The following is a 284,759-nucleotide window of genomic DNA, read 5'->3' as shown; positions in this document are numbered from 1 at the left end:
TTCAAGAGGCAACTGGACTTTCTTGTTCTTCTTTGAAGACTTTTCTCTCCTCATCCAAGAAGCTTCTTCAGCTCTGACTAGAAGGAGGAGAAAGTCAGAGCAGAAGAAGAGTCTTGGAGGAGAAGCAAAATGTCTTCAAAGGAAAACAAGGACGACAGTTGCATCTTGAAAAAGCACCTTTGGGGCAACCCTGACCGGACTGAGACTCTCCATAGACATTTATATCGATCAATAGCTGAGATAGTGACAAGAGTAAAAGCTTTAGAAAATAAAATCTCTGGATACAAAGCTGACGTTTTATATACTTTATTTATTCAAAATTACAAAATCATCCATTTGTAGCAAAGAGGAAAATAGTTTACATTCACTGAGCAGAATTAAAAAAATTAAAGTGCAGGAACAATATTCCAAATACATTTGGGTTCAATACATTGTATAAAATACAGCAGCCAAAGCCCCTTTCCTTTCTCAAGGAACCAAAGGCTTTAAAAATTTCCCCTTCTGCCGAGAGGAATACAGTAGCTTTTGCTTGTGCAATGTTAAGAGCATTAAAACTTTCCCTGCTAGCTAAGCTCACTAAAACCACACACTTAAAACTAGTGTGCACAGTAGCGACATGGCTATTTCCCTAGGAATTTTTTTTAAAAAAAGTTATATACTATCAAGAGAGTCCCTGAAGCAGTAGGCGTGAGCTTAAATGGACTCCAGAAGATGGTAGAGGACAGGAAGGCCTGGAGGAACATTGTCCATAGGGTCGCGATGGGTCGGACACGACTTCGCAGCTAACAACAACAACAACCCTCAAAGGAGCGAATTTCAGCCCAGCGTCCAAAATTCCAGATTCAAAGTTGAGACACTCTATTGTTTCAATATGAAAAAGACAAAAGTTATGACTGTTGTGTAAAACAGTCCAGGTAGAAAAACACAGTCCTCTTGTGAAACGGATGATTCCGGGATACCATTCCTTGGGAAATGTTGCGATCATCGAGAATAAAGGAATTAAGCACAGTCCATAGTAAGACTTGACCTGTAGGACAAGCCAAAGCATCAATATAATTTGGACTCCAGGCTTTTTTTTTAAATAAAAATAAAAATGTGGCCATTAAACTCCTGGTTGTGGTCTGCAAGGCCACCTGGCCAAATACAGAACTTCACTCTCTGGCAAGCTGCAACGCACCGCATTGGTCAGAGAACCCAGCCAGAAAGATTTGAGGCGGAATCGTCGCGAGGGGAGATCAAGTCTTCTCAGAGCTTTGTGAAAAACTTCCAAGAATCGCTGTTTGCACAGCAGATGCGAGCTGCTATACAAGAATAGGGGCCCTTCGCCTGGAGGTCTGACCGCCAAATAATTCTGGAGGGCCAGAACAGGACAAAGCAGTGGGTTCTCTGACCGTTCCAACCAGCGCGTGATCCACCCGGCCTCCATCTCTGGGGCCAGCAGCAGCAGGCCAACGCAGTCTTCCTGCAGGTCAATGTCCTCCAGGCAGAGGAGTTGTGGGTGGAAGGTCATAAAGGTCTCAGCCACTATCTCTTTAGGGAGAAGCGCTCCGTGGAAAGACAACAAAAACGCCGCCCGGAACATGAGGCATTCGTAGAAAGAGTTGCAGACGCTTTCGAGGACGTCCACCAACGCTTCCAGGATCTCCACGTTCAGTGGGATCGGAAGTTCCCGCTGCCACCGCATCCCTACAATCATGTGGAAAGTGCACAAGTCCGAAAGCGGATCCTGGCCATGGAAAGTCCTGGATAGGTAGGAGAGGGCAGACAGGTAGGTAAATATTTTGGGTGCCGACACCCGGTTCCAATCCAGAGACACCAAAAAGCCTCTGAACTGTTCTCCTGGGATGGGCCAAACGGAGGGGAAGCTGACAGATCCTCGAAAGGCGATGAAGATCAACAAGCCCTCGTGATACGCTTTCCAAATCTTGGGGTGCCCTAAACGCTCGAGCTGGCGCAGGGCTTGTATAGACCACCTGTGTCCAGGATGGGGTGCAAAGCCACCAGTGGCTTGGTCTCCAGCCGTGGATTCCTCCTCCTCCTCCTCCCCTGGAAAGAAGCAGAGGAAAAAAAAAAAGAAACCATCAGCAACTATTCCCAGCTAGCAATATTTATTTTTATTTTAGAGGTAGAGAAACGGGGCTGCAGCGCTGGTTGTAACAATCTTAGTCCACACACTTAAAAACACTTTATATCAAGCTTAAGTGGGAGCAAGGGGCAACCCCGTTTATTGTCAGGAAGCTTGGCAGCCATTTCCTGGACCTCCCCAGGCCCATTGCTAACCTAGGAAGAAATTTGTGGGGTGGGGGGGAAAGAACCCATCAGCAACTATTCCTAGGTAGCATTATTATTGATTTTAAAAGTCTAGAAACAGGGTTGCAGCGTGGGTTGTAACGATCTTAGTCCACGCACTTAAAACATTTCACAGAAAGTGGGAGCAATCCCCCCCACCCATTTCCTCGACCTCCCCAGACCCACTGCTAACCTAGGAAGAAATTTGTGGGGTGGGGGATGAGGGGAAAAAACCCATGAGCAACTTATTCCTAGGTAGCATTACTGATTTTCAAAGTCTAGAAACAGGGTTGCAGCGTGGGTTGTAACGATCTTAGTCCACGCACTTAAAACATTTCATAAAAAGTGGGAGCAAGGGACTGCCCTCCTTAAATAGATACAACCCCCCCACACACACACCCATTTATTGTCAGGAAGCTTGGCAACCATTTCCTCGACCTCCCCAGACCCACTGCTAACCTAGGAAGAAATTTGTGGGGTGGGGGGAAAGAACCCATCAGCAACTATTCCTAGGTAGCATTATTATTGATTTTAAAAGTCTAGAAACCAGGTTGCAGCGTGGGTTGTAACGATCTTGGTCCACACACTTAAAACATTTCATAAAAAGTGGGAGCAAGGGACTGCCCTCCTTAAATATATACAACCCCCCCCCACACACACACACCCATTTATTGTCAGGAAGCTTGGCAACCATTTCCTCGACCTCCCCAGACCCATTGCTAACCTAGGAAGAAATTTGTGGGGTGGGGGGAAAGAACCCATCAGCAACTATTCCTAGCTAGCATTATTGATTTTAAAAATTTAGAAACAGGGTTGCAGCGTGGGTTGTAACAATCTTAGTCCATGCACTTAAAACATTTCACAGAAAGTGGGAGCAACCCCCCCACCCATTTCCTCGACCTCCCCAGACCCACTGCTAACCTAGGAGGAAATTTGTGGGGGGGGGGGTGGTGGTGAGGGGAAAGATCCCATGAGCAACTTATTCCTAGGTAGCATTATTATTGATTTTAAAAGTCTAGAAACCAGGTTGCAGCGTGGGTTGTAACGATCTTAGTCCACGCACTTAAAGCATTTCACAGAAAGTGGGAGCAAGGGACTGCCCTCCTTAGATAGATACAACCCCCCCACACACACACACCCATTTATTGTCAGGAAGCTTGGCAACCATTTCCTCGACCTCCCCAGACCCATTGCTAACCTAGGAAGAAATTTGTGGGGTGGGGGGAAAGAACCCATCAGCAACTATTCCTAGCTAGCATTATTGATTTTAAAAATTTAGAAACAGGGTTGCAGCGTGGGTTGTAACAATCTTAGTCCATGCACTTAAAACATTTCACAGAAAGTGGGAGCAACCCCCCCACCCATTTCCTCGACCTCCCCAGACCCACTGCTAACCTAGGAGGAAATTTGTGGGTGGTGGTGGTGAGGGGAAAGATCCCATGAGCAACTTATTCCTAGGTAGCATTATTATTGATTTTAAAAGTCTAGAAACCGGGGTTGCAGCCTGGGTTGTAACGATCTTAGTCCACGCACTTAAAACATTTCACAGAAAGTGGGAGCAAGGGACTGCCCTCCTTAGATAGATACAACCCCCCCCCACACACACACCCATTTATTGTCAGGAAGCTTGGCAACCATTTCCTCGACCTCCCCAGACCCACTGCTAACCTAGGAAGAAATTTGTGGGGTGGGGGGAAAGAACCCATGAGCAACTTATTCCTAGGTAGCATTACTGATTTTAAAAGTCTAGAAACAGGGTTGCAGCGTGGGTTGTAACAATCTTAGTCCATGCACTTAAAACATTTCACAGAAAGTGGGAGCAACCCCCCCACCCATTTCCTCGACCTCCCCAGACCCACTGCTAACCTAGGAGGAAATTTGTGGGTGGTGGTGGTGAGGGGAAAGATCCCATGAGCAACTTATTCCTAGGTAGCATTATTATTGATTTTAAAAGTCTAGAAACCGGGGTTGCAGCCTGGGTTGTAACGATCTTAGTCCACGCACTTAAAACATTTCACAGAAAGTGGGAGCAAGGGACTGCCCTCCTTAGATAGATACAACCCCCCCCCACACACACACCCATTTATTGTCAGGAAGCTTGGCAACCATTTCCTCGACCTCCCCAGACCCACTGCTAACCTAGGAAGAAATTTGTGGGGTGGGGGGAAAGAACCCATGAGCAACTTATTCCTAGGTAGCATTACTGATTTTAAAAGTCTAGAAACAGGGTTGCAGCGTGGGTTGTAACGATCTTAGTCCACGCACTTAAAACATTTCATAAAAAGTGGGAGCAAGGGACTGCCCTCCTTAAATAGATACAACCCCCCCACACACACACCCATTTATTGTCAGGAAGCTTGGCAACCATTTCCTCGACCTCCCCAGACCCACTGCTAACCTAGGAAGAAATTTGTGGGGTGGGGGGAAAGAACCCATCAGCAACTTATTCCTAGGTAGCATTATTATTGATTTTAAAAATTTAGAAACAGGGTTGCAGCCTGGGTTGTAACGATCTTAGTCCACGCACTTAAAACATTTCACAAAAAGTGGGAGCAAGGGACTGTCCTCCTTAAATAGATACAACCCCCCCACCCAACACGTTTATTGTCAGGAAGCTTGGCAACCATTTCCTCGACCTCCCCAAGCCAGATCCATTACTAACCTAGGAAGGAATTTGGGTCTAAAAGCAAGGCAAGCTGCAGAAAGAAATGCCTTTTGTGCATCTCGGGAAATTAGAACCCAAGTCTTTCCCCACCCCACCCCCCTCCACAAAGGGCCATTTGCAACAACATTCCCGGGCCATTCAAGGCCAGCCAAGGCAGGGCGGGTGTTGCAACTTTAAAACCACCAGAAAAGGGGAAGCTGCAGCTAGCTCGGGCAGTCCTTTGTCCACAGCAGGCAAAAGAGCAGCCAGCGGGTTTTTTTCAATTGCTTTTATTCGATTTATATGCCCCACCCCTCCCAGAGCCGCCTCCTTAGGTCGCCAAGAGCACATTCAGACAACCAAAGAGATCCGCCGCGAACTCCGAGCTTAAAAAAAAAACAAAACAAAACACGCGGGCAGACGAAAAGCGCCCGGCGCGCAAGCGCAGAACAAACAAGTCGTGCCCGCTGCTTGGCGCATGCGCCCGGGGAAAACTTCGGAAACAAAAAAAAGTTTTTCCCCCTCAGCACGCATGCTCCGAACTTGGGAGGGGGAGAGAGAAAAAAAAAACCGAGAGAGAGAGAGAGGGAAAACGGCGCCTTCCGCTCAGCACGCGCCGCTTTCTGCGCATGCCCGAAGCGAAGCGGGCGCCATTCGGCGGCTTACTCTCGGGATTTGCCGCCGCCGCTTCGTCCGCCTGAGGTAAATCCTCGTCCGTTCGGGCTCCTCCCGGCGGAGCAGCCGCTCCCGGGCCTCCTTCCGAAGTCTCCACGACGGAGGCAGCGGCTCCGAGAGGCGAGTCGACGGAGGCAGCCTCGTCCGGCTGAAGGGACAGCGCTTCCCAGAGGAATTCGAAGTCCGGCTCCCAAGCGAGGAGAAGCAGCATGTCCCAGAAGCTGGAGTTGAGGTCTTCGGGCCTGGAGACGAAGAGGCTCATTTTTTTTTCGGGATTGGGCGAAGGGTTCCGCCTGAGGTGAGTCGGTGGGCCCGAGAGCGGCCTTTTTATAGAGGCAGGGGAGAGCGGGCTTTCCCGGGAGCCAATCAGCGAGCGGCGGACCCCCCTCTTGCGTGTTCTGATTGGCTCCTGGTTGAGAGGCAAATGCCACGGGAGAGGTGCGAAGTTCACCTGAGGTCAAGGCTTCCTTTGGGTGCTAATGGGGCCATTTAGATAAGAGGCTGAAAAGATTAGGAATGTGTTACACAAAACGGGAACACACAACGGGTGAAAGGAAGCGGAGCTTGGCGGGGGGGGGGCATTGTGATGTTGTTTTAATTGCCTTGTGAACCGCCCTGGGTCCTACGGGAGAAGGGCGGTATATAAGTTCAATAAATAATAATAATAATAAATAATAATAATAATAAATAATAAATAATAATAATAATAATAATAATAATAAGAAGAAGAAGAAGAAGAAGAAGAAGAAGAAGTAGAAGTAGTAGTTGGAAGGGTCCTTGGAGGTCATCTAGTCCAACCCTCTGCCCAGGCAGGAAACCCTATACCATTTCAGACAAATGGCTGTCCAGTCTCTTCTTAAAAACTTCCAGCGTTGGAGCATTCACCACTTCTGGAGGCAGGTTGTTCCACTGGTTAATTGTTCTAACTGTCAGGAAGTTTCTCCTTAGTTCTAGGCTGCTTCTCTCCTTGACTAGTTTCCATCCGTTGCTTCTTGTCCTGCTTTCAGGTGCTTTGGAGAATAGCTTGACTCCCTCTTCTTTCTGGCAGCCCCTGAGATATTGCAACACTGCTATCATGTCACCCCTCACCCTTCTCTTCATTAAACTACACATACCCAATTCCAGCAACCGTTCCCTATATGTTTTAGCCTTCTTCCTCGTCTCCAGAGTGCGAATGAACCGAACAGGCCCATGCAACTGCAAATGTTTATTCTAGAATGTGGTAAAATAATAATAATAATAATAATAATAATAATAATAATAATAATAATAATAATAATAATAATAATAATATCAAGTCTCCCAGAGTCCCACAGGACTAAATGGTTTTAAAAAAAAACAACAACACCAGCCAACAAATGTTATTTAAAATGCTTTTAATGGTTGTTTTTTTTTAAAAAAAGCCCTTGTTAAAAAAAAAGAGAGAGAGAGAGCCCAAGTTAATTTGGTTGTTCCTCTAAAATTATTTCCTCCTCCAAGTTTTGCTTCAGGTAGAAATTGGGAGAGGTTTTCATGGTTTTGTGGAACGGATTGGGGAGTGATGTTCAACGACCTTATCTGGAATTTTTGGCTTCTGTTTTCCGGGGAGATTCTCAATCATCCAGGTGACCGTTGTTCCTTTTTCCAAAAGGCAACTGGATTTTATTGCCTTTGGGAAAAAGCACCTTTGGATTTAGGTTTTAATATTGTTAGCCTTTTTTTTAGTAAAGGTGATATTAGCATTTCAGCCTGGCAGTCTAGGCCTCTTTTATCACTTCAAGAAAATGTTTATTGTTCTGAGCTCAAGCTACTTGTTTTTAATATATGAGAACGAATCTTCACAGCCAGGCATGCTGGCTGAGGAATTCTGGGAGTTGAAGTCCACAAGTCATAAAAGGGCCAAGTTTGAAGACCCCTGGCTTAACATCTTAGCCCAAAGCAGGAGATGCATATTCCAATCTGGAAAGCTTTATGAAAGGTCAACCTGGCTCCAAAAAGGTGACTTTGAGAGGGATTTTAGAGTCCTGGCAGCCAAGGCAACCCAAAAAGCTAATGCAATCCATGGTTGTATAACCAGAAGGATAGTCAAGATCATGAAAAGTATTAGTATCGCTTTATAAAAGTAATACACACCTGGAATACAGCAACCAATTTTGGTCACCACAGTATAAAAAAAGATGTTGAGACTTTGGAAAGAATGCAGAAAAAGGCAGCAAAGATGGGTTAGGAGTCTGAAGATTAAAATGAATTACATTGCATTGCCTTTAAAAAAAAGATGATCTGGATGCAATTCCCCTCTTTATCAAAGCTGTGAATAAGCCCTTGAATGAGATGAGATGTACTAGTAGCTGCCAAACTGATTGTATGTGTATTAATGTATACTGCTCAAAAAAATAAAGGGAACACTTAAACAACACAATGTACTGTATTTAATAGTAGGATGTCTTATTTTCTGTGCCCTTTATTTTTTTTTTGAGCAGTATAGTTTTCCTGTGCCTTCCATTTCAGTTTCAAGGCATGGAGAAAATAAAATTACATTACAAAATCATGAGTGAAGCGATGCAAATAATCCTCACTGCAGAGAATGGGCTATTGTGCGTGGGGATGCCTGTTGTGTGAGGCTTTCTAAATAGGTTGATTAGGATGGCTGGCTGGCTATTAAGTCATTGGCTTTTGTTCCCTTGTATTGCCAAACCTTCTGGCTCCTTGCAAAGAGGAACGCAGTGTTGCAGGATCCAATCTGTGTGGGTCCCTGGGAACAAAGGTTTAGTCTTCAGGGAACTCCAGCAGAGTGTGTGGTTTGGGCTATTCAGTGTTGTGCTTGTGGCGTGTGACTTTTTAAATATGTTGATTAGGAGGGCTATTAAGTCGTTGGCTATTGTTCCCTTGTACTGTACTGCGAAACCTTCTGGTTAATTTGGTTGGGCTTCTAAAGGTCTTTCCTCCTTCACATTTTGCTTTTCTAAGAAATTGGAGAGGTTTTATATTTTGTGGAATGAACTGGACTGATTTTCAATTATATTACCTGGAATTTTCCGGCTTCTGTTTTATATGGAGATTCTCAATCATCTAGGTCACGGTTGTCCTCAAGTTCATTTTTTCCAGAAGGCAACTGGACTTTATTGCCTTTTGGGGGAAAAAAAATCACCTTTGGATTTAGGCTTTTTAGTAAAGGTGATATTAGCATTTTAGCCTGGCAATCTAGGCCTCTTTTGTAACTTCAAGAAAACATTTATTGTTTTGAGATACAAAAGGGGAAAAAAAAATACACTTGCAACTTTTAAGAAAGATGCAAAGTGCAACGCCAGCTGGAAAAGAGTAATGTAACCTATAAATCTTCCACTTGTGGTAGTTAACTAATTCTATGTGTAATCAATGATTTCTATTATTTGATTATTGCTTTCTGATGTATTTACCTATACTGAATGTATCATTGGTTTCTGTACCCCATAAAAAGACTTGACACCCTCTCCTCCTTTAATAAATACTGTTTGCTCTGGCTGAAATATTTGTGATTCATATTGTTGGATAAGAATAAAAAAAAAACACCACTTTTGCCAAAGGTAGAAAGCGTTGTTTTTCTCCCGAATTCAGGGAAATGGGTTCCTTCAGTTTCATGCAACTTGGGGTGCCTGGGTTTCTAGGGAATAATGGCACTGGGTGTCATTTGAAGTTAGCCAATGCAATTGGTTAAGGCTTAGTTTATGATTTCTTTCAGTTAAGGCTCAAGGCTAAGCATGGACAAATCTTAGTTCTAGTGTTCTTAGATCTGGTTTCTTGGCACAGAAACCAGTTGGGTGATTGGATCATTTGCTCTCTTTTAGATCTGGAAAGAAGGCATTAGCAAACCCCTTCTGCCAAAAATAACTGCATGGATTTGTTGTTATAATTGTCATGTCAGAATTCAGAGACACCAAAAAGGAAAATAGATCAAGCTTATTGTTACCTGTTTGAAAAACTATTGCTTGCAAGACCTATTGTATTTTGTGACACATATACACATGCCCTTATTTGCTTGTAACAGCTGTGTCTGATACAGCATGCTCATGTCATTTAGTGGGCTATCTGAAATTTATATATTCAGAAAAGATTTTATAACTTTATGGATGAAAGGCCAGAAGTGTTTAGCAGGATGCTGTGTATTATCTGCCCCTTTGGTTGTGTTTCTAAATGGAAAATAAGAAACAGTTATGCAGCTTAATCTTATCCAAGTATATTTGAAAATAATCAATCACGCATTTAGTGGAAGTTATTCCTACCTAAAAATCTTTGGGACAATAATTTTACAGCCAGGTGATAAATCTGACCCAAGGGGGATATTTACTTATAACCACATTTCCACAATAGGCTTGGGCGCTAGCCTAAGTGTATTTGCACAAAATTTCTCTTTAAATAAACTACGGTAAATAAATAAAGAGCTACGCACTTTTCCAGATTCAGTGACAGAGTAACCTCGTGAGTATACGTGAGTAACAATCAGCTTCATAAGAAAATATGAAACTGCCTGTTTTCCTCTAGAAAACGCTATCCTGCTACTGCTTTTCCCGACCAAGCATTGTTTCAATTGGATAGAATTGCTTGATATAAATTGCCTGCTTCGATGGAATTTAAAATATATCGACAGAAAGAAAATGGTTTGGTTTCTCTTCCAACACAGTGTGAGTGAACTACTTTTTATTTTCTTTGGAGGGGCAGGTGTTTCCGGTATAAAAAGAAAAACATCTTTGTGGTTACCCAGTTTCCTTCAGTGTATGTGCCATCACGTTCACCAACCAACTTCTTTTGCACTAGATTGCAGCACGATGTTTCATTAAGTGTTCACCTTTTTTTTAAAAAAAAATCCCACTTCTATTTTTTAAAAAATACAGTACTTATAGTTTTTAATTTGATGGGGGTGGTGGTGGTATTTTAAGTGTTTCTGAAAAATGATGGCAACGTTCTGTTGGACTTCATCAAGTTCAAATCCAAATACTTCCAGAATGTGTCCACTTTATTTCTCCATGCTGGACTTTTAAATTATTTGTCTTTTAGCATCTTTATTGTAAAGTAAAACCACTCAGGTTTTATTTACAAAAAACACAACAACAACAACCAGTATAATGGCAAATGGGCATATTTTACATCCATAGTTAAACACTAGCAGCTGGGCTATTATTAAGGATGGGGCTGCTTATTTGCCATTTGACTAAGCTGTACAGGTAGTCCTCAACTTACAACAGTCCATTTAGTGACCAAAGTTACAATGCCATTGAAAAAAGTGACTAATGACTGTTTTCACATTTAGGATCAGCATCTCCATGATCATGTGATCAAAATTCAGACACTTAGCAACTGACTCATATTTATGATGGCTGCTGTGTCCTGGGGTTATGTGATCCTCTTTTGTGGCCTTCTGACAAGCCAGGTCACAAATTTTGGGCTCCATAGTGGCCATAAGTTGAGGACTACCTGTATAAGGACTACTTACCTATGATGTCTGAAAGTGCAAATGTTTGTGTCCAACACAGGCAAGAGACCTTTTTTTATATTGAGTAGATTCAAAAAATAATAATGTTCTTAATTTGTGAAAAGAAAGATCAGTCAAATGTCAAACTTCATGTATTTAATAATGTTAATGATAAAATCCATCCTGGTTATAGGAAAAGATAGCTAATTCTCATAAAGTGAATACTTCTTAGCCTACCCCGGGAGAAAATGTTTTGGATTCTAAAATAATAAAATAGGAAAACGATAACCAGAACTATAGAAATATCACAGGATCAAGATCGAGTTTCCATATTCTCTGGAACTCTTCAGTCTAATTATTAAATGAAAGGAGAACATAGATCTAATATTAAAGCCTAAAGTTTTAAGATAATTAGAAATAAATAATTTTAACATAAATCTTTAGGAGCACGAGATGAAGTTGGGTACGAACCTTTTGACCAGGCCTGTGATAGCCTCTAATTAGTAAGAGAAATAAGAAGAATGTTTGGGCAAAATAGACTTATTAACTTCTGCTAATTACTAAACTGTTAAAATCGCCAGTAAGAGCTCACCCCTGTTAATTTCTGCTTATTATACAATAGAAAAAACTTCAGTGTTGCATAAATGATGGAAATTCCATTTACTGGAAATTCTGTATTAATACATTAACAAGTCAACTATTTTCAACTATTTTCTCAGCATAACGTAGCTACATCTCCTTCATTTTTGTGGTGCATTTTAGAAGAACAATGTGAATTTGCTTAGGGAAAGATTGAGGTCCGCAGGGCACAGGCAGAAGAGAAGAATTACCCTCTGTTTGCAGTTTAAAAAAAAGGGTCACTTGGCTAACTCCATTGATAAGATTAGACTGATTTCTGTTGATAAGACTGCCTTTAAGAGTGTAATTAACTAGGTGTAAAGATGTGTGGTTGCAACATCAATCACCATTGTAAGTAACACCAGTTACACCTTTTTCTTCATATAATGTCAGTGAGTAAACTTTGGCTTTAAAAAAACCATAGTTAACAGAAACAAAACAAAACAACAAAAAGATTAATATAGCTTCCTCTTGCGTTTGCCCTTTCTAGAATAGAAAATCTACCAGCTGTCCTAACAACTGGATTTTTTGTATTTTGCGTTTTTAAAATAAGTGATTATTTTCAAGCGATAAATCATTTAAATTCCTTGAAGTAAGATGCAGTTTAGAATTACTTTGTGGTATTCCTGCAGAAGCCTTCAAGTTGGATTACAATAAACATAAAATCTACCCTGAACAGAATATTTATGCTTGTTGTTGCTAACTGAGGCTCAAAAGAGATTCATTTTTACAAAAATAAAGATTAATTCCATCACATTCCTGAGTAGAAATGTGTAAAACCAAACCTTTTGAAACCTTGAAATGGTATAGGGTTTCCTGCCTGAGCAGGGGGTTGGACTAGATGACCTCCAAGGTCCCTTCCAACTTATTGTTGTTGTTGTTGTTTTAGGAACCAAGCAAATGCTTACTAATTGTGGAATGAAGTGATTATATTCAGAACTTAATAAAACAAATCAATCTTAAGCCTTTTAACCTTTTTTTTGTTGTTCAAAGCATTCATTATTTGAAATGGGTTGGAAAATGAATAGAAGATCATTTCTGATACTTTTAAAGTAGCAATATGAAAAGAGGCTTATTGTTTAACATCAGACCTGCTTGCTTTGGTGCCTACTGTCTTAGTAGGAGAAAAATCTTCCTGAAGCTTCTTGCTGCCGCTGCTGGATTTTTAATTCTTATTTATTTTTATTTTGTCCCTTTGAATCAGCGTTGGCTCCTGGGAAAGGCACGGACAAGTCCCAGTAGGGTTTTTTTTTATTTGCAAGGTTTCAGAAAGAGGTTTGCCATTGCCTGTTCCCCAGGGCTGAGAGAGAATGACTGGCCCAGCTAGTTTTGAACCTAAGACAACTAGAACATGCAGTCTCCCAGTTGCCTTAACCCAGGGGTAGGCAACCTTGGCTCTTTTATGACTGGTGGACTTCAACTCCCTGGCTCAGGAATTCTGGGAGTTGAAGTCCACCAGTCATAAAAGAGCCAAGGTTGCCTTGTTGTTGTTGTTAGTTGCGAAGTCGTGTCCGACCCATCGCGACCCCATGGACAACGTTCCTTCAGGCCTTCCTGTCCTCTACCATCTTCTGGAGTCCATTTAAGCTCACGCCTACTGCTTCAGTGACTCCGTCCAGCCACCTCCTTCTCTGTCGTCCCCTTCTTCTCTTGCCCTCCACCTTTCCCAGCATGAGGCTCTTCTCCAGCGAGTCCTTCCTTCTCATTAGGTGGCCAAAGTATCTGAGTTTCAACTTCATGATCTGGCCTTCTAAAGAGCAGTCAGGGTTGATCTCCTCTAGGACTGACCGGTTTGATCGCCTTGCAGTCCAAGGGACTCGCAGGAGTCTTCTCCATCACCAGAGTTCAAAGGCCTCGATTCTTTGGCGCTCGGCCTTTCTTACGGTCCAACTTTCACTGCCATGCATTGCAACTGGGAAGACCACAGCCTTGACTATTGCCTACCCCTGCCTTAACCACTGCAACAAGCCCACCACTGTTTACCAGTGTGAGAGGTCCACCGCTGTTGCTGCAAGCTATCTTGTTCTTTTTACAGCATTATTGGAAGAACGTCTTTTGAACGTTCAGGCCGCGTCTCCTTTCTTTTAACCATCTCAACAGAAAACGGCTCTGCTTGCTTTTGCACAGGGTGGGCTCTCTTAGTTTTGTCTTTGCAAGGTCAACATTCCCGGCTCTCAACTGTCACCCAGAGGGCTTGCTTCATCAATCCCTTATCATCCTGGCTTCTCCCTGTTTTTCTGAGAAAAGGTTGGCCAGGACTGTTTCCCTCCGTAGCTTAACCCGTCCAGAGTATAAGGCAACTGGACATTGTATTGTTTGTTCTTGTTTGGGTGGTGATCTACTCGTTCTTCTCTGGATGTTCCTCAGGTGCCCTGGAACTACTGTTTTGAACGGCTTTCGACAGCTACCTTGATTTTCAATGTAACTGTGGCGAGGAAGAGGATTGACTCAGCATGCAAATCTAACCTTGTTTTAACTGTGTTCTGCTACGGTACTGCGATTTTGTTTTTTTGTTTTTTCCTACGCATTTCTTAAAATTTCCTCTCCTACAAAAAGGTGAAGTTCTGTTTGGATCAAATTAAATTCCTAGGGCACATCTATGAAACCGCACTGGACTACCACACTTTTCCTTTAATTTCTATACCTTGGGTAGCACTGAGAGGCTCTTGTTGAGGTTTCATTGCGCAAACTAGGTAACATCAGTGCTAGAAGGGAGAAGGGTTTGCAGAGATGATGATGATGATGATGAGGAGGAGGAGGAGGAGGAGGAGGAGGAGGAGAACTGTGGTGTCCTTGGTGCTGTCTGAGCTTGGTTGGTTTCTTGTTGAGGTTTCATTACCCCAACTAGGTAACATCATCAGTGCTAGAAGGGAGAGGGGTTTGCAGAGATGATGATGATGATGATGAGGAGGAGGAGGAGGAGGAGGAGGAGGAGGAGAACTGTGGTGTCCTTGGTGCTGTCTGAGCTTGGTTGGTTTCTTGTTGAGGTTTCATTACCCCAACTAGGTAACATCATCAGTGCTAGAAGGGAGAGGGGTTTGCAGAGATGATGATGATGATGATGAGGAGGAGGAGGAGGAGGAGGAGAACTGTGGTGTCCTTGGTGCTGTCTGAGCTTGGTTGGTTTCTTGTTGAGGTTTCATTACCCAAACTAGGTAACATCATCAGTGCTAGAAGGGAGAGGGGTTTGCAGAGATGATGATGATGAGGAGGAGGAGGAGGAGGAGGAGGAGGAGGAGGAGAACTGTGGTGTCCTTGGTGCTGTCTGAGCTTGGTTGGTTTCTTGTTGAGGTTTCATTACCCAAACTAGGTAACATCATCAGTGCTAGAAGGGAGAGGGGTGTTTGCTCTCCATTTTTTTCCCTAGAGGCCTGCCCTGTCAGTGTGGATGGGAGCGGTCTTGGAAATTCTTTGGTTGGACTGTTTACTGTGAGTTGGTTTGCCAGTTCCTTGATGTTCCCGGTATTAATCTTGGAGTTAATCTATGCTCAGCTGGGTCTTGGGTGCTGATGGAGAGGTCTTTTTATTCCCTTTTTGGCTTACCAGCACTGAGGATCTCGTCCAGAAGGTGCTTTACCGAATGGCAACTGGGCTTTCTCGTTTTTTTTCCTTTGGAAAGGTTTTGCTTCTCGCCCAAGGAGCTTCTTCACAGCTCACTGGATGGTGGGGAGTGTGATAATGTTACCTAGTTCGTGTGATGAAATGTCTGCAAGAAAACAACCCCTTATTTCAACCTTGAGCTACAAGCATTCCCCTTTATTGTACGGCGTTGTTTGATTATTATTTTTTTAGAAACACAGTAAATGGTTGCCAGCGCATGAGATCTCTTCCCATTTTCAAATCTGATTAAGAGTGGGCAATATTGCAACTCCAGACCAAAAAAAGTCTGACTTTTCTACCATCTTTACTGCTAGTTGTGAATGCTAAGAGCAGAGCATCTGTACAATAGGCAGCTGGGTTCACTTTTATTGATATTAAATCGTGTTTATTTCACCTTACTGTAGGAAAGAAACAGTGGTTGTCTACATGCACCCTATACATCAGGGCTACGCTTCGGATTCAAACGGGAAAATTTCCTCTGAATGCGCTGAGAGCAGTCACTCCTTATAGTAGTTGTATTTTCTTGGGATGACATAACTAGCGTGCCCTCTGATGCGCCTCTTCTCCTTTCACATCCCCAGCGCTGCACAGCCTTAACATTCATGCCACCAAAACCAAAGAAATTATATTTTAACTTTGAGTACCATTCTAGGTATATTCCAGTAAAGACGTGAAGATTGGAATAATGTGGAGAGCTAGAGTAGCCCATTTGCCTCCTTAAAGACGGGCCTGGTGCTTTTGATACTTGCTGTTCAGTGAGTCAAGACAAGCCTTCCTAGCTCATTCTCTTTGTGTTTTAATTTTTTTTTTATTTCCTTGCATACGTTGCAAGAAATTGGCTCTGGAAATGCATCCCAACTGACAGTCAAACCTGCCCAATAAGTAAATGACGGCCGTCAGGTTTTTCAAACGTAAAAACACAGTGCATGGTTAATTGCTTCATGGACTCCTTATTTTTATTTTTTTTTAAAAAAAGAATTGCATCCCAGCCGCATTCCTCCCCCCTTCGTTATAACTTTGATTGCAGTCATGAGCAAGTAAGGAGATCCCCTTTCTACGTCCCAAATAAATTGTACAGATTTCTGCAGATAAGTGGCTCTTTTCCCTATATTTGGTTACAATCCTCAAAGAACCCTTTCTTAACCAATGAAAAATGGATGTTGCACATACCATTTTATTACAAGAAGTTAACTAGTTTTCAGCAAAACTATAGTTTAGGAACATACGCGCGTTTAAACAGAGAATACACCATTTTAGTGTTTATTTAGAAATAATCAGTAGTTCGGGGGGGGGGGAAAGGACCAACGTCCAACCTGTGTACTCCTTGACCAATTAAAATGCACGTGCTATTTTAGACAGCTTAAACTTTTACTTTGCTTATAGGAAATGAGATAGGGTTGGGGTTTTTTTGCGAGCATCTACATCAAGGGCTCCTAATTTAAGCACAGACTTGACGGAACTTTTAAAAGTGGGAAGTAGTTTCCACTCAGCCTACCCAACCCCTGTCCCTTGAGAAAAGCCAGTTAACGAGCTCTTTAAAATTAAAAGCAAGTCAGCTTGTCAAGATAATTGCCAGTAGTTGAACTGAAACCACAAAAACGTAGTTCAAAATAATTTTTTTTTTTTTAAATTGTTCTCAGGGACTTAACAATTCAAATAGTTTCCTGCTTTCTACCTTTGTCGGGCACGATGCTAATTCAGAGAGGTTAAAAAAAAAAACCTGTATCAAAGATAAGAGAGCCCGCATGATCACAGAACAGCTCCAACCATGCAGAGAGGCTTAGTAGGGCTTCAGAGACGCCTTGACGAATAGCTTGGACCTGCAAACGTTTCCTTTCGCGATAAGAAAATAGCTCCTGTTCATTAAGGTCCTCGTGCCAAATTATCAAAGGCCCACAAGTACGGGTAGTCCTCTGGGCCTGAAGGAAGAAATCCACAAGACTACCACCCTACTTGGTGCTCTCTGAGCTTGGTTGTTTTCTTGCGGAGGTTTCGTGGTCAAATAGAAGAGAACATTTGTAGCTCAGAGCCGAACTTAGCTGGGACGTGACACGTCTGCAGGAACCCCCTTGCCTCCAGAAGCGGTGAATGCTCCAAGACTGGAAGTTTCTAAGAAGAGACTGGACAGCCACTTGTCCGAAATGGGATAGGAGCAGCGATGGCGAACCTTTTAGAGTCCGAGTGCCCAAACTGCAACCCAAAAACCCACTTGTGTATCGTAGTAGGGTGCCAGGTGGGCGTGGCCCATGGGGTGGGCGTGGCTGCGGTGGTAACGGCAGACTGGGTGGGACTCAAGAGTTCAATCAATCAATCCCAACTTTGCGAGATCTTTTTTTTTTCCCCGCGAGAAGTTGAAATTGATTGAACCTTTTTTTTTTTTGCACACGGCAGCGGAGACCTAAAGCGAAAAGGTTTTATAAAACCCAGCTGAAGGCCTAGGACTGGGGCGACGGCGCGCGCGCCCACAGAGAGGGCTCTACGTGCCACCTGTGGCACGCGTGCCATAGGTTCACCACCAAGGGTATAGGGTTTCCTGCCTAGCAGGGGGTCGGACTAGATGACCTCCAAGGTCCCTTCCAACTTTATGATGATGATGAAAACCACCAAGCTCAGAGACCCCCAGGGTCCCTTTCAGTTTTAATGGTGAAATGGTAAAGTATGCTTAGCTTCCATCATTGCCTACCATCTTTCACCAAGAAGCAGAGCGTTGCATGCAGTTCAAATAATTATCAGTAATTATTAATTCTGACAGAAGACAATATTTCACGGATGTCTGCGGAGCTTCTCCCCAAGGTGCTTTTTCAAGAGGCAACTGGACTTTCTTGTTTTTGTTTTTGTGTTTGTTTTTTTTCAAAGAAAAGAAAAGCACGCAAGAAGCTTCAGAAGCTTCAGCTCTGTCTGGATTGTGGGGAATGGAAGGATTTATACTCCTTGGAAGGAATATAGGAGAACAAACCCACCAGGACAAGATTCAGCAGTCCATCTGCATTTAAAAGGCAAAGGCCACGTGTTGGACAGAGAGGACCGCTGGTTTGAAAGAGGAGTCCAGTCGGAGCTGGAGAAGCTTCTTGGATGAGAAGCGAAATGTCTTCAAAAAAAAAAAAAAAAAAAGAACAAGAAAATCCAGTTGCATCTTGAAAAAAAAGCAACTTTGGGACAATGATGTTACCTTAGTTTGATAAAGAAACCTCTGTAAGAAAACGCCCAAGCTCAGAGATCATCAAGCATCATTATTAATTCTGTTGATCTGTGATTAAAAAACGGGAGTAACAGTCTGTGGATCTCCCTCCACATCCTACTAGGACGGGGGTAGGCAACCGTGGCTCTTTTATGACTCGTGGACTTCAACTTCCAGAATTCTTGAGCCAGCCGGCTCAGGAATTCTGGGAGTTGAAGTCCACGAGTCACAAAAGAGGCACGGTTGCCTACCCCTGTACTAGGAGCACCAGAGCTATTCAGAAGGAATCTCTTGTCTTAACCCAGAGGATAGAATATATACCTTATTTTCACACTCTGGCAGCTTGGAAGTAGTACTATGAGGGCAACATAGCATTCTTCCAGAATGAGAGAAAGTATAAATTAAACCCAAGTTAAAATGAGCTGGTAGGGTCTGTTGTTTTCCCCACCAGGAAATCTGATCTCTCGACACGTCAACGGTCGAAAAGGTTGATCTCAGTAACAGAGTGTTCAAAATTGTTAGCAGGCACCAAATCTCTACAATACACTAGAGGAAAAAGACATTTAATTGGCTTGGTTTGTTTTCACATATTCCTGACCTCTTCAGTTCCCAAGCTTCTCTTAAGCCGGCCATGTAAATTATCCATTCATTATCTCGGGCCTAGAAAGCAAACCCCTTTTTACGAATCCAACAGAACTCGTAGTAGCCAAGAAACTCTTTTAACATTCCCATCACGAGAAATGATAAGTAAACGAGGCTCCGGCTCGCTACTCATCCTCTCTGCTGTTTGCCGCTAGAAATCAGACCGCGGCCTTGCGGCCTTTTGTGAGTTGCAAAGGCCAAGGTTGAACGGCCCATCCGAACGCCCAACGGAAGGCTTTGCATTTACTCCGCTACGAAACCATTTGGTGAGGCGTAAAGGCAGAAAAAAAAAACCGATGCCGAGGCCAGTCCGGCTTCAGAAAACTTTGCATTCATTGACCGAGAAGATGTTCCTTCTCGACCTTTTTTTGGCTTGGTTCACGGCCGTCCGCACGGCGCACTCGAACACCTTTTGAACTCCCCGATTGGCCAGGGAGGAGCATTCCACGTAACCTTTCGCCCGGATGTCCTTAGCCAGTTGCTTGCCGTGCGCCGAGCTGATGCAGCTGGCGCTGTGAGGGCCGGCGTCCCTCTGGTCGGTCTGGGTGGCCACCACCAAAATCGGGATGCGGGGCAAGTGGGTCCTGACCTCTGTCACCCACTTGTTCCTCAAGCTGTGGAAGGAGCCGTGATTAGTCACCGAATAGCACATCAAGACCACGTCGGCCTGTTGATAGGAAAGAGGGCGGATGCTCTTGAAGGCGTCGCTGCCGGCCGTATCCCACAGGCCTAAGCTGATCTGGTTGCCATCCAGGAAGACATCCACGCCGGTGTTTTCGTAAACGGTAGGCCGGTAAGCGTCCGGGAAGGTCTCCGAAATGAAGCGTAGCAGCAGGGCCGTCTTCCCCACGGCAGCATCGCCGACCAGAACACATTTGACCGAGTCCACCATGTCCCTTGTCTCAAGTGGAGTTTGCTAAGATGCCTACTCCTAGGAATGCTTTTTGGGAAACCGAAAAGAACATCGGAAAAAAAAATCAATCACCTTGCGGAGGTGACCCGTGGCATTTCTCTTCCCCCCAAAAGTCAAAACCTCCTGCTGTCTTTGGCCCGCAGCTCCACAATTCACCGAGTCAAAAGGAGTTTCCTACAACGTAAAAGAGAATAAGGTTGGCCTTTTTGTCGCAAATCCTCCTTTTCCCCATGCCATCCCGTTTAATTTTTTGCACAAGCCCAATTGCACCCATGTGTACAAATTAGAACAGTGCTGTTGCTTGATTGATATGTAACCTTCCTCCTTGAAGGAGCCCCCAATGGTATACATTATATTTAAGTAGATCAGGGGTAGGCAACTTTGGCTCTTTTATGACTCGTGGACTTCAACTCCCAGAATTCCTGAGCCAGCATAGCTCAGCTTGGAAACCTCTCCCTTCCCCCCCCCCACCCCCCGCAGCATGGCTGGCTCAGGAATTCTGGGAGTTGAAGTCCACCAGTCATAAAAGAGCCAAGGTTGCCTACCCCTGAACTAGATAATAGGTGAAAAGATCTGATTTCCTTGATTTAACACAAATGCTAAATACTTAAAATGGAAACACACCAATCCAAACCAATTGACAACTGACAATCTGACACCTAGAGAGTGTCAGATCTAGGAATGAAGGCTCAGGGTTGGGAAGGTTTGACTCAAAACACAATCGGCAATGGAAGCAGTCTAGGTGCTTTCACAATTTCAACCCGCCTTGCAGCGTTGTTGTTGTTGTTTTTTTTCCTGAAGATCTACAAGTTACCTGCTCTTTGGAGTTCCTCTGAGAAAAAGCAGAGTATAAATCTGACAAATTAGGATCCAATTACCAACCGGAATGATATTAATCTCTCTTAAAAAAAACAACAAAAAACCTGAACGGCAGGCTCTGGTGATTGACAACAGGACCGTGGAGATACTTCTCGGTCAGCCTTTTGATAATGAAATAGCGACCAGGTCACTATCACCAAATAAATTTGCGAGTGAGATCTGAAGATGACCTGTTTCCAACATTATCGCCTGTGTCACCTTATTTTCTCACGTACTTGCAGAGAAAAAGCCAGATCTTCTTTCATCTCGATAGCTCAGTCATGCTTCTAATGAGGAAGTAATGACACCTCTGCTACGGATCAGGTCTAGCTGAGATCCAACTTTCATTGCAACTGCAGTGGAAGCAGTTGACAATAAAAAGAGCAAAAAACCCACCCATTTTATTTTATTTTATTTATTTTCCATTAGTTCCCCACTGTCTGTTCCTTGCAGCTAAGAATGGGGCCTCTAAGCAAGCTGCTTCCCATCTCTTGCTTAAGGGGGCCTTAAAATTCAGATTAAAATCAAACACACAAACCAAACCACGGATCAGATCAACTGTCAACTGCAGCAGAAACCCGGCTTGTTACCAGCACAATTGTACTGCTCCGTAACTGGAGCTAGTTGTCTCCATTTTGTGCCTTTTAGTAAATTCTCTCTCCCCCTTGGTTCCTGAACCGAACCCCGCCATATTCTACAGTCCTTTTCATACAGTCGAGAATCCTTAAACCCAGTTTATGTCTTTCTCGGTCAGCTTGTAAACCCTGTTTGCAACTTTCCAATCTCTCAGGATTTTAACCGGCGCACGTACATATTTGCAACGCGAGTGTCACGCAGCATCGGTTGGATTTTAATATTCCGCTATTCTGTTCCCTTCAGCGGGAGGAAGTTGCCTCTTAACTACAGTACAATTTGCCTTATTTTGTGGGTTTTTTTTTTTAGATAATAAGGCCAAGCTGAGAAAGAAAGAAAAAAAAAGCAAAAGTTTAAATTCGTTAACGTTTTCTTCATTCAGCTAATCGATTAAGTGAGCTTCTTACCCGGGGGATCTTTCAGTGCCAATACGAGGCCGCTGACAGTTTTTTTTCCCTTCCGTTGCTGCTTTTTCTTTTGAGGACAGATTTTCCGACCTCTCCTAGACAGCTGTCAATCTGGGGCTTTTCTCCTGACTTCTGCTTGATGATATTTATGAGGTCATCTTTGCAGCAGTAGACATTTCCTGGTTTGTGAGAAATGCAAGAACAAGGCAAAGTGGTTCAGAATACTTAGAAAAAGTCTGAGCGGTCCAGAGATGGAGACACACGTTAAAACTCAATTTTGTGCAATAGTTGTGTCTTTCGCCAGAGCTGAATCATCACCGCAATCGGTGGTGACTGTTTTCGATCTCAGGTATTAAAAAAAACCAACACGAACAGCCTTGGAAGCAAAGTGACTCGCGGGGTGGGGGGGCACTTCCCCATTTGCGACCGATGTGTAGTTTTTAAAGTAACAGAAAGAGAAAAATGTTCTTTAAAACTAAATAATCTTCGTGTATACTTCATTAATCCCTGAATTCAAAATAAGGTGACCGGATGTTTGTCCTGATCGCTTCTTCCCCCCCACCCCAACCCCTAATCTGACCTGAAACAGTTAGAATGGGTGCCCTTTTTAAAAAAGATTCTTAGTTGTTTTTAAAATACGCAGAAATTAGGCAGAAATAATGGCAAATGCAAATAAAGAGAAAAACGGGAAAAAGGGGAAAAAAGGCGAAAGCTATTTATATTATATACAAATACAAATAATATAAATATATATAATTCAACCTCATGATATTCCTCTCATTTCCAAAGCCAAATGAATAAATATATGTATATTCAACCAAATGAGGACTGCATTAAGCTAGCCCAGATCCCAGGGATAAATGTCCCTTTCATTGTTTTATGTTTGTGTCATTCCATCATTCTCCAATATTTCCATTATTTGTTTATTAATTTGTACGCCACCCATCTCGCAGTTTGAGGCAATTCTCAGTGGGTTTTTAATTATTTACTTATTAAGTTTATATGCTTGCCATCTCACATTTCAAGGCAAACAAGTATGCTTATGTGGAATTAATCTCATCTTAAATTCATAAAAGATATATTTAATGCTCCTTAAGACTTGTTCTGAAGGGACGTTTAATGCAAAAATGGGCATGATAAAGGACCAAAATGGCAGGGACCTAACCGAGGCAGAAGAGATTAAGAAGAGGTGGCAAAATTACACAGAAGAACTATACAAGAATGAGCTTAACGTCCCTGATAATCACAATGAGGTGGTCACTGACCTCGAGCCAGACATCCTAGAATGTGAAGTGAAGTGGGCCTTAGAAAAGCTGAGCAACAACAAAGCTAGTGGAAGTGACAGTATTCCAGCTGAGCTATTCAAAATCTTAAAAGACAATGCAGTAAAAGTGCTACACTCAATTTGCCAGCAAATTTGGAAAACTCAACAATGGCCACAGGATTGGAAAAGATCAGTTTACATTCCAATTCCAAAGAAAGGCAGTGCCAAAGAATGTTCAAACTATCGCACCATTGCACTCATTTCTCATGCTAGTAAAGTCATGCTTAAAATCCTACAAGCTAGACTTCAGCAGTATGTGGATCGAGAACTACCAGAAGTGCAGGCAGGATTTCGAAGAGGCAGAGGAACTAGAGATCAAATTGCCAACATACGCTGGATCATGGAGAAAGCTAGGGAGTTCCAGAAAAACATCTACTTCTGCTTCATTGACTATGCTAAAGCATTTGACTGTGTGGATCATAACAAACTGTGGCAAGTTCTTAAAGAGATGGGAGTACCAGACCATCTTATTTGTCTCTTGAGAAACCTATATGCGGGTCAAGAAGCAACAGTGAGAACTGGACACGGAACCACTGATTGGTTCAAAATTGGGAAAGGAGTCCGGCAAGGCTGTATACTGTCGCCCTGCCTATTTAACTTATATGCAGAGCACATCATGAGAAAGGCAGGGCTAGATGAATCAAAAGTTGGAATTAAGATTGCCGGAAGAAATATCAACAACCTAAGATACGCAGATGATACCACTCTAATGGCAGAAAGTGAAGAAGAACTAAAGAGCCTCTTGTTGCAGGTGAAGAAGGAGAGTGCAAAACTTGGGTTGAAACTTAACATTAAGAAAACCAAGATCATGGCATCTGGCCCTCTCAATTCCTGGCAAATAGATGGGGAAGAAATGGAGGTAGTGACAGATTTTATTTTCCTGGGCTCCAAGATCACTGCAGATGGGGACTGTAGCCAAGAAATTAAAAGACGCTTGCTCCTGGGGAGGAAAGCCATGGCAAATCTAGACAGCACACTAAAAAGCAGAGACATCACCCTGTCAACAAAAGTGCGTATAGTCAAGGCTATGGTCTTCCCAGTTGCAATGTATGGCAGTGAAAGTTGGACCATAAGAAAGGCTGAGCGCCAAAGAATTGAAGCCTTTGAACTATGGTGCTGGAGAAGACTCCTGCGAGTCCCTCGGACCGCAAGGCGATCAAACCGGTCAGTCCTAGAGGAGATCAATCCTGACTGCTCTTTAGAAGGCCAGATCCTGAAGCTAAAACTCAAGTACTTTGGCCACCTAATGAGAAGGAAGGACTCGCTGGAGAAGAGCCTAATGCTGGGAAAGATCGATGGCAATAGAAGAAGGGGACGACAGAGAATGAGGTGGCTGGATGGAGTTACTGAAGCAGTAGGCGTGAGCTTAAATGGACTCCAGAAGATGGTAGAGGACAGGAAGGCCTGGAGGAATGTTGTCCATAGGGTCGCGATGGGTCGGACACGACTTCGCAGCTAACAACAACAACAAGACTTGTTCGTTATAGGGCTTTCTAACTCTTATTCAAAAGTTCATGGAAATGACCAATATTCGCCTTAGCAATAATCTGAAAGTATCTGTAAAGAGTACTGTAGATTTGGAATAATCCCAGATACTTTTCAGTGCTAATACAGGAGTTATTATCTTGCAGAGCTAATTTGGAAGTTGCCTTGTGCTCAGAAGGTTTGACTAAATTATTGCCATTTCCAAGTTTTAGACAAGCCAAATTCCTCAGAAAAATGAAAACTTGACATTCAGTCAGGTGATGCGAAGTATCAAGGCCCTTAATTAGCTTATGAAGGGATTTAATTGCAATTTTTGAATTGGAATTATTCTACAGGGAACAATACAACATAGCTTAATATAAAACAATAAAGGTCCACATTTAAGAGTGATTTACATCCAGTAATGCTGGAACAACAAATAGATTTGGATTGAAAAAGAAACCTGCCGAAATTGCAAAGGCTCATATTACAGATTTCCAAGTGTACCCATCACAGTTCTTGAATTCCATAAATAAACATAAATCAACACACAGTACGTGCCCCCTGATAAAGCTCAACACCCGGAACATTAAAACTGCGACTACAAAAGCCCTAGTAAAAATATAATAAATTGGTCCTGTCGCCAAAAGTGGTTCCTTGCTCCCACCAGAGCTGATTGAAGATTGAGAAAGTGAAAGTAATCATGGTGAAATTAGGTTATCCAAGACAGGCTTTCAGTCCTCAAGTTCTCCTTGTCTCAACTTCCTGGGGAGAAGACACACCGTACTGAATGAGCGTAGGCAAAAAAAGGAACATTTGGGAGGAGAAACCCAGAGTCTCTGCGTTTGGCTTCTTACGCAAGGGGGAAGAAAAGAGAAATGGGTGAATCAAGCAAGAAAAAGAGGCTAGTCATCAAGAAACTCATCCAGAAACAGCTCTGGCCAATGCAACTCTCATAGCCATCACCTGTTGCCGTCGTCCATTAGCGGCTGCTGACGTCGTTAACTAGTTAACTATGGATCGTGTCGTACTCTACACGAGCTTTGGTGTGACCAGCTTATTAATATCTCTCTTTTATCTTCCTCGTCCGCAGCCGCCTCTCCAAAGTGCTGAGACCCCCCCGCCCCACACACAGTATCCCATCCATTTTTGCCAGTTTTAATATTTTTAAGACAGCAGCCGGACTCTAGGACACGTGAAGACAACATTCAGCGTTGCCGTTAGTTTAGAACAGGGGTAGGCAACCTTGGCTCTTTTATGACTCGTGGACTTCAACTCCCAGAATTCCTGAGTCAGCTACCCCTGTTTTAGAAGAAGAAAAAATGCCTTTATATTGTCTTTCAGGTGTTCCTACTAAAATCTTTCAGGTGTTCCTAAGTAAAATCTTTCAGAGGCTTGCTTTTTCTATCGCGTAAGTCTCTGCAGTGATTGAAATGTCAGTTTTTGCTTGCCTCTTGAAGTGACATTTCACCTAAGCAAACAGAGGCAACATGTTAGGCCCGGCCTTTCTATAAGAAAGTTGAGTTAAAGTGCCACTCCTTCGGCAGAGCTGCGTGCATTGTGTTGGAAAGGACCCACCCACCATCGTCCCCTTTTTTTTTTTCCAACACCAGCACCATAGTGTTGGAAGAAGGGATAACACAGCTGTTGAATTTTAAGGCTGCCTCACCTCTGGGCGGTGGAGGAAAAGAAGGCACAAGGCAAGGGAGAAATCTTTTTCCCAGGGTGCAATGGTGTGCGAGTAGGCGAAAGACGTAATTTTGGACTGGTTGAATTTTACTGCCACCCCTACAATGCCTTGATTCTGTTCCACTCAGACTAATTTTAACTCGGCTACTTTTTTTCCCCCCAACGCACAAAACCACCTTTCTCGTTCTCTCTCCGACAAACTAACCACTTTTCTGAGATTCCCAGTGCAGTTTCCCTACTGCTGTTCCAATGAGAACAGTTGCGTCATACTTTCTGCCGAGTGGTCGCACAGCGGAGGCTATCCAATCTAGTCATAAATCTTAATATGTCTCAATATTGTAGACCCTCGGTTTCATAATAAACCGTCATTACTGCAGGAGCCCGAGGCATTGTGGCTTGCAACAAGGGTGCGCACACTGACAAGCTTTGAGTCTTGCTGCCTGTGGGGGCTAGTGAGCGCAGAGCACAAATGTAAGTCGGTGTACAAGCTAGCAGCCCGATGGGTTTCCAGGATGATTATAGAAGTCATTTTATTTACGTATTTGGGATTGTTTGCATGCCAGTTCTTCTAATCTGGGCATAACAAATGCAGGTACCTCTGGCTATGGGGGGTGAACTATTACCCCCCGTAGATAGGGCTCGCAACTTGGGAGTCCTCCTAGATTCACGGCTCACCTTGGAAGACCATATAGGAGCTGTGACTAGGGGGGCCTTCGCCCAGGTTCGCCTGGTGCGCCAGTTGCGGCCCTATCTTAGCCGGGATGATTTGTGCACGGTCACTCATGCGCTCGTGTCCTCTCGTCTGGACTACTGCAATGCTCTCTACATGGGGCTGCCCTTGAAGACCACCCGGAAGCTCCAACTGGTACAGAATGCAGCCGCGAGAGTTGTGTTGGGAGTCTCCCGATACTCCCACGTTACACCGCTGCTCCGTGAGCTGCATTGGTTGCCAGTTGTCTTCCGGGTGAGATTCAAGGTACTGGTAACAGTGTTTAAAGCCCTTCATGGCATGGGGCCGGAGTACCTTAGGGAACATCTGCTGCCGGCATCAAGCTCCCTGCGCCCTGTGCGTTCCCACAGAGAGGGCCTCCTCAGGGTGCCACCGATCAGAGAATGTCGATTGGTGGCCCCCAGGGGGAGATCCTTCTCTGTGGGCGCTCCGGAGCTGTGGAACCAGCTACCGGTAGAGCTCCGGATGGCGCCTGATCTTCGCTCCTTTCGTCGCGATCTCAAGACGTTTCTGTTTGTTCAAGCCGGCCTAGCCTGATGGGGATTGGTGGGGTTTTTTTTTTAAATTTTGTGCTTTAATTTTAACTTGGTGTTTTAGAATTTTATTCCAACTGTTTTAATATGGGCAATTATTTAATCTTGTTTTAACGTTTGTATTTAGTATTTTATTCTGCCCTGTGAACCGCCCTGAGTCCTCAGGGAGAAGGGCGGTATATAAATATTATTAAATTAAATTAAATTAAATTAAATTAACAGTTCATTCAGTGACCATTCAAAGTTACGACGGTGCTAAAAAAAAGTGACATAGAATCACTTTTCACACTTACAACCTTTGCAGCATTTCCCCGATCATGTGATCAAAATTCAGAGGCTTGGCAACTGGCTCACACTTAATGACGGTTGCCGTGTCCCGAGGTCACGGGACCCCCTTTTGCGACCTTCTCACAAGCCGAGTCAATGGGGGAAGCCAGATTCGCTTACTAACCGGGTTGCTAACTTATTGGCTGTGGTGATACACTTAAGAGCTGTGGCAAGAAATGGGGAAAAACTCGCTTAACAAAATGTCTCACTTAACAACAGAAATTTGGGGCTCAATTGTGGTCGTAAAGTCGGGGACTTTCCTGTGTTCTCTCCTATTTAAAACAAGGCAACTGCTTTTTTACGCTTCTGAAGGGAATAGGATCCAGCATTATCCTTCGGCATTTGGCAGAAAAATATCCTGGCTGTTCCCATGAGAATGCGTTCTTTCCCTCTGCCGACTACCTTTGACTGTGCTTATCTTTTATAATGCTTCATAAGTCAACTGTGCCCTCATGTCTCAAATTCCCATGCCAGAAAGAGTTAATTAAGACAGTATCCTTCCTTTCCTCCTATTTAACTTTTAACTTCCACCCTTCTCTGAGCACACTTTTCATCCTCCCCGGCTAATCCTCAGATTCGTGTCTGCCCTTCTTTATGCTGAGAGCCAGCTATTATTTCTTTGACCCAAGTCAGCCTCCTCCTGCCCCCTCCCAAATATCGAGCATTTGGAGAGAAATGACTTTAGATCCTCCTCTTTCCTAAGAGATTCCAACATAAGTGGGTTTCAAATGAACGCTATTCAAGCTGAACAGGTAAAGCTATCCACGTATTTTAAGTTTTCTTCCCCGTCCTCTACTTCCAAACTTCAGGGAAATTCACCAACGAAAGGGCCTTTTCTGCAGTGGCCCCTCCACTGTGCAATATCCGCCTCTTAAATGGTCCCAATCCTGTTGGCCCTTCACAAGGCTTTAAAAAAGTCGACTGTCTGCCCAGGCCTCGGGCTTCGGAGTGTGTTCAAAGGGCCCCGTGTCTTGGCTTTTCTTGAGGGTTGGTTTAACTATCTTGGCTGCTGTATTGGTTTATATTTGGGGTGCTTTTAACGGTTTTTAACTGTTGTAGAGTTTTGGAATCGTAAGAGAGAGGGCAGCTGTAGAAACTGAATGGACGAATGAACGAATGAATTAAATGAACAAATCCAGTGTTTAGAAAAACAGGCCAACCTTATTTTACTTTGGAATCGAAGTCTCACCCTGAAGAGCGAGGCCTAGTCCTAAGGAGCACGCAGTGGAATGCCGTCTTAACCACAATACTTCCCAATTCAATTAATACACGAAATCCCTCTTTGATAGGGAGATAGATATACTGTATATACTGCTCAAAAAAACAAAGGGAACAGAAAATAAGACGTTCTACTATTAAACATTGTGTTGTTTAAGTGTTCCCTTTATTTTTTTGAGCAACATATATATTTGTTAGCAATCTAAAATTTACACAAATATGAGCTGTCACTGTTGTGACTACTGCCTGTGGATGGCCTTTGGTTAGGCCGAAACAGGAAATAAAGATTTGTCCCATGTTTGGGGCCTAGCAAGGTAATCTAAATAGTTAACAAGCATTTAACACATATCTCCCTTGCTTCTCAGCTAACAAAGTGAGATAGAGCTTGTGGCCTAGAGGTTAAAACAACTGCCTAATGTGCAATCAGCCCAGGTTCGAATCTCAGAAGGGTATGGCTGACTGATGAAAACAAATAAGTTTGAAATGCATATCAGTCTCCCTTTAATTCTTTGTTAGCAATCTAAAATTTACACAAATATGAGCTGTCACTGTTGTGACTACTGCCTGTGGATGGCCTTCAGTTAGGCTGAAACAGGAAATAAAGATTTGTCCCATGTTTGGGGCCTAGCAAGGTAATCTAAATAGTTAACAAGCATTTAACATACACACACACACACACACACACACACACACACACACACACACACACACATCTGGTGTCCATAGGAATACAGTTATTGGGATGGCGATTGGAGGTTGAAACTCTGGCACTAACATTTCTGGGGATGCACAATTAATCCGACGATTAGTCAGACTTGTTTGGGCTCCACAGCTGAGTAGGCTCAACTCGCATCTTACGAGAAAAAAGACTAACTGGAAATTCTAAGCTGCAAAGCTAAATCGGTAAATTGGAAAAAGGAGAAGGAAGAAGACAGCCACAATCTATTTTTTAATAACACTGCCAAGAAACAGTACAGGTAATCCTCAACTTACGACAGTTCACATAACGTGTCCGAAGTTACAACAACGCTGGAAAAAGTTGAACTTACGACCGTTTTTCACACTTAACGACCGTTGCAGCATCCCCAGGGTCACGTGATCAAAATTCAGGCGCTTGATGACAACTGACTCATATTTATGACGGTTGCAGCGTCCCGGGGTCACGTGATCCCTTTTTTTACGACCTTCTGACAAGCCAAGTCAATGGGGCAAACAGATTCCCTTAACAACCGTGTTACTAATTGAAGAACTTCAGTGATTCCCTTAAACAAACGTGGCAAGGAAAATTGTAAAACGGGGCAAAACTCTCTGAACAACTGTCTCACTTAGCGACCTAAATTTTGGGCTCAGTTGTGGTCGTAAGTTGAGGATTACCGGTATGGTTGTGTTACCCTTGAGGGTATCTTGACCTTAAATTGATAGCAGATTTTGGTTGAGGAACGCCTACATTACAACGACCGAGGGCTGCCAGAATTTGGCTGCAAAAAATAACAACAACAACAACAATAAATCCAGTTGATGGGTGGCAACTGAGGTATACAGAACACGCTTTGCTGCCCTCTAGCGACTGTCTGGATTTTTGTCCTCGCTCAGATCTGGAACACCTGCGAGGTCAGCAACGTAGAAAGGTAATTTAGATTTCCCCGTCCTCCAGGTTATAGCCAAAATTCACAAAGGACGCTTGTAGTCACAGAGATCCCTTGATAAAGACACTTCAGGGCCTTGGGGAAACTCCTTCATCTGATCCTGAGCAGCATTAAATAACGTTAAACCAGTGACCGACGCTTCAATGGTGCCTAGGCCTTTTCTGAATTTGGTTTCAGAGCGTGGTTTCACATTCAGCCTGAATCTGATGCTAATTTGGTTAGGGTTTTCCGCTACGTTCCACCACGATGTGTCAAAAAGAATTTGAATACTGCCCAAACAGCAGTCGAGAGCTCTTCCTAGGGCTGCTTGCAAAGAACCTGAATAATCTAAGCCGACAGTAACCTGCTAGATACGAGTGGCAGCAACGGATGGAAACTCGTCAAGGAGAGAAGCAAGCTAGAACTAAGGAGAAACTTCCTGACAGTGAGAACAATTAACCAGTGGAACCACCTGCCTCCAGAAGTGGTGAATGCTCCAACACTGGAAGTTTTTAAGAAGAGGCTGGACAGCCATTTGCCTGAAATGGTCTAGGGTTTCCTGCCTGAGCAGGGGGTTGGACTAGATGACCTCCAAGGTCCCTTCCAACTACTACTACTACTACTACTACTACTACTACTTCTTCTTCTTCTTCTTCTTCTTCTTCTTCTTCTTCTTCTTCTTCTTCTTCTTCTTCTTCTTCTTCTTCTTCTTCTTCTTCTTCTTCTTCTTCTTCTTCTTCTTATTATTATTATTATTATTATTATTATTATTATTATTATTATTATTATTATTATTATTATTATTTCTCTTTTGAAGCAGAAATCCATAAAAATAACATTTCTGAATATTGCTTCTGTTCTGATGAACGAGGCTACCCATTTTCTGACTTTGTTCTCGTGCCCGTCTACCACCAGCGACTCCAAAACCACATTTTGGTCTCACAATTGGGGCATCTACCTGGATAGAAATCCTGGCAATCCCATTTTCATCTGGAAATACTCGGGGGGGAAAAAGACTTGAAGCCAGTGTAAATTACACAAGGTGTTCTTTTCCACCAGTCCTGGTTCACAACCTGTTAGCAAGTTATCAAAGTTTATGGATCATTTTCACCAGCAGCCTTACTCCTGTAACTCAGCAGTAATTCAGACTAAAACCTATTATTTGCTTTGACTTCCTTTGGCGGAAACTAGGCTTAATCCTAGCTAGAATTCAACCCCTGGTCTGGGTCTGATTAACTTGAATTCTGCGTCCCTGGTTCAATGGACAACATGAGTACGTTTGGATCCATTAACTCTAATCAGTTTCACTGAATTTGCTGCAACGCTAGGTGCAAAACCTGGCCTAGGACTGCATTTCCCATTTGCAGTAAGGCCACCATTTCAAATGGAAAGCTAAAACGATAATAGACACAGTAACATTTTGGCAGAATATCATACACGGTGCTGTGTGCCGCTTCATAAAATGGGTTCAAATAATTGTTGGCTAACGTTTGCTTAAGAACTTGCGCTTCTCAGCTTTTTAAACTTGTTCACAAAACTGTAATAAAACACATGCACTTTACACTTAAAAATACAAGTACAAGATTTGTTACGTCACGTGCCGTTCCTGTCTGTGGCTTTTCCCCTTCAACTCTAGCTTTTATAAGGCTTTGAAGGCCCGTTCCTTTAAAGGATTGCATTCTTTCCCTTCTCTGGTTAGAGCTGTCAGATCTGGTCTGCAACTCTGAATGATAGCAAAGACCTCTACAAGAGAGTATTTGTAACTCGGGGTTGAACTGTGGGGTCCTTGGTGCTCTCTGAGCTGGGTGGTTTTCTTGCAGGCGTTTCATGACCCAACTAGGGAACATCTTCAGGGCTAGAAGGGAGGAGGAGGAGGAGGAGGAGAAGAGGAGGAGGAGGAGGAGGAGGAGGAGGAGGAGGAGGAGGAGGAGGAGGAGGACGACTGTGGGGTCCTTGGTGCAGGCGTTTCATGACCCAACTAGGGAACATCTTCAGGGCTAGAAGGGAGGAGGAGGAGGAGGAGGAGAAGAAGAAGAAGAAGAGGGAGGAGGAGGAGGACTGTGGGGTCCTTGGTGCTCTCTGAGCTGGGTGGTTTTCTTGCAGGCGTTTCATGACCCAACTAGGGAACATCTTCAGGGCTAGAAGGGAGGAGGAGGAGGAGGAGGAGGAGGAGGAGGAGGAGAAGAAGAGGAGGAGGAGGAGGAGGAGGAGGAGGAGGAGGAGGAGGAGGAGGACTGTGGGGTCCTTGGTGCAGGCGTTTCATGACCCAACTAGGGAACATCTTCAGGGCTAGAAGGGAGGAGGAGGAGGAGGTGGAGGAGGCGGAGAAGAAGAAGAAGAAGAAGAAGGAGGAGGAGGAGGAGGAGGAGGAGGAAGAGGAGGAGGAGGACTGTGGGGTCCTTGGTGCTCTCTGAGCTGGGTGGTTTTCTTGCAGATGTTTCATGACCCAACTAGAGAACATCTTCAGGGCTAGAAGGGAGAGGGGTTTGCAGGGAGGAGGAGGAGGACTGCAGGGTCCTTGGTGCTCTCTGAGCTTGTGCTTTTCTTGCAGATGTTTCATTCACTAGAATTTTCCATTTCTCTTAACTGTCATGTAGTGTTAGTAGCTGCTACTGGCAGTCTGTATGATTTCACCTCTCTTCCCGCCTTTCATAATTTTTTTTCTCAACATCTTCTATGAGTAAAGCAGTCTACTGATTGTGTAGAGATATGTACACAAACTAATGTGATTTTCCTTTGGATAAGGGGAACAAATGTCCTGTGTCAAGCCAAAGAATTGGGCTACCTAACCCAATCTTGGGGTTAAGATTGGGTTACGCTGGAACTTCCCCTGCCCCACACATTAGGTGATTCTGTGATTTTCGTCCTCAAGGTCTTCCCCTCATGGACATAATGGTCTACTGAATTAATAAGAACATCCCTTGCCATACTATATTTCTCTCTTATGAGCTTCGGGACCCCGAACATACCAGTTGGGCGGCTTCTCCGCTCAGAAATAATTACAATGAATTGTAAGAAAAACAACAACAACAACTCTGGAACACACCTCGTCTCTTTCATATGCCCCATGGATTTCAACAGGAGCATTGAAGCCCGTGGTGGGATTCAGCCAGCTTGCACCACTTCGCTAATTTTTTGTTGCCCAGGCCCAGAATGGACTTCCGGAAGTGGCATTCACACCAGAGAACCGGTTGTCCACCTACTTGAATCCCACCACTGATTGAAGCTTATCATTAATTAACTCAATAGTGAAAGAAAGAAAAGAAAGGAAAGAAAGAAAGAAAGAAAGAAAGAAAGAAAGAAAGAAAGAAAGAAAGAAAGAAAGAAGAAAGAGAGAAAGAAAGAAAGGGAAAGAAAGGAAAGAAAGAAAGAGGAAGAAAGGAAAGAAAAAAGGAAAGAAAGAGAAAGGAAAGAGAAAAAGAAAGAAGGAAAGAAAGAAAGAAAAGAAAGAAAGAAAGAAAGAAAGAAAGAAAGAAAGAAAGAAAGAAAGAAAGAAAGAAAGAAACTTACCAGATCGAGGCTGCTGAGCAAAGTCCCTTGCAAATGTCGGTTGCAGTCTATTTCCGTGAGAAGGCAATCAAGGAAAAACACACACACATATATATATATATATATATATATATTCCTTCCTAAATCTAGCGGACGGCAATCTTTAACTTCCAAGATCGAAGAAACTCCAAGCAAGCAAGCTAGTTTTCCAAAAGCACCCCTGGAGTTCAGGAGCTTCATATAAAGCGTCCCTGGTCAAAGCAGTAGCGGTGGCCACCACCGCCACGGTAGCAGTAGCTGATGCAAAAAGAGAGAGAGAGAGAAAAAAAGGCGTCAGATTGAGTCAGTTTCCTGGAGCGTTCCAGCTCTGCTCGTGTGGGTTTCCCTGTGGTGAGTTATGCACAGCTCAGGAGGATGAAGAAAACAAGGGCACCGCTGCCCACACTCTGCCCACACTCGATGGGGGGCTGAGCCTGTCGCTCAGGTAGAAGGAAAGAGCCGGATTTCCAGGGCGTTGAGGAAGAACCACCAACCGCCCCTTTGCTTTTATTCGTTTTGGTTCCAACTGCCACTCTGTTGATGAAAAGAGAATTCTTTATTGGCCAAAAAAGCCAACACAGCGCTAGGCTCCATTAACAGAGGGACAGAATCAAGATCACGTGAAGAGTTAATACCACTTTACAAGGCCTTGGTAAGGCCACCCTTGGAATCCTGCATCCAGTTTTGGTCACCACGATGTAAAAAAAGATGTTGAGACTCTGGAAAGAGTGCAGAGAAGAGCAACAAAGATGATCAGGCTAAAACATAAGGAACAGCTGCTGGAAATGAATATGTCTAGTTTAATGAAGAGAAGGACGAGGGGGGACATGATAGCAGTCTTCCAATACTTGAGGGGCTGCCCCAAAGAAGAGGGAGTCAAGCTATTCTCCAAAGCACCAGAAGGCAGGAAAAGAAGCAACGGATGGAAACTAACCAAAGAGCAGAGATTTTAATATATTTCAGCTTACAAGAAGAATATATATAAAGACTGAAGATCAAGGAAGAAAAAGTTGAGGGACTTTTGGGCCATCCCTCTGTTTATTAATTTATTAATTTATCAAATTTATTGGCTGCCCATCTCGGGGTTCAGACGACTTAACCATTTTTAAAAAAAGGCTCCTGAGATTCACAGAAGGCTGTGAGAAGCCTCTGGAACAAGTGCAACATCATGCACGCTGAGTAACACAACAGTTCCTGGAATTGTATTCAATTAATTTTGCATTACAGGCAGCAGAAGAAAATGTCTGGTTTAAATGAGCATATTTAACACCAACAGTTAAAATAAAAATATTTATATTTATATTATATTTATATTTATTTTATTTATATACTGCCCTTCTCCCGAAGGACTCAGGGCGGTGTACAGGGCAATAAATACCAAAAATACAGGATACAAAAATTAAAAACAAATTAAACAATTGTGCCCGATACAATAAATTAGTTAAAATCTATAATTAAAACCCCAAACCCATCAGACCAGGCTGGCTTGTTCGAATAAATACGTTTTTAGATCACGTCGGAAGGAGTGGAGGTCGGGAGCCATCCGGAGCTCAACCGGTAAACGGTTCCACAGGTCTGGCGCGCCCACAGAGAACGCCCTCCCCCTTGGGGTCACCAGTTGACATTCTCTGACCGGTTTTTTGTTTTTTTTTAACGTCAAAACCTGAAACATAACGATGGTTAAATGGACTCCAAAAGATGGTAGAGGATAGGAAGGCCTGGAGGAACGTTGTCCATGGGGTTGCAATGGGTTGGACACGATAACAATGGTTATCAAAACTTGCCAACTATGAAGCATCTGGAACGGCAAGACAGCTGTCAATCTTCCATTGAACATCAACTTGCCATCACTGAAGGAAAACAAAGTGTGGGGTCCTTGGTGCCCTTTGAACTTGGTTGTTTATTTACAGACATTTCATGATCCAACTAGGCAATATTATCACTGCTAACTAGTTCATACCTACCTATGTCTACCATTGACGACGTTCCCTAGCTGGGTCATGAAACATCTGCAAGAAAACAGCCAAGCTCAGAGGGCACCAAAACGTTTTCTTCTGTCTTCTATAAACTGCAGGACCCAGGTAGAAGCCTGTAGCTCCTGATCTTATTGCTACACAAAGCAGAATGTTAAGATACCGACATAGCTCTCATCAGTTATATGGGTGAAACACAGCTGTGTACACATGAGTAACAAACGGTAAGTGATATACAACATTCTGTGCTTAGTGAAAAGTTACAGACTTCTCTGTAGGCAGCACATAAGATGTGACAAAGATCCTCCCCAAAGCTCGGTGAATGTCAAACTTCTTTTTACTGACTGCTACATGGACAAGAACCGTAAAAATTATAGATAAAATAACTAAGCGCAAACATAATAAAATACAGCGCTGGCGAAGCGAATGAGCATGATCAAAAAATATGAACGGACTTCTAAGTCCACAGTGCTGTATCTATCTAAAGCAGCTGTAAGACTTTCCATGTGGAAAGTGGAGATGAGTTTTCCATAACTGGTTTATTTTTTCTTTGTTGAGTGAGTCTAAAAGTAGTACCAGCAATAAATTAGGCAGGCTATGTATGTGCTTGAACTGAATTTGTCAGTGTATTTGAAAGACGATACAGTACAACATCACAGTATATTTTCTTGCAGTTTGGGGTTGCAGTCAAGAAGAAACAAATGTCTTGTCATTTTAGGTTTCTAGTGCAAACAATCAAAAATATACTGTAACTATCTCCAGATTGTAAGCATTTAAAGGAAAAATACAATAAAATAAAATACTTCACACAATAGCTTAGCAATAGGATACTGTATAAAATTTGTACAGACACACACAAACACAGTTCCTACATTCTTCAGGCATTCAACACTTTTCAAATCTAAAACGCCCCGGGTGGAAAAAAAAAAGATGGGCAGCAAATTGTCTCTTGTAGGTGGCATTATCTCGACAAGTTGAACAGAACTAAGAAAGCATTCTCTTTTGCGGCCACCTTTTTAACTTTGCTTAGTGAGGACATGCAAAGAAAGACCTCTAAAGATGATTCAAGGGTCCAGACAAATATATTATGGGAGGGGGGATCATTTTAAACAGGGGTGTCCAAATTTGACAACGTTATGACTAGTGGACACGTTGGCTGAGGAATTCTAGGAGTTGAAGTCCACCACAGGCCTTTCACTCGCCAAGGTCGGACACCCCTGTTCTAAACTACTGTATTCTGAACTTTGCCCCAAGTTCATTTAATGCTTGGAAGTTTATTGGAAGTGAAATCGAAAGGGATGGGAAGACACATCGCAAGGAAGCAGGGGCATTCTTAATCAATCTTAAGCAATCAGCAATCGCTTCAGTTCTTTGGCTTGGCTGGAGTTCCCGAAACGTTTTCAAGACCAGCTTACCAAGAAATCGAAAGACAGCGATGAATGAAACATCACTGGACTTGAGTGCTCATCGGAATAGACGGTGTGGGAGCATGAATCACAAAGCTGACGCAATCTCTACTCTGCCCCGCTAAGCTATTGAGAGGATACTCGGAAACACTCAAGCTGTTGATGTCTCTTAATGACAAAAGTCTCCCTATGGCGCAATTGAAGTTTCAAAGAAAGCAGAAGGCGTAGAGCAGAGGTCCCCCCCCCCCCGATCTTTTGGGCACCAGGGACCGCTTCCGTGGAGAGAGGTTTTTCCGCAGACCGGGGAGCGCAGGGTTTTGTTGTGCTGCCTGCATCTTACAAATGGGGGCTTCGTTTGTTTGTGCGGACCGGTTGCTGGCAGGCCATGGCCCGGTCCCGGTCCACGGACCAGGGTTTGGGGACCCTTGGTGTAGCGTGCTCTTCTTCTGGAAAGAACAACTGTGAAGTATTTATGGTGCCAATCCGCAAACTCAGCTAATCCTGCCCAGCATTTTTTGTATAGATATTGAAATAAAATGAGGGATGTATTTTAAACCCTGAGACACAACGTCATACAATTATCGCAGAACAAAGCAATAATCCCCTAGCACCACCTTCTGGTAACGGCTGCCCAAACATGTACCGAGTCAGACACAGCTGTGCGTAAATGTCATTGGAAATATTTGGTGGGTTTTATCTGCCGGGACAACAACACGGACCCGGACACCAGCCTCCCTGCGTGACCGGAAGAAGCTCTGAGGATACTTCTTAAATTGTCACAAGAGCACGCTCACCTGCACACACGCACACCCCATTCCGGCGAGCCTATGATTTGGAGGGCGCCGTTTTCTGAATCCGGAACTGTTTATTTTGGTGTAAAAGCGTATGAAATTCACAGCCCCCCGGACGTCGGTGAGCCTAGAGGCAGCCTGTCTGCCAGAAAGAGACGCCTATTTTTCACACATCCTTCTGAGTTTTTTTGGGTCACGGACGGCCGTTTTCAGATAGGGGTGAATCCATGTTGCTTTCCAGCCCGATTTTGGAACAGACTCAGAGGCTGCAATTTCTGCCGCTTGTCTTGTCTGCCTAGCTCATCTTGGAGGGGGTGGGTGGGTTCCCCCCCCCCGTTACCTTTGTCATTTTGTGGAAGTGAAATTCTGGAAGTTGCTTGGGAAATCCTGCAAATATGTAGCTCAGCCCACTTTGTCGGTACTGTACCGTATTGTACTTTTTTTCTTCCTTCTTTTTTTAATAATTTCCCACCGGCTCGTGACGCGATGAAGGGAGAGGGCAGCAAAGATGGAGGACTCGACCAGCTGCTTTGCCCGTCAGGCGCTGTTGCTAAGCGAGACGGTTGGCGAGTTTTGCCCTATGTTACGACCTTCCTTGCCGCCGTTGTTAAGGGAATCGCTGCAGTTGTGAAGTTAGTAACGTAATTGTCAAGTGGCTTCTCCCATCGACCTTGATCGTCAGGAGGTCGCCAAAGGGGATCACGTGAGTCCCCGGGACACCACGACCGTCGTAAGTCAGTGGCCAAGCATCTGAATTTTGATCACATGACCGGGGGGGGGAAAAATACCACGACGCTCGTGTGAAAAACGATCGTAAGTCAATGCCATTAACTTCAGATGGTCACTCAATGAACTGTCACAAATTGAGGATTACTTGGAATCCCATTCTGGCAGTGATTTACTAGGCATTGGATTCTGTGTGGGTCAAAAAATTTGGAAAATGCTTAACTTGACTCGGCTGTTGTCTCTCTTTCACACACACATATACAGTTGCACCCAAATATGTCCCCCCCCAAAAAAAAACATGTAGGCCACCCTGATCATTGGCACTGGGGGGGGGCTTCTGCAAGCTAAGCCTGGCCTGAACTTCAGACCTAATGCCACTCCTGCCCCTCAAACTCGGCGCCGTGCCCTGTTTTTCAAGGCGTGCAAGAATTCCCTAAGGCGCAACCCCCCCCCCCCAAAAAAACCAAAACCTATTCAAAGGTCTATTATATAGGTAGCCCTTGACTTACAAGCTTCAGTTGAGAGACCATTCAGAGTTACAACTGCATTGAGAAAACCGACTGACAGGCAGTCCTCACACTTGTGACCACTGCCACATCCCCATGTTGAAATAAAGGCGATGTAATTTCTTGATTAAGGTATTTTATTTGAAATTCTTTATTAAAAAAATACATGTGCTAACAACCAAGCAATATATATATATATATCAAAAAGGAATTAGATAAGATCGTACTGCAATACTGGATGTTTCATCAATGCACCTTTTTTGCACCATTAATGCAAAATTATTTTCTCTCCAGTACTTCTTCTCTCAAGAGGATTACTAATTATTTTGAACACTCACTTGCAATCTAGGTCCACATGAATAAATATTAGTATGTGATATAAATAAGCACATACATTTGTTTCCAAAACTGGCAATCATATCAAAGGTTGCTGAGATTGCAAGTGTTATAGAAGCTATGTATGTGGTCACTTATTCATACCAATCCACGGGAAAAGAGGATGTAAATTAGCATATGTATTTCGCTTCAGATTGTAGCTTTTATTCAGCATTATAATGCAAATTCTTCTCCATAAAGGCAATAAACATCTGTGAAATTTAACAGCACACATTTCACGCTAATAATATTTATTCACAATTATATCTGTTGGGAAAAAAAGGGCCGGGGAGGCTTTATTTTCCATAGGCACTTCTAAATAGAAACAACTATATCCTGAGAAATATTTTCCCCCAATAAGAGAGCCGGTATTGCAAATCTTGCGTCGTAACTAAAATCCCTACCTCATTAGAAGTTTTTGCAGGTTAATCTAAAATAAGTTTGTTAATAAAAACGGGTATAGAAAAAGTTATTTTTCTCCTCAACTGAAGACTGAGGAAAAATCTTCAGGTATTACAATTTTAATGCTGCTTTTACTGCAGCCCAGTGAAGTATTAATATAATTATGGGAATGTTGGGAACCTCTTTTTTAAGAGTAGACTTCCCTTAATATCTTTGCAGATTTCAATGACTAACTATAGCGTACATTTTTTTCTTCAGTTTTTAAATCCCAGTTTTATTTGTGTAATTGTCTTCTAAACTTTTTGCAGACTATTTGAACAATACAAAACAAACATGGCTAGCCCCTCTTGAAGGATTTGCACAACAGGACATTCTAAATATCAATCATTATAAATGATTTAATTTCCTCGATATCCAGAAAAAAATTTCTGCCATACATTTTGGCATATTAAAAATAATTCACATAGATTCCCCCCACCCCATATTTAGTTTTCCATTACAAAAGTTACTTCTGGGCCTATGTGATGTGTGCAATCAATGTTATTCAGACTACAAGATGTAGTATTTCGTTAGAAACATGTAAGTCCAGATTGTAGAGGCGTTGTTTCATCAATTACATTAATGAAGCAAGCAGATATCTAAATATCTTTTTTGTTGAACACACACGCATAACCGAGATTTACAAACTGTCACATCGTTTCTCAATGAAGGAGGGCCAACGGAGGCAACAAATTATCTTAATCAGACATTTTCCACCATATGCTCTAACTACAGCCAACTATCCTGGTTTTCAAACCTAGAAAATAGTTGATCTGTAAAATTATTTGTCTCTCCCCCGGTAACTCCCTACATTTCTCAGACAAAAGGCAATGGGGAGTTGTCTTCTGATTGATAGTGGGTGGGAGAATGTTCTGTCGTAGTCTGTGACAAGAAAAGTTACAATTTTTTTTTAAAAAAAGATTTAGCCCTGGGAGGACAGACCCCTGTCCCCAAGCTTACAGTAATAAAAAGCAAGCAAACTCCAACTAAGGTGGGGGGGGGAAATGTACAATAAAAACATAACACACTCTGGCAGGCTGAATTTTTGAAGCTGTCAATATGCCCCTGGCGTTGTGGGGGAAAACGGGAATCGGCTCCCGATTCCTGTGGAATGAGAGATTCATCGTGGGCAGAAACGTAGAGCCACGTCGACGACCGTTGAATCTGGTGGAAAAACGTCTCATTCCTCCCGACGGAAACACGGTTCTTAATCCGATCCGGGTGATGAGGTGGTCCTAAAGTGTCCACCTTCCCTCAAAGCATCTCGAGTGAAACAATTTGAAGTTGTTCCAAAAGAGGACCTACATGGGCCTTCAAGGTGAACAACAAGGACTCTAGTCCAGGGGTAGGCAACCTCGGCTCTTTTATGACTCGTGGACTTCAACTCCCAGAATTCCTGAGTCAGCTATGCTGACTCAGGAATTCTGGGAGTTGAAGTCCACGAGTCATAAAAGAGCCGAGGTTGCCTACCCCTGCCCTAGTCCCTTTGGAGGAACATCTGGGATCATGCTCAGAATACATCCACCAGGAAAAAATAAGTCCCAGGAGGAACGGTTACTCACACGCTTCCTTCCCTTTTTTTTTTCTTCCTGGGGGAGCCATCCTTGAAGTGCACGCAGGAGCCCTGCCCTCCATTATCTACTTGTGAAGCCTCCGTTAAATAGCAGAAGGACTTTCTAGCTTCTCCCGCTGTGGATTAAGGCAAGGCCAGATGGGAATGGGGAGCAATAATTACCTCTATCTGCCTTGCAACTCTTTATCAGAGCAAGTGGGGGGAAAAAGCAAAATTGAGTGACAGGATGCCCTTAACCATATTATATTCAAGTTAATTTGTCCTATAACCCTTGCCCAAACGAGGGTAAGACAGTCCCAGATTCTAGGACACGTTTTAAAATAATCTATTTCAAATCTGGAATTTGATGAGATAATACTGCTTGCCTTTTATTCCCTTCCTGTTCTTCGTTCCGTATTTTACTGAAATGCCCTTTTAAAAGATCTGAAAAATATCTGAAATTCATAATACGGGCTTGCGTTAAAATCTGCACACACACATATATATAGGTTTTTTTTTAAAAAAGGAAAAAGCTTAGTGAAAAGAGAGAAGTGTTTGAAAGAAAATTGCCGCTCAAAGAGAAACATAAAATTGCACGTTCGGTTTTCCTCAAGGAAGTAATAAATGATCTTAATTTCTTCCCGCATTTTTCTTAATTGTCTCAGTAGAGAAGAACTGAATATCGTGGCAGAAATTCAGCTTTGGTATCACATTCCCATTCAGAAACGTGTTTTTAAAAATACCATTAACAGTCACATATTCCCTTCAGCAATCTCATGTTTTTTTTTAACCCATATCAAATGTACAATTACATTACTTCTTAAGATTATTATTTTTTTTAAAAAAAACAGGTCACAAAGATTCCACCAAGACCTGCACAGATGCACCGTAATGCTTTGGCTTCCCAGATGCTAGTTCGATAAGACCAGTGTAAATTCATAGCAAAATGACCAAGAAAAAAAAAATCAGCCGATGCAGAATAATCGGAATAGCTGCCATAGGAGTCTTTCACTTGTGTTCCACTTAATGACATGAGTTATGTGCTCAGAGCTGGTCGTCTTCTCTATGCTGTCATACAAGAGATGCTGGTGAAAGGGTCGTTTTTATGGGGTTAGGACAAGAGAATGTGGGGTTTCCTTATAAACTCCATTCCAGAAAGTATTGGCAATAACCATTCCAGGCTGGAGTTTTGCTGGCATCTCTAGAAGCTCAAATGCAGAGATAATACCTGAATAAAACACTTACCTATTCTTTGTTCAAATGCTTATTGCACTTACGGCGGATCTTAATATTTATAATCAGCTCGGCCTGCTCATGTTGAGTTCTGTGGGAATATCAAAAGGCTCCCCAGCAGTGAATTATCTTTGCAATAACAGGGCTTCCTGATCCTAGCAAATGATGCTTATCAAAATAAGCAGTCAAGACCAAACCTCTAAATGAATAGGGCCTTGCCTGTTCTTTCTCATCACATTTTTACTGTCCCATCAGTCAGCATGTCGATGCATTAGGGAGATGAGGAGAAAAGATCTGAAAAGCTGAGACGCAAGCTACGACCTTTTTTTTCCTGCCCTGAAAAATAAATGCAACCCCCCCCTTTTTTTCCCTCCCTCTTTCGGAAGTGAGCCAAGGATTCTTGGGAAAAACACACAGGAGGCCAAACCATCGTTGGCTAGTTATAAGCCAAAACCTCGTAAGAGTCCTAAAAGCATCCGATGTAAGCTCAGTCAGAATTTCAAGAATTGTTTTAAAATGGAATAGAGACCTTTAAAAAAAAAGCACTATATTCCAGATGTTTAGGGATATTTGTTAAATGAAAAAGGCAGAGTTTTTTTCCGATTGGAACCTTTTGCTTCCCTTTGGAAAAACTGGGGAACTTCTCGATAAGCAGAAGGCTTATAAAAGTACTTCTCATTGAAACGCAGACGGAAGGATTTGGTAAGGGGAAAAAAAAACACACCGACACAAACCCCTGTTGACGGTTAAGCCCTTTCCACTGAAACATTGCCTTTGACAGGAGCACACTTAATCCCGTTAAAAAACGTGAAGTTGTTTCTGCTTCGGCAAGATCAGCTTTTCCAATCCTCTCGGGGACTTCCTTTTTATTCCAGCAAGATTTTAAAACAGCCCGACTTTATTTCTGTGAACCTGGAGAACAGGAAGAGATTGAGCTGAAATCCGTTCTGAATAAATGTTAGGCATATGGAGATAGCCTACAACGTTGGGTTGAAAATATATTAACCATGATGTTGTGACTTTTAAGATGTTAATTGGCCAATGGGTGTGTAAGTGTTTGCATGACCATAAGAGGGAGCTAGGAACGTAGCTTCTTTCTCTCTGAATTCACTGCTCTCTACTATTACTGTTTTTGCTCTGTTTTGCTGTACTATTGGTTTACTACTGTGATAAACCTGAACTGTGTATGGGCCTCTGGACCGGTAAGAAGACTTTGCATTTTGGATTACTCCTTGGACTGTTGCTATTGTGTATGACCTGGCCTGTTTATTTTTAACCGTGCATTTTTGTTCTTACACCACCTCAAAGTAAAATACTTTTTGCTTTCACAACTCAGTGTACTCTTGTGGTTACTGTGTGACTCTTACTACACTTGATCTTAGCCAAAAGGCCAAGAAGCGATTTGTGGTTACTGTGTGACTCTTATTTTTATTTTTTATTTTAATTCCATTTATATCCCGCCCTTCTCCGAAGACTCAGGGCGGCTTACAAGCTTAGCAGTAGCCTTCATTCTATGTATATGCCTGCTTACTGCTCTCAGTACCCTTCCTTGTCTGTGCAACTCCTTGATAGCACAAGGAGCCCTCTGCACAACAATTCCTTAACAATAATTACCTTAGGTTGAATTCAAACAACTGAACAGAAGGAACAAAGCTATCGTCCCCTCTTGTTCCGATTATAATGTTATAACGAAACGTCTCTGGCTTCCATGAAGGAGAAGCTGTTGAGGGCAGGACCTAATTTTTAGATTAAGTTTCATTATCTGGATTGGGGTGTTGTTGGGTGTGGGGGTTGTTTTTTTTTGGTGACCATGGATACCGTTGGCATTTTTCAAAACGTGTCATAGGCGCAGTGGCTCTCGTGCAGAGAAAGACCAGATGGTGAAAAAGGCTGCCAGGAACACTTCACATCCCAATATCGATACAGGTAGAGTCACAACGAAGCCCGGCATTTCTGTGGCTAAGTGAGGCATTTCTTAAGTGAGTTTTGCCCCATTTTTACGACTTTTCTTGCCACAGCTGTTAAGTGAATCACTGGCAGTTGCTACGTTAGCTTACAGAGATGTTAAGTGAATCTGGCTTCCCCGTTGAGGCGGCTTTGCAACAGGGGATCATGTGACCCCGGGGTGTGTGTGTTAGGCATATGGTGATAGGCTACAATGTTGGGTTGAAAATATATTAACCATGATGTTGTGACTTTAAGATGTTAATTGGCCAATGGGTGTGTAAGTGCTCTCATGGCCATAAGAGGGAGCTAGGAACGTAGCTTCTTTCTCTCTCTGAATTCACTGCTCTCTCTACTATTACTGTTTTGCTGTACTATTGGTTTACTACTGTGATAAACCTGAACTGTGTATTGACCTCTGGACCGGTAAGAAGACTTTGTATTTTGGATTACTCCTTGGACTGTTGCTATTGTGTATGACCTGGACTGTTTATTTTTGACCGTGCATTTTTGTTTTTACACACCACCTCAAAAGTTAAATACTTTTTGCTTTCACAACTCAGTGTACTCTTGTGGTTACTGTGTGACTCTTACTGCTCTCAGTACCCTTCCTTGTCTGTGCAACTCTTTGGTAGCACAAGGACACCTCTGCACAACAATTCCTTAACAGTGTGTGTCATAAATACGAATCAGTTGCCAAGCGTCTGAATTTCGATCACATGACCATGGGGATGCTGCAATGGTTGTAAGTGTGGAAAACGGTATGAGTCCCTTTTTCGAATGGTCACTAAACGAACTGTTGTAAGCTGTTTGTAGTATTACCCTCCTCTATATGTTTTCTGGCAAAGAAGGAAGGAGAAAAGCAAGATAAAAATATTGGCAGGCGTCTTCTTTTGGAGATAAAACACGTGGCTTTCTGCTTTGTTGGGGCCAAGGACTGCTTTTCTGAAATGAAGGGAAGAAGGCCATTCTCCATTGAAATTCTGTCGCTTCCAGCTCAAATGCTTGGAAAACTCTCTCTCCCTCTGCCGTTTTTTAAAATTATTTGGGGACAAGGGTTCAAGCTAGCCTCCCGCATCCAATTTGAATGGAGACCTCCTTTCAGTTCGATATGCCTGGCTGAATGGGCAAAGTGTCCTCAACCATCAACCGATCTATTAAAATACCCAGCATCCAAGGTTCACCATCTCCGCCATCCCTGCCTCTTTAGCAAGTTTTAAATCACCAAAAAACATTTATTCCGTATATTGGAGCTGCTTGGAATAACCACACGCAATTATAAAAAGCTAGGTTTCATTTAAAAAAAAAAAAAAGGTTGGGACGACACGAATCGTTCCGGCGCTTTTATGGATGCTCTTGAGGCGGGTGTGCTTTCTGAATGCTCACTGCCTCCCTTTGAAAAACAGGAATAACCTTCAAAAGTTAGTCAAGATACGGTATGATGGAGATCTCTTACACACGAAGGAATAAAAACAACAACCTCCCCTTGGTTTTGCCCAAGCTCTTTGCACTGCTCAAATATTTCAATTACTATAAAATTAAAAAAACAAAACTCTTCCTTCAGATGTAACAGAGAATTTCAACATGAAAACAGAAACAACCAGAGACAGTAAATACTAGGGGGAAAAGAGAGGAAACATTTAATGCAATTGTTTGAGATCTGCACTAAAGATATTTGTACGTTACTGAATTATTGACCAACTCAGTCGCCACGTTGCCTTTCAAAATACTTAAATGTAAAACTAGAAAACCAAGAACATTTTCTTTTAAAAAAAAAGGTCGTAAAATGGGGCAAAACCCATTCAACAACTGTCTCACTTAGTGACCGAAGTTTTGGGCTCAACCGTGGTCGAGAACCACCTGTACAGACTCACCCAGACTATCCATTTAGTCTTTCTAGAGAACAATGCACCAGTCCTGAAGCGGTTCAACGTCGACTGCCGATTTTCAGCGACGAGACGCTGAGGACTCACCTGAACTTGTGGCTGGTGAGGTATTTCATAACTGCTGGCTTGATCCGGGCAACGCCTCCTTGGCTATGGTTTCCCCTTCCGGTGATCACGTAGAGATACGGTATGCCACCTGCTAGGCTGTACTCTGTTTCACAAGAAGGATAAATGTTCTCTCTCCAGAGATTCGGCATTTAAAAAAAAACAAGAAGTTCAGAGACTCGAACATGGCAATTTTGAAGATTCCCCACCAATTCGTGAAATGCAAATGCCTGTTTGCGATAAACCAGCTTTTTCAACCCAGTTCAACCTATTCTGATCGGGATCTGCTTCCGTTTGGCTACCGAATAACCTCTGAACAAAAGGGCGAGAATGAAAAGCCAGATGTTTGAGAGGCAAAGCAAGTATCTGCTTTTAACTGCCTCCAGACCACAGCTCTGCCATGGCAGTGAATTTCAACCGTATTTCATCGTCTTTGATTCCCATGTTTGTTCTGCGGAAGGATTGATCTGTTTTACATAGAAAAGAGGACTCTTACCTGTGGTTTTCTCCTGAAGCACTCTGGAGAGATGACCCAAAGCTTCGTCCACGTGTAGACCGTGAAGGTCCAAAAGGTTTATAGGCAGCTTTGAAGCGTTGACTTTCTCGAAGATTTGCTGAGCCGCGTCTTGATTCGCTTCTTTCATCTTCTGCTCGTGAAGCTGGCCCTTCGGCCAAACACACAATTGAGAAACCTCAGCACAACGCTGGCTACGGGGAGCACAAGCAAAGAGCGGAGCCCTCACAGCAGCGGGAGGCCACCTTGGCTCTTTGATGACTCGTGGACTTCAACTCCCAGAATTCCTCAGCCAGCCACGCTGCGGGGGAAAGGGAGAGGTTTCCAAGCCGTGCCATGCTGGCTCAGGAATTCTGGGAGTTGGAAGTGGGCTATATTTGGCAATGTTGTTTCATAAGGAATCCAGAATTTTGTTCAAATGACGAAACGAGGCATCGTTCTGTCGGGATGCAAGTTCACCCTACCCCCCTACCCCCAACATGCGTGCATCCGATTTTGTACTACACATCCAGAAAGGGTAGATTTATTTACACGTTCGATATATACCGGTTCTGCCGAAGTGGTGCAAACCGGCTGAATCCCACCACTGTCTGGACCGAGGGGTAGGCAACCTTGGCTCTTTTATGACTCGTGGACTTCAACTCCCAGAATTTGTGAGCCAGCGTTGGGGAACTACGGCTCCTTTATGACTCGTGGACTTCAACTCCCAGAGTCCCTGAGCCAGCCATGCTGCTGGGAAAGGGAGAGGTTTCCAAGCCGAGCCATGCTGGCTGAGGAATTCTGGGAGTTGAAGTCCACGAGTCATGAAGGGGCCAAGGTCGCCTACCCCTGTCTCACAGTGTCTCAGAACTGTGAGGTGAGTCTTTGGACCACCCAGCAAAGAGGATCCTGATCTGTTTCAGGAAGCTGCCGATCCACCTAACTGTATGAAGCAGGAATAGGAAGAAGGGAGGGAGGAAGGGAGGAATGAAAAAGAGAGGAAATGATACATCACACGGTATTCTCTGTGACTGAATACAAAGAGCAACTGACAATGGATACAGGTAGTCCTTAACTTACGATCACAATTGAGCCCAACATTTCTGTTGCTAAGTGAGAAATTTGTGGAGTGAATTTCACCCCATTTGATGACTTTTCACTCAACAGCGGGGGCGAGAAAGGTCGTAAAATGGAGCAAAACACATTTAACAACTGTCTCACTTGGCAACAGAAATTTTGGGCTCAGCTGCGGTCGTAAGTAGAGCACGACCTGTATTTTATCGGATCTTCGATGCTAGCCGCCGCGAAACCACGGCAGGGAAGGGAGGAGGACAGTATCCATTTTTAAAATAATTTTTGGAGAGACACCGAATTGCAACGCTTGAAAAACCACGTCCTGTTTCCTCAGCGTTCACCGTGCAATCGGTGACTTTCCGGAATGGGTGTCTCTGTGCTGAAATGCTGCTTCATCCTTGGTTAAAATAAGTTTTACCTGTTGCACGTAAAACGCTGCTACGGGCTTCATCCCCATGCGATAGGCTTCTCCGGCTTTCCGCAGACATTCCTGTCTTTGCTGCTGGTGAAGAAACGCCTCAGCCCTGAAGTCCTCGTAGCCTGGATACTGAGTGTCTTGGAATGCCTTCTCGCTCAGGATGTCTTCCAGTTCTTTAGTCTTCATAGCCTGGGATTGAAAAGTGAGGGGCTTGGACACAACTCAAGGCAAAGCTTATGGGCCTAGCTGAAGGGCAACCGAGAAGAAGCTCCTCCTCCATCATCCCGTGGAAAGTGAGCTTCGCTTAGTACTGACAGAAGAATGTATTTGAAGAAATAAGGTAAAGGTAAAGGTTCCCCCACACATGCATGCTAGTCGTTTCCAAATCTAGGGACCAGTGCTCATCTCCGTTTCAAAGCCGAAGAGCCAGCGCTTGTCCGAGGACGTCTCCGCCATGACTAGACGCCAAAGGTGCACAGAACACTGTTACCTTCCCACCGTAGTGGTCCCTATTTTTCTACTTGCATTTTTTTCGTGCTTTCGAACTGCTAGGTTGACAGAAGCTGGGACGAGTAACAGGCGCTCACTCTGCTACGCGGCACTCGGGATTTGACCCGCCAAACTGCCGACCATCTGATCGACAAGCTCAGCATCCTAACCCACTGAGCCACCGCGTCCCTTATATTTGAAGAGATATATTTGTACAAATGAAGGCAAATATGTGTGTCCCGGGATAACATTGCAGGATTCTATCTATTTGTAGCTCAGGGTTGAACTGCGGGGTCCTCGGTGCTCTCTGAGCTTGATGGTTTTCTTGCAGACGTTTCATGACCCAACCAGGCAACAGCATCAATGCTGAAGGGGTATTGCGGAGGGGAGGAAGAGGAAGGAGGGACTGTGGGTCCTTCATGCTCTTTGAGCTTGGTGGAGGAGGATGACTATGGGGTCCTTGGTGCTCTCTGAACTTGGTGGTTTTCTCGCAGACGTTTCATGACCCAAATAAGTAACACCATCAGTGCTAGAAGGGAGTGGGTTTTGCTCTCTGTTTCTATACAGGTGGCTTGCCCTGTCAATGTTGTGGGAGTGTTCTTGGTGGTGTCTTGATTAGGGTATTGTTTATTGAGTTTGTAGTCCCTTGACTGGGGTACTGTTTACCCCTTGATCTTAATTCTCTGCTTCTCTGGGTGCCGATTGCCGGTCGGGAGGACTTGTGATCTTTGGGGAGTTTCGATCGTGTCATTTGGCACGTAGATATCGTTACCCTGTTTGCGCAATGAAACCTCGGCGAGAAAACAGCCAAGCTCGGGCGAGCATTGAGACACACACACACACACACACACCCCGCTTCGCTTAAGTCTTTGCAAAGCCACTTTCAGAAAACAGACTTGCAACGGTTCTGCCAAACGGCTTTTACCTTTTTCTCTCGGGTCTTGGCGGCGTTGCCAGGAGACCGCGTGGCGTTCTGTGCAGGTTCTTTCGCTATCACCGTTTTTATGGGATCGGCCTCGAGAACGCTATTGAGAAACTGGACAGTTTGTTCCAGGGAATAACTGACAAATTGGAAAGCAACAACAACAACACAAGGAATCATTTCAGGCAGGGATAGCTTTCACGTAGCCGACGCCCATCCATATTACGAAAGGGAAACTCACTTGCAATCCTTGAAGATGTCCGTCAAAAAGTTTGCGCTAATGGTCGGGAATAACTCCAAAAGTTGTTTTTCCTTCAGCTTAGCGGCGCAGTCTTTTTTAGCAATGCAGGGGAAAGGTTTCTACCCCGTGAAAAGAAAAAGAGAGGAAAAAAATTTCTATCTAGGAAAGTGTTTCCTCTAAAAATACAGCGCAAAAAAATAAACCACATATTATTGTATTTTTGCAGTACCTGTTACCATATCTGCTTGCATATAAGCCTGGCTGCGTGTGAGCCAAACCTCGAGTTTTTAAACAAAAGCATCACTCATGGGGTAAGCTGCCATGAATTTTTCATGGAATTTTGTGTTAAAAATTTGACTTATCCACAGATCCACAGGGGAAATATGGGCACTGAACTTTTAAAAAGTACCATCATATATACTGGGGCACAGATGAGAGGAACCTGATCTTTGGATTGCATTATTGACACCCCAAATTCTTGCCTTGCCCTTAAGTATACAAGCAGATCTCAGCTGAGCCCCAAATTTCCACTGCTAAGTGAATTTTACGACCTCCCGTGCCACCGTTGCTAAGTAAATCAGTGCAGTTGTGAAGACAGTAACCCAGTTGTTAAGTGAATCTGGCTTCCACCTTGACTTTGCTCATCAGAAGGTCGCAAAAGGGGATGACAAGAATCCGGGACACTGCGACGGTCATAAATATGAGTTTGTTTATTTATTTATTTATGGGATTTATATCCCGCCCTATCTCCCGAAGGACTCAGGGCGGCTAACAACAAAACATATAATAAGTACAGAAATCAAGATAAAAATAAAATTAAAATCATCTGTGCAATAAATTAAAATTAAAAATTAAAAAATAAGTTAAAAATTCTAAATATAATTAATTAAAATGCCTGTCAGTCTAGGTCAGCCTGGTGGAAAAGGAGTGTTTTGAGGCCGCGGCGAAAGTTGCCCAATGTCTGAATTTGGATCCTCGGACCGTGGGGGTGCTACAATGGTCGTGTGAAAAACAGTCATTTTTTTTCCAGTGACGTCGTAACTTTGAACGGTCACTAAACAAACCGTTGCAAATTAAGGACTACCTATAAGGTAAAAGGTAAAGGTTCCCCCGCACATGCGTGCTAGTCGTTTCCGACTCTAGGGGCCGGTGCTCATCTCCGTTTCAAAGCCGAAGAGCCAGCGCTTGTCCAAGGACGTCTCTGTGGTCATGTGGCCGGCATGACTAGATGCCAAAGGCGCACGGAACGCTGTTACCTTCCCACCGTAGTGGTCCCTATTTTTCTACTTGCATTTTTACGTGCTTTCGAACTGCTAGGTTGGCAGAAGCTGGGACGAGTAACAGGCGCTTGCTCTGCTAGGCGGCACTCGGGATTCGACCTGTCAAACTGCCGACCTTCTGATCGACAAACTCAGCGTCCTAACCCATTGAGCCACCGCATCCCTTATAGGACTACCTATACTGTCCTTTTAAAAAATATTCCCATATATGCTGCCCAGCCAGAGATAGATGAACCTGATCTTTTGAGTGTTTTTCGGCAAAATGTTTAGCTTGTCCAGGAGTAGATAACAGTAGTTCTAACACTCGATACAGTGATACAATATTTAAGGCGCTGCCCTAGCGCCTTAGGGATCTGGGTTCAAAACACTCTGAGCCACATGGACTCCTCAGGGTGCTTTAAGCCACGTAGTTCTTGGGTCAACCATCCCGCCCCGCAGGGTCGTTTTGAGAAAAAACAAGAGGGGAAGCATTACGACTTTGCCTGTGAATTCTTGGGGGAGAAGTGGGATATATTTGGCAATGTTGTTTCATAAGGAAACCATACTTTTGTTCAAATGACGAAACAATGCATCGTTCTGTTTGGATGCAAGTTCGCCCCACCCCCCTACCCCCCAACATGTGTGCATCCGATTTCGTGCTACACATCCCGAAAGGGTAGATTTATATTACGATCCACGTTCTATATATACCGGTTCTGCCGAAGTGGTGCAAACCGGCTGAATCCCACCACTGTCTGGACCGAGGGGTAGGCAAGCTTGGCTCTTTTTTATGACTCATGGACTTCAACTCCCAGAATTCCTGAGCCAACATGGCTCAGCTTGGAAACCTCTCCCTTTCCCCTCAACATGACTGGTTCAGGAATTCTGGGAGTTGAAGTCAACGAGTCATGAAAGAGCCAAAGTTGCCTACCCCTGGCCTATACACTAAACCAGGGGTCTTCAAACGTGGGCCTTTTATGACTTGTGGACTTCAACTCCCAGAATTCCTGAGCCAGCATGGGGGGAACTATAGCTCTTTTATGACTTGTGGACTTCAACTCCCAGAATTCCTGAGCCAGCATGGGGGGAACTATGGCTCTTTTATGACTCGTGGACTTCAACTCCCAGAATTCCTGAGCCAGCCATGCTGAGGGAAAAGGGAGAGGTTTCCAAGCTGAGCCATGCTGGCTCAAGAATTCTGGGAGTTGAAGTCCACAAGCCATAAAAGAGCCAAGGTTGCCTACCCCTGGTCTGGACCCTACTGGGAACCAGAACAGGGAACACAACACTCCAAAACACTGGGAGACCGGCAGCCGGGTTATTGGGACAACTATCGCAACAGAGCTTAGGGTGAGACATACGGGAAATACATGGAGCAGAAGCAGCAAGCGGTACTGTACCAGAGTTAGTTTTTCCTGCAGAGCTATTTCTTCAGACATGATCTCCCGAAGCGAAACTTTCGGAGTGGGGACGTTCCAATGGTCCATGTAAGGGAAAACCTCGGAAGCCGCCGAGCTTTCAGTCGACGCCGCTGCAGGTGAACTTTCCTGCTCCCGCCCTTGAAAGTCAGGAGCGTACCGGGAAAGTGCGCCATCCACTTGGCCCTGGCACAGTTGCTCAAACAGCCTGGGATCTTTGGAACAAAGAACAACCGAAAGTGAAATGACATTTTACTTACTTACTTACTTATTTTATTTATTTAAAAAAAGAGGTTCTTCAAAAAATGGTATAGGGTTTCCTGCCTGAGCAGGCGGTTGGACTAGATCAGAGGTTCCTGACCTTTTGGGCACCAGGGACCGCTTCCGTGGAGAGAGGTTTTTTCCACGGACCGGAGAGTGCGTGGTTTTGTGTGCTGCCTGCATCCCGTGGATGGGGCTTTGCTTGTTTTGTGTGGACCGGTTGGATAAGCTAAATATTTTGGATGCCGAAAAGCGCTGAAAAGATCAGGCTCACCTATCTGTGACAGGGCAGCATATATGGAAATATTTTTTAAAAGGACAGTATAGGTAGTCCTTAATTTACAACAGCTTCTTTAGTGACCGTTCAAGGTTACAACGGCACTGAAAAAAAAAGACTGTTTTTCACACGACCGTTGCAGAAATCCCCACAGTCAGAGGATCAAAATTCAGACCCTGGGCAACTGACTCATATTTATGACCGTTGTAGTGTCCCGGGTTCACGTCATCCCCTTTTGCGACCTTCTGACAAGCGAAGTCAAGGTGGAAGCCAGATTCGCTTAACAGCCGGGTTACAATCTTCACAACTGCACTGATTTACTTAACAACGGTGGCACGGAAAGTGGTAAAATGGGGCAAAACTCAATAACTTTCACTTAGCAGTGGACATTTGGGGCTGCGCTGTGGTCGTAAGCCGAGGGCTACTTGTAGGCTTATGGGTAAGGCAAGAATTTTCGGGGTCAAAATGCAATCAAAAGCCCGCGCTTCAAGCTAATTGGGGAATGTGATTTATGACTGTTAATTGAAGGAGGGAAATTATACTTTGTTACTTTGTATCCAAGGGAGGGAAATGTACTTTTTGGGTACAACTATGTAGTGCCGATACTTTGTTTCTCGAATAAAAGATTCTTTAAGGTAAACGATGCCTCAAAGTTCCTTTGAAGGGTTTCATCCACCATGACAGTGTGGACTTCAACTCCCAGAATTCCCCAGCCAGCCATGCTGGCTGGGGAATTCTGGGAGTTGAAGTCCACACCTCTTAAAGTTGCTGACACTGAGAAACACTGGTAACAGGAGCAAGCACAGAAGGAAGCAAGATCTTTGCAATGGTAGATGTTAAGAACAGAAGAACCGTGATTCATTGAAGACAATACTTACTCTCTTCAAAAAGTTTGCACAATTCTTCTTCTCTCCTCTGACGCTTCTAAATCAAAACATTGATAATACATCGTGAGTACCAATAGTACACTTAGGACTGCCATTATTTTGCCAGCGCCACTAAAATCTTCAGTCAAGAGTCTTAATGATTATCCTCCGTTTGCACTTACATCCCAGAGGGAAGGACGAGAAACAACGGTTGGAAACTGATCAAAGAGAGAAGCAACCTGCAACTAAGGAGAAACTTCCTGACAGTGAGGACAATCAACCGGTGGAACAGCTTTGCCTCTAGAAATCGTGGGCGCTCCATCCCTGGAGGTTTTTAAAAAGAGACTGGACATTCACCTGTCTGAGACATTATAGGTTCTCCTGCTTGAGCAGGGGGCTGGACTAGAAGACCTCCAAGGTCCCTTCTAGCTCTATTCTATTCTATTCTAATTTTGTATTCCTATTCTATTTTGTATTTCTATTCTATTCTATTCTATTCTATTCTATTCTATTCTATTCTATTCTATTCTATTCTAATTTTGTATTCCTATTCTATTTTGTATTTATTTTTTTTCTATTCTATTATTCTATTCTATTCTATTCTAATTTTGTATTCCTATTCTATTTTGTATTTATTTTTATTGTATTCTATTCTATTATTCTATTCTATTCTATTCTATTCTTAATTTCATTATTCTATTCTATTCTATTCTTAATTTCACTATTCTATTCTATTCTATTCTATTCTATTCTATTCTATTCTATTCTATTCTATTCTATTCTATTCTATTCTATTCTATTCGGAACCTTGGAGGTCTTCTAGTCCAGCCCATAGATAGATATATATTCTTTCAATCAGAATTTCATTTTTAATGTGCGTCAACGTGTACACAGAAGAAAGTGACAATAAAGATGATCTTATCTCATCTTATCTTAGATTTAAACATGCCCCTCTGGGTTTCTTCCTCAACCAGACTGTTGGCATCCTCAATTGGGGCAGTAATCCTATGACCAACAAATTGAAGCTGAGCCATCTATTGCTCTCCTTGTATGCTTCTTACCTATAGTTGTTGTCTAGAAAAACAACTTACGATGGAAATTCCAAGCTCCATTATGATTGTAAGGCAAGAACTATCTGTACCTATTTTTTAAAGAAATGTGTTTGGACCAAGTGCAATGTAATTGTTCTATAAATTATTGAAATGCTAATAATTTATAGAGCAAGTAAAAAAAAACCATATTCTGTAATATAACACATGCCATTGTAAAAAGTCATGAGCAACAATAAACCTATCGTTTGCATGAAGCTGACTAACCATAATAGATGCTTTCCATTTGTCATGAATTTCTCTGGCCAAATTCAGATCAATATGAACCACATAGTCATCAGGAGTTAGTGATCCTTATGGAAGGAGGGGAAAAAAACGAGATAAAAGTCACATACAAATTTAAAGAGAGTCCCATGGTGTTTAGTTGCATGCTTTTTTTAAATAAGACATATTTTTGTTTTTAAATGTGCCATCTAAATAAAGTGCAAGCATAGAAATGCTATAAACTGAGGGTGTCCAATCTTGGCAACTTTTAAGATCTGCAGACTTCAACTCCCCAGAATTCCCCAACAGTCAGCCAAGACCAAAATCATATTTATTTGTTTTTTCAAATTTCTCTCTGCTGCAATCTCTTGGCAGCTTAGGGTGATAAAAGATGAAATCCAAAATATTTGGATAGCGTTAGATTAGCTACACACTCTAGATTCTGGGCTCTTACATCAGAACAGAGTTGGCTGCTGTAAGGTAAAATAACACTGAAGCTTTTACTACAACCGATTAATCAGTTGCAGTAAACTGATTTACTACAACCTCTTTATAAATTAGCAGCTAGCTAGCCACAGAACAATAAATGTCAGACCCAGGTTAGCAGGCCAAAAATAAACCATGAATTATGAAGAATGACCTACAGTGGCTTAACTCAAAATAAAGGCTTGGAATACTTACATATCATTGCCTAATCTGTACCAACTTCTATTCTTAACCCAGGGGTCCTCAACCTTGGCAACTTTAAGACTTGTGCAAAGCTGGCTGAGGAATTCTGGGAGTTGAAGTCCACAAGTCTTACAAGTTGCCAAGGTTGAGGACCCCTGACTTAAGCTCTTCAGTTTTTTTAAAGGTTAAGATCTGTTAGGTATGTACAATCATGAGTTCCCAGTTCCTAAGGAATTTACTGTTTTATTTCAGTAAATTATTACCTGTATCAACTCCAACAGGTCCAAATATTTCACTTAACTGCATGGCTAATTCTGGAGCTAAGACTAGCTCGAGGCAATCGATGGTCACAGACTTCGAGTGGGACACGGAGTTCTGCAGCTTGACGGTCCCAGGATCTCGTCCGGAGTCGTTCTTTTCTCTTTGCGTCAGAACCGCAACGCTGGGCTGACCCTCCATTTTTCTGCCCTGCTCAAATCGGTCGTTCGCTGCGCTGCTGGAATTGGCTGCTTCCGTTCTTTCCAAATCAGAGATGTCTTCTGGAAATGGGCCCTCCTGAAGGTCTGCGGGAGGCTGGACGTTTCCCACATCACGGGTGGCTTTAGAAGGGCCACCAACTTGGTCACGCGCAGCGACCTCCGTTTCACGAGCCGAAGAGCTACTCTGCGGCTCGTTCTCCGATCGCGTCCTGGAAATTCTCTGCTTTGTTTGCCCATTCAGAGGATCTCCTTCCGGGTCGGAGGAGTCTGTGTGTTCTCCTGTAGCAGGTAACGGATGGATTTTCCCTTCTCCTGAAGAAGAATTTACACCTCTGCCCGCAGGAGGGTCAGAAATGTTTTCACCATTATCACCGAGGGGGACTTTGGCTATTTCGGATGGGTGAGCAATCTGAGAGATCGCAGCCGCTTGAGTAACGGTCACGGAGTCCGCCAGTCTGTCTTCACGTGTCGCATGTCTCTTCAAAGGAAGAGACACGTCAGGAAGCGGAACCTCTGCTTTCTGCAGGCCTTCGACATCGTCTTCTTTGCACAGTTTTTCGGCAGAGTCTAACAGCAGCCCCGTAGCCCAGTCCATATCTCCGTTACACCGTTCGTACAAATCTTTGATGGCGTCAAAGGAAAGAGACCCAAAGAGTTTGCACAAAATGTTGAGGTTCTCCGATTCGTCCACACTCACAAGCTCACTTTCTTCTACATAGGTGCTTCTCTCGTAGGTTGCTTTATAGGGTATCTTTTCTGGACAATCTGGAATGGCTTCAACCCTTTTGGGTACGAATCCGTCGAGTCTGCCATGTAATACTTTTGTATCTTCTGAAAACACAATCTCTCTCTCCAGCCTCCACAGAAGGGCGAAATCCCGTGGTTCTGTCTGTGAATATTTAGTAGCCTCGGACACCACGCATTCCTTGGGTTTTTCTTCGGCCCAGTTGCAGAGAGACAGCACTTCTTCTCCTGGTTTGTTGAGGGCTGAATTGTTGGTAAATGTTAAAGCTAACTTATGATGCTTACGCACTCTTTTATTCAGCACCGGCTTTCTCTCACTAAGAGGTTCCGAAGCTGCGATTTCAGATCCTTCAACATCTGCAGATGTTTCATTTGGCAAAGAGGCTGCGTTCCCATCGTCAATGTCGACCTCGTGTTGACTGTTTCCTAATCCGTCCGACTCGCTCACGTCTGGCTTGGTTATTCTTTTCATTCTGTGTTGTCTTTGCTGCAAAGTTTGGACTGGCCAGTCTCCCACCATCAGCAGTTCTGTTGTATGGACTTCTGTATTAAACTCAGGCATCGACGTGGAAGGAAAGTTACAGTCGTTTTCTTCACATTTATCTTTACGCCTTTCTTCAGAAAGCGGCAGCTCCTGATGACCGTCTGTTAAATCTGATTTTTTATCTTCCCTTGTATTTTTTAATGAATCAAGGGTAGGTGTTGGCATGCTTAAATCTCCTTTGTCCCTTCTGGCCTGTTTGTCTAATCTTTTATTTCTTTTTACCCTTTGCCTCAACGTTTGTTCTACTGGCCAGTCTCCCACAAAGTTCAACGTTTCAGGTTTTGCCGAGTTGCCAGAATTTAGATCTCCAACTTTATTTTGCGTTTCGGGGAATTCTGCCTCTGTTATTTCATGACATGCAGTCGCTTCCATCTGAAGCTTCAACTCACTCTTATTGCCCAAGAGAGTATCATCACGGGAATCCAAGTCTGGTCTTAACCCGGTTTCGAGAATGGATTCCATTTCGATCTCTGCTGGTAAAGCATCGGTGTCCAAGCAGTCTACACTACATTCAGAACTGGATTCTTGCGAATCAGGTCCAGCTCTTCTCTTTTCGTTCTGAAGATTCGGATCTTCTGCCATAACTTCTTCTAAAGCAGCTTTTTCACCTGGATTTAATTCTACACCTTGCAAAGAGGAAGCAAAAGTTTCTTTCTGTTCTTCTTTCCTACAAGACAAATATCTACGTTTTAATGCACACATCGCCGAAGTTTGCTTCTGCTAAAACCTTTTGGGACACAACCTGAAATGGCGTAGGTTAGACCAGAAGGAAGAAGATAAAGCATGTTAAAGGACCGATTAAAAGTCAAAACTATTTCCCTTGGACAATGGGGGATTTTTTGTTGAGATGAAGACTGAACGCTGAAGGAATCGCATACTAAATAACACGGAGATAGCTGGTTTTCCCTTTACGTTTCCTTAAGACTCTAAGCTAAAACCAAGTGGGAGAGACTGCATTGGTTTTGAGCTGGTGGACAGAAAAAAGCCAAGGTATCAATATAAAGATGAGACCATTTTAGCAGAAATAGCCATATCTTTATATTATCTACTGAAATAAATAGGGAGGTCTACAAAGATAAAAGAAATCGACATGAGCGTTGTGCACATTGTTCTATTTTTTTTTCCCTTATTAAAATCTGTCCATCAGATACGGAGATGGTCTACAGCTTTTACAATCATTTCCACAGAATGCTATATACTGCTAAGCTTGTAAGCCGCCCTGAGTCTTCGGAGAAGGGCGGGATATAAATGGAATTAAAATAAATAAATAAAATAAAAAAATACATTTCTTGCTCTGCTAGTGTAGCAAACCAGTCTCAGCTTAGTTTTTTGCTGCTGGAAAAGCGGCAACAGCAAATATCCAGGAAACACAAAATATCAAAGCAAAACGCTATCGTTTCTGCTTCAGGGATTTTATTGAAAACGTTCAGTGAATTGTTCTGAGACTGCCCTGAGTAGGGAACTCCAGCAGGAGCCCTGGATGTGGAATTAAGATAATTGTACTAAACCCCATTCTCTTCTAGCAACGGTTGGCTCACGAAACGTCTTCAGGAAAACTAACAAGGTCAGAGAGCAGTAAGGACCCCAACAATCAGCTTCATATTTTAAGCCAGCTTAAAAACATGGTAGGCACGTTCAAGTTTACCCCTGTCTTTTCTCGCGAGGAAGACCTTCAGCACAGGTTGCAATCGTCTTCGTGTCATCTGAGATTGAAGAATTCAAAATTGAATTAGCAGTCAGGCAGTGTTCATATCGTTCCAACATTCTTTTGATCTTTTCTTTAGATACACCGTGAACATTTCGCCTAAATATCGAAAAGAACAAAATACTTGAGATGCTGCCACCGCAATCAATACAGGCACGTACCGCATGCAATTTTAACACATTTTGAGATTTTTTAAAAAAATTTGTACTACATTTGTTTCACACCGACCTGCAGCATTATCTAATTATCTAATTATCTAATTCTTCTCATGCTCTGGTCTAAGCAAGGGACTTTTCCTTAAAAGTCTTAGGTAGATGACTTCTAAAGCTCTTCCCAAACTGCAAGGAATTGTATTTTTTTTTTACATGATACATAAATAGCCTATTTACTGACTTATTTTAAAGGTAAAAAAAAGGACTGAGCTCTAAATCATCCCCTTTTATATCAGTGAGGAAATAATTAGCCCACAGGAAGATTGGTTGTTCTCACATTTTGTTAATGTCAATGTAAAAAAAATAATACATACTCTTGATGCTGTTAAATAAAAGCCTACTCTCAAAGGTAGCATTTCTCAGCTTAAAAACAAGTACGGTAGTATTGAGAAAATAAAGCTGCCGTTCCTAATGATGCCATGAAATCTTACAATTATCAATTAAAAACTAAGCAAAAAAAATTGAATAGTATTGCAGAAATATAGATAATTTGAATTCAGGCTGAGTAGAAGCTTCCTGCATGCAACTAAGCTGATTCCTAGCTGAGATATGTTTTATTAGTTATTTCTCATTGATGTTACACAGTAATGTTGTTACAGAATTACTACTGTTGCTTATTATTACCTTTCCAATTCTTTGGGTTTAAATTTCCACCATGTATCCGGTTCACGAAATATAACTTTGTATTTGTGTTGCTGAGACTGAAGAAAAAATGTTAAAAAAAAAGACATCGTCACCATCCTACTAGATTCTGTAATAGTTTTGTACTATACAGTATCAACTCGTTGACTCTCAAGGCTCTTTTTTCTATGCATTCAATATGGACTGCGATTGTGTGTGTGTGTGTGTGTGTGTGTGTGTGTGTATGTATAGATAGATAGAAAGATAGATAGATAGATAGATAGATAGATAGATAGATAGATAGATAGATAGATAGATATAGAAGGGATTTTATTATGCTTAAGGTTGATGTTAGTAATATTGATATTAGTAGTGATACTTTGTAAGCCACCCTGAGTCTTCGGAGAAGGGTGGGATATAAATGGGATTAAAAATAAAAAAAAATAAAAAATCTTTGTTTATGTGCAAGCAGCTTTCTAGGTGCTTTATATTGGGAAATTAGTGACATAAAAGCAAATGTTTCATGCTTTAGGTACAGGGGATTGCTTACATGAAAAGAGCATGGTGAGGGGAGGGGGGGGAGAAAGGCGCCGTGGTGGAGCCTGGGTTGTTGTGTACGAGTCATCATTCTAGGAATTATTTTTCCTGTACCTTTTGGTTCCTACTACCAAGACCAGATCTCTTTGTTCTGGAAAGGTATAAAAGGTGGAAGACATCTTTCCCCGGTTGTTGCCTTCATCTCTCTACCAGCCACGAAGAGAGATGTGGCCAGCCAACTCTTATTTTGATCAAAATAAAAGTGGTTTGCTTGCTGAAACCTCGGCGCAGGAGTTTCTTTGGGCTCTTTAAAATTCTTGAGTCATGCTGGGGCAATGGTGAGGCTAAATGTAAAACCTCTATCTATCTATCTATCTATCTATCTATCTATCTATCTATCTATCTATCATCTATCTATCTATCTATCTATCTATCTATCTATCATCTATCTATCTATCTTATCTTTTGAAAGCGGGCATCACAATTCCATTTTTTAATGTGCGCCTGTGTGCTCACAGAAAAAAGTGACAAGAAAGCTTATCTCATGGCTGGCTGGGGAATTCTGGCAGTTGAAGGCCACAGGTCTTAAACGTTGCTAAGGTTGGACACCCTTGAAGCAGCCTCAAGAAATCCCACGAGCGTAGGCTAGACTAGGACATTGAAAATCATCCTTGAAGAAGAAAAGGGCAAATTCTGCGGATACGCTTACCCAGAAAACAATATTCAACATAATACTAAAAAAATTGTGGAATACTAACCAAAGCAACATAAGGCTTCATTTCCCAAGCCTGTGTGTTTGTATTGTCTATGATTATAGGAGTGATCCTTTTCTCAAAGGCTTCTTTGGCTGACAAAACAAATTGAGAAGAAAAAAAAACAACAATCGTAAACTAACCAACAATTTCTGTTACGTATTGCATGATGTTCCTTTTCCGATAATCTGTTTCGTGCTCTCCAGCTTCTGTTTTTGAAGTAATTGCAGTAATTTTTTTTTTAAAAAAAGGCAAAAGGAATAAAAAGAACTCAAATATGTAACATAATTCGTAATTCTCTCGCAGGCAGGACCCTCCTGCCGGATCTGACAGGGTGGGTGGACGCCACTGGGGAGAGATGATCCCCATAAGTAAACATCCCCACCCTATTCCCCTGGGCCGTGATACAGTAGCTTGAATTCCACCCAGAAACATCGTGGTATAACCTATGGAACTCCTGTGTCATATGTGCTGAATGACTGGCACCCGTAATAGCCTGTACCTTCACATTGTGAAGGGACGCGGTGGCTCAGTGGGTTGGGACGCTGAGCTTGTCGATCAGAAGGTCAGCAGTTTGGCGGGTCGAATCCCGAGTGCCGCGTAACAGAGTGAGCGCCTGTTACTCGTCCCAGCTTCTGCCAACCTAGCAGTTCGAAAGCAGGTAAAAATGCAAGTAGAAAAACAGGGACCACTACGGTGGGAAGGTAAGAGCGTTCCGTGCGCCTTTAGCGTCTAGTCATGTCAGCCACATGACCACGGAGACGTCCTCGGACAAGCGCTGGCTCTTCGGCTTTGAAACGGAGATGAGCACCGGCCCCTAGAGTTGGAAACGACTAGCACGCATGTGCGGGGGAACCTTTACCTTTACCTCACATTGTGTGCCAGCTGAAACTCCCAAATGCTCCTCAGGGGTAGCCCTTGAAGGGGCAAATGACCGTGAACAGTTTTTCCCTTACTTTAATATATTTGGTATTGTGTTTCCCTGAAAATAAGACCCCGTCTTTTTTTTTTGCCTTCAAAAACGGTCTTTATTTTGGGGGTGTCTTTTCCACTCACCTCCGGCACCGACAGGCCTGCCCAGCTGACCCACCTCCTTCCGCGGTGTCTCCCGGCCTGCATTTTGCGGTCCGAGGCCTTTCCGGAAGGCCTCTGCAGCCGATAACTGAGCTAATCCATAGCTTGGCTATCGGCTGCTTCCCGGAAAGGCCTCGAACCGCAAAATGCAGGACGGGAGACGCCGCAGAAGTCGGCCGGCAAGGAGAGGCAGGCTGCAACGGTAAGTGGGTGCGGGGACGTGGCTTGATATTTAGGCATGCGCCTCGCCCCAAAACTAGGGCTTATTTTGGGGGTTAGGGCTTATATTAGGCCCACCCCCCAAAATCAAGCTAGGGCTTACTTTTGGGGGAACAGAGTAGTCCAGTTCCATATATGATTCATCAGGGATGGTTTTTTCAATTGACGAGGGGTCTGAGGACACAAAATGTAGGCGTATTTGATGTAATACGGTCTAATTTTGCAGATCTTTAATATGTGCCTTACTGCAAATACAATCGGCATCAATCCTGACACAGATATTCCTTTAGGACTAGCAGAATGATTTATTGATCAAATTTCATATCTGTTCTTCTAAAAAAAAAAAAGAAGGCGTTTTTCTGCTGCCACTAAATTCTTACCACGTTTCCAATTCCACTCATGTGCGTCTGCTAAACAATCAGCATCAAACTGGTACTGCCCGTTCTTTTGATAAAAATAGTCATCTGTGCTAAGAATGATCCCACAAGGGTTATCCTCAAGCAAAACCCTGCGAAAAATGATAAACAGAGCTCTAATCTTTTTTTTTCCCCAACACATTCTTCTGATCGTCTGACAAATCACTGTGAAAAATAAACCTGCGCATCGTTCGTCCTTGCGACTCTTTCTATCGAGGATCTTTCAGAAAATAACTACAGTAATCCGTGAGAGGGGTTTTTTTGAGAGTCCCATAGTAAGAGAAGCCATTCATTCATAGGCTTACCATATCCCGAAACCACATTGGCTGTCAATTGTAATTTATTTTATTTATTACATTTCTACCCCGCCCATCTCACCTAAGGGACCCTGACCGGTCCTACAATAACAACACAGAAAATAATATCGAAGCATAAATTAGAGTTCAGAGTTAAGGACCAAAGTTAAAGATTAAGGCGTTGCAGGTTAAAAAGCAGAGGGACACCCCTTCATTCTCCCATCAAGGTCCTATAGCACTCTTTTGTCCTCTATGCCAGGGCTTTTCAACCAGTGGTACGGGTACCACCTGTGGTACATTGGCACCTGGCAGGTGGTACGCGGCCATCCTAGAAAAGTGGTAGCCGGGGAGGGGAATGAGCTGAACCGGTGGCAGCACCGCACATGCCTGAGGGACACCCCTTCATTCTCCCATCAAGGTCCTATAGCACTCTTTTGTCCTCTATGCCAGGGCTTTTCAACCAGTGGTACGGGTAGCACCTGTGGTACATTGGCACCTGGCAGGTGGTACGCGGCCATCCTAGAAAAGTGGTAGCCGGGGAGGGGAATGAGCTGAACCGGTGGCAGCACCGCACAAGCCTGAGCGAGAGACGGCTGGAGCTGCAGGGCTGTCAGGGCTTAGCAAAAGCGCCAGGATCAGCGCCAGGCTCCAGCTGGAGCTCGGCGCTGATCCCAGCATGTCTGCTGAGCCCAGAAGAAGCGCCGATCAGCTGGAATGTTGCAGCATCTCCAGGCTCTTGTGATTTGCATTCAGATCCTTGGCAACTGATTCATATTTATGACGGTCACAGTGTCCCAGGGTCATGTGAAGTGATCAAAACCTGCTGCAACCACCCAGCGGATGGAGGGGGGGGAATAAAAACCAAACATCCCCCCACCCCACCCCTGCTGCCAATCCTCAACAGAAATGCTCACAACAATGAAAACCTCGGACAGGAGGAAGAGCGTGGCCGGGCAGGCAGGCGTCTTGCTCGGCTGTGGCTTGGGGGGCACTTTTTTCAGTGCCATTGTAACTTCGAACAGTCACTAAGCGAACTGTTGTAAGTCGAGGACTACCTGTACTTCATCACTGGCTTGTCAGAAGGTCCCAAAAGGGGATCACGTGACCCCGGGGCACTATGACCGTTATAAATACGTGTCATTTGCCAAATGTCCAGATTTTGATAGCAATAGCACTTAAGATTTATAGACTGCTTTACAGTGCTTTGCAGCCCTCTCTAAGCGGGTTACAGTGTCAGCCTGTTGCCCCCAACAATCCGGGTCCTCGTTTTACTGACCTCAGAAGGACGGAAAGCTGAGTCAACCCTGAGCCAGTCTGGATTGAACTGCTGGCTGTGGGCAGAGTCAGCCTGCAATGCTGCTTTCTAACCACTGCACCATCCCGGCTCGCTCATCTGGCCATGGAGAGGTGGCAACCGTCGTGCGAAAGACGGTCACGAGTCGCTTTATATATAGTGCCCTTGTAATTGTGAGTGGTCACTAAATGAGCTGTTGCTAAGCCGAGGACTACCCGCAAACGGTCAGAAGAGAATCTGGCTTGCAGACAGAATTTACACGACGCGTCTGCAAGTAAGAAAAAGAGAGCAACGTCGTATTTCTGAATCTTTTCTATGCGGTACCTACCTTGCCAAATACGATTTGCCCGATCCCGGAAGCCCTCGGAGGAGAACCACTACATGACCGGGGAAGGTTTTCATGTTTGTTATGTGACCACCGGGCAGCTGGTGGACTTGAGAAAAATGGTGTCTTTGTCGCCCGTTTTTATTGCCACCTCTCTTTGGCGGAGAAGAGAGGCCCTCCCAGGATTTTGAAATTCCTGGAGAGCAAAAGGTCCTTACTTGACTCTTACAATCTGTAGCCGGTCTCCACTTCCCGGGACTGATGGCAATAGGAGTCACAAAGCTATGGTTTCCACCTTGCAAATCGAAAGCGGGATAAAAATTAAGCTGCTGAGGATACGTCGGAAACAGAGAAAACGGTGAACGCCACGTTTGCTGAGAAGGATCCGTCCCCTTCATAAAAGGTGCCGATTTCAAACCAGGTCCTGCGCACAAGTCAGGAATGGGACTTTGATTATCACAGAGAGCCACTCCATTTTCGTGCTTTTCTTTGGCGTCCCGTGAAGAAGAAGAATTAGGGAAGGCGTTTGTCTCTATTTTTGCAAAACCTCGACACCGTTGAACAGTCGGGGTGCTTACTGCTGCAAAGTCAAATAAAAGCTTTTGCACTTGATTCGGATCAGTGCAAGACTCTGCCTCGTCGGCTAATGTCACAATTTCTGAAACGGCACCACTCTCGAGGACAACTTCTGGCAAACCGCAGTTCTCTGGGTTTGGGGTCAAAATATCCTTTGTCTCAACCTCTGCTACGGACGTTGACTCCGATGCTTCACCGTGACTTGGTTTTGATGCAGTGAACCAGTTTTCTATTGCTGCTTCGCTGGATTTTATACATAGCTGAGCGCAATTGGAATTACTGTGGTCCTGTTCCAGAGTTGGAATACCTAAGAGATTATCATTTCCTGATTCTTTTGCCTCACTCGTTGGACCGCATTTTTCAAGAGAATTATCTATCAGGAGGGCCAGTTCTTCAGATAACCAGGGCTGCTGTGATTTTTCACCACCCGTCGCAACTGCAGTAGTATTGTTGCCCTCGAGTTCATGAATACTACAGCTGGAGTTATTTTCACCAACCAGCAAGGCAGACAGGGAATCAAAACCTGAGACTTTTGATGAACATATTGTATCCTTAGCCGCTGTGGACAGTTCTAGCAGATAATCCATCGTGTCTTCCACTAGTAAAAACAAAGAAAGGACACGATTACTTTACTAAACTTATTCCTTGTTCGACACACCAACTTCAGCAGCATTGCAGAAATAAACAAGGCAGTTAATTTTCATTTAAGGATTACCTGAGTCTCCATCTGTCTTGCAGCGACCTTTGCCCTATCTTCAAAAAAAGACTGATTTAAAGGATGCTGTCCACAGTTTCAGCTACCTAGGGGCCAAAGATCAGTGCCTTGAACTAATAGGGATAACTACAAGGAAGCAGTTTTAAATAAAATAAAATAAAATAAAATAAAATAAAATAATAAAATAAAATAAAATAAAATAAAATAAAATAAAATAATAAAATAAATAAAATAAAATAAAATAAAATAAAATAAAATAAAATAAAATAATAAAATAAAATAAAATAATGCTTGATCTAAATATTGCGTCTACATTTTAAACAGGAATTTTGGAGTCAGGTGTTATTGGCACAAAACCATTTGTTAGGTGCCACTGGAAAATTGCAACTATTATGTCAGAGTGTGCACAGTCTTATTGCGCTGAGATAACCCGGGAGTAAACACAGTAAACAGTGTTCCATATTAAATGGTGGTTTATCTTACACTATCTACAATATCATACACCAGGAACAATATACCTACACGTGCTAATACAGCAGTCTCCAACACACCACAGTTATAGCAGGAAAACAGAAGAGAGAGAACACAGCAGCAGAGCCTTCCCTTTTATACAAAGGCTCTTAAAGGGACATAGACCCTGCTGAGTCATTCCCAACATTACATCCTGCGTCTTACATCAACTGGCTAGCTTCTAAATCATTATCCTGACATATTATATGGTTAAAGACTTGTCAATTATTCACCCATCTTTAATGATGAAAGAAAAATTGAAACAGCTAAAATGTCTTTTTAACAAAAAAAAGGTAAATCTAGTAACTGCAATACTTTTGCATGGCACTGTAAACCTTGTTTTATTGTAAACTGCTCAGACTCATTCAGGTGAGGAGAGCGATATAGAAATTTGATAGATTTATTAAAAATGTGGATTCTAATATGTCACTGAGGAAGAGTTCTTAGTATGTTTTTTTAAAAGGACATCTGGTTCATTTAATCATCACTGAGATTGGTAAAAGTGAGATCAGAGGAAATCACGAAACCCTCAGAACTTGTATCTGTCCCAACTGGGCCTTCAAAAAAATATATCTAAAAACAGACCCAGCAGGAGCTCGTTCACAACAGATAAAGAAGAGAAGAAACAAACGAAGGCACGTAGTCATTCCATACGTTGCAGGAATATCTAAAAAGCTCAGGAGGATTTTCAACCAACACAACATACGTAAGACACTTTAAACCCAAGAATACACGTAAGACAGGGGTAAGCAACCTTGGCTCTTTTATGACTCGTGGACTTCAACTCCCAGAATTCCTGAGTCAGCTATGCTCACGAATTTCTGACTCAGGAATTCTGGGAGTTGAAGTCCACGAGTCATAAAAGAGCCAAGGTTGCCTATCCCTGCACTAAGACATGAGCAAGTTCCCCAGGCATCCTTGGACAATGCCTTGGCTCTGCTGAAAGTTCAAAAGCAGAAGGCAAAAGGCAAATCAACAGAAAAATGCAGGGGGGGGGGGAACCAAAGAGATCTGTGGCTCAAAGAATTCTCAGTCACTTGATGGAATTTACCACCCCCACCCCCACCCTCCCGGGGCTGGAATTGATCCCTAGCATCGGCATCCTTTTTTTAGCCACTTTTAGCATCCTTTTGACCACTTTAAACTGGTATTTGCTGTAGGAAAAAAAGGAGCAAATTGGACCACAGACGTTGCTTTGGCTTACCTCTGAAATCACACTCAGACAGCACCATGTAGATGACCGTGGGATCCAGGTCCGAGAACATTTCGGAAAGTCCACTGACGAGTTCTTCCTTATTGATCCCATGTGATGAAGCTGGCGAGGACGCGTCAGGAGCGGAAACCGTCTCCGAGTTTGTATTCTTCCTCGACGGGCTCACGCCAAGGTTTTTCTTTTTCTTTGGCATTTTCTGTCTCGAAATGGAATCGCCGCCGAGTTATTCTACCCGCATGACAACGCTGACGCCAAGGACCGAGGCAAATTAGTCTCGCGGGCCACGTCTTTGGGCCGAGAGCAGCAACCTAGAATGGAGAGGTGGAGCAAGTATTTTAGAAGCTGCAGCTGAATCCCGAAGTTGCATTGCACGTTTTCCCCACCACCCACCCCCAATGCTTTCTAGCAGGCTCAGAAAAGTGGAGCTGTTTACGCCTTAAACTAAAAAAGTTTAATTACAAATCTAAAGGAAATATAAACACAGTATTAAAGCAAAAAAAAAAAAGAGAGAGAGAGAGATAATGGTTGAATGTTCAAGCAGCAACATTATTTGAACATAAAGAACCTCTTTTTTAAAAAAAAAATCATATAATACGTAATGTATTTATATACAAAATAGCCCAGTCGCTAAACAAATGGTTTTAAGTCAAGGGCTGCACCTGTCGACTTATTCCACAGGTTCTTTTATATTATAATTGGGGGGGGGAGGGAGAAAGACTGCAGCATCAGCCTAATTAAAATATGGCGAGAGATCAAGCGACCCTTAGAGAATGGTGTAAGACGAGTTTAGTTCATGGCAAAGACGCATCTCCTGTCGCTTAATGATTTCACAAGAGGCAAATCTGCAGAAGGTTTTGAGTTAAGAATTAAGAAGGTTTTGAGTTAAGAGCCCTCGGTGAAATGTCACAGGGGTGGGATGGGAAAAACGTGACTTTTAAAATCCTCATCGGGTCCAGAACCAGATCTGGGAAATGATGCTATGGGCTTTTATTTCAGGCTTTCTGGCGATGCGCATTCAAAAATATCAAAAACGCAGGCAAGCCCTCACAAAATAACTTCTTGCGCATTTCTTTCCCTCCCTGTTTTTATTGAAATCCCCGCAGCATTTGTTCACGAGCAAATCCGCCTCGTGAATTTCCTTCCTCAACCACCGCCACGACAAAGGTATATTCACACCTGCAGTGTTGTGTTTTGCTCGTTTCGCACTCCATGTTCACTAGCTTTGGTTCCACGTGTTTCTATTCACTCTGCGCGCTTCAGTGGTTGCCTCATGCATTCAGAGCTGAAATGCAGAGATCAGAATGGCTTCTCCGCAGCAAACCATTTCCTTTATCTTTGTTTTCATCTCCATGTCTTCATTTTTTTTTTATGATGGATTGGTGTAAAAAACAATGCAGTTAAAAAGTCCGAGGGTTCCTGGAATTATAAAAATAACAATAAATCCATTACGGTTTGATGGGAGCCCCGTGCCAATTTTTGATAACATTTAAAAATAATACAGGCTGTCCTCGACTTACAACAATTCATTTAGTGACCGTTCAAAGTTACACGGCACTGGAAAAAAGGGACTTATGACCATTTCCCCCCCCCCACACACTTATGACTGTTGCAGCATCCCCAGGGTCACGTGATTTTACATTCGAACGCTTAGCAACTGACTCATGTTTATGACGGTTGCAGTGTCCCGGGGTCACGCGTTCACCTTTTGTGACTTTCTGAGAAGCCAAATCTACGGGGAAACCAGCTTTCACTTAACAGCCGCGTTATTAATTTAACAACTGCAGTGATTCACTTCACAATTGTGGCAAGAAAGGTTGTAAAATGGGGCAAAACTCAACAAATTTCTCAACAACATAAAATTCTGGGCACAATTGTAAGCTCTACCTGTAAAGAGCTTTCAAGAGCTATTGCAAAGCTATTTTTTTTTTTAAAAAAAAATAATGTTCAATATTTTCTAGAAAAAAAATAGCTCTATTTTCTTTTCTTCTTCAAGTATAGATCAAAAAGGACTGTCTTTCTCCAGAAGGGCAACAAGGTACAATCCCTTGAATCTGCTGATCGTTTAAAGGATTTCAAGTGGAGTTGGTACTATCGCTCCAAAATATATGCTGTTTCTCTGATTGGAAGGCAAACTTTGGAATTGGAAGGCAATCTGACCTGGTCTGATGGGTTAGGGTTGGGGTTTTAATACGTCTTAATTATTGTTTTAACCTTGGGCATTTATTTAATCGCTTTTAACTTTTGTATCCTGTTTTTTGTATTTATTGCCCTGTACACCACCCTGAGTCCTTCGGGAGAAGGGCGGTATAAAAATATAATAAATAAATAAATAAACTTTTGCTTCGAATCATGTTAACTCTAGAAGCATCTACCTACCATTCCCAGATAAACAATAATGGATAATTAAAGATTTGTATATTATTTTCATTTGGGGCATTTGCTAAAGAACCCTCTGGTGTATCTTCAGGAAAATTTGCTGGGTGTAAAAAAAAATGTTCTTTTTTTTTAAAAAAAAAAAAGTAAAATATTTTATTAACTCACGGTGTGAATTAAATGAGAAACGCCCACACTGCTTGTTACATCAGCCTAACCTTTAATTAACTCCTATACAGTGTTAATTTGCTCAATAGCCTTTGAGACATTTGTGGACCAGGAAGAACAGAATTACCAAGAAGAAATTAGTCATAGTCTAATTTTAAAAACAGTGAGAGAGGCTCTTGTATTTTTTACCCAACGTTCAGTTCTTTCTTGTCATTTTCTAGGTTGACAATAAGAAACAAGACAAAGTTTCTGATATTGAAAGTTGAAGCATGCAGCGTACATTGTGACAATTTTGGACCCCATCCCCTTGAAGCTGTTTTATTTGGTATTAACTTAAAACACCTTTTTTTGAGTTGTTTCTCTCTCTCTCTCTCTCTTGGATGACAGAAAAGTACTAAACATATTCAGAACATTCCATCTCTTTCTATAGGGGGTGAGTTATTACCCCCCACAGATAGGGCTCGCAACTTGGGAGTCCTCCTAGATTCACAGCTTTCCTTGGAAGACCACATAATAGCTGTGACTAGGGGAGCCTTTGCCCAGGTTCGCCTGGTGCGCCAATTACGGCCCTATCTAGACCGGGATGCCCTACGTACGGTCACTCATGCACTCGTGACCTCTCGTTTAGACTACTGCAATGCTCTTTACATGGGGCTGCCCTTTGAGGACCACTCGGAGGCTCCAACTGGTACAGAATGCAGCCGCGAGAGTTGTGTTGGGAGTCTCCCGATACTCCCATGTTACACCTCTACTCTGTGAGCTGCATTGGCTCCCAGTTGTCCTCCGGATAAGATTCAAGGTGCTGGTAATGGTTTTCAAAGCCCTACATGGCATGGGTCCGGAGTACCTTAGGAATCACCTGCTGCCAGCGTCAACGTCCCTCCGTCCAGTGCGCTCCCACAGAGAGGGCCTCCTCAGGGTTCCGCCGTTCGGAGAATGCCATCTGGTGGCTCCCAGAGGGAGGGCATTCTCTGTGGGCGCGCCTGACCTATGGAACCGTTTACCGGTTGAGCTCCGGATGGCTCCCGACCTTCGCTCCTTCCGACGCGACCTAAAAACATATCTGTTTGAGCAATCCGGTCTGGTCTGACGGGTTCTGTTGTAATTATTGTTTGAAGGTAACTTATCTTCTGCATTTGGGCAAAAATTAGGGTTTAATTTGTTTTCAATATCTGTATTTGTGCATTCTGATATTTATGTCACTGTTCACCGCCCTGAGTCCTTAGAGAGAAGGGCGGTATACAAATCAAATAAATAAATAAATAAATAAATAAACAGTAGGGACCAAACACAGACAATTAGGTCTTTTTAACAGGGTTAAAGATCCACACCACCATCTCACATCACAAAAGTGTTAATTGCATACGCTTTTTAAAAAGAACAGGGCTAACAAGAACACACTGTTAATCCTTCATTTGTTTAATAAGTTTTTAACATACTTGCTTTAGTCTCCACAGCTCCTAACCTGGTGTACACCATAGCAGCGGCACCCATTTGTAAAATAAATATAAAAAATAATCAAGCACATTGATTAGCAAAAGTCAGCTTAAGAATGACGCATTTTAATAAATGCAATATAAATAAATGGCCCCTAAATTATGCCAAGCTCCTTGCCATGGTTGTTAAGGGAATCACTGCAGTTGTTAAATTAATGCTACGGTTGTTTAAAGTGAATCTGGTCTCCCCATTGACTTTTGTCCGTCCGACGGTCGGACAAAAGACCATCCTATGACTCCGGGACACTGCGACCGTCGTAAATACGAGTCAGAGGCCAAGCCTGTGCATTTTGATCCCACGCACCGCAAAGGGTCGTTAAGTATAGGGGGGAAAAAAACCCGGTCCTAAGTCACTTTTTTCCCCCCAGCGCCGCTGTAACTTTGAACGGTCACTAAGCAAACTGCTGTTTTAAGTCGAGGACCACGTGTAATCCGACAGTCTTTTCTCTCAAAATGGGGTGTGTGTGTGTGGAGGGGAGGGGAGAAAGAGGGGCGATCCACACGGCAGGACCCACTTCGGGCATCAACCAATAAGAAAGAAAGGAATGTGGATAAAAATAAAGAGAGTAAAAATAATAATACAAAACAAGAGAAACAAGAAACAAGAAAAAAATAAAATAAAAAGGGCGGGCTTGTGGGGAGTGGGGGGGAAGAAAAGAGTCCTGAGGCCAGACAAGCCCTTCCTGAGGGGGTTTCAGAGGGTCTCGGCCAGGGGTAGGCAACCTTGGCCCCTTCATGACTGGTGGACTTCAACTCCCAGAATTCCTGAGCCAGCATGGGGGAAACTTTGGCCCCTTCATGACTGGTGGACTTCAACTCCCAGAACTCCTGAGCCAGCATGGGGGAAACTATGGCCCCTTCATGACTGGTGGACTTCAACTCCCAGAACTCCTGAGCCAGCATGGGGGAAACTTTGGCCCCTTCATGACTCGTGGACTTCAACTCCCAGAACTCCTGAGCCAGCATGGGGGAAACTTTGGCCCCTTCATGACTCGTGGACTTCAACTCCCAGAATTTCTGAGCCATCATGGGGGAAACTTTGGCCCCTTCATGACTGGTGGACTTCAACTCCCAGAATTCCTGAGCCATCATGGGGGAAACTATGGCCCCTTCATGACTGGTGGACTTCAACTCCCAGAATTCCTGAGCCAGCATGGCTCAGCTTGGAAACCTCTCCCTTTCCCCTCAGCCTGGCTGGCTCAGGGATTCTGGGAGTTGAAGTCCCCGAGTCATCAAAGAGCCAAGGTGGCCTACTCCTGGTCTCGGCCTTTCCCCTGAGGAGAAGGAGGAGGAGGGTCGCCACGGGGATGGGGAGCCCGGCCGGGCTAGAAGCCAGGCGAGGCGGCGGCGGCGGCGGCGGCGGAGCTCTCCTCGGCCGCCATGGAGGGCTCCTTCCTTCCTTCCCTCCCTCCCGCCCTCAGCCGCTCCGACCGTTTCTGCGGGCCGCGGCCTCCCCTTACCTCGCCGGCGGGTCCGCCTCCTTCCGCAGGGCGGGCCTGGCCTCGGCGGCGGCGGCGACGGCCTGCTTTGGCGGCGCTTCCCGGGCGAGTGGCGATAGGAGGAGCAGGAGGCGGAGGAGGAGGCCCGAGCGCCGCCTCCTCTCCCTCCCCGACGGCCCGGCCCTCCTCGCTGGCTGGCTGGCTGGCTGGCTGGCGTCCCTGCGAGGGTGGGAGCCCTTCTCCGCTTGGGAGGGCGGCCTCTCCGTCCGCCAACGGGGCTCTTGCCGTCGGCAGCCCCTAAGGGGGAGGGCGGGAAGGAGAGAGGGGCGCCCGGTTGCTCTGCTGCAGGGGTCTTCAAACTTGGCCCTTTGATGACTTGTGGACTTCAACTCCCAGAATTCCTCAGCCAGGCACATTGGCAGAGGAATTCTGGGAGTTGAAGTCCACAAGTCATCAAAGGGTTAAGTTTGAAGAGCCTTGCTCTGCTGGCTTCCTTGCGGAGGTCTCGTGACCCCACGAGGGGACACCATCGGGCCTCGGAGGAGTGGGGAGCTGGAGAAGTTTGAGCAGGAGGAGTTGGGGGGAGGAAGAGGACGTCGATGACTGGGGGGGGTCCTTGATGGTCTCTGAGCTTGGCCATTTCCTGATAGACGTCTCATGGCCCAACTAGGGAACTTCATCAGTGCTAGCAGGGGGTGGAAGTTTGCAGGGAGGAGGAGGAGGAGAACGATGACTGTGGGGTCCTTTGATGGTCTGAGTTGTTCCCTTGCGGACATCTCATTACCCAACTAGGAAACATCATCAGTGCTAGAAGGGAGAAAGACTGTGGGGTCCTTGAAGGTCTCTGAGTTTGGTTGTTCCCTTGCGGACGTCTCATTACCCAACTAGAGAACTTCATCAGTGCTAGAAGGGAGAAAGACTGTGGGGTCCTTGAAGGACTCTGAGTTTGGTTGTTCCCTTGCGGACGTCTCATTACCCAACTAGGGAACTTCATCAGTGCTAGAAGGGAGTGGAAGTTTGCAGGGAGGAGGAGGGGAACGATGACTGTGGGCTCCTTTGATGGTCTCTGAGTTTGGTTGTTCCCTTGCAGACGTCTCATTACCCAACTGGGAAACATCATCAGTGCTAGAAGGAAGAAAGACTGTGGGGTCCTTGATGGTCTCTGAGCTTGGCCGTTTCCTGATAGACGTCTCATGGCCCAACTAGGGAACTTCATCAGTGCTAGCAGGGGGTGGAAGTTTGCAGGGAGGAGGAGGAAAATGACTGTGGGGTCCTTTGATGGTCTCTGAGTTTGGTTGTTCCCTTGCAGACGTCTCATTACCCAACTGGGAAACATCATCAGTGCTAGAAGGAAGAAAGACTGTGGGGTCCTTGATGGTCTCTGAGCTTGGCCGTTTCCTGATAGACGTCTCATGGCCCAACTAGGGAACTTCATCAGTCAGTGCTAGAAGGGAGTGGAAGTTTGCAGGGAGGAGGAGGAGGAGGAGAACGATGGCTGTGGGGTCCTTTGATGGTCTCTAAGTTTGGTTGTTCCCTTGCAGACGTCTCATTACCCAACTGGGAAACATCATCAGTGCTAGAAGGGAGTGGAAGTTTGCAGAGAGGAGGAGGAAAATGACTGTGGGGTCCTTGATAGTCTCTGAGTTTGGTTGTTCCCTTGTGGACGTGTCATTACCCAACTAGGGAACTTCATCAGTGCTAGAAGGGAGTGGAAGTTTGCAGGGAGGAGGAGGAGGAGAACGATGACTGTGGGGTCCTTTGATGGTCTCTAAGCTTGGTTGTTCCCTTGCAGACGTCTCATTACCCAACTGGGAAACATCATCAGTGCTAGAAGGGAGAAAGACTGTGGGGGATCCTTGATGGTCTCTGAGCTTGGTGGTTTTGCTGCAGACATTACCTAGGCAACAGCATCAGTGTTTGAAGGGAATGGGGGTTTGGGGCGAGGAGGAGGAGGAGGAGAAGTGTGGGGTCTTTTCATGGTCTCTGAGCTTGGTTGCTTTCTTGCAGACGTTTCATTACCAAGTAGGTAACGTCATCGGTTGTAGTAAGGAGTGGGGTTTGCCCTCAATTTACATTGTACTAGTAAGGAGTGGAGTTTGCTCTCAGTTTATGTTATAACATATAGTTTATAACATAAACCAAGAGCAAACCCCAATGCTTACTAGCGCTGATGATGTTACCTAGTTTGGGTTATGAAACGTCTGCAAGAAAGCAACCAAGCTCAGAGAGCACCGAGGACCCAAATCAGGGAGCTCTGGATTTGTAATAGTCCTCAGTTGCACGTCCAAAAAGATTTGGTTAGATCGATGCCCCACTTTGGCTTCCAAGTTTGGAGAAGGTGGATAGGACCTTCCTCTCTGTTTTTTTTTTTTGCAAAACAGCAATTATGTGGGGAGCTTGGGGGTGAGAGAGAGAGGACTATCCCAAAGTCAAAGTCCCCCAATGAATTTGCAGGACCGTGGTGCCAGTGCAAACGCCACAGTCACTGCACCATTCCCATAAGTTGCCTGCATTTTTCAGCTCCTTTTCTGCAGCAAAGGGATGATTCGGATTGTGCCGCCAAAGTTTGATCGCAAAGTGAAGGAATTAAAAGCCGGATATTTTCAGACTTGCTTCTGGGTGATGATTCAAGGATGCCCCGGGCTGCCACCAGAGGTGTAAAAAAATAATAATTAAAATATTCCCTTGGGGTCAAGAAAAGGTTTACCTGTCCAGTTCTAGACTGTTAAAAGAACCCAGAATGTTTTTTAAAGAAATGCACTAATTGGTTATAGATATAATGGTCCTGATACTGAGGGAATAAATCAGGAGTGCATATATAATGTACCAGATTTCTAGTGTATCTGTTCATCACATTTATTTCATTTTGGGAAGAGCAACCTTACACAGAGTTAGTGAAGGCAAGCAAAGACATTAAACATAAGGGGCAAAAGAAAGATGGCTTAATCTATTGCCAATCCGTATTATTGTTTTAATAGCTTAATGTTACTTCTAGTTTTTCTATTGTACAGATGGTCCTCAACTTACAAGCACGAATGAGCCCAACATTTCTGTTGCTAAGTGAAACATGTTAAGTGAATTCTGCCCCATTTTACCACCTTTCTTGCCACAGTTGTTAAGCAAATCACTGCAGTTGTTTAGTAACACGGTTGTTAAGTGAACCTGGTTTCCCATTGACTTTGCTTGTCTGAAGGTCGCAAAAGAGGATCATGTGACACCCCCCCCAGGGACACTGCAACCGTCATAAATATGAGTCAGTTGCCAAGTGTGCAAATGTTTTTCTTCAAATTTTATTATTTAAAACTTTGGACAAAGTGTTAACGGTCTGACATGCCTTCTTGTCTACATCATTTTTGTATTTTATACACATATATACATTTTATGTACATATCATTTATATACAATTATACAATATTCGATCTTATCAACCATCTTATTCTAATGTGTGAAATCAGCGTGCAAATTTTGATCACATGACCATGCAACAGATGTAAGTGTGAAAAAAGATCATAAGTCAGTTTCTTCAGTGGCATTGTAACTATGATCAACACTAAAATAATAAATAATAAATAAATAAATGAACTGTTGTAAGTCGAGGTCCACTTGTAAACCACCCAGAGTGGCTGTATCCGTGAAATGCCAGACATTTAATAAACATTTAATAAATAAATTATTCCTCTCGCTTTTCTTTCCTTCCAAACGATCCCTTCTTCTATCACTAATTCATACAATGTTTTATTTTTTAAACTTCTCCATGTTCTTATGTCTAATAAAGGTTATCCCAGCATGACTTCCTTCCACTTTTTCTTCCTTTTGAATTTATTCATTGAGTTGACTCCAAGGCAGCCGGGCTTCTGAAGCAGATTGCAGAACCTGGACAGATTAATAGTAGTGTGGACCGCAGTTCAAATTTAGCCCCATTTTTTTTGTGACCTGCAGTTTAAACTAAGGCAGAAAATGGAAACAGTGAAGAATTGATATGACTCTGCTGCAAAACTGGTGTAAAATGACTCTTCAGGTTAAATTTTAGGGAGTCAACGTCTATGCTAAACCTCAAATTGTACCAATCACTTGACACAGGCATGTCAAGCTCGCGTATGGGGACTTTTCCCCCATTGCCGGCAATGGGGTGGGCACGGTTTTGGCCTGACGCATCCGGCCCATGGACCGGCAGTTTGACATGCCTGATTTAACAGGAAATCCTTTTAAATTAAGCACCGTTACCGTTAAAGGACAATTCCAGCTTTGTAATCATAAGGCAGGACTGCACTAAACAAATATACATACGTTAGATTCCCTTGAGATTATTTTGAAATTAGTAAAATATCTGCAATTCTGTTGTTAATAAAAACACGGGTGTAACTGCAATACCTGTTTGCAACTCATGATAGCAACTGTATCGGTTGCTTTCTGATCCTGGAAAAAAAGCACAGTTGCTTTCATAAGTTGTACATAGGTATGCATTTGCATTTCTATTGCTTTTCACTAAAATGAAATCCAAAGCACTTAGGAATTGGAAAGGATTGGTATGAGAAGAAGGGCTTGCTGATAACTCCGGCTAAACCTGTTTTTCAGATCCCAAATGCCAAACCAGCTTTCCTTCCTTGAAGTACGTTCAAAGCTACATTTATTTGTATCCCAGACAATTCAAACTGAAGCCACTGAAATCTAAATCAGTCTTTCCTACTTATCCTTTCTGGGATCTGTTTTTAAGATTTCATACACCTCAGATACTCTTTGAGAATTGTAAAACTCTCAGCCACTTCCAAGCTACCAATAATAATACAGCTAGCAGTGGACATTAATATTAGACACATTAAGTGAAATATATTAATATGAAATGGCTAGATGTCATCTGGATCTCAAAGCCCCAGGCAGTGACTACAGTTTTGCTTACCCATACAACATGGAATAATAATAATAATAAAATAATAATAATAATAATAATAATAATAATAATAATAATAATAATAATAATAATAATAATAAATAATAGGATGCTGGCAGCAACCCGTGTCAACCATTAGTGCCAGTCAATTTGAATGTTCAGTGGACTGAGGTTCATGTTTAATGAATACGTTTTATAAATAATAATAATAATAATAATATGCTGATGCTGATGATGCTGGCAGCAACCCGTGTCAACCATTAGTGCCAGTCAATTTGAATGTTCAGTGGACTGAGGTTCATGTTTAATGAATACGTTTTATAAATAAATAAATAAATAAATAATAATAATAATAATAATAAGATGATGATGATGATGATGGCAGCAACCCGTGTCAACCATTAGTGCCAGTTAATTTGAATGTTCAGTGGACTGAGGTTCATGTTTAATGAATACGTTTTATAAATAATAATAATAATAATAATAATAATATGATGATGATGATGATGATGATGATGCTGGCAGCAACCCGTGTCAACCATTAGTGCCAGTCAATTTGAATGTTCAGTGGACTGAGGTTCATGTTTAATGAATACGTTTTATAAATAAATAAATAATAATAATAATAATAATAATAATAATAATAATAATAATATGATGATGATGATGATGATGATGATGGCAACCCGTGTTAACCATTAGTGCCAGTTAATTTGAATGTTCAGTGGACTGAGGTTCATGTTTAACGAATAAGTTTTATAATAATAATAACAACACTGCAGCCATAATACATGGGTAAATATACATAATAAGACTGCAGCCATACTACATACATGACATTAGACAGCACTGTGAGAATTAGATGAATTAAGACGAATCGTGAATTAAGATGGATGACGTATAAATTTAATAAAACATCTGAAATATTGGAAAGACCTCATCATAAGTCCCAAGACAACATTTCCCCCACCCCCCTATCCCAGCTTTGTGTGGTGTGTGGGGTTTTTTTTTTCTCCTTCAAAAGCCACCCCCTCCTCTTTCGAGGCCCTTACTCCTGAGTAAACCTCTTTTAAGGTGTCCCCAAGGTAATGGCGGCTGAAGCAGGAAGAAAAAAAGACTAAAAAGAGTGGTTCCTGCAAAGTGTCTTTTTTTTAATTGCAAGAACCACTCTTTTTAGTCTTTTTTTCTTCCTGCTTCAGCCGCCATTACCTTGGGGACACCTTAAAAGAGGTTTACTCAGGAGTAAGGGCCTCGAAAGAGGAGGGGGTGGCTTTTGAAGGAGAAAAAAAAAAACCCCACACACCACACAAACACACCCGACAAAATCCCGGAGTCTCCCTTCGGCAGGTCCCACGGCCGGCCAACCTCTCCGTCCTTCGGGGGAAGCAAGCGAAGCAGGCCTGGGCCTCAGACATTCCCCCCTCAGAAGATGCGGCCTACTCCAGCCGCCGACGCCTCCCGGCCTCCCCGCGGGCCCGAGCGAGGGAAGGCCCCATCCGGCTGGGCCGGCCGCCAGGAGGGCGGGCCTGCTCGCTCCCCGCCTGCGTGGAAGAAGAAGAAGGCAGGGCGGCCGCGGGAGAGAGGAGCGCCGAGCGGCGGCGGCGGCCTCTCCTCTCTTCTCCTCCTGGGCTGTTCTTCCCCGGCCGGCCGAGGAGCGGCACTGTCTCCCCGCGGCCAGGCCCAGCGCCAGGCGCACACTCGGCCCAGCCGTCCCCGACAGCCGCCGGGCCTGACTGAGGCGGCAAGAGCGCGGTGGGGGGAAAGCAGGCCGGGCATCGTGGCAGCCCCAGAAGCGCCGCAGATTCCCCCCGACCATCGCCGCTTTCCGCCACCGCCTGCTCGATGCTGCACCTCCCGGAGCTGCATGAGGTAAAAAGGCGGGCCGGGCCGGGCCGGGCGCGGGGGGTTTTCTTGTTTGGCGGCGGCGGCGGCGGAGGCTTCTGGCGCTGGCCGGTGCGGGCAGGGGCGACCGACAACTTGGCCGCAGCCGGGCGTCGCCTGAGGGGAAGTCCTGAGGTAAAAGTTGCCGGGGGAGCGGGCCGGGGGGCCGCCGAGCGGCCTGTGAGGGGAGCCTCCCCCACCCTGACTCCGGGCTTGGGGCTCGTTTTGCGGCCTAACCTCTAGGCCTCGCCTGGCCGCTCGCTGGCGGCGGGAGGCGCCTCCCGGCGGCGGGACTCTTCCCTCGGACCCCGCGGCGGGCCGGAGGGCTCCTCCTTCCCCTCCGCTCCGCCCGAGGCAGGCCCTGCTGGTGGAAGCGACGCCCGGAGGGGCTCGGGTCGGGGGGAAGGAAGGCGCTGCCCGGCGGGCCGCGGGGCTCGGCCCGGCCGCGGGGAGGGTGAAGGCGGACGGCGGGCCCGGGCCAAGGTCGCCGTCGGGGACCGGGGTGGGCCTTGTTTCCACTCGAGGCTTCGAAATGGGGGAAGGAAGGGGGAAAAAAAAAACGGCCGGGGAAAGTCTGAACTTTTGTTTTGCCGCCGGCAGAGGCCGGTAGACGCCTGCGGAGAAGGAAACTTTCTCGGCGGCAGCGCCAGGATGGACTTCCCGTCCGCCCAAGCCAAGCCTCCCCCCGACGGCAAGATCATCTTCTACCCGCCTGGAGTGAAGGAGATCACGGATAAGATCACCAACGACGAAGTGGTCAAACGCTTGAAGGTAGGCAGGGCCTCGGCCTTAGGGTTTGTTTTTTTTCCTCCCCTCTTGGGTTGGCCCGGCTTCCCATAGAGTTGCACCGGGTGGCTGGGAGTTATAGTTCGGCTTAGGAGGGGTGGGGTGACTTTGGGCCTGTCGCCGGGAGACAGTGAGTTGTAGTGCCGCCTTAGGCATGAAAGCCGGCTGGGGGATTTGGAGACAATCCCCAGGCGACTGAGTTCTAGTGGCGCCTTAGGCATAAAAACTGGCTGGGTGATTTGGGGCCAATCGCCAGGCGACTGAATTCTAGTGCCGCCTTAGGCACGAAAGCCAGCTGGGGGATTTGGGGACAATCCCCAGGCGACTGAGTTCTAGTGGCGCCTTAGGCATAAAAACTGGCTGGGTGATTTGGGGCCAATCGCCAGGCGACTGAATTCTAGTGCCGCCTTAGGCGTGAAAGCCGGCTGGGGGATTTGGGGAGAATCCCCAGGCGACTGAGTTCTAGTGGTGCCTTAGGCATAGAAACTGGCTGGGTGATTTGGGGCCAATCGCCAGGCGACTGAATTCTAGTGCCGCCTTAGGCACGGAAGCCAGCTGGGGGATTTGGGGACAATCCCCAGGCGACTGAGTTCTAGTGGCGCCTTAGGCATAAAAACTGGCTGGGTGATTTTGGGCCAATCACCAGGCGACTGAGTTCTAGTGCTGCTTTAGGCATGAAAACCGGCAGACTGATTTTGGCCCAATCACCAGGTGACTGAATTCTAGTGCCACCTTAGGCATGGAAACCGGCAGGCTGATTTTGGGCCAATCACCAGGTGACTGAGTTCTGGTGCCGCCTTAGGCATGAAAGATGGGTGGGTGACTTTGGCCCAATCACCAGGTGACTGAATTCTAGTGCCGCCTTAGGTATGAAAGCCAGCTGGATGACCTTGAGGGCCAATCATACACTCTGTCTGAATTTGCCTTAGGGTGATTGCAACCACTGTTTGTAAGCCATTTCTTAATATGTAGACTATTTATTTAGCTCAGTGTGGCAGTTAAGGTGCTATGCTAGAAACCAGGCGACTGTGAGTTTTAGTCCCACCCTAGGCATGAAATTCAGCAAGATGACTGGTCCAACCACCAGGAGACTGAAAGTTCTAGTTCCGCCTTAGGCAAGAAATCTGGCTGAGTGACTTTGAGCCACTTACTAGGAGATGGTGAGTTCTAGTCTTGCCTTAGGCATGAAAGTCAGCCGGGTGACTGGGCTAATCACTAGGTGACTGTGCGTTCTAGTCCCACCTTAGCCATGAAAGCCATCTGGGTCTGTTCAGACCAGTCACTTTCTCTCAACCCAACTCATCTCATGGAGTGGTTGTGGGGAAAATAGTAGTAGTAGGAAAGTGTGTCGAATATGTTTGCCGCCTTGAGTCATTTATAAAAGTAATAAATGTAGGAAAGAAATAAATATTCCAATGTATTGCAGGGACTGGTCGTTGTGTTTGACCCCAGAGTCGTTCTCTTAAATTTGTACAAGCCAGTTCATTCTCTAGTATCATTTTGATTCTCAAAACCATTTTTCTGTACATTTTATTCTGGCTCCTTAGCAGTCTGGATTTCAATCGCAAAATGTTTCCAACAGGCACTGTGTCTGCTCTGCGCACCTTAAACCTGCCTTTTTATGAAATTGCACAACTGTGCAACACTAAATACAAATACAATGCTTAGGTCTAATAGTGCTTATTAGAAAGTAATAAGTGATGATATACCTGTCCTCAACTATTCATGAATTTCCAGTATATGCTTATTGTTCCTTGTTTGTTTTGTTGCTGTTGTTGTTTTGCCAAAAGGAGAAACGTGTTTTTCCTCTTCTGTAGGAATTAGGTTAATCTGAGCACAGGGGGGGGGATAGGAAGTGAACGTGAGAGACAGAGATAGAAGAGCCGAAGTGGAGATGAAGCCATTTACTCCAAAGTGGCAGGGAAGAACTTGGATAATTTACCCAGAGTAGTATGTAACACAGCAGCCTCTTGGAATGTACTTTGAGACGCAAAGTGCTCTGCAAGCAGTGAGTGGTTGGATTCGCACTGCATACTGGAACCACAGATTAGACTTTTAGCCTAGCCTGTAGTGCAAAAGGTGATTCGTTTTGGGTTCAGCGTGACATGCCATCAAAGGAGCTTCCTCATTTGAGCCTTTTTTTTTACGGACAGGTTGGGGAAAAAAAAGTAGGTTAGGGCAGAGATGAAATGGCTATCCCATCTGCTCTGCCCAAATGGAGGTGACGATTTTAGTTAGAAACCGCTGGGGTGGGGGGAAAAATTGTGTTTTGTTTTCAGAAAAGAAGCTGTTGCCATATAGGGCATCTTTCCTTAAAATGCTCAAGAAAAAAAAAATTGGGACAGTGGGATTGGAAGCTTGCATTCTCATTTCTTTTTTTCTTTTTTTCAAATCACGCCCTCTTATTTCAGAAGGAACAGTTGGAAGAATCAGCACTTTTGTGGACATATTATTACTTAACCAGAACAAACGTTTCACAGACTTCGTGGTGCAATGTGCATTTATTGGAATAATGTTGCTGGATTATTCGGCTTTACGCAGTCGGTGTACGGGATGCCAAAATATACTATTTCAAGATCTTTGGCTGTCAGCTGCATAGATCTTGTTGGAATTCAGCAGGGATTATTTGGTTTTGGATTAGTAAACGGGGTAAAACCAGTCATACCCTAAAATGCATTGTATTGATTGTTAAATGATAACCATTTGTAACTTGTCTGAGCACATTCGATTAGTCCAATGTGCAAAAACCTTGTTTTCATTAGCAGAATGTAATTTGTTTGGGAAATTAGTGGAACCCTTAGATCAGGGGTAGGCAACCTCGCCTCTTATGACTGGTGGACTTCAACTCCCAGAATTCCTGAGCCAGCCATGCTGCGGGGGGGGGGAAGGGAGAGGTTTCCAAGCTGAGCCATGCTGACTCAGGAATTCTGGGAGTTGAAGTCCACGAGTCATAAAAGAGCCGAGGTTGCCTACCCCTGCCTTAGATATTAGAGTAGCAGTGCTTTATAGGCCCTCAGGATGGTTTGTAGCTAAATAGACATTTTTATTGTGATAAAGTGAGCATAGTGTGCTACATCGTAACGTAGTTCCTTTGGGTTCTGCTTAGCATATTGTTCGAATGCAGGTATCTCTGTTTTGAACGACGGCCAAGCGGGCTACGATTGAACCCAGCCAACTCACTGTTACAGAAGGTCGAAATTTTTCCTGAAGCTTTGAGCGGTGTCCACAAGCCAACACGTTAGCTGGAAAAACTCTTTTATCGCTTTCTGAAACGTGTGTGGCGTGGCGATCCCGGCTTTCGTTTGGGGGAAATTACCGCTTTCCAGTTGAATTAGGAACGATGTCCTTGGGCGTCTTGCTTTAGTGAAAGAGGGCAGATCATTTGTTGAGCCAGGAGTGTGTAGCTGCCTCTGGTTTTGCACACAACCTGTTCCGTATAATGTGATCTCTTGCTTCTTCTCCAGCCCTCTTATTCTGGGCTGCTTGATGCTCTTGCCTCCCGCTGTTGAAAAAGTGACGGGCTTTCATTTTTTTCTGCTAAGCCATTATGCGGCTTGTTTGATTTTGCCTACTGTTTTGGGGTTTTTTTTTTACATAGCTTGTGCCATAGTTTAGCGTGGTGTCGGAACCCGATCGCTACGACAGGGGTCTTCAAACTTGGCCCCTTTTGATGACGGGTGGACTTCAGCTCCCAGAATTCCTCAGCCAGGCACACGTGCCTGGCTGAGGAATTCTGGGAGCTGAAGTCCACCCGTCATCAAAAGGGGCCAAGTTTGAAGACAACCCCCCCCCTGCGCTATGATCACGAACAGCAATAGCCTTAGAATTATTTCAGCAGACATTTGAGGTTGACTGGTGCTTTGCAGAAGGCAGGGAATAAGTGGAAACGTGTTCCTTATCTCCCCCTGCGGCTTCCTCCAATCCTGAGGGGTCGTGTCGAGTGCATGCGGAAAAGCAGAGGGGGGGGATTCTTTTGGCTTTCCCAAGGGAAAAACTCAAGATGAAGAGGCTGTGCAGTCCCTGGCTGGATGGGGGAAGAAGGTTTAGGATAGCCATGCCCCGGAATCTCTTAGGATGCCTCTTAATACAGGCGTAGGTCACCTTGGCCCCTTCATGACTCGCGGACTTCAACTCCCAGAATCCCTGAGCCGGCCTGGCTCAGCTTGGAAACCTCTCCCTTTCCCCTCAGCGTGGCTGGCTGAGGAATTCTGGGAGTCGAAGTCCGCGAGTCATCAAAGAGCCCAGGTTGCCTACCCACCCCCCCACCCCGGTCTAATAGGTTGAGTTTGGCAAGAATCTGCGCATCGGCGTAAACCAACGAAAGGATGGAACACGCAGTTGGACTTTGCTGTGTCGTCTCCGGGGTGGGGTGGGCTGACCTCAAGAACACCTGTGAAGTCATAAATCCTTCCTGTCTTTTCTTTACAAGTCAGTCCTCAGTTTACAACCATTCATTTAGCAACCCGTTCCAAGTTAATGACGTTGCTGGAAAAGTCCAGCCTTGGCCCTTCTGACTGTTGCACCCTCCCCTACGGTCACCTGGTTGCAATTTGGGTGCTGGGCCATGTAGCGCTTGCTTTTACGACCAGTTGCGGCAGCCGGCGGTTACACGATGGTGACTTGCCAGCTTTTTTGTGGGTCACACACCGGTAGAACCCTAATTTAAGTGGCGTGTCTGGAACTCAGATATAGAGGTGGATAGGGGCTGAGGAAAATAATGCCTATTCGGGAGAGTTAAGTTTGCGGCATTTGCTTAAACGGCTGCCGGTTTGCTTCCAATCATCCTGGCGATTTACCTGACCATGGTAAAAAATGGTGGTAAAATCAGTTCTGGCTTGGCTTCAGGACAGCAAAGACTTAGAACAGACATAATTGAGGTTGTACATCAAGGAGTACTTGTACTTTTTTATTACAAAATTGTTCCGCCACTTTTGTCTTAAGATTGACTTTTTGAGAAAGGCTTCACCGAAGATGTGCTAAGCGAACGAGGAAGATTGCATCTGTTTTGCTGGCACTATATGTCCTAGTTCAGGGGTCTTCAAACTTAGCCTTTTTATGACTTGTGGACTTCAACTCCCAGAATTCCTCAGCCAGCATGGCTGGCTGAGGAATTCTGGGAGTTGAAGTCCACAAGTCATAAAAGGGCCAAGTTTGAAGACCCCTGTCCTAGTTAGTAGGCCAGGGCTTGGCTAGAAACTCAGGACATTGAACCAAACGGTTTGCAACTGAAGCCATTTCCTACATTTTCCTCTCTCTGGCAACTTCAATGTTTCTTTTTAATTTCATGTATTATTTTAAATTTGTAAGCCACCCCCCCCACCCCACCCCCCAATCGTCTTCTGGAGTCCAGCAGCGTTGAAATCTGAGAAGTAGAATAAACTAAATTAAGGAGATTAATTCTGTTTGTAGAATTAAGAGAAACCGCTTTGTGTGAATGCGTTCGTTTATTACAATTGTATTGCACGTTTTTCTTCCTTTTTTGTTGTTGCTTCTGCCTTTTCCTCCTTCATCAAACCCTCCTGTCATCTCCCGTGTTTGAAAGAGCACAGCAATTTAATTTTATCTTAATTTCTGTTATATGTTATTGTTGTTAGCCGCCCTGAGTCCTTCGGGAGATAGGGCGGGATAGAAGTCCCATTAATAAATAAATAAATAAATAAATAAATTTCTGGCACATGAAAACAAATGTTCAGAAGAACTGGTGCTTTAATGCACTGGAATTAACACCTGTTGTGTGTAGAGGACTCAAGGGCAAATCTTATATAAGCAATCACATCTTCCTCCTTGGCCCCCTATAAAGTATGTTGAACCTTTTCAGCATTAGAATAGGATTATGATTATTTAGCTGTTAGAAGCATACTTTCTCTGTGTGTCGTAAATTTAAAAGAAATGCCATTCCCCCCCCCCGAATGATAAAACTAGTGATGTTATTGGACGTAAGTTTGAAGTATACATCAGATGTCAAATTAATGAAAAATCTTACCAGCCTGGAATACAGGTAGTCCTCATTGCGATTTCACAATGTCTACTCTAGCCTTCAAACCCTTCAGAATACTAAATAATAATAATAATAATAATAATAATAATAATAATAATAATAATAATAATAATAATAATAAATAATAATAATAATAATAATAATAATAATAATAATAATAATAATTATTATTATTATTATTATTATTATTATTATTTTATTTATATACCGCCCTTCTCCCGAGGGACTCAGGGCGGTGAACAGGGCAAATATATAAAAAATACAAAAATACAAAAGTTAAAAAGAAATTAAACATATGCCCGACTAAAAACAAATATTAAAAATGACCATAAAACTCAACCCATCCCCCATCACGCCAGGCCGGCTTGTTCAAATAAGAGTGTCTTCAGATCGCGACGGAAAAGAAATGATAAATATTTCTGAGGGCCTAAGGATATTTGGCCCAAGGTCTGAAGGTTTTAAAAAGGCCAGGGGCAATAAACAGGAGTTGAGCTTAAATTTAGCATAATGCAAGCTATTGCCTTTGTTGATGAGAAACAGTTGCAGCAAGGGAAATAAACTGAAGAATTAAATGAATGGCAAATTTAAAAATACAATAAAGGGGAGCTAAGCTAAGCTCAACAAATGAGAAATACAGCTAGCCCGTGACTTAATGACCAAAAGCGAGCCTAAAATTTCTGTCGTTAAGTGAGACATTTGTTAAGTGAATTTTGCCCCATCCTTCGTACGAGCTTTCTTGCCTCGGGGTTGTTAAGTGGACCCCTGCAGTTGATAAATCGGCAACCCGGTCATTAAGCGAACCCGGCTTCCCCCATTGACTTTGCTTGTCAGAAGGCCGCAAAAAAGCGCATCGCGTCACCCCGGGACGCAGCGACGGTCACAAATACGAATCCGATGCCAAGCATCTGAACTTTGATCACCACGATCGTAGGGATGCTGAAAAGGTCATACGGGTGGAAAATGGTCAAAAGTCACTTTTTTCAGCGCCATTGTAATTTTGCACGGTCACTAAGCGAACTGCGCTAAGTCGAGGACTATCTGTACACGCCCGAGGTAATATGACAAAAGAATGGAACCGAAGAAAGAAAGAAAAATTACTTCTAAACAAATGGTGTTGATGAAGGAGGAGAAAGCGTTGTGAAAGATAAAAATGTCCAGAACCCAGAGGTCACAGATCCAGAACCTTCTGTGGGCAATTTTGAAAATACTACACTTAACATAGGTACAAGTTGGTAGCATAGCATGTTCCTATCTATATCTATCTATATATCTCTATATATCTGTATCTATCTATCTATCTATCTATCTATCTATATCTACCGTATTTTCCGGCGTATAAGACGACTGGGCGTATAAGACGACCCCCCCAACTTTTGAGATGATTTTCAAGATTTTTCGTCTTATACGCCGGAAAATCAGCGAGCCCGGGAAGGCACGCCCTCCCCTTTCACTGTGGAGGAAGCAGGGCAGGCTGGCGTCTGGCGGGAGCCGGCAGGGCAGTCCTGCGCACGCGCGCGCTCCCCGGCTGTTAAGGAGCACTCCTTAGCAGCCGGGGAGTGCGCGCGTGTGCAGGACTGCCCTGCTGGCTCCCGCCCGACGCTCTTCCCTCTTGAGGCAGCATTGCTCCCCGGCTCCTAAGGAGTCCTTGTAAACTCCCGCCAGACGCCAGCCTGCCCTGCTTCCTCCACAGTGAGAGGGGAGGGCGTGCCTTCCCGGGCTTGCTGATTTTCCGCCGTATAAGACAACTGGGCGTATAAGACGACCCCCCAACTTTTGAGATGATTTTCATGGGTTAAAAAGTCGTCTTATACGCCGGAAAATACGGTATAGATAGATAGATGATAGATAGATAGATATAGTTTTAAAGGATTTAACAAGTTATTCTAGTAGCTCCTGTGTCTCGGAAGCTCAAAATGCTAATGGTTCTTACAATGTTATTAACAAGTGTTATAGATGTAAATATTGCAAATGGGTGACATCCGATAAATGATATTTATCTCTCAACCCAGCCTATGTTAAAAATTCATCTTTACCAGCAATCGGTTGGTCCAAACTCAGTATCCGCGCTTCCATTCTAGTTTTTTTCACGTTGCTCTCTTTTTTCCAATTTCTAAAGTTCAGTTTCCCCCATAAAGTCAACTTGGCACGAGAAAAGGGACCACTTTTTTATTATTTAGATGTTATATTTCATAGCTTTCTAACTGGTGCAATTGTTTCCAGAGATACTAAGAGTTGTATTGTATTTACAACCTAATGCTGCCCGTCCAACTGACTCTTCAGAGTGTAAAAATCTCATATTGTACATTAATTACTGTTTATGAACCACGTTTTACTTCAAGCCTGTGGTTCTCAATCTTTTCTTCACCCTGGACCCCCTTTAAATACTTTTTGTAGCCACGGGCCACCAGGACTTAACTCAGGATTTAAATCATCACATTTCTTCAAGCCTTCGTGGACCCCCTGTGTGACATCACACCCACACCCCCACCCGCCACGGTCCTCAGACCACAGGTTGAGAACCACTGCTTTAAACCACATTTTACAGGCTATTGCATATGGGCTGCATTTTGACGATTGCCGATAACTATTCCAATTTTTGGTTTGGAGCAGTCTCACTTAGAAGCATTGGGTGTGTTGTGTTGGTAATCTTTTGATACTGATTGTAGGTAGATCACTAGCCTTAATCGTATCTAGCTGCCCTGGACCTCAGTGGATTTTGTAAATCAATACCATGACCTCCTGTGGACTAATTGGTTAAGAGTTGTTGAGGTGGATTGGAAACGCAAGTATTTCATCAGCACTTTTCTTGTCGTAAGCATCGCACTAATTAATAGCAACGCCATTATCATCGTGAAGGTCTCCTGGCAATCAGGGAAAGTGTCAGGAGGGGTGTGTGTGTGTGTGCGCGCACACACACACATATTTCTGGTTTGGTCAGAAGCTGTCTTGACTCTTTTCCTTTTTGAGAATATATTACATTGAATAGATCACGTTTAAATTTATTTTATTTTTTAATTCCATTTATATCCCGCCCTTCTCCGAAGACTCAGGGCGGCTTACAAGCTTAGCAGTAGCCTTCATTCTATGTATATGCCTGCTTATTAGGGCTTTCATACACTCCCCAAGCGGCATTATTACAAAGTCAGCTTATTGCCCCCAACAATCTGGGTCCTCATTTTACCTACCTCGGAAGGATGGAAGGCTGAGTCAACCTTGAGCCTGGTGGGACTCGAACCTGCACTAATGGCAGGCAGCTGGTGTTACTTAAGGAGGCATTAGCCCACTGCTATAACAGTGGGATAATAAGATGATCTATTGCATCCATCTGCTGTTCTTCTATGCCTCTGATTAATCCACTCTATGTGGTCCAAGGATTGAGGCTGAATTAGTGACTAATTCCTGTAGCAAGCCTGTTTTTCACTTCATGGCTTCATCTTTGTTTCTGCATCAGGATGACTGTTAAAGCAGCCGATCAGCAGAAATTAATTGAGCCCTTTTTTATCACTGACTTCGTTGCAATCTTCAGATACCAAGGTGGCACTGTTAAATATGGCATGCAAAGTTAGCTGCGGAGTAAGACACACTGAAATAAAGTTGAATTAGACCTACAGTAGCTAAATAATCTATTGGTTTCAGTTGCCTGTGGGGAGTCTCCGTCACCCAGGTCATAGCTATCCCAAAGGTGCTTTTTTCAGGAGGCAATTGGACATTTTTTGTTTTTTTGTTTGAAGACATTTATTTTTTTTATTTTTAATTCCATTTATATCCCGCCCTTCTCCGAAGACTCAGGGCGGCTTACAAGCTTAGCATTTCGCTTCTCATCCCAGAAGCTTCTTCGGTTCTCGTGAAAAAGCATTTTGGGGATGATTTCAGTTGCACTACATAGGATAGCGAATTTGCGGCTTTCCAGATGTTGAGCCGTGGTCCACACAAGGTCCACAATGGCCGATAATTTGGGATACTGGATGTTGCAGTTCTGAAATGGGAAGAAATATAGTCCCAGGGCTTTGATGCTCTTCTGATAATGTTAATGTGCCTTAAAAGTTTAAACGTGTGGTAAAATTAGCAGGCAAAACAATCTACACATTTTGACCAGAGATAGAACTCAAAAATAAAATAAAATAGCCGTATAGCTGTGGTACTCTTAGTTCCTACCAAGTTCCCTAACCTTACCTCTTAAATTTGCTTTTGGAATCATTTTAATACATTTAATAAGAGTGAATTTAAGTCAGTTGCAAAGCAGCGCACTCAACCAGCTAAATGTTTCCATGGCATTTCTTTATCATTAAGTATTTAATTGCTTACGATCTCCATTCATTGAGGTGACAACGGTCTGCAAAAGAAAAAAAGGAATAGCTATTTTAAGAAGAGAGTGTGAAGCTGCATTAATGTCTGTCCTGCCGGATAAATTTTCTAGATCGTGAGGGCATCCAGTTTTGTAATATAATTGCTTTGTCCTGACAAGTTTTCATAAAGATTTATTTCTTGTCTGCAAAGTTTGTATTGCCTGACAACAACACCTGAAAGTACATTGGGTTTTCTTATTTTCTATAGGTTTAGAAGGAACAAACGAGTTTCTTTATCTTTCTTATTAACAATAATTGTGTATGCTGACAAATCTAATCATAAATGTGGTTCCTGGCATGTTTGCTGATGTTTTGGTGGTAGATTATTTTGAACTGCCTTACTGAAACAGTAGCTGAATTATTATTCAGTTCGTTCACTTCATAAATACAAACAATGTTTTATTTTTTAAAAAAAAACAAAAACAAAACCCCAGCAAGATTACTTCAACAATAATGGATCACATAGGAAAATCCATGGGTATATCTCATATATTGTAGTTGAAAAACCAATATTCCATTTTTTTTAAAAAAAAAAAAAAGCTTAATAGATTCAGCTCGTGATCTTAACTCTAGAAAACAAAAGCAAAATAGATTTTTCTTCGTTCCTTGCCCAGCTTTTTTAGCTTTGTTCTGAGACCAAAATGGATCAGTGAAGGAACTCTCTCTCTCCCCCCCCCCCAAAAAAAAGCACAACCTGTCCAGGGCAGAGTTTTTTGTTTCACAGCATCCTTGCTAGCCAGGTATGAAAGAGATGGAGCGCAGCTGATTCTTGAAATCCCATCCTCATTCCCTAAATAAACCACCGGTGCATTTGAAAAGTTTGCCCAAGTTCGGCATTCGTGTTTTAGCGATTCAGGCTGACGTTATCTTCTTTCCCTAAATAATTCATTCATGCCTGCCAGGAAGAGGAGGCTCCGTGGCATCCGAAGCAGAGCATCCAGGTTCAGCCACAGTCTTGTGCCATACAGTATTAACCTTGTGCCCTTGAGGACCACCCGGAGGCTTCAGCTGGTGCAGAACGCAGCCGCGCGAGTTGTGATGGGAGCCTCCCGATACTCCAGTGTAACGCCTCTTCTCCGCGAGCTGCATTGGCTTCCAGTTGCCCTCCGGGTGAGATTCAAGGTGCTGGTGATGACCTATAAAGCCCTAAATGGCTTGGGTCCGGATTACCTTAGGGAGGACCTGCTGCCAGCATCAACTTCCCATCGTCCTGTGCGCTCCCACAGAGAGGGTCTCCTCAGGGTCCCGCTGGTCAGGGAGTGCCGGCGGGCGATCCCCAGGGGGAAGAGCGTTCTCGGTGGGCGCGCCTGCCCTAAGGAATCAACTGCCTGTGGAACTCCGGATCGCCCCCGACCTTCATTCGTTTCACGAGGACCTAAAAACCTGGCTATTTGAGTTAGCTGGCCTGGACTGAGGGGTTTTAAGGTTTTAAATTTTAAATTTAAGTCTTTTGGGGCTATTAATTTAATTTTATTTTAACTTTTATATTGTACTGTTTTAATTTTGCCCTGTAAACCGCCCTGAGTCCTTAGGAAAAAGGGCGGTATATAAATTGAATAAAATAAAATAAATAAATAAATAAATAAATAAATGAAATAAATAAATTCCCAAGCTTCCTCCTTCCGTTATGTATTCAAGATGGACAGTGAATAATATGTTACTTATATGTAAGGGTGTAGGTCTATACCAGGGGTAGGCAACCTTGGCTCTTTTATGACTGGTGGACTTCACCTCCCAGAATTCCTGAGCCAGCATGGGGGAACTATGGCCCCTTCATGACTGGTGGACTTCAACTCCCAGAATTCCTGAGCCAGCATGCCCCAGCTTGGAAACCTCTCCCTTTCCCCTCAGCATGGCTGGCTCAGGAATTCTGGGAGTTGAAGTCCACATTCCCCCATGCTGCCTCAGGAATTCTGGGAGTTGGAAGTCCACCAGTCATAAAAGGGCCAGGTTTGAAGACCCCTGGTTTAGTGTATAGGCCAGAGGTAGGCATCCTCGGCTCTTTTATGACTGGTGGACCTCAACTCCCAGAATTCCTGAGCCAGCATGGGGGAAAACTATGGCCCCTTCATGATTGGTGGACTTCAACTCCCAGAATTCCTGGGCCAGCATGGGGAAAACTTTGGCCCCTTCATGACTCGTGGACTTCAACTCCCAGAATTCCTGAGCCGGCATGGCTCAGCTTGGAAACCTCTCCCCCTTTCCCCTCAGCGTGGCTGGCTCAGGGTTTCTGGGAGTTGAAGTCCACGAGTCATCAAAAAGCCAAGGTTGCCTACCCGTGCTCTGTACATATGTTGTATATCAGGGATCTTCGAATTTGGCAGCTTTAAGACTTGTGGACTTCAACTCCCAGAATTCCTCAGCCAGCATGGCTGGGAGTTGAAGTCCACAAGCCTTAAAGCTGTCCAGTTTGGAGACCCCTGTTGTATATAGCATGTTTAAATGTGCGTTATGTCTGGGTACACTTTGACAGCACGCAACTAAATTTCATTTTTAACGTGTGCCATTGTGCCCACGGTAAAAAAAAAATGAGAGTAAAGGTTATCTAATCTAATACAAATATATTCCTCGACTTAGAAGTGTTACTTTAGCGTCTATTCGGAGTTATGACAATGGTGAAAAAAGTGACTTCCACCCACTTGTGCTTACGACCGTTGCAGTGTCCCAGGGTCACGTGATCATCATTTGCAACCTTCCCAGCCAACTTTCGACAAACATGGTTAATGGGAAATCCAGTAGGGAAGGTTGCAAATTGTCATCGTATGATGTCTTGCATAACAACCACACCGCTTGACAATGAATTTTCCAGTCCCAATTGCAGCTGTAAGTTGAGAATCTCTCTCTCTCTCTCTCTCTCTCTCTCTCTCTCTCTCTCTCTCTCTCTCTCTCTCACACACACACACACACACACACACACACACACACACCAGAAATTTTCCAGCTTTCTTGCAAGCTCTTTTAAAGGATTTCTCATTTTTTCAAGATCTGCTGTGCCCCCACATCCTTGGGGTGTGTGTGTGGGGGGAAGAAAAGGTATTATCATTTAATGGATAAGTCTTCTGCCTTTCCTGGCCTTTTAAGCAGCCTCCATTGTTTTTAGCAAGGTTATTTTAAAGCTCTTAAGATTAACTGGGTAGCATTTACGAGATCACTGGTTTGAAAGGGCAGCAGTCAGGTGTTAAAATAACCTCCCTTGTTGTCAGCAGAAGTTATTTTAAAGCCTAATTAAAACGAATAAGCTTGGGGAGTATATTTTTGTGTGGTGAATTGAGCTTTCCAGAACAATGCCACGTGACCACCAGTATTATTTGATGGTGGTTTGTTCAGTCCCGGTAGGAAAGAGCGTTTTTTGTTTTTTTTTACCGAGAAGTGTTTGATAAGAACACACTTACTTCCTGAGCTGTAAATTGAGAAACAGCTGAGCAGTATGCTAATAACACAGTTTCCACATGCACCCATTTAATCAGTTATGAAAGAATATTTGGTTGCTTCCTGCGGCTCGATTTTAGCACAGTAACCTTTCACTAGCGTAAGCGTTAAAGCTGCGCCAAAAGGCGGGGGGGGGAGAATACCTTCAGATAAGCAACGTGGATCGGCAAATAATATTTCCAGTTGGCGAAAGGTCTTTCCATTTTTGCGTGAACTAGGAAGGGGAAGGCAGATGTGCACGGTATCTGTATCCTTTAAATTTAATTATTTACTTATTTACTTACCTGCCTACCTACTTACCTGCCAGCCCTAAGCATTATCCTTCAACTGGATCATCCAAGTACTTCCATCAGGTTTTGAGATCAGGCATTGTCCGTTGAAACTAACATTCAAATCTTGTTTGCGCATAATTGCCTTACCTGTCCCGTGCCTGACTTCTGTATAGTCTTCGTCCCCCATTTATTAATGTACTAGGACTCCATTTATTAATGTACTAGGACCGTGCTGGCGAACCAATGGCACGTGTGCCAGAGGTGGCACGCAGAGTGCTCTCTGCGGGCACGCGCGCCGTCGTCCCAGTCCTAGGCCTTCAGCTGGGTTTTATAAAACCTTTTTGCTTTAGATCTCCATTGCCATGTGCAAAAAAAAAAGATTCAATCAATCAATCAATTTTAACTTCTCACGGGGGAAAAAAAAAGGTCTCGCCAAGTTGGAATCAATGGATTGAACTTTTTAGTCCCACCCAGTCTGCCTTTACCACCACACCCACACCCACCCAATGGGCCACACCCACCCAATGGGCCAAGCCCACCCGGCACCCGACGATACATAAGTGGGTTTTTGGTTGCAGTTTGGGCACTCGGTCTCTAAAAGGTTCGCCCTCACTGTACTAGGCAAAGGATAATCGCGCCGCTTAAAAACGGAGCTGTGATCGAAAAGAGGGCAGGCAGCAGAATCCGTAGCTTTGACTTGCTAGCCTGCTCCCATTATGTGTATTTAAGACGCACTACGGAGATAATCCTCGACTCCACAGCCATTTTATTTTTGGTTCAGCAGCCTTTCAAAACGACAACTGGGCCGACTGAAGGGACTTGAGACTATTCCCAGAGTTAGGCCTTTGGTGGTGCCCCGGCGAGCACGTGGTGGCGATGGCGGGCAATCCTAGCCGGAGAGATGTATCGGTCGCGCTTCCGATCAGTTTTATTTGGGAAAGACCCAGGGGAGAAGGACAATTTCTAGAAAGTTATTGCATGGGGTTAAAATTGGGGAGATTCCCATGCACAGCATTGTAAGCTTCTTGAGAAGCTGAGGCTAGACGTCAAGGTGGTGCAGAGGCCTGTAAGAGTAACCTCCGTTAGAGAAAGATTGCCCGCTCGATGGTGAGAAAATCCTATGATGGCTACTGGTGAACCGGGTGGATAACAACCAGTGCCTTTTTTGTAAAAGAAAAAGGTGCCGGAACTCACACACGTCATACAACCCACCTTGCCTACCCTACAAGGTTCCATCCAAAAAAGGTGCCGGAACTCCGTTCTGAGCATTCTATGAGAAAAAAAAAGCCCTGATAATAACCAATGATTTTTATTATTATTATTATTATTATTATTATTATTATTATTATTATTATTATTATTATTATTATTATTATTATTATTATTATTATTATTATTAATTATTATTAATTATTATTATTATTATTATTATTATTATTATTATTATTATTATTATTATTATTATTATTATTTAAATCAAACGTATTTTAATAAAATGCTTTTGGAGTAAAAAAAAAATCTGTCGAAATATAGTTTTCTATTTAAGATACTATTAATAATTTAGTTTATTCAGCCTGAAATGGAGCTTAGCTATGTAGCAGGAGGCTGTACATTCCGCAATATTTACGAGATAACACGCTCTGCATTGAGGCGTTCTCGCCCAATTTCACGGTAACCGGCGAGATAAATCGCGAAACGAAAGTTCAGGAATGTTCGTTCCTTTCCCCCATTGTTCTGCAAATCTATGCACACTGCAGACTCTGTGATTGTTTGAAGACAAAATGCATCTGCGCCAGGCTCTACGTGTTTTAGTAAAAGAAAAGAATTTGAGCAGTTCTCCGACTATGCGTGATTAACCGATTAACCTAAAATCGGTTCTGATGTCGCTGTTCCACTAACCTGACAGCTTACTGTTTGGTTTGCAAACAATAATATGAAAGATTCTAGCTACCAGCGAGAATGAGTCCGTACATTTAAAGAGCAGCTGTTGTTTCAGATCCATCCTGGCAGCACCTGTTAGCGGGCGTCCACTCACTTGCTACCCTCACCTTGTTGTGTCACTGCCGCATCACCAGCCGTCCCATTAAAGTGTGCGGGACTGTCGGTGAGTCAACAGCGGATCAGAAGAGGAGACGCTGCGGGACGGAGACGACAGTTGCTGTTTAAAAATTATGATTTAAATCGAGCTGATTGATATCGATCCTTTTTTTACTAGTGATTTAAATCGCGATTTAAATTGACATGATTTAAAAGATGATTGGGGGACTGGAGGCTAAAACATATAGGGAACGGTTGCTAGAATTGGGTATGTCTAGTTTAATGAAGAGAAGGACCAGGGTGGACAGGATAGCAGTCTTCCAGTATCTCAGGGGCTGCCCCAAAGAAGAGGGAGTCAAGCTCTTCTCCAAAGCATCAGAAGGAAGGACAAGAAGCAACGGATGGAAACTCACCAAGGAGAGAAACAACCTGGAACTAAGGAGGAATTTTCTGACAGTGAGAACAATTAACCAGTGGAACAACCTGCCTCCAGAAGCGGTGGATGCTCCAACACTGGAAGTTTTTAAGACGAGACTGGACATCCATTTGTCTGAAATGGTATAGGGTTTCCTGCCTGAGCAGGGGGTTGGACTAGATGAGCTCCAAGGTCCCTTCCAACTACTTCTCCTCCTCCTCCTCCTTATTATTATTATTATTATTATGTTTATGTTTGTTTTATTTGATTTCTATACCGCCCTTCTCCCGAGGGACTCAGGGCGGTTGTTGTTGTTGTTGTTGTTGTTGTTGTTGTTGTTATTATTATTATTATTATTATTATTATTATTATTATTATTATTATTATTATTATTATTATTATTATTATAGAAGCAACCTAGAACTAAGGAGAATTAACAATTAACCAGTGGAACCACCTGCCTCCAGAAGCGGTGGATGCTCCAACACTGGAAGTTTTTAAAAAGAGACTGGACAGCCATTTGTCTGAAGTGGCATAGGGTTTCCTGCCTGAGCTGCGGGCTGGACTAGATGACCTCCCAAGGTCCCTTCCAACTATTATTATTATTATTATTATTATTATTATTATTATTATTATTATTATTATTATTATTATTATTATTATTATTATTATTATTATTATTATTATTATGAAATCAAATCCACCCTGCTGCTGAAGCTGAGAGAGAGGTGAGGCCAGAATAGATGACTTGCTGCCGTGGCCCCAGAAACCAGCATGAGGCGAAACCAGAAAAACTAGTAAACTGGAAGGTAGATTTTTATCAAAGTGATTTAGACCATAACTCTTGCACTCCCCTGGGTGACAGCCAATTGGGCAAGAGGTGGTTTCCTCAGCGCAGGGCGAGAAGGGAGGGAAGAGGCAGGTAGGAGGGTAAGGGAAAAAGAGCGTGTGTAGACGGTTGCGGGAACCACAAACGGTCAGCCTTCGTTTGGGGAAGAGATGGGGAAGAAATGGAGGTAGAGACAGATTTTATTTTCCTCGGCTCCAAGATCACCGCAGATGGAGACTATAGTCAAGAAATTAAAAGACGCTTGCTCCTCGGGAGGAAAGCAATGCCAAATCTAGACAGCACACTAAAAAGCAGAGACATCAGCCTGCCAACAAAAGTGCGTATAGTCAAGGCTATGGTCTTCCCAGTTGCAATGTATGGCAGTGAAAGCTGGACCATAAGAAAGGCTGAGCGCCAAAGAATTGAGGCCTTTGAACTCTGGTGCTGGAGAAGACTCCTGCGAGTCCCTTGGACTGCCAGGCGATCAAACCGGTCGGTCCTAGAGGAGATCAACCCTGGCTGCTCTTTAGAAGGCCAGATCCTGAAGCGGAAACTCAAATACTTTGGCCACCTAATGAGGAGGAAGGACTCACTGGAGAAGAGCCTCATGTTGGGAAAGATTGAGGGCAAGAGAAGAAGGGGACGACAGAGAATGAGGTGGCTGGATGGAGTCCCTGAAGCAGGAGGCGTGAGCTTAAATGGACTCCAGAAGATGGTAGAGGACAGGAAGGCCTGGAGGAACATTGTCCATGGGGTCGCGATGGGTCGGACACGACTTCGCAACTAACAACAACAAGAAGAAGTTGGGCAATAGGAATGGAGTCATTAGGATCAGTTGACAGGTTAGTTAACACGTGTTGCGTAGAGGGAGCGATGACCAAATCCGACTTGCAGAAAGACCCTGGCAACAAAGGCAAAGTCTTGAGAAATAATGCGTCGGGGCGTGTGAGAAACGGAGACGGGAGCAAGGCTGTTGGCTTTTTGGAGAGAAAAGGCGGATGGTTCATGGGCCAGGGCAGGTGTGGTGGTGGAGCACTATTTAAACCAGACGTGTCAAACCCGTGACGTCACGTGACTCTTTTGGGTAGGCGCGTCTTCCGCGCGATGCGTCCGGCCCACGGGCCGGCAGTTTGACACCCCTGGCGCAAACCCAAGAAAGGAGAAATGACACCTGGACAGTTGTGAAATGCAGCGGTGTCTCAGGCTTTATGTCTGAGATTGAATGAACCAATAGTTAGTGACAAAGTAAAAAAAAAAGCATCAAGTTTTCCTATGATGTTCTTGAAGAACCTGTTTGGGACCCAGCACGTTTAACGGTAAGAAACAGGATTTAGTGGGTTTGAATGGAGTTACAGGGTAAGGAAGTGCTTTGTTCCTGTAACATCCAAGCCTCTAGCTGTATAATCAGGAGATCGGTTTAATCATTCTGCCCAGTGACTAAGAATATATTAAAGGAGAAGAAAAACATCTTTTAGTCTGCCCAGATGATATGGTGAAGACCCTGAAATCTCTTCTTTAGAAGTAATTTCAGAAAATACAATAAAAGTCTTTATCGCTGCCTTCTCTGTGGGGACTGCAGTTACATAGGTAGGCTTTACTTTTGCCGCAACTTACACGGGGCTGCCGGATTTTTCTGTGTACTTCTAGTCTAAATATGTTCTTGGGAACTAGTCTTTTCAACCCTGTGCCCAGATGGCTGAATTGTTCTTGCTTTTTAGCTCCTGATGTTGAATGGTAAAAAGACACATGTCCCTGATCAATGGACATTACAATGGTGGTGGTGGTAATAATAATAATAATAATAATAATAATAATAATAATAATAATAATAATAATAATAATAATAATAATAATAATAATAAATAATAAATAATAGGAGGAGGAGGAGGAGGAGGAGGAGGAGGAGGAGGAGAAATAATTGGAAGGGACCTTGGAGGTCATCTAGCCCAACCCCCTGCTCAGGCAGGAAACCCTATACCATTTCAGACAAATGGCTGTCCAGGCTCTTCTTCAAAACTTCCAGTGTTGGGAGCATCCACAGCTTCTGGAGGCAGGTGGTTCCACTGGTTAATTGTTTTCACCGTCAGGAAATTTCTCCTTAGTTCCAGGTTGCTTCTCTCCTTGATTAGTTTCCATCTGTTGCTTCTTGTCCTGCCTTCAGGGGCTTTGGATGATAGCTTGACTCCCTCTTCTTTGGGGCAGCCCCTGAGATACTGGAAGGCTGCTATCATGTTCCCCTTTCGTCCTTCTCTTCATTAAACTAGACATCCCCAATTCCAGCAACCGTTCCTTACATGTTTTAGCCTCCAGTCCCCCGATCATCTTGGTTGCTCTTCTCTGCACTCTTTCTAGAGTCTCAACCTCTTTTTTTTACATCGCGGGGACCAAAACTGGATGCCGTATTCCAAGTGCGGCCACATCAAGGCAATATAAAGCGGTATTAACTCTTCACGTGATTTTGATTTCGTTAATGGAGCCTAGCGCTGTGTTGGCTTTTTTTGGCCGATAAAGAATTCTATTTTCATCAACGGAGTGGCAGTTGGAACCAAAACGAATGAAAGGAAAGGGGTGGTTGGTGGTTCTTCCTCAGGAGCTTTGGAGAATGGCTTGACTCCCTCTTCTTTGGGGCAGCCCCTGAGATCCCGGAAGAGACTGCTATCATGTCATAGTAACCATTCAAAGTTGCAACGGCCACCGGCAAAAAGCAACTCAGGACCATTTTTCACCCTTACGTCTCTTGCTGCGTCCCCACGGTCAGCTGATGAATATTCAGCCGCTTGGCAACTGCTTCATATTTATGACGGTCACGGTGTCCTAGGGTCACGCAATCCCCTTTTGCGACCTTCTGGCGAGCAAAGTCAATGGAGGAAGCCAGATTCACTTACTAACTGAACACGTGCAGCGATTTCCTGAACACCCGTGGGAGGAAACGTGGTAAAATGGGGCAAAATGCACTTAACAAATCTTTCACTTAGCGGTAGAAATATTGGGCTCAATGGTAGCTGTAAATTGAGGAGTACCTGTATTAAAATCTGGCTGGGCAACGTGAGAACGTTGCTGGGTCAAAAAAAATATATAACCACCCAGGATTCGCATCTTTCTTTTTTGGGGCCTTTGTTTTCCACAGCAGCTTTTTAGGGACAGTCTTATTCTGTTAAAGAGTATTTTCCCCATCTTATATACATTTCCATTTTCATATTGGTTGCCGCGTCTGGAAAACGTATTGAAGATGCAACACCCATGTTAGACGTTGAGTCAAATAATTATGTAGCCATTAAAAAAAAAAATCTTGAAAGACATTGTCTTTGCCGAATCGTTGTTTTCAACTCATTATATATATATATTGCCATATATATGTGACAATTTGAATGAAAATATGAAATGTTTCTGTTGTTTGGTTGATTCCTAGATGGTAGTGAAAACGTTTATGGATATGGACCAGGATTCAGAAGATGAAAAACAACAATATCTCCCTTTAGCTTTGCACCTTGCGTCCGAATTCTTCCTCAGGAACCCCAATAAAGATGTCCGTCTCCTTGTAGCTTGTTGTTTGGCTGACATATTTCGAATTTATGCCCCTGAAGCACCATATACTTCACACGACAAACTCAAGGTAAATGAACAAATTGTTTCCACTTTCTTTTTGGCTCTGGGGATTTTCAGAGAAACGATTCTTGTCTCACTAAGTGAGAAACAAATACGCAGTAACGTAACGTGCCGGTGATAATAAACCAGGATTCATAGTTATCTGAACAAACGGAGGCAACGCTTAATCTTGCAGCTTCCTCTTCCAAAGAGAGAAGAAATAGAAACATTTACATTGTTTTGTCATTTTGTTGGGGGAAAAAAAATTAAGCTTGTATGTCTGACCCGGGGAGTGGGGGGGGGGGGAATTCTGTAGCTTAATTTTAGCCTCAGTTTGATGGCTACTCATGCAAACCAAATGAGTCAGAAATGCAGAATTTTAAGACAGTGCCAACTAAGGGGGAAGAGTGTATGACTTCAAAACATGCGTCCCTTTGATCGCGTACGCTTGAGCCACATAGCGGTGCTTAAACACCCTTCCCTAAAAGATATTTCAATATACGGAGGAGCTAGCATTTAAGAGATCTTGGTAGATTACAACCTCATTGGCTTCATTGGCTTCCCTTGATCTAGCTCAGGGGTGTCAAACTCAATTTCATTGAGGGCCGCATCAGCATTGCGGTTGCCCTCAGGGGGCCGGGTGGGTGTGGCCAGGGTGGGTGTGGCCTACTGGGTGGGCGTGGCTAGAGTGCATATGGCCTACTGGGTGGGCGTGGCCAGCTCTACATCGTTGGCATCAAGGGTGCCTATGGGGGCCTGGGCAGGAGTGGGACAGATCTGAGGGTCTCTGGTGGAAGGAGGGTCTCTGGGCCAGGGCCAAGGCAGTGGGGGCCGTTCCCTCACTGTTTCCAGGATGGCTTCGCGGGCCGCATGAAACCACTTCGTGGGCCGGATCCGGCCCCCGGGCCTTGTGTTTGACATGTCTGATCTAGCTTTAGGACTTGTGTAGAGAACAGGTCATATCTGAAGTCAAGATTGATCACGCCTGAGCCATATTTACGCAAAAATAATTCCAACACTTTTCCAGTAGTGGTGTTTTTTTTTTTTATTAAGCATCACGAGTAAAAAAGATGAAAACTAATACGACGCCCCCCCCCCCCAAAAAAAAAAAAGAACTGGCAAAAAAAAATAGAAGAAAATGTGGGACAAAGATAATAAGAAAGAAGAAAAGAAAAATACGTAAAGAAATGACTTTCCCCTCCGTAACAACTATAAAGGATCCTAGCAACGTATCGCCTTCTCTTGAAATGAGGGATGATTGATTAGAAAGGGAAACGTGGAGACATAGGTGGCTAGAAAGGCACCAGCTACGTTGAGCGAAGACCGTTTTCCCTCAGCGCTCTACCCAGTGCTTTTTTTGTAAAAGAAAAAGGTGCCGGAACTCACACATGTCATACAACCCGCCTTGCCTACCCTACAAGGTTCCATCCAAAAAAGGTGCTGGAACGCCGTTCTGAGCGTTCTATGAGGAAAAAAAGCCCTGGCTCTACCAGAGGCTCCTGTCCCTATGGCCTCCTCGTGAGGAGCACTTGCGTGGAGCACTTGTGGGTGATCTGAAGTCCTCTCCTTTCCCCAGAGAGGAATTTCAAACAGCCAGTCTAAGTCGCTACCTCTTCATTCCGCCACGGTCCCCGGCTCCAGGGGAAAAAATGGCGACTCAAAGCCTTCACAAACTTTTAAGCGCCGCTGTGGTTAATCATTACACCTGAGCAAAAGCTCTTGTGAATTTTATTTATTTAATTTATTTATTTATTAATTTAATTTATATACCGCCCTTCTCTCAAGAGACTCAGGGCGGTGAACAGGGCAATACATAAAAATTAGATACAAAAGTTAAAATTAGATTATTAAAACATAATTAAACAATGCCCAGAAATAATACAAATTTAAAATTGAAGTCGTTAATAAAAATCCCACCCCGTCCCATCAGGCCAGGCCAGCTTGTTTAAAGAGATAGGTTTTAAGGTCGCGCCGGAAGGAGCGGAGATCGGGCGCCATCCGGAGCTCAACCGGAAGATGGTTCCATAAATCCGGTGCACCCACAGAGAACGCTCTCCCCCTGGGGGCCACCAGTCGGCATTCTTTGACCGGAGGCACCCTGAGGAGGCCCTCTCTGTGGGAGCGTACTGGGCGGAATCGCTTAGTTGCTGGGGGGGGGGGGGCGGAATCGCTTAAATTGTAAACGAAAAAAACACAACGATAGAACTCTACAGATAGCGTAATTCACTAAAAAATAAAAAAAACAAGATAGAACTCTATAGATAGCGTAATTCACTAAAAAAAACCAATAACAACCGTCTCTTCTTGTTTTGCAGGATATATTTTTGTTTATTACGAGACAGTTAAAAGGATTAGAGGACACTAAAAGCCCTCAGTTTAATAGATACTTTTACTTATTAGAGGTAAGCATTTATTTATTTATTTATTTATTTTATTTTATTTTATTTATTTTAATTCCATTTATATCCCGCCCTTCTCCGAAGACTCAGGGCGGCTTACAAGCTTAGCAGTAGCCTTCATTCTATGTATATGACTGCTTATTAGGGCTTTCACACACACCCCAAGCGGCATTATTACAAAGTCAGCTTAATTGCCCCCAACAATCTGGGTCCTCATTTTACCTACCTCGGAAGGATGGAAGGCTGAGTCAACCTTGAGCCTGGTGGGACTCGAACCTGCACTAATTGCAGGCAGCTGGGGTTACATTAAGGAGGCATTAGCCCACTGCTCCACCAAATATATATATATATATTTGTTTATTACGAGACATTTAAAAGGATTAGAGGACACTAAAATCCCTCAGTTTAATAGATACTTTTACGTATTAGAGGTAAGCATTTACATCAAATTACGTATCGGTGCTCGAGAAAACTTCAGTTGTGCTAAGGAACGTCGTAGCTTAAATAAATGCTTGTTCGGTTCCGGTTGAAAACGATCAAGGCAAAATACTTTTTTCCCCCTTTGCTCTTTTTCATTTTTAATATATCAAAGCATACAAAAATGTTATGATGCTTTTTTTCCCCAACAAACCAGTGTTTTCACCATTGGCAAGTTATTTTATTTATTTATTTATTTGATTTGTATACCGCCCTTCTCCCTAAGGACTCAGGGCGGTGAACAGTGACATAAATATCAAATGCACAAATACAGATATTGAAAATAAATTAAACCCTAATGCCCAAATGCAGAAGATAAGTTACCTTAAAATAATAATTACAACAGAACCTGTCAGACCAGACCGGATTGCTCAAACAGAGCAAACCTCAGGTTTTGAGGTTATGCTGACCTTTTGGCATATACGTGTAGCTGAATTGAAATGATAATATTAATGCTTTGTTGTTCTTTTTTTTTTTTTGTAGAACTTAGCGTGGGTTAAATCTTACAACATCTGCTTTGAGTTGGAAGATTGCAATGAAATTTTTATTCAGCTTTTTAGGACCCTCTTTTCAGTTATCAAGTAAGTTGGAGTACTCACGCCTGTTGTGCAGTTTCAGAAAGGTGCGCATGCAAATACGTTAATTCTTTTACGTTAATAAAGATGCACTGTACTTCCTCAACGTAATTATGTTTTACTACAACTTTACAAAACCCTATTAGCAACGTTGCACGTCAGCCTTTAGAGTAGCTGGTCATTTAAAAAAAAAAAGTGGAAAAGATGATTGACTAAAATTCAGTAACAAGTTGTTTTAACTGAGTGCTAATAATCTAATTTTAATATTGTATTTAGCAATAGCCACAACCAGAAGGTCCAAATGCATATGCTAGATTTGATGAGTTCTATCATCATGGAAGGCGACGGGGTGACTCAAGAGCTGTTGGACTCCATTCTTATCAACCTCATTCCTGCACACAAGGTTTGCAAAGACAAAAATCCTCTTGGCGCTCTTGGGATAGAAATCTTAAGTCTCCTCTTACAGCAGAGGTGGGGAACGATGGCCCTTTTATGACCTGTGGACTTCAACTCCCAGAATTCTCGAGCCAGCATGGCTGGCTCAGGAATTCTGGAAGTTGAAGTCCACAAGTTCCCCACCTGGGTTTTCCAAGATGTGTTGCCAAAATAATAAAAAACTTGCTGGCCTTCTGCCGATCTTTCCTTTCTCTTACTTCTATCACAACATGTCACGGGTGCGATATTATTTTGAAATGCAAAGATGTTCAGAAAAATTACAAGGGACGTGTTGACAAAGGTAGCAAGGAGGCCGCCAGCGTGTATTTTACTTACATTTTGCTATCAGTATATGATTAGGGACGTTAATTGCGATCCTGCTATGGTGGTTGTTTTTTTTAAAAAAATATATTTTAAAACAGAGGTTAGCAATTTGTGAAGTCACTGGGTGCATCGTGCAGTGATGCAAAAAATCTTGGAAGATTACGGAGCTTGATAGACTCGCGAGATTTAGGCCATTGTTTAAAGTTTGTTAAGCTTTGGAGAACTCTTGGTATTATATTGCCAACTTAGAATTGTTCCTGTCCCCCCCCCCAAAAAAAGAAGGTTATATAATGGATTTAGAAAGATTTTACACCCACACCAACACAAACATTCTCCCCCCACACACACACACAGTGCCAGAATGTTGCTGAATCATATTCTGCTATGTGTAAAAGGGCAGATTTATACTAACATTCATGAATGTAAAGTTCGTTCACATCTTTCCTGACCTGGGTGGGGTGGGGGAGACATTTGTATTTTTTCCTTCTTCACTTTTTCTACCTGTTTTTTTCCACTGGTAAAAAAAGGCAAGATTAAAAATGTCCGTCTGTCGCATTCATGCATAGATAGCGTACTTTAGAGTTTGCTTCGTGCCTTGCGTTCAGAAATGACTAGCATAAATTGGTTGATAACAGCCGTAGTTTTCTTAAAAACGTGTTTTTCCCCCCTTTTCTTCCAGAACCTTAATAAACAGGCCTTTGACCTTGCAAAAGTCCTGCTGAAAAGAACAGTTCAAACCATTGAGCCATGCATTGCCAATGTATGTATGACATGTTTTGACCTATGTAGCGATTGCTGCATTTTAAAATCTTGACTTCTTTCTGAATACATCCTTGGGATTCGTTGTAGCAGATTCATACAATTCGAAAATGAATATGGATCCTGTACATGCACCCTGAGGCCAGTTACTCAGCCATCACAATCCCACATCCCATCGCACAGCTCTATTCCTCCCCACTATTTCAGTCAGAGGTCAGCTAAACTCATGACAAGGCAGTTGTGCTGTGTTAGCCAAGAAATTAGTGGCTGCAGCACATTGATTTTTTTTTAGACTTTCCTACGTCTGGAAGTAGAAATAATTAACAGCGATGTGAGTTATTGTCTTGAGAGTATTACTTGCTGCAAATGCTTACCAAGTGCCTAACTTGGAGAAAAAAAATACGAGTTTCCAAATAAAAGCTAGCTGTTAAGGCTTAGTACCTACGTAGGGATAATTCATTTGAATAGGATTATCCGTGAACTTGTTAATGTGCTTGTGATGCAGAGATGGAAGTGAATGGGTTTGTGTGTGTAAAATACAGTTAGGTAAAATTACTAATGATGTTGTATCATCATACAAGCCATCAATATCAGGGGGTCTTCAAACCTGGCCCTTTTATGACTTGTGGACTTCACCTCCCAGAATTCCTCAGCCGTGCACATTCTGGGCGTTGAAGTCCACAAGTCATAAAAAGGGCCACGTTTGAAGACCCCTGATCAATAAGATCATAGTTGCAGCTGCTTTTCACATCTGGGTAGTATCGTGGCTCTTCCTTTCTCAAAGTTGCTTGCTGAAGCCTCATTTCCATGCTATCAGGTCCTAATTGACTTGACAACCAGAGTGTTAACCCACAATTTGCACTGAAGTGGAATGTGAACCTTTTAATTTATAGTGTCCTTGCGAAATGCACTCGTTGCACAAAATGTGTGCCGTGCGATAACCTCGCTTTACGATTTCAAAGATTAGCATTCCATTTTTCAATGACTTAGTGTCTCTGTTTTTTTAATTGGCTTTACCGCTAGAGACGGGAATTCTGAATGGCTTTTGCTCTCTTGAGAATATCGGCATCCAGTAATCCGCCCCAACCGTACCTGCGTGAGAATGGTGGTATTTCATCTTGGATGCTGTGTGTTGAAGAGAAATTGACACCGCAATTCTATTTACTTCCCAATCAAATTGGTACACTGCCCCATCTCACTATCAAAGTGACTCTGGTTGGTTTACAAGTCAGGAAGCAATAAAATGCAGCTAAAAATCCCTTCAAAAATAAAAGTTAAAAAAAGATACAAGGAGTGCTTTCGAGCCACCAGCCCCCCCTCAAGAGTTGTGTCCCATCCTTGGATCGCCATACTGGCTGACAGAGCTAGGTCTTAACCAGAGAACCAGCAGAGGGGAGAGGCAACATCAGGTTAGGGGCCAAGATGTATCATAGGCTGGAGAATTGCCTTAATACGGAACCTAGTTTTCCAAAAATGTGATAGAGTCATGGCAGCAATCAGTTAAAATGTGTAGGTGCTTTGAAAATACGTACTTATTAAAGCAAGCGTTTTCTCTCTCATTAGTTTTTTAATCAGGTTTTGGTACTAGGAAAGTCTTCTGTGAGTGACTTGTCTGAGCATATATTTGATCTAATACAAGAACTTTTCGCCGTCGATCCTAATCTACTGTTGTCTGTCATGCCACAGCTGGAGTTCAAGCTGAAGGTAAGAAGAGCTAATCTTCCATCAAATTCTGTTACCTTTGCATGAAAGCCTGTGGCGTTTGCATAAGGAAAAAAAACGAGTCTGTTTCCCGAATGCGCCTTTGCACGTCGCTGAGACGGCAGTACCAAAGGGCAGAGGTGCCGAGGTTGCATCGCAGTGCGCGTCTGCAGTTTAGACCTCGTGATTATGGATAAGTCGTGCACGAATCTGTGATGCTTTCAGGACAAATCTGTTTCTCTACTTTGCTAGTGGAAGTCACTAGAGCTTGGACAACTTCCTAAAAATCCCGGAACAGAATAAGTAAAACCATCCTAGGCTGTATCACAAGAAGGATGGCATCAGGTGTAGCGGTGGCGCAGTAGTTAGAATGCGGTATTGCGGGCTAACTCTGCCCACTGCCAAGAGTTCGATCCTGACCTGCTCAAGGTGGACTCAGCCTTCCCTCTTTCCGAGGTCGGCAAAATGAGGACCCAGATTGTTGTTGGGGGAAGATGCTGACTCTGTCAAACCACTTAGAGAGGGTTGTAAAGCACCGTGAAGCGGTATATAAGTCTTAAGAGCTATTGCTGTGGAGATCACGGGAAGTGGCAGTAACCCATCTATACTGCACACGTTATAGCCGTACTTTTCGGTCTAGAGCTAATAAGTTGTTAACCTGTGGAGTGAGGGGGAAAAAAAAACGCTTTTTCTTTTATAACCAACAGAGCAATGACGGAGAAGAACGCTTAGCTGTTGTAAGGCTTTTAGCAAAGTTATTTGGTTCCAAAGATTCGGACCTTGCAACACAAAATCGTCCACTTTGGCAGTGTTTTCTTGGCCGGTGAGAAATGTACATATATTTGGTTGGGTTGATTTTAGCCATTCTTTTTCTGTAATACTTTTTTTTAAAAAAAAAGAAAACTTGTTGTTAAAAGCCCTGTATAAAATTTGTAATAAAAGTAAATACTGTGTGTATTTACTGTATTACAGTAAATGACATTCATGTAGTGTACTTTGAAATTGAAATGCCGTCTGTAATTTCCCTGGTTTAGCCAAATAGATATTTTTTTTCTTGGATATTCAATACATTGGATTATATCAGGGGTCTTCAAACGTGGCGCTTTTATGACTTGCGGACTTCAACTCCCAGAATTCCTCAGCCAGGCACGCTGGCCAAGGAATTCTAGGAGCTGAAGTCCGCAAGTCATAAAAGGGCCAAGTTTGAAGACCCCTGCTATACGTAGACTTTAAGAGGAGTGGACTTCAACTCCCAGAATTCCTCAGCCAGGCATGCTGGCCAAGGAATTCTAGGAGCTGAAGTCCGCAAGTCATAAAAGGGCCATGTTTGAAGACCCCCGGATTATAATATTTGCAGTATGTTGTTGCTTTCTGAAAGTATACTTTCATAAAAGCACATTTGCTTTATTGCATTCATCGCTGGAGCTGAATATAATTTCAGATTCATATATTCCTGTCTTCTAGATTCAATGATATTCATGTCCCTGTGAGATTGGAAAGTGTCAAATTTGCAAGTCATTGTTTAATGAACCATCCAGATTTAGCGAAGGATCTGACTGGTAAGATATTTTAATTCAGAAGAACTGGAGGGAAAAAAAAGCAGGAGGATAATAGATTTAAATCACTAACGGGGAGATGCAGCAGTGGTTTGATAATAATCAAAATATTGTTGATTATGAAGCTTAAAAGGCATGCTGGAGGTATATTTCTTCATAGAAAGAATAGGAAATGTTATGCTGTTGAAATCTTGCATCGCCCAGTGTTTTATCAATCCATTTGTGAAATACAAACAAATTATGAGCTCGGTGTGACAGACTTTCTACAAACCTGACCTCCCCTTGTCATTCTTAGTTAGTTGCTTGCCTACTTAACTTTATATGATAATAATAGTAATAGTAATAGTAATAGTAATAGTAATAGTAATAGTAATAATAATAATAATAATAATAATAATAATAATAATAATAATAATAATAATAATAATGTACACCTAGGATGATACCTAGGATTGTTACCTAGGATGCTGGCAGCAACCCGTGTCAACCATTAGTGCCTGTCAATTTGAGTGTTCAGACGACTGAGTTTCATGTTTTATGAATAAAAGTTTTATATAATAATAATAACGTTGGAAGGGACTTTCAAAATCTTAAGGGACTGGTTTGAACAAAACTCAGCAGCACTTTTCCGCGCGGCTGCTGATTAAAAACAGGATCGCCAACATGATCGCCAACGTCCTATAACGGATATGGCATAAGAAGAAGAGACCTCGGAGGTCATCTAGTCCAACCCCCTGCCCAGGCAGGAAACCCTAGACCGTTTCAGACAAATGGCTGTCCATTTCTTGAACCGATACTTAGAAACGGGTCTTGTCGACGATGTGTTCTGCATCGTACCTCATAATTTTAATGTTCCTAAAGGCGTTGCTCTTTAGTTGCAGGTGCCTGAACACGCTAGTATTTATTTATTTTTGTAGAAGTTAACATCCTTTTCTTTTTTCTTTTCTTTTTTTGAAACAGAGTACTTAAAAGTGAGATCCCATGATCCAGAAGAAGCCATTCGCCACGATGTCATTGTCACAATCATAACTGCGGGCAGACGAGATCTTTCTTTAGTCAATGACCAGCTCCTTGGTTTTGTCAGAGAGAGGACACTCGACAAGCGGGTAAAGTGACTTGCATCTTATCATTTCAGGGGCTCCCCCAGATGTTCTGAGGGGGCGGATGGGGAAAAAAAATGGCATGCTTTTGTGTTATAAACGAAAGGCAGATTGAAATGAGAGTTCAATTGCCAGCATCCCCTTTTACCCGAGTGTGAAAATTGACGAGATGTTTTACATTGACAAGGACAAAACCAACATTTCTCTGTTCTGTTGTACGTGCGATCCTTTCCCTACCGTCGCTGCGGTGCCTTTTTCAAAAGAAAAGTGGTTTCCCCCAAATTTTGGGCAGCTACAAGCTGCTCGGCGTCGCATCGATGTCATCCTGTAAAAATTGCAATCTCAACGGTCCACGGAGGTTCTCAGCCATCCAAGTGATGGATGTCCCAAAGTTTTATAGAATAATAATAACAACGTTGGAAGGGACTTTCAAAATCTAAGGGACTGGTTTGAACAAAACTCAGCAGCACTTGTTCGCGCGGCTGCTGATTAAAAACATGATCGCCAACGTCCAATAACGGATATGGCATAAGAAGAAGGGACCTCGGAGGTCATCTAGTCCAACCCCCTGCCCAGGCAGGAAACCCTAGACCGTTTCAGACAAATGGCTGTCCATTTCTTGAACCGATACTTAGAAATGGGTCTTGTCGACGGTGCTTTTTCAAAAGGGGCAAATGGACTTCCTTGCTTTTTTTTTTGTATTTTTCCTTGAAGACCTTTCGCTTCTCATCTAAGAAGCTTGTTCAGTTCTGGAAGAAGCTTCTTGGATGAGAAGCGAAAGGTCTTCAAGGAAAAACCAAGCCAAAGTCCAGTTGCCTTTTGAGAAAAAGCACCTTTGGGACAACCTGAACTGCCAGTGTAGTTTTTAATAATGCCTTTTAACAGAAATGGTGTTGACTTCTCCGCGGTAACCCAAGCCACAACTTTTCTAACATGTTCTGCTCATTAGTTTTTAAATTAAATCACCCACCTGGGCGTGTGTTTCTTTTTTTTCTTTCTTTTTTCTTTTTTCTTTTAAGTGGCGGGTAAGAAAAGAAGCAATGATGGGACTTGCGCAGCTATACAAGAAATACTGCCTTCACGCTGAAGCTGGAAAAGATGCAGCAGAGAAAGTCAGCTGGATAAAAGACAAACTTTTGCACATATATTATCAGAATAGCATCGACGATAAGTAAGTCGGCGGATCTGCTCTTTCCCCAGAATAAAATCACCCCCCCCCCCCCCGAAAAAAAAGCGATCTGGCCCTTCCACCCATCCTTTTAGTAGTGACCAGCTACCTGGCTGGCCGCTTACGTCTGGCAAATGCATGTTCAAATATCTATGGGAATTCTCAGTCATCCAGTCACGGTGGTCCCAAAAAGTGCTTTTTTTCAACAGGTCTTTCTTGATTTTTCCTTTGAAGACGTTTCGCTTCCCATCCCAGAAGATTCTTCAGCTTTGAACTGGATGGTGGGGTATGGGAGGATTTATACTCCTTGCAGAGAGCTGGTCCTTTGCCTTTTTTTAGAGTGTCGTTGAGGCCCCTTGGAGGTTTGTCTGTGTCCTCAGGGTCACCTGAGTGGTGCAAAAGAGCCTTGGTGGAGCAGTGGGCTAATGCCTCCTTAAGTAACACCAGCTGCCTGCAATTAGTGCAGGTTCGAGTCCCACCAGGCTCAAGGTTGACTCAGCCTTCCATCCTTCCGAGGTAGGTAAAATGAGGACCCAGATTGTTGGGGGCAATTAAGCTGACTTTGTAATAATGCCGCTTGGGGTGTGTGTGTGAAAGCCCTAATAAGCAGGCATATACATAGAATGAAGGCTACTGCTAAGCTTGTAAGCCGCCCTGAGTCTTCGGAGAAGGGCGGGATATAAATGGGATTAAAATAAAAAAAATAAATAATAAAAGGGTGTGGAGCCTTCTTGGAACTGCTGAAAGGGCGATGTTGTCAGCAATGGTTCAGCAGTCCTACAACACCGTCCTTTCAGTAGTTCCAAGAAGGCTCCACACCCATTTGGACTGCTTGGTAAACTTCCAAGTGGCCTCAACGACTCTCTAAAAGGAGGCAAACGACCAGCGGTCTGCAAGGAGTATAAATCCTTCCATTCCCCACCATCCAGTCAGAGCTGAAGAAGCTTCTTGGGTGAGAAGCGAAATGTCTTCAAAAAAAAACAACCAAGAAAATCCAGTTGCCTCTTGTAAAAAAACACCTTTGGGACATATTCAAATATTCTGCCTTCTCATATGTATTACGGGCATGGATTGCCTCCTCTTGGCCTTGCAGACCTTGCACTGCCGTATGCCCATGTTTAGGACAGTTTCCCTTTTTAAAAAAGTTAACATATTAAACTCAAAGCAATTTCAACAACGCCTGAATTTCTTTCCCTTGGCAGATTGCTGGTGGAGAAAATCTTCGCTCAGTATCTCGTTCCTCATAATTTGGAAACAGAAGAGAGGATGAAGTGCTTGTATTATTTATATGCTAGCTTAGACCCAAATGCTGTTAAGTGAGTATGACTTTTGACTGGAACGACGGCTCCATTTTAAAATCGGGTCTCACCAGCGATGTGAAATATTCCGTGCCCAGACATTTGAAATGAAAGGTCTTGTAGCTCAAGAGATGGTGTGATGGCCAGATTGTTGAAGCCACTAGCTAAATTGGATAGTCAATAGAATTCAGATCAAGGCTGTGCTTCAGAACTAAAGGAAATGTATTTGGCAATAGGAATACTGAGATATTTTTGGTGTTCGTGCACCTTGGGAGTGCCCTGAATGAAAATGAAGTAAGAAATGGTACGAATCTGGGACTTAAATATGTGCATCAACTTTGGGGGAAAAAACATGATATTGCTGAGGATAGAAGAGCTGTCTCATCAAAAGAAGCTGCGGGGTAGAGAATGACACAGAGCTCCATATGTTATGTATACAGTCACCTTTTTTTTTCTTTCATGTTTTAACATATTTTTTTATGTCTTTACGCCCAGGGCACTGAATGAAATGTGGAAGTGCCAGAACATGCTTAGGAGCCATGTGCGGGAATTGCTAGATTTGCATAAAACACCCACCGTAGGTTTCAAAATAACATCCTTGTTCTGCTTGGCATGTTTTGCTTTTTAACATTGCTGTCTCTTAGAATAGTAATATTCCCTGTCTCTTAGAATTGCCCTGTTAAATCACTCTGGATTTGTTCTTTAAACTCTACCATTTCTCAAAATAATTGGCTGTTAAGAGCTTAATAATGAGACAGAAATATGGTAAAATCTACCGCACAAAGAACGACACGGTGTCATCTTGATGACGCCCTTTGTCACAAGGGCAAACTTCTACCAACATTACATAACACAGGTAGTCCTTAACTTAGGACCACTCTTGAGCCCAAAGTTTTTGTGGCTAAGTGACAAATTTGTGAAGTGAATTTTGCCCCATTTCTTGCCACAGTCGTTAAGGGAATCACTGCAGTTGTTCGGTTAGTAATGTGGCTGTTAAGTGAATCTGGCATTGCTTGTCAGAAGGTGGCAAAAGGGGATCGCCTGACCCCGGGGACACTGCAACCGTCATAAATACGAGTCAGTTTCCAGGCGTCTGAATTTTGATCAGGTGTCCGTGGTGGGTGGGTGGGTCGTAAGTGTGAAAAATGGTCATAAACCAATTTTTCCCCAGTGCCGTTGTAACTTCGAACAGTCACTAAATGAACTGTTGTAAGTAGGGGACTACCTGTATATATACCAAATTTGGATGGGGTACGGGAAGAAAGAGTAATCTTTTAAAACGTGGCAATCCGGCTTTTATAAGCTACTCCGATAACAGTGTTAGTTACTTCCTGCCAAATCTTCAAAGCCGGTTGGGCTGAAAATACAGCGAAGGGTGAATGTGTGAATAAAGTCAAAAGGGTTATTATTAACAAATGACAAACCTTCTGTGTGAATTCTCCTCTCAACCTCTCCTTTCAGTCAGAAGCAAACAGCGCTGCAATGTTTGGAAAGCTGATGACCATAGCAAGTAAGATCCTGTCGATTTATCAGAGCTTTAATTTTTAAGCGTAGCTTTGAAGTCGCAAACTTGAATTGACACCTTTCTGTCGTAATTCTGCAGAAAATCTCCCGGATCCTGGGAAAGCCCAGGATTTTGTGAAAAAGTTCAATCAGGTCCTGGGGGACGACGAGAAACTGCGTTCTCAATTGGAGGTGCTGATCAGCCCTACGTGTTCCTGTAAACAGGCAGACATCTGTGTGGTAAGGCTTTTTTTTTCTTTCTCGGAGACGCCGATGCCGTCTTCCAGTTTAGAAGACTCCTGAAAAATTTGGTGGACGTGCCCCAAAGCAAAAAGAGTTTGGGTTAAAATACATTTGTGGTTGGAGAAAATGACTAAAAAAACAAATAGACTTTAAACCAGAATTATGAAACCAAATAAACTTTAAACCAGTGGCTCAGTGGGTTAGGACGCTGAGCTTGTCGATCAGAAGGTCGGCAGTTTGGCGGGTCGAATCCTGAGTGCCGCGTAACAGAGCGAGCGCCTGTTACTCGTTCCAGCTTCTGCCAACCTAGCAGTTCGAAATCATGTAAAAATGCAAGTAGAAAAACAGGGACCACTACGGTGGGAAGGTAACAGCGCTCCGTGCCCCTTTGGCGTCTAGTCATGCCGGCCACATGACCACGGAGATGTCCTCGGACAAGTGCTGGCTCTTCGGCTTTGAAACAGAGTTGGAAACGACTAGTACGCATGTGCGGGGGAACCTTTACCTTTTACCTTTATGAGAAAGATTGTAGATAACCTAATGCTGCATATATTAACAGCAGCAGGAATTGTCTTTGCCCAACATTGGAAAAATGAAACCAACCGAAGAAGTGTTAATTGAGAAATTTTTAGAGTGTGCAGAAATGGACAGATTGACTTTAAAGATTAAAGAGAAAGAAGACTCAGTGTACTATAGAACATGGGATAATTTCTATCAGTGGCTAGAAAAGCGAGTCGGAGAGAAAGGAACGTGATATGTAATTTTGAATATATGCTAGCATTAATTAACATATTGTTTGTGATAATTAACTATATCTATTATTGCTAGGTAAATATATGTACCCAGGCATGCTGTTTGCTAAATATTGAAAATGTTAAACCCCACCCCAACCCTAACGCAAATCCCAACCCCACCTTATTCCCAACCCTATAAAAACTAATAAAATCTTTACAGAAAAAGGAAAAGAAAAAAAAGGTTTGTAACAACTTAGGTTTCTGCCGTGGGAATAAGTCACGGTTGATGAAGCACCTTGTTGATCCTTGCCAAACTCAAAAAAAATAATATCTAAGTTGGGAATATCAACAAAGTCCTCAAGGAAGCCACTTTGAATCAAGAGAGACTATAGATAGTCTCTTAGGGCCCCAGTTGAGCCCAAAATCTGTGTCGCTAAGTGAGAAATTTGCTCAAGGGAGCTTTGCCTCATTTCACGACTTTCCCGATCACATTTGTGAAGCGAATCACTGCGGTTGTTCAAGTTTCTGTGACGTGGCTGTTAAGTGAATCTGGGTTACCCACTGACACTCTCAGAGGGTCACAAGAGGCGACCCCACTGCAAACATCCTAAGTGTGAGTCAAGTGCCAAGCATCTGAATTTTGGATCACGTGACCACGGGAATGCTGCAAGTTTCGTACCTGTGAAAAAACAGCATTAGGTCCCGTTGTGTCCGTGCCGTTGTAACTTTGAACGGTCGCTAAACAAACCCTGGAGAGGTGAAGACTGCCTGGGCTTTATTTGTTACCTTATATTCCATTTGGCTTCAAGCAGCCGGTGGCTTAAATCGGAATCTCCTTTCACTCTCCTGTTATTAATATTTAATTATTTATTTATTTTATTTTTATTACATTTATATCCCGCCCTTCTCCGAAGACTCAGGGCGGCTTACAAACTTAGCAGTAGCCTTCATTCTATGTATATGCCTGCTTGTTAGGGCTTTCACACACACACCCCAAGCGGCATTATTACAAAGTCAGCTTAATTGCCCCCAACAATCTGGGTCCTCTACGTGCAGCTACGAGAGTAGTAGGATTTTTTTTAAATTTAAAAAAAAAAAACTGTTTCAGTTCAGCATATTGTGTGAGCACCTTCGTTTTAATTATCGAACGACTTAAAAACTTACTTACTGTTTGCAGAGGGAAATAGCCCGGAAGCTTGCAAATCCTAAGCAACCGACCAATCCTTTCTTAGAGATGGTGAAATTTCTTTTAGAAAGAATTGCTCCTGTGCACATTGACTCAGAAGCTATCAGGTAAGTACAATATATGTGGCAATTTTCACAACACGGCATTTTTTTAAAACAACAACAACAACAAGCCTTAGGCTGCGTTGAATACAGGTAGCTCTCTCAAGTTACGAATGGACATTTAGCGACTGCTCGAACTTACGACCATCTCCCTTGGGGGTGGGGGCGGGTGGGTCACGTGACTGTACTTCCGGCGCTTGGCTCAGCTGTTTTCAGTGTCGTGCGGGTACCCCTACTTACGGCCATCACGACTTGCAGCCATAAGGGTCAGACTCCATCACGGTCCTGAAGAGTACTGTCCCTGATCTAGAGAATTGAGAAAAGTAACCCCGTTGGACAAGAATGAGGATGTTGGGAGTTTGCTAAATAAATGGAGTAGTTGTTTAAAAAAAAAAAAAGGAATAGATTGACTGTATGAAACCTAGCAGCAGCGTTTCTTCATGCGACTGAGCACCTACGTGTTTTGAAATGTCTTTGTTTTAGTGCATTAGTAAAGCTGATGAATAAATCAATAGAAGGGACAGCCGACGATGAGGAGGAAGGTGTAAGTCCTGACACCGCGATTCGTTCGGGGCTTGAACTTCTCAAGGTACTCCACATTCCATCTCTCAGCTAGTTATCACATATTTTTATTTTTATTTATTTTTATTACATTTATATCCCGCCCTTCTCCGAAGACTCAGGGCGGCTTACAAGCTTAGCAGTTAAGGACATATGTTAAGGACCAGAGCAGAAACCATTCCAGAATGTTTTCGGCCAAAAATCAGTGTGTTCCCCCCCACCCACCCCAGTATTTTAAAACTCTTTTACCAGAAAGACTTGGTTTGCACTAGAAATCAAAAGCATTTCAGCAAATGACGCAAGTGTTCAGACCCGTGGTGGCGAGCCTATGGCAGGCGTGCCACAGGTGGCACGCAAAGCCCTCTTTGTGGGCACGCATGCCGTCGCCCCAGTCCTAGCCCTGCAGCTGGGTTTTATAAAACCTTTTCGCTTTAGGCCGCCGCGTGCAAAAAAAAAAAAAAGGGTTCAATCAATCAATTTCAAGTCCTCGCGGGACAAAAAAAAAGATCTCACAAAGTTGGAATTGATTGATTGAACTTTTTAGTCCCACCCAGTCTGTCATTACCACCGCAGCCATGCCCACCCAATGGGCCACACCCACCCGGCACTCGACGATACATAAGTGGGTTTTGGGTTGCAGTTTGGGCACTCGGTCTCTAAAAGGTTCGCCATCACTGCCCTAAGTGAGATATCCCTCCAATGGGACTCTCCCATGTATTTTACCAGGAAAAATAGGGTAGCCTAGAAAAGTCAGTGCCCTCCTAACCATACCCAAGCACTCCCAGGTTTGTTGGCCATGTCCATTTTGCTCTATAAGATCATGGTGACCTAACGCTAAGTGGAATTTTCCTCCAATGGGATTTTCCCATGTATTTTACCAGGAAACATAGGGCAGCCTAGAAAAGTCAGTGGCCTCCTAACCATACCCAAGCACTCCGGGTTTGTTGGCAATGTCCATTTTTCTGTATGAGTTCATGATGACCTAACCCTAAGTGGAATTTTCCTCCAATGGGATTTTCCCATGTATTTTACCAGGAAATGTAGATAGGGCAGCCTAGAAAAGTCAGTGTCCTCCTAACCATACCCAAACACTCTGAATTTGTTGGTGATGTCCATTTTGCTCTCCGAGTTCACGGTGATGTAACCCTAATCCTAAATTCGTGGTGGCGAATCTATTATAGCTTGTCTAGATCAGACCTGGGCATCTTATAGCCTCTGGGCCACCTCCGAAGCTTTGTGGATTGCTTTTATTTGTGGGGGTGTATGCTTACACACATTCCCGGCTCTGTTGGTTTGGCCTTCCACTATAGTCTCATTTTCTCAAAATGACCCCCACGGGGAAAACTAATTGCCCACCCCTGATCTAGATGTATATATCTTGCCACTCTTTCCGATAACCTGGTTTGCCTTTATTAAAATGTTTTTTGGTTTGATATGTATCCATAGGTTTTGTCTTTCACACATCCTACCTCGTTCCACTCCGCAGAGACATACGAATCTCTCCTGCAGTGCCTCAGAATGGAAGACGACAAGGTGGCAGAGGCAGCCATTCAAATATTCAGGAACACTGGCCACAAAATAGAGACCGATCTGCCTCAAATAAGATCGTGAGTGCATTTGGACATACACAAAGTGTGTGTGACTGGCTTTCCCTTAGCATGTTCATAATGAAACATTCCCATTTCTTCTTAGAGTGCCATATATGTGGAATGGAATGGAATGGAATAGAATAGAATAGAATAGAATAGAATAGAATAGAATAGAATAGAATAGAATAGAATAGAATAGAATAGAATAGAATAGAATAGAATAGAATAGAATAGAATAATGAAATGAAGAATGGAATGGAATGGAATAATGGAATGAGGAATGGAATGGAATACAATAGAATAGAATATATGGGATAGAATAGAATAGAATAATTTTTATTTATTTATTTTTAATTTTTATTACATTTATATCCCGCCCTTCTCCGAAGACTCAGGGCGGCTTACAAGCTTAGCAGTAGCCTTCATTCTATGTATATGCCTGCTTATTAGGGCTTTCACACACACACCCCAAGCGGCATTATTACAAAGTCAGCTTATTGCCCCCAACAATCTGGGTCCTCATTTTACCTACCTCGGAAGGATGGAAGGCTGAGTCAACTTTAATAATAATGAAATGAATGGAATGGAATGGAATAATGGAATGAAGAATGGAATGGAATAGAGTAGAGTAGAGTAGAGTAGAGTAGAATAGAATAGAATATATGGGATAGAATTAGAATAGAATAGAAAATAACTATTGTCACTTTGAATGTACACTAATCGGCATACATTAAAAAGAAATTTTGTTGCTCACCTCCAATAGAATAGAATAGAGTCGGAAGGGACCTTGGAGGTCTTCTAGTCCAGCCCCCTGCTCAAGCAGGAGAACCTATACCATTTCAGACAAGTGATTAGCTTCTTCTTAAAAATCTCCAGTGATGAAGCGCCCACGATTTCTGGAGGCAAGCAGTTCCACTGGTTAATTGTCCTCACTTTCAGGAAGTTTCTCCTTAATTCCAGGTTGCTCTTCTTGATTGGTTTCCATCCGTTGCTTCTTGTCCTGCCTTCGGGCGCTTTGGAGAATAGCTTGACTCCCTCCTCTTTGGGGCAGCCCCTGAGATACTGGAACACTGCTATCATGTCTCCCCCGTTTCTTCTTTTCTTTAGATTAGCCAAACCTAAGTACAATCTCTTAGTGATGCAAATGATTACAGGTGGTCCTCGACTTGTTCGTTTAGTAACCGTTCAGAGTTAAAACGGCACTGAGAAAGTGGCTTATGATAGTTTTTCACACTGGTGACTGTTTGCAGCATCCCCATGGTGACGAGATCAAAATTCGGATGCTTGGCAACTGACTCGTATTTATGACAGTTGCAGCGTGTCCGGGGTGGGGTGGGGTGTCACGTGATCCCCTTTTGCAACCTTCTGACAAGCTACGTTACTTAACACCCGGGTTCTTAACTTAACAACTGCAATGGTTCACTTCAGAACTGGGGCAAGGAAAGTCGTGAAATGGGGAAAGCTCAATTAACAAATGTTTCACTTAGCAGCGGAAAATTTGGGCTCAGTTTTCATAACTCGAGGACTACCTGTATTTTTGATGTGAAATGTAACCGTGTTTATTATTTCTAATGCCCATTTGTTAGGGATTGTAGTGCAGAGGTCTCCTTGCGCTACCAAGGAGTTGCACAGACAAGGAAGAGTACTAAGAGCAGTAAGAGTCACACAGTAACCACAAGAGTACACTGAGTTGTGAAGACAAAAAGTATTTTACTTTTGAGGTGGTGTAAAAACAAAAATGCACGGTCAAAAATAAACATTGTAGGCTATCACCATATGCCTAACACCATTTCAACCGCAAACAGGTTTGAATTATCAATTTTTTGCACACACACCACACGGGATGAAATGATTTGAAGGAATTTAGGCTCTAGCACGTTTTGCCTTGGAAATATATGACGTGTCAACCTCCGGCTCAAATTTCCTCATAAAGTTTCAGGATCGCTTTTAATAAAGAAGCTGAGGAAATATCAGTGCATTGGGAACAGATGAAAGAATTGGAATAGTTTTCATTAATTAAAACTTGAGACCTATTGCATATTTTGTAGAAAAGGTATATATTCCTCCCCTTCCAAAAAAGATTCCTGAATAATACCCACAAATTTATCAAGGGAAGTCATAAAGTTCCAGCACTTTTATTTTAGTTTGTCATTGACATTTTTGTCACCTGTATGAGAGAGCAATTGAAAAAATATGCTAAAAAGAAGAATGTCCCATTTTTGTTTTGTATTAACTTTGCCGTTTACAGAAAGTTAATAAATTCCCAAAAGTATTTATTTTATTTCATGTAAATATGAGTATAACTGCTTTCCATTGTTTTAAAATACGTTTAGGTTTTTTTTTAACTAGTATTTTTTTTCCAGAATTGTGAGCCACTCAAGAGTCATTGACTGAAACGGACAGTTATAGAAATTCGGCGAACGAATGAATGAAACTTTTATGTGTCTTTATACAGAACCCTCATTCCGATCTTGCACCAGAAAGCAAAGAGAGGGACACCCCACCAGGCCAAGCAAGCGGTCCATTGCATACACGCCATATTTTCAAACAAAGAAGTTCAGCTTGCGCAAATCTTTGAGGTAAACTTGCCGCGACTGCTTTTGAAAATGCTGCCACCAATTGTAGCAGCCTAGAATTTCCTAAGAAAATCATCAAGTTGGCTTGATTTCATTTGGGGGGGAGAGGGGGGGAAATGAGTAACCTGATGAACATTTTACTCCCATAAAAATAGCACTCGGCACTTAAGACTTTTATGCCGCTTCGCAGTGCTTGATAGCCCTGTCTCTCTCTCTTAGCGGTTCACAGAGTCAGCCTGTCGCCCACCAACAATTTGGGTCCTCATTTTACCGACCTTGGAAGGATGGAAGGCTGAGTCAACCTTGAGCCGGTCAGGATCGAACTCCTGGCAGTGGGCAGAGTTAGTCTGCAATACTGCCTTCTAACCACTGCACCACCAAGGCTTCCTTCCTTCCTTCCTTCCTTCCTTCCTTCCTTCCTTCCTTCCTTCCTTCCTTCCTTCCTTCCTTCCTTCCTTCCTTCCTTCCTTCCTTCCTTCCTTCCTTCCTTCCTTCCTTCCTTCCTTCCTTCCTTCGCAATAGCACATAGACTTATATGCCGCTTCACAGCCCTCTCTCAGCGGTTCACAGAGTCAGCCTCATGCCCACCAACATTTGGGTCCTCATTTTACCGACCTCGGAAGGACGGAAGGCTGAGTCAACCTTGAGCCGGTCAGGATCGAACTTCCTGGCAGTGGGCAGAGTCAGCCTGCAGTGCTGCCTTCTAACCACTGCGCCACCCGGGCTCTCCAAGCAGCAAGATAAATAAAACTATATTCGACTTTTTCTGGTAGCTGGACAATTAACAGGCAAAAATGTTTGGGTTTTGGAAGCCATTCTAACCTATTCTTAGAATAATATATTACGAAACCCAGCCTGCGTTGCATTGCATTTCTCGAGGTTTATGTATTTAAATAAACTTAAATCAGGACAGTACAATCATTTATTTCTTAAAAGACCGTCTGAGCATGCAGTCGTTAACCCTTTGCTTTTCCCTCCCTTCAGCCTCTGAGTCGGAGTTTGAATGCCGACGTTCCGGAGCAGCTCATAACGCCTCTAGTTTCCTTGGGTCACATTTCCATGCTGGCCCCCGACCAATTTGCATCCCCAATGAAATCCGTGGTTGCAAATTTTATCGTGAAAGACCTCCTTATGAACGATAGGGTACGTTGAGCGTAATTTTGCGACAGGTGAATCCACAGGGTGTGGGGAAGGGGGGGAAAAAAGAATAGAGGGTGAACGCCGACACTGAAATTACTCGCTTTGGTAGATGGTTAATTCTTTAAAATCTTGCAGTCTACAGGTGAAAAAAATGGGAAATTGTGGTCTCCGGATGAAGAGGTGTCCCCAGAGGTCCTAGCAAAGGTATGTAGCGATAGCAAGAGCACTTAGACTTATATGCCGCCTCGCAGTGCTTGACAGCCCTCTCTCAGCGGTTTACAAAGTCAGCTTCTTGCCCCCCGCAACAGTCGGGGTCCTCAATTGACCGACCTCGGAAGGATGGAAGAAATAGCCATAGCCATAGCAATAGCACTTAGACTTATATACCGCTTCACAGTGATTGACAGCCCTCTCTAAGCGGTTTACAGAGTCAGCCTGTTGCCCCCACCCAACAATCTGGGTCCTCGTTTTACCGACCTCGGGAGGATGGAAGGCTGAGCGAGCCGGTCAGGATCAAATTGCTGGCAGTGGGCAGAGTTTGCCTGCAGTACTGCATTCTGATAGGTAGGTAGGTGGATGGATGGATGGATGGATGGATGGATGGATGGATGGATGGATGGATGATAAAGAGATGGATGAAGATAGATAGACATAGAAATAGAAGAGATAAAGATAGAGATGATAAAGACAGATAAAGATAGATGGATGTAGATAGACAGAAAGAGAAAGAAAGAAGAGATAAAGATAGAAATGGTGGATAGATAGATGGATGAAGATGGATGATAGAAATAGAAGAAAAGATAGAGATGATAGATAAAGACATGGATGAAGATAGATGATAGGAAATGAAGATGGGCGGATGGAGAGAGAGAAACAGCGAGAGACAGAATGACATAGAGAGATGAGACATAGATAGTTAGCAATAACACTTAGCCTTATATACCGCTTCACAGTGATTGACAGCCCTCTCTGAGCAGTTTATAGCGTCAGCCTCTTTACCCCCCCCCCATCAAACTGGGTTCTCGTTTTACCAACTTGGCGAGAACTTTTTTCCCCCCCGTGAGAAGTTGAAATTGATTGATTGAAACTTTTTTTTTTTTGCACATGGCGGTGGAGGCCTAAAGCGAAAAGGTTTTATAAGAGCCAGCTGAAGGCCTAGGACTGGGGCGACGGTGCGCGTGCCCACAGAGAGGGCTCTGCGTGCCAGCTGTGGCACCCGTGCCATAGGTTCACCACCACAGGTCTAAGCTGCTTTGCACAGCCTCCCCGTAGAGAACAGAGGGGTGTCTCTTTGTTTGGAAAGATGCCAAGGGGGCTTTGAAAGCACCTTGGGCCATCTCTGCTTCGATGTTGTTTTATTTTAGTTTTCTGGCAACGGCGCCCGTCGGACCAGTTATTTCATTTAGAACCGATTCTCAAGGAATCGAAGTGAGAGAGACCTCCTTCACAGCAATCTCCCTTTTTTTAAAAAAAAAATATGTATATATATCCAGGGCTTTTTTTCTCATAGAACGCTCGGAACAGAGTTCCGGCACCTTTTCTGGATGGAACCTTGTAGGGTAGGCAAGGCGGGTTGTATGACATGTGTGAGTTCTGGCACCTTTTTCTTTTACAAAAAAAGCAATGTATATATCTATATATTTATACAGGTTCAAGCCATTAAACTCCTCGTGCGTTGGCTCTTGGGCATGAAGAACAATCAGTCCAAATCTGCAAATTCAACCCTCCGGTTGTTGTCAGCCATGCTGGTCAGCGAAGGCGACCTGACAGAACAGAGGAGAATTAGGCAAGGCTTTGTGACCTGCGTTTCGCCGCTTTGATCTCTTCACGCGTTACCAGTATGCCTGAGTGGAGCAAGGGAGAGCCGTTCAGCCAAGGGAACATGGGCTCTCTGCTTTGCCTCCCCTCGCTGAATTTGGCACACGCTGAACGCACAGGCGTTCAGCGTGGGTTGAGCGTTTCAAATTTCTCTTGGGTATGAATAAGAAATGCATTGGTTTTGAATATTCTATGCTACATAGCAGGGACGCGGTGGCTCAGTGGGTTAGGACGCTGAGCTTGTCGATCAGAAGGTCGGCGGTTTGGCGGGTCGAATCCCGAGTGCCGCGTAGCAGAGTGAGCGCCTGTTACTCGTCCCAGCTTCTGCCAACCTAGCAGTTCGAAAGCACGTAAAAAATGCAAGTAGAAAAATAGGGACCACGACGGTGGGAAGGTAACAGCGTTCCGTGCGCCTTTGGCATCCAGTCATGCAAGCCACATGACCACGGAGACGTCCTCGGACAAGCGCTGGCTCTTTGGCATTGAAACGGAGATGAGCACCGGCCCCTAGACTTGGAAATGACTAGCACGCATGTGCTGGGGAACCTTTACCTTTATGCTACATAGCAGGGGTCCTCAGTCAACCTTGGCAACCTTTAAGACTTGTGGACTTCGACTCAGCTGGCTGAGGAATTCTGGGAGTCGAAGTCCACAAGTCATAAAAGTTGCCAAGGTTGACTGAGGACCACTGCTATTTACCTTTTAGTCTCTGCAGAATATCGACCAAGCAGACTTTATGGCTTCTTTAAAGGGAAAAATTCGATACTGGGTAGAGTCCACGTTGAATTAAAAAAAAATGGAAGGCTATACTGAAATATTCCTGTCTTGCTTGTATGCAACTTGGTTTGGAAGTATCCATCCATTTGCAGCTGAGTTGTACCCTAAGGGTGCCGATTCCGATCTAGCAGGAAGATAAGAGCTGCACAGATGTTCAGTGTGGGTTGAGCGTTTCAAATTTCTCTGGGGTATGAATAAGAAGTGCAGTGGTTTTTTTGAATATTCTATGCTATATACCTTTTAGTCTCTGCAGAATACCGACTAAGCAGACTTTATGGCTTCTTTTAAAGGGAAAAATACAATACTGGGTAGAGTCCAGATTGGAAAAAAAATAGAAGGCTTATACTAAAGTATTGACTTTCTTGCTTGGGTGCATCTTGATTTGGAAGTATCAATCCATCTGCAGCTGAGTTGTACCCTTAGAGCGGGGGACCCCAACCTTGGCAACTTTTAAGACCTGTGGACTTCGACTCCCAGAATTCTCCAGCCAGCCATGCTGGCTGGGGAATTCTGGGAGTCGAAGTCCACAGGTCTCAAAGTTGCCAAGGTTGGGGTCCCCCACCCTGAGGGTGCCGATTCAGATCTCGCAGGTGTATAAATTGTCACTTGTGGCCTGTAAGTCAATACAGAATCTTAGCACAAACATGCAGTCTATAAAAGATGGAATAGATAATAATAATAATAATAATAATAATAATAATAATAATAATAATAATAATAATAATAATAATAATAATAATAATAATAATAATAATAATAATAATAATAGCCAAAGTCGGTTGTGGAAATCCGCCTTTGTTAATTAATGTGAGACTTTTCAGGGAGGGCGATACAGGAATCTGAACCGGAACTCATTGTATCAGTGTGATACGTTTTTGTTAGAGCTGTCGAGCAAATTGTGTGTCTTCAGATCTAAACGTATTTGTCTTAGAAATTTTACTTTTCTTCTTCTTTTTTTCTTATTCACAGCAAATCAGACATGTCGCGGCTACGGTTGGCTGCTGGCAGCGCCATAATGAAGCTTGCGCAGGAGCCCTGTTACCATGAAATCATAACGCCAGAACAATTCCAGCTCTGCGCACTGGTCATTAATGTAAGGAGCTCCCATTTCAAGTAGGGGGTAGCAATTTGAGTTAAAAGAGGATAAAACTTGCCTTTGGGCTGACCGGCCTTTCTCTTTTTCCGCGCAGCGCTTTTGCGAGGAAGCACGAAAGGGACACCAAAAATAAATAAATAAAATAAATAAAATTGTGTCAATGATTGATCTACAAGGGGGTCTTCAAACTCGGCCCTTTTATGACTCGTGGACTTCGACTCCCAGAATTCCTCAGCCAGGCACGCTGGCAGAGGAATTCTGGGAGTTGAAGTCCATGAGTCACAAAAAGGCCAAGTTTGAAGACTCCTGCTCTACTCGTTCTAGAATTCTCCTAGATCAAGGGTCTTCAAAGTTGGCCCGTTTTATGATTTGTGGACTTCAACTCCCAGAATTCCTTAGCCAGGCACGCTGGCTGAGGAATTCTGGGAGCTGACGTCCACACGTCTTAACGTGGTCAAGCTTGCAGACCCCTGTCCACAGATCCAACAGGTTTTTAACTGGTATAACTGTTCTGGAAGTTTGTTTGCCCTCTTTCTCCTAATTGTTCCCTTGTCCTTGCCTTCTCCTCATGTAGGATGAGTGTTACCAGGTGAGGCAGATATTTGCTCAGAAGCTGCATAAGGCACTAGTAAAATTACTGCTCCCATTGGAGTACATGGCAATATTTGCACTGTGTGCCAAAGATCCTGTGAAGGAACGGAGAGCCCACGCTCGGCAATGTTTGCTTAAAAATATAAGCATACGGCGAGAGTACATCAAGCAGAACCCTATGGCAAATGGTGAGTCCCCGTTGCTTGAAAGATTATTTTTCTCTCATAATATTTCCGTTTCCGGCTTTGTAAAAATCTTATCACATGCATGTTTCCCTGTTTGCTTAAGAGACCGGAGGCTAAAACATACAAGGATCGGTTGCTGGAATTGGGTAGGTCTAGTTTAATGAAGAGAAGGATGAGGGGCGGTTTGGGGGGGGGGTGGACAGGATAGCAGTTTTCCAATATCTCAGGGGCGGCCCCAAAGAAGAGGGAGTCAAGCTATTCTCCAAAGCGCCCGAAGGCAGGACAAGAAGCAACGGATGGAAACTGATCAAGGAGAGAAGCAACCTGGAACTAAGGAGAAACTTCCTGATAGGTAGAACAATTAACCAACTTGCCTCCAGAAGCGGCGAACGCTCCAGCACTGGAAGTTTTTAAGACGAGACTGGACAGCCATTTGTCTGAAATGGGTTAGGGTTTCCTGCCTGAGCAGGGGGTTAGATGACCTCCAGGGACCCTTCCAACAACAACAACAGAAACATCAACATCATCATCATCATTAAAAAGAAAAATCTCTGATACTTAGTAAATGACAGTCTGCATGCCAGTTACTCATGTATAACCTTTAGATTATGTTTGTTTTTTGTTTTTTTCCCCCCCAGAAAAACTCGTATCTCTACTGCCCGAGTATGTGGTGCCATATATGATTCATCTGCTGGCTCACGATCCAGATTTTACAAAACAACAAGATATTGATCAGCTTCGTGATGTCAAAGAGTACGTGTCGCCTTCTTTGTGTGTCAACATCTTAAATGTTGGGTTTAAATTGCTACATTTCTGGACTTTTTTTTAAATACAGATTTTTACCTCTTGATTCGTTAAGAGAAGAGAAGAATATTTGTCACCTCCGGCTCACTTGCAATTCTCCAAAGTATTCGGCTTCTTTTGCTGTTTGCCATCTGAATATCTGTCATTTGAATTTCACGCGGGAACTAGTGATGCCTAGAGGGAATGAGTCTGAGATAACAAATAGTATCATAGTTCTTGCATTGATTGATTTTCATAAGCGTGGCAATTTAAAGATTCAGTGTGCCAATGTGAAAAAGTAGGAAGGAATTAGGACAGGTCAATTCATGTGATAGGAGCGAATAAATTAATTAACTCAAACAAGATTTGGAAATAAAATTGGATTCCTTTCAAGCAGCGGTTCCCAATCTTTTCTATAACCCTAACCCCTGGAACGCTTCTGATATATTCTCACACTCCTTACAAAAGTAATTCCTGATTATGCATATACAGTATAATTTTGAAAGTTCTTAACCCAAGATTTCGCACCCCCTGGAATATCGTCTCGCACCCCTGGTTGGGATCCCCTGCTTTAAAAAGCTTTTACAATAAAATGTCAAAATAGGACGAATCAACAGCCACACACTTAACTCGTACTGATAATGTTCATTACCTGGTTGGTAATGAAACGTCTTCAAGAATACCAAGCTCAGAATTCCTTCTGTAGAATAAGCCAAAGGAATTTTCATCTCTTGATTTATTTACCAGTTGTTTAGGCAGCAGAATTCACTCAGTGAATTCTGGAGGCCAGTCTCTCTTAAGTTTCTTGTTTTTTCTTCAAAAAATTATACACCGGTGAATTTATTAATGCTGCGTTGCGGTATCGTCTCTGGGTTTTTGTTAGACTGGAAGGCTATTTCCCAAATCTCAAATCTTCCAAATTTCAAAATCTTCTGGTTCTATGTTACTGGTCCCTATCGATTTGAAAAGGTTCCACTCGGCATTACAGGTCGTCCTCGACTTATATAACAGCTCATTTAGTGACCGTTCAAGGTTGACCACGGCACTGAAAAAAGTGGCTTACGACTGCTTTTCGCACATAACAACCGTTGCAGCATTCCCCCGTGGCCACGTGATCCAAATTCAGAAGCTTGGCAACTGACTCGTATTTATGACAGTTGCAGTGTCCCGGCCTGTGTGCGTGTGTGACGTGATCCCCTTTTACGACCTTCTGACAGAAAGTCAATGGGGAAGCCAGATCCACTGAACAACCACAATACTAACTTGACAACCGCAGCGATTCACTGAAGAACTGCGCCAGGAAAAGCTTATAAAAAGGGGCAGGACTCCCCGTAACAAATGTCTCATTTAGCGACAGAATTTTTGTGTCTCGATTGCGGTCATAAGTGGAGGACTCCCCGCACTAACTTACCTTTACAGATTATATCTTTCCCGACATTAGCACTCCTCCTAACTTCATTAATTTGGCTTCGTAGCTCTTGCCTCAAATTGTTTCTTGCCTGCCTTTTGCACGGGGGGAGGGCAACGCAGAATTCTAACTTTTATCGGGGGTCCCGGGCCAGTTCCGCTGCTGGCGTTTTTCTATCAGGTTTAAAATGTGCCTTTTTATCTAGAGAAAAAGCGGGTTTTTTATAACACTTCGTGGCATTTGGCTGTTTAGGTGCCTGTGGTTCATGTTGGAAGTTTTGATGACCAAAAATGAAAACAACAGTCACGCCTTCATGAAAAAGATGACCGAAAGCATCAAACTTACCCAGGATGCCCAATCTCCAGACGAGCCCAAGGCCAACGAAGTAAGAAATGTGGAGACAGAGAAAGAGGGTTTGAAGTCAAGTCTATTGAACGAGGGGAGAGAATGCTTCACGGCAAGCACTCGAGACAGTCTCTCTCAATTTAGTTGTAAGCATTTTGGGTTGGCAGTCCCGATTTTAGAGGGGAAAAGAAAGGCTAATAATAATAATAAGAAGTTGGGAGGTACCTTGGAGGTCATCTAGTCCAACCCCCTGCTCAGGCAGGAAACCCTATACCATTTCAGGCAAATGGCTGCCCAGTCTCTTCTTAAAAACTTCCAGTGTTGGAGCATTCACCGCTTCTGGAGGCAGCTGGTTCCACTGGTTAATTGTTCTCACCGTCAGGAAATTTCTCCTTAGTTCCAGGTTGCTTCTCTCCTTGACTAGTTTCCATCCGTTGCTTCTTGTCCTGCCTTCAGGCGCTTTGGAGAATAGCTCGACTCCCTCTTCTTTGGGGTTTAACTATTCACCAAGAGCCTTGGTGGAGCAGTGGGCTAATGCCTCCTTAAGTAACACCAGCTGCCTGCAATTAGTGCAGGTTCGAGTCCCACCAGGCTCAAGGTTGACTCAGCCTTCCATCCTTCCGAGGTAGGTAAAATGAGGACCCAGATTGTTGGGGGCAATTAAGCTGACTTTGTAATAATGCCGCTTGGGGTGTGTGTGTGTGAAAGCCCTAATAAGCAGGCATATACATAGAATGAAGGCTACTGCTAAGCTTGTAAGCCGCCCTGAGTCTTCGGAGAAGGGCGGGATATAAATGGGATTAAAATAAAAAAATAAAAATAAATGAAAACCGCTTTCTCTCAGGGGGAAAATTGCAGCTGAGATTGACGAGCGTCCCTGCCAGACGTACAGAGAGTGGAGATGAACAGAATAGCAAATTACGTTAGCCAAAAGAGCGCCTAATTTGGTGGGGAAGTTACATCACCCGTACTGTGAATTGTGGCTTTGTGAGCCAGGCTCCTCTTTGATCAGCCGTTTAAAATACGTTTTGCTATTTTGGAAGAAAAAGAGGCCTTAACGTTGGTTCCCAAGTACGATCCAAGTCTAAAGCAAAAAGCGCAGCGTTCTTAGCATTATAGGGGGACTTACTGATGGGGAGTAGACTGTTGTTATTTTTTTCAGTTAAAAATTGCAAAATAATGCCCAAATTTCCCTTGTGTTGGTTTTCTGTTTTTTTGCTTCAGAAACTCTACACCGTATGCGACGTGGCTCTCTGCGTAATCAACAGCAAAAGTGCTTTATGCAACGCCGAATGCCCAAAGGATCCTGTATTGCCAACTAAATTTTTTACGCAACCTGAAAAGGTGAGTTGGGAAAGCAATCGGGTCAAATATTTTGAGTTTCTTCTTTCATTTAAAGTGTTTCTTCCGATATGCCAACAAAATACGGTGTGGGTTTTATGCCATGTTTCTGAATCATCTTTTTTTTTTAAGACGATTACCTGAATAAAAAAAAACTCTGTTCCAGAATTGCTTCCTCTCCAGTGGAAACGTAATGCTGAAAATTCTTTACATTTAATGTTTGTTCAGACATGCTTAGGTTTCAAAGGCTAAGCAGGAAATAAAAATCCTGCCTGTATAATATGTGGATGTGGAGCCGTCTCTATATCCAACGTATTATATAAGCCAATTATATACAGGCCCCAAATCATAAGAGGAAAAAGGTGGGCAATGAGATTCATTTTAGCTGAAGCACACACAAAACGTCCATGGTTCTTGGTATCTTTATAAAAACTGTTCTGAACTGCTGGATCCAGTTTTTAATTTATCCTGCGGGGATTTGAAATATTCTAAAGCAAATGGTTCCTGAATTGTTCCCTTTTTTAAAAAAGTCATTTGTAACGCAGAATCATAAACAGCTTGCAGATATGCCACAGACAGACACAGTAAGTCCCATCATCGGATTCATGGCACTTATTTTGCCATTGTGGGATTGTGATTTCCCCATGCTGGCTCGGGAATTCTGGGAGTGGAAGTCCACAAGTCTTAAAATTTGCCAAGGTTGGTCACCCCTGCCTTACATGAACCTTGATTTACTTTGGGATACTATCTAGAACAGGCATGTCGAACTGCCGGCCCACGGGCCGGATGCATCCCGACAAAAATGCGCCCTCCCCATTGCCGGCAACGGGGGAGAAAGAGTCGCGATACGTCGCGCGAAGTCACGTACCGTCGCGAGTTTGACATGCCTGATCTAGAAGCCTAAGGGTGCAATTACTGTCAAAGTGAATATAACCAGAATCTAAAAATACTAAAGACTTGATTTTTTTTTCAACTTGCAATGAAATGCTTTTCCTCCCTCCCCTCCTTTTCTTTGAAGGATTTTTGTAACGATAGGAATTATATCTCCGAAGAGTTGAGAGTTCTTCTTTTAACAGGAAAGGTATGGTTTTTATGGATCTAATTCTTGATTTATAACAACATAACACATTATTATATTGCCTGTCTTTTCAGTGTTGGGGGGGTAATCTGGATCGTTGGCTGAGAGGAGATCACAATTTCAGGATTGTACTCTTCAAAGCACTTAGAATTCCACATAAATGGGATGGGGTTGGGTTTTATAAATTAACTTAACTTTTAATCTGTACTAATTTATTACGGGCATTGTTGTTTAATTACTTTTAATAATTTTTAATTTTTGTATCTTGTTTTTATTATGTATTGCCCTGTTCACCACCCTGAGTCCTTCGGGAGAAGGGCGGTATACAAATTAAATAAATAAATAAATAAATAAATAAATAAATAAATAAATAAATAAATAAATAAATAAATAAATAAATAAATAAATAAACTGAGCTCTTGATTTGGAAGGACTCAAGTCAACAGAGCTGCAAATTGCATCATCTCTCTCTCTCTCTCTCTCTCTCTCTCTCTCACACACACACACACACACACACACACACACACACACTCCTGTCTTCCTTTCCTTGTAGTGTCTTTTGTATCCGCGGTACGGTAGCTTCCAGCACACGAGCAATCCTGAATTTTGCTCACAGCCTTGCTCAGCAAAACAATTACGTTTACATAGAAAGCGCAAAAGAGGCTGAAGAACTGCACCAAATAGGATAAACGAATAAGTTCAAATGTGTCCTTGCAGCAGAATAATTACTTTTCTCTCCTTTTTTTTTTTTAAATCTACTTTCTATTTTACAGCCCAAACCAACTGGCGTATTAGGGGCAGTAAATAAACCTCTATCTGCGACTGGAAGAAGACCGTATATTCGAAACACAGGATCAGAAACTGGAAACAACAATAGTGTAAATTCAGAGTTGAATTCTCCAACAGAAAACAGAACAAGGTATGTGGGATTTTCAGTAATAAGGCTGAGGTATTAAAACACAAGCTCTTGGGTTAAAATAATTTTTCTTCTCGGCGTAAAACTGCAAAGAGGGATGCTTTTTTTCTGTGGATGCCCTTTTTCAATCTGATTGCAGAAATGGAGTTAATAATTGAACTTTCTTATTATTATTTTTTTAATCCCATTTATATCCCGCCCTTCTCCGAAGACTCAGGGCGGCTTACAATCTAAGAAGCACAAATCAATGTGCTTAGCAATAGCCTTCATTCTATGTATATGCCTGCTTATTAGGGCTTTCGGGGGGGCCCAAGCGGCATTTTTAGAAAGTCAGCTTATTGCCCCCCAACAATCTGGGTCCTCATTTTACCTACCTGGGAAGGATGGAAGGCTGAGTCAACCTTGAGCCTGGTGGGACTCGAACCTGCACTAATGGCAGGCAGCTGGTGTTACTTAAGGAGGCATTAGCCCACTTGCTCCACCAAGGCTCTCCTCTAAGCATTGCACTTTGGGGTGGAACTTTCTATACAACTGAGCATGTAAATACCGATACTTATGTATCTCCTGAATAAATAATTTTTTTTTAATTAATAAATCTTTCATCTTCATTCTCCATAATCTCCATTCTCCGAACTCAGCTTGGGAAAACTCCCTTTAAATTGGAGTTCTCCAAACGCGGCAACGTTGAAGACTTCAACTCCCAGAATTATTCAGCCGGCCAGGAATTCTGAGAGTTGGAAGTCCACAAGTTTGAAAATTGCCGAGTTTGGAGACCCCTTCTTTTAAATCATGTTTCATACAGTAGCACGGAGGTTCCCCAACCTTTTGGGCACCAGGGACCGGTTCCACGGAGAGAGGTTTTTCCACGGACCGCAGAGTGCGTGGCTTTGTGTGCTGCCCGCATCCCGCAGATGGGGCTTTGCTTGTTTGTGCAGACCAGTTGCTGGCATGCCGTGGCCCGTTACCGGTCTGCGGCCCGGTGTTTGGGGACCCCTGCAGTAGCAGTATTTTATAGGGCTGTTAAATGAAAATGTCCACTTTTCGTTTGTTAAAAAAAAAAAGATGGATAGGACTAAAAAGCACAAAGTTTGTGAGTATTTTTTTTAAACTGAGTATTTCTTTCTGAATTTTGACAATTAACGCCCAATGCAGCTAGCCGACTGTTTCCTTGTTGATCCTTTGGTTTCGTAGCTACAAAGGGAAAACAACAACAACAGCCACCGAATTTATATTAATCTTTTTTTAAAGTTTGTCCATCAGAGAGCCGAGCTCAGACCTATCAGAGACAGGTGTCAGCGAAAACGACGAAAATCCAGTGAGAATAATTTCGGTCACCCCAACAAAAATGGAACCTGTGAAAAACAAGGTAGGGTCAAGCTGCTTAAAAATTTTATTATTTAGGAAAACTTAATAAAGAAGTTGTTAGAATTAACTGTTGTACTAATTAAGCAGTATATGTTGCGTGACCGTGATGTTTCCAGCTGGGTGAATTACCTGTAGTCCCGACAGTTGAAGGCCCAAATTTTCTGTTGTCAAGTGAGACATTTGTTAAGTGAGTTTGGGCCCATTTTACGGCCTTTCTTGTCACCGTTGCTAAGGGAATCGCTGCAGTTGATAAGTTGGTAACCCGGTTGTTAAGTGAATCCGGCTTACCCATTGACTTTGCTTGTCAGAAGGTCAGCAAAGGGGATCACGTGACCTCGGGACACGGCAACGGTCATAAGTATGAACCAGTTGCCAAAAATCTGAATTCTGACCACATGATCGTGGGCAGGGGTCTTCAACCTTGGCCCTTTTATGACTTGTGGACTTCAACTCCCAGCATTCCTCAGACAGCGTGCCTGGCTGAGGAATTCTGGGAGTTGAAGTCCACAAGTCATAAAAGGGCCAAGTTTGCCAAGACCCCTGATCATGGGGAATGCTGCAAAGGTCGTAAACGTGAAAAGCTTGCCGTAAGTCACATTTTGGTGTAACTTTGAACAGTCACTAAATGAACTTTTGTAAGTTGGGGACCGCTGGTAATTTCTGCTAAGCGTCAAATGCGAACCTGCCAATCACAGGAGACAGATTAGAAAGTTCCTGATCATTTCCTTGGCCAGCCATAGGACTCACTGCGAGCCTCTCTTTTTTTCTGTCCTTCTTGGCCTATCTTCCCGTTTCTTGTGATGACAACAATAAAGGCGACACCCCACCTTGTCCCCCTTGCAGTGACAAATTTAATAAATAATAATAATATAATGATAATTATAATTCAAGCTGCCTGCTTGAACACCAGGCAGGAAAGATAAGCTAAAAATAGGGGTTTGAAATGGAATATACCTGAGTTAGAACTCTTTAAACCGGATTCAGTATAAATCTTGACATCAAAGAGACGAATTGAAAATAACGTGGGCTTTCATTTACATATCCTGCATTTATTATTTTTATAAAGAACTCAAGGTTGGCAAACATCTCTAATATTCCTTCCTTCCTCCCGTTTTCCCTACAAAGACAATCCTGTGAGGTGGACTGGGCTGAGTGATAGTGACGCAGCCTAAATCCCCCAGCTAGTTTTCATGCCTAAAGTAGACTAGAACTCACCGTCTCCAGGTGATAGATCCAATGACAGCTTTTTTATCCCAGCTGCCTTAATCCAGCTGCCTTTCATGCATAAAGTGGGATTAGAACTCATAGTCTCTTGGCGATTGGCTCAAAGTCACCCGGCTGGTTTCCATGCCTAAGGCGGGATTAGAACTCATAGTCTCTTGGCGATTGGCCCAAAGTCACCCGGCTGGTTTCCATGCCTAAGGCGGGATTAGAACACATAGTCTCTTGGCGATTGGCCCAAAGTCAACCGGCTGGTTTCCATGCCTAAGGCACGATTAGAACTCATAGTCTCTTGGCGATTGGCCCAAAATCACCCGGCTGGTTTCCATGCCTAAGGCAGGACTAGAACTCACAGTCTCTGGGTGATTGGCCCAAAGTCATCCTGCCGATTTTCTTGCCTAAAGTGAGACTAGAACTCACTGTCTCCCAGTTTTCAGCCTGGTGCCTCAACCACTAAACCAAATTGGGTTCTGATTTGACGTTCCCACAGTGATGTTAAATCTGCTGCCTTTTCGCTGTGATGTGGCCAAAGAACGACTTACGTATTCTGTGAACAGACTGTTAGAAAGGGCCGGATGTAGAGACGGGGAATCCCCTCGGCAGCAGTAATTAATCCCCTTGGATTAATTACACGGCGATGCTTTCAAGGCGGCGGTTGCCGCTGCTGTTGTTGTCAACAGTCTTGGAAATGTATTTCAGCCACGAGCCAATTGAAACGGATACAGTTTCCACCTGACACTGGGTTGACCAAAAAACTATTTTTTCTTTTCTTTTCCAGGAGATTAATTCTGACCAGGCACCCCAAGAAAATGTCAGTGCCGATCGGGGCAAAAAAAGAATCGCGACCGCAGCCGGAACGGAGAATTTCCATCAAAAAGCTGAAGAGAAGAAAACAGATGAAACGGGTCAGCCTGCTCCCCCCAAACCCCGGCGAGGACGTCCCCCCAAGTCTGAATCTCAGGGCGCCACCACGAAAAGTGCCGAAATGGGTAAATCCTCCGGACGAGGACGGAAAAGGGCGGCCCCGGCTCCAGAAGCTCCGGGCGCACTGGAGGCCAGCAATGCAAAGGCACCAAAGCAGCAAGAGGCCACAAAGAAAACGGCACCAGCACAGAGGCAGATTGACCTGCAGAGGTAAAGGCTGGCTGGTTTGGCCTCCTTGGGGAAGAGGGGTGGGGGAGTTCACCAATCACGTTCGAAGGCCCTTTCTGGCTTTATTAGATGGTCGGCAGTTTGGCGGGTCGAATCCCGAGTGCCGCGTAGCAGAGTGAGCGCCTGTTACTCGTCCCAGCTCCTGCCAACCTAGCAGTTCGAAAGCATGTAAAAATGCAAGTAGAAAAATAGGGACCACTCCGGTGGGAAGGTAACAGCGTTCCGTGCGCCTTTGGCGTCTAGTCATGCCGGCCACATGACCACGGAGACGTCCTCGGACAAGCGCTGGCTCTTCGGCTTTGAAACGGAGATGAGCACCGGCCCCTAGATTCGGAAACGACTAGCACGCATGTGCGGGGGAACCTTTACCTTTACCTTTAATCTTATCCTTCAGAGAATAACAAAATTGGAAGGGACTTTAGAGGTGTTCCAGTCCAACCCCTTGCTCCTTTAAAAGCTCCGGTGTCGGAGCAGGCACAACTTCTGGAGGCAAATTAACTGTTTTCCCCTGTTGGGAAATTTGCAATAATTGGGGACGAAGCTGTGATTTTTTTTTACCCCCTCTGGGACAAATCTTACCTGTGGTACTATGTGCTGTTTGCCTCCCTACCCTTCTCTCTCTGCTGAATTTCCCCCAGATGCAATTCTGCAATTTGTTCCTTGAATATAAATCCTCCCTTGTTGAGCCACTCCAAGGTCCCAAGATTTTGGGACGATGCAATCTTCCAAGGTTTTGTGCCGATGCAAAAATAAAAGGAATCACCTGCTTAAACCCTTTGGATACCAGCAACCTTCACGTTGACCACCAGAGTCAGGGCTGTATCTGATTTAACATCAGCAGAAGAAACAGGTGGATTGGTAACATTCCTGTAGTAGACCCAGTTGTGTTGATCGCCTGTATTGTACCTCTGAAACCGCAACTCTCGCGTTGCACAACCCATCCACAAATCCAAAGTGTACCTCTGCTTAATTGCTTTTTCCAGCTGGGGGAGCAGGATTCACACCAGGGCCATGATCTTATGACCTCCAGGGCATGAAGGTCTCTTTAAAAATGTCTTCTGAGCAGCAGCGGCGGCAACGGTTGTGAAATCCTGTCCATCGCAAAACGATAAGGAGTTTTGAGAATTGAAAGTATCAGGCGCAAGAGAGACTATCCTAAAAGTTTGTCCTTGTGTTTCCCATCAGCGCTGCCATTCCAAATAGTACTGCTTTGGTAATCTTTTGTGTTGTTTTCTATGCATAAAAGAGAGTAGCCAGAAATTGCCCAAAGCAAGAGAAATATCACAAATCTCTCTCGCCATTAGCAGGCCATCTCCTAACTCCTTGGCGAATTAAATGCACAAAGTCGGTGTTTGTCGTTTCGCTTATATCCTCCCTAACCTCCACATTCAGATTCAACCTGTGGTTCTCCTCCCATCTTTTCCCCACAGCTCTTCTCTTTGCACACTTGAATGTGTTACGCACATAGAAGGGATAACTGAGGGCAGTTGACTTGCAAAGTCCAACCTAAATTATTCCAGAAATCACTACAGCGGGGGTGACTTCTTGTATCTGAAGTCAGAATGTGACGAAAACTAGATATCTCCCTATTCTACCATGATGGTTAAGTCTCTTGCATTTTTAAGATTTCTGTACTCACAAAGGACTTGAGTCTTAGGATATGACAGAAGGTTTAAATAAGAGCTGCTGCCTGTTATTTACGCACTGCATAAGAGGAAGGAGAAACACGTTGCTTTGTTCTGGTTTTAAAGAAAAATCCGTTCTTTTAATCTATTTGCCAGGACGTCCAGAGAGCTCAAGCGAGTGGGATTAATCTGATTTCGCCCCCGTGCATCAAAGCAAAATGACTACATGTATTTGCTTTGATGGCATTCAAAGAATGTTGGGGTCGTGGAAGGCTATAAGAGGCGGATAAAATTTGTGGAGCCTTAGTTCACTCTTTATAGCAAGCTAGCTTTGAAAAGCACTTAAAAGCAGGTTACGTTGCGATCCTATTTCAAAATGAAAAGTGTAAAAGTTATTAAGACACGAGCACATTTTTGGATGGCCTACACCAGGGCTCCTCAAACCTGGGCCTTGGATGACTTGTGGACTTCAACTCCCAGAATTCCTCAGCCAGGCACGTGTGCCTGGCTGAGGAATGCTGGGAGTTGAAGGCCACAAGTCATCCAAGGGCCATGTTTGAAGAGCCCTGGCCTACACAATTGGGAGTCTAGTTGATAAAGAGTTTACCAGCCTCTCTTTGGTTGCAATATCTCAACACAAATCGTACCCTGGCATTCCCCCCCAAAGCAATTTAAATATATATATATACACACATACCACCAAGCGCATTTATATTTATCTGTAAAACACACCTCTGGTTTTTAAAATCACGGAAATGTCTCATGTCAGCCTATTCCAGTTTTGGGATGGTGGTGGTGGAAAAAAACACCCCAAACCAGAAATTAACCGAGCTCCACCGGGAAAGGCCAGACATAGTCTATATGATTTCAGTCCGAACTTTGTTCCCTGTGTGATATTGCCATTCTGACCTTTTTTCAGAAGCCAGGTGCTGGGCAGTGATGGAGATTCAGTGTTGGAGATAGAGTCCAGTCCAGGATATTCTGCGAGTGAAACGGATCTTTTTAAACTTTGTGAGAGCAGCCAGGATGACCTTGAGGAGACAGATCTAACGCAGGCAGGCTGGCTGAAGGTGCATCAGGCAGAAAATTGAGGGCTTTTGTCGGTGGTTCATTACATTCTCAATCCTGGAGGGAGATGGTGAAAACCGTGAGGAAGGATTATAAATTCAGTTTAACTCAGATCAGAGGTCGCCCAACCTGTTGGGCACCAGGGACCGGTTCCCACGGTTTTCCCACGGACCGGAGCGGATGCGCTTGCATCCCGCGGATGGGGCTTCCCTGGTTGGCGTGGACCGGTTTTTGTGGCATGCCACGGACCGGGAGTCGGGGACCCCTGTTTCAGATCATGAAAGTTTACTTACTTATTTATCGCTTTAACGATAGGAGAAAAGCAAAGATAATTGCGGCAAAAAATACCTAGCAAGCATGTTTTTTAAAAAAAGTGGGGAAAAATACAACAGAAGGAAAAAAGAAAAAAAACCACGCTATCTTTTTAACAGTAAATAGTTACAATTCTACATACAGGGAGTCCTTGACTTGCAGCCACTCGTTTAGTGACGGTTCGAAGTTACAATGGCATTGGGGGAAAAAGAGTGACTTCCAGCCCATCCTCGCACTCACCACCGTTGTAGTATCCCTGTTGTAGGTCATGTGGTCAGAATTTTAAGCGCCTGGCAACCTCCGCGCATTTATGACGGTTGCTGTGTCCCAGGGTCACGTGGTCTTTGTGATATTCCCGACCTGGCTTCTGACAAGCAGAGATAATAATCTGGCGTAAGCCAGATTCACTTAACCACCATTTGATTCACTTAACCAGCCTGGCATAAACGTTTGGCACCAAAAAGAGGTCTGTACATGTTTTATAGTGCTCAAATAGGCAATGCCTCCAATCCTGGCGTTTTTAACACTTGCCACTTTTAAACGTATTTGTTTAATCTCTGCCTCAGACAGAGGAGTAAATAAAAATGGGGTTTTTTGTATGTCGTCTAAACGTGGTAGGTTAACTTTATTTAGAAAGGCCTTCATGTTCACGTTCAGTACATTCTCTAGTTTGCTGCACAACTTGAATAGAGTTTTAGAAATTGACCATTTGTATCCACTGGATTTGAAAACTTTTCATCCCCTTGTAATAGTTGGAATCCTTGCCTTCATTTTTGTTGGATTGAAACTTATCATCCAAGATTTTCCCCGGACTTTCCTCTTGTTTTCTCCCAAGTATCCCTGTTGTTAATTAGGTTAGCGCAAATTTTGTCTGCTTAATATTGCCATTAATTCATCTCTCTTTCTCCATCATAGAAGGGCATTTAACCATCTGGGCCGACAAATGTTTCCCTTCATCTTACCAATTATTTTTTTCCGTTAAGTTTTAAACTTATTCTGTACGATGCGTAGGAAAACAATTCAACCTTGGATGCATATGTTTTACATCCTTCCCATTCCTAGCAGTCCAGCACTTGGATATTTTTGAATTCAAATCTAAAGTATTGCAAGGTCTAACGCTAATAACCCTTACATAGATTGTGAAAATTGGCAAGAAAGCAGACATACTGTATGTGATAAGTTATCTTCCCCTTTGCTTTACAACCTGGCTTCAGAATTATTCTAGGTTCATGGTGGTTAGCCTTTATTTTATTTTTATTTTTATTTTTAGAAAATTTATACTGCGGCCTACTCGCGCATAAAATATTGGAGAACGAACTTCTTGTCAGAGATTCTAAGATCCTTTTTATTTATTTTTTGGTCTTCCATAAGAAAGTCCTGATATGAAAAACTGAGCTAGCAATTACAAACTTATGCAGGGATATTTCGACGCCCCATTGTGTTAAATAGGATTTAACAATCAGATTATTGTCCCTGATTATTGACCACAATCGAGCCCCAAAGTTCTGTTGTTAAATGAGACATTGGTTAAGTGAGTTTTGCCCCGTTTTACGACCTTCCTTATCACCTTTGCTAAGCGAATCATAGCAGTTGTTAAGTTAGCAGCATGGCTGTTAAGGGAATCTGGCTTCCCCCTTTGCTTGTCAGAAGGTCGCAAAAGAGGAACACGTGAACCCCCCTCCCTCCGGGATGCTGCAACCGTCGTAAGTACATGCCAGTTGCCAAGCCTCTGAATTTTGATCATGTGACCATGAGGATACCGCAACAGTGGTAACGGCTGACAAACAGTCCTGTCCCTTTTTTTTTTCAGCAGCGTTGCAACTTCAATCACTAAACTGAACTGTTGCAAGTCGAGGACTTCCTGTACTTACCCCCGTTTCCCAAAACATCTGAAATAGTTGAGGCGTGCTGAGGTAAAACTACAGCCCTCACCAGTCAAACACGGTAGCACTTGACTTTCACGGTCTCCAGTGGATTTTTTAACGCAACAAACAAGATGTTTTAAGTTAGACTCGCCCCGTGGAAAGGAATATGGTTGTTTTCTGAAGCTGTCAAAAGACTGACAGCGATTTGTCATCCATCCAGTGCAAGTTATGTAAGTAACATCATCCCTCACACCTATTTAAAATCAATATCTCCACTCCGCCCAGGTGATCCAGAGAGTTGATGATTTACCGTAGCAGGTCTTCTATTGATAAAGCTAATATTTGAACTGAATGTTCTTCTGGAGCTCAACCTCTCTTTTCCCTCCTCCCCAAGGTAAAAAGAAAAGCTTCTCGCAAAAGGAAGAAAGGGGGGCCGAAGGAAGGCACGGTCCCAGCTTCTGCAAAACCCAAGAAATGTCTCACGTAGGACCTGGAAATACTTCAGATCACCCAGCTTTCCGCTCTGAACACCGAAGGAAAAACTCTGCTTCCCTTTCAGAGAAAACGAATCTGCAGGAACTCTTTGAGAGAGGCTAAAAGCATCTGTCCCTATTTTCCCCCAGAGACTTTTTTTATGAAAAGTCAATAATTAAGCAAATTGCTTAACACTTAATTCCAGTTTCCGCACATCTGGAGTTTAAAAGTGTTTTACTCCATTAATTTTCATGCTGCATTTTTTTTTTAAAAAAAAGAAAGTCAGAGAGAGGTCCTTATAGCATTGTTTAAAAAAAAATATTCACATACCTTAATTGGGTATCACCCATCATCTTTCTTTCTTTTTTTTTTCTCAAGAAGAAGTAGGCTACCGAACGATTTTTAATCCGAGACATAACTACACAACCGAATTCTCATCTGCTTTCATTTTAAAGACTTATGTATAATTTTTTTTTCCTTTTCTTTTCCAGCAAAATAAGATGTACAGATTTTGGTTCCTGCTTTAAGAAGTCACCTAGTGGCAATTTTTATACATGTTGCTTTCTGACTTTTATCAAGAGTAGGAGACTAATCATTTGATGATTGATTTTTTTCAAGTAGACATTTCATCTTTTTTTTTAATTTCCTCCTCCATTTTAGTTTAATATAAGTTGCAATAAATGTACATATTGTTCGTTTTATAAAAAAAAACATATTATCACTTCTGAGTGGGTTTACTCCTGTGGTTTTGTTGAAATATTCTAAATCTAAATGGAGTAAAGTCATTCCAGGATTTGATTTTATAATGTTTGTCACCAGATTTTTATTATTGATGTAAAAAATCAATTTTTTAAAATAGTTGGATTTTTGGCAGCTTTGTAAGGAACATTGAAAATGTTTAGGATTTCAAGCGTTGCCTTGATTGAAACTAAGTCTGTTTTACATTTTTCCTTCCCGATTCTTCTCATTTTTTAACATTTAATTTAGAGAACTTGCATCAATGTTGTTTCCCCCCCCCTCCCCCCAGGCATTGTTCAGCATATAGTGTACACTTTTAAGTACACGCCATCATATTTAAGTTGGTTGCATAAAATAAATGCTTCTAGGTGTCATTTGGTATCTTTCTGCTTTCCCCCAAGTGCACACAACCATCTAGAGCGGGGTTGTCCAACCGTAGCAACTTTTAAGACTCGTGGACTTCCAACTCCCAGACTTCCGCAGCCACAATGGAGCAATAAGGGATTCCTTAGCTTGTTACAGATATTTCTTGCCCTGAAATACTAATAACAGTTCAAAGCAGCGCCCCCCCCCCCCTTCCAAGATTTCAGGCCAGATCGGCGTAAAGCAATTAAAACAGAAGGCAGAATGAAAATGGTGATAAATACAGATAATTATTTTTTTTTCCTTTTTACTAGAAAAGCCTCCAAAGTTGAATTGATCCAAAAAGCAGCTACCTGTAGCTCAGGACGAAAGGTCTGTTCGAAAAAGTACGTTTCAAGACTAGACAGCGATGCCCTCAAAAAAAAACACCGTTTCGGGTTTTTTTTGTCCCAGTGGAACAGAACCAGCTGAGAATATTCCTGTGGGATTTTTTTTTATTTTATTTTTTTGAAACGAGGCGGTTTTTGTTCCAAGCTTGAGAGCAGAAGCGTCCAACCTTTAGCCTCTTTTTTTTTAAGAGGCTGCGGACTTCAATTCCCAGAATTCCCCACCCGAGTTCTTCTTTGCATTGGGGTCTCTTCACGCAATCGAAAAGACTCCTTACAAGGTAGAGGTGTGTGTGTTTCCCCCACCTCTAAACGTGACCACGGAGGTGGGTTTCCATTTTTTGAGAGGGGCTCAAGGACCCGACTTGCCAGTCTCCTGGCCGTCTCCATCGTCCCCAAGCACTGTGGGCACTACTCGCTAGTCTTCGCTACTCGTGACAAGCATCCGCTGTGCTGGATCTGGAGCGCACGGTGACATGTGCCAGCCCCCTCCACCGACACGGCAAGTTTGAAAAGGGAGGAGCAATTTGCAAAAGGGTGGCCTTTGCGGGTACGGAAACATCGTCCGTTTTCCATACGTCTGCAAATACGGCAAGTTGGCAGCCTAATTCCTCCTATCAAAGCCACCATCGTTGCGATGCAAAGTGACGTCCAAGTGCCGAGAGAACTGGTGATGCAGGTTCAGTTGTCTGACAGGGTTCCAGGCGCACGGAAGCAAACTCTGCCTCTGCTTAAGCTACATCTGCAGAACGAACCGGGGCATGCAAATGGCCTTTGGGTCAGCAACGATGCCCAAATGAGGATGCCCGGAGCAACTTAGAACAGCAGATGGTGGCGAAGAGATGCTGAGTTCCCATGTCAGATCTGGGTTTTACTTTCTCATTACACCTGGCAGCACTTTGTGTTCCCAAATAGAAATAGGAATGGAATGGAAAATAGAATAGAATAATAGAATAGAATAGAATAGAATAGAATAGAATAGAATAGAATAGAATAGAATAGAATAGAATAGAATAGAATAGAATAGAATAGAAAATAGGGAATAGGGAATAGGGAATAGGGAATAGGGAATGGAATAAACAATAGAATGGAATAGAATAGAACCCAACATGGAATAGAATAGAATAATGAATGGAATAGAATAGAATAATGAAATGAACGGATTGAAGAATGGAATGGAATAGAATAGAATAATGAAATGAATGGAATAGAATAATGGAATGAATACGCTAATTGGCATACGTTAAAGTGAAATTTCATTGCATACACCTCAAAAAGGGTCACCCCTTCCAATTTCCACTACACAAATATGACAAAAATAGATAAAATAACTACAAAATTACGCATATACCCAGATATATTATACGACATAGAGAAACAACACTCTAGTTCGGGTTATGCCTACGTGTGCATGGTGAGAAAAACGAATCTCACGAGTTTTATCAGACGGCGGTTAAAATGAGCGGGAAACCGAGAAGCATGGCACGGTTAACCGTGTTGGCGTCACTCGCTATGGCGGCCGCTAGAGATAGAAAGAGGACGTAAATGGAAGAGGCAGCCGTCTTTGGAGTGGTTATTTTATTAGCCTATGACAATCGGTTCTCATCTTGAAATATAAATAAAAAGAGCTCGACTTTCTTGAGAAATCTACCCTGCTAGGCAGGGTGGAAAGGAAAAAAACAAAACGCAGCAAGAGGAATGCGCTCAAGTAACTCCAGCCATGGGTCACCGTTGGGAGACTTAAGCCATGGAAAGATGGTCTTGGAGAAAACCTTACGCCTCGAGTCGTTTGTTTAAAAATAATAAAAGTGGGGTGTGAAGTAAATAAATAAATGTGGAGAAAAATCCAAGAGTCAGCATTGACTTGATGGCCTACAATCATTTTTTAAATAATAATAATAATAATAATAATAATAATAATAATAATAATAATAATAATAATTAATAATTAATAATAATAATAATAAACTGCCAACGGAACTCCGGACTGCCCCCGACCTTCGTTCATTTCGCCGGGACCTAAAAACCTGGCTCTTTGAGCTATCTGGTCTGGACTGAGGGGTTTAATGTTTTTAAATTGTGATTTAATTTTTGCGGCTAGACTTAATTTAATTTTATTTTTATTTTATATTGGATTGTTTTTAAATTTTGCCTTGTAAACCGCCCTGAGTCCTCCAGGAGAAGGGCGGTATATAAATCAAATAAATAATAATAATAATAATTAATAATAATAATAATTGACAGCCTACATAAAAATATTGTCAGGGATGAAAGGGATTCCTAGAAACCAGAGAAATCTTTTTTTGAAAAAATAAAAATAAAACTGCAATGGGTCTCACAATTGTTTCCAACCCCAGCCGTCAAAACGGGAAGAAACCTCTCCCAGCCTAAATCATATTCTAGAGAAAAATCGGAGCTATGGGATTGAATAGGGTTGATCGATAAAAAACTTTGAAATCGCTCCCCGGATGAACCAACCCTGGAATTAAAAAAAATAATCTAAAATGATCCCTATTAGGGATTCATCGCCATCAGCCCCGCCCAGCCCCTTCACCACGCCCACGCCCCGCCTCTTCACCACGCCCTCGATTCCCCGGGCTCCGATTGGGGCGAGGACAGCAAGCCCCGCCCTGCCATTGCTAAGGCTCCCACCGAGTCCCTAGAGCCAAGAAAATGGAGAGGTGCCTTCCTTTAATAAGGCAATCCCTTGAGATTTTCTTATCATCATCATTATTATTAACGACGATTCATTAGCTGAAGTCACCATTCTAGACGTGCCCCTTAGTTCACAAGCCGTAATAGTTAATACGATAGCCATCTTGCGGCCAAAGATAAAGATTAAAAAAAACAAAAAGTCTTGAGTCGTTTCGCGTGATAAATAAATCGAGTTTTTGTCCGAAGCGGCCGAGGCGCCTGCCTCCGCCAGGCTGCGCTGCATTTCCACCGGTCATTCTTCCCCTATGAGTAGTTACGCTAAGAAATAACCCCTCCGAAGGATGGTCGCCTCTTCCACTTAAGCCCTCTTCCTATCTCTAGGGGCCGCCATCTCACGCGTGACGCCGAGGCGCTTCACGGCCAGGCGGTTGACTGCGCATGCGCCTCTCGTTTTCCCGCTCATTTTAACCGCCGCTCTGGCGCTGAGGCGAAAAGATGGAGGTGGCGGGCGAGGGTGGTGACGACGACGACGACGATGGGGAGCAGCGGGGCCGAGCGAGCGGCTTCTCCCGGCCTCGAGAGCCCGTGGCGGGGGCGAAAGAAGCCCCTTCGGTTGCTAAGGACGGGCTCGGGGCCTTCTCTCCCCTCTCAGGCGCCCGTCGCTTTCCCGGTTGGGTAGGACAGGCGGCTGTTCAACGGGTGCGGTTTCCTTTCCCTCCCTGGAGGAACGTGCGGGGAGAAAGCCGTGAGAGGGGAGAAGGGCCCTCCGTCGCCGAAGAGCCCGGACGGCCCTTGGTCTGGAAGGGTGTCGGGGTGGGGGGCGTGTCTTCTTGCCCGGGCCAACGGGCTGGACTAGATGACCTCCCAGGGTCCCCTTCCGACTCTGAATTGTTCTCCCGAAATGGGGGAGGCGAGGCTTCCCTGGGGTGGCTTCGGGCGAAACCACGGCCTTCACACGACAAAGGAAAAGAAGTTTTTTTGGGGGGGGGGGTTGGCGACACGAGGGATTGTGTGAACCCGGGTTGATTCCCGGGCAAAGACGAAGCCGGCCGGCCGGCCAATTACCTGAAACGGGATTTTTTGTTGGGGTGGGGTGGGTTTTCTCCCGCCTGGGCAGCGGGTTGGACTAGATGAGCTCTGAGGTGATAAGAAGACAGATAGGATAGATAACCTTAATTGTCATTTTTTTTTGTACTGTGGGCACACAGGCACGCATTAAAAATGAAATTTAGTTGCTTGCCCTCAAAGTGTACACAACACACATTTAAACGTACTATATACAACATATGTCTACTCCAGGGGTAGGCCACCTTGGCTCTTTGATGACTCGTGGACTTCAACTCCCAGAATTCCTGAGCCAGCCACGCTGAGGGGAAAGGGAGAGGTTTCTAAGCTGAGCCATGCTGGCTCAGGAATTCTGGGAGTTGAAGTCCACCAGTCATAAAAGAGCCAAGACGGCCTACCCCTGGACTATATACGGTACTAAACCAGGGGTCTTCAAACTTGGCCCTTTTATGACTCGTGGACTTCAACTCCCAAAATTCCTGAGCCAGCCATGCTGAGGGGAAAGGGAGAGGTTTCTAAGCTGAGCCATGCTGGCTCAGGAATTCTGGGAGTTGAAGTCCACCAGTCATAAAAGAGCCAAGATGGCCTACCCCTGGACTATATACTAAACCAGGGGTCTTCAAACTTGGCCCTTTTATGACTCGTGGACTTCAACTCCCAGAATTCCTGAGCCAGCCATGCTGAGGGGAAAGGGAGAGGTTTCTAAGCTGAGCCATGCTGGCTCAGGAATTCTGGGAGTTGAAGTCCATGAGTCATAAAAGAGCCGAGGTTGCCTACCCCTGGTCTAGACCTACACCCTTACATATAAGTATTAACTTAATATTTGCCTTCCAACTCCGTTCCTCTGAAACGTAAAAGAGTAAAATAAGGTTAAGCGTATCCGTAGAGGAGAATATTTGTCCTTCAGGGTTGAAATTGAAGGTACAGTTAGTCCTCATCTTGCAGCCATACATTTGGCGACCAACGGCACCGAAAAGAGACTTATGACTGTTTCTCACGCTTACGACTGTTGCGGCATCCCTATGGTCACGAGATGAAAATTCAGACCCTTGGCAGCCGGTTCACACTTAACGACGGTTGCGCTGTCCCAGAGTGATGCGATCATATTTTGCAAGCAATGGGGAAGCCAGATTCACTTAATAGCTTTACAACTGCAGTGATTCACTCAACAACTGTGGCCAGAAAGGTTGCAAAATGGGGCAAAGCACACTGCAATTCTCTTGTTTAGCCATGGAAATTTTGGGCTCCACTGCAGTCATAAGTTGAGGACTGGTAATGCTTGTTTAAATTCTTGTTGCATAGAACATCATGTTGCAGCTCTCTTCTCCCTTTTTTCCTTCCGGGCTGGCGCTCCAAATTGCTGCCTCCTTTTGTCGCTTCTCCAAAGACGATTCCCCTCTAGCCCAATTAACTGGATGGCCGCCTCACCTAATCCTAATTTTGTTCAAACTGGACGGTGTAGTTAGGATGAATTACAGATAATCCTCAAGTTATGATCACAATTGAGTCCAAAATTTCTGTTCCTAAGTGAGACAGTTAAGTGAATTTTGACCCCTTTTATTACTTTTTTTGCCACATTTGTTAAGTGAATCACTGCAGTTGTTAAGTTAGTTACATGGTTGTTAAGTGAATCTGATTTCCCCATTGGCTTTCCTTGTCAGAAGGTCATAAAAGATGATTGCATGAACCTGGGACACTGAGGCAAAGCAGAGAAAAAACAGTATAATTGCCATCATGCAAGTACAAGGGACGCGGTGGCTCAGTGGGTTAGGACGCTGAGCTTGTCAATCAGAAGGTCAGCAGTTTGGCGGGTCGAATCCTGAGTGCCACGTAACAGAGTGAGCGTCTGTTACTCGTCCCAGCTTCTGCCAACCTAGCAGTTCGAAAGCATGTAAAAATACAAGTAGAAAAACAGGGACCACTACGGTGGGAAGGTAACAGCGTTCCGTGCGCCTTTGGCGTCTAGTCATGCCGCCCACATGACCACGAGACGTCCTCGGACAAGCGCTGGCTCTTCGGCTTTGAAACGGAGATGAGCACCAGCCCCTAGAGTTGGAAACGACTAGCACGCATGTGCGGGGGAACCTTTACCTAAGTACAATAAACGAGACTTCTTCCTACTTAAATTTATGCCATGTTAAACAAATTAATCTGTTTGATGCCATACAGTGCTCCATAGATAATAAACATGATAAATAACAGAATAACACAGTTGGAAGGGACCTTGGCGGTCTTCTACTCCAAACAGAGAGAGAGGTATCTTTCTACATACGTTACCTTCACCATTCATGCTTCATTTTCCCCAAATGCACAAGTATCTAGATAGGGTCTCTTGCAGATGTAATGGCATCTTAGTTGTGATACCACAGGAGGTATTACTAAGGACCGTCATCTTAACAAAACTATGGTAATTTCTAATTAGTTGGACATGAGATAGGTGGCAAATAAATTTCATAAACTTGTTCTTATGTTCGTTCTCCCTCCATGACTGAACTACATTTTCCTCTGCATTTGTACTGAAAACTGCAGTTTATTTAATCACACCATTTCAAAGAATTTCTTCTTAGCTGAAGCTATTTAAATACAGATGGGCTTATATCTGCCAGTAAATATTATTTGCTATGTTTCTTTATCCTGCCAACAAGAGAGACTGCTGTGAACTGGCTTTCATATAAATGAACTATGTTCTGTACTTTGAAATAAGGCATTCTTACAAATCTACAATTGTTACTCTCCTTCCACAGCGAATGTTTATCCTTTCAGAGAAGGCTGTACCAAATGCACGTGTGCAATTTGTCAAAAAACATTAGGAAACTACATTGCTGTTACAGGGTAAGATAAAAAGAAAAATTAAAGATCCTAGATGTCTTGATTTTACATTGCAGAAATGCAGTGTGTGGAATGAAAATTGTTTGTATCTCCTTGTTTATCTCCTTCCAAAGATATGCGTGTGAAAAATGTTATTATAATTCTTACAAACTTTACTTGCTTAAAGGCACAGTCTTAAATGTAATACTTGAGTTAGAACTCTTTAAACTGGATTCAGTATAAATCTGACATCAGAGAGACTAAACAGAAATAACGGGCTTTTATTTATATCCTGCTTTTATTATTTTTATAAATAACTCAAGGTTGACAAACATACCTAATATTCCTTCCTCCTGTTTTCCCTATGATGACAACCCTGTGAGGTGAATTTTTTTTTAATCCCATTTATATCCTGCCCTTCTCCGAAGACTCAGGGCGGCTTACAATCTAAGCACAAATCAATGTGCTTAGCAATTGGGCTGCAAGATAGTGATGCAGCCTAAATCCCCCAGCTAGCTTTCATGCCTAAAGTAGACTAGAATTCACTGTCTCCAGGTGATAGATCCAAAGACACCCAACTGCCTTTCATGCCTAAGGCAGGACTAGAACTCACAGTCTCCGGGTGATTGGCCCAAAGTCATCCTGCCGATTTTCTTGCCTAAAGTGAGACTAGAACTCACTGTCTCCCAGTTTTCAGCCTGGTGCCTCAACCACTAAACCAAATTGCGTTCTGATTTGACGTTCCCACAGTGATGTTAAATCTGCTGCCTTTTCGCTGTGATGTGGCCAAAGAACGACTTACGTATTCTGTGAACAGACTGTTAGAAAGGGCCTGATGTAGAGACGGGGAATCCCTTCGGCAGCAGTAATTAATCCCCTTCGATTAATTACACGGCGATGCTTTCAAGGCGGCGGTTGCCGCTGCTGTTGTTGTCAACAGTCTTGGAAATGTATTTCAGCCACGAGCCAATTGAAACGGATACAGTTTTCACCTGACACTCGGTTGACCAAAAAGCTATTTTTTCTTTTCTTTTCCAGGAGATTAATTCTGACCAGGCACCCCAAGAAAATGTCAGTGCCGATCGGGGCAAAAAAAAGAATCGCGACCGCAGCCGGAACGGAGAATTTCCATCAAAAAGCTGAAGAGAAGAAAACAGATGGAACGGGTCAGCCTGCTCCCCCCAAACCCCGGCGAGGACGTCCCCCCAAGTCTGAATCTCAGGGCGCCACCACGAAAAGTGCCGAAATGGGTAACTCCTCCGGATGAGGACGGAAAAGGGCGGCCCCGGCTCCAGAAGCTCCGGGCGCACTGGAGGCTAGCAATGCCAAGGCACCAAAGCAGCAAGAGGCCACAAAGAAAACGGCACCAGCACAGAGGCAGATTGACCTGCAGAGGTAAAGGCTGGCTGGTTTGGCCTCCTTGGGGAAGAGGGGTGGGGGCGTTAAGCAATCACGTTCGAAGACCACTAGCCCCCACCCCTTTAAGAGCCACTCTGGCCCATTCTGATATCAGATGGCTGAAGTTACCCAAGCCTGATCTGTTTTTTGCCTCCATTCTTGAACAAAAAATACTGAATTTTTGCTTTTGGGTTTGGACTATGTTAAATGAACTAAAAAAAAACTAGGCCTTTTTTTCTATTTTTGTCTCCTCTTATGGCTGCAAAAGTGAGACGTGAGATAGAAAATGAAACGTGTAAGAAATGCTTTTGGTAGGCAACAGCGCACTCCATTCGATGTGCCAAGAAATGGAGCCTTGCTGTACATTCAGGGTTTCTGGAGGAGGTGCTGCTTCTGTTACCTTTATTTATTTATTTATTTATTTATTTATTTATTTATTTATTTATTTATTTATTTATTTATTATTTATTTATTTTTGGGTCTCTCACCTTTATTTATTATTTATTTATTTATTTATTTATTTATTTTTGGGACTCACCTTTATTTATTTATTTATTTATTTATTTATTTATTTATTTATTTATTTATTTATTTATTTTTGGGACTTATATGCCGCCCTATCTCCCGAAGGACTCAGGGCGGCTAACAACAGTAAAAACAACAATACAAAAATTAAAAAAGAATTAAATAGCCCCAAAATAAATTAACTACACAGTTAAAAATTAAAACATTTTAAAAACCCATCGTCAATCCAGGTCAGCCTGATGGAAAAGGAAAGTTTTGAGGTCGCGGCGAAAGGACCGGAGGTCCGGGGCCATCCGAAGCTCAAGGGGGAGTTGGTTCCAAAGGGCTGGTGCTCCCACAGAGAATGCCCTCCCCCTGGGCGTCACCAGCCGACATTGTCTCGCCGACGGCACCCTGAGGAGGCCCTCTCTGTGTGAGCGCACTGGGCGATGGGAAGTTGTCCCCGGCAGCAGACCGTCCTGCAAATATCCTGGGCCTAAGCCACGTAGGGCTTTAAAGGTTGCTTCTGCATTTGCACACCTGTTTTTCAAGTCTACCTGTCTCCATTAACTCCCAACCTCTTCTCGGCTGTGGAGGTTGAGGGCCTACTTGGGATACGATGGGGCAGCCTCTTCCCGGCTGTGGAGGTGGATCTCTTGGGACTGTGCTTGGGAGCTGCTCTTTGGGCGAGCTGCCAAGATAATGTTCGAAATAGGAATGAAGCAGAAAAGCAAAGAAGGCAGTCTGGTAGCAAAAAGTAGCAAAGGTTTATTGACGCATTTGCAAATACTGGTGCGCACGAGGTGGACCCAGATCAAAGCATGCAACAGGTTTTTTATACCCTTCTCCCCCCCCCCCCCCCGACGCTCATCACTGTCCTGGTTTCTCCTATTCCAAAGCTGGGAAATACAGCCTGGTTATATTCAGGATTTCCAGAGAAGATGCTGCTTCTGTTCCCTTTTTCTCGCTGTTGTGTCTGGACATCCATAGGACAGAGACTCAGAGGCGGTAGTAGGTTAATCCTTCTTTATTGAATAAAACATGGTAGGACTGCTTTCCTCCCAGGTACCCTCTATATATGACGTCTCCCATCCCCTGGAGTCAGCCAACCCGATCTACTAATTCTCCCGCCAACCCAGTGTCTTCAAGTTCCCGCCGGACAGGTTGACCAATCAGGTCCCCTGGCTGCTGCCCCCAGGTGGACAGGTGACCTACATAACACCCGCCATGGCAGTTTTTGGAGATTCAGAACGGGAGCTTCAAAACGGGAGGAGGGAACCTATTCCTGGGCTCGCTAGCTCCTCTCTTGAGTTTGATGTATGTGAGCTGCCAAAAGAAGGAAGGGGGGAAAAAATAGAGGGGAAAGCACATGCCAAGAAGCCCCTTGCCCTCCTTAGGAAGTAAAGAAATTCTAAAGAGTAGGACTGCACCTGAAATTATATTCCCAACATTAGTATGTCCGTGCAGGTACAGATCTTGTTATTGACTGAAAGTCTTAAGGTTTTTAACAAACAGGCTTGTTTGGACGGGAAGATTCAGCTTCCTTATTTACGCTTGGCTAAGCTTTGCCATTCCTCCTCTTCTCCGGCCTCCAAGGTGACCGTGGAGGTGGATTTCCATTTACCGGCTCAAGGACCCGGCTGACAGTCTCCTGACGGTCTCCGTCATCCCGAGAACTGTGGTCAGTACTCAACTCATCATCCCTGAAGCCCAGGTCTTCGTTTGAGGGCAGAGCGATAGTTATTTTTTCGGTATCTTATTTTTTTTTTCTTTCTCGAAACGGACCACGCAAGGGAGGGAGAAATATGTACGTACATACATAATTATCCTAAAAATTTGAGTCCCAGGTATATTCATATTATTAAGCTGCTAAAACCACTGGTTTCCGGGACGAGAAAATTTTTATTAAATACTAAGCTTTCGTCAAACCACTCTTGACGTCCTCAGAGCGTGAGCTAGTGTCTCGAAGTGCTTCTTAGAGCTCTTTGGATGTTAACGATCTAGTCATAGGTCTACTCCCCCCCCCCCCCCGCTCTCCCATAATTAATTGTATTTATCCCTGTTTGGCTGCGCTGGCTGGCATCCGCTTCCATTTTGCCGTTCTTCATACATGTCTAAAGCAAAGCGAATGAAAGAGGGAAAGGTGGGATTCCTGTGGGGTGCCAACTAATAATACGGGCATCCAACTGAAGCACGGGCCCCATTGCTCTGAGGCGGTAGGACCAGCCCCTTCTGCCCCACTGCCTGCCAGAAGTCGGAGGAGCTGGCAGTACAAGCTTCTGTCTACATATTTGCAAACCCCAGGAAGCCACAATGCCTCCCACCCCAGCGGTGCCAGTTGCCTCAAGGTGTCAGCATTGGGACACAGCCCTCAGCTCATGAGTTTTATCCCATTTAAAAAGTGTTATTTAAGTGATTACTGTGCATTGAGGTGTGTCGTTTATTTTGCATGAACAAACCAGGCCTTTTTTTTCTACCTTTGTCTCCTCTTACTGCCGTAAATGTAAGAGGATGAATGTAGTGTCTGGACATCCATAGGACAAAGACTCAGAGGCGGTAGTAGGTTATTCCTTCTTTATTGAATACAACATGGCAGGACTGCCGCCTTCCTCCCAGGTACCCTCTTATAGCCGGTTCCCATCCCCTGGAGCCAGCCAACCCGATCTCCTAATTCTCCCGCCAGACAGGTATCACCCAACCCAGTGTCTTCCAGTTCCCGCCGGACAGGTTGACCAATCAGGTCCCCTGGCTGCTGCCCCCGGGTGGACAGGTGACCTACATAACAATGAAGATAGAAATTGAAATAAATACAAATGTTTTTGGTAGGCAACGGCCCCTCCCATTCGCTGCCCTGAGAAAGAGAGCCTTGGTTTTCTGGGGGAGATGCTGCTTCTCTTACTTTTTCCTCCCAACGTCTTCCTGGAATATAATGTACCTTCTGGTTCGCCTTCCTTACTTTTACAACAACCTTCTTTAGTCTTACAACAACCCATCTTCTTCGTGGTTAAGAAGAAGTGTAATGGCTGGAGCCGTGAAGGGCTGGTGGACAGCGAGTGACAGCAAAGCTTCCAATAGGCTGAAGGGAGCTGCCCACCGCAGGAGGGAATCTGAGCTGTGATGGGTCGCTAGGAGAGGGAAGGGGGAGGTTCCTTGTTTCCTGCCTTTTTTTCCCCTCTGTGGGCCCTGTAGGCTGGGAGACAAGGCCAATAGTTTGATCTGGATTTTATGGGTCCCCTTCTGCTGCTGGCCGGGCACCCCAATTTTTGAGACAGGTTTCAGCTTCAAAACAGGAGGAGGGAACCTCTTCCTTGGCTTGCTAGCTCCTCTCTTGAGTTTGATGTGTGTGAGCTGCGAAAAGAAGAAAAGAAAAAATAATAGAACGGTTGGGAAGGAAGCTGGGTATCTTGCATAGGGGGTCTCCTCGGGTTTACACATAACCTCCCTAAATAAATTTGTTGGGTAGGGACAAGGAAAAGGGAACTTCAGCTTCGCATGTTTCTCCAGCCTCTCCATTAGGAAGGGGGCTGGATTTCAGCAGGGGAATGCCTGCTTTAGGCGGGAATGAAAAAGCAAAACACACAGGATTTATTTTTTTAAAAAAATGGACTAAGATAGGGGATGATAGTAGTAATTTAATTTAATTTGGGAAAACCAAGGTACTTTCAATTGCTATATTCAGGGTTTCTGGGGGAGATGCTGCTTTTCTTACTTTTTCCTTCCAACGTCTTCCCGGCGGCTTTGAAGGTTGCGGGCCTCTTCTCATCAGAGGTCGAGGGGATCCCTTCTTGGGGTTGGTAGTTCTTCTCTTCATGTGTGAGAACCATTTCCGTGAAAGGGCCCATCCTAGATTCGGCTTTATCTGGATTTTATGGGTCCCCTTCTGCGGCTGCTGGCCGGGCAGAGACCAGGCTGTTGCCCTGGCTCTCTAACCTGCAGCCTTCCCGGGCGCCATTCTTGAAATAGGAACAGGAATATAATATACCTTCTGGTTCTCTTTCTTTGCTTTTAAAGCGGCCCATCCTTTTTCGTGATTAAGATATTTAAAATTATGTAGCGGCTGGAACAGTGAAGGGTTGGACAATGAGTAACAGCACACACTTCCCTTTTCCTCGCAACCTCTTCCCGATGCTTTTTGAGACTGAGGTTCCAGCTTCAAAACAGGCGGAAGGAACCTCTTCCTCGGCTTGCTAGCTCCTCTCTTGAGTTTGATGTGTGTGAGCTGCGAAAAGGAAGAAGAGAAAAAATAATAGAACGGCTGGGAAGGAAGCTGGGTATCTTGCATAGGGGGTCCCCTTCATTGGCTGCTGGCCGGGACAGAGACCAGGCTGCTGCCCTGGCACTCTAACCCACGGCCTTCCCAGGCGCCATTCTTGAAATAGGAACAGGAATATAATGTACCTTCTGGTTCGCCTTCCTTACTTTTACAACAAACTTCTTTAGTCTTACAACAACCCATCTTCTTCGTGGTTAAGAAGAAGTGTAATGGCTGGAGCCGTGAAGGGCTGGTGGACAGCGAGTGACAGCAAAGCTTCCAATAGGCTGAAGGGAGCTGCCCACCGCAGGAGGGAATCTGAGCTGTGATGGGTCGCTAGGAGAGGGAAGGGGGAGGTTCCTTGTTTCCTGCCTTTTTTTCCCCTCTGTGGGCCCTGTAGGCTGGGAGACAAGGCCAATAGTTTGATCTGGATTTTATGGGTCCCCTTCTGCTGCTGGCCGGGCACCCCAATTTTTGAGACAGGTTTCAGCTTCAAAACAGGAGGAGGGAACCTCTTCCTTGGCTTGCTAGCTCCTCTCTTGAGTTTGATGTGTGTGAGCTGCGAAAAGAAGAAAAGAAAAAATAATAGAACGGTTGGGAAGGAAGCTGGGTATCTTGCATAGGGGGTCTCCTCGGGTTTACACATAACCCCCCTAAATAAATTTGTTGGGTAGGGACAAGGAAAAGGGAACTTCAGCTTCGCATGTTTCTCCAGCCTCTCCATTAGGAAGGGGGCTGGATTTCAGCAGGGGAATGCCTGCTTTAGGCGGGAATGAAAAAGCAAAACACACAGGATTTATTTTTTTAAAAAAATGGACTAAGATAGGGGATGATAGTAGTAATTTAATTTAATTTGGGAAAACCAAGGTACTTTCAATTGCTATATTCAGGGTTTCTGGGGGAGATGCTGCTTTTCTTACTTTTTCCTTCCAACGTCTTCCCGGCGGCTTTGAAGGTTGCGGGCCTCTTCTCATCAGAGGTCGAGGGGATCCCTTCTTGGGGTTGGTAGTTCTTCTCTTCATGTGTGAGAACCATTTCCGTGAAAGGGCCCATCCTAGATTCGGCTTTATCTGGATTTTATGGGTCCCCTTCTGCGGCTGCTGGCCGGGCAGAGACCAGGCTGCTGCCCTGGCTCTCTTAACCCGCAGCCTTCGCGGGCGCCATTCTTGAAATAGGAACAGGAATATAATATACCTTCTGTCAAGCCCCGCCGGCTTCCCATCTGACCGGGCCACGCCGTCCTCACCTGCTACGCCGCCGTCCTCGCCGACTCTGCCCCCTTCTGCCTCAACCGGGTCCAGCCGGTCTTCTGGGGCCGCTGCAGCCCGCCGCCGAACTCTGCTCCCTTCTGCCATCAACGGGGGCCGCTGGTTGTCCGGGCCCGCGGCAGCGCACCGCCGAACGGCTGACGGGCGCACCCGCGGCTCACCGACAGGGGCGGCATCAGGCGCCCTCCAGCCTGCTACCGGGTGCGCTTCCGCAGGAGGAACCCGCCGCCAAACAGCTGATGGGCGCGCTCACCGGCAAGGGTGGGGCCAGGCACCCACCAGTCTGCTACCGGGTGCGCCTGCGCAGGAGGAGCCTGCCGTCGAACAGCTGATGGGCGCGCCCGCGGCTCACCGACGAGTGCAGGGCCAGGCGCTCCCCAGCCAGCTACCGGGCGCGCCTGCGCAGTCCGGACCCCCGGAACCCGCAAGTGCTCCTAGGCAGCCGGAGCTGAAACACACACCAAAGCTGGAGCCAGACCAAGTGGAGGGCGGGGGAGAAGCAGCCAGAGGGACTAGCACAGACTGGATGTTGGCCATGCCTGCGGTGCCTCCCTCTCTTGTCAGCCGGGCGTTCGGCCGGACCAAGGGGGGAACGCACGGCCGAGGGAACGGGGGCCAGGGGGACATGGAGAAGGGGAGGAATGGGACTTACCTGGCGGATGGCCTGACAGGACGTGGCAATACACGCGATGGGAGGTGGGTGTGCACGGTGGTGGGTTGGGTCTTTATGGGGGAGTGTGCGGATGCCGGTTTGTTCTGACGGGGTGGGGTTAGGGTGGTGCTGCACAATAAAGTAAGCGTTGGGGCAGGACGCCATCACTGCTGACTTTTTCCACGGTTTTGTGCTAGTTGAATAAACCTTGTCACCCGTACCTTCGGTGTGTTCGTGATTCGTGGCTAAGGACGTCGTGACAGTAAGTCAGCGTTTAACTGGGATTCCTTCTGTCGTTACCTACGCTCTGGGCATGGCAGAGGATCCACAGGGGCTTGCTCTGGCAGCCGATGGGGAAGGGGCCGTGGGGGCTACAGCTGCAGCACCGCCTGACCCGGTTGTGGCGGAGGGGCCTCAACCAGTGGTACGGCCAAAGACCAATGGAGTTGTGTCCACGGCTGTTAGCAGCGAAGGCAGGGAGGAAGGGCCTCGGACTCGCAACGGGGAGTGGTGGTACAGTCCTGCGCTGTAGCACCTGGACTTGGCCCGTGGGGAGTCCCGCTCACGGGTCTCGGCGGCAGCCTGGAGAGAGCGGCGGCTGACGGAGGAAGAAGGCGAGGAGTGGAGTTACTCCACGGCTCCAGGAGCCTATACGTTGGACGTGTTGCGGGACCATTTTGGGGAGTTTGGGTATCAAGAACCCGCACCTTGGTCGCTTTTGGGTCCGAGTCAGGGAATGCGACAGTGGTCACTGCAGGGGCCGACGCCGGGCCAGCCCGGTTTCCGTCTGGCGAGCCTGAGGTTCCGCGGCCCGCCATCACAGCCGGTGGCTTCAGGGACTGTTCGAGCCGAACGACCAACCCCCGAGGCATCGGACCAGGCAGAGCCCGCCGGGTGCACAACGACAGCCGGGGCTCCCACCAGGCCATGGAGCGTCCAGTACTAGGCACCAGGTGCGAGGGGCCGCAGGGCCCAGGGCGGGTCCTGGGGCCCGGGGTTGTTCTGGGGCCCTCTGCCGGTAACGTACGATGGTCACCCTGACCGACTTGCCATGTTCCTAAGCCACACCATCCATCATTTAGACCAGTACGGTGCGGCCTACGCCTCCCAATGGGCCATGGTGGTGGCCATCACTGCGAGCCTGCAGGGAGAGGCCGCGGCGTGGGCGGCTGACCTGTACGGGGAGCACGCCCGTGAGCTAGCCCATGTTGGACTGTTCCTGGAAGCACTGCGAACGCAGTTCAAGGATGTGGCCCGTACCAATAGGGCTGAGGCGGAGGTGGTGGGGCTACGGCAACAAGGCAGGCCCGCGGTGGAGTATGTCGGCGAGTTTCGGCGTGTGGCTCGCAAGTTACGTTCCTAGCCGGAACGCCTGCTGGTGCACCACTTCCAGGCAGGGTTGGACGGCGCGCTACGTAGGGCGTGCGTGGTGTGCCCGAGTGACTGCTGGAGTGGTATCGTGTCGCTGTCGAACTCGACATTCGGCTGCGTGAGTGCAGGGAGAAGCCAGAGGGGGCGGTTGGGCCCCGCAGGGTCCCCGAGAAGTCGAAGGAGGACGACCAGAAGACCGTGACACCAACGGCAAAACCACCTGTGCCGCCCACAAGGCCAACCATCAGATGCTTCCGGTGTGATCAGCCGGGGCACCGTGTGGCCGAGTGCCCTTTGCCGGCGCCCTGTGTGGCCGCAGCCACCCCCCCTGGCAAGGGAGCTACGTCGCGGAAGTCGGTGGAACGCTCGAGAGCCGCTCACCAGATGGCAACCCTCATGGTGACACCAGCAACGGGGAAGGAGACACCCGGGGCCACCGACCCAAAACCCTACGAGAGCCAAGAGGAGGAGGAGGACCCCATGGTGAGTGACCCGGTGGTACCCTTCACGGTTCCGGTTGTGCTTGTCAACCCACGGACGGGTCGGAGGGAGGCCTACCCGGCCCTGATAGACTCAGGTAGTACCCAGTGCCTGCTCAGCCGGACGGTGGTTACCCGGTTGGGACTGGATGTGCGGCGACTACCGACCCCTCCGTTTTCAGCAGGTGGATGGGTCCATTCTGGGGGGGGCGGTAACCCATGTGACGAGCCCTATCCATCTGGAGATGGGGACCCATTAGGAGACGATGCGGTTTCTTGTTGTTCCGTCCATGACAGAAGCAGTGATCCCGGGGCTGACGTGGCTCGACAAGTGGTTTCCCACGATATGGTGGGAAGGGGGATGTCGACATCTGCGGTTGGGGACGGCCACAACCGCCACCGCACGCATATGTGGGTCCCGCTGGTCAGCCGGGGAGCGAGCAAGTCCAAGGGGCAGAAGGGGTGGTGGGAGCCCGCTTTCCACAGGTGTCCGCCGATCTGGCTGAGGTGTTTGACGAGAGGGAGTGTGACGCCTTGCCTCCCCACCGAGCAACGGACTGCGCCATCGAGCTTGAGCCGGGTGTCAAGCTGCCAAAGCCGCGCATGTATGCCCTGACACCCCGCAAGATGCAGGGATTGCGGCGTTATATCGATAAAAACCTCCCAAGGGGGTTCATCCATCCCGACCGGTCCAGGATAGCGGCGCCGATACTGTTTCAAGAAAAGAAGGATGGCACGCTTCGCCTGTGTGTCGACTTCCGTGGAGTCAACGCGGTCTGCGTGGAACATCTGTACGTATCCGCTCGCTGCCCCTCATGAAGGACCTCCTGGCACACCTATCGACAGGTCGCATCTTCACGAGATTGGATCTACGGGAGGCGTATTACCAGGTGAGAATCAGAGCCGGGGATGAATGGAAGACGGCGTTCAACTGTCCGTTGGGCAGCTTCCAGTTCCAGGTTATGCCGTTCGGGCTCCCGGGAGCCCCAGCTGTCTTTATGCAATTAATCAACCAGGTGCTTCAAAAGCACCTGTACCATGGGGTGCTGGTTTACCTGGACGACATCCTGATCTATTCTAAGACCATGGAGGAGCATGTTATCCTTGTGCGCCAGGTGCTACGGAAGCTGCTGGCCACCCGTCTCTACGTGAAACAAAGTGTAAGTTTCACAAGACAAGGTTGGATTACTTGGGGTACCGAGTGTCAGCAAGTGGCATAGAGATGGACCCTCAGAAAGTGGAAGCCGTGCAGCAGTGGCAAGCGCCACGGACACGACAGCTTCAAAGTTTCCTGGGGTTTGCGAACTTCTATCGTCAATTCATCCCGGGCTTTGCGGCAATAGCCCTGCCATTGACGGACCTGTTGCGTACACGGCAGACTGGGGAGAAGCCACGTCCAGGGCTGAAGTTGGCGTGGACCACCACGTGTCAACAGGCGTTCGAGTCCCTGAAGGCCTTGTTTGCTAAGGAACCGGTGTTGGCGCACCCCAATCCGGACCTACCGTACGTGGTCCAGGTCGACGCCAGCGACGTCGCGGTAGGGGCTGTATTATTGCAACGGAATGCAGAGGGCATACTCCAACCGTGTGCCTACTCGTCCAAGAAGCTGTCATCCGCAGAGCGTGCATGGGCGATTTGGGAAAAGGAGGCGTTCGCCATGCGCACGGCTCTAGAGACGTGGCGTCATCTGTTGGAGGGGGCCGCCCACCCCTTCGAGGTCTGGACGGACCATAAGAACCTAGAGGTCCTACAGTTGCCCAGAAAGCTGGCGCCTAAACACGTCAGATGGGCTCTCTTTTTCCGGCGGTTTAACTTCGCTCTGAAATACGTGCCGGGGGGACGGAACTTTCTTGCCCACGCGCTCTCGCGGCTCCCGCAGTACGACACCAAACGGGAGGCAGTGGTGCAAGAGCTCATCCCGCCAGGAGGTCCTACGGCCGCGAACCAGGTGGTCTGCCAGGTGGGGGACGATCTGTCCCGTGCCATGGGTGAAGCTCTGGCTACGGACGCCTGGCTGAAGGAGCACCCTGGCCTTCTCACTATGCGCAATGGCTTGGCCTGGCACGGGGATAAGCTATATGTGCCCCATGCTCTTCGCTCCACTATTCTGCACCGGTGTCACGACGCCAAACAGGCCGGCCACTTCGGCTTCCTCAAGACCCTGCACTTGGCACGGCGCCAATTCTGGTGGCCGTGCATAAAGACAGACGTGGAACAACACGTCCGGAGCTGTCACTTGTGTGCCACAGCAAAACCCCGTGTTGGGAAGCCGTTGGGACTATTACAGACAGTTTCGGACCCCGAACGACCATGGCAAGACATTGCCATGGACTTTATCGTCGGGTTGCCGGAAAGCAGGGGCCACACAGTGATCTGGACGGTCGTCAACCTCTTTTCCAGACAGGCACACTTCATCCCCTGTAAGGGCCTTCTGTCTGCCAAACGCTTGGCGTGGATGTTTTTGACACATGTCTATTGGCTACACGGAGTTCCCCGACGGATAATTTCAGATCGTGGGGTCCAGTTTACGGCACGGTTCTGGCGGGAGTTCCTGCAACACATCAGGTCTACCCAAGGCCTGAGATCTGGATACCACCCGAGCACCAATGGAGCCGCTGAGAGGGCGAACGCCACAGTGGAACGGCTCCTCAGGAGTTATGTGTCATACCAACAAACAGACTGGGTAGACTTCCTTGTGTTTGCTGAGGTCGCCCACAACAATGCCGTGCACAGCAGCACGGGCCTGACACCGTATCGGGTGGTGACGGGGTATGACTTGGTCCCTGTCCCTGAGTGCGGTCAAGGACTGGTAGCACCCACCGGGCCCTGGGAGTGGATGCGCCAACTAGAGGGTGTTTGGAAGATCGCCAAGGAGGCGATGGCAAAGGCCCAAGCAAGGGCAAAGGAGCAGGCGGACAGGAAGCGGAAACCTTATGAGACCCCCAGGGCCAGGGAGTGGGTATACCTGTCGACCAAGTACCTACAATTGCGGGTAGCGAGCAAGAAGTTGGCTCCCAAGTTCCTTGGCCCTTTCCAAGTTGTCCGGGTGATCAACCCCGTGACAGTGCAACTGCGATTGCCAAAGTTCTTAGGGAAGGTCCACCCAGTCTCCCACAGCAGCCTGCTGAGACCCGCCAGGGGGTTGACAGGAAAGGCGGGTGGAAATGCGCCGGGGCCTGTCCACGGGGACCAGTACGAAGTACAGGGAGTCCTCGATTCACGGGTACGGAGGGGACGACTACAGTACCTCGTGTTGTGGAAGGGGTACCCACTGTCGGACGCTTCCTGGGTGGATAGAGGGGATGTCCGGGCAGCTCGTCTGGTTGCGGCCTTCCACCATGCACATCCAAACAAGCCGGGGGGTGGGGGTGGGGACTCCGTGGCCGGAGCCCATGGACGTCCATCCTGTTGTCCTTCCTTTTAAGGTGGGCCTATGGTAGAGGAAACCGACTGTCAAGCCCCGCCAGCTTGCCATCCGACCGGGCCACGCCGTCCTCAACCGCTACGCCGCCGTCCTCGCCAACTCTGCTCCCCTCTGCCTCAACCGGGTCCCGCCGGTCTTCCGGGGCCGTGGCAGCCCGCCGCCGAACGGCTGATGGGCGCACCCGCGGCTCACCGACGGGTGGGGTCAGGCGCCCTCCAGCCTGCTACCGGGTGCGCCTGCGCAGGAGGAGCCTGCTGCCGAACAGCTGACGGGTACGCCTGCGGCTCACCGACGAGGGCGGGGCCAGGCGCTCCCCAGCCAGCTACCAGGCACGCCTGCGCAGTCCGGACCCCCGGCACCTGCAAGTGCTCCTAGGCAGCCGGAGCCGAAACACACACCAAAGCCGGACCAAGACCAAGCGGAGGGCGGGGGAGAAGCAGCCGGAGGGACTAGAACAGACTGGATGTTGGCCGTGCCTGCGGTGCCTCTCTCGTCAGCCGGGTGTTCGGCTGGACCAAGGGGGGAACGCACGGCCGAGGGAACGGGGGCCAGGGGGACATGGAGAAGGGGAGGAACGGGACTTACCTGGCGGATGGCCCGACAGGACGTGGCAACGCACGCGATGGGTGGTGGGTGTGCACGGTGGTGGGTGGGGTCTTTATGGGGGAGTGGGCGGATGCTGGTTTGTTCTTACGGGGTGGGGTTAGGGTGGTGCTGCACAATAAAGGAAGCGTTGGGGCAGGACGCCATCAACGCTGACTTTTTCCACGGTTTGTTTTGTGCGAGTTGAATAAACCTTGTCACCCGTACCTTCGGTGTGTTCGTGATTCGTGGCTAAGGACGTTGTGACACCTTCTAGTTCCTCTTCTTTACTTTGACAGCAATCCGTCTTTCTTTGTTGTTAAGATATTTAAAATGTAGCGGCTGGAGCAGTGCAGGGTTGGACAATGAGTAACAGCACACACTTCCCTTTTCCTTGCAACCTTTTCCCAATGGTTTTTGAGACTGAGGTTCCAGCTTCAAAACAGGAGGAGGGAACCTCTTCCTCGGCTTGCTAGCTCCTCTCTCGAGTTTGATGTGTGTGAGCTGCAAAAAGAAGAAGAGAAAAAATAATAGAACGGCTGGGAAGGAAGCTGGGTATCTTGCATAGGAGGTCTCCTCGGGTTTACATATAACCCCCCCCCCAAATAAATTTGTTGGGTCGGGACAAGGAAAAGGGAACTTCAGCTTCGCATGTTTCTCCAGCCTCTCCAGTAGGAAGGGGGCTGGATTTGGGCAGGGGAATGCCTGCTTTAGGCGGAAATGAAAAAGCAAAATATACAGGATTTTTTAAAAAATGGACTAAGATAGGGGACGATAGTAATTTAATTTAATTTGGGAAAACCAAGGTACTTTCAATTGTAAAAAAAGAAAAAAAAATCCTTAAAACAGGGGTCTTCAAACGCCCTTTGATGACTTGTGGACTTCAGCTCCCAGAATTCCTCAGCCAGGCACGCAATTCTGGGAGCTAAAGTCCACAAGTCATAAAAGGGCCACGTTTGAAGACCCCTGCCTTAAAAGAACTATTTTCTTGAGAACTTAAGTTGCTACTGAGTATATGAGTGTTTCTAGCTTTAAATTGAAAGAGTATTTTACTATCATTGTGGATGTGTGCTATTGTGTAGTGGTTTCTGGAACGCATGAAGGACGCCAGGCACAGGAGTACAGCATAACCGTCTTTATTAGGTGGTAGCTTGAGTGAGCAAAAGGTGTTACCTGAGCCCTACTTATACCTGGCCAGGTGTGCTCCCAGCCAATCAATTTAAACCTGGATTTCCCGCCGAAACGCTGCCCCTGGTCACGGCAGTTTCGGTGCAGCGCCACCTGGTGGTATCGGTTGAGCTGTTGTTAAATAGTGTTATCAACCCCATACATAACATGTGCATATTGTAATTTTATGTTTAAAGTAACAAAAATAAGCTGACTTAATTATGCTGTTTTGACGCTCTAGAAGAATAACCCGTAGAAAGCAATGTTCCTTTCTGTTTCTTCACTTTGCCTGTGTTTACTAGCCTCCAATTAAAAGCTGGAGGCCGAGAGGAAAACAAAGGGGGGGGAAGAGACTCTTGAATCCCTCTGCACTCTGTAGCCTATTCTGAGCTTTTTGCAACTGCTAAATATTTCTTCCCTCTAAATCTCTTTAATGAAAACTTAAGCTATGAGGAATAATCTTCCCACCTTGGCTTGCCTGGCCAGCAAGACCAGTGTGGAGAGATTTTTCCCCCCCTTTTTCTTTCTATAGGAAGTCAGCAACACACACCACCCCCCAAGAGAATGAAATACTTTGGGGAATATTAAAAAGAGGCAGGATAGCATATTTCCCCTAAAGGAGAAATGGAGAAAAAAAAATAACCTTAACAAAGAAAGCTGCCCCAGTCTTCCTGCTAGAGCACAGGTCGGCAACCCGCGGCTCCAGAGCCGCATGCGGCTCTTTGAGCCGTCCCATGCGACTCCCAGGCCTCCTCCCTCTGCCATGTTTTCTTTTGGGGGAAAAAAGTGGCACTAAAAAAACAATCAATTTAAACTTCTCACAAAAAAACTTGAAAAGTTTAAATTGATTGGTTGGTTTGTGGGACCGCCCACAAACCGTTTGTGGGCTATCCACAAACCTCTTTGTTTTTTTAACTGCACTTGGCAGAGTGGAGGAAGAGACGGGAGAACTAAAAGGTGAGTAGATCTGCTTCCTTCCCCCCCTTCCTTCTCGTCGCCGGGGCTAGCAGCCCTGGCGAGCAAGAAGGCGCGCTTTCCCCCCTTCCTTCTCCTTTAGGTCAGTCCTAAATTTCGACAGCTGATTTTCCTGCATTAAGTCCTGGTTAACTTACTGTTTTTCTTATTGCTTAATGCTAATTAAGAGGAAGAAACTGCAAACCCACAACCCAGGCAAAGCCTGTTTCCCAACTCGATTGCAAAGTGTATTTAAAAGTAACACGAGCCCCATTCTCTCTTCGTGTTTGTAAACTGCGTTATAAGAGATGAGCGAAATGTATGGATAAGCATAGCTGCCACCTTTACAGCCTTGATTTTCATAAGCGTATATGCTTGTAAGAAAGTTAATGATTTAAAAGGGGAGTTTGAGAAAGGAATGGTCAAGATGAAGGAAGGAAAAGCTTATAAGTAGTAAGCTTAAGAAATGTGATTCAGAATATCTGAAGCTAGCATATGTCGTTGTAGCGAAATGTAAGTGATTTTTGCATTTTAACTTGGATATATCCTTAATAATGCTTTTGGAACTACAAAATGAAAAGTAGGTGTTGCTAAATGTGTGCTAAGCTTGTTTTCTTTTTTCTCAAACCCAAGGGAAAAAAAGGGTAAACAAATTTGTGATGGGAGCCAGTTTGGTTTAAGCCACCAACCTAGAAAGTAAAAGAACGTGAGTTCAAGTCCTACCTTAGCCATGAAAGCGGGCTGGCTGACTTTGAGCAAGTTATTTTCTCTTAATCATAGGGAAAAGGCACATATTTGCTTTCCTGGCTGTTACTGCTTAATCTCTGTACTGTTCCCTAATCTGCTGTGCTGCCTTCTCAACAATCCCATCACAGGAATATTTCAGCATCGTTGACTCCATGTGGGCCAGTAAGAAAAAATAAAATGTAAAGGTGTGTGACCCGTATTTTAACTTGAAAAGAATCCTAAAATAGGTCACGTGGGCAGGTTTACTGGGTTTCATTTTTGTCCCTTCTGGAAAGGGTAAAAATGTACCCGCCCAACTTTGCAAGACCTTATTTTGAGTAATTATTAAGAATTGGGGAAATATTACAGACACCGTACACTTCAAGTAAAGGAACAGTTCAGCTCTTGCCTTGGAATACAGGTGAATGCAAATAGTCCTGCCTTATTATGGGGTGGCCCAAATTAGTTACAGCACTGATCTTTTTTTTTTTAAGTATTCTTTCTAACAGCTCATGGGTGGCCTGCTCACCACGGGAGTGGAAGCCACTTTGAAATTAAGCCGTCTTGAGCCTCAGTCAGTGGTTTGTTGATCCTCACCCAGTCTATGCCTAGCAAGAAAACCTTTCCGCAGGAGAGAAGGTTTGCACACCCGTGTGGAAAGTTAAGAACTTGCTTTCCGGCTGGTGGATATAATTGCAACCTACCGAAATAGATCTGGGGGGAAAAAGTGCCCAACAATGTCAGTACGGAGCCCGAATGGGCAACCAGGAACAGACTCGGCACTTACTAGCTGTAGATATTGATAAAAGGACACCCTCTCCTCACCCCCAAGAAAAGATATCCTGGCAAATACAGGAAGATCCTAATACAAACTAATCTGAATCAGTGATAACCTGAGCCTAAGTGAACAAACACTTCACAAACACTGGCCACAGGGAATGCAGAATGGGCTAACAGCAATTAAAATTGATAAGAATTAGAACAGAAGCACCAGGAGGTACACAACAATAGAGTCATTAACACTAGGTCCTCCCCCTGGAGCAGGTATTATTAACACCTTTTTGAGAAAGAAATTAACCGAACAATAGACCCTGACCAACAAATCAGAAAAGACCAATTCAAACTGACAAATTAGAAATGACAATTTTGGAAACCATAAGAACTCACACTTGGGGATCATTCTGCCTAGCTAGCTGGGGATTTACGCTAAATTGTCACTCAACCTTAAATCTCCTTGATTAAAACCTATCTTTCCGGTAGCTGGCTTCAGGTCCTATCTGTTCTCTCCTGCACTGCTTGTGAGACTCCTGTCCGGAAGAGCCCGGACGGGGGGGGGGGGGGGAATTCCTCCCAACAATATAAAGCAAGCGTTACAAGGAACCCCGGCTCCCCCACGGTAACGCTAACAATTGTCTTTTGACTCCATTGACTTCAGTAGGAGAAACCAGAGTCACTTCAGGAAGAGTTTTCCAAGCTACTGAAAATTTAAAATAGCGCTGGACTTGGGCTAGGCTTCACCAATCAAACGGACTGCACCTCTTCCTGCCGATTCCCCACAGATGCCAAGACCAGCTTCACCAGCAATAGAATCGATTGGATTTATACTGGGACTAATGGGGGGGGGGAAATATTCATCTGTATACTTGTAATTTTTTGACATGTTCTAATAGAAGCCGTTGTTATTAACGTGCCGTGTACCCGCAATGCATCTGGGCAAGACAAGGCCTTAAACTGACCCGCCCCCCTTCAAGTGAAACTCCAGGAAAACTCGCGGAAGACTGGGCGTGTCAGATTGTGAGGGTTGTCACTTGTTGGGAGAATCGGCCTTGTATTGACCCTTTCAAACTCTTTTCTTTCCTCCCGGAATAATTTCTCAATTCCATAGAAATTAGGATTGCACAGTTTAAAGCGCTCCATCGTTATTTCCCCTTTTGTATCCAGATATATTGTATTCTCTACGCTGTCTCCCTCCATCCCTTAAATTTTTAACAGAATTCACAAACGGTCTGAGAATCGGTGTCTCCAAGTTAATCAAATGAGCGGCTAACCCTAGAGAAATCGGCTGCCGTACCCCGTTTCTCTGCAGCCTGCCCCTACATGCAAACCGTTTTCCTTTTAAGGAATAAATATTTATTTCCTCACAGCTGTCTGGATCTCATTTTTATTTCTTCTTGGGCAACCCAGGCTGGAGTTGGAACCCCAGATCTAGGTAAATCATGGCAGATGTTAGTTTAGTCACACGGTTGTTAAGTGAAACTGGCTTCTCCATTGACTGCTTGCCAGAAGGTCACAAAAAGCGGTGATCTGGCCCCCGGGGCACCGCAACCGTCATAAATAGGAGTCAGTCGCCAAGCGTCTGAGTTTTGATTGTGTGACCACGGGGATGCTACAAAGGTGGCAAGTGTGAACCATGTTTCTAAGATGTTTCCGTTCCATTGTAACTGAACGGTCACTAAACCGTTGTTAGTTTAAGGGCAGGGGTCTTCAAACTTGGCCCTTTTGTGACTTGTGGACTTCAAGGAATTCTGGGAGTTCAAGTCCACAAGTCACAAAAGGGCCAAGTTTGAAGGGCTACTGGTCCTGTTTGGAAGGCAAGGGCGCCCCACATTTGAACGCAGGAGAAGCAACTGCAGCAGAAAGACTATTTATTTATTTATTTTAATTCCATTTATATCCCGCCCTTCTCCGAAGACTCAGGGCGGCTTACAAGCTTAGCAGTAGCCTTCATTCTATGTATATGCCTGCTTATTAGGGCTTTCACACACACCCCAAGCGGCATTATTACAAAGTCAGCTTAATTGCCCCCAACAATCTGGGTCCTCATTTTACCTACCTCGGAAGGATGGAAGGCTGAGTCAACCTTGAGCCTGGTGGGACTCGAACCTGCACTAATTGCAGGCAGCTGGTGTTACTTAAGGAGGCATTAGCCCACTGCTCCACCAAGACCTTCTCCTGCCAGAGCAGCCCAATGCTCTGGGCAGAACAGCCAGAATAAGTGAATCTATTTGTGCATTTTATTTATTTACTACATCTCACTCCTGCATCTCTGGCCGGATACCTTCAGGTTCCAGAAACTAACCACAAAGACGTCCACCCCAATTGTCATTACTGCCAGGGTTACCTGAGCACAATTAAGCCCAAAATTGCTGCTGCTAAGGCAGACGAGTGAGTTTTGCCCCGTTTTGCGACCTTCCTTGCCACGGTTGTTAAGCGAATCACCGCAGTTAAGTTGGTCACACAGTTACGTGAATCCGGCCGACTGTAAGGAGGTAAGGGGATCTCGTGCCCCGGGGACACTGCAGCCATCGTAAATGCGAGCCGGTTGCGAAGGATCTGAATTTTGGTCACCTAACCTCAAATGTTGTATCGAGTTCCTTGTTTCAGCGCCATTGTAACGTTGAACGGTCACCAAAGGAACCGTCGTAAGTCGAGGACCACCTATATCTACAGCGATGCTCTACAGACACGCATTTGGGGTTTCATCTGGACGAATGTCCAACCGGTGTCGGTTTACGGCAGGGGTCTTCAAACTTGGTCCTTTTATGACCTGTGGACTTCAACTCCCAGAATTCCTCAGGCAGAGTGCCTGGCTGAGGAATTCTGGGAGTTGAAGTCCACAGGTCATAAAAGGGCCAAGTTTGAAGACCTGGTTTAGGGTCAAGGCACTGTTTTCCACCCCCACAAACACACACACACCCAAAGTAGCGCCGCATCGGGGGTGCGGAAAGTGTGGTGGCCCACCTGACATTGGGCCGGGGTCTTCAGGGGCTTGGACTTCAAAACCCATCAGCCCACAGTGCTGGCTGGGCCTGCCTGGCCAAAGAGGCTTCGCACGGCGCTACCCGGAAGCGGAAGAGCCGGCCGAGAACGTCGAGAAGAAAATCAAGTCGCCTGGGAGGCGGGCTCCTTGTCGCCGTGGCAACCGCGACCGCCTTCCGAAAAGGGCACGTGCTCGCCAGCACCGCCCCCTCTGCTTGCCCTCGGCAGGACGGCGCATGCGCCGACCCGGGTTCCCGTCTGGGCCGAGGGACGGGCAACTCGTTAGGAAACCGGAAGCGAACGTTTCCCGAACCCGGAAGTCCTCGTGAGGCAAGGCGGCCGGCGGCTTCAGCCGGGAGGGACGGTGAGGAGATAATAATAATAATAATTTTATTTATATGGGGTGAGGCGTAGGAAAGGGCTCGGGGCCCCGCCCGCAAGGAGGGGGAGGCCCCACCATCTCGCCTCCTAGCAGCTGGCGGGCGTTGTAATCCGGCCCGGTCTCGGGTTTCCTGGTCAGACTAGAAGACCTCTTCAGGTCCCTTGCAACTCTGCCATTCCGCTCAGCAATTCCGGCCGCCTCGGCCTGGGAAGCTTGCGAGCGGTGGGATGTGCAGGTGAGCAGAGGAGCTTCCTCGGGCCGCCCCGAGGCTGTCTTCCCCTCCCTGTCCCCCATTAGAAGGAAGGAAGGAAAGACGTCGAGGGTGGCAGAGAGGGCGGCGGGGGGGGGGTCGGCGGAGGGGATTTGCCCCTTTTCTCCCTCCGTCACGACGCCAAGGAGAAACGGGCAAGGGGCCCAGGGAGGCTGGTGGGCTGGCTGCTGTTGCGCTTGAGGAGGAATCCATCCACCAATCAATCAGGAAAAAACTGGAAGGGACCTTGGAGGTCTTCTAGTCCAACCCCCTGCTCAAGGAGGAGACCCTATAACTAGGGGTAGGCAACCTTGGCTCTTTTAGGACTCGTGGACTTCAACTCCCAGAATTCCTCAGATAGCATGGGGGAACTGTGGCCCCTTCATGATTTGTGGACTTCAACTCCCAGAATTCCTCAGCCAGCATGGGGGAACTGTGGCCCCGTAAGGATTTGCGGACTTCAACTCCCAGAATTCCTCAGCCAGCATGGGGGAACTGTGGCCCCGTAAGGATTTGCGGACTTCAACTCCCAGAATTCCTCAGATAGCATGGGGGAACTGTGGCCCCTTCATGATTTGTGGACTTCAACTCCCAGAATTCCTCAGCCAGCATGGGGGAACTGTGGCCCCGTAAGGATTTGCGGACTTCAACTCCCAGAATTCCTCAGCCAGCATGGGGGAACTGTGGCCCCGTAAGGATTTGCGGACTTCAACTCCCAGAATTCCTCAGCCAGCATGGGGGAACTGTGGCCCCGTAAGGATTTGCGGACTTCAACTCCCAGAATTCCTCAGCCAGCATGAGGGAAACTTTGGCCCCTTCATGATTGGGAACTATGGCCCCTTCATGACTGGTGGACTTCAATTCCCAGAATTCCTCAGCCAGCATGGGGGAAACTTTGGCCCCTTCATGACTGGTGGACTTCAACTCCCAGAATTCCTGCACCAGCATGGCTCAGCTTGGAAACAGCGTGGCTGGCTCAGGAATTCTGGGAGTTGAAGTCCACGAGTCATAAGAGAGCCAAGGTTGCCTGTCCCTGCCTAGACCATTTCAGGAAGATGGCAGGCAGTGTGGTCTAGTAGTCAGGGCGATTAGTGGCACCCCAGAGAGGCAAGTCTCGCCCAGCCCCAGCTCTGGAAACTCCTGGGATGACCCTCGCACAGGGAGGAGAGACTGCTGGGCGGCCCTTCTTGAACCCCAGTAGTAAAGGTAACATAAGCTGACAGATAAAGACACCCCCCCAACCCGCCCGCCCCTGAGAAAGGAACATATGGTTTGAGTTAGATAGTATAAGCTACTCGGCCACCATCTTTGCTGCAGCTGCTGAGGGCGTGGGTCCTTTGCAGGGGATTGAACTCCCTGGATTTACTTTTGTCGTTTTGTAAGTGGAAAAGGGGAGCACAGGTAATTCTTGACTTAAGGACAATCCAAAGTTACAACAGCATCGGAAAAAGTAAAAAAAAAAGGACCGTTTTTCACACTTAACGACCACTGCAGCACACACACACACACACACACACACACACACCTCCCCATGGTCCCGTGATCCAAAATTGGACCTCTTTCCACACTTGATTTTGTCTGGAGAAACTGCTGAAGGACGCTCCTTTTGTCTTGAATTGCAGGCCCTTCAAGAGAAGAACGTGGAATGTTCTCGGGTCTACGCAGAGAAGGCCGTCCGCCGTGCGTGGCTTCCGTCTACGTGCCGGGGCCTCCCGAGTTCCAGACGGCTGTGACCGTAAACGGAGTAAGAAGGTTTCTTTTAATGTCCTCTAGGTGTGGACCGCTTCCATCATCCCCAACCAACCGAACTTGTGGTGGTGGGGGATGTGATACTACAGGTAGTCCTCGACTTACAACGGTTCATTTAGGGAACCATTCCAAATGACAACGGCGCTGAAAAAAGGGACTTAACGGCCGTTTTTCACCCTTAACCTTGCAGCATCCCCATGGTCACGCGATTGAAATTCGGGCCACTTGGCAACTGGCTCATGTTTGACGGTCGCAGCGTCCCCAGGGGTCGCGTGATTCCCTTTCGGGACCTCCTGACCAGCAAAGTCAGTGGGGGAAACCAGATTCTCTTAACGACCGGGTTACTAACTTAACGGCTGCAGTGATTCCCTTAACAAATGTGGCAAGAAAAAAGTCGTAAAATGGAGCAAGAGTCCCTTAATGAATTTCTCGCTTAGCCGCATACATTTTGGACTCTATTGTGGTCGTAAGTTCAGAACTACCTGTACACTGATATGAAACACACACACACACACAAAAGATTTCCTATTAGGCCACCAGCTTCCACTTGTCCCAATTCTTCTCCCCACCTGAGTCTTTATCAATCAGCAGACCAGGAGATTCCAGCTTCCCAAATTCAGCCTCAGTTTGACGGTGGCCACGCATCTCTCCCTGCCTCAGGGCTTCCCAAACCCAAAGAGGATGAATCCATGCGGCTGGGGGCTCTTTGGGAAATTCCTATGGACTGCACCCGCTGGGTCTCAATTCTTTCCGCCCCGGCCTTCAAAACCGAAGAAGCCTCTCCCAGCGTAAATCATATTCCGTCACTCCAGACAAAAATCGGAGCTAAGGGACTGAGCCTGCTCGATCGATAGAAAACTTTGAAATTACTCCTCTGATGAACCATCGCTGGAATAAGAAATATATCTCAATGAGGAATCGTCACCATCAGCCCCGCCTCCAGACCCGGCCCATTCAGGCTCCAGTGGGAACGTGGACAGCAACTTGGGGGCTGCCCCAAAGAAGAGGCAGTCAAGCTATTCTCCAAAGCGCCTGAAGGCAGGACAAGAAGCAACGGATGGAAATTAACCAAGGAGAGAAGCAACCTAGAACTAAGGAGAAACTTCCCGACAGAACAATTAACCAGTGGAACCACCTGCCTCCAGAAGCTGTGGATGCTCCAACACTGGAAGTTTTTAAGAAGAGACTGGACAGCCATTTGTCTGAAATGGTATAGGGTTTCCTGCCTGAGCAAGGGGTTGGACTACATGACCTCCGAGGCCCCTTCCAACTTCAACTACTACTACTACTCCTTCTACTTATTCTTATTATTCTTATTCTTATTACTATTATTATTATAGAAGCAACCTAGAACTAAGGAGAATTAACAATTAACCAGTGGAACCACCTGCCTCCAGAAGTTGTGAATGCTCCAACACTGGAAGTTTTTAAGAAGAGACTGGACAGCCATTTGTCTGAAATGGTATAGGGTTTCCTGCCTGAGCAGGGGGATGGACTAGATGACCTCCAAGGCCCCTTCCAACTTTATTATTATTTTTATTGTTAACTCCCTTCCTCCCAAATGCTTTGGCTCACCTTGAATACCTAAAGCCAAGAAAGTAGAGAGGCGTCTTGAGATTCCCGCAGGACACATGTTTTTCTGCTAGTCTTGATCTGGACTGCTGTTTCCAGGATCACGTGAGGCAGCTGCTCTTCCCGGAATGGGACGTTTAGGGGCCAACCCTTGGCCGCGCCCACTTCACTCCCAGCCAACCACCTCCGCCTCTTCAGGCTTGGCCCTACCTTGCTGTGGACCCTCGTCTTCAAGCAAAAATGGTCGCTCCAGTTGTTGTGCTTTTGTTTGTCCGCCTGCAAGCTGGCCATCTTTCAAGTCTTACCTTTGTTGCTGTCTCCCCCTCCTCCCCTGGGGTGCATCTCCGGCTGGTCACCCCATGGTCGTCTCCTCCGATGCCATCAGCCTTTGCTTCCGGCAATGCGCTTTCTATGTAGCCCACCTGGTCTGCAGGTGGAGGAGACGGATGAAAGGCTGTTGACCGCTTTTTGTGCGCCTCGGTCCCCACCTCCTCTGCCGTCCCTGCTCGGCTGGGTTTCCCCGCTATCTGGGCCAGAGCGGCACGGCTGCCGCCAAGAGATGGAAGCCATTGTAGAAGTTGACCGACACAAGGCCGTTGAACCCCTTCTCAAAGAAGATCCCCGTGGCTGGTAAGTCAGGTGGGCCGTACGAATTGTCCCTGGCCGAAGCAGCGTATTTATCTGCAATTAAATGGTCAAATAGGAGCCAAAAGACTCCCGTTGCCTTTCCCAAAACAGGATGCTGACTCTGTGCCTTTGTTTGCGTAGTTTACTCGCGCTGCAGCCTAGACCTTTTCATCTACTCTGGCTTGCATCTTCGTAGCTCCGTTAATTCCCAAATGAAGCCCAAGGGAAACAACCAGTAGTGGGATTCGGCCGGTTCTCACCACTTCGGCAGCTAATTTTTTTGTTGCCCGGGCCCAGAACGGACTTCCGGAAACGGTATCCGCGCAGAGAACCGGTTGTTGGCCTATTTGAATCCCATCACTGAAAACTTAACGCATTGTAGAAATCCGATAGCTTTCAATAAAATGACTACTAAACACTGCTGAAAAAAAACATGGGTCTCCGATTACAGATCAGCTGGAATGGGGAAACTTTTTATTTGTGGTAGTCGGTAGTAGTACAGTACTCCACACCTTGAACAGGATCTTGTAATAGGGAAAGAAGAGCGGGCATCCAGTAGGAACTTTGGAAACGGCCTCCGGGATGCGTTTTCGCACTTGTTAAGATTTGCCGAGGGTCTCTGGGAAAAACATCTTTTCTGAATTACTAATCGATCCCGACTCTCTTTTGGGAAACATTCCTGCATCCTCGTAGAACCAAAGCTGGACGGGACCGTCTAGCCTAGGGTTGCGTTCTGTGCAGGAGAAATTACGGCAACCTTGTACGGAGCGAGCGTATTACGCAGCAGCACCTGTACATCCCAGGTCCAAAAGGTCGCTCGGTTTATACTTCATAATATATATATATTTTAAAAAGCTGGAAATTTAGCCACTGTTCATCGTTTCCAAGTCATTGCTATCCTGACAGCGTTTAACCTGTTCTCAGTTGCTTTCCAAGCCCGACACAAGTGTCTAGTCCCTCACATTGCCAGGTGTTATCAGCCCTGGTTAAACCAGTGTAGGCCAAATGTATTTTTTTTCCTTTCTCCATGAACCTTTATTCATTCGATTGTGGTTGAAGCGCTAAGAAAACTTGGTGCTTCTACAGTTCCCATCTTCCAATGTTCCACTCTCTTATGTATAAGTTAAAGGTAGGCCGAAATTATCACAGCCGAACAGGTAGTCCCCGACTTACGACCACAGTGAAGCCCAAAATTTGTTGTTAAGTGAGACATTTGTTAAAAGTGAGTTTTACCCCATTTTAACCACCCTTCTTGCCACAGCTGTTGAGTGAATCACCGCAGCTATGAAGTTAAACCACATGGTTGTTAAATGACTCCAGCTTCCCCCCCCCCCCGACTTTGCCGGTCAAAAGGTCGCAAAGGGGGATCATGTGACCTCCGGACACCGCAACAGATGTAAGTACATGCCAGTTGTCAAGCGTCTGAATTTTGATCACATGATCTGCTACAAAGGTCGTGTGAAAAAATGGCCATAAGTCTCTTTCTTCCAGTGCCGTTGTTAACTTTGAATGGTCACTAAATGAATTGTTTGTAAGTCCAGGACTACCTGTATGTATGCCACAAGCACCTTCCTGCGTTCAAGGCCTTTCTAATTTCATTTGACATAATCACAGAATTTTCCTTAGAAAGATTTATCGAAGTATAAAAGCAGGAGACATTTTATCCCAACTAGCTACTTTCCAAGTTCTTTCTTTTAATGATGCGTAAAGAACAAGGAAATATGAAATCTGTGTTTACACAATTACCACCAGGGTAAATAATATTGCGATGACCTCATCAAAACATAGACCGTTAAAAAAAAATACTACAAACACAAAAGGCAAATTGTCAGGGCTGTATTTGCCCCAGCTAGGATTTTAACAAAAATGTTGAGCAGCAACAATTTTTTAAAAAAAAAAAAAATAAATATCAAAGAAATACCAACAAAAAAAAAGGTCACATTTCCTTTGGCTTTTGCCAGTGATTTACATGACTGTAAGATAAATCACACAATCGACTGGATGCAGAAATGGGATGTGAGAAAGCAGTGCTTCCTATTGCACAAATAATTATTATTTTCTGCGTCACAATATCTGAGAGAAGAGACAATGGGAATATCTTGCAGAAGAGAATCCTGCACGCCCACCTTGACTTCTCATTATTATTATTATTATTATTAAACAGTATGACAGATTAGCAAAAACTTATCAGTAGCCCAATTGCCTGTTCTTCAATTAAAAACAAGATTATTAATGTAAACACTTCTATCTACAGTACATAAGGAATTGGACTGAGGAAAATAACTCGATATGCTCCGTGCGCGCCGTCGCATTTCGCTTAGAAGAATTTGCAGGGCAGTGCCGAAATCACACACACACACACACCCGTTTTCAACGAAACGTCGGTGTTTTGGTCTTATAGAAAACTAACAACCTGGAGTGTCTAGAGCAGGGGTAGGCAACCTCGGCTCTTTTATGACTCATGGACTTCAACTCCCAGAATTCCTGAGCCAGCTTGGCTGGCTCAGGAATTCTGGGAGTTGAAGTCCATGAGTCATAAAAGAGCCGAGGTTGCCTACCCTTGGTCTAGAGAGATCTCAGTGAATATAAAGATACACTGTACATACAGTTCTTTTAGCGGGAGCATTCATCCTGGAGAAATTTAACATACGTGTACAGCAAAAAAACAAAAAAAGAAAAACCCCAAGATCGCCAAATGTCAGCTAGGGAAAAATGCACACGCGGTGGGGGGTGTCTTGCATAACCCTTTATAAGCAACTGCCAATTATGTCCCCAAAGCCGACATTAAAAAAAAAAAGGGGGTGGGTGGGGGGTTTGGCATTCTCAACCTTAACCAAGAGACCCAGTTCTTTTTCAATCAACTCATTCTAGCCAGAATTTATTGAAAGAGGTTCCGATTCCTTGCAGAAGAAATAAAAACAGCAGCTCCACGGGGGTTTGTGCTATGTCCAAAGTTAAACCAAACCTTTATACAATTGTGTAGAAATTACATTGGTGGAAACACTCGCACGGGTGAATTCGAGAGGAGACGGCTAGGCTAGACGGCACCGATTACCCCACAAATTCCGAAGAGGTCCTAGCGTGATTATTGCCACTGTGCGTGCAGCTGAAGGAGGGGGGGGGGAGGCTGGGAAGGAGGAGGGTGTACAGGGGGGTCGACCCCAAAGGTGGGGGAAAATATCAAGAGTCAGCACATTTTGACTTTCCGAGACCACCTGGAAAATCGTTTAGGCAAAAAAAAAAAAAAGGTACAAGGATGAAATACTCCCCCAGTACTTCGGTGTTTTGTTCAGCTCAGCCCGATTGCTTAAAAGTGTCTACGTAAAGTACAAGCATGCAAATATAAGGTCAGTCCACAGGCATGTAAGGATCCATTTTAAAAAAAAAAAACCAAAACAGAACAAAAAAAAAAACCCGGGATGGGGTGACATCAACGATTGATGAATTACAGACACAAGCTGATGTGTTCTGAATAAAAAGTCAAAAATCCTGATGCAAATTCCTGCTCGGTCTTGGGTCGCGCCGCTAACGCTTAAGGGCAGACAAGCTTCCTCCCACCAGTTGTGGTTTGTTTTTTTTTTTTTTTGATTTTTGATTTTAGCCAAGCTGGAGGAATTTACAATATTTAGCAAGGAAAACAAAAACAAAAAAATTTAAAGTATTTCCCCCCTTGGTTGTTTTTTTTCCGTTTCTTTTAAAATTTACACAGATGTTTAATTAGCTTTATTTACAGAGCAGTTTTGTCTTTTTTTTTTTCCCTTTCAGTCTCCAATAGGGCCTAGATAGCATCAGGCAAGAATGCCAGTTTTTGTTTTTTTTAAAAGAGAATCTATATTGAAACCTAAAAAGAAGAGAGATGGTGACGGTCCTCAAGAAGAGGCAGGTTGGGCTACGCTGAAGCAGCTTCTGCACAGGGCTCAGTTACTCAGAAGTAATTCTGTCGCTCTCTCTACGTCCCATGATTTTGATGACAAGGCCACTATTACCGCATTCTGCAAGAAAGACAAAAAAAGCCACTGAGGTCAAAAGGGGCCCCTGTACTAAAAAGAAGAAACCCCCCCACCACAATTTTCACCCCGGCCTTAAACTTGGCCCTTTTATGACTGGTGGACTTCCAACTCCCAGAATTCCTCAATCGGCCATTTTGATGAAACTGCGGGCTTGGATCCAGACCGGGGGGTCTTCCAACTTGGCCCTTTTATGACTGGTGGACTTCAACTCCCTCAGTCGGCCATTTTGATGAAACTACGGGCTTGGATCCAGACCAGGGGGTCTTCCAACTTGGCCCTTTTATGACTGGTGGACTTCAACTCCCAGAATTCCTCAATCGGCCATTTTGATGAAACTGCGGGCTTGGATCCAGACCGGGGGGTCTTCCAACTTGGCCCTTTTATGACTGGTGGACTTCAACTCCCTCAGTCGGCCATTTTGATGAAACTACGGGCTTGGATCCAGACCATGGGGTCTTCCAACTTGGCCCTTTTATGACTGGTGGACTTCAACTCCCAGAATTCCTCAGTCGGCCATTTTGATGAAACTGCGGGCTCAGATCCAGACCATGGGGTCTTCCAACTTGGCCCTTTTATGACTGGTGGACTTCAACTCCCTCAGTCGGCCATTTTGATGAAACTGCGGGCTTGGATCCAGACCAGGGGGTCTTCCAACTTGGCCCTTTTATGACTGGTGGACTTCAACTCCCAGAATTCCTCAGTCGGCCATTTTGATGAAAGTGCGGGCTTGGATCCAGACCAGGGGGTTGTCTTCCAACTTGGCCCTTTTATGACTGGTGGACTTCAACTCCCAGAATTCAATGCTGGGAGTTGAAGTCCACCAGTCATAAAAGGGCCATGTTGGAAGACCCCCCTGGTACAGACAAGTGCTGGACTTAAAATTGGTTTTTGTCGCTGTTCGAAGTTAGAACGGCACTGGGGGAAAAAAGTTGACTTAGGACCCTTTTTCGCACCTACAACCTGTTGCAGCCATCCCCAGGGTCACGTGATCAAAATTCAGAGGCTTGGCAACTGGCGTGTACTCGTGACGGTTGCAGTGCACTTGTGACAACTGGCAGCCGAGCCAATCAGAAACACTGAACAAGCGTGTTAAGAGCTGCCGTGATTTGCTTCAGAACGGTGGGAAGAAAGGGGCCAAGAACGTGGGGCAAACCCCACTTAAACGACTGCCTTAGTTAGCGGTGGAAACGTTGGGCTCGGTTGCGGCCATAAGTCAAGGACCACCTGTGATTCTGGATCTCAGGAAAACAGATTGGGTTAATAAAAAAAATAAATTAATAAAAGTTTTAGCGCACTTGGGAAGAAGGGGAGATACGAGAAGCGAGGCTTACCCTATCAAATCCCATAGCACAAAGATTTTCTATCTTCTTGGTATATTCCGGACTAGAAACTGGTGCTCCAGCGTAAACGTGCGCCCAAAGCCGAGCTGTCTGTTTAAACATTTCTGAATTTTGTTTGTACTGTGTCCAAGGGAGGGAAAAAAAACAGAGAGAGAGAGAGAGAGAGAGAGACCACATGAAATCTTGCAGAAAGGACAAAATCTGTATCTAGTGTGGAGAAATGTGTAAATGTGTAATACTCTTGACTCTTTCCTCGGGAAGAGGATGGAAGCCAGCAAAAGGGGTGGGGGGAAGCATCTTTTTCACTAGCTTGTTTCCGGACTTTTAAAGTTCCTCTTCCTGGGAGAAGAAAGAGGGGGGGGGGGGGGAAAGGACCCTTGAAAATCTCTAAAGTGGATTTTCTAAAAGGACAAGGAATCGGAGTTGTACCTGGTTTGCCACAACTGCATCTTGAGGGTCGTCGGGTTCCGCAGCCGCCAAGAGGGCTTGCAAGGATAACAACACTGTTCTTAAAGTCATCGCTGCAGCCCTGAAAAAAAAACACAAAAAAACCAGGCTTCACACATACACCCAACGTGAACGCCCATCGGATGCGACTGACCGAGGTCAGGGGTAGGGAAACCTTAACTCTTGTGGACTTCAACTCCCAGAATTCCTGAGTCGGCATGGACAGGGGTCTTTTGTGACTTGTGCCTGGCTGAGGAATTCTGGGAGTTGAATTCAATAAACTTAAACTTAAGTCACAAAAGGGCCAAGTCTGAAGACCCCTGGGCTTAGTAGAAGTCAAGATCGCTGTAATATCCCTTTGGCAGAAAACCGCCACCTATATCTTTGTTTTAAGTCAAAAATCACCAATAGGGCATTCTGCTTGATATTCATTTGGCGAAACTCTTTCTATGCCTCAATGATTTCCTTGATAACAGTAGGAAGAGATCCTGGATGTTTCCTGGATATTAACACTGTTTACTTCTACGTTTTTCTTTTCTGTTCAAAATGAGGCTACAATTATAGTCTACATTCCAGTAAGTGGCTTGTTAGAGGTTACTCTAGGAGGGCAATATTAATGGTAAAATGATAGGGTCAATATTAGGCCACCCAGGGCAGCTCTACAGATAAAATCAAAATGATTATAGCATGAAATCCGGAGCCGTTATATCTTTACGTTCATTTTCTATAGTTCTGAAATGAAAACACTACGAAATTTCTCTACGTCGAAGTAGTTCAAACATGCGGCCAAATTAAGTTACACGAATGAAAATACTCCCTTTTTTTAAAAAAATGCCCCCCCCCCAATGCTTCATTTCTCTGCTTCCTCTCTTTTGCTTTGTTTGCAATCAGACTCCGGAAACTACGATCAAAGCTATTTAAAATTCACAGTTTAAGCACTTGGGTAAATCGTTTGGAGACAAGCAATCGCCAGTTGTGTGTCTTCAGACGTCACCGTAAACGATGGCTAACAGTCTCTCCTTGTCTCTGAGAAAGAATTGCTATTCCCCATAATCTCCAATTATTTTTCAGGATTTTCCCGAACTTTGCACGGAACCTTACCACTGATCTTTTAGGATATCCAAACAGATAGCTCCGGTGACTGAGCTAATATTAGGATGCCAGATTTTGGTAATAAACCGCACCTAAAACAGAAGAGAAGCTGCGATGAAAATAGGTCTTACACAATGGATAAGCACCGTGCCGCAGGGGTCCCCAACTCTGTGGACTGGTGGGTGGTTGTAGAAGGGATGGTTTCGTGCGTGTGCACGTCCCTTTACACAAACGCGGCTTTGTGTGCTTGCCCGCCATTTGTGCGGTCTGGCTCCCAATGGGCCACCTGGGTTGGGGATCCTTGCCGTGCAGGACAATTTTACAGGGTTTTAATGGACAATGTTGGTTGGTCCCCAAAGCAGTGATAATCTAACATCTGGGTTCTTCAAATTCAGATTTGAAATTTTTTTTTGAATACATGTTTGTGTTCTGTGCTCCTACGTACCCAAAACCCTTCATTTTTTGAGATTTTTTGAGAATAACTGTCCCCGGATATTGGTTGTGCGGCTCAATACTGCCAAGAGTTGTATTTTGTCCCTGTGACAAAAGAGAGCCCGCTGCTACAGCCCACAATCGCAGTCCTCTCACACAGACCTTCTCACAAGTACACAAAAACAGACTTAATCTCACCTCCCAACAGCTTGGGGAAGAGAGGAACATTAAACCTAGATTTTGGTGAGGAGATGACACGCCAACTCATGACAATCGGCATCAGAAACACTTCCTTCTCCAAGTTCTAAACCAAGGGTCTTCAAACTTGGCCCGTTTTATGACTTGTGGACTTCAACTCCCAGAATTCCTCAGCCAGGCACGCTGGCAGAGGAATTCTGGGAGTTGAAGTCCACAAGTCACAAAAAGGCCTGCTCTACTCGTTCTAGAATTCCCCTAGATCAAAGGTCTTCAAAGATGGCCCGTTTTACGACTTGTGGACTTCAACTCCCAGAGTTTTTGGGAGTTGGAAGTCCACAAGTCACAAAAGGGCCAGGTTGGAAGACCCCTGTTCTATACCCACCTCAAATCTGTTTCTCGCTTTTAATCAATCAATTAATTAAATTAAATTCTTTCAAACTAAAGATTCCTGGGACACACTGAGAACTAAGTCACCGTCTTTCTGCCCCTCTAACTTACTGCATTCCACTGTCCTTTTGAGAGAGGATGGGGTGTCTCAAGCTCCAGAATACACGTTCTTGGGGCATAACTTTTCATTTGCACGGCAGCTTTTGTGAATGGAGGCCTCTAGATCGGACACGGACGGAAGCGCGGTAGCAGTGTTGGGACTTTGGACAGCTAGGAAGCGTATGGGACAAACTTTCCAAGTCAAGGGGGGGGCAGGGCAGGTGTGTCCTGTTCACTAAGTGGCCTTCCTGAGTTTAAGTTTATCTGTATTTGGACTGTCAAGGACCGGATTTTGGTGGGCGATGCATGAAATTGTGTGCTGAACCACTATCAAAGGGCGCTCGTCCTCCTATTTGTGTCGCTATTTGTAAGAACTGAGGGAAAGTAGTACAGGTTCACTGGATCATTTAAATTAAAGCTCTCGCGTTGTATTAGTTGTCGCCAATTCTCATACTGCCCACTGATGAGAATATGGAAATTCTGTACAATGGTGCTTATCATCATCATTACCATCATTATTTTCTTTATTATTATTGTTACCTTACTTCGACAATTTGCTACAGTTTTATCACTGATCTATTGGGCTTTTAAAAAAAAAGTATCCAAGAAAAATAAACGTTTTCACCTATCCAGTTCCACTGAAAACATAAATAAGCACACATACAATTTACTGCTATTATATGTGACCATTACAAGAAGCAATCTCACTAAAAAAATTCTTCTTTAATTGAAATGACATTAGTACAGGTTGTCACACTTAACGCAGAGACAACGAATTATTTTTTACACAAGTGGAAGTTTTGTCGTACAGTAAAGCATTTCATAAGCAGGGATTTTTGACAAAGCCTGTATTTAATTAGAAAGATCTTGGAGGGGCAGCCAGGACAAATAAACAAAAAAAACCCCAAAAAAAACACTGCCTCAAAAAGGTTTCAACTCTAAAGAAAGAATCCAAAGAATTATTCACAATAATTATGTTCACCATACCTTAGGGGGATTAAAAGGATACGTTTCTGGAATTTTTATTTCTAATTGATATCTTCCTCCTATAAAAACCAGAACATATAACCACACTAAATACTTATCAGACATTAATTTTTCACAGCATTGAACTTTCTTTCATGTTAAAAAAACAACAATAGGATTTTAAAAGTTTGCTTTGGTTCTAAGGCAGGATGGACTCACTTTTTACAATGTAGCTGGAAATTGTACTGGTTGCCTTCCAGCCTATTCACCCCTGCCATTATAACTATGAGTTTACTCAGTTTGCAAGGCCCCTTGAGGTGAAAACCCTTTGGAGCATCGTCTGTAATACCACAGTAATTGCTTTTATTTCTTCCTGTTGTCTTTTACACCCCACCCTGAGAAAAGCTCTTGGCACGTGGCACAATTTACGGAAAAGCTGTACCCTCCGTTTGATTAAATGAAGGTAAGACTATCCCAAACGTTCCAGTGACAACAAGAAGCAAACACAAATTTAGAAGAAAACTGATGCCATAAAATTAATCTCCCCCCCCCCCCAAAAAAAAAACAAGTGACAAGAACAATGATTAGGAGTAGCAAGTCTCCCATGATCCCTCCGTACAGCACGGACGCAAGGATTATCAGAATGTCTCTGCAAAAGATGGAAGGCAGTTTGGGAGAGGATCTGGAGAACAGGGTCCAACCTTGGCAACTTTGAAGACCTGTGGACTTCATCTCCCAGAATTCTCCAACCAGCCCTGCTGCTTGGGGAATTCTGGGAGCTGAAGTCCACAGGTCTTCAAATTTTGGTCATCTCTCGTCTTAAAAAAGGCGGAGAAAGAAAGGCAGGTGATCGGAGTGAAAAGGGATGAAATTTTCCGGATGAAAGTCCAGAGATCTTGCTCGCTTACGCACACAGGTCGGTGAAGCAGAAGACCTAAAGCAGGAGTAGGCAACCTCGGCTCTTTTACGATTCGTGGACTTCAACTCCCAGAAGGATTCCTGAGTCAGCTTAGCATAGGCGACTCAGGAATTCTGGGAGTTGAAGTCCATGAGTCATAAAAGAGCCGAGGTTGCCTACCCCTGACCTAAAGGATCTCTCCTTAAGAACTTTTTTTTTCTTCCCCTGACCAAACAAAGGGTTTAATTGGATGTGTCTCACTGACACAAAGCCACACTGAGGCCGTTTTATTAGGCAACTGCCTCCTGAAAAACGAGAAAAAGACGACGGCCATGGTGGCCATCCAAACATGACTGAGTCACCGTTCCTTAGGCTATATCCATAAAATAAAACCCAAAGCCATGCAGGCTGACAACCTGACGAAGGCCAAGAGGGAAAGAACACGGAAGAAAGAAAAAAAAATGGATCCCGAATGAACTTTCTCTGAAAGCAAAGCTCTGCCAGCGAGAGGAACATCCAACGGGAACATTATAGCCGTATGTCTTGAGTAGGCATTCAAAGTTGGCACGCTCTCGCCTAAGTACAGATGTTTTCTACCTGGAGCCAGGACCGAGCCCGTCGCCTATATGAGGGGCCTCCACAGAAACCACAAAAAGAATGGGGGGAAAAAATCTGAATGGGGATGTCATTATTTTTAAGGAAGAAAAAAAAATAACTTAAGGGTCCTCCCGGAAAACCCTCCACTGTATTAAAATGAAAAAAAAAAGGTCTCCACAGCTATTCGCTAACTGTTTTAAATGAACATCCAAATCTTTTAAATCAGGGGTGGGGAACAATGACCCCTTTATGACTTGTGGACTTCAGCTCCCAGAATTCCTCAGCCAGCCATGCTGAAGTCCACAAGTCATAAAGGGGTCATCGTTTCCCCCCACCTTTGCCTTAAAATCAGGGGTCTTCAAACTCGGCCCTTGGATGACTTGTGGACTTCAACTCCCAGAATTCCTCAGCCAGGCACACGTTGTGCCTGCCTGAGGAATTCTGGGAGTTGAAGTCCACAAGTCACAAAAGGGCCGGGTTAGAAGACCCCTGCCTTAAATGAAGGAAGACGCATTGTACTTTAAAAAAAAGGTGTTTCCCCCTATGGTACATTCCGCACTGTTTCAAGCATTTTGTCTTTCATATATATATATATATATATTTAAGGACAGCTTTTCACTAAGCAAACTACTTATTTTATATGAGCGGAAAGACGCAGGTCTCAATGTATTTAAACTCTCTACGTATTTGCCTTATCAACAGGTACCCACCAGCTGCCTCGGATTTTGTTGCTAGGCTGAGTCAAGGAAGGGAAGGTGGGGAAAACAAATCAACCTATAAACAGTGGGTCTCCCCCCCCCCCAAGTGCAGCACCCAACCATTTTGGTTGCTATCTGGCCTGGAAATTTGGGGTAGCTTTTATAATTTGGGACTTCTAATTCTTAGACTTCTATCCGTATTCTGAGAATTCTCAATTCTCAGAATTGAAATACGCATACCTGGTTTGGGGAAACAGAATGCCATATATTTTTTGCTTGGCTGTAGCTGTCTTATTAATGTAAAACTGAATCCTTGTGCAATTGTTTCCATTGTGCAAAAACTGGCAAGGAATATCGACTGCCGTTTTAAATATTTAAGATATTTTGACTGGTAAATTAAGCCACGCTTCCACACACACACACACACAAAAACCAGACCATAAGAACGGCAAGAGTTACACACCAGCTTGAGTACTATAAACCCGACAGCAACTTGGTTATCCTGCATTAGTGATTATTTCCAAGGTTAAATTACAATATTTGTATTTGCAAAACATTTATGGTGTTTGGCAAAGAGCTTTCAAAACGAGACACATTGCACTCACAAGCTAAGATTAGAAGGATCTTAGATTGGTGGGGAAAAAATTACTTGCCTTCATACGGTGTGTCCGGAGGTCCAGCTATTTCTCCTCTTAATTCTGTAAAATTTTCATCTACGAGATCTACTTTAATTTGATTTTTGTTCGTCTTAAAAACAAAACAGAAAAATAAAAACAGTTAGAGGTTTACTATTAATTGGATTCTCTTTTTTTTAACTTAAATTTAGACAGATGAATTAGCCATATACGTTTGTCTTGATAAATTTTCTTTTAATTTCAAATATGAGCCCAAACCTTTCATTTCTCTTTACATTGATCAAATACTCAATTCTAGTTGGCACACTATAGCAGGGGTCCCCAACCCCTGGTTCGTGGACCGGTACCGGGCCGCGGCATGCCAGCAACCGGTCCACACAAACAAGCAAAGTCCCATCTGTGGGATGTTGGCAGCACACAAAACCACACACCCTCCAGTGCGTGGAAAAACCTCTCTCCACAGAACCGGTCCCTGGTGCGCCAAAAGTTGGGGACCTCTCCACTATAAAACATGTTCCATAGGGATCCTTCCAGAAACTGCTAGAAAACAGCCGAGACCCAAAACTATATAAATCACATTCCTTTCTCTCTAACTCGTTTTTCTAGCCGATAAAAAATTGTCCCTTGTCCTAAAGTATACTGAATCTTCTTTCTTTTTTATCTCCAATGTCAATCTGTCCATTTCTGCACAATCTTAAGATTTTCTTAATTAATTCTTCCTCCATTGGTGGGTCTTCATTTTTTCCAATATTGAGCAAATACTATTCTTGCTGCCCTGAGTCCTTCGGGAGATAGGGCGGCATATAAGTCCCAATATAAATAAATAAATAAAATAAAATAAATAATGCATGCAAAATTAAGTATGTACACACTATCTTTCTCACAGTTTCCCACTATTACGCCTAACAAAAACAATTCTGGATTAAAGTCTATATGTTTTTTTAATCATTTTCTTTAACCATATGCGTATTTTTGACCAAAATCTTTTAGCTTTAGGGCATGTCCACCAGATAGGATAGTAAGTACCTGGTTTTTGTTTGCATTTCCAACACTTATTAGACATATTTTTAAACATTTTTTTTGCTAATCTCACCAGGATTAAATGCCACCTATACAACGTTTTGTATAAATTTTCTTTATAGGTTGTGGTGGCCATTAAACGAACTACCATTGTTACTAAGTGAACACTGCAGTGTTTAAGTGAACCCATTGTCTCCAATGGGCATTTTTGGATGGGTACCGGATGTAAATCCCAATTTCTGGCAACAACAATAATAATAATAATAATAATAATAATAATAATAATAATAATAATAATAATAATAATAATAATAATAATAAAAAATAATAAAAATAATAAAAAATAATAATAATAGTAATAAAAATAATAATAATAATATTGTGATTCTGTGATCCCAAATTATAATCACATGCCTAGGGAAAAGTGTGGCTGTTGAAACTTCGAATCTGGGTGTAATTGGCTTTTACTGGGTCTCTCATATCTTCAAATAGTCACTATGCATCCAGTCACAAGTGGATTACCTGTATGTTATATCTATACATAACGGAATTTTTTTCCCCTCATACCCGGGCATTCTTAAAAACCTCGTTCTACTCTAATATAATAAACTGATATTTTTAGAGATGCATATTAGTTGGCATGTCTCAACAGGCAGAAGAAGTATCTGATCAACATGATCTTGGCTTGGAAGCTCAACAGGTTTAGGATTTGTCAGTATGTTGATAAATCAACAGGAAATGTCAAAGGGGTAAGTTATACTGGTAAATTGAGCAATTTACTGGAAAACATCCCTGGAGGAAAGAATGACAAACGAACTCTATGGGTATATATATCCATATAATCCCCAAGACTCAAGCTTTAACTTGAGAATAAAGGTAAAGGTTCCCCCGCACATGCGTGCTAGTCGTTTCCGACTCTAGGGGCCGGTGCTCATCTCCGTTTCAAAGCCGAAGAGCCAGCGCTTGTCCGAGGACGTCTCCGTGGTCATGTGGCCGGCATGACTAGACGCCAAAGGCGCACGGAACGCTGTTACCTTCCCACCGGAGTGGTCCCTATTTTTCTACTTGCATTTTTACGTGCTTTCAAACTGCTAGGTTGGCAGAAGCTGGGACGAGTAACAGGCGCTCACTCTGTTACGCGGCACTCGGGATTCGACCCGCCAAACTGCCGACCTTCTGATCGACAAGCTCAGCATCCTAACCCACTGAGCCACCGCATCCCTCAACTTGAGAATATCTTCACATTTATCTTTTTTAAAAATAGTAACATCTTCTAATTATAAGTATTATCAAACTTTTCCCAAATAGTGGTAGCAGGCAACAGCGTTTATATCTTCCACTCTTCTCTGCTTTTCAATCACTGGGGCTGCTTTGTTGTAAAGGCAAACCAAAAGCAACCAAATAAAATAATTAGAAAAACTGCTTGAAGGGGGGGGGGAAAGCATGCAAGGGGAAAGGAGTCAATCATTTATCTCGAAATTTTTAACTGTTTTTATAGAGATGCTTTTTCAAGAGGCCACTTGTCTTTCTTTTCTTTGAAGACGTTTCCCTTCTCGTCCCAGAAGCTTCTTCAGCTCTGACTGGAGGGTGAGGAATGGAAGGATTTATACTCCTTGCAGACAGCTGGTCGTTTGCATCCTTTTAAGAGAGTCGTCGAGGCCCCTTGGAGGTTTACCTGCATCCTCAGGGTCACCTGAGTGGTGCAAATGGGTGTGGATAAGCCTCCAAGTGGCCTCCACGACCCTCTAAAACACAGGTCTTCAAACTTGGCCCTTTTACGACTTGTGGACTTCAACTCCCAGAATTCCTCAGCCAGCGTGCCTGGCCGAGGAATTCTGGGAGTTGAAGTCCACAAGTCATCAAAGGAAGGGCCAAGTTTGAAAGAGCCCTGCTCTAAAAGAAGGCCAAGGACCAGCTGTCTGCAAGGAGTATAAATCCTCCGCTTCCCCACCATCCAGTCAGAGCTGAAGAAGCTTCTGGGGTGAGAGGCGAAACGTCTTCAAAGAAAAACAAAGAAAGTCCAGTTGCCTCCTGAAAAAAAAGGCACCTTTGGGACAAACCAGGAACCTGGGTGGCTGGGAATCTCCATTAACTGTGTTTATAGTGGAGCTTTATTTGCTTATCAAAGGTGTAAGCTGAGGCGTGCTTTGCTCTCATCTCGTATATCCTATGCCGGAAAAGGAATTCTACGTATGGTTGAAGGAATCCAGATTAGTTCAGAGGGGAAAAACTGCAAATTCTCTCCTGAAATCCTTTTGCAGATTAAAATCAAATGTCAACCTAAGTCTAATCAGTCACTTCGCTGAAACTGGAAATCCTTCTGATTATCTCATCTTCCTTTGGAAGGCATTTATACCTCCATATTGTTTTTAAGTCATGTAATACTCGCCACGGGCTTTCTGCTTACATCACACCCAACTTGGTGACTATCCCTAATTATATCTGACATGTTTACAGGTATGATTAAGAAACTAATGACACGTTTATGTCTAAATAATGCATTTTATTTTTATTTTTTTAGATTCTACGACTTTTCCTAAGAAGCATAAACACATTTGTTTTGGGAATTAAGTTTCTCACAGTCCAATTGCACGTTTGTGATAAATCAACTACCGCTGCATCTCATAGTAAGTCACTCTAGGTGGTCCTTAAGTTTTTCTGCGTGTGTTGGAAATGAAGGGCACAACAGTACTCGGGACGTGGTATAAATCCTTACACTGTTGTTGTTTTTACTGGAATTGTCGAGAAAGATTCCCATTATCCTTCGGTGCTCGGCAAAGTGGCCTTCAGTTTATATCAATTTTCTTTGGTCCTACTGGTTAACACCATTTAAAAGAGGCTTCAACAACGTTACAATTATTTAACATGCGTTTATAAATAAAACCCTGCTCATTCCAAATATTCCCAGCAAGTTTTGATCTAGCCAGCCTATACTCTCCACCATTTTTTCCGCTTGAGCACAAAGCCTGCATTACTGCAAATGCTATTGTGTAAAATAATGTTGTTAAACAAGTTGCTCTAGTTCACTACAACTAATTTGATGCTCAGTAGTCTTAATGGCCTTTAACAGACTTAGCTGTCTAACCTTTACAAATACTTATTTGGGAGTGTGTATCTGCAAATGCTAGGTTCTTCCCCCCCCCACTCAGGAAGAAAGAACTACAGTGGAATGAATGCTTAAAGCCTCTAGAACAGGGGTCTTCAAACTTGGCCCTTTTATGACTTGTGGACTTCAACTCCCAGAATTCCTCAGCCAGCGTATGCTGGCTGAGGAATTCTGGGAGTTGAAGTCCACAAGTCATAAAAGGGCCAAGTTTGAAGACCCCTGCTAGAAGCAATATAATGTACTCATTTTTCATTTTTTAAATGGCGATTCCTCCCTCTCCCAAAATCAACTAACATACAACAGTATCCCACATTATAGCTGCAAAGGAGGTAAATATCTCCTTTCAAAATTACAGATTGTGAAAAATTAAAATGAAACATTCCCCTTGGCAGCTGTTATTTATAGCCTCCATTAAACTACACCCCAGAAGTCCACATTCAATAAATTTTTCTTCTTCCACAGCTCAAAGTCAGCTTGTCTTCTCTTAGAAACTCTTCCATCTATTGTTGTGCCTTTGGCGGAGATGGGCAGCTAAATAAACTTGATTAATAACCGAAATGCATTTCCTTGAACAGCTACAACAGCGTGAATATTAATTTAGTGTTTTATCTTGTTATCCCAGGGCAAAGCCTTCAGCTCCTGTTGCAGGCTTTCTGCTTTCAATTGTCAAACGACCTCCATGAATTTATTTGAACATTTCTTGGGTGAAAACTTCCAACTCTTGGCCGTGCAGAAAAAAAATTCCATTGCAATTGGTATCATTTGTACACTAAATGATATAGTGTATAACTAAGCAAAGTTTGCCGTTTGCACCCATTTACATCCTTTAAAAAAGGTAAAGGTTCCCCCGCACATGCGTGTTAGTCGTTTGCAACTCTAGGGGCCTGTGCTCATCTCTGTTTCAAAGCCGAAGAGCCAGCGCTTGTCCGAGGACGTCTCCGTGGTCATGTGGCCGGCATGACTAGACGCCAAAGGCGCACGGAACGCTGTTACCTTCCCACCGGAGTGGTCCCTATTTTTCTACTTGTATTTTTACGTGCTTTCAAACTGCTAGGTTGGCAGAAGCTGGGACGAGTAACAGGCGCTCACTCTGTTACGCGGCACTCGGGATTCGACCCGCCAAACTGCCGACCTTCTGATCGACAAGCTCCGCGTCCTAACCCACTGAGCCACCACGATGATGCACTTACGTAATTTGCACCATCACCATCACCTACAGACTGGACAAAATCAGTCTTATACGCAAGACCGCAGTCGCCAAAAGGAACGACACAACTCCATCAAACCGGCTGCATTCTCTGTTCCTTGAGACCTTCCTTCTAACTCCGTGGACACGGTTTGTTTTCACATCTATTTTAATTCACAATTTATTGGACGTTTTAACTCTGGGGTTGTGGAGTTATTGTCTGCTCCTTTAAACAGAAAATCAATAAAATGGTTATGGCTCACTTACAAACCCCATCCACCCTTCCTAACAAACACACGGCCAAAAAGGCTTATGGAGGATCCAGTGTGTTACAATCTGGAGGCCAGAAGAAAAAAAAAATTTGCCCAGCACATAGTCAAAAGTTTCTAGCTGTTAATTTAATTATGTTGATATTGCTGCAAGCTGCCTCAAGAACGCAGGCTTTTCAAGTAAACAGGGGTGCACAATGGCAACAACAAAACCAGCTGGAGAAATGTTGGCGAAACGGATATAGTTCTGTACAAGAGAATGTGAAAATACATTGAGAGCCTACGGATGTGCCAGTCAGCGTTTCATGCTAACAGGGGGAAATAAGCTGCACTGGCTTTTCTACGATAAATTCAAAAGAAAAAGAACAGATTTCACTGCCTTTCTCAGAGAACGTACAACTAAATTTAGGGACATTGGTGCATAGGTAGTCTTACAGCCGAAGGGACGTGGTGGCTCAATGGGTTGGGACACTGAGCTTGTCGATCAGAAGAGCGGCAGTTTGGCGGGTCGAATCCCGAGTGCCGTGTAGCAGAGTGAGCGCCTGTTACTCGTCCCAGCTTCTGCCAACCTAGCAGTTCGAAAGCACATAAAAATGCAAGTAGAAAAATAGGGACCACTACGCTGGGAAGGTAACAGCGTTCCGTGCGCCTTTGGCGTCTAGTCATGCCGGCCACATGACCACGGAGACGTCCTCGGACAAGCGCTGGCTCTTCGGCTTTGAAACGGAGATGAGCACCGGCCCCTAGAGTCGGAAACGGCTAGCACGCATGTGCGGGGGAACCTTTACCTTTAGTCTTACAGCCATTCATTTAAGGAGAAGGTTCCTGACAGCAAGGACAATTAACCAGTGGAACAGCTTGCCACCAGAAATCGTGGGCGCTCCATCACTGGAGGTTTTTAAGAAGAGACTAGACCAGGGGTAGGCAACCTTGGCTCTTTTATGACTCGTGGGTCACGTGATCCACTTTTGCGACCTTCTGACAAACAAATTCAATGGGGGAAGCCGGATTCTTAACAACTGTGTTAATGCCAGTGACTCATTGTGGCAAGCAAGGGCACAAGATGGCGCAAAATTCACTTAACTGTCTTGATTAGCGACGGACATTTGGGAGTCAATTGTGATCGTTGAGGACTACCTGTATGATCCTTTTTTTTTTGGCAAACCTATCTACCTTATTACCTGAACTGCTTTTCCAGCTGTCTTCCCATCGCATTTATGATCCAAGGGCCTGACGGTCCCAAATATTTACGGTCCCAAATACCTTATTAAACACGCGCAAATGTTGCCACCTGGTTCTAATTTCTAGTATGTCGGATGGAAAACCTATCCCAATACATGGAAAGGAATTAATTTTATTGTATTGAATAAAAATATAATACGAAAGAAAGGAAATCTATCCTGGTTATATTTGGAAAACGTCCTGTAGACTGTGCATTCCTCCTCTGTTCTGTTTTGATGTTCATTTGGAAAGTGCTTCATAAAAATAATCTGCCTCTCGTGGACCGGCCTCCTTTGGTGGTGCACAACAAAAACACGATCGTATTTGCATTGAGTTGACAAAATGCAGCCTTCCCAATCACTCCCGGGATACTGTTTCTTTGTGCACACTGAAGCACACAGCCGAGGAAGACTCTGAAACATGTTTTGAACATGGCAAGGTAACGGCGCGTCATTTTGCAGTAGACGGACGAGCTCTGAGAAATGCATACAGGTCAACTCCAAAATAAGCACCTGGGAATACGGGGGACGCTTGTTCTTAGGACAAGCGACATGGGACAGCAGCCAAAAATATAACACAAAGAAAGGCGAAAGGTCTCACTTCTACTGATTTTTCATGCTAACAGTCATAAACTTTAAACCAGCTTCTGTATTGCACGGACAACTTTTGTCGTTTTCTTCTTCCAAAGTAGGAAACCTGCTTTTTCCAAAATTTTGCATCCGACACCAGCGGGATTGAAAAATGCAACTTTACATTAGGCATTCTGCTAGCGAAGAAAACGCGGACAGCATTTGAAGAGCAAAGCTCACTTTCTCAAACATAATCAACGTGTCCCTAATTATTTTCACCGTCAATATAATTGCCTCCGGGAAGTGGCCTTCCAACGACTGGATATTTTGCAAAGGCAAGATTTGGCTAAGTTTAATCCATTCTAGTTGGGTACATTTCATCTCCACAGCATAAATTCTGCATAAATTATAGAATTCACTGGTTTCAACTCGAATCTTTTAGCGTTCCTTAAAGGTTGTATGTTATATAGCCGTCCACGTAGGCTGCAGATTTCTATCGCGTCAGGATGATTCCGCTGTCCTCAGGTTTTTTGCAACAGAAGGTGGTCTCTGAAGAAGTTTGACAGAACATACTTTTGCCTCTTTTAATCTAGTACTGGGTTTCCCTGAAAATAAGACCCGGTCTTATTATTATTATTATTATATTTTTGCCTCCAAAAGAGGCACCAGGTCTTATTTTCGAGAGGGGGCGGGTATCTTTTCCACGGTCTCACCTCGTGATGGCGGCACCGACAGCCCTGCTCAGCTGACCCACTTCTTCTGCGGCCGAAGGAAGTGCCTCTGCAGGTGAGAATGGAGCTCCGGATTGACGCCCGCGGCAGGTGCACACAGACACCTGGCCTGCATTTCGCCATCAGGGACCTTCTGGAAAGGCCGGTGCAGCCGAGAACCTAGCTAGGGATTGAATCTGGAGCTCCGTTCTCAGCTGCAGAGGCCTTTCCTGAAGGTCCCTGATGGCGAAATGCAGGCCAGGGGGGCACCGCAGAAGAAGTGGGCCGGTGAAGTGAGGCAGGCCTAGTTGCAATGGTAACTGGGTGCGGGGCGTGTGGGGCAGCTCCCCCCAACCTTGGGCTTGATTTTTAGGCTCACCCCAAAACCAGAGCATATTTTTGCGGTAGGGCTTATATTAGGCCCATCCCCCCCCCAAAAAATCAAGCTACGGCTGATTTTAAGGCTAGGTCTTACTTTCGGAGAAACGCGGTCTGCGTTTTTTATTATTATTCTACGGTTTGTGATGCTCTACGGTGCTACTTTTAATGACTTGTTTTAGCTCGCCTTCAGCTTTTTTTCATTGAAAGGCAGGTCACCATTAAAATACATAAATGATACATTGTAATGTCAATCATGTAATCCTCTGAACATGTCACCCTATTCCCAAAAATGTTAACAGCCACCTGCAATTATTCATTAATTGTTATACTTCTAAATTACACAGGAAGCTTCCGTGTAGTTACTGTATTTAGTAAATACAGAAGGAGGGCAGTAATGGTATATTCTCCTTGTGCACAGATGTTACAAATTATAGTTTGTTAACGTCTAACCCAGCTTTGAAAAGCCCTACCGTATGGAATGGATTAAAAAAGATGGAAATTCCTTGCAGAAAAATTCTCCTGTCGTATTTTTTCACTGAAACCTTAACTTTTTTTAAAAAAATGGATACAATCAAATTTAAAGCTGTAAATATCCTGTTTTAGGTAACGCTCTTAGGGAGTGTATCTGTAAATCAGGTTGGATGTGCTGAACTCAATATATTAATCATGCCCAGCGTCTTCTATTTACTTCTAAAACACTTTATGAGGCCTCAATGATTGAAAATGGCAATTTTTTCCAATTCGATTTTTTGGGGGGAAAGCCACATTGCAGAATTTTTTTAAAAATGGATTAAAAATTAATCCAGTTTTAGGACACTGTATTTTTCTAAGAAATCTTCATTTACATGGTGTGTTTAAAAGACGTCATGAAATGGGTTTTTTTTTAGTGAAACCTATTCCAGATAAATGGAAACGAAGATTGTAGCTATATACTTTTTAAAAAACTGAATCAATCTATAAAGAGTTATTGCTATGTTCAAGTAAAATTTATAGGTATGTCAAAAAGCACATCCCATTGATTTAACTTTTTCATTGTATTTCAAAAAAGAAGAAACAGGGGTGACATGACAGCAGTATTCCAGTATCTGAGGGGCTGCCACAAAGAAGGGGGGGTCACGTTATTCTCCAAAGCACCAGAGGGAAGGATGAGAAACAATGGTTGCAAACAGGTCAAGGAGAGAAGCAACCTGGAATTAAGGGGGAAACCTCCTGACAGTGAGGACAATTAACCAGTGTAACAGCCTGCCACCAGAAGCTCTGAATGCTCCAACACTGGAAGTTTTTAAGAAGAGACTGGACATTCACCTGTCTGAGATGGTATAGGTTCTCCTGCTTGAGCAGGGGGCTGGACTAGAGGACCTCCAAGGTCCCTTTCAGCTCCTTCCTTCCTTCCACAGCCTGCCTCCAGAAATCGTGGGCACTCCATCACTGGAGGTTCTTAAGAAGAGACTGGACATTCACCTGTCTGTGACGGTATAGGTTCTCCTGCTTGAGCAGGGGGCTGGACTAGAAGACCTCCAGGGTCCCTTCCAGCTCTATTCTATTCTATTTCATCACGTGACCTACAGAGCTTTCTTGCCATTACTGATAGCAAAGCGCGTAAGTCTTCCACTAGAAAGAGCTGCCCAAATTCTACCTGCAGAGGAGAGGAGACTTTTGCTGTCCAGAAAGCACATCAAGACTAACGTTTGCTTCTGAGCATCTCTAGATAAAGACCGGGACCTCTGGAACAATTTGGTCTGGAGACTCAACAATGATTTGGCCCTTTGGACCTCTTGGTGAGATCCAAAAGCAGCATTTTATCAGAAGAACCCAATTACCAACAATAAAGGACGGCGATGGTGGAAATGATATGGTTTGTGGCTGCTTTGGTGCATCGTGGACCAGGAGACGCACATCCCAAAAGATTTTAGATATCTTTTTTTAGCACAGTTGGGTAAGAGACAGTAAGTCTGCTGTTCACCAATACGAATCCAGCTTTTATTTTTCCAAATTATCAGCAGCTTACTCTAGTTTTTAGAGATAAGATGCTCAACTGGGTGATGGATAACCAACTCCATCCATTGCCAGATAGCACGGAGCATGTACTATGCATCTTGGTCCCGATTTTCAAACTTAAAACTGCTTTACAGTTGGTAATGCAGAAACAGCAGCAGCGCTGATGATGTTACCTAGTTTGGGTAATGAAAACCTGCAAGAAACCAAACCAGGTTCAGACAGCACAAAGGACCTCTTAGAAAGAGCTACATATCAGCTCCTTTATTTTAGTTTGTTCAGCTGACATTAGGAAGGCAATATTGAGGGGAAAAGCAGCACTACTTCAATCAAATGAATACTATCTCAAGAATTTAAAACCACTGTAAAAACAAGACAATTCCAGCCCATTATTACTGATAAAGTTTCTATTAAAACGAGGACAGATACAGACATCACATTGTCACGTAACATTATGAATTCAAATGTCCTAATTTTCTAGAACTGTGATTCTCCATCAAGCTATATCAAACAGGTTTTGTAAGCGAACGTATAAGGGTTGTCCTCGACGTGAAACCACAACGGAGCCCCAAATTGCTAAGTGAGACATTTGTTAAATGAATTTTGCCCAATTTTGCGACCTTTCTCGTCACAGTTGGATGGAATGGATTTAAATTTCAGGGCTTACCCCAAAGAAGAGGGAGTCAAGCTATTCTCCAAAGCGCCTGAGGGCAGGACAAGAAGCAATGGATGGAAACTAGTCAAGGAGAGAAGCAACCTAGAACTAAGGAGAAACTTCCTGACAGTCAGAACAATTAATCATTGGAACAACCTGCCCCCAGAACTTGTGGGTGCTCCATCACTGGAAGTTTTTTTTTAAGAGGAGACTGGACAGCCATTTGTCTGAAATGATATAGGGTTTCCTGCCTGAGCAGGGGGTTGGACTAGATGACCTCCAAGGTCCCTTCCAACTCTATTATAATAATATATAATATAATAATATATTGTTAAGTGAATCAGTGGAGTTAAATTAGTAGCCTGGTTAAGTGAATCTGGCTTCCCCATTGACTCTGCTTGTCAGGTCGCAAAAGGTGAACGTATGACCATGGGACATAGGAAAGGTCATCAGTATGAACCAGTTGCCAAGCATCTGGATTTTAGTCACATGACCACGGGGGTGCTGCAATGGTTGTAAGTGTGAACAACGTTCATAAGTCAGATTTTTCAATGCCGTTGCAACTTTGAATAGCCACTAAGTGAACTGTTGTAAGTCAAGGACCACCTGTATGCCCCATGCTTGGAAAGTTAACGTAGAAGGAAGCTAAAGATCCTTAAACCATGATGTGATACATCTCTGTTGGAATTTATTTTATAGCTGTTACATAAATAAATTTAGAATTGGGTTGACTGGATCTTTTTATACAATACAGTTGAAAAACAGCACTTTCAAGATCTTCAATGCTAGTTCCTGAACTTATTTTACTTTCTTTCAATTATCTTTGTTTTAACCTACAACATTAAACATAATTTCAGAGCTCAGTGCTTATATTTCAGGAAAATATATTCCATCAGAAGGAAAAATCTATTTCTATCTGGCTGACATTTTACTAAAGTTGAGGAAAAGCAGAATTATTACCGCCCTAAGTCTATGACACGGATGGAATAAAAATTTCTTAGTTGTAAAATAAACTAATATTGAATACTGAGTAGTATCTTGTTCAAAATACTTCACATTTTGTGAAAATAAGTGAAAAATAGCAGACTAAGACCATACATAGCACTCTGAATAAATTGGAGTAAGACCAGGATACAAATCTAACGCATTATAATGCTCGCTTTTTTACTATTATCAGTTGTGCCAATATTATATTAGATATGTATATATCAGTGGACTAAGAATATATGAATGAAGAGATAAAGGGCCTTTGGAAAGAATATCACACTAATTGATAATACACAGCACAAACAGAATATATTTTGAAATGAAAGAACTGCTTTTTAATGTGTGCTTCCATCAATTTTTACAATCCATTATGTAAGTATTGAGAAGAACCCTTTTTTAAAAAATAAAAGAAATCCTCTCAATGAATGCTTATCCAAATAGCAATTTTACTCATGAACATTTAAAATATGAAATAAGAGTTCTTTTAATCCATCAATGGTTATGTAGGTTATAATTACATGATTCTTTCCCTACCTGTGCAAGAGGGAAATATATGTGCTCCATCTTAAATACATTTGGTTTCAATAATTTTCCCAGTGGTTTGTGCATTATAGCAACAGCTTCCCACAGTCCATGCATTTTAACACACCATCCCATGCCCTGCACTAAGCTATGTTGTTGACTTGTTTTTTGGCTTAAGCTATTTATTTTGTACACAGAAGGCCAGCAAACAGACCATAGTTTAAGGCTTACTCACTGCAATTAAATAAGACTACACCAACACACAGGTCTTTGTAATTTCCTTCCTTCCTCCCTCCCTTAGTGCTGATTTATATTTCTGGCTTGCTCAAGCTCTTAACCAATCTGTAAAGGTCCAAGGCAAGTTTCCCCCAAGACCCCAGATTATGCTGCCAGGTTAAACCCTCAGCAACAAGGGCACATGACGCTACTTTTAGCTTAAATCCCAGTGGAAAAACTTTCCTCTGACCTGGTCAACTGGACGGAAGAGCAGACCTGTAAGGACACATACCAACCTAGATGAAAGACCTATAAAGGGCCTATAAATGGAAAGAGAAAGGCTTCTTTCTTTCGTTTAGATTTGTATCCTGCCTTTCTTACTGCATAAGTAACTCAAGGTGGTTAAACACACCTAAACGTGGCTTCCTCCCTCCTATTCTCCCTGCAACAACCACCCTGTCAGGTGGGCCAGGCTGAGAAAGAGGGAGCGGCCTAACCAAAGTCACCCAGCTGCCTTTCTCGGCCAAGACAGAAGTCAAACTCATCGTCTCCTGGTGACTGACCCAAAGACACCCCAGCCAGCTTCTACGCCATATACGGGACTAGAACTCCCAGTCTCCTGCTGACTGGCCCAAAGGCCCCCAGCTAGTTTCTACGCCACATACAGGACTAGAACTCCCAGTCTCCTGCTGACTGGCCCAAAGGCCCCCAGCCAGTTTCTACACCATATAAAGGACTAGAACTCCCAGTCTCCTGCTGACTGGCCCAAAGGCCCCCAGCTAGTTTCTACGCCATATAAAGGACTAGAACTCCCAGTCTCCTGCTGACTGGCCCAAAGGCCCCCAGCTAGTTTCTACGCCATATAAAGGACTAGAACTCCCAGTCTTCTGCTGACTGGCCCAAAGGTCCCCAGCTAGTTTCTACACCATATAAAGGACTAGAACTCCATCTCCTGCTGGCTGGCTTAAAGGCCCCCAGCTACTTTCTACGCCATATAAAGGACTAGAACTCCCAGTCTTCTGCTGACTGGCCCAAAGGTCCCCAGCTAGTTTCTACACCATATAAAGGACTAGAACTCCCAGTCCCCTGCTGACTGGCCCAAAGGCCCCCAGCTAGTTTCTACGCCACATACAGGACTAGAACTCCCAGTCTCCTGCTGACTGGCCCAAAGGCCCCCAGCTAGTTTCTATGCCACATACAGGACTAGAACTCCCAGTCTCCTGCTGACCGGCCCAAAGGCCCCCAGCTAGTTTCTACGCCACATACAGGACTAGAACTCCCAGTCTCCTGCTGACTGGCCCAAAGGCCCCCAGCTAGTTTCTATGCCATATACAGGACTAGAACTTCCAGTCTCCTGCTGACCGGCCCAAAGGCCCCCAGCTAGTTTCTACGCCACATACAGGACTAGAACTCCGTCTCCTGCTGACCGGCCCAAAGGCCCCCAGCCAGCTTCTACGCCACATACAGGACTAGAACTCCCAGTCTCCTGCTGACTGGCCCAAAGGCCCCCAGCTAGTTTCTACGCCACATACAGGACTAGAACTCCCCGTCTCCTGCTGACTGGCCCAAAGGCCCCCAGCCAGCTTCTAGGGGGCCACATACAGGACTAGAACTCCCAGTCTCCTGCTGACTGGCCCAAAGGCCCCCAGCTAGTTTCTACGCCACATACAGGACTAGAACTCCCCGTCTCCTGCTGACTGGCCCAAAGGCCCCCAGCCAGCTTCTAGGGGGCCACATACAGGACTAGAACTCCCAGTCTCCTGCTGACCGGCCCAAAGGCCCCCAGCTAGTTTCTACGCCACATACAGGACTAGAACTCCCAGTCTCCTGCTGACTGGCCCAAAGGCCCCCAGCTAGTTTCTATGCCATATACAGGACTAGAACTTCCAGTCTCCTGCTGACCGGCCCAAAGGCCCCCAGCTAGTTTCTACGCCACATACAGGACTAGAACTCCGTCTCCTGCTGACCGGCCCAAAGGCCCCCAGCCAGCTTCTACGCCACATACAGGACTAGAACTCCCAGTCTCCTGCTGACTGGCCCAAAGGCCCCCAGCTAGTTTCTACGCCACATACAGGACTAGAACTCCCAGTCTCCTGCTGACAGGCCCAAAGGCCCCCAGCTAGTTTCTACGCCACATACAGGACTAGAACTCCCAGTCTCCTGCTGACTGGCCCAAAGGCCCCCAGCTAGTTTCTATGCCATATACAGGACTAGAACTTCCAGTCTCCTGCTGACCGGCCCAAAGGCCCCCAGCTAGTTTCTACGCCACATACAGGACTAGAACTCCGTCTCCTGCTGACCGGCCCAAAGGCCCCCAGCCAGCTTCTACGCCACATACAGGACTAGAACTCCCAGTCTCCTGCTGACTGGCCCAAAGGCCCCCAGCTAGTTTCTACGCCACATACAGGACTAGAACTCCCCGTCTCCTGCTGACTGGCCCAAAGGCCCCCAGCCAGCTTCTAGGGGGCCACATACAGGACTAGAACTCCCAGCCTCCCGGCGACCGGCCCAAAGGCCCCCCAGCTCCCTTTCTCACCTTAGGGCACGGCCTCCAAAACTCCCAACCTCCAGAGCATTGGCCCCAAAGGCCCCCAAGCCGGCTTTCTCCCCCACCCCCACCCCCACCCCGAGGAGGAGCCAGAACTCCCACCACCTGGTCCCTAGCTGCTGAGGCCGCCGGATGCTTCAAACAATGCAGACAATTACACGTATTCTTTCCACACACACACACACCCGCCCCGACCTCTAAAACGAGGCCTGACACTTCCAAGGCCTCAGCAGCCCTCGAAGCGGGATGGGGGGGGTAGAAATCAGCCCCTCGAAAGGGGAAAAAAAAGGATTGAAACCGCCCCTCCCTCCCAGGGTTGGGGGCCGTTTTCTCCCTCCTGCCCATGGGAGGGGGGGGAAGCAGACCTGCCCCCCCACTCCCCTCAGCCTGCCTGCTTCCCCCTTTCCCCCCCCCACAGGTCTCCCCTCACGGCAGACCCCCCCCAAAAGACCTCGCCCCGTCCCTTGCAGGAGGAGAAAGCCCCAGCAGGCCCCCTCAGGCCCCGGGCAGCCCCCAGGCGGGATGCGGAGCCCCCCCCTCACCGGCGACCGCGGGGGTGGGGGGAGGGGCAGAACCGTGAGGGGGGGAAGCTGGACGGGGGGGGGTTGGAAGCCTGACCTCCTCGCTCTTCAGCACTTCTTTGAACTCCCGCTTGATCCGCTGCACCGCGATGTTGGCCATCTCGGCAGCGGGACCCGCCGAAACCCAGGTCGCTCCCGCTCCCGCTCCCGCTCCCGCCGCCGCCGCCGAGCCGGGCCGAGCTCCGCCGCCAACCGTCACCGCCACCGCGGGAGAAGCTCCGGCGGCCCGTCCAAAATGGCGACCGCGCCGAGCATGCGCGTTGCGCCTCCCGGAGCCGGCCTCTTCCTCTCCGTCATAGTGGGAACGCTGGCCGGGCGAGCGGGGGAGGGGGGGGGGTGGGTGGGAGAGGCGGGGGAGGTGTGGCGCGCGCGCGGGCTGTGGGCGGGGCCCCAGAAAGGGCTAAGTGAGTGAGTGAGTGAGTGAGTGATTGGGTGGGTGGGAGGGACCTCGCCGTGTCGTCACTCGCCGGCGACGGCGTCGCTTTGGAACGTTAGCGCGAGGCGGGCGCCGGCCGTTGAGGAGGACGCGCCTCTTTTTTTTTTTTCTCCCTGAGGAGACCGAGCAGGGTCGCGGTTTTTTTTTGTTTTTCCTTTTTTTTTCCCCCCTGCCACGACGAATCGCCGAGCTGAAGCGGCGGAGGCTTTTCTCTCATGGCGGGCGAGAAGGCTCTGGTGAGGAAATCTGCCGGCGCCGGCGCATTCGTCTGCCTTTCGGACCCCGGCGCGGGATCGGCGCGGGTCTCGCGAGACCGATGAACGCCGGGGAAGGCTTGAGGCCTAGTGAGGTGGGTGTTAACTGCCCTCTGAAGGGTGGGGAGGGGGTTGGCAGGCCGACGGGCCCATGCGTGGTGTTTGTGTGCGTGTGTGTGTGTTGGAGAAGCAGTAATAAAACCTAAGAGGAAAGCAGAAATAACCTTTCAGAGTTTAATGTCGAGTTTGGAGAGCCAGTCAGTAGCTGCCGTTGTTACGCAGAGGAAGTCCTTGAAATCTCCTGGGTATCTTCTATTAGTCCAGGGGTAGGCAACCTCGGCTCTTTTATGACTCGTGGACTTCAACTCCCAGAATTCCTGAGGGGAAAGGGAGAGGTTTCCAAGCTGAGCCATGCTGACTCAGGAATTCTGGGAGTTGAAGTCCACGAGTCATAAAAGAGCCAAGGTTGCCTACTCCTGGCCTAGGCCTAGGCCGCTTTATGACTTGTGGACTTCAACTCCCAGAATTCCTGAGCCAGCCATGCTGAGGTGAAAGGGAGAGGTTTCCAAGCTGAGCCATGGTGGCTCAGGAATTCTGGGAGTTGAAGTCCACAAGTCATGAAGGGGCCATAGTTTCCCCATGCTGGCTCAGGAATTCTGGGAGTTGAAGTCCACAAGTCATGAAGGGGCCATAGTTCCCCCATGCTGGCTCAGGAATTCTGGGAGTTGAAGTCCATGAATCATGAAGGGGCCATAGTTTCCCCATGCTAGCTCAGGAATTCTGGGAGTTGAAGTCCATGAGTCATGAAGGGGCCATAGTTTCCCCATGCTGGCTCAGGAATTCTGGGAGTTGAAGTCCATGAGTCATGAAAGGGCCATAGTTCCCCCATGCTGACTCAGGAACTCTGGGAGTTGAAGTCCACGAGTCATAAAAGAGCCGAGGTTGCCTACCCCTGTATTAGTGCATTCCCTCACTATATGTTGGATAGTCTGTCGGGGAGCCCCGCAATCACATTGCGCTGAAGGTGTCTTCCACCATTTATACAGAGAGTCGGCACACCCCCCATGAGTCGTTTTAATTCTATTGTACCTCACCCATATGTGTCGGGGTAGATTAAATCCTGGAGGATTTGTGAAGTGCTTTTAATTCTGTGTGTGACCAGCCATACGCTAAATAAATAAGCGTGTTGGAGAAAAGGGATGAGTCCCTTCGGCATGATGCTCTGCTGCACAAATATCAAAAGTAGGTGTTGTTGCACTGCACTCCTGTCTTGTTGCTAAGGCCTGCAGAAAGGGGGGGGCTGCCCTCGTTTTTATTTAATTCATTACGTTGATAACGCTGCTCACCTGTGCCGTGCGCCTCAGGGCGACTTACGATACCGTCAGTAAGAGAATTAAAGCAGTTATAAGATTAAAACATTCAGACGTGGAGTAGAATAGAATATAGAATGGAATTCAATAGAATAGAATATAGAATGAAATTCAGTAGAATAGAATATAGAATGGAATTCAATAGCAAAAAGCTAAAACGTTAGAATCGTTACAAAAGGGATTGAAAAGGCAGTGTATAGAATATAGAATAGAATTCAATAGAATAGAATATAGAATGGAATTCAGTAGCAAAAAGCTAAAACATTAGAATCGTTACAAAAAGGGGATTAAAAAGGCAGTGTGTATAGAATATAGAATAGAATATAGAATGGAATTCAGTAGCAAAAAGCTAAAACGTTAGAATCGTTACAAAAAGGGGATTAAAAAGGCAGTGTGTATAGAATATAGAATAGAATATAGAATGGAATTCAGTAGCAAAAAGCTAAAACGTTAGAATCGTTACAAAAAGGGGATTAGAAAGGCAGCGTGTGTACGTAGATGGGCTGGAGGTGAGATCTTATACAGGTGGAAACGGTTCATTTAGTGACCGTTCAAAGTTACAACAGCACTGAAAAAGTGACTCGTGACTCATTTCCCACACAACCATTGCAGGATCCCTAAAGTTACCCGGTCAAAATTCAGACGCGTGGCAACTTGGCTCGTATTTATGACGGTTGCAGTGTCCCGGGGTCAGGTGATCCCTTTTTGCGACCTCCTGACAAGCAAAGAGAATTGGGGGAGCCAGATTCCCTTAACGGCCAGGTTACTGACCAACTGCGGGGGTTCACTTAACAACTGTGGCAGGAGAGGTCGTAAAATGGGGCCAAGTTCACTTAACATCTGTCTTGTTTAGCAGCAAAAATTTTGAGCTTAATTGTCGTAAGTTGAGGTCCACCTGTACTAGTCAACTAGCCACTACCAAAGTTGGATCCCCTCATCGGGACACCAGGCCAGTTGGCAAAGCCAGGTTCTCAGGCTCTTCAGAAGGCAAAGTTTTTCCCCCAAGTTTGTGGTTGTTCAAGAGCATGCCTTTGAAAGAGGCTTATGGCACCTCTGCAGGATGTTCTCTGCCAGCCAAAATAGATTTCTGTCTTGCCCCATTTTTAAAAAAAGGATCGTTTTTTTTTCTTTCAAATGATGACATTTGAGTTTCCCAAGACCACCTTGATTATTTATTGGGGATGGTTGATCCTAAAATGTATACTGCTTTGACATCTTCGTTGTCTGTTTTAAGATAGTTGTTGTACCTGTTTCGTTAGTTGATGTTCTTTCTATTTAATTTTAGTCCCATTTTTTTCACTGTGCTCCTTGACCTTTATTGCTAGAGCTTACAGATCCTGCATTTTTGGCCATCACGTTAGTACCTTCAGCAAAGTGTGGGGTCATTGATGTTTCTTCTCCCAATTGGAAAACCATGCTCTTTTTCCCAATCAGGTTCCCCTTAATATATATTCATATAAATCAGGCCGGGAAAAAATAAGGGGACAGCATACAGTTCGTCTCTTATGCCAACATGGAGCCTGTCTGTTTCTCCATGTTCGACCCATACTTCCTGGATATTTATAGGTTTCACGTGAAGGTAATGAGTTATTTTGGGTTTCTCATTTTTCTAAATGCATATCACAACTTGATGTGATTGACACAATTTAAGGCCTTTCTATAATCCGTGAAGCACACACCTTTTTTTTTTGTATTCTTCAGCTTTCTCAATTATCCAGTGTGCATCAGCTTACAGCAGGCATGTCAAACTGCTAGCCCATGGGCCGGATGCGTCATGCCAGAGCCGTGCCCACCACACTGCTGGCAATGGGGGGAAAGTCCCGATACGTCGCGTGATGTCACAAGTTTGACATGTCTGGCTTCGAGCCACACTTTAAAACGTAGATGGAACCCCAGGACCTACAGTATCATTGAAAATTCATCTATTATTTGTTCATATTTCTGGGCCATCTAACTCAACTCTGTAAAATGACCTTGTCAGGTTCACAAAATTAAAAAGAAAATATTGCATATGAAAAGAACAATACTGTCCCAAGAGAACAGATTAGAAATCCATTCTTCCACATCATCTACAACCTTAAAAGAGGAACATCAAGAAGCATCCTAACCCAAAGACTTGGGAAAGGGCTGAGTTTTATTTATGCTTCTGATTAAATAAGCATAGTGTAGTGCAGGGGTGTCAAACTGCCGGCCCGCGGGCCGGACGTCTCACGAAGAAACCGTGCCCACCCCATTGCCGGCAATGGGAAAAAAGTCCCGATACGTCGCGCGACGTCGCGAGTTTGACATGTCTGGTGTAGTGTGTCATATCTGCAGGAATAGTGAACGCTCTTAGGTAATTTGAGTCAGAGGTTTCATTCAATTAACTGAGAATATGATGCTAATTTCAGGGGCCTCCAAGGTAAAAGAACGACATACTTACAGATTGCCACAGTGATTGGCTGCTCTTTGTCCCATGGGTTTTTGGAAGTGTACCGTGCTTGGATCAAAACAGACTTTTGCAAATCTCAGAAATAATGGTGAGACTGGGAAAGTCTATAAAAGCATTTCTAAAGGCTTCGCCCTCTGTTATTCTGCAATTAGACAAAAGGAGTATAAACAGAAGAAATGAGAATTGTTACCCATTTTAGGAGTAGTCATCCAGTAAAAATTACCTCCCAAAATAAGGCATAATGGTAAAGAGTCTGCAGACTGTTCTTGTTTTGCCTGATATATCATTGTTTCTTGGGCTCACCACAAGGGAAATATGGGAGAAACTGCTTCCCAAAAGTATATATGGCCACTTATGTCAAGTTACATCGGGGTCTTCAAACTTGGCCCTTTTATATGACTTGTGAACTTCAACTCCCAGAATTCCTCAGCCAGCGTGTCTGGCTGAGGCATTCTGGGAGTTGAAGTCCACAAGTCATAAAAGGGCCAGGTTTTGAAGAGCCCTGATCTAAATGATCCAGCAGAGTATTAAATCAGGTGATAGAAAAGTGGAACTTTCGGGCACTAGTGAGAGAAGTACTTAAACGAACAAAATGGTAAAATTTCAATAAAAGAACAATAAAAGCGATCCCTGAATAGAAAAAGCTCTGCAACCTTAAGGGCGCCAGTGGCTTACAATCCTGAAAGGAACAATGCATTCTAGCTTGCGCCCGGACATTCTACGGAAGAATGTTGATTTCTCTACCCATGAACTGAAAATGTGAGTGTGGGTCATACAGTTATAACAATGACGCGAATCCACCAGAGTAGCTGAAGCAGCAGAAAGTTCACCATTCGGAAGCCCTAACTAAAACCTAACTGAATTTTCTTTTGACATCACCTTGGATGGGCACTTCCTGCAAGCACTGAAGTGAAGTACTTCAGTGAAGTAGACTTAAGATACCACCAAGATAATAATACACAACATCAATCAACAGGTACACCAGACGTTTTGTTGAAATCATTGCCAGTATTAGAAATAACCACCGGTTACTAAATCTAAAAGTCGAAGTACTTTTTTCTAACCCAGACAAGAGAGTGTTGGCTCAGCGAAGGCACAGGATGCTCTTTTGGGGTGTTTTAATAACAGCAAGTTAGGGACGCGGTGGCTCAGTGGGTTAGGACGCTGAGCTTGTCGATCAGAAGGTCGGCAGTTTGGCGGGTCGAATCCCGAGTGCCGCGTAGCAGACTGAGCGCCTGTTACTCGTCCCAGCTTCTGCCAACCTAGCAATTCGAAAGCACGTAAAAATGCAAGTAGAAAAATAGGGACCACTCCGGTGGGAAGGTAACAGCGTTCCGTGCGCCTTTGGCATCCAGTCATGCCGGCCACAGGACCACGGAGACGTCCTCGGACAAGCGCTGGCTCTTCGGCTTTGAAACGGAGATGAGCACCGGCCCCTAGAGTCGGAAACGACTAGCACGCATGTGCGGGGGAAACTTTACCTTTTTAATAACAGCAATGTTTGTTTTAGTAGCTTAGCTTAATTAAGTCACAACTGCAGGTTTATAGATACACATTTCCCGCTGTTGTTTATCCTGGGTAACAGCACGCCTACTCAAATGCTCTCATTGGCTAACACAGAAACAAGTCCCGCCTTCTCAAAAATAATTAAATGCAGTATCAAAGCTGTACAAAATATGTACCGAAAGATGTATCCAGCAAGGTCAAATCTTCAGTTGCAGCATGCCGTCCTCCGGTGGCGCTTGATGAAATAACCGAATCTTAACTGGTCTCCTGAAACCCAGAAGAGGATGGAGCAGTTTGATTCTTTGTAATGAAAGAATCAAGAGGGGAAGCTTTGGCCTCTGGATAAGAGATAACTGTACGTTGAAAAGTAAAATGCTACCGTACGTGAAGTAAAATGTAGCTGCTGCAGTGCTTTGGCAGAATACTGTACATTAATTCAATTGATCACTCAACACACCACTTTTGTAAAAGAGTTCAAAATGCTTCAGCTGAATAAAGCTGTTATTTGTGATATTTCTTAGGCGAAACCAATGAAGTCTTCAGTCGGATATGTATATTTTTTAATTAAAATTTTACAGACCTGCAATTTGGGAAATCTAGGGCGGGTGTGTGTGTGTGTCAAACCGGCTGCATCCCGTGACGTGTTGCAACGTATCACAACTCTTTCCCCCTGGCCTAAGCCGGGGTGGGCGCAGCTTCCTTGTGACGCAACCGGCCCAGCGGCCAGCAGTTTGACACCCCTGCTCTAGGGTAGCAGTAATGTAAATTTCTAGCCGTCAGCAGATTCAGGTTGTGAAATTGCAGTTCCAGAACACGGAGCTCATAAATATTGGCTATATTTGAGAGGTCCTTGGTGCTCTCTGAGCTTCGTTGTTTTTCCTGAAAAGGTTTCATTGCCCCCCCAAACCACCAACAGAGACAAGGCAAGCCTTTGTAGATTAAAAGGAGAGCATTTCCATCTAGCACTGATGATGCTAGCTACTTGGGTAATAACACGTCTGCAAGAAAACAACCCAGCTCAGAGAGCACCAAAGTGCAAGATTGGATGGGATGGGTCCACTCAACATTCCCGGTCCCAAGTTACATCTTTTCCCGCAGGGTTTCTCAAATGCTGTTCTATGTAAGAATTTGGTGGAATTACTTGAGAGCCGAAGGGCAAAAAGATCCAGCAATTACTCAAACGCAGTGAATGTTGTATTGCGGGAGTTTTGTTCATCTGGAAATTTTTTTTATTTATTTATTTTAGAGAACAGGTTCCGTAGCCTTGGGGGGGGAAAAACACGTGAAATTTGAAAACCCCTGTCTTGATGCAATGTGTAAAGCAGCTTTCACTCACACGTAGTGGCTGATTATCTGACCCCTTATTGCATTTCAATCTCAAGAAGTGAATCAGTCGCCCTTAAACAGGATGTTAATGATTTGAATCCTCTCTCCCCAAGGCTCCCTCAGCAGAGCGGTAGGGATTTGATCAGTTGTTATTGTCGTCTTCCTCTCCATCCTCAGTGTGAACCCTTCAAGAAAGCTAAAGAATAGAAGGAAACATAGGAGTGTAGAAAAGTGACAATTGATTGGCTAGAGCTTTGGGTTATTTTGGTAGAAAAACTAATGCAGCGTAGGTTAACATGTTGTGAGAACATAGCCAAACTATAATGAAGCAGTTTTCTGGAGTGAACATGCTTATTTTAAATGCTGGAACTTAGAAAAACTGGAAGCATCACCACCTGATAAAGGGTTTTAGCAATAAGAATGTATTCTATATTTTTTTTAAAAAGTGAAGCAATATTTATCTGCACAGCAACAGGTGCTGTGTTCTATCATCACAAGAATTTGGCATTTTATGAGAATTAAAAGACCCAGAAGACTGTGGTGAAACTAAAAGAATACTGGAATAATGTAGTGTTTATTTCTCTCTCTCTTAAATTGTAATTATATATTTACAAATGTGCCTGTACATTATTTTAACAATTGGCATATTATACTGTACATTCTGTATACCAAACCAGTCTTACGGTAATAAAAGCCCTTAAGCAAAATGTGTTCTCTTTTTTTTGTTTTTACTGGATTAGCTAAGCTAATGTCATGTTTGAATTGGCTTGCATCGTGGGATGGTTTAGGCTGTTCTGCTCTTTATTGTTTGTGTATGTTCTGCTTAATGACCAACATAAATAACATTGCACAGTAAGGGCTGTGCAAAAGATAGTCTCAAAAAAGATTACTTCCAAGACAGCAAAGCACTCTGCAACAATTCAATGTGGATATGTCTTTTTAGAAATACCGCTGCATTCATTGGGATTTACAACAAGAACATTTCACAAGATTGCGTTCTTGCTCTTTATAAGTCAAAATCACCACCAGAAAACCAAGGGATCTACTTCAGTAAATTTAGCAGTGAGTGTGTGTGTGTGTGTTTAGGGGCACCTTTGTAGAATTGCAGGCTTATGACAAAGCAAGGGAAAAACTTCATTTCTTTCCTTTCTTTACATATTTCACTTTTTCTCCCTCACTATGTTTGTACACTACGTGGAACCATAAAGTAGTAAACTACATCTTAGTTTAAGCAGCATGTAAAAAGGCAGTCCATGTAATTAAGTTAATCTGTTGACTAGACAATTGAATTGAGTAAATTATGGCTCAGTTAACCCCTGGATAAGCATGTCTTAAAATTGCAGCCACTATGTATTTATAAGTAAATATCTTTGAGTATGAGTTTAACTTCTTAAAGGTTACTCCACAAAATACTGTATGCAGTGGGAATACAGCAGTAGGATCGTAGTCACTGACCAGCTGGAAAACAACAACAACCAAATGATGAGATTGCAAATAAAGACCACAGTAGAATGGAATAGTTATAATGCCAGAGCAGTCAAAGCCTTATTTTACAAATAGTAAAGAAAATGTTAGGTGTATTGGGAGAAATAGAAACTTGGGATCATGTAATGATTGTCAATAAGATGGATCCAGGTGGCAAATGATTATATTTCCACAAATATTTAATAACTGATCCAAGTGACATGAAACTTTAAAGATATCATCACTATGTTTTTTGGTATCAAAGAAAAGAAATAATTAGGTTTCCCAAACTATGATAGAAATTGGGTTAATTAAACTGATAAGAGAACTCCATGATTTACAAAGTCCTCATTTCAACTAACATAATCGAGTAGAATAATCCCCCTAGCTTTTTATCTGTAATATGACAATTTAAATAAAGACATGCTTTTGATGTATAAAAATTGGACACCATCAGATAAAGCTCAATGGGAGGAGATTTAGGATAAATAAAAGGAATTTTTAAACATGAAATATTTGATCTACATAAACTTTTTCCCCCTACGGAGAGGAGTAATGGACAGTTTTAAAAGGGGCTTGGACGGATGTATGGAGAATAAGGCTTTTAATGGGTATGGTCAGGATCACTGCATTTCCCCCCCCCATTCAAACTTTGTTGCACTTGTGTTGTGTCCAGGCATCCCACTGGCTAATCATTTTGTTGCTAGATGGGCCTGATCTAGAACTGCATTTATGTATTAAATGTCAGGACAGAAAGGAAAGCTAAATCAGGAGTCTTCAAACTTGGGAACTTTCAGATTTGTGGACTTCGACTCCCAGAATTCCTCAGCCAGCCATCCTTCGTATTTGCAGAATTAGGAATGTCTAATTTCACGAGGGGCGCAGTGGCTCAGTGGGTTAGGACGCTGAGCTTGTTGATCAGAAGGTCGGTAATTTGGCGGGTCGAATCCCGAGTGCCGCGTAACAGAGTGAGCGCCTGTTACTCGTCCCAGCTTCTGCCAACCTAGCAGTTCGAAAGCACGTAAAAATGCAAGTAGAAAAATAGGGACCACCGCGGTGGGAAGGTAACAGCGTTCCGTGTGCCTTTGGCATCTAATCATTCCGGCCACATGACCACAGAGACGTCCTCGGACAAGCGCTGGCTCTTCGGCTTTGAAACGGAGAGTTGGAAACGACTAGCACGCGTGTGCCGGGGAACCTTCACCTTTACCTTTAATTTAATGAAAAGAAGGACTAAGGTGTGACGTGATAGCAGTCTTCCAATATTTGAGGGGCTGCCATAAAGAAGAGGGGGCGTCAAGCTCTTCTCCCAAGCCCCTGAAGGCAGGACAAGAAACTACAGATGGAAACTAACCAAAGAGAGAAGCAACCTAGAACTAAGGAGAAACTTCCTGACAGTTGGAACAGTTAATCAGTGGAACCACCTGCCTCCAGAAGCGGTGAATCCTCCAACACGGGAAGGTTTTAAGAAGAGACTGGACAGCCATTCCTTGTGCCTATTCAGAGGTTGTGTGTGGATTGCAACGCTACCGCCTGTACCTTTGGAAGCATAAGTGTACCTCCCACTAAGCTTGCTAGGTGCTTTTGCTTTTGACTTTTTTCCAACCGGACTTCCTTGTTTCTCTTTGAAGACGTTTCGCTCCTCATCCCGGAAGCTTCCTCAGCTCTTTTGCTTATTACCAACGTTGCTTATTCAATGCCTTATTCGCAGGATTCCTCCTCGGCTCCTTGTCTTCGGCCGGTGGGTTCAAGGGGACCCAAGCGGGGTCGTGTTGGGGGCTTCGGAGCAGCCTTCTCCTCTGCTCTGCGGCGGGGTGTGTGTGAACGGACGTAAGAGCGAAACCAAGTGCCCTCTTCCTAGGCCAGGGGTCTGGCGACAACGTTAAGACTTTGTGGACTTCAACTCCCAGAATTCCCCAGCCAGCAGTCCACCAAGTCTTTCAAGTTGTCAAGGTTGCAGACAAAACTTCAGCTCTCTTAGCACTCGTGGACCTCTACTCCCAGAATTCCTCAGCCAGCAGTCCACCAAGTCGTCAAGGTTGCAGACCCAACTTCAGCTCTCTTAGCACTCGTGGACTTCAACTCCCAGAATTCCTCAGCCAGCAGTCCACCAAGTCGTCCAAGGTTGCAGACCCAACTTCAGCTCTCTTAGCACTCGTGGACCTCTACTCCCAGAATTCCCCAGCCAGCAGTCCACCAAGTCGTCAAGGTTGCAGACCCAACTTCAGCTCTCTTAGCAGTCGTGGACTTCAACTCCCAGAATTCCTCAGCCAGCAGTCCACCAAGTCGTCCAAGGTTGCAGACCCAACTTCAGCTCTCTTAGCACTCGTGGACTTCAACTCCCAGAATTCCTCAGCCAGCAGTCCACCAAGTCGTCCAAGGTTGCAGACCCAACTTCAGCTCTCTTAGCACTCGTGGACTTCAACTCCCAGAATTCCTCAGCCAGCAGTCCACCAAGTCGTCCAAGGTTGCAGACCCAACTTCAGCTCTCTTAGCACTCGTGGACTTCAACTCCCAGAATTCCTCAGCCAGCAGTCCACCAAGTCGGCAAGGTTGCAGACCCAGCTTCAGCTCTCTTAGGACTCGTGGACTTCAACTCCCAGAATTCCTCAGCCAGCAGTCCACCAAGCCGTCAAGGTTGCAGACCCAGCTTCAGCTCTCTTAGGACTCGTGGACTTCAACTCCCAGAATTCCTCAGCCAGCAGTCCACCAAGTCTTTCAAGTCGTCAAGGTTGCAGACCCAACTTCAGCTCTCTTAGCACTCGTGGACCTCAACTCCCAGAATTCCTCAGCCAGCAGTCCACCAAGTCGTCAAGGTTGCAGACCCAACTTCAGCTCTCTTAGCACTCGTGGACTTCAACTCCCAAAATTCCTCAGCCAGCAGTCCACCAAGTCGTCAAGGTTGCAGACCCAACTTCAGCTCTCTTAGCACTCGTGGACTTCAACTCTCTTAGCACTCGTGGACTTCAACTCGTGGGGAGCACCTGCAGCCGGCGTCAACTTCCCTCCGCCCAGTACGCTCCCACAGAGAGGGCCTCCTCAGGGTGCCACCGGTCAAAGAATGCCGACTGGTGGCCCCCAGGCGGAGAGCGTTCTCTGTGGGTGCACCGGATTTATGGAACCATCTTCCAGTTGAGCTCCGGATGGCGCCCGATCTCCGCTCCTTCCGGCGCGATCTTAAAACTTATCTCTTTAAACAAGCTGGCCTGGCCTGATGGGACGGGGTGGGATTTTTATAAACGACTTCATTTTAAATTTGTATTAATTTATGGGCATTGTTTAATCATGTTTTAATAATTTTAATTTTTGTATCTAGTTTTTATGTATTGCCCTGTTCACCGCCCTGAGTCCCTAGGGAGAAGGGCGGTATACAAATTAAATTAATAAATAAATAATAAATAAATAAATAAACTCCCAGAATTCCTCAGCCAGCAGTCCACCAAGTTGTCCAAGGTTGCAGACCCAACTTCAGCTCTCTTAGCACTCGTGGACTTCAACTCCCAGAATTCCTCAGCCAGCAGTCCACCAAGTCGTCCAAGGTTGCAGACCCAACTTCAGCTCTCTTAGCACTCGTGGACTTCAACTCCCAGAATTCCTCAGCCAGCAGTCCACCAAGTCGTCCAAGGTTGCAGACCCAACTTCAGCTCTCTTAGCACTCGTGGACTTCAACTCCCAGAATTCCTCAGCCAGCAGTCCACCAAGTCGTCCAAGGTTGCAGACCCAACTTCAGCTCTCTTAGCACTCGTGGACTTCAACTCCCAGAATTCCTCAGCCAGCAGTCCACCAAGTCGTCAAGGTTGCAGACCCAACTTCAGCTCTCTTAGCACTCGTGGACTTCAACTCCCAGAATTCCCCAGCCAGCAGTCCACCAAGCCGTCAAGGTTGCAGACCCAGCTTCAGCTCTCTTAGGACTCGTGGACTTCAACTCCCAGAATTCCTCAGCCAGCAGTCCACCAAGTCGTCAAGGTTGCAGACCCAACTTCAGCTCTCTTAGCACTCGTGGACTTCAACTCCCAGAATTCCTCAGCCAGCAGTCCACCAAGTCGTCAAGGTTGCAGACCCAACTTCAGCTCTCTTAGCACTCGTGGACTTCAACTCCCAAAATTCCCCAGCCAGCAGTCCACCAAGTCGTCAAGGTTGCAGACCCAACTTCAGCTCTCTTAGCACTCGTGGACTTCAACTCCCAGAATTCCCCAGCCAGCAGTCCACCAAGTCGTCAAGGTTGCAGACCCAACTTCAGCTCTCTTAGCACTCGTGGACTTCAACTCCCAGAATTCCTCAGCCAGCAGTCCACCAAGTCGTCAAGGTTGCAGACCCAACTTCAGCTCTCTTAGCACTCGTGGACTTCAACTCCCAGAATTCCCCAGCCAGCAGTCCACCAAGCCGTCAAGGTTGCAGACCCAGCTTCAGCTCTCTTAGCACTCGTGGACTTCAACTCCCAGAATTCCTCAGCCAGCAGTCCACCAAGCCGTCAAGGTTGCAGACCCAACTTCAGCTCTCTTAGGACTCGTGGACTTCAACTCCCAGAATTCCTCAGCCAGCAGTCCACCAAGTCGTGGACTTCAACTCTCTTAGCACTCGTGGACTTCAACTCGTGGGGAGCACCTGCAGCCGGCGTCAACTTCCCTCCGCCCAGTACGCTCCCACAGAGAGGGCCTCCTCAGGGTGCCACCGGTCAAAGAATGCCGACTGGTGGCCCCCAGGCGGAGAGCGTTCTCTGTGGGTGCACCGGATTTATGGAACCATCTTCCAGTTGAGCTCCGGATGGCGCCCGATCTCCGCTCCTTCCGGCGCGATCTTAAAACTTATCTCTTTAAACAAGCTGGCCTGGCCTGATGGGACGGGGTGGGATTTTTATAAACGACTTCATTTTAAATTTGTATTAATTTATGGGCATTGTTTAATCATGTTTTAATAATTTTAATTTTTGTATCTAGTTTTTATGTATTGCCCTGTTCACCGCCCTGAGTCCCTAGGGAGAAGGGCGGTATACAAATTAAATTAATAAATAAATAATAAATAAATAAATAAACTCCCAGAATTCCTCAGCCGGCACAACTCGCTCGGGAATTCTGGGCGTCGAAGTCCACGAGTCCTAAAAGAGCCGAGGCAGAGCGGAAAGCCCGAGCTTTGACGCCGAGAGTCAAAAAAAAAAACCCGAACAGGCCAATCAGCGCCTTGCCTCGGGGCGCAATTTGCATGCGGAGGCCGACTCTGCAAAAAAAAAAAAAAAAGGCCGGCCCCTCCTGCAAGGGCGGAAGGGATCCGTTGCAAGGGGGCGGGGTTTGCGGCTGCGCTCCGCCCCTGGGGAGGGAGGGGGCAGCAAGCCCCTCCCCTTTGTGGGAGCCGGCAGATCCGGGTCTCCTTTGCAAAAAAAAGGCCGGAGAGTCTGACGTGGTCAGTGCAAGCAAAACACGAGAAGGCTGGAGGCGCCCGGGCTTCTCTGCAGCCGCCTCCGATTGCATTAGCAGCAGCTGCAGCCGCCGGCGCCAACTTGGGTGAGTTCGGCTTGGTTCCCGCTTCCTTCGACCCCCGACTCTTCGGGCTGCCGTTCAAAAGGGATGCGGTGCAGCCCTCGGCTGCCGGGGTAGAGCAGGCAAGGGCGCGGCGGGACCCTCGGAACAAAAGTTCGGCCGCCGCTGGAACAGATCCCGGATCCCTCCAGCTTGCACGCTCGCTCGCCCGTTGCTTTCTCCCCCCCCCTCCCTCCCGCTTTCCTCCCCCAAAGGGATCCAGTCGTCCCCGGCGCAAAAGACGCCCGGCCGATGGAAAGTTGGGGGGTTTCAAACAAGCGATCTGGCCTTTTGCGATCCTTAACGATCGCCGTTCGCCCCCTTCCTCCCGACGGCATCCCGATCTAAAAGAAGGGAGCCGGCCTTTTTTTTTCTTTCTTTTTTTTTTTTTGGCTTGCCGGCTAAGAAGTTGGCGTTTTGGTTCTTGGGCGTTCCGATTTCTTTTTTCTTTTTCTTTCTTTTTTTTTTTTTGCAACTTCGAAATCGAGTTACGCAGCTGACAAGCGGTTGGTTTGTTTTCATTAGGGGGTCTTCAAACTTGGCCCTTTTATGACTTGGGGACTTCAGCTCCCAGAATTCCTGAGCCAGCCATGCTAAGGGGAAAGGGAGAGGTTTCCATGCTTAGCCATGCTGGCTCAGGAATTCTGGCAGTTGAAGTCCACCAGTCATAAAAGAGCCAAAATGGCCTACCCCTGGACTATATACTAAACCAGGGGTCTTCAAACTTGGCCCTTTTATGACTCGTGGACTTCAACTCCCAGAATTCCTGAGCCAGCCATGCTGAGGGGAAAGGGAGAGGTTTCCACGCTTAGCCATGCTGGCTCAGGAATTCTGGCAGTTGAAGTCCACCAGTCATAAAAGAGCCAAGGTGGCCTACCCCTGGACTATATACTAAACCAGGGGTCTTCAAACTTGGCCCTTTTATGACTTGGGGACTTCAACTCCCAGAATTCCTCAGCCAGGCACGCTGGCTGAGGAATTCTGGGAGTTGAAGTTCACAAGTCATCAAAGGGCCAAGTTTGAAGACCCCTGGTTTTATTGAATAAACGCCTTGCTGGCATTCTTTCGAAAGCGAGGTATTTCTCTGGGCTCAGTGAGGTCACCGGGGATCCTTGCAGAATGCGCGAAAGGCCGTGAGACGCAGACCCGACTCTAGAAAGAAGAGTAAGGCATTGCTTATTATTTAATACCTGTAAGTATTCTACCATTAAACGCGCTGAGCCGAGCGGTTGAGCCCTCTGGAGTTACTAATAATAATAAGTTGGAAGGGACCTTGGAGGTCATCTAGTCCAACCCCCTGCTAAGGCAGGAAACCCTATACCAGGGGTCGGCAACCTCGGCTCTTTTATGACTCGTGGACTTCAACTCCCAGAATTCCTGAGCCAGCTATGCTGGCTCAGGAATTCTGGGAGTTGAAGTCCACGAGTCATAAAAGAGCCGAGGTTGCCGACCCCTGCCCTATACCATTTCAGACAAATGGCGGTCCAGTCTCTTCTGAAAAGACTCCAGTGTTGGAGCATTCACCACCTCTGGAGGCAGGTTGTTCCACTGGTTAATTGTTCTAACTGTCAGGAAGTTTCTCCTTAGTTCTAGGTTGCTTCTCTCCTTGACTAGTTTCCATCCATTGCTTCTTGTCCTGCCTTCGGGCGCTTTGGAGAATAGCTTGACTCCCTCTTCTTTGGGGCAGCCCCTGAGATATTGGAAGGCTGCTATCCTGTCCCCCCTCACCCTTCTCTTCATTAAACTACACATACCCAATTCCAGCAACCGTTCCCTATATGTTTTAGTCTCCGGTCCCCCAATCATCCAGGTTGAGTCGCAGGTTCGTTGCACTGATAACCATCTTCACGCTTTCCAGAATGAACTTCACTCCTGGATCAATAAACTTCCCATCCGTCCTGAGGCCCGAACACTTTAAACCGACCGTATAATTTTATTATTCCAAACGATCAGGCAGAGCCTCTTAAAAATAATGTGACCGTGAAGTGGGACACGACACAGCCTCTTCACAACCTGTTATCCTTGTTCCCTTCGTGGTATCCGAAGCAGAACATCCCGGTTCAGCCATAGTTTCGTTCCGTACAGCGTTAACCTTGTGAACTCTCAAGGCTTCCTCCTCCCGTTATATATTCCAGATGGGACAGTATTTAATATTTGTTATGTATATGAAGGGGTGTGGGTCTATGCATGTGTGTGTATAGTATGGTTAGGTGTGTGTGTGTCATGTATGTGTTCCACTTTGAGAGCGGGCAACTAAACTTCATTTTCGATGTGTGCCGTTGTGCCCACAGTAAAAAAAAAAATGACAGTACAGGTTATCTTTGTGCCTGAACAATTTTGAACCTCAGATTTATTTATTTTTTGGTCTCCTGGGACTTCTGAAATGTCCTCCTGTTTATTGTTGCTTAAAAAAACACACACACACCCAAACTCAAGTCTAAAGTTGCAGAGGTTCAACAGGGCCAATTGTGAAGTTTCTGGGCTGTAGCCAAAAGCAGCTCACCGACTCTCCGGGATGACCAGTGAAGCATTTTTCCTGCCTGCTTTCCTTTTAATAATTCGCCAGACGCTTTGACATGCTGAAAGGTTTTCAAGAATAGATAGGAACAGATCCAGAAAATTTAAAATCCCTCTGATCAGAAATGGACCTGTTTTTCTTTCTTTGTTTATTATTTTGCCTTGAATTTTATCCTATCCTTTCCTACCTTTCTCATTCCGATTTGGCTGTTTGTTCCTCTTAATTCCCATTTTATTTTATTCCTGGGGGGAGGGGAAAAAGTACTTTTCCTATTTTTAGCTAGGTAAGGGGCATTCTTTCCCTCTGGATGACTGGAATTAACATATGATAAAAGGTCCCTTTGGAACTGGTTTCAGGAAATGCTAACAGTTATAGGTTGGTTTTTTAAAAAAAAAACCAGTATAACCAGTTGGAAGGGATGGGAAAGAATGATTAGCGCATAGTGTGCACTTGAGGAAGAAAGATGAAAAAAAAGAGCTTTGCGGCATGTTATTGGGAACTGTCCTCCTGTAAATAAATACCTATGACATTAAAAAGTTATTTCTTTTCAGATTTTTTTTTTGGAACCAAAAAAATAATTTCCTTCTCTCGACTACGACCTGCAGGAATTGTCTTATGGGGACACATCTGGATGTGTATGTGCACATGTGGCAGAGAAATGGACAGATACCTTAAAAATTGACCATTATTTTGGTCTTGCTCTTGATGACACTTTTTGGGGGGGAGGTGGATAGAAAAGGAAGATTTTATTGCAAAGGGCGGTGTATTCAGCTCTATAACGCATACAATTGTTACGTGTCTTCAAATGCAAATTGAGTCTAACTTCTTTTTTTATTAAAACGTTTTACAGATACATTTTAAACATAAAAAACCCCTCCCTCTCCCCCCCTCCCGACTTCCCAGAGCAAATACAGGGTATTGACCGTAACAGTCTTAAACTATAATATGCAAACTGACTATAATAACACTTTGAGTCCTATCGCACTATAACTCTCCTTAAAAATAGCTAAATAATAACAAATCTTCTAAATCTAATACTCATTCAAATGCTAAATGAAACTTTTTGGTCCCATATTTATTCTGGATATAATCAATCCATCTTCTCCATTCCAAAATATATCTTTGTTGCGAATGGTCTTTCAAATATGCTGCGATTTTCGCCATTTCTGCCAGGTTCGAAACTTTTAAAGTCCATTCTTCTATAGTAGGCAAATCCTCCTTTTTCCAATATTGCACTACCAAAAGTATTGCTGCCATTATTAAATTCAACATCAATTTAGTTTCTATAGCAGTAGAGTCAATAGTAATACCCAGCAAAAATAATAGTGGAGAAAATTTTATCTTTTTCTTAAATATCTTCTGCATATTCCACCAAATTTTAATCCAAAAAGCTTTAACTTTTTTACAAGTCCACCATATGTGGACCTTAAAGATTGACCATTATTTTGGTCTTGCTCTTGATGACACTTTTTTGGGGGGGAGGTGGTTAGAAGAGGAAGATTTTATTGCAAAGGGCGGTGTATTCAACTCTATAACTTCTTCTTTTTTTTAAAAAAAAAAGTCCAGTTAGTAATTGTGACTGGGGATAAATTAGCCAAAGAACACACACAGGTCATTTAAGAAGAGGCCTTTCGTACATCTTGAATTGGTGGGACGTCTGTCTGCAGGGCCTAAAAATGAAAAAGATCTTCAGATCTATTCATGCTAACGCTTGCTAGGTGGGAAACTCTTTTGAACCTTTTTGTTCTGAGTAAAATCTTGTCTGCTTTTGTAACTGGAGGTTCTAGTTTCTGCAAGGGATCTTACCTGCACAGCCCAAGAAGTTGAAGGATATCAAAGGCAGAAAGCCCGATACGGGAGCGTGATAGGCAGATGAACGGACTCTTGATGTGCGGCTGGTGGGAAGATAGTTTGGTTCTTTTAAGATATTTTGAAATCCTCCTCCTGTAAACAGATGTGAAGCCTGAGGAAAGCAGGGGGAAAATAGAATATTTAATGGGGGGAGGATTTTTCTCTGTTATTTTTCCACACACACCCCCTCCAAACATGCCAGACTTCGTAGCCATATGCCACAGGCTACAACTGCTAGCAATGCAGAACGGTGCCGATAGAAGAGAATACTTATAATTCAGGGTTGAACTGTGTGGAAATGGCTCAACAGATAAGGATGTTCGATTCTTAAGAGAGTTCTAGCCTTAGAAGCCCTATATTTCATATCTTTACATTGTGCTTGGGCTTGTAGAACTGCATCTTTAAGGGCCACTTTTTAAAAATAAAACTTTTTTTTCTCCGCCAACATTGTCACAGGCTTAGTGACGCGCTCTTAATATTTATTTCTTGATATCTCACTTGAATTGTTGTCATCAATAACTCGGGCCTCGCATGTCTGCTACTCCTTCCTTCTCCTGTTTTCCCCATCCCGTAATCCTCTGAGGCTAATTGGTCTGAGAGAGAAGGAGCTAGTAGCCCGAAGCCACTCGGATAGCTTTCACGCCTCAAGTGGGACTAAAATCCACAATCTCATGGGATCAGAATCTCCCAGTTTTTAGGCCAGCGCCTTAATCACTAGACCAGGGGTGGGGAACCTTGGCTCGTTTGTGACTCATGGACTTCAACTCCCAGAATTCCTGAGCCAGCACGGGGGAAACTTTGGCCCCTTCACGACTCGTGGACTTCAACTCCCAGAATTCCTGAGCCAGCACGGGGGAAACTTTGGCCCCTTCACGACTCGTGGACTTCAACTCCCAGAATTCCTGAGCCAGCACGGGGGAAACTTTGGCCCCTTCACGACTCGTGGACTTCAACTCCCAGAATTCCTGAGCCAGCATGGGGGAACTTTGGCCCCTTCACGACTCGTGGACTTCAACTCCCAGAATTCCTGAGCCAGCATGGGGGAAACTTTGGCCCCTTCGTGACTCGTGGACTTCAACTCCCAGAATTCCTGAGCCAGCATGGGGGAAACTTTGGCCCCTTCACGACTCGTGGACTTCAACTCCCAGAATCCCTGAGCCAGCATGGGGGAAACTCTGGCCCCTTCACGACTCGTGGACTTCAACTCCCAGAATCCCTGAGCCAGCATGGGGAAAACTTTGGCCCCTTCACGACTCGTGGACTTCAACTCCCAGAATTCCTGAGCCAGCATGGGGGAAACTTTGGCCCCTTCACGACTCGTGGACTTCCACTCCCAGAATCCCTGAGCCAGCATGGGGGAAACTCTGGCCCCTTCACGACTCGTGGACTTCCACTCCCAGAATTCCTGAGCCAGCATGGGGGAAACTTTGGCCCCTTCACGACTCGTGGACTTCAACTCCCAGAATCCCTGAGCCAGCATGGGGGAAACTCTGGCCCCTTCACGACTCGTGGACTTCAACTCCCAGAATCCCTGAGCCAGCATGGGGAAAACTTTGGCCCCTTCACGACTCGTGGACTTCAACTCCCAGAATTCCTGAGCCAGCATGGGGGAAACTTTGGCCCCTTCATGACTCGTGGACTTCAACTCCCAGAATTCCTGATCCAGCATGGGGGAAACTTTGGCCCCTTCACGACTCGTGGACTTCAACTCCCAGAATTCCTGAGCCAGCATGGGGGAAACTCTGGCCCCTTCACGACTCGTGGACTTCCACTCCCAGAATCCCTGAGCCAGCATGGGGAAAACTTTGGCCCCTTCACGACTCGTGGACTTCAACTCCCAGAATCCCTGAGCCAGCATGGGGGAAACTCTGGCCCCTTCACGACTCGTGGACTTCCACTCCCAGAATCCCTGAGCCAGCATGGGGAAAACTTTGGCCCCTTCATGACTCGTGGACTTCAACTCCCAGAATTCCTGAGCCAGCATGGGGGAAACTTTGGCCCCTTCATGACTCGTGGACTTCAACTCCCAGAATTCCTGATCCAGCATGGGGGAAACTTTGGCCCCTTCGTGACTTGTGGACTTCAACTCCCAGAATCCCTGAGCCAGCATGGGGGAAACTTTGGCCCTTTCACGACTCGTGGACTTCAACTCCCAGAATTCCTGAGCCAGCCCTAAGCCCCATCCTAATTGCTGCATTTTATTTCCCACCCCCACCCCCACCCCCCCAAAAAAATCTCCTATGTGCCTTGCTGATTGGCTTTGATGAAATCAAGGACAGAAAGGTAGTGGGCAACCTATGATAATCCAAATTCTATCCCAGGCTTTGATTGGCAAGGTCAGGACAAACCTTGAATTCTTTCAGTGGTGCAGCAGTAATATGGGTGGAATGAAAACTCTTGTCGGTCCATAATTGCCACCCGATATAAATACATTTTTGTCCACTGCACTGCGCAAGGTATTAAAACCTAAGCCGCACCGTGGGACAGCTTTGCCCCGTAACCCGGTAATTTGCATTGTCTTACCATAACAGACTGTTTTTGATGAAAGTTTGTTCTGTCTTACGAGAAATGTCTCATTTCCTACTTTCACCAATATATTTAGCAGCGGTGCTATGTAATATATGCAAAACCAACGTCCATTTCAAGACAGAGCTGCCGACAATGTTTCATTAATTTAGGACAGTTAGTGATTTTCAGTTAGGGCTGTCTGTGCCAAGCAGAACAGCTTACGTGTTAATCAAGATACAGTTTGTGTTCTTACCCTTCAGCATACATGGGATGTTACTGGCTTAGTTCCTCAATTTGATGATGATGATGATGATGATGATGATGATGATGATAATTTATTTATTTATTTATTTATATTTATTAAATTTTTATACCGCCCTTCTCCCGAAGGACTCAGGGCGGTGTACAGGGCAATAAATATCAAAGTGTAAATAATGAATTTGGAGGTCATCTAGTCCAACCCCCTGCTCAGGTAGGAAACCCTATACCCTTTCAGACAAATGGCTGTCCGGTCTCTTCTTAAAAACTTCCAGAGTTGGAGCATTCATAACCTCTGGAGGCAAGTTATTCCACTGAATAATAACAACAATAATTATAATAAAAGTTGGAAGGGACCTTGGAGGTCATCTAGTCCAACCCCCTGCTCAGGCAGGAAACCCTATACCATTTCAGACAAATGGCTGTCCAGTCTCTTCTTAAAAACCTCCAGTGATGGAGCACCCCCATCTTCTGGAGGCAAGGAGTTCTACTGGTTACTTGTTCTAACTGTCAGGAAGTTTCTCCTTAGTTCCAGGTTGCTTCTCTCCTTGACTAGTTTCCATCCGTTGCTGCTTCTCCTGCCTTTGTATAATTTGTATAATCAGGTCTGATCTATTGTGATTCTTTCTTTAATACGATGGAGGACGAGCCTCCATCGTATTAAAGGTGGTCTAAAGACTACAGGTGGTCCTCGGCACAGGGCCATCATTGAGCCCCCAAATTGCTGTTGCTAAGGGCGACAGCTGTGAAGTGAATTTTGCCCCTTTTTACGACCTCCCTTGTCACGGCTGTTAAGGGAATCACTGCTGTTGTTAAGTTAGTAACACAGCTGTTAAATGAATCTGGCTTCCCTCCTCGTCTTTGCTCGTTGGAAAGTCGCAAAAGTGGATCACGTGATCCCGGGGACAGCGCGACTGTCATAAGTACGAGTCATTTGCCAAGCCTCTGAATTTGGATCAAATGACCACGGGGATGCTGCAACGGTCGTAAGTGTGAAAAACGGCCAGAAGTCACTTTTCCCACTTCTGTTGTGTGTTTGAAGGGTCACTAAACGAACTATTGTAAGTGGAGGACGACCCATATAGACCTTAGCACTGTATTCGCTGCTGAAATAATTTAAAAAGCTGCTCTTAATCGCCCAAAAGTTGACCCACTTGTTTAACTCATGCTAGAGTCTTGCTGTTTTGAAACCGTAGGAGTTTGCCCGTTACAAATATAGATGGTCCTCTACTGATGACCACGACAGAGCCCCAAATTTCCGTCGCTAAGCGAGATAGCTATTAAGGGAGTTTCGTCCCATTTTACGACCTTCCTTGCCACAATTGTTAAGTTGTTAAGTAACATGGTTAAGTCAATCAGGCTTTCCCCCGTGGACTTCTGCTTGTCAGAAGGTCGCAAAAGGGGGGAGTCACGTGACCTCAGGCGGGGGCGACTGTCATAAATATGAACCTGTGGCCAAGCGTCCGAATTTTGATCACGCGCGACCGCTGGGACGCTGCGAGGGTCATGTCTGAAAAGGGGTCATTTAAGTCACTTTTTCCAGTGCTGCTGTAACTTCAAACAGTCATTAAATGAACGGTTGCAAATCAAGGCTTACCTGCAATGGTGTTGAGCACAAAATGACTTTTGCAACTAAGAATTGGCTGGGAAAATCCGTGCGATTAATTATTGCACAATAAAAAATGGCCACGTTCCATTTTGTATTTACCTTAATTCCTTTGTTTTATACTTGTTAAACAGGTGTGGCAGGAAACGGCCGGTAAAGAGCCAGGATTTTGTTGTTTGTTAGACTCTAAAGTAGGATTCCTTAAATAGCGACATCCTGAAAGTAACGTTATGTTCTTTTGTAGTTTGCAGAAGGCATGTTGCTTGCCTGTACTTTTTCTAATATCTTGCTGAAGCCTCCGCTACCGGCGTAAAATCAGGCATTGGCTATTCCTTAGCAAACTCCCATGGAAAAAGCACAGCTTACAGGAATAAAATACAGATTTTATTTGTATTTTATTTATTTGTATCCCGGCCTTCTCTGCAGTGGCTAAGCCTAACCCTTTGGAACATCATTCCTTTGGGAATCAAGTTGACCTCCCCCTTCCTTTTCTGAAATGCATGAAGATATGGTTCTGTCCGTAGGTTTGGGGACCGCAGGTTGATTCCGAGAGGATCAAAGGACTTGTATTATTGTATTTTGTCACTGCCGGGGTGTGTGTGTGGGTTTTGTTGCTGATCTTTAATGCTTCACACCACCCAGATGCACCGTGTGCAAGTGGGGCAGTCAGAGAGCCAGTTTGGACTAGGGGTTAAGGCACTAGACTAGAAAGCAAGAGACTGTTAGCTCTAGTCCCACTTTAGACATGAAAGACGGTGAGTTCTAGTCTCTCCTTAAGCCTGAAGACCAGCTGTGTAACTTTGGGCTAATCACCAGGAGAAAGTGAGTTCTAGTCCCACCTTAAGACTGAAAGCCAGCTGGGTGACTTTGGGCTAATCACCAGGAAACGGTGAGTTCTAGTCTCTCCTTAAGCCTGAAAGCCAGCTGTGTAACTTTGAGCTAATCACCAGGAGACGGTGAGTTCTAGTCCCTCCTTAAGACTGAAAACCAGCTGGGTGACTTTGGCTAATTGTCAGGAGACGGTGAGTTCTAGTCTCTCCTTAAGCCTGAAGACCAGCTGTGTAACTTTGGGCTAATCACCAGGAGACGGTGAGTTCTAGTCCCACTTTAAGACTGAAAGCCAGCTGGGTGACTTTGAGCTAATCACCAGGAGACGGTGAGTTCTAGTCCTGCCTTAGCCATGAAAGCCAGCTGGGTGACCTTGGGCCAGTCCTCCTCTCTCAGCCCATCCCACCTCACAAGGTTGTTGTTATGGGGAAAAATAAAGGGAAAGGTGTTTGGGATGCGTTTGCCGCCTTGAGTTATTTGTGAAAACAGCACAGGCAGGATACAAGCACACGAACGAATAAAAACAGATAGAAAACCCTCGAATAAAGAAATAAACACAGCCACTTTTGTTTCTCTCTAGGGTCCATTAACGCTCCGGGTCCATCCACAACATGGCGGAAGGCGGCTTCGACCCCTGTGAGTGTATTTGCGCGCATGAGCACGCCATGAGGAAGTTGATCGATCTGGTAAGAAGAATCGGCGGGGGCGGGGAGGGAACGATATTCTTGCTCTTTGGAGTTGGCTGCTTTGAAGAGCCTTCCGATCAAATCAGAGCAGATTTTCCACCCGATGCAGTAAAATGCAAATAACAAGATGTTCGGAAGATTCCTCCCACCTTCCCGCACGGATGAAGGAAAAGAGGGATAGAGGGGGAAAAATAAGACATCCATCTGCTCTAGTTCTATATCCCGTGTTTCCCCGAAAATAAGACCGGGTCTTATATTAATTCTTGCTCCAAGAGACGCCTTAGGGCTTATACTCGGGGAAATACGGTACTAGACGTGTCCATCTGGCTGACGATCTGGGGCTTATTTTGGGGGTGGGGCTTATATTACGAGCATCCTGGAAAAAAATCATGCTAGGCGCAGGGGTAGGCAACCTCGGCTCTTTTATGACTCATGGACTTCAACTCCCAGAATTCCTGAGCCAGCATGGCTGGCTCAGGAATTCTGGGAGTTGAAGTCCATGAGTCATAAAAGAGTGGGATCTTATTTTGGAGGAAACACGGTGGATATCTAGAAGCCCTACCTCCCCCAGCTATCAAAGGAAGGAGGTTTTCAGCTAGGGGTGGTCTCCGACTTACGACCCCAATTTAGCCCAAAATTTCTCTTGCTAAGCGAGGCAGTTGTTCAGTGGATCTTGTCCCAATTTTACGACCTGCCTTTTCACAGCTGTTAAGTGAACCCACTTCAATGGTTAAGTTAGCAACACGGTTGTCGGGCGAATCTGAAGATGTTTCGCTTCCCATCCCAGAAGCTTCTTCAGCTCCGACGGGATGGTGGGGAATGGAAAGATTTATACTCCTTGCAGAGAGCTGGTCCTTGGCCTCCTTTCAGAGAGTCGTTGAGTCTTTTAAGGAACTGGCTTCAAAGAAGAACAAAGTCCAGTTGCCTCCTGAAAAAAAGCACCTTTGGGACAACCGTGATCTGGATGACTGAGAATCTCCGTAGCCATTGAAATTATCTAGTGCTTCCCAGTTTTATTCACCGTTCTACATCGACCTGGTACGAAGCATCAGCTCAAAATGATCCAATGGTTAATGCGGCGCAGGGGAGTGCCAGTTTGCTGGCGGCATCCTTATTTTTCCACCACTCAGCTTTTGAACTGCTTCCAACAATAATACCTATCTATATTTTGTTTAGAAAAAAAGCGCAAACAAACTGCGGCAATCGCAATCTGTCCGTTTCAAGAGAAACCGGATTTTAAAAATAACAATACTGTAAACCTAGCTAGGAATTTACCTTAAGATTAGGTTACGTTTTTGCGCGGTGTTGTTTTTCCATATTTATTGGTGGGGTTTTTTTTGTGTGTGTAAATTATAGAATTAAGATATTTAAATCTCAGCGTGCCTTCTTTCTTTTAGACTGGGTGCATGGAATTACCTCTGAGTAATTCGAGTAATGTAACTCTGAGGTTCTTCCTGAAAACGAGACGTTTAAGGCAGGCCCTACACCGCGGTTGTTTTAAAGTTGCTGCCTGTGAGTTGAAGAGCACCGTCCTTTCCGCTTTCACGACTTTTTGAAGTTTAAAAAAGGGGGTTCCCATTTTAAGTTTACTTTTTTTTTTAAAGTAAAGTTTTATTTTTTTAATCTCTTTATAACAGGGGTCCCCCATCCCCCCACCCCGGGCCGTGGCCTGTTTGAAAGCGGGCCACGGAGCTATGGGCAAACATGACGTGCAAAGGTCCACTTGCACAAGTGGAAGGGCTCGCACTACTAGAGCTATGTGTACATACGTGTGCCTGCCATTCCACCCCCCCCTCCCCACACACACACACCCCTGGCACTGGGCTGGGTTGGCAAAGTGGAAAGGTTGGGGACTGCTGTCTTACAAGATTGGCTTTTCTCCAAAGGAGGGTTGTTTTTTTTAAGCGAGAGGGATCTTGGAATCCTAGTGGACCATCGCTTAAATAGGAGCCAGCCGCGTGCTGCACTCGCCAAAAAAGCCAACACAATCCTAGGCTGCATTAAGAGAGGGATAGAATCAAGATCACGTCAAGTGTTAATACTACTTTACAACGCCTTGGTAGGGCCACACTTGGAATTCTGCATCCAGTTTTGGTCACCACGATGTAAAAAAGATGTCGAGACTCTAGAAAGAGTGCAGAGAAGAGTAACAAAGATGATCGGGGGACTGGAGGCTAAAACAGATGAGGAACGGATGCTGGAATTGGATATGTCTAGTAGTTTAATAAAGAGAAGGACCAGGGGTGACAGGATAGCAAGACTTCCAGTATCTCAGGGGCTACCCCAAAGAAGAGGGAGTCAAGCTATTCTCCAAAGCGCCCGAAGGCAGACAAGAAGTAATGCGTGGAAACTTAACCAAGGAGAGAAGCAACCTGGAACTCAGGAGAAACTTCCTGACAGTTAGAACAATTAACCAGTGGAACAACCTGCCTCCAGAAGCGGTGAATGCTCCATCACTGGAGGTTTTTAAGAAGAGACTGGACAGCCATTTGTCTGAAAAGGTAGAGGGTTTCCTGCCGGACTAGATGACCTCCAAGGTCCCTTCCAACTATTATTATTGTTGCTGCTGCTGCTCCTATTATTATTATTCACATCTATATACTGCTTAGCTAGGAGGTTGCATTATAGAAACAGTTCCATTCGATCTCTAGAAAGGCAGCCCAGGGCCTGACACCCTTTTTTACACGCTGAGATTAGGAAGGCAAATGTCCATTGAGACACTTCTGGTAGGTAGTAGGGTGCACTGGGAACTACCAAGCAACTACCCCTACCCCCCCCCCCGCCCCCCAAAAGTAGGAAACAAGTTTAGGGCGCGATGAGATTTTTGTTTTTCTTCTAGGGGAGGAGATACGAGTCCTCCAGCCTTTTGCAGCTGAGCTGTTCCGCTCCGATGGTCTTACTAGTTCCTGAAATTTTATATGAAACTTTTGAAAAGTGAAATGAAGCAGTGAGGTTTTTTTTTCACGGAAGCTGTAGTCGTTACGCTTCGGGGATTCAGGGGACTTCTCCCTTACTTGCTGTAACTCTCTCATTCCTACACCTGGAACAATTGTTCGCAAACCTCCTCCACCATTTTCAGGAGTCCTAGCGTCGTGACAGGTTTATTTTGCTCAGATGTGATCTGAGCCTTGGTGGAGCAGTGGGCTAATGCCTCCTTAAGTAACACCAGCTGCCTGCAATTAGTGCAGGTTCGCATCCCACCAGGCTCAAGGTTGACTCAGCCTTCCATCTTTCCGAGGTAGGTAAAATGAGGACCCAGATTGTTGGGGGCAATTAAGCTGACTTTGTAATAATGCCGCTTGGGGTGTGTGTGTGAAAGCCCTAACAAGCAGGCGTATACATAGAATGAAGGCTACTGCTAAGTTTGTAAAGACGCCCTGAGTCTTCGGAGAAGGGCGGGATATAAATGTAATAAAAATAAATAAATAAATAAAATAAAGAAAATCCAGGGGCTGCAACCTCTGTCTGTAGCCGGTGTTTGCAGAAGCGAGGAATGTATTTTTCTTCTGGGATAACTTGCATATTTTTTTACAGAATAGAAAGAGTTGGGAGGGCCCTTGGAGGTCATCTAGTCCAACCCCCTGCTCAGGCAGGAAACCCTATACCGTTTCAGAGAAATGTTGTCCAATCTCTTGTTAAAAACGTCCAGCGCTGGAACATTCACAACTTCTGGAGGCAAGTAGTTCCACTGGTTATTTGTTTTCACTGTCAGGAAGTTTCTCCTTAGTTCCAGGTTGCTTCTCTCCTTGATGAGTTTCCAACCGTTGCTTCTTGTCCACCCTTGGGCTGCTTTGTGGAGAAGTTTTTATGCCCTCTTTCCACGTGCTGAAAAAAAATAAATTAGAGGAAGATAGAAATTGGCTTTCATAAATCACACAAAATAAAGTGGGGTGGGAAATGGTAATCTTTGATCGTGTTAGTATTTTTGGGATAGCAAAAGTCCACGCAACACAATTTGGTGTTCCCGTAGGAATTATATGTTCTCAGAGCTGCTACAGCCACCAAGAAGCCTTGAGATTTAATTTTCAGCAAGCACTGATGACGTTACCTAGTTGGGTAATGAAACGTCTATAACAAAACAAGCTCAGTGAGATCCAAGGATCCTTCATTTCCATCCTGAGCTACAAATATTCTCCTTTATTGGTAAAAAGTAAAGGTTCCCCCGCACATGCGTGCTAGTCGTTTCCGACTCTAGGGGCCGGTGCTCATCTCCGTTTCAAAGCCGAAGAGCCAGCGCTTGTCCGAGGACGTCTCCGTGGTCATATGGTTGGCATGACTGGACACCAAAAGCGCACGGAACGCTGTTACCTTCCCACCGGAGTGGTCCCTATTTTTCTACTTGCATTTTTTACGTGCTTTCGAACTGCTAGGTTGGCAGAAGCTGGGATGAGTAACAGGCGCTCACTCTACTAAGCGGCACTCGGGATTCGACCCGCCAAACTGCCGATCTTCTGATCGACAAGCTCAGCGTCCTAACCCACTGAGCCACCACGTCCCTTTCCTTTATTATTGGCCACTAAATGAATTGTTGTGTCTTTGTCACAAGTCCGTCAGGGGGAAGCCCGTGAGTTCAAATCCCGCTTGCCGCTTTGTTATTTCAACTTTGCAACCTATTTCTTTTTTTTCCCCAAGGTGATATTCCTTACCTTGATGGAGTTGGCGTGGCGGCCTAGAGGTGGAGCTCTCGCCTCACGATCAGCAGGCCGTGAGTTCAATCCTTGGTCCCGGGAGATATTTCTCTCCCTGGCTGCCAAGAGTAATTGTCTGCAGATGAACTCCCGGCAGTAAACGCTCAGCTCCAATCTGTCACGCCCTAACCCCACCCTGAAGCAAGGGGATTGCATAGTCTTTAAGAGAAAAAACAAATCCAAAATTCCTTACTGTCAGAATCCATTTATATTTCGTTTCTAACTCTCTTTCTGTGCAAACCCAAATCTCTCTCTCTCTCTCTCTCTCTCTCTCTCTCTCTCTCTCCCTCTCTCTCTCTCTCTCTCTCTCTCTCTCTCTCTCACACACACACACACACACACACACACACACACACACAACCTTGGATTCTGCCATTCCCAAGGAAGAAGGGAAATAAACATGTTTTCAATCTCTGCTGTGCTAAACTTCAGAAATTCTTGGAATGTCCTTGCATGTTCTCCAAACGTAAGAATGCAAGCATGTAAATGATTCTGAGCTATAGAATCCCGAATGTGGCGAGTTTTTCTCTGGAAAAGCTATATTTTTACACTAAGAAGCTATTAACAGAGGAAGAGAATCAAGATCCCGTGAAGTGTTAATACCACTTTACAAGGCCTTGGTAAGGCCACCCTTGGAATGCTGCATCCAATTTTGGTCACCACGCTGTAAAAAAGATGCTGAGACTCTGGAAAGAGTGCAGAGAAGAGCAGCAAAGAGGATCAGGGGACTGGAGGCTAAAACATATGAAGAACGGTTGCTGGAATTGGGTCTGTCTAGTTTAATGAAGAGAAGGACGAGGGGGGACATGATAGCAGTCTTCCAATATCTCAGGGGCTGCCCCAAAGAAGAGGGAGTCAAGCTATTCTCCAAAGCGCCTGAAGGCAGGGCGAGAAGCAACGGATGGAAACTTAACCAAGGAGAGAAGCAACCTAGGAGGAACTTCCTGACAGTTAGAACGATTAACCGGTGGAACCACCTGCCTCCAGAAGCTGTGAATGCTCCATCCCTGGAAGTGTTTAAGAAGAGACTGGGCAGCCATTTGTCTGAAATGGTATAGGGTTTCCTGCCTGGGCAGAGGGTTGGACTAGATGACCTCCAAGGTCCCTTCCAACATCATCATCATCATCATCATTATTATTATTATTATTATTATTATTATTATTATTATTATCACGAGGTTTGCTAAAGACTTTTCCAAGTGATGGTGCTGCTCTTTCAAAAGACGGGCCCACCGTCTCCAATCTTAATATATAGTCACTGTGTCTTACTTTGATTTAATTTCAGCTGGCTAATTCCGAAGAGCACAATTGGGATTCTTCCTGATGGTGGTGAGGATGGAATTAAGAATCAGAGTGTAATAAATGAAAGGAGCTCTCTAAGAGAGTTTGCTAATGCAGCCATATGGTTTTCCATCAGCTTAAATTTATGTTAATATTGCCCTCTTTTGTTTAAAAGAACAGAAAACCTACATACAGTAAGGTAGAAGCCTGTTTATGGACTCTTTAGAAGCAATAAAAAGTCAAGCTCCATTCCTGGGGATAGAATAGACACAAGTGTACAGGATTTTCTTGGTTGTATTTTTTCTTCCTTCCAACAGTAGAGAATTGCCGAGCATCTGAATTTTGATCACGTGACCACGGGGATGCTGCGACGGTCATTAAGTGTGAAAAATGGTCTTTGTAACTTTGGTCACTAAAATGGTGGTAAGGGGAGGACCACCTGGCTGAAAAATGAGTACTGTAAACCCCCCCCCCCACGTCAAAATAACTTATGTGCGGCCAGAATTTGAAAATTACAGTAGCTGAGCAAAATGGTTCGGCTAAAATCAGCATAGGTGAGACGGATTGGGGTGAGTTGTAGGGGTGATAGCGAAATATAATTTTATCGTATTTTATCTATCTACACCTTCAATTGCCGTCTTTGGTTCTAGTTTCATTTTAGAAATGGAATTGTATCCCAATTTCATTTAAAACTGTGTTTTATTTCTGTTTTACTCTAAATCTGGGGTCTTGAAACTCGGCCCTTTTATGACTCATGGACTTCAACTCCCAGAATTCCTCAGCCAGCATGCCTGGCTGAGAAATTCTGGGAGTTGAAGTCCATGAGTCATAAAAGGGCCGAGTTTGAAGACCTCTGCTCTAAATTATATTTTAACCAATCCCATTCTAGATTGTTTTTACTGCATTTTAGTATAACGTGTGTTTGGAACTCTGCACCCACGGGCTAATCAATAAAGATTGTTATTAGGAGCACTCTCAAGCAGTGCAGGGTTTTGGACCCAGTTCACAAGAAACGATTGTGCTGTGTATAGGTCCTGTTTTGCCCTGGAACAGAATCGGTGTTAAGAGTTTTAGGAAGCACATATAAAGATACCATTAGTCCAATTCTGATTCGGAAACGGAATTAGTTAAAGATTGTATGATAAAGTGGGCACAAAATATTCAGGAACCAATTTCGTTGGACACTTGGGAGATAATTTGGGTCAGAAATGTTAAATTTACTCAGGCTCAAAACTTAAGAGAAAATTTTTATAAAATGTTTTATAGATGGCATCTGGATCCCAAGAAGTTGTCTAACATGTATCCTAATTTACAGTCTAAATGTTGGAGATGTGGTAGTTTAGAAGCCACCTATTTTCATATGTGGTGGACTTGTAGAAATATAAAAGCTTTTTGGATTAAAATTTGGTGGAACATTCAAAAGATTTTTAAGAGAAAGATAAAGTTTTCTCCGCAATTGTTTTTATTGGGTATTGTTGTAGATTGTGATGTTAAAGAAACTAATTTGATGTTGAATATGGTAACAGCAGCACGGTTACTGGTGGGACAATTTTGGAAGAAGGATAGTTTGCCTACTATAGAAGAATGGGTGTTTAAAGTTTCGAATCTTGCAGAAATGTCTAAGATTTCTGCTTACTTGAAAGATCATTCACAGGAAAGATATATTTCAGTTTGGAGGACATGGATAGATTATATTCAGAATAAATATGGGACTAAAAAGTTCCATTTAGCTTATGAGTAGATTTTAGAGGGATATTGTTATTGGTACTTTGTATGCAGTTATGTTAAAGGGGAGTTAAAGCATTTGGTTAATTGTATGAATTTGGTTATTGTATATTATGCATAATTTGTATTTAGAATATGATTATCATAACTATAATCCTGTATTTAGCTCTGGGAAGTGGGGGGGGAGTGGGCGGGTTTGGGGTGGGGGGATTTGGGGATGTATTGTAAAATCTTGTTTTTGTAAAACTCTTTAATAAAAAAAAAGATATCATCATTAGTGTTCCTAAAATTTCCCAATTATATATAGCAATAAACTTGCGTAGTTGCAGGGGGCAATTTATGGAGGCGTTGAGCTTTATTGGCCAATGTCAGCTTTTCTCTGAAATTTTTCTTTGGCTCTGCTGTGAATAGTGAGAAATTCTGAGGAATACCTACATTTCTGTGAGTGTCCACACTTCATGGGAACTTACGGGATAAGAGGCACCAGCCACCTTTTGCCGCAGGGCAGGCGATTACGACTGATGGCAGAAATGGATTTCTTATAAACGACATTTCACTCTCCGGTGTATTTTAATCTTTGGAGATTGTCCAACAAGCTTCAAAGCTGGTGAAATCTAATTAAACTCGTGTCGTTGTCTTCATTTCAGTTACGGCAATCTCAGTCCTACTGCACGGATACAGAATGTCTTCAGGAATGTAAGTAATTGGAAGGCGAGAATATTTACTATGAATAGAACTAAGGAGAAACTTCCTGACAGTTAGAACAATTAACCAGTGGAACAACCTGCCTCCAGAAGCGGTGAATGCTCCAACACTGGGAGTTTTTAAGAAGAGACTGGACAGCCATTTGTCTGAAATGGTATAGGGTTTCCTGCCTGAGCAGGGGGTTGGACTAGATGACCTCCAAGGTCCCTTCCAACTTTATTAGTATTATTAGTATTAGTATTTGTAGATGGTTACAATGTGAAACAATGATTGAAGAACAAATGCATTACACTAGCCAGTGTCACTAAGCCAAAATAAGTTAATCTGCGAATGCCACCTTTTGTCTTTCCTCTGTTCTGATTAACACAGGCATCTTCTTAATTAGTTATGATTACCGTATTTTTGGGCGTATAAGACGACCCCCCAACTTTTGAGATGATTTTCAAGATTTTTCGTCTTATACGCCAGAAAATCAGTGATCCCGGGAAGGCACGCCCTCCCCTCTCACTGTGGAGGAAGCAGGGCAGGCTGGCGTCTGGTGGGAGCCGGCAGGGCAGTCCTGCGCACACGCGCACTCCCCGGCTGCTCCTTAGCAGCTGGGGAGTGCGCGCGTGTGCAGGACTGCCCTGCCGGCTCCCGCCCGCCGCTCTTCCCTCTTGAGGCAGCATCGCTCCCTGGCTCCTAAGGAGTCCTCGGGGGTGCTGCCTCAAGAGGGAAGAGCGTCAGGCGGGAGCCGGCAGGGCAGTCCTGCACACGCGCGCACTCCCCAGCTGCTAAGGAGCAGCCGGGGAGTGCGCGCGTGCACAGGACTGCCCTGCCGGCTCCCACCAGACGCCAGACGCTGATTTTCTGGCGTATAAGATGACTGGGCGTATAAGACGACCCCCCAACTTTTGAGGTGATTTTCATGGGTTAAAAAGTCGTCTTATACGCCGGAAAATACGGTAATCTGAAGGGGGGAGAAATACATTGATGTTTGTATCATATAACAGCATCTTAAGCAAAGATTTTGAAACTGGGTTTGTTTCTTGGTTGGTTCCAAGATATCAATCACAACCTTTACCGGTTGGTAAATGTAACCAGAATAATCAGTTATGATTATTGTAACAATAAATTATGGCGATAGAGTTGGAGATTGTGCTAATTGTGGCCATAATTGTAATACATTATAGTGGTTGCCAGAATAAATTTTCATAGAATGATAATTTGGTTGTACATCGTGCTAATTGTGATAATAAGTTATAATAAAGTAGATTATCGTAAGATTAACAAATTATGGCCCAAATCATCTGCTAGTTGTTTGCCTCTGACTCATCCTTCTGTAATTTTTTTTTGCTCCCTGATGGACTTTTTCATGATGGAAAATTTGTGGAGGAAGCAAGTAAATTGTGGTGTGGCTGAAGTCAGAATGATGTCTGTTCTGCTGTTACAAATAAATGAGTCAGGTCTGAAAATCCTAGCCTGCCACAGAATTTAACACATTCCCCTCTCTCTCTCTCTCTCTCTCTCTCTCTCTCTCTCTCTCTCTCTCTCTCTCTCTCTCTCTCTCTCTCTCTCTCTCCCTCCCTCCCTCCCTCCCTCCCTCCCTCCCTCCCTCTGCCTTTCTTTCTTTCTTTCTTTCTTTCTTTCTTTTTCTTTCTTTTTTTCTTCTTTCTTTCATGCCACATGCCACAAAGTAGTACCCTTTCTTTCTTTCTTTCTTTCTTTCTTTCTTTCTTTCTTTCTTTCTTTCTTTCTTTTTCTTTTTTTCTTCTTTCTTTCATGCCACATGCCACAAAGTAGTACCCTTTCTTTCTTTCTTCCTTCCTTCCTTCCTTCCTTCCTTCCTTCCTTCCTTCCTTTCGTGACACATGCCACAAAGTAGTACCTTTTCTTTCTTTCTTTCTTTCTTTTTCTTTTTTTCTTCTTTCTTTCTTTCTTTTTCTTTTTTTCTTCTTTCTTTCATGCCACATGCCACAAAGTAGTACCTTTTCTTTCTTTCTTTCTTTTTTTCTTTCTTTCTTTCTTTCTTTCTTTCTTTCTTTCTTTCTTTCTTTCTTTCTTTTTCTTTTTTTCTTCTTTCTTTCGTGCCACATGCCACAAAGTAGTACCTTTTCTTTCTTTCTTTCTTTCTTTCTTTCTTTCTTTCTTTCTTTCTTTCTTTCTTTCTTTCTTTCTTTCTTTCTTTTGTGACACATGCCACAAAGTAGTTCGTTCTTTCTCTTTCTTTCTTTCTTTCTTTCTTTCTTTCTTTCTTTCTTTCTTTCTTTCTTTCTTTCTTTCTTTCTTTCTTTCTTTCTTTCTTTCTTTCTTTCTTTCTTTCTTTCTTTCTTTCCGCATGCCACAAAGTAATACCTTTCCTTGGTAAAGCTGAAAGCCTCATTCATACGTTTGACAAACAGTCTTTTCATTCAGAGAGCTGTCATACAGGATATGCCTGGCTTGGAATATGCAAATAGCTCCGAGGTCTGCTGTTGACTTTTTGCATTCAGAAAGAAGCCTGGAATGCTTAAAATTTTTGGCACCCAGTTTTGCTTTCTGTCTATATTTCATTTCTGGTATTCATTTTGTTTGTTTTTGCTGCGTTGCTTAGCCAGAGGTCTTGTCAATTTCTAAGGAGGTAGTTTTCAGCATCCCATTTCTGTTGACTAATAACTGACAAAGTAGTCTTATCATATGCTTTTGTATGACTGCCTATATTTTGTTTAATAATATGGCATCATCAGCACATGAAAGTAGAGCTGACATTTGTGGACTGTGGAAGAGAACATTGCTTCATCCAATCTCTTTTGATAAATCCTCACTTCAGTTATAAATTAGTATTTATTTTAGCGCTACATACGGCAGTCTCTTCCAGCAGTAATTTTTTAATACCACGAATCTAGATGAATTAAAGGTTTTTGTTGTTTTTTTTGTTGCATAGTTGCAACTTTAATCAATTTAATAGATTAATTTGGTTGATCGGCGAGGGGGAAAGTTATTATGAAGATTAAAAATAAGTTGCCTTGCTTTTAAGCCGTTTGGGATCCTTAGGGTAAGATTAAAAAATAATAATTGTAACCTTTCTTTTATTTGGACATGCATCCACAGGCCAAAAATGCAACCTGTGGCCGCTAATTCGGAATGCCATGAATGGTTGGCCAGGATGCTGGAATTAAGAAAAAGTCCTCTTGTTTATGAGCATAAGGTGTCCTATTGACAAGCTAGCTCAGCTTTCCCCAAGCCAACCTCATCACTTCCAGCACTTCACTGGGATTGCAACTCTAATTTACAGCCATAGTTGGGGAAGATGGAGCTAGCGGAAGGAAGGCGTGGAAGGAAAGGAAAGCCAGAGCCTGCCAAGTTTGCTAGATGGGATTTATAGATAGATGCTCAGTTGAAAGTCAACCAAGGTGAAGTGGAAAAGCTGCCTGGTGCTTGTGGTTCACGCCCAAATAGTGATTCATCATCGCAGTCTGAGTTTGGATTGTGACTAAGATTCGATTGCTATGTTCCTCTCAAGCAGCCTCCCATGTACTATTAACCTATAAGAATTGCCAAGGGGTGGGTTGGGGTCCTACCTGCTCCTTTCTTCATGAAGACTGAAGTCAGAGCTACTTTGGGGAGGGGGGAATCATCAAGAGTTGAAAAAAACAACAAAAACCCACATAGGATATCATGTCAGATGTTGTATTTATCTATTTAAGACTCACCAGCCGCGCCCCAATGCGCAAAAATGGACACCACGGCGCGACGGGCGTGTGGAAACAGGCCGCTGCCGCACTGTGCAAAAACGGGCCGCCGATGCGCTGCAAGGTGCAAAAACGGCCGCCGCGGGGCCACAGAAACAAGGCGCAAGAACGGGGCAGGGCTAGTGAGCATCAGGTGGGCGCAAGCCCCACCCCGTTGGTGGTGCGTGCCTGCTCGCGGCCATCATTCTGGGTTTGTTCCCACGTCTTGGTGAAGGAACCGTCCCGCAGTCGAGGAAACCCAACATCAGCTTGCTGAGTGCGTTTGCAGTGGAGGCGTAGAGGTCTTCAACTGCCTTCGCTGCTCTGACCTTCAGGTGGGCTTCACGCTGCGCTAACCCAGTCCCAGCCCTCTTCTAGTGGCCCTTCCCCCCCTCTTATCCTGCTCGCCTGCGAGCTCTTTCGCTCTGTTAGACTATGGATTTAAATTAACCAGAGATTTGATGGGAGATCATTACAGACAGAGCCAAGCTAGAACTAAGGAGAAACTTCCAAACGGTGAGGACAATCGGTGGAACAAGTGGTGGGTGCCTCTGCCATTGGAGCTTTTTAAGAAGAGATTGGACAGCCGTTTGTCTGGACTGAGATAGGATCTCCTGCTTGGGCAGAGGGTTGGACTAGAAGACCTCCAAGGTCCCTTCCAGCCCTAGTCTATGTTCTTACCTCTGAGACAGGGAAGAAGCCCTCGGGAGCGATAGCGTTAGCTGTTCTGGACGCGTCCCTATTCTGCAGCTCAGTTAGTGCTTCTTAACTACTATTTTTTGTTGGCTTCTGTCCCATGCCGTCACTTTATTTTATTTATTTTTTATTTTAATTCCATTTATATCCCGCCCTTCTCCGAAGACTCAGGGCGGCTTACAAGCTTAGCAGTAGCCTTCATTCTATGTATATGCCTGCTTATTAGGGCTTTCACACCCCCCCAAGCGGCATTATTACAAAGTCAGCTTATTGCCCCCAACAATCTGGGTCCTCATTTTACCTACCTCGGAAGGATGGAAGGCTGAGTCAACCTTGAGCCTGGTGGGACTCGAACCTGCACTAATTGCAGGCAGCTGGGGTTACTTAAGGAGGCATTAGCCCACTGCTCCACCAAGGCTCATCACTTTAACGAGGGTTGTAGCAAATCAACGTAGGATTAAGAGCTGAGCTTCAGGGATCCTAACTGCAGACAGTCTGGGTTGCTGTCCTTCGAGATTAGAAGATGACTCGTCCCCGAACGATCCCTTAATCAGTCATGGGCTTGGTGTTCTTTGGAAGCATCGTGAGGATGGCCCGATTTGAATGTTCGGCTTGGTCCACAGAAGGGAAAAACACGGCTGGGCGGTCTTGACAGCGGAGTCCCTGCCGATGGCATTCTCGGAGCAGTTCCGGTCTCTCTAATCTCCCTGGAGAACAAAATGAATCGGAAAATGCCGTTTGGGAGACACCTGGGCCTTGGATATTCAGAAACGTTGGCCCCAATTAAGGTGGAAACCAAAGCATGAGTTTTGTTCCAGCTCCCAGAGCAACATTAATGGAGGGAGCAGCCTTTTCTGTAACAATAGAATCACACTAACCGCCTTCAGGACAGACCAACAGGATACGTAACCCAGCATGTGATCCTCCGTTGGTTTGTGCCTGATAGCAACTGAGACTATTCCGCAGACACGGAATCCTGATTAGGCAGCGTTAGCGTGACGTCTCTTAGGACGAGGAGTCTAACATATCCAGTTGCTGATGTTCAACTCCTCTTAGCACCGTAAGGTAGTCTAGACCAGGGGTGTCAAACTGCTGGCCTGTGGGCCGGATGCGTCATGACAAAACCGCGCTCACCCCATTGCCGGCAATGGGGAAAAAGCTCCGATACGTCGCGCGACGTCACGTGACATCGCGAGTTTGACACTCCTGGTCTAGACAAAGCACAACCTGGACTCCTAGCATTATGTCGATACTCTGCCTGGTTCACAAGTCTGCCCTGCCCCCCCAACTGAGTTGTCTTGCCGATAATTCGTTGGCGGGTCTGAAGTTAATTCTGCCCTTTTGTGTGTTGTGTGTTTTTTTTTTCTAGTGCCGGGACCGAATCCATCTGCTGACCATGACTTCAGTGTCACCATGATTATGGTGGGCTGGCTGGTCCTAGCCCTGGTTTTGTTCTTGATGAGGCCTACCAGCTTAAGGAGATCGATTGGTGCTGAAAAGCCGTCCCGCCCGCATAACGTGAGTCTGTTTCCCCCAGGCATTCGTTTTTTTCGGCTGGGTAGCGCAGAATGGGAAGGAAATTGTCCTTCCCAAGCCCTGGTGACAAAAATTCTCTAATGCAGTTTAACTAATTTTACCAAACAGCAATGCAATATTACGACATCCCACGAAATAAGTCTTAACCGAAACCGTGCAGCACAAAGCTAACTCAGCACGGGTGGATTGTAGTTTCCTCCTTGTATTATGCATTTCCTTCCCATTCTGCGCTACCCGGCCGAGTCCCGGGTGAGAATCCTCGTTGTCCTTCCCAAGCCCTGGTGACAAAAATTCTCTAATGCAGTTTAACTAATTTTACCAAACAGCAATGCAATATTACCACATCCCACGAAATAAGTCTTACCGAAACCGTGCAGCACAAAGCTAACTCAGCACGGGTGGATTGTAGTTTCCTCCTTGTATTATGCATTTCCTTCCCATTCTGCGCTACCCGGCCGAGTCCCGGGTGAGAATCCTCGCTGTCCTTCCCAAGCCCTGGTGACAAAAATTCTCTAATGCAGTTTAACTAATTTTACCAAACAGCAATGCAATATTACCACATCCCACGAAATAAGTCTTAACCGAAACCGTGCAGCACAAAGCTAACTCAGCACGGGTGGATTATAGTCTCACCCGGGACTTGCAAGAAAACAGAGAGGGCTGTTTGAATAATTCCCTTCAGCCTTTATCGGTGATAACCTGATTAACGGATAAGGCTAGGATTCTAAATGGCATTCCTTTCATTCTCTTGAAAGCTCCTTGCTAGCCACTTTGATTTCTCAGATATTCCCCCCCCCACACCCCCCAAATCTAAACAGTTCTTCATTTTCTCTTCCTCTTTTAGCTTTTTAACGCTTCCTTGTTCCCTTTGAACTCTACTCTTTGCTGCTTTTTCACTGTCTGCATACACTAGGGGTCTTCAAACCTGACCCTTTTGTGACTTGTGGACTTCAACTCCCAGAATTCCTCAGCCAAGCATGCTGGCTGAGGAATTCTGGGAGTTGAAGTCCACAAGTCATAAAAGGGCCAAGTTTGAACAACCCTGGCATACACCATACAATCTGTCTCATATCCTTTTGGCAAGCAATCTTTTTTTTTTCATCCCTCTGGTTTTATACTTCGTTTTTTTAAAGTTTTTATTATTTTTTCCCCATACATACAATAGTAATTTTTCAACCAACGTGCTGTCTTGAGTTTACTTTTACTTATTTAATTCCTAATCCTTTATTCTTTCCTCTAGCCATCGATAAAATAAGCCCCAAGTTTAGTAATATTCCTTTTTTTTCTTTTTTTTCTTTCAATCTCATAGTCGGTCTGTCCATCTCTGGGCACTCTGGTATTGTTTTATTATCATTATTATTTCTTCATCTGATGGTATTCCTTCATTTTTCCAATATTGCGCAAATAAAATTCTTGCCGCTGTTGTGACATGCAAAATCAAATATAGGCTTTGTTTGTTAGTCTTTCCTGGCATTATACCTAGTAGAAAAAGTTCGGGTTTAAAATCTACATGTTCTCCCAACATCTTTTCTAGCCAAGTATGTATCTTTTTCCAATAATTCTTTACTTTATCACATGTCCACCAAACGTGATAATAACGTGCCTGACTTATGTTGACATTTCCAACATCTGTCTGACATATTTTTAAACATTTTTGCTAGTCTTACTGGTGGCAAGTGCCGTCTGTAAAACATTTTGTATAAATTTTCTTTATAAGAAGTTGACATTGTCCGTTTGTAATTTCTTTCCCATAAATTTTGCCATTTTTCTCATTCTGTATTACATCCAAAACTTTTCGCCCATCTTATCATTGTTTCTTTTTAACCTGTTTGCTTTCCATTTCCCACGTTAATAAAAAATATATATACATTTTCTTAATTAATGTCTCATCTGAAGTGAACAATATCTTATCCAACACCATTTGTTCCTTATAAAATCCACACGGTTTAACATCATTATCATATCCAGTTTGCATTTGTAAATGTGGTCACCGTGATAGGTTGATGCCCTGATTTTTCCATTTTGGCAGCAATCATTCTACATGCATCCTCTTTCATACTTCCCATTAGTGTTAGCCCACATACTTCTTTGGCCTTAATACGATTCTTTCCCTTTTGTTCCAGGTAGCCCCTATATCCTCTTTTGTTTTGTTGACTTTCTAGTTCAAGCTTGGCAAATTTAATTCTTGTAATGTCAACTCCCAGAATTCCCTGGCCATGCAATGATTGATTGGCTGGGGAATTCTGTGGGTTGATGTCCACAGATCTTAAAGTTGCCGCAATCATTCACTTGAGAGATAAATCTATCTCGTTTCTTCCTACAGCGTTTGCTTTCTCTTCTTTCTTTTGTCTGGCTCTTTCTTGTACGTTTATTACCAAGCCCATCTCTTTGCAGTACCCCCAAATTGCTTGTTTTACATTCAGAATTTCTCATTGTCGCCTTTCAACTGTCTTTTTAGTGCATCTCTGCTTTTAGATGTATATTCCTCCCTTTGCCACCCATGTGCATGAATGGACCTATTCTTAAACCATATATTTAAGACCCTGAGTTCTAATCCCCCCTTAGCTGTGAAAGCCGGCTGGGTGACTTTGGACTGGTCACTGCCTCAGCCCAACTCACTTTATAGGGGGATTGTTGTGGGGAAAGTAGGAGGAGGGAAGATTTTTTGTTATTCTTTGTAAAAATAATAAAGGCAGGATAGATATAGAGAGATACAGAGATAAAGAGAGATAAGAGATAGATAGATAGATAGATAGATAGATAGATAGATAGATAGATAGATAGATAGATAGATAGATAGATACAGAGAGATAAGAGATAGGTGATGATAAGATAGATAGATAGATAGATAGATAGATAGATAGATAGATAGATAGATAGATACATACATACATACATACATACATACATACATACATACATACAGAGAGATAAAGACAGGTGATGATAGATTAGAGAGAGAGAGATAAGAGATAGGTGATGATAATGATGGAGATAGATTATATTAGATAAGATAAGATAGATAATGATCGAGGGAGATAGATAAATAGAGAGATAAGAGATAGGTGATGGTAGATAGATAATGATGGAGATAGATAGATTATATTAGATAAGAAGATAGATAATGATAGAGGGAGATAGAGAAATAGAGAGATAAGAGATAGGTGATGGTAGATAGATAATGATGGAGATAGATTATATTAGATAAGATAAGATAGATAATGATAGAGGGAGATAGATAGAGAAATAGAGAGATAATAGATAGGTGATGATAGATAGATAATGATGGAGATAGATAGATTATATTAGATAAGATAGATAATGATGATAGAGGGAGATTACCTGTAATTTCTTTTACTCTCTGAATTAAAAATTGGTAAAGACGCATGAGGATCTGTAAGTGGACGACCCCTCCTCTTTTGCAAAAATTCAGAAACTTCTAATTCCATTCTTAACACACAGGGACAAGATCCACCGGCTCCAGCTGTCGACTGAAGTTTCCTGGGAAAGCTCAACAAGTTTAATCTTCAGTGACCAAAAGAAAGAACGTGATCACAGCATTCCTTATCGTTGTACAGTAGAGTTTTGTTCTGTACATAAAATATCCATTTTCTTTTTCTGTTTCTTAAATGGATTAACTTAACGTGGTGGGAAGTGACAGCCTTTCAACGATGGGTGTCGAACTTCTGTCCCCTGCGATATTTAAAGAAAAAAAGTTAAACCTCTCTATTGATAATCGGTTGAACCTCTTCAGATTAGTGGGTGGGTTCTTTTCCTATCTGTTTAGAGATTAAAAATTACAGTACATTCCTCTGTGAACTTTGTACACCCATTTTCTGGGGAAATTCCACAAAAGTTTCCATTTGGGTCCATTTTCAAAAAGTTTGTGTATTCCACAGCCTTCTCCAATTAGTGCCTTTCGCAGATGCTGAATATTGTGTCATATTCCTAGCCGGCAGAGTCAGCAACGTAGATGACATCAGGTTATGAAAGCTGATGTAAAACTAGTTTAAGTTTTATCAATGAGCCATTTTATTTAGAGAGAGAGGGAGGGAGGAAGGAAGGTAACAAATAATCCCTGAATAATTAAAATTTACTTTGAAAAACCAGCACCACCCTTATACAGTGGACTTGGGTTTGTGGTTTTTATTTGGAACAAACCTCTCAAGTCAAAAGAAAAAAAACCAGAGCATAATGCATGCCAATCTATGCATCAGTAGGACGGTCTCCTTCACTGCAACTGTTTGAAAGCTCCTGTGGTCAAAAGTAACTTCTGGATTGCATTAGATGAAGATGTTTTACATGTTATTCAAACGCTGATGGAACATCGACACAACCAAACACAGCACAGTCCATGAGTTTTGCACTCCACGAATGGGGTGCCCAAATTTTGAGTAGTCGGCCTGTTAGAAAAGAGAAGCAAAATTGGCATGTTCAGCTTCTATGAAGCTGAACATGTTGATGTTATTCCCTTTCCTGAAAATGATCGCAACGGCGGAAGTCCAACCTTGGCAACTTTTAAGATGTATGAACTTCAACTCTCAGAATTCCTGGCTGGGCAATTCTGGGAGTTAGAAGTCTACAGGTAGTTGAAGTCCACAGAGATAACTTCATGCCTTCTAGTTGTAAAAAAAAAGGCATCCCGCTCTTGCAGTATGATAAATTACGGAGTTAAGCAGCTACTGCTACAACCTTAAGACCAGTTTTTAAAATCAAACATTGAATTATTCTATGCGCCTAAGGCTAAGACTTACTTATGCAGGTGACATTTTGGTCCAATGTTGTCCAAATCTATATATGGTTTAGTGTAAAACTAGGTTTGCAGAGAAATTTCATGCTGAAAACAGCTCTTTTTTTATGAATGGAAATCAACAGCGTATCTGCCAACGGTTCACCCGTTTTTTAAAAAAACACTAAGATTTGCTTGAGCGATTGCCATTTTTAAAATTAAATGTTCTGTGTACTGTAACCAATCAGCTACATAGGGTCTCCCCAAAATACAGGGAGCAAACATTTAACCCCTGTTTGTGAGCATACCTGTGATTTTGGGAAGGGAATGTATAGGAGGAGGAGGAGGAGGATGATTATTATTGCAAATACCTTCTACAAATGGAACAGGGGTCTTCAAACCTGGCCCTTTTATGACTTGTGGACTTCAACTCCCAGAATTCCTCAGCCAGAGTGCACGCTGGCTGAGGAATTCTGGGAGTTGAAGTCCACAAGTCATAAAAGGGCCAAGTTTGAAGACCCCTGAAATAGAAGTTCCAACAATTAAAAGTTATCTTCTGCATCATGAAGCAACCGAAGGGCATAAATAACAGTCTGGGTATACAGAATCACCTACAGATCCATTTTTTGGGGTGCCATTTTAAAATATTTCCAGTGTGGGTATTCACGCTAACTGGGATGCCAGCCAATTAACAAAATCCCCTCTTCCCGCAGAGTTCAAAATCACACTGCCCCTATTTGTAGCCTTAACTTGGTTCAAACTATAATTCGGTTCCTTCAGAACACGCGAGGTGTACAAAGGGTTGGACGGCCGTCGCTGTCGTTTGGCTTCTTCAAACTGGCCTTTCGTCGCCCCAAAGCGACGAAACCTGAAGCCTCGTGAACATTAACTTTCTCGCGCATTAATCTGGATAGATGGATAACCTTTATTGTCATTTATTTTTTTTTACTTTGGGCACAACGGCACGCATTAAAAACGAAATTTAAGCCTTCCTGCTGTATTTTTTTTAAATCCTTGAATTGCTATCAAGGACAATAGCAGGGTGGTTTGAGACCTTTTGTGTGAATACCCTTCCAGCGTCTAAAGCTATGCAAACGTTCTGCGTTTTAAGCAGTTTCGGAACCGTTCGGGTCGCCAAACACTGAGCCTAGGTCTGCTGATAGTAACTGCTGAGTAAGCGTGCATAACATTGCGTCTTTAATGCCACGAGGAATTCCACCTGTTTTTCTTGACCGTTTTTGAAAAACACCCAACCTGCCAAATTCATTTTTAACAAGCCTATTTGGCCTTTATTTTTTTTTTTAAAAAAAGAGTCCTCCATTTAGTCGTTAGAGAAGCCTTAACATTTCAATCTCTTTTGCTGGATCCAAATAGGGTAATTTAGGAGGGTGGACTTAGTAGAGTCTGGCGTCATAGCTTCTCACTCATCCCTAATCCCAGAAATTCACTGGTGACTTTGCACTCGACCTGTTCCACCAAGGTGCGGCAGTGAAACAAACTGGAGGAGGTACACAGACCTCTTGTGTGTTACCTTTAATTCTTAGAGGAGAACCATGAGACCAGTCTTAACAAATACAATGCGGTGGTTGAACGTCACTTTTCCGTTTCATTCCATCCCCCCCCCCACCCCCAGGCAAAAAATATTGTAGGGAAAGTTGCTGAAAGGTAGCGAGTTGGTTGAGACCTGTTGCTTGGAAAACTGGAAGGTGTAAATTACAAGCAGGTAGAATTTGCTATCGGAGTTATCTTTTGAACTCCCGCGAGTCCAATTCTTACCGGATTTGAAGGATGGGAAATATATTTGAACCAAATCCTGTAACTAAAGCTAGTTCGCTAATCCGCTACCTAGTTAGACGAGGGCTTAAAACATTTCTTCGGTTTTTTACACATCTCAGCAAGCTTGGTAACGGATCCTCCCATTAATAACTACGCTTGGTCAATTTATTTCAAGCAAGGAATCTACCCTTTGTATTAGCATCAACTGCGGCAACAAATTGGTCTGTCCCGACATTTGTTCATAAAATGCCCTTTTGGGGGGTTTCAGAGATCTAGTCTTTTGCCGTGGAGTAACGTTAAAGAATTCTGGGAATTGCTCTAAGAATTGTAGTAGTGCATTTGGGGGATTTTATGATTCCTCGTAAAATAGCGTTTGAGAACCTTTCTATGTTTCTTTTTAAAAAAAAATGAAAAATGGGAAAAAACCAACTTTCAAGCAAGTTTTGTTCATCTTTACCAACCATATGAAATGCCCCTTTCTAAGGGGCAGAACAGCTTTTAAATTAACGTGAAGCAGTTATGGGTCTTGGGGCTGAATGGCGATAGTCTAGTTTTATTTTGTTCTCGAGAATAATTTGTAGGACTGCTGATAATAAAATTTTGGACCGAGAGAAACTGAAGAAGCACGATGTGCATTAGTATGCAGCTTGTTCCTTAGCAAGTATAGGCCAGTGCAGTCTCCTTTTAAAAGCAAGGAGTAATTCAAACAAAATTCTCAGTAGGAATCCCTGGTGCCATTTTATGAAACAAGACCATGAAACAGAGAAACAAAATAATCAGTTTTTGCATTACTACAGGACAAGGTAAATTTACAGCACGTACGTAAGTTTATTGACATCTCTTTATTTTTTCTACTTTAAATGTGCAAGCTAGACATAACGTGGAACAGTATGATGACTATTTTCAAGACTTTAAAAAGCTGGTTTATAGGATGATGGTAGGATTAGCAGAATTTAGGAACCATTCTTGCCAGCAAGGTCTTCAGTGGGGGAAAAAAGGGGAGGATTTTAATTGTGAAAATACCGTGCAGAAAAGGTAATAGAAATTCTTTTTCTGACATTGCAGCTTTTATATAACCCCCAGCCACTGACACCAATTAAACTTTTTTTAGAAAAAAAAATCTGGGAGATCCTAAACATAGTTTTTCTACTTAGTGAATTTCTACAGCGTTTAAAGTTTAGTCAGAATTGACATTTTCACATTCACATATAAACTGCATCAGCTCTTTATGCCTTAATTTAAAATAATTCTTCTGGGCAAAAAAATAAATAAATGATAACACTGTGATGGATTTTAGTGGTTTAAATTGTCTGGATTTAACACAAAGATCTGTGCCATGTAATAATCCTTTACTACACGATTTGCTGTGAAATAAAGGGCTTGTTCTATGCACTTTTTTAAAAATCTCTCTCGATACATAGAACCACTAATAAATCTTCTCAAAGTCTGCATTTTGTATTTTTCAGTTATTTTCTTTGGTTGGGGGGGGGAAGAATACCAGTCTCCTTTGCTAACGCTTCACTCCAAAATAACATCTGGTATCCTGAGCGCCTGTTACTCGTCCCAGCTCCTGCCAACCTAGCAGTTCGAAAGCACGTCAAAATGCAAGTAGAAAAATAGGGACCACTATGGTGGGAAGGTAACAGCGTTCCGTGCGCCTTTGGCGTTGTCTAGTCATGCCGGCCACATGACCACGGAGACGTCCTCGGACAAGCGCTGGCTCTTTGGCTTTGAAACTGAGATGAGCACCGGCCCCTAGAGTTGGAAACGACTAGCACGCGTGTGCACGGGAACCTTTACCCATGGCTTTTTTTCTCATAGAACGCTCAGAACGGCGTTCCAGCACCTTTTTTGGATGGAACCTTCTTGTAGGGTAGGCAAGGTGGGTTGTATAACATGTGTGAGTTCCGGCACCTTTTTCTTTTACAAATAAAGCACTGCCTTTACCTCTCCTGACATGTAGCATTTCCTGACCCACTCGTGGTTTTACACTGACTTCAGTGTTTATCGAGAGTCAACGGTTGCACATCTGCATTGTGTTCAGTGGATGCACACCCAGGACAGTGATTTCCAATTGGTACATTCCCCCCCCTCTCTTATTCTGGAATTCTACGGGGAGGAATGTCCTACGGGGAGGAATGTCGGCGTTATTTATTACGTACTGTTGGAACTGTCCAGAAGCAATGTGGACAAACTGAAGGAGCACCTCTTTATTTATTTTTTATTTTATTTTAATTCTATTTATATCCCACCCTTCTCCGAAGACTCAGGGCGGCTTACAAGCTTAGCAGTAGCCTTCATTCTATGTATATGCCTGCTTATTAGGGCTTTCATACACCCCCCAAGTGGCATTATTACAAAGTCAGCTTAATTGCCCCCAACAATCTGGGTCTTGAGATCAGAAGGTGTCCAACGGGTCGGCAATTTTGAAAGCGGTGGACCTCAATTCCCAGAATCCCCCAGCTAGCCAGGAGCCTCCCTCCCAAAGAATTCCCTGCTGAACAATTCTGCAAAAGCGTCTTTCCTACAGTAAGTGAATAACCGATCGATCGATCCATCATCTATTCCCAATGCTGTGACTTGGATTTTTGCACTGAGCAGGAACTCGGACCCATTGGCCTCCCAGCCCCTTCCTTGCAGCTCTCCGATGATTCTCTCCCAGCGACCGACCAAGGTCGGGATTTTAATAATAATAATAATAATAATAATTTAATTTCTATACCGCCCTTCTCCTGAAGGACTCAGGGCGGTGTACAGGGCAATACAATAAAAATACAATGTACAAAAGTTAAGAAAGAATTAAATAATGTAGCCCCAAATGACAATAAAAATTAATAAAATGAATATTAAAATACCCCACACCCATCAGACCAGGCCGGCTGGTTCAAATAAGTAAGTTTTTAGGTCACGGCGGAAGGAGCGGAGGTCGGGAGCCATCCGGAGCTCCACCGGTGGACGCCCTCCCCCCCTGGGGAGAGAAAATGAAAGAGGGGCCTCCACCAGGCCCTGGAGATGCTGCACCTGATACAATCTTGCTCCGGTCTGACTTTGTAGCTACTAGTTGGTTGAGTTTGGGATAGATTAGCAAAGCGTCAAGGGGGCAGGGGTGGGATGGGGAGGCCGAAAGGCCAGGCAGAAACCCTAATCCTTGGCCTGCCAGGCTTCTGCCCTTCTCCCACCTCAATCACCAGGGCCCACCCTTCCCCCTCCCTTTTCTCTCCTTCCTCCTCTCCTTTTCCTTCCTCTCTTTCTCTCCACCTTTCCTTTTCCTTCCTCCCTCCCTCCCTTTTCTCTCCTTCCTTTTCTTCCTCCTTCCTTCTTTTTCCACCCTCCCTCCTCCTCTCCCGCCCTCCCTCCCTTTCTTCCCTTTTCCTCCCTTTCTTCCTTTTCTTCCTCCTTCCTTCGTTCTTCACCTTCCTTCCTCCTCTCCCCCCTTCCTCCCGCCCTCCCTTCCTTTCTCTCCTTTCTTTCCTTTTCCTCCTCTCTCCCTTCCTTTTCTTTCCTTCCTTCCCTCTCCTCCCTTTTCCTCCTGCCCTCCCTTCCTTTCATTCCTTTCCCTTCCTTTTCCTCCCTTCACCCCTCCCTCCCTTCCTTTCCTGCTCTCCTGTTCCTCCTTCCACTCTCTCCTCCCTCCCTCCCTCTTCTTTCCTTCCTTCCTTCCTTCTCTCTCCTCTCCTCCGTTCCTCCCTTTTCCTCCCTCCCTCCCTCCCTCCCTCCCTCTCCTTCTTTCCTTTTCTCTCCTTCCTCCTCTCCCCCCTCCCTCCCTTCCTCCCTTTTCTCTCCTTCCTCCTTCCTCCCTTCCTCCTTCACCCTCCTTCCTCCTCCTCCCCCGTTCCTCCCGTCCTCCCTCCTTCTTCCCTCCCTTTCCCTCTCTTCCTTTCTTCTCCTTCCTTTCCTCCCTCCTTCCTCCCTTCGTTCTTCCCCCTCCTTCCTCCTCCTCCTCCTCCGCGGGCCAAGCGGGAAGGGCCGTCCGGCGGGGGTGGGGGGCGCTCGGCATCCTCCGGCGGCGGAAGGGGAGGAGGAGGAGAGGAGGAGGCGCCCTCCTTCCTTCCCTGGCCGGCCTTTCCCGCCCGGCCGCTCCGAGGCCCAGCCCGGCCCCGCCGCCGCCTCCTCCTCCTCCTCCCTCCCTGAAGGGGGCCGGGCGGGAGGGGAGGGGAGGGGAGGCCGCCCCTCCCTCCCTCCCTCTCCCCCCCCCCGAGGAAGGCGCCTCTTTAAAGGGGGCGGCGCTGCGGGGCGGCCCCACTTCGCCTCTGCCGCCCGCCCGGCTCCCCGCCCGACGCCTCGCCCGAGTCCCGTCCCGTCCCGTCCCGCAGGTACCTCCGCCCTCAAGGCCCGGGGGCTTCGGCGGGGGGGAGGGGGGAACCGGCTGGCTCTGGTGGGTGAAGGGGGGGGGCTTTTCTTTCCTTCCATCTCTCTCTTTCCTCCCCCCCCTTTCCTTCCTTTTTAAAACGTCCCATTTCCTCCATTTCTCTGGCTCAGCTCTTTCTTTTCTTTCTTTTCTCTTTCTTTCTCTTTCTTTCCTTTTCTTCCCTTCCTTCTTTCCTTTCTTCCTTCCGCACTCCCTCCATCTCTCTCTCTCTCTACTTCCTCCCCCCCCCTTTCCTTCCTTTTTAAAATGTCCTATTTCTTCAATTTCTCTGGCTGAGGTCTTTCTTTCTTTCTTTCTTTCTTTCTTTCTTTCTTTCTTTCTTTCTTTCTTTCTTTCTTTCTTTCTTTCTTTTTCTTTCTTTCTTTGTTTCCTTCCTTTCCTTCCTTTCTCTTTCTTTCCTTTTCTTCCTTTCCCTTTCTTCCTTCCACACTCCCTCCATCTCTCTCTCTCTCTCTTTCCTCCCCCCCCCTTTCCTTCCTTTTTAAAACGTCCTATTTCCTCCATTTCTCTGGCTGAGCTCTTTCTTTCTTTCTTTCTTTCTTTCTTTCTTTCTTTCTTTCTTTCTTTCTTTCTTTCTTTCTTTCTTTCCTTTCCTTTCCCTTTTCTTCCTTCCTTCTCTCCTCACTCACTCCCTCCATCTCTCTTTCCTCCCCCCCTTGCCTTCCTTTCCAAAATGTCCTATTTCCTCCATTTCTCTGGCTGAGTTTTCTTTCTTTCTTTCTTTCTTTCTTTCTTTCTTTCTTTCTTTCTTTCTTTCTTTCTTTCTTTCTTTCTTTCTTTCTTTCTTTCCTTCTTTCCTTCTTTCCTCCCTCTTTAAGAACATGCTATTTCATCCATGCCTCCGGCTGAGGTGGGCCTCCCTCCCTCCCTCAGCCTCTTTTCCTGTGATTTGGGGCAAGAGGTTGTAAGAAATTATGGGATGGCGGGTGGGGGGGGGTAGGGGATGCTTCCCATCCCGGACTTCATTCATTCATTCATTCATTCGTTCAGGGAATTTCCCCAGCAAAAAAGTGAAGACTTCAAACTCAAAGATTGCCTGGAATGTTGTTCCCTAAAGCAGTTTGTTCTGGAGCTGCTTTGGTCCCCTGGCCAGCGATGGAAATGCGGGGTGGGGGGGTGGGGGGGGAGAAATCAGGCTTGCTTTGGGGGGGGGGCTTTACAAAAATGGGATTCCCCCCCTTAAAAGACCTAATGGGTGAGCCGACTTATTCTGCATCCTTCGTTGATTCATTCCATCAAACCCCACCCCACCCCCCACCCCCGATCTGTTTAATCTGGAATAATTATCCTCTCCTGGCTGTGCAATTGTAGAGTTCGGAAAGAATATTTAGCACGCAGCCTTTCTGCTTCCAAGAGGCCGTTTTAAAGTAAGCTGTAATTTCCAAGAGACGATTTTAAAGTCAGCCACATATTATCCTCCTTACTTTTCAGGACTGCCTTAGTGTTACCATATTGTCTACTGTATCGTAGCATCAGTACTACAGCCTTCCTAGTTTCCATCCCGATTTTTTTTCTTTTAAAGGCAGCTGGTTTTTAATTCTCAGAAGAGAAGTACCTTTATACGGCACTTCACTTAGGTTGAAATAATGTTCTGCATTTAGGCAGGAAAAATCAAATGCACAGGTATAGTATAGGTGGTACCTTGCTCGATAGTAGTAACTGTGAGAGGGATCTCGGAGTCCTAGTGGACAATCCCTTAAATATGAGCCAGCTGTGTGCTGCAGCTGCCAAAAAAGCCAACACAGTGCTAGGCTGCATTAACAGAGGGACAGAATCAAGATCACGTGAAGTACTAATACCACTTTACAATGCCTTGGTAAGGCCACATTTGGAATAATACTGCATCCAGTTTTGGTCACCACGATGTAAAAAAGATGTCGACACTCTAGAAAGAGTACAGAGAAGAGCAACAAAGATGATTAGGGGGCTGGAGGCTAAAACATTTAAGGAACGGTTGCTGGAATTGGGTATGTGTAGTTTAATGAAGAGAAGGGTGAGGGGTGACATGATAGCAGTCTTCCAGTATCTCAGGGGCTGCCCCAAAGAAGAGGGAGCCAAGCTATTCTCCAAAGCGCCCGAAGGCAGGACAAGAAGCAACGGATGGAAACTAACCAAGGAGAGAAGCAACCTGGAACTAAGGAGAAACTTCCTGACAGTTGGAACAATTAACCAGTGGAACAACCTGCCTCCAGAAGTGGTGAATGCTCCAACACTGGAAGTTTTTAAGAAGAGATTGGACAGCCATTTGTCTGATGGTGCAGGGTTTCCTGCCTGAGCAGGGGGTTGGACTAGATGACCTCCAAGGTCCCTTCCAAATTATTATTATTATTATTATTATTATTATTATTATTATTATTATTATTATTATTATTATTATTGCTTTCTTTTATTAATGGAGACCTGTGGCTGGACTGAAATGAAAGACGTAATTGAACGCCAAAGGAGAAATTTTTCTTGAGCCAGGATGTCTAGTTCCAGCGCAGTGAATATCTTACCTTCATTGACCAAGATGTTATTGACATCTCGTAGTTAAGTTCAAGATTTGGCACTCAGTCATCCACCCGCTATACTATTCTGCTTTATTTCAAAAAAAGTTATAAAGGAACATATTTATATTCTTACTTTAATAGGAGAGTTGCTTCGTTTCTTACCATATTTGGAAAGTTCCTACATCCTATTTGCCGTCAACCGATTAGGTGGCCTAAGGCAAACAATGTCCTGGTAGCTTTTCTTTCTTCCTACCAAAAAATAAAATAAAATAGGGAATCATCCTGAAAGTGCTGTCTTCCCAGATGTTGTTAGAATTCCTACCAGTCTTAGCTATGGTAAGGATGAGCAGAAGTTGCAACCCAGTAACATCTGGAGAACATTTCTCTCCTCTGCCTTACGAGGCAGCTCTGGGATGCTTTGAACCTTTTGGACACGTGCCGATCAATATTGTTAGATCTCTTGATTGCTGCAAAGAAAGAAAATAGTTCAGATCTTCTGGCTTCTGATTGACAAAGGCTGAGGATAAATGGCACTTTCAGTCACAAAGCCAGAGCTATTTGGTTGGAAAGTAGATAGACAGAATAGAAAATGCTGGATTAGGTCAGCCTTGCCAATTCCTGTATCCTAGGAAGTGGCTAAACAGCAGATAATCATAATAATAGCAATAGCAGTGTGACTAATTTGGCCAAAAGGAAGTAGTTACATGACCTTCAGATCAGTTAAGCTGACGAGATTACCATGGTGTAATTATTTGAAATCCAGTGTGATCCGTAGTCAAACCCTTACTGACTGAATAGAGTTGAAAATTTAGAAAGTGTGGAGAGAAGAGCAACAAAGGTTAAAATCTGTGAAGAAATGTTGCAGGTGTTGGGTATGTCTAGTCCAGGGGTAGGCAACCTCGGCTCTTTTATGACTCATGGACTTCAACTCCCAGAATTCCTGAGTCAGCATAGCTGACTCAGGAATTCTGGGAGTTGAAGTCCATGAGTATAAAAGAGCCGAGGTTGCCTACCCCTGGTCTAGTCTAATGAAGAGAAGGAGCAGAGCTGAACAGGATAGCAAGTCTTCCAACCTCTCAGGGCCTGCCCCAAAGAAGAGGGAGTCAAGCTGGTCTCCAAAGCGCCCGAAGGCAGGAGAAGAAGCAACAACAACGGATTGAAACTCATCAAGGAGAGAAGCAACCTGGAACTAAGGAGAAACTTCCTGACAGCAAGGAGAATCAATCCATCGCTTCCAGAAGTTGTGGCTGCTCCACCATTGGAGGTTTTTGAGAAGAGATTGGACAGCTGTTTCTCCAGAACTGAACTCGGGCTGGACTAGAAGACCTCCAAGGCCCCTTCCAACTCCGTTACTCTGCTCTGTTCTGAATAGCGAACAACGCCAGCTGAAATCTTTTGCCTTGGGAGCGTGGGTGAAATCCAGTGCAGTCAGCCCTCCGTGTTTCACACCCCCCCCCCCCCTTGAAGAAAACCTGAGAGACAGTTTGCCATTTTGAAAGGATTAATCAGCTACAGGAATGTGTAGTCCACAAAGGCCGACCAGTTTTGAAATCCTCCCAGATTCCGTTGCATCAATTGGGCAATCCCCCGCTCCTCCCTTCTCAGATGGCTTTCTTCCTTGTGTCTGCAAGAAAAAAAAAGAAAATTCTGGCCAGGGGGAAGGGAAGTCACCCTTTACAAACCGCTTCCCGAAAGTGGAGGGCTTTTAAGGAAGAAGTTTTACTCTGGAGCCCGCCACGTGGCAAGCGCCAATTTTTTATTTCTATTTTTTCAAACTTACGCTGCTCCTTACCAAGTCAATGAGAGCCTGTCTGATCTTCGTTTCTTTTTCTTTCTTTTTTCTTTTTTTCTTCACGGTTTGTAATTGAGTGCAGACAATTTCTCACTTAGGAACATAAATGTTGGGCTCAGCTGTGAGCGTAACTAGAGGACTAACTGTCGCGTGAAAAATGGGGCTTTCTCGAGGTGTAGTCATTCAGTAATTGGCTTAGTTATTTTTTTAGGGCCTGGGTCTGTCTCCAACCTTGGCAACTACCCCGTGCTGGCTGGAGTATTCTGGGAGTTGAAGTCCACAAGTCTTAAAAGTGGCCAAGTTTGGAAGGCCAAGTTTGTTTTAGGGTAAGGGCTCCCCGACTTTTCTAGGCTGGCTGCCCAGTGGGAAAGACGGGAAGGCAGCTTTATGCACGCATGTGCACAAGCAAATGTAGCTGCGTGTGCGCATGCGTGCGAACGGGACCGTGAGCCTGCACGCTCTGCAAATGGGGCGGCTTGCGGCTCGGCTAGTGCTGGCTGAGGAATTCTGGGAGTTGAAGTCCACAAGTCATAAAAGGGCCGAGTTTGAAGACCCCTGGTCTTCTGCCGAAAGATATTTACTCATGTTGTAGTATTGCTGTATTGCTATTATCCTTCTCATCTTCTCATCTTTCCTACTAGTGGCATCTTAACGATTTATCCCTTGCTGTTTGTATCGTGTGACGAATGATGGTGACTATGATTTATGATCTGTGACCTATCACTTTGGTACACTGAGAGCCTACACACCGGAGGCAAGTTCCTTACCCAATTGGCCGAGGCAGGACTTGTAGTTGCTTCCAAACAGAAATCACGAATGCCAATTTAGGGACAAAACCTCATTTCCACGCATTTCCAAAGTGGCTTTCAACGTGGGCGGTTTTGAAACTCCACCAAAGTGACCCTGTCCCAATTTATTTCCTAATTCTCACCAGTCATGCTTGAAATTAAGAAAATCTGCTGCATCGGAGCCGGTTACGTTGGTGGGCCAACATGCAGCGTCATCGCTCAGATGTGCCCCAAAATTCAGGTCACGGTGGTTGACGTCAACGAAGCTAGAATCGCCGCCTGGAATTCTGACACCCTTCCGATTTATGAGGTAAAGTTGCTCCCTCATGTTTTCCATCCGTACCTTTTTTGTGCCGGCTGTTTTTACGCTGGGTTTCGTGTGGCGGGATTTCTGCAAACGCTGCCGCTATTATCTTTTATGAAATCCGTTCTCATCGTTAATGGTTTTGATGTTCAGGATGGCAAACGGAAGGCCGGCCTTTTGCACAGACGTTAGGGAAGTGTCGATGAAGTGAAATTTATTCTGTCGGGAGATCTGGTTTATTTTTATTTCCCCCCCCCCCTTTGAAAGCCGGAGAACCCTCTGCTGAACCAATAAAGGAGAATATTCGTAGCTCAGGGTTGAAATGAACAGGTCCTTGGTGCTCTCTGAGCTTGGATGTTTTCTTGCAGACATTTCACGACCCAAATGAAACGTCTGAGCTTGGTGCTTTTCTTGGGGTTCCCTCAATGTCTGCTTACAAGTGGCTTGCCCTGTGCCCCACTCCTTACTAGCGCAGATGATGTTACCTGTCTGGGTCATGAAATGTCTGCAAGAAAAAACCAAACTCAGAGAGCACCAAGGACCCCACAGTTCTCCTCCTCCTCCTCCTCCTCCTCCTCCTCCTCCTCTTCATCCTCCTCCTCCTCCTCTCTGCAAACCCTACTCCCTTCTGGCACTGCTGATGTTACCTAGTTAGGTAATGAAACGTCTGCAAGAAAACCACCAAGCTCAGATACCACCAAGGACCCCACAGTCCTTTTCTCCTCCTCCTCCTCCTCCTCCTCCTCCTCCTCCTCCTCCTCCTCCTCGCTGCAAACTCTTCTCCCTTCTGGCACTGATGATGTTACCTATTTGGGTAATGAAACATCTGCAAGAAAACCACCAAGCTCAGAGAGCATCAAGGACCCCACAGTCGTCGTCGTCCTCCTCCTCCTCCTCCTCCTCTTTCCAGAAAATTCCCTCCCTTCTAGCACTGATGATGTTCCCTAGTTGGGTCATGAAACGTTTGCAATCAAACAACCCCAGCTCAGAGAGCACCAAGGACCCCACAGTCCTCCTTCTCCTCCTCCTCCTCCTCCTCCTCCTCCTCCTCCTCCTCCTCCTCCTCCTCCTCCTCCTCGCTGCAAACTCTTCTCCCTTCTGGCACTGATGATGTTACCTATTTGGGTAATGAAACATCTGCAAGAAAACAACCCAGCTTAGAGAGCACCAAGGGCCCTAGAAGTCTCTGCTGGTCTACAGTGAAGGAAGGACATTGCTTTTTTAAATTTTTATTTATGTATTTATGTATTTATTCAATTTCTACATCCGCCCATCTCACCGATGACTCTGGGTGGCTCATAATTCTACTACACTTTTATCAGGTAGCGCCCTCCATTTCTGTGGGGTGTTAGCCAGAAGGCAAGGAATTTTCTTCCATCATCCTGAGCCAGGTCAAACCTAAGCATTATTTAGCGAGGCACATTTGAATCCTCTCTTAAGTCAGGGAGTCCTTGACTTACGATTGTTCATTTAGTGACTGTTCGGAGTTACAACGGCCCTGAAAAAAAATGACTTGTGACCGTTTTTCACACAACCGTTGCAGCATCCCACGTGGTCACGTGATCAAAACTCGGATGCTTGGCAACTGACTCGTATTTATGACGGTTGCAGCATCCCGCGGCACCCGTGATCCCCTTTTGCGACCTTCCGACAGGCAAAGTCAACTGGGGGGAAGCCAGATTCACTGTTACTAACTTAACAACTGCAAGTGATTCACTTAAGCACTTCGGCAGGAAAGGTCGTAAAATGGAGCGGACGTTCACTTAACGGCTGTCCTGCTTAGCGACAGAAATTTTGGGCTCCATTGCGGTGCTAAGCTGAGGACTGCTTGTCCTTATCTATAAGCATTGGGAAGAAGTCACAGTGATATGGGTCTGAAATAGTATAGGGTTTCCTGCCTAAGCAGGGGGTTGGACTAGATGACCTCCAAGGTCCCTTGCAACATCATCATCATCATTATTATTATTATTATTATTATTATTATATCAAAATGATGTTGCCTGCATCGTGACATCGTTGTGCAGTGACACAGGTCAGTTACCAGTGTCACGTTGCGTGAAGAGGTCGTGGCACCTGTCACCCCCCTTCGTCCTGCTTTGTCCCTTTCAGCCGTGCTACTCTGGAACAAAACCCGTCTAAAATGCTTTATTTGCCGGTATGTTTTTTTTCTTCCCCCCAGCCAGGACTTAAAGAGGTGGTAGAATCATGTAGAGGGAACAATCTCTTTTTCTCCACCGACATTGATGATGCCATCAGGGAAGCTGATCTGGTGTTTATTTCTGTAAGTAATTCGTGTCGCTTTTACCTTTTTAAATTTCACTTGTGAAACGTTCGGATCAAGAGGGCAGTGGGAGAAAACCAGGAGGAGAGGCCCAGTTAATCACAAAAGGCCAGCCGTCAACGCTGCTAACCTCCGGATGTTTTTCCATTGACCTCAGATGGAAATGTAGCCATTTTTCTTCCTTTCGCTTTTAGAGTTAGATGATGCTGGTGTGTGTGTGTGTGTGTGAGAATCCAGCTAGACATAACAACACTAAATTTAGCATGAGAATCAAGGTTACTGAGCCCAGCGCTGATAAAAGAATTGGTGAGCCCGGGCTTCAAGCTAATTGGGGAATGTGATTTATGACTGTTAATTGGAGGAGGGAATTGTGTTTTGCTACTAGGTGCCCAGGGGAGGGGGAAATTCAGTTTTTGGCTTCGATTATGTAAGTGCCAATATTCTGCTACTCGAATAAAAGATCCTTTAAGGTAAACAATAGCCTCGGAGTTCTTTTGAAAAGTTTCGTCTGTCGGAAGTGTGATACCAGCAATATTTTCACTCAGCTTCTAAATTCATTGGACAAAGGAGTTGGGTTACAGAACAGCAGAAGGAAACAAACTTTTCTTTGGAGGGTCCCAGAACCACAGCTGGTTTAAAAAGCTGAATATTTGCAGAGTGCTACCAACAAATTAAACATTAAGCAAACCAAGATCATGGCATCCGGCCCTCTCAATTCCTGGCAAATGGATGGGGAAGAATTGGAGGTAGTGACAGATTTTATTTTCCTGGGCTCCAAGTTGCAGGCATATTATTTATCTAAAAGTCTTTGTAATGAAACGAAACATCGGCACTCACAGAGGGATGCAAGTGCCGGCATCTGAAATCTCCTGCCCCCCAAACCCATCGTAACACACACACCATCCCTACTCTTATCTACACGTCATAAATCACATTATCCAATTAGTTTTACACATGAGGTTTCTCCTCCCATTCTTTATGGGGTAGTCATTAGAAAATTCCCTTCCTTCAAGATTCAAAACGGAGCAGTTTAAACAAAAGGCTGTCTGTTAAGTTGTCAGTGCAAAAACATGTCAAATGTTTGCAGCATTGACACCTGGCCCCTCTACTCGCACTCAGGCTGAGACACAGCTGTGCTGGGAGTCTTGAGTTGGAGAGTGACGAAATATCCAGGATGCTCGTCAACGCCGGCAGGCAAACAGAGCAGGGCAGAGGAATGCAATGGGGCGGCTCCAAAGGCAAAGGAGAAGGCATTAGGAAGGCCACGCCTTGGATGCATAATGAAAGGGGAGGTGTGGGAGGTGCCGGTTGCCAAAGACAACCGTTGGGGTTAAGTATCGAGTTGCGAGGAACTGTGTTTCTTTTTCCTCAAGTCTGTGAGTAATAAAAAGGGGGTTTGGGTTTGTCCTGCGGTTTCTGGCTGCTTGATTTGAAGAGGGTTTTTTTTCTCCTTGTGAACTTAACAAGGAGCTCGAGTAGGCAATGCATAGTTGAACCCGGTCATTCTCCGATGCTATGCAGCCAAGGCAATAACCGTTTTTTCTAAGACTTGTCTCCTTTTTTCAAAAACAACCCTCTTCACCCAGGTTAACACCCCAACCAAGACCTACGGGATGGGAAAAGGCCGGGCGGCGGACCTGAAATACATCGAGGCTTGTGCAAGGAGGATCGTGCAAAACTCCAACGGTTATAAAATTGTGACCGAGAAAAGCACCGTTCCCGTCCGGGCCGCCGAGAGCATCCGCCGCATATTCGACGCCAACACGAAACCGAATTTAAATCTGCAGGTAATATTACCCACGCTTGTGAACCGAAGGGGTGCGATCCTGGTCTGTGTGCCGGAAAAAATCCATCTCTTTGTTCTCGGCCGCAGGTCTTATCCAACCCGGAATTCTTAGCGGAGGGCACGGCCGTGAATGACCTCAAGAATCCGGACCGTGTATTGATAGGGGGAGATGAGACGCCCGAGGGGCAGAAAGCTGTCCATGCGTTGAGCGCCGTCTACGAGCAGTGGGTGCCCAGAGAGAAGATCCTGACCACAAATACATGGTCTTCGGAGCTGTCGAAACTGGTGGGTATCATCGTAAAAGGCAGAATGGTATATAAGGAGTCCTCAACTTAAATAGTGGAGTGGAATGGAATGGAATGGAATGGAATGGAATGGAATGGAATGGAATGGAATAGAATAGAATAGAATAGAATAGAATAGAATAGAATAGAATAGAATAGAATAGAATAGAATAGAATAGAATAGAATAGAATAGAATAGAATAGAATGTAGAATGTAGAATGTAGAATGTAGAATAAGAATAGAGTAGAATAGAATAGAATGTAGAATAAGAATATAATATAATAGAGTAGAGTACAGAAGAATAGAATAGAACAGAACAGAATAGAATAGAATAGAATGTGGAACAGAACAGAATAGAATAAGAGAATGGAATGGAATGGAATAGAATAGAATAGAATAAATATAGAATGAAATGGAATGGAATAAAATAGAATAGGAATAGGAGATAGAAGAATAGAATAGAATAGGAATAGAAGATAGAAATAGAGGAATAGAATAATGGAATGTAGAATAGAATAGAATTAGAATTAGAATTAGAATAGAATAGAATAAATATAGAATAGAATAGAATTAATAGAATAGAACAAATATAGACAAGACTAGAATAGAATAGAATAGAATAGAATAGAATAGAATAGAATAAATATAATAGAATAGGTCACTTTTATCATTTTTCTACGGTGCACCTTCATTGCCCAATTCCTGCCTTTCTGCCGAAATAACGCTGTGCTTTGCTGTCTCTTTGCTTCCACCCCAGGCAGCAAACGCTTTCCTTGCTCAGAGGATCTCCAGCATCAACTCCATCAGCGCTCTGTGCGAAGCCACGGGGGCCGATGTCGAAGAGGTGGCCAGAGCCATCGGGATGGACCAGAGGATTGGAAACAAATTCTTGAAAGCCAGCGTGGGTGAGTGCTGAAGAGACGTGAATTTCTAGCCGTGAGAAACTCAAGGGTCGAAGGTATTGTTACCGAGTTTAGCTAAAATATTTCCAGCCGCCCCTCCCCCTCAAAAAAATCTATTTTAAGCCTGGCTTCTCTAATACAGGTGGTCCTTGACTTACGACCACATTTGAGCCGACGTTTCTTGTGGCTAAGCGACACAATTGTTAAGTGGTTTTTACCACGTTTTATGACTTGTCTTGCTACAATGATTAAAGGAATCTCTGCAGTCGTTAAGTTAATAACACGGTCCTTAATGGAATCCGGCTTCCCCGTTGACTTTGCCTGTCACAAGGTCGCCAAAGGGGATCAATCACATGACCCCGGGACACTCCCACCGTCATAAATATGAGTCGGTTGTTAAGTGGATCCGGCTTCCCCATTGGCTTGGCTTGTCACGAGGTTGCAAAAGGAGAATCCACCATCCCAGGACGCTGCCACCGTCATAACTATGAAGCCGCTGTCAAGCATTGTCATGTAAATCCCGTGACCTGGGGTGCGGGGGGGAGGCTGCAACAGTCGTAAGTGCCAAAAATGGTCCTAAGTCGCTTTTTTCCAGTGCTGTTGCGACTTCACAGTCATTGAGCGAATTCTAAGTCAAGGACTACCTGTACGAAAATGGGATACCATTAAGGACACTTAAGTCCAATGACTGCGGAGTAACTACAGGAAAGACATTCACACACACATACACTAAATCTGTTAACCTCAGCTAGGTAAAAGTAAAGGTTCCCCCGCACATGCATGCTAGTAGTTTCCAACTCTAGGGGCCGGTGCTCATCTCCGTTTCAAAGCCGAAGAGCCAGCGCTTGTCCGAGGACATCTCCGTGGTCATGTGGCCGGCATGACTAGACGCCAAAGGCGCACGGAAGGCTGTTACCTTCCCACCGTCATGGTCCCTATTTTTCTACTTGCATTTTATACGTGCTTTCGAACTGCTAGGTTGGCAGAAGCTGGGACGAGTAACAGGCACTCACTCTGTTATGCGGCACTCGGGATTCGACCCGCCAAACTGCCAACCTGATCGACAAGCTCGGCATCCTAACCCACTGAGCCACCACATCCCCTTACTTAAGATAGATATAGAGATAGATAATATAGAGACAGACAGACAGACAGACAGACAGATAGATAGGATAAGATATAGATAGATAGATAGATAGATAGATAGATAGATAGATAGATAGATAGATAGATAGATAGATAGATAGATAGATAGATAGATAGATAGATAGATAAGATATAGATAGATATAAAGATAGATAGATATAGATAGATATAGAAAGATATATAGAGAGATAATATAGAGACAGATAGATAGATGATAGATAGGATAAGATATAGAGATAGAGATATAAGATAAGATAAGATAGATAAGATAAGATAAAATAGATAAGAAGCTGGGACGAGTAACAGGCGCTCACTGTTATGCGGCACTCGGGATTCGACCCGCCAAACTGCCAACCTTCTGATCGACAAGCTCGGCGTCCTAACCCACTGAGCCACCGCGTCCCATATAACCTCAGCTAGACAAGGGCAAAAGGCCGTGATAGGAAAAGGGGGGGGCTTGGAAACAAATAACATCGTCCTTGAATCGGGATTCAATTCCTTTTTTGTTCCCCCCCCCACACATTCCTCAGGCTTTGGTGGCAGCTGTTTCCAAAAGGACGTTCTGAACTTGGTTTACCTTTGCGAGGCTCTGAACTTACCTGAAGTGGCTCGCTACTGGCAACAGGTGAGAGAGGCAGGCTTTTTCGGAGGGAATTTAGTCCTAATGGAATGTGATGAACCGAATTTTATTCTCCTTTTATCCCTGGAACTCTTGTGCTATATAGAGAAGATGCCCCCAACCTTTTGGGCACCGGGGACTGGTTCCATGGAGAGAGGTTTTTCCGCGGACCGGAGGTTGCGTGGGTTTGTGTGCTGCCTGCATCCCGCGGATGGGGCTTTCCTTCTTTGTGTGGACCGGTTGCTGGCGTGCCGCAGCCCGGTACTGGTCCACGGACCGGGGGGTTGGGGACCCCTGGTATAGATAATAGACGTGCAAGTCTCCATCATCTTAAGTGGTGTGCCAATTAGGTATCGGGGCCTATTTTGCGTAGAGATTTTGAGTGTCAACCTCTTAAACCCCCCCCACCCTTAAAAAAAGGCTGTCCCCGAGAATGATTTTTATTGGATATTTTATTGTTATTAAGCTACCTATAGCTTCTTCTCTAATATGTAGGTGTGTCTTCATTCCTAAACATGAAGGAAAATAAGCTGAAATTGTGTATGGTGAGACCCTTGGTGCTCTCTGAGCTGGGTTGTTTTTCTTGTGGACGTTTCATTACCCAACTAGGTAATGTCATCAGTGCTGTGTGCGAGTGTTGTTTGTGTGTGTGTGTAGAGATACAGGAACAGAAGCCAACCCCACCTCCCTTCTAGCACGGATGACATTAACCTAGTTGGGTAATGAAACGTCTGCAAGAAAACAACCCAGCTCAGAGAGCACCGAGGACCTCGCAGTGAGAAAAAGGGATTGTGTTTGTTTGTGCGCGCACACATGTCCATTCAAGAATAGGTGTGTACGGCCCTGGATATACACATCTCATAAAATTTGGGATCCAAGCGCAGCCCTTGCATATATTTGGTCGGAATCTGTACATTTATATATTTGCATGTTTATATATCTGAGCAGCATATATTTTCCCCAATCTTTGGGTTTTCATAAACCCAGAGGTGGGGGAAACAAAACTCAACTTCATTTGTTTACAAAGGAGGAGGTCTTAATAATAATAATAATAATAACAGCAACAACAACAACTGCGACGATATCTGTGATACCATCCAACATCCACATCTGCCTATCCCAGGTCCTTGGTAAGGACTCGATAGGTAGACGAAAATGCCAAATCCAGTCTGAACATCTGGCTGACTGTGCAATGATCAATAATAATAAATAATAATTAAATAACAACGAGTTAGAAGGGACCTTGGAGGTCATCTAGCCCAACCCCCTGCTCAGGCAGGAAACCCTATACCCGTGGTGGTGAACCTGTGACACGTGTGCCACAGGTGGCACGCAGAGCCCCCTCTGTGGGCACACGTGCCGTCACCCCAGTCCTAGGCCTTCAGCTGGGTTTTATAAAACCTTTTCGCTGCAGGCCTCCGCCGCCATGTGCAAAAAAAAAAGGTTCAATCAATCAATTTCAATTTGTTGTGGGGGAAAAAAAAGATCTCGCACAGTTGGAATTGATGGATTGAACTTTTTAGTCCCACCCAGTCTGCCGTTACCACTGCAGCCACGCCCACCCAATGGGCCACGCGCACCCAACTGGCCACACCCACCCAATGGGCCACGCCCACCCGGCACCCGATGATACATAAGTGGGTTTTGGGTTGCAGTTTGGGCACTCAGTCTCTAAAAGGTTCGCCATCACTGACCTAGTCTATACATACAACAGCTGGTTTTACTCGCCCAAGTAATAATAATAATAATAATATAAAGTTGGAAGGGACCTTGGAGGTCATCTAGTCCAACCCCCTGCTCAGGCAGGAAACCCTATACCATTTCAGGCAGATGGCTGTCCAGTCTCTTCTTAAAAACTTCCAGTGTTGGAGCATTCACCACTTCTGGAGGCAGGTTGTTCCACTAGTTAATTGTTCTAACTGTCAGGAAGTTTCTCCTTAGTTCTAGGTTGCTTCTCTCCTTGACTAGTTTCCATCCGTTGCTTCTTGTCCTGCTTTCAGCTGCTTTGGAGAATAGCTTGACTCCCTCTTCTTTGGGGCAGCCCCTGAGATAGTGGAACATTTGCTATATCTCTTTCTTCCCCTTTGTTTTTTTTTCCCCCAACCCATAATTGCAGGTGATTGATATGAATGACTATCAGCGAAGAAGATTTGCCTCCCGGATCATTGATAGCCTCTTCAACACTGTGACCGATAAGAAGATTGCGATTTTGGGATTTGCGTTTAAAAAGGACACAGGAGATACCAGGTAAAACCAGAGTTTGTCACCTCCACGAACTTGATGCTAGTTGCCTTTTGCCTTCTGTTTGGGGTCCTGGGTTTAGCAGAGCATTCAGACCTATGCTGAAACAGGAAACCCTGGTTTATATTTTAAACTAAGGCACCTTCTCTTTGCCCCGGAGATTGAAGTAAGCAAGGTGCTTGGTTGTTGTTGTTTTTTTAATTCCTTTAAACTTTAGAAGTATTTATTTTTTTAATTTTAATTCCATTTATATCCCGCCCTTCTCCGAAGACTCAGGGCGGCTTACAAGCTTAGCAGTAGCCTTCCTTCTATGTATATGCCTGCTTATTAGGGCTTTCACACACACACCCCCAAGCGGCATTATTACAAAGTCAGCTTAATTGCCCCCAACAATCTGGGTCCTCGTTTTACCTACCTGGGAAGGATGGAAGGCTGAGTCAACCTTGAGCCTGGTGGGATGCGAACCTGCACTAATTGCAGGCAGCTGGTGTTACTTAAGGAGGCATTAGCCCACTGCTCCACCAAGGCTCTTGATTACAGGGTGATTACAGGGTGAGCAGGAAGTTATATATCCTGATTCTACTGCTGCAGTTTCATTTTATGTTTTACTACCAATAATTCCGCTTTGAATTCTAAATGTCTCATTTGCAAAACTACATTTATAGTTCCAGTGTGTTAAGATTAGATTAAAACTGTGACAGGTGAGAGAGACATGGATGGATGGATGGATGATAGATAAAAATGGATACAGTTTTAATTGCGTATTCTCTGAACTTTCCTTCCTTCCTTCCTTCCTTCCTTCCTTCCTTCCTTCCTTCCTTCCTTCCTTCCTTCCTTCCTTCCTTTTTCTCTCCTTCCTTCCTCTTTAAAACATTCTGTTTCCTCCATTTCTCTGCTTGGGCTTTCTTTCTTTCTTTCTTTCTTTCTTTCTTGACACATGCCACAAAGTAGTACTCACTCACTCTTTCTTTCTTTCTTTCTTTCTCTTTCTTTCTTTCTTTCATGCCACATGCCACAAAGTAGTACTCTTTCTTTCTTTCTTTCTTTCTTTCTTTCTTTCTTTCTTTCTTTCTTTCTTTCTTTCTTTCTCTCTTTCTTTCTTTCTCTCTTTCTTTCTTTCTCTCTTTCTTTCTTTCTCTTTCTTTCTCTCTTTCTTTCTCTCTCTCTCCTTTCTTTCTTTCTTTCTTTCTTTCTTTCTTTCTTTCTTTCTTTCTTTCTTTCTTTCTTTCTTTCTTTCTTTCGTGACACATGCCACAAAGTAGTACCCTTTCTCTTTCTTTCTTTCTTTCTTTCTTTCTTTCTTTCTTTCTTTCTTTCTTTCTTTCTTTCTCTTCTCTTCTCTTCTCTTCTCTTCTTTCTTTCTTTCTTTCTTTCTTTCTTTCTTTCTTTCTTTCTTTCTTTCTTTCTTTCTTTCTTTCTTTCTTTCTTTCTTTCTTTCTTTCTTTCTTTCTTTCCGCATGCCACAAAGTAATACCTTTCCTTGGTAAAGCTGAAAGCCTCATTCATACGTTTGACAAACAGTCTTTTCATTCACAGAGCTGTCATACAGGATATGCCTGGCTTGGAATATGCAAATAGCTCCGAGGTCTGCTGTTGACTTTTTGCATTCAGAAAGAAGCCTGGAATGCTTAAAATTTTTGGCACCCAGTTTTGCTTTCTGTCTATATTTCATTTCTGGTATTCATTTTTTTTTAGAGAATCGTCCAGTATCTACATCAGCAAATACTTAATGGACGAAGGTGCCAAACTCCACATCTATGACCCCAAAGTGCTGAAAGATCAAATCATCCTCGACCTCTCTCACCCAGGTGTGTCAGAGGATGACCAAGGTGAGTAGGATTAGCTTTCTAAAAATGTTTCCAAGTCGGATAAAAGTTGGCAAGTCTGTACAGAGCGGGGGGGTGGGGGTGGGGTTGGACTAGAAGACCTTTAAGGTCCCTTCCAGCTCTGTTATTATTCTGTTTTTCTGTTAAGGGCTTCAACCTCTCCCCCTGAAACCCACTGTCAACGCTGCAAACACTGACATGTTTTTTGCCCTGACAATATAAGAGGCTGCCTTTTTGTTTTAAACTGCTTCGCTTTGCATCTTGAAGGGAGGGAAATTTCAAACTGGCTCTTTTGAGAAGATAAGATTAGCCGCTGTGCAGAAGGGGAAGTGAAACTTCATATGTAAAACTAATTGGATGATGTGATTTATGACGTGTAGACAAGGGCGGGGAATTGTGTGTGTGTTACGATGGGTTTGGGGGGGGAGGAGATTTCAGATTCTGGCATCCCCTCCACGAGGGCCGATGTTTCGTTTCGCTATTAAGACTTTTTAGATAAACAGTGCCTGAATTTTGTTCAAACTGTCTCATGGGTCGGAACCATGACACCAACAAGTTTAAACGGGATGCTCTTTGGCCAATGGATGCTGAGGGTTTGGCGCCAACTTTCCCCTCTTTTTCTTCCCATTTTAGTCTCCCGACTGGTCACCATTAGCAAGGACCCCTACGAAGCCTGTGACGAGGCCCACGCTCTAGTCATTTGCACGGAGTGGGACATGTTTAAGGTAAATACACAGCGAGGCTCCACGTACGAGTACCCCAACACAGCTCCTTCCCAACCTTGAAACCTTGTTGGGCGTCATTTGCAGGAGCTGGACTACGAGCGCATTCACAAGAGGATGCTGAAGCCGGCTTTTATCTTCGACGGCAGGAGAGTCCTTGACGATCTTCACAATAAGCTGCAAGTGATCGGGTTTCAGGTACGTTCTTCCATTCTTTTGCTCGCCAACCGTGCGTCGCGCTGCAAGGGAACCGTGGTTTCTTTTTTGAGTCGCACGGATTTCGGAGACAAAACCCTACGGTAGCCTCACAGGCTGGGGTTGCACAACCAGTGAGGCATAAAGTGGGTGGCGAGTTCGTAATTCAGCGTGCTGTGTGAAAGCCGCCAGTACGTGGCCGTATTTGGCAGGGAAGTCTCCTGCAAACGTTAGGAAAGGCTGGGCAAGAAGCGACGTCAGCTTGCCGTTCTCGTCTGTCTTTCCATCCTTCCAGCGGCAAGGAGCAGATACCGAGAAGGCTGATATGGATAAAGAGGATCTTCATTGCTCAGGGTTGAACCGTTGAGGTCCTTGGTGCTCTCTGAGCTGGGTGGTTTTCTTGTAGACGTTTCACTACCCAACTAGGGAACATCATCAGTGCTGGAACGGAGGGAGAAGGAGGAGGAGGAAGAGGAAGAAGAAGAAAAAGAGAGAAAGAAAGGAACGAGAACGAAAGAAAGGAAAGAAAGAGAAAGAAAAAAAGAAAAAACTGTGGGGTCCTTGGTGCTCTCCGAGCTGAGTGGTTTTCTTGCAGATGTTTCATGACCCAAATAGGGAACATCATCAGTGCTACAAGGGAGGAGGAGGAGGAGGAAGAAGAAAAAAGAAGGAAGGAAGGAAAGAAAGAAAGAAGAAAGAAAAAGAAAGAGAAAAAGAACTGTGGGGTCCTTGGTGCTCTCTGAACTTGGTTGTTTCCTTGCAGACCTTTCCTTCCCCAATTAGTAACATCAGTGCTAAAAAAAAACCACTAGCATTGCTGATGTCCCCTAGTTGGGTGATGAAACATCTGCAAAAAAAACAAAAAACCCACCAAGCTCAGAGGACATCAAAGACCCCGTAGACAAGCCTGACCTCCATCAGATCTTCCACTTCACAGCACTTGTTTATCTTGACTTGAGAGACCCAGTCTGGCTTCACCTGGACACCTTTTGCAGCAAGTGAAGGCCTGATGGGGATAAGGCTCCGTCTCCTTATTACAGGAGAGAACAGCTTCTTCGGCGTCCTCGTCTGGTGTTTATTCCTCCTTGTCGAAAGCTTCACTCACCCCTCGCTTTTCAAGAAAGCTGCTTTTCAGAGTTGCCCCGTCAGGGTACTAGGCCTCATGAAGGAGGGGAGCTAGGCTAGTTTCGTTCCGGCACAGGGATACGGGATCCAGAGAGAGGCAAATTTATTTATAGACGTGTCCCATTTCTTTACTGGCCGCTGCAGATCCAAAGCCAGAGATTTCCCGCCCTATTTAATGGATAGTCATCTATTTATACCACGTTACGTTGTTCGTGTTGAAAGTTTAAATCAGACTTTGTTTGGTAGGGGAGACTCTGGCGAAGATACGCTTTTTTTTTCCATGAGTCAAGTCGAGGCATTAACGAAAGGATGTTGTTGTTGTTAGCTGCGAAGTCGTGTCCGACCCATCGCGACCCTATAGACAACGTTCCTCCAGGCCTTCCTGTCCTCTACCATCTTCTGGAGTCCCTTTAAGCTCACGCCTACTGCTTCAGTGACTCCATCCAGCCACCTCCTTCTCTGTCGTCCCCTTCTTCTTCTCTTGCCCTCAATCTTTCCCAGCATTAGGCTCTTCTCCAGTGAGTCCTTCCTCCTCATTAGGTGGCCAAAGTATTTGAGTTTTAGCTTCAGGATCTGGCCTTCCAAAGACCAGTCAGGGTTGATCTCCTCTAGGACTGACCGGTTCGATTGTCTTGCAGTCCAAGGGACTCGCAGGAGTCTTCTCCAGCACCAGAGTTCAAAGGCTTCAATTCTTTGGCGCTCGGCCTTTCTTATGGTCCAACTTTCACAGCCATACATTGCAACTGGGAAGACCATAGCCTTGACTATACGCACTTTTGTTGATAGGGTGATGTTTCTGCTTTTTAGTGTGCTGTCTAGATTTGCCATGGCTTTCCTCCCGAGGAGCAAGCGTCTTTTAATTTCTTGGCTACAGTCCCCATCTGCAGTGATCTTGGAGCCCAGGAAAATAAAATCTGTCACTTCCTCCATTTCTTCTCCATCTATTTGCCAGGAATTGAGAGGGCCGGATGCCATGATCTTGGTTTTCTTAATGAAAGGATGGTTGAGGTTTATTTGCATAAAAAATAAAGCTTATTCCAGAGCAGGCCCCAAATAGGAAATTATTCATTCTGCTTTCTCTTCAGTTGTTGATACGTTGACCGTCGCTTTCGCCTTAGAAGCTAGCACGCATTTCGTACTGCGATTTAAAAAAGAGAGTTGGAAATTTAGAAATTCCCTCCACGTATGGAATTGCTCTGATTTTAAGTACGCCATGTCAAGGTCTGACGTACGGTTTCTAAATGCCAGAAAAAGAGAAAATGGCTGCAATTTTCACCAGCTGTCAGCGCGGGAACATCCGATGTTTACAGCGTTGACACCAACATTTGCGCAAAGCTGTTAACTGTCCTTCCCCCCCCCCGCTCTGGGTGGCCTTAGAAAAAAAAGGGGACAGGATTTCATTGTTTTTTCCCCAAAAAATGGGAAGTTCAGCTTAGGATATGCTTTGCCAGCTGACTTGTGTGTCATTTTCCTTTTGCTTCAGGTTGAGACAATCGGAAAGAAAATATCAGCCAGAAGAATTCCCTTCGCTTCGTCCGGTGACATTCCGAAATTCAGTTTGCAGGACCCTCCTCTGAAAAAGCCGAGAGTATAGGCTTCGTCGGTACATGAAAATTGGAATAAGAAGGAAAATAGGAGAGAACAATAGGCATCTTGGAGCCTCAGTAAAGCATTTCAAAAGGATTTTATTTCAATAGGTTTTAAATATCTCCCCGCTGAAATCCCACTTAACCATGCTCGAGGTCTGGCTAAACGGAGTTTAGCATTATTATTATTTTTTTTGCATAAGGAAAAGGATTTTATACGAACCAATCATGGCACAGCGCCGTTGCGCATGGGACGTTTTCAGCCAGATTCTGTTTTAATAACGTCTATTTTTCTAATATTGTACCTTCTACCAACGAGGCGTTAATTACACAGCCGTCGTCTTCTTAATATTTTTTTTAATCGGAACAACCCCATCGGCTTCGAACTTCACGATTAGGTTTTTGCAAGATTCACGAACTTAAGTTTTATGTCTTGGGGTTGAAAGCAGAAGAAAGTAAAGAGGTTTCCGATTGAATGGATAGCCATCTATTTATACCATGTGACATTGTTCGGGTTGGAAGTTTAAATTAGACTTTGTCAGGTAGGGCAGACTCCGGCGAAGATATATTTTTTTTCCACGAGTGAAGCCGAGGCATTAATGAAATGATGGTTGAGGTTATTTGCATAAAAATAATGCTTATTCCAGGGAAGGGCCCAAATAGGAAATTATTCATTCTGCTTTCTCTTCAGTGGCTGATACGTTGACCATCACTTCCAGAGATTTCTACGGAAGCCCGCCTTAGAAGCTAAGCAAAGCACGCATTTCGTACTGTGATTAAAAACACAGCTGGAAATGTGTAATTCCCTCCACGTATGGAATTGACCTGACTTTAGTACACTATATTAAGTTCTGACTTACTGTAACCGTGGTTTACTGAATAAATCAAAGTTGGTTGGATTTGTACAATACCACAAGCCAACACCAAGCAAGCAAAAAATATGGTTTTAAGCATGCTGCCTGAACTGGGACACAGAATATCCTTAAATGTCCAGGAATGTTTGCTCATTGTTCAGTCCTTGATATTAATCTTACCAATATCTTTTCTCATCCTTACTACAAGACATAGTCAGAGATCTGATTTTTTTTGGGGGGGCAGCTTGTTCCAGTAAACTAGGACACGTAAAATAACGACCAATAGGATGTTTCCGTTTTTCGGGGAATAAATATAAAATTGAAATACCCATCACTGCAATGGGACTGTTGTAAAATTCTCAACACATTTGCTCTGCTCATAATCAAAACAGAAGTCCTGGGATCAGCTGCAAGCAGCTCTTCAAGTGATCGTTTTTTTTGTCAAACTACCCCTAAATTAGCACGTCGATTTCATTTTTGATTCAGAGAGCCAACAGTTTAATCAAGAATATCATTTACAGTGCAGATGCTTTTAATGCTATTTATGTCCGATGAGAAAAGGCATTTATTGTGTTACATGCCAACAGTAATAATGGTTGAGTTGCTCACTACGCAATTGTCACTGAAAAGACGGTTAACAGTGGGATGGGGTTAATGGAGCAAACAATGATTATTGATGAGCTACAAAAACGTGCATATAATCTTTTTATTCCTTTATGTTATGGACCTTATTCTACTTCTGTTTTTCTTGATATGTTTGAATATCGCATAATGGATAATGAGTGACATATTTTTTTTTTTGTACAATATGGGAACACGTCAGGGTCCAGGAACAAATAAAATATTTTGTATTCTATTTTTAATAAAGCAACAAAAGCCTTCCAAGTCGGTTAATTGGGTTTTATCAGTGAAGGAGTAGAATTCTTCTTGTGGTCTTCGACGCATCAGATGTCCTTCTTCTTCCTCTTGTGGATTAGGTTTTTCAAGAAAAATTCACCTGCACAACCCCAAAACAAAAGCAGACGTTCTAAAAAAAAAGCGGCAAAATCTTCAATTGTACTATTTTTCTCTCATTATTACGGGAAAATAAAGAAGAAACAACAACTAAGGGTGGGTTTCTTAACATGAAATGGAGCTTTTTTGTGGGGGGAAAATTTGACGCTTCTACAAGTTTCAGCATAGTAAAAAAAAGAAAAGGATATTTAAAGAAATTACCATCATTTGGTTTTTAAAGCTAAATATTAACCACTGCAGATCTGGCCAGCAAACTCAGAAATTAGCCATTAAACCCTGCAGGATGCTTCAAAAATGTTACAGCTCTGAACATCTATTTTTAAGCTTCTCAAATATATCTTGTCATTCAAGAAGTAGAACATATTCTGATTTTATAGAGCACTTGTAACCGAGCTTGCACGTTACAACAAATATTGCAAATTATATAACAATTTGCATGTAAATTAACTCTGGCAGCTGTCTGCTGCACACTGGACATCTGAAGTCTGCAAGAGGATCTAATTAATATGGAGTATAACTGAAATAGCAGAGCTCCTTAACCAGTATATAGAAATAAAACCTAAATCCTGAATACTGGGCTACTTCGCTGTACTAGATAACACATCAGGTTAGAAACCCGAAGGTCTGAGTTCTAGTCCTGCCTCAAGCACGGAAGCCAGCTGGATTTCAGCCGGTCACACACACTAAGCCCTGAGAAAGAGACAATGGCAAATTGCCCCCTTGAAATCCAAATACTATTTAGTAGTAATCATTCATTAATGATCACTGAGCAATATGTTGCATTCTGCATGCTTTGTCTGGGCTGGGTGCGACTCACTCACAATCCTGCTAATTGGACGGCTGATTTTACCTGCTTTGTAAGAAGAACGCACCAGAGGCCCACTGGCTGTGTAGTGAAATCCAAGGTTGTTCCCGACTTCCTCCCAGTATTTAAATTTCTCTGGAGTAATATATTCTTCGACCTGGAAAAAAATAATAATGTTTACAAAAGCAGATGAGTTGTGCGTAATCTGAAGCGGGATTGTTTTGTAATTGTTTTTGCAAAAGCACTTTTATACAGATAGTCCTGGACTATCTTTTTGTCTGTCTGTCTGTCTGTCTATCTATCTATCTATCTATCTATCTAATCTAATCTAATCTATATCTTATCTCTCTCTCTATATATATATATATATATAATCTCTATAACTATATCTATATCTCTATAGCTATCTTTATATCTATATCTTATCTCTATCTCTATATCTTATCTATCTATCTATCTTTATATCTATATCTCTATATATCTCTATATCTCTATATCTTATCTATCTATATATCTCTTATCCTATCTATCATCTATCTATCTATCTATCTATCTATCTATCTATCTATCTATCTATCTATCTATCTATCTATCTATCTATCATCTGTCTATATTATCTCTCTATATCTATCTTTATATCGCTATATCTATATATCTCTATATCTATCTTTATATCTATCTATCTATATCTTATCTATATCTCTAATCCTATCTATCTATCTATCTATCTATCTATCTATCTATCTATCTATCTATCTATCTATCTATCTATCTATCTATCTATCTATCTATCTATCTCCTTTGTCTGTCTGTGTCTAAAGTTCATTTAATGACAATTCAAGTTACAATATGCGTTTCCCCGAAAATAAAACCCAACCAGGAAATAAGCCCTAGCATGATTTTTGCAGGACGCTCAAAATATAAGCCCCACCCCAAAAAGAAAGCCCAGTGGAGGAAAAATTAATATAAGACCTGGTCTTATTTTCAGGGAAACATAGTAGTAATATTAGTCCAGATATTTCCCAACGGGTTTTAGAATATCATAAGCAATGAACAGCCTTAAGTCTTCAAATTAGTTCTAAAAAATAAATACCTTTAAATGCCGTTTTGTTGGCTGCATATACTGTCCTAGGGTCAAGCAATCCACATCGGCTTCACGTAATCCTATTTTATTTTATTTTTGTTAAAAAAATACTTTTAGTAAATGACAGAACCAGGATTTGGCATTTTTCTCCTTTTTTAAAACAATAATTTTATTAAAGGTTACAAATACAGGTAGCCCTCGACGTAACGACTATAATTGAGAGCAACATTTCTGTTCACATTTGTAAAGTGAGTTTTGTCCCATTTTACGACCTTTTTTGCCACCGTCCTTAAGTGAATCACTGCAATGTTAACTTTGTCCCTCGGATGTAAAGTGAGCCTGCCTTCCCCACTGTCTTTGCTTGTCAGAAGGTCGCAAAAAGGGGTTCTCCTGACCCCAGGATGCTGCAACCGTCATAAATACGAGTCAGTTGCCAAGCGTCTGAATTTTGATCACCTGACGGTGGAAATGCTGCCATGGTGGTTAAGTGGCAAATACGGTCCTAAGCCGCTTTTTCCAGCGCTGTTGTAATGGTCACTAAGCAAACTTTTGTAAGTCAAGGACTATCTATAATATCCAGGGGTAGGCAACCTTGGCTCTTTTATGACTGGTGGACTTCAACTCCCAGAATTCCTGAGCCAGCCATGCTGAGGGGAAAGGGAGAGATTTCCAAGCTGAGCCATGTTGGGTCAGGAATTCTGGGAGTTGAAGTCCACAAGTCATGAAGGGGCCATAGATAGTTAGACTAATACAAACTAAGGAAAATAGAAGAAGTAAAGAAAAAGAAAGAAAAATGCAAAGAGATAGAAAAACGAAACGGAGGAAAGATGTAAAATAAAAATAAAAATCTAAGCCTGTTGGAACGGCTGTTTTTTTTCTCCACCCAACAGATCCCTTCTGCTCTCAACTTACTTTTCAGGGTGTTGTGCAGCTGTTCGTCGGTCTCCCCCAAGCCGAGCATGATCGACGTTTTAGAGATCACATCAGGCTGAACTTTCTTGGCGTGCTTCAAAATGCAAATAGATTGCTCAAAATTGGCCCGCGGATCCCGAATTTGGCTGCAAGGGGGAAAAAAAAGGAATCAAACTTTTTTTTTTTAGCCTGAGACAGGTAAACTTCGGGATGGAGTCTTAGGTTTGCTGCCTTGCTGGCTAAGTTTAATAATAATAATAATAATAATAATAATAATAATAATAATAATAATAATAATAATAATAATAATAATAATAATAATAATAATAATAATAATAATAATAATAATAATAATTTTATTTATATACCGCCCTTCTCCCGAAGGACTCAGGGCGGTGAACAGGGCAAATGTATAAAATACAAAAATACAAAAGTTAAAAGGAATTAAACATAATGCCCAAGGTAAAAACAATAAATACAAATATTAAGAACGATAAAAAACCCAACCCATCCCCCATCAGGCCAAGCCGGCTTGTTCAAATAAATGCGTTTTCAGATCGCGTCGGAAGGAGCGGAGGTCGGGCGCCATCCGGAGCTCAACCGGCAACCGATTCCATAATTCCGGGGCGCCCACAGAGAAGGACCTCCCCCTGGGGGCCACCAAACGACATTCTCTGATCGGTGGCACCCTGCTCTATCCTGCTTTATCCCTGCTCTAAGACAGGAAAACCTTGAGAATAGTCTTGGGAACTTTCCAAATGGGCGGACTTCAACTCCCAGAATTCCCCAGCCACCTTGGGATTGGCTACCAGGAGACGCGGCTACCGGCTTGGTCGGCTTCAACAAAAAGTTGGACGGATTCGTTGAATCGACGGCTCTTGTGACAGACTATGAAAGCCATCTGTTCGGTTGTGACCGAAGTTACAACAACCCTGAACAAAGCAGTGTTCACACTTAGAACCGTTGCAGCGTTCCCCTTGGTCTCGTGATCAAAATTCAGACACTTGGCCACCGACTCACATTTACGACGGTCGCAGTGTCCCGGGGTCACGTGATCCCCTTTGGCAGCCTTCCGATGAGCAAAATCAAGGGGGGGAGGGGAAAATCCAGATTCAATTAACCACCGTTGTTATGAACTTAACAACTGCAGTGATTGGCTTAAGTGCCTCAAGGAAAGCTATAAAGCGAGGGGAAATCCTCGTTTAGCAACCGGAATCCTGGGCTCGATTGCGCTCGTAAGTCGAGGACTTATGCTTCTGCTTTTACAATGGCCAGGTTGCCCCACCAAAATGTCCCTCCGAAAGTTAGTAAAGTCCGGTCAAACATAGTCTGCTCTTTATAAAATCCATCCTGTTTAATACCGTATCCCACTTGCATTTGCAAATGTGACCCCCCCATGTTAAATCGATGCCCTGATTTCCCACCTCTTGCCTGGATTTTAAGTTCCCTTCAGAATTTAGAATATCTTTGTATGTCCATATTTTATCGAGACTTGACTAGATTTGGATGTACGAATGCTTCCATTGTTGACAGCCATCTTGGAATTTTCAAATAGATTTTACATTTTGTTTCCCCCCCCCCCCCGTGTTAAAAGTGCATTTCTAATGTGGTGGTTTTGGAAGTATTTATGTATTTTGTTTTTTTTTCCATACCATAAAAAAGAGCATGCCAACCAAGTTGTAGGTCACGTCCCTCCAAGTCCAGCAATCTTTTATTTCTAAGAGTTATCCATTTCTTTTACCCATGTTAGCACTTGACGCTTGATAATACAAAACCCATCCTGGCGTGCCCAAACCACCCATTTCCCTTGGCTTCTTGTAACATTTTCAAATTTAATTCTAGGTTTCTCGCAACCCCCCCCCCCAAAAAAAAATGTCCCTCCGAACGAGGGCATCTTCCTGGCTGAACAAGATCACCTTTCATCACCTCTGCAATTCGGGAACGGTCTCCACGTTGTGGGCATAGACATCTAATCCAGACGAAGCCACTTTCTCCACCGCTTTGAGGTCTCCTCGGAAGTCAGGCGTTAAGCATTCCACGAGAATTCGGGGATTCCTGCCAAAGACAAAGGAGATGTGAAAACGGGCACGAAAGCCAAGAAGGCTGCTTCGAGCAATCTCGAAGTTTCGCACCCGGCATCTTCACAATCCACCCCACCCCTTTACCTTTTTTTTAAGTGCGAGACAGTCTTTGCGAAATGCTCGGCTCCCCCATCAGAAAGATCTGCAAAGATTAATGCTAGGGTTACTTCACGCACAGGGCTTATACGGGGAGTCCTCTAACTTACGACCGTGATGGAGCCCCAAATTTCTGTTCTTCACGGAGACATTTCTTAAAAGTGAGTTTTGCCCCGTTTTACGACCATTTTTGCTTCCGTTCTTAATCGCTGCCGTTGCTGACTTAGCAACACCGTCATTCAGCGAACCCGGCTTCCCTCGTTGAACTTTGCTTGTCAGAAGGTCGCAAAAGGGGATTCACGTGACACACGCGCACACACACACACACCCGGGGCCGCTGCGACCGTCATAAAGATGAACCAGTTGCCAAGCGTCTGAATCTTGGATGACGTGAACCGCGAGGATGCTTCAAAGGTCGTTAAGGGTGAAAACCGTTCGTACGTCACTTTGATCATTGTCGTCGTAACTTTGAACGGCCACGAAGTGAACCGTTGTAAGTCGAGGAACGCCTGCACAGATTTTAGGCAGGTCTGATGTCAACGCTGCTAACATCGGATGTTCTTGCTTTGACAAAAGATGAAGAAGCATCTATTTTATATTTCTACTTGTGTGTCACTTTTAGACTTAAAAGTTAGATGAAGATGGGAGGGGGAAGGAAGAATATGCATGGGGGATTAGTTAGACATAATAACACAGCAGCAAAGCATTTTCAAGGTTGTATGTCATAAGAGGCCATAAAAACTGGCCGGTTAAGCTAAGGGACGCGGTTAAGCTAAGGGACGCGGTTAAGCTAAGGGACGCGGTGGCTCAGTGGGTTAGGACGCTGAGCTTGTCGATCAGAAGGTCGGCAGTTTGGTGGGTCGAATTCCGAGTGCCGCGTAACAGAGTGAGCGCCTGTTACTCGTCCCAGCTTCTGCCAACCTAGCAGTTCGAAAGCACGTAAAAATGCAAGTAGAAAAATAGGGACCACTACGGTGGGAAGGTAACAGCGTTCCGTGTGCCTTTGGCGTCTAGTCATGCCGGCCACATGACCACGGAGACGTCCTCGGACAAGCACTGGCTCTTCGGCTTTGAAACGGAGATGAGCACCGGCCCCTAGAGTTGGAAACGACTAGCATGCGTGTGCGGGGGAAACTTTACCTTTACCTTTAAGCTAAGGAGAGAAAACTCGCCTTTCAAACTAATTGGGGAATGTGATTTATGATGGCTAACTAAAGGAGGGAACTATGCTTTAATACGATTGGGCTCAGGAAAGGGGAATCCAGATTTCGGCTTTAACCAAGCATTGCCGATGTTATGTTGCTCTAATCAAGACTTTTAGGGTAAACAATGCCTCAGAGTTCTTGGAAGAGTTCGTCTGTGGGAAGCTTGAGACCTGAGGCATTTTGGCATGCAAGAATAATCTGTGCAATCAAAAGCGACCCAGATGGACATGGGGGCTAATCACGGGCCTTGCAAGTGAAGCTACCTCTACTGAGGTCGTCCTATTGAGGTAGTTCATTCAGTGGCCATTCAAAGTTACAACTCAAAAAAACGACCGTTTTTCAAGACCGTTTTTCACACAGCGACTGCAGCATCCCCAGGGCGACGCGATCAAAATTCAGAGGCTTGGCAAACGACTCCTATTTACGACGGCCGTAGTGTCCCGGGGTGACGGGGTCCCCCTCTGAGACCTTCTGACAAGCAAAGGGAATGGGGGCAAGCCTTATTCACTTAACTGCGTTATTAACAACTGCAGTGATTTACTGATCGGTCGCAAGGAAGGTCGTAAAAATGGGACAAAATTCTCTTAACAACCGTCTCACTTGGCCACACAAATCCTGGGCTCCACTGTGGCCCTACGTCAAGGACTACCAGTATAATATTGTTGTTGTGTTTCCTCGCGGGCCAAGGGATAACAACTTACCATCCCGGTCCACGGAGGTCAAAACAACATAATCAAGTCCCCATTCGGCAATTGCTTCTGCAGTGTTAGTCGGCTCCTCGGGGTCCAACGGAGGGGGGCTTCTCGAGGTCTTTACGGAGCAGAAGCGACAGCCTCTCGTACAGGTGTCCCCCATTAACTAAAAATTTTTAAAAAGAGATGAGGTTTGGGTTTTTTTCCTCCTGAAAAACGTTTTTCAAACGATTTGAGCCACCTGCGTCTCAAACTGCGGTCAACGAAACAGGTCCACACCACATGGCATCAAGACCAGAGATATTAAGGTCTCTGACTTCAACAATGGGAATGAAGCAAAGACGAGGGGGAACCCGAAGGCGCTTAACAACTGTGGCTGTAAAATGGACAAAATTCACCGAGCAGGCAAAATTTGCTTAAAAACTGTGTCTAAGGGGCTGCCAGAAAGAAGAAGGGGTGAAACTATTCTCCAAAGCACCAGAGGGAAGGACGAGAAACAATGGTTGGAAACTGACCAAAGAGAGAAGCAACCTGGAATTAAGAAGAAGCTTCCTGACAGTGAGGACAATCAACCAGTGGAACAGCTTTGCCTCCAGAAATCATGGGCGCTCCATCACTGGAGATTTTTAAGAAGAGGCTGGACAGTCACTTGTCTGAGATGCTATAGGTTCTCCTGCTTGAGCAGGGGGCTGGACTAGAAGATCTCCAAGATCCCTTCCAGCTTCTATTCTATTCTTTATTCTATTCCATTCTTATTCTATTCTATTCTAATCCATTCTTATTCTATTCTTTATTCTATTCTATTCTTATTCTTTATTCGATTCCATTCTTATTCTTTCTATTCTATTCTATTCTTTATTCTATTCCATTTTTATTCTATTCTATTCTATTCTTTATTCGATTCCATTCTTATTCTATTCTTTATTCGATTCCATTTTTATTCTATTCTATTCTATTCTTTATTCGATTCCATTCTTATTCTATTCTTTATTCGATTCCATTCTTATTCTATTCTATTCTATTCTTTATTTGATTCCATTCTTATTCTATTCTATTCTATTCTATTTTATTCTATTCTATTCTTTATTCTATTTTATTCTATTCCATTCTTATTCTATTCTATTCTATACTATTCTATTCTACTCTTTATTCTATTCCATTCTTGTTCTTATTCTTATTCTTATTCTATTCTGTTCCGTTCCGTTCCGTTCCATTATTCTATTCTATTCCATTCCATTCCATTCTAATTCTATTAATCTATTTCCTATTCTATTCTATTCTATTCTATTCTATTCTATTCTATTCTA

At 44.5% G+C, this 284,759-nt stretch overlaps 8 protein-coding genes and 3 long non-coding RNA genes across 28 annotated transcripts in view; 5 read left to right on the top strand and 6 right to left on the bottom strand.

Annotated features, from left to right (window-relative positions):
• Positions 1-16,482: 16,482 nt before the first annotated feature.
• RHOH (ras homolog family member H) lies at positions 16,483-21,204 on the bottom strand. The gene is made up of 2 exons (XM_081333145.1): positions 21,079-21,204; positions 16,483-20,158 (listed from the first exon to the last, which is right to left on the bottom strand). The coding sequence occupies exon 2, from the start codon at positions 19,961-19,963 to the stop codon at positions 19,388-19,390; it is 576 nt and encodes a 191-aa protein (XP_081189271.1). The 5' UTR covers positions 19,964-20,158; positions 21,079-21,204; the 3' UTR covers positions 16,483-19,387.
• A 20,766-nt stretch (positions 21,205-41,970) lies between these two features.
• Positions 41,971-74,814, bottom strand: N4BP2 (NEDD4 binding protein 2). 6 transcript variants are annotated; one of them, XM_081333140.1, is made up of 18 exons: positions 74,688-74,814; positions 70,367-70,606; positions 69,182-69,498; positions 66,180-67,350; positions 64,226-64,353; positions 62,559-62,647; positions 61,267-61,343; positions 60,371-60,529; positions 57,222-59,392; positions 56,293-56,378; positions 54,989-55,034; positions 53,555-53,787; positions 50,896-51,014; positions 50,658-50,793; positions 49,244-49,432; positions 47,755-47,923; positions 47,241-47,364; positions 41,971-44,235 (listed from the first exon to the last, which is right to left on the bottom strand). In XM_081333140.1, the coding sequence occupies exons 3-18, from the start codon at positions 69,381-69,383 to the stop codon at positions 44,190-44,192; spliced, it is 5,145 nt and encodes a 1,714-aa protein (XP_081189266.1). In that variant the 5' UTR covers positions 69,384-69,498; positions 70,367-70,606; positions 74,688-74,814; the 3' UTR covers positions 41,971-44,189. The 6 variants fall into 6 exon arrangements, 5 of the variants coding, with proteins under 5 accessions (XP_081189266.1, XP_081189269.1, XP_081189268.1 ...); XM_081333143.1 differs by having other exon boundaries at positions 50,658-50,757; XM_081333142.1 differs by lacking the exon at positions 74,688-74,814 and adding an exon at positions 73,171-73,222.
• A 6,374-nt stretch (positions 74,815-81,188) lies between these two features.
• On the top strand, positions 81,189-145,089 carry PDS5A (PDS5 cohesin associated factor A). Of its 5 annotated transcripts, none has more exons than XR_014027113.1 (34): positions 81,189-81,423; positions 82,036-82,206; positions 102,957-103,160; positions 105,448-105,534; positions 106,492-106,589; positions 106,860-106,986; positions 108,022-108,102; positions 109,665-109,805; positions 110,510-110,625; positions 111,267-111,361; positions 112,319-112,464; positions 113,478-113,629; positions 114,829-114,942; positions 115,420-115,501; positions 116,386-116,434; positions 116,528-116,667; positions 118,582-118,697; positions 119,175-119,280; positions 120,699-120,859; positions 123,297-123,420; positions 124,402-124,560; positions 124,693-124,761; positions 126,207-126,343; positions 128,122-128,245; positions 128,823-129,027; positions 129,663-129,777; positions 131,468-131,600; positions 132,785-132,904; positions 133,920-133,982; positions 134,753-134,898; positions 136,144-136,261; positions 138,260-138,615; positions 139,617-140,235; positions 141,178-141,330. XR_014027113.1 is itself a non-coding variant. In XM_081332740.1 (34 exons), the coding sequence occupies exons 1-34, from the start codon at positions 81,397-81,399 to the stop codon at positions 143,988-143,990; spliced, it is 4,326 nt and encodes a 1,441-aa protein (XP_081188866.1). In that variant the 5' UTR covers positions 81,189-81,396; the 3' UTR covers positions 143,991-145,089. The 5 variants fall into 5 exon arrangements, 3 of the variants coding, with proteins under 3 accessions (XP_081188866.1, XP_081188867.1, XP_081188868.1); XR_014027114.1 differs by lacking the exon at positions 139,617-140,235 and adding an exon at positions 139,272-139,483; XM_081332740.1 differs by lacking the exon at positions 139,617-140,235 and adding an exon at positions 143,898-145,089 and having other exon boundaries at positions 141,178-141,328.
• An 11,373-nt stretch (positions 145,090-156,462) lies between these two features.
• Positions 156,463-161,325, bottom strand: LOC308671055 (uncharacterized protein). 2 transcript variants are annotated; one of them, XR_014027137.1, is made up of 4 exons: positions 159,067-161,315; positions 158,293-158,705; positions 157,604-158,113; positions 156,463-157,242 (listed from the first exon to the last, which is right to left on the bottom strand). XR_014027137.1 is itself a non-coding variant. In XM_081333012.1 (4 exons), exons 1-3 carry the CDS (start codon positions 159,499-159,501, stop codon positions 158,337-158,339), a joined length of 723 nt encoding a protein of 240 aa, XP_081189138.1. In that variant the 5' UTR covers positions 159,502-161,325; the 3' UTR covers positions 156,463-157,242; positions 157,604-158,336. The 2 variants fall into 2 exon arrangements, 1 of the variants encoding a protein (XP_081189138.1); XM_081333012.1 differs by having other exon boundaries at positions 157,604-158,705; positions 159,067-159,311; positions 159,393-161,325.
• Positions 161,326-168,184: 6,859 nt separating this feature from the next.
• On the top strand, positions 168,185-170,910 carry LOC308671056. Its single transcript, XR_014027138.1, has 2 exons — positions 168,185-168,975; positions 170,205-170,910. It is a non-coding gene; the product is annotated as an uncharacterized lncRNA (long non-coding RNA).
• A 7,872-nt stretch (positions 170,911-178,782) lies between these two features.
• Positions 178,783-205,185, bottom strand: UBE2K (ubiquitin conjugating enzyme E2 K). 2 transcript variants are annotated; one of them, XM_081332893.1, is made up of 7 exons: positions 204,911-205,185; positions 188,926-189,019; positions 186,101-186,159; positions 184,007-184,089; positions 182,888-182,987; positions 182,450-182,578; positions 178,783-181,100 (listed from the first exon to the last, which is right to left on the bottom strand). In XM_081332893.1, the coding sequence occupies exons 1-7, from the start codon at positions 204,971-204,973 to the stop codon at positions 181,026-181,028; spliced, it is 603 nt and encodes a 200-aa protein (XP_081189019.1). In that variant the 5' UTR covers positions 204,974-205,185; the 3' UTR covers positions 178,783-181,025. The 2 variants fall into 2 exon arrangements, with proteins under 2 accessions (XP_081189019.1, XP_081189018.1); XM_081332892.1 differs by lacking the exons at positions 186,101-186,159; positions 188,926-189,019; positions 204,911-205,185 and adding an exon at positions 185,126-186,089.
• Positions 186,204-193,832, top strand: LOC308671002. 2 transcript variants are annotated; one of them, XR_014027130.1, is made up of 4 exons: positions 186,204-186,542; positions 188,277-188,329; positions 192,449-192,554; positions 193,496-193,832. It is a non-coding gene; the product is annotated as an uncharacterized lncRNA (long non-coding RNA). The 2 variants fall into 2 exon arrangements; XR_014027131.1 differs by lacking the exons at positions 186,204-186,542; positions 188,277-188,329 and adding an exon at positions 189,669-190,676.
• A 287-nt stretch (positions 205,186-205,472) lies between the features above and the next one.
• Positions 205,473-251,700, top strand: SMIM14 (small integral membrane protein 14). 2 transcript variants are annotated; one of them, XM_081332895.1, is made up of 5 exons: positions 205,473-205,658; positions 229,323-229,428; positions 237,770-237,818; positions 243,582-243,730; positions 247,211-251,700. In XM_081332895.1, exons 2-5 carry the CDS (start codon positions 229,354-229,356, stop codon positions 247,241-247,243), a joined length of 306 nt encoding a protein of 101 aa, XP_081189021.1. In that variant the 5' UTR covers positions 205,473-205,658; positions 229,323-229,353; the 3' UTR covers positions 247,244-251,700. The 2 variants fall into 2 exon arrangements, with proteins under 2 accessions (XP_081189021.1, XP_081189020.1); XM_081332894.1 differs by lacking the exon at positions 205,473-205,658 and adding an exon at positions 219,013-219,158.
• On the bottom strand, positions 223,239-247,210 carry LOC308671001. 3 transcript variants are annotated; one of them, XR_014027127.1, is made up of 4 exons: positions 247,091-247,210; positions 243,896-244,243; positions 242,198-242,919; positions 223,239-223,654 (listed from the first exon to the last, which is right to left on the bottom strand). It is a non-coding gene; the product is annotated as an uncharacterized lncRNA (long non-coding RNA). The 3 variants fall into 3 exon arrangements; XR_014027128.1 differs by lacking the exon at positions 223,239-223,654 and adding an exon at positions 232,701-234,275; XR_014027129.1 differs by lacking the exon at positions 223,239-223,654 and having other exon boundaries at positions 241,858-242,919.
• A 2,761-nt stretch (positions 251,701-254,461) lies between the features above and the next one.
• On the top strand, positions 254,462-276,211 carry UGDH (UDP-glucose 6-dehydrogenase). 2 transcript variants are annotated; one of them, XM_081332423.1, is made up of 12 exons: positions 254,462-254,566; positions 259,838-260,001; positions 262,175-262,276; positions 263,863-264,063; positions 264,150-264,347; positions 265,105-265,252; positions 266,926-267,020; positions 269,131-269,261; positions 270,951-271,084; positions 271,715-271,806; positions 271,891-272,001; positions 274,607-276,211. In XM_081332423.1, exons 2-12 carry the CDS (start codon positions 259,840-259,842, stop codon positions 274,715-274,717), a joined length of 1,485 nt encoding a protein of 494 aa, XP_081188549.1. In that variant the 5' UTR covers positions 254,462-254,566; positions 259,838-259,839; the 3' UTR covers positions 274,718-276,211. The 2 variants fall into 2 exon arrangements, with proteins under 2 accessions (XP_081188549.1, XP_081188550.1); XM_081332424.1 differs by lacking the exon at positions 254,462-254,566 and having other exon boundaries at positions 259,867-260,001; positions 262,179-262,276.
• A 238-nt stretch (positions 276,212-276,449) lies between these two features.
• Positions 276,450-284,759, bottom strand: part of LIAS (lipoic acid synthetase) — a 15,754-nt gene continuing 7,444 nt past the window's right edge. The window contains exons 5-11 of one of the 2 annotated variants that reach the window (XM_081332425.1): positions 283,462-283,618; positions 281,544-281,601; positions 281,305-281,433; positions 279,379-279,524; positions 278,476-278,546; positions 277,428-277,539; positions 276,450-276,560 (exon numbers count right to left, since the gene is read on the bottom strand). In XM_081332425.1, coding sequence (XP_081188551.1) covers positions 276,508-276,560; positions 277,428-277,539; positions 278,476-278,546; positions 279,379-279,524; positions 281,305-281,433; positions 281,544-281,601; positions 283,462-283,618 — 726 coding nt within the window. In that variant the 3' untranslated portion in view covers positions 276,450-276,507. The remainder of the gene's footprint in view (positions 276,561-277,427; positions 277,540-278,475; positions 278,547-279,378; positions 279,525-281,304; positions 281,434-281,543; positions 281,602-283,461; positions 283,619-284,759) is intronic. The other variant, XM_081332426.1, reaches the window with a different exon arrangement.

Source organism: Vipera berus (genome assembly GCF_964194415.1).
Source record: "Vipera berus genome assembly, chromosome: 7".
In the NCBI taxonomy this organism is placed as follows: Eukaryota; Metazoa; Chordata; class Lepidosauria; order Squamata; family Viperidae; genus Vipera; species Vipera berus.
This window is presented reverse-complemented; position numbering and strand designations above follow the sequence as displayed.

Bases quoted from the DNA above. Each gene is read 5' to 3' on its own strand.
- RHOH (XM_081333145.1), bottom strand. From the start codon at position 19,963: ATGGTGGACTCGGTCAAATGTGTTCTGGTCGGCGATGCTGCCGTGGGG.
- N4BP2 (XM_081333140.1), bottom strand. From the start codon at position 69,383: ATGCCAAAGAAAAAGAAAAACCTTGGCGTGAGCCCGTCGAGGAAGAAT. The intron at 59,393-60,370 runs GTAAACTTGAAC...TTTGTCTTGTAG, and splicing joins CCTCGCGAGAAAAGACAGGG to GAAAGAAGAACAGAAAGAAA. The intron at 55,035-56,292 runs GTTAGTCAGCTT...GTTTTGATTTAG, and splicing joins AATGGAAAGCATCTATTATG to AAGCGTCAGAGGAGAGAAGA.
- PDS5A (XM_081332740.1), top strand. From the start codon at position 81,397: ATGCTGCACCTCCCGGAGCTGCATGAG. The intron at 109,806-110,509 runs GTAAGAAGAGCT...TATAACCAACAG, and splicing joins AGCTGGAGTTCAAGCTGAAG to AGCAATGACGGAGAAGAACG. The intron at 116,435-116,527 runs GTAAGATCCTGT...GTAATTCTGCAG, and splicing joins AAAGCTGATGACCATAGCAA to AAAATCTCCCGGATCCTGGG.
- LOC308671055 (XM_081333012.1), bottom strand. From the start codon at position 159,501: ATGGCAGAAGGGAGCAGAGTTCGGCGGCGGGCTGCAGCGGCCCCAGAA. The intron at 159,312-159,392 runs GTGAGGACGGCG...TCCTATTTCAAG, and splicing joins CGAGGACGGCGGCGTAGCAG to AATGGCGCCCGCGAAGGCTG. The intron at 158,706-159,066 runs GTAAGAAAAGCA...TTCTTTTCGCAG, and splicing joins GAAGACGTTGGAAGGAAAAA to CTCACACACATCAAACTCAA.
- UBE2K (XM_081332893.1), bottom strand. From the start codon at position 204,973: ATGGCCAACATCGCGGTGCAGCGGATCAAGCGGGAGTTCAAAGAAGTG. The intron at 189,020-204,910 runs GTCAGGCTTCCA...TTTGTTTTTAAG, and splicing joins AAGTGCTGAAGAGCGAGGAG to ACGAACAAAAATCAAATTAA. The intron at 184,090-186,100 runs GTATGGTGAACA...CTTCTGTTTTAG, and splicing joins ATCCTTTTAATCCCCCTAAG to GTGCGGTTTATTACCAAAAT.
- SMIM14 (XM_081332895.1), top strand. From the start codon at position 229,354: ATGGCGGAAGGCGGCTTCGACCCCTGTGAGTGTATTTGCGCGCATGAG. The intron at 229,429-237,769 runs GTAAGAAGAATC...TCTTCATTTCAG, and splicing joins TGAGGAAGTTGATCGATCTG to TTACGGCAATCTCAGTCCTA. The intron at 243,731-247,210 runs GTGAGTCTGTTT...CTTAACACACAG, and splicing joins AGCCGTCCCGCCCGCATAAC to GGACAAGATCCACCGGCTCC.
- UGDH (XM_081332423.1), top strand. From the start codon at position 259,840: ATGCTTGAAATTAAGAAAATCTGCTGCATCGGAGCCGGTTACGTTGGT. The intron at 264,064-264,149 runs GTAATATTACCC...TCTCGGCCGCAG, and splicing joins AACCGAATTTAAATCTGCAG to GTCTTATCCAACCCGGAATT. The intron at 272,002-274,606 runs GTACGTTCTTCC...CTTTTGCTTCAG, and splicing joins TGCAAGTGATCGGGTTTCAG to GTTGAGACAATCGGAAAGAA.